The sequence below is a fragment of the Neltuma alba genome, unplaced genomic scaffold (assembly GCF_004799145.2).
Source record: "Neltuma alba isolate B1F8T4 unplaced genomic scaffold, ASM479914v2 tig00002863_pilon, whole genome shotgun sequence".
In the NCBI taxonomy this organism is placed as follows: Eukaryota; Viridiplantae; Streptophyta; class Magnoliopsida; order Fabales; family Fabaceae; genus Neltuma; species Neltuma alba.
The window spans coordinates 445270-733627 of NW_021633048.1; the positions used below are offsets into that span (position 1 = coordinate 445270).

The following is a 288358-nucleotide window of genomic DNA, read 5'->3' on the forward strand; positions in this document are numbered from 1 at the left end:
AATTTATCAAAAAAAATTAATTTAAGCTAATTCATTCAACTAATGAATATATGATTTTATTGATTTTTTTAAATTATCCCACGTATCTTAATGCATCACGTAATGGTATGTTGAAACGCGCAATTTTTTATACTTGGATATTTGATTTTCTTAATTTATTTTATTGTAATAGGCCCAAAACATCGGTAAAATTTCCTTCCTGACCTCTTTATCCCTTTTCTATTTAATTTATTAATTAGGAAAAGAATAACATATTAATTAAACATTTACACATATTTTTTCACAGCTAATAATACAAAATTGTATTGGTTTCCTATTATATGATATTTAAAAAAAAAGAACAATTATTTACTCCCTAGTCCCTCCCTCTTATTTTTGCCAACTCTAGAATGCAGTATTATTATGCCATATAACCCAACTCACCAACTCTTTTTGTTGTTAGGAAACAAAAAGTATTATGCCATATAGATTGCATAGAAGCTCCTCTAGAAGCATTTGATAAATATAATTAATCAATATTTAATTTTTGAGACAAGTCAAATAGGAGAATTACATGATACCGTTCCCTATACTAAGAGCATTTCTTAGCTTAATCCGTGCTGGACTTGGTCAATTTTCTGACCCTAATTTGCATATTTTAATTAAGTGTTAATCCTCAAAGCTATCCGTCTTATTTTCTTAGTAATTAAGCAAGCCTGTTTTTGGATTTAGAAATTGATAACCCTCTTGAAATGAACTATTATTTTAAAATATTTTCCAACATATTCATACCACTCGATATAAACTAATTACGAAGTCTAAAAATTATAAATAGTCAGCCATAATAAATGACAAAAACATCATATAAGTTCAACTCAAGACGATTCAACAATAATAAACAAAATTCTTAAAGTATAACACAAGCTTGGCAGTGTAAGTTCAAAGGCAGTAATTTTAAAATTTAAATCAGTGGGGAGTAAGTTTTGACTATAAAATTTGGATTTAAATATTAAAGTGTATGTCGTATCTGCAATAAAATATGTGAATAGTTGTCACTGGAAATTTAAAAAAAAAAACAGCCTAGAAAATAGCTTCAAGTTAATGATTTTTTATAATATAAATATTGAAATTGGAATGATTAAATACATTATTAATAAAAATTTGCTATGTATTATACTCTTAAAAATGCAGTATCCATGGGCATTATTTCGTTGATTTTAATAGGAAAAATCCCAGATAAAGCCCTTCAAATATACATAATTTCATATTGAGTCCTGGAGTTGTGTAAACGACAGAAAGGGTCAATGACCCAATCTGTCATTTGTAAAATTAAGAGAAATTGATAATTTTGTCCTGATTAAGCAAAAGTAAGTAGTTATTCTCTAAACGAATATAGGTAACGTTTATACTGTTCTAGTAATTACATGATTAGTTGTAGTTAATAACAAGGCATCTTCTCACAGGGCATTCCTGACTACGAAAAAAACGAGTAGTTATTATTTACACGAATCTAGGTAACGCCTAAACCCTTATAGTAATTCCTTAAATTATTGTAGTGAATGAATACAAATGAAGGCAAAAGTAAGTAGTTATTCTCTAAATGAATTTAGGTAACGCTTACACTGTTCTAGTAATTACATGATTAGTTGTAGTTAATAACAAGGCAATTTCTTATGGGGCATTCCTGACTACGAAAAAATAAGTAGTTATTCTCCACATGAATCTAGGTAACACCTAAATCCTTATAGCGATTCCTTAAATTATTATAGTAAATGAATACAAATGAGAATAAAATTGTCAATTCTTCTTAATTTTACAAATAACAGATTGGGTCATTGACCCTTTCTGTCATTTACACAATTCCAGGACCCAATCTAGAATTGTGTGTATTCGAAGGGCTTTATCTGGGATTTTCCCTAAAATAACTACTACTAATCATGTAGAAAACAACTACTCATTTTTTCGTAGTCAGAATGCCCCATGAGAAGATGCCTTGTTATTAACTACAACTAATCATATAATCACTAGAACAGTATAAGCGTTACCTAGATTCGTTTAGAGAATAACTACTCGCTTTTGCTTAATCAGGACAAAATTGTTAATTTCTCTTAATTTTACAAATGACAGATTGGGTCATTGATCCTTTTTGTCATTTACACAATTCCAAGACCCAATCTGAAATTTTGTATATTCGAAGGCTTTATCTGAGATTTTTCCATTTTAATATACGAAGTAATAAAAATAGTCTTTTCAGGTCAAAAAAATAAAAATAAAAATGGTCTTTCTGTTTTTTTTTTCAGTTACCTTTGTAGGCTATCAATATTTCATTACGTCCGTGTGGCGGGTCATTGGAGCCCAATGGATGAAAATGAAGTCCGAGACTACACGAAGTCAAACATTTTTTTTTGGCCAATGAAGCCCAATATTTCATTAAGTCTTAGGGAGGGGGGTTCTCAATCAAATTTATAACAAATTTAGTAAAAATTTAGTTCATAACTTATAAAGTTATAAGTTCAAATCATACTACTAATGTAAAGATCTTGTTGGTGAGCGATCTATATATAACAGTATGTTCTAACTCTGATGAGCACTTGAAACCCATTTACTTAAATTTTTTTGTATCAGGAAAAATTATAAGAAATTGAATATGGAGAATTACAAAACACCCAACAAGAACAAATCACAACAAAAATAAATGACAATCTGAAGACATCCGCATAAACTACAAAATACAAATGTCTACTTTTTTTTTATTGCCCAGAGTACACTCCCACCCGAACGGTAAGAAACTAATCTCTCATGGTACTATCAGGCACCGTAGCTGGGACCGCTCCCAACAGTATTTTTTCATACACACAGTCCCAAGAATCAAATTCAGGACATAATATTTAAGGTGCCTAAGTCCCTCCTACTTGGATCAATACTTTTTTTTTGTTGTTGTTTGGAGTATCCTCCCACTCGAACAGTAAGAGACTAATCTCTTAGGGTACTGTCAGGCACCGTAGTGGAGACCCTTCCCAACAATATTTTTTCTATACACACCGTTCCAAGGATTGAATCCAAGACATGATATTTAAGGTGCTTAAACTCCTTACACTTGGACCAACATTTGCTGGTAATACAAACGTCTAATGCTGTGATTATCACGTCTTTTTCATGGCCCAACAAGACCTCTTCTCTCTTTTTTTTTACATGGCCCAACATGAATGGACTCAAGAACGTAAAGATGAAAGGCCCAATATAGCGCGCGGGAAACGCAGGAGTGGATAGGGCGTAAGGAGCGGTCAAACAGGATTAGAGGGGCAGCCTGATGGTGCTGATGTGTTTCTGTCACTATCACATACTGTTATGGTCTGTATCTTGCGTTGGACTCCTTCTCACGTACAACACAATAATCTGTCGTTAAGTATAACCTCCGTGTTGGTTTTTTTTTTAATGTCCTATTTTTGACGTCATCTCACCCTGGTCTACGCGGCGAACCGACGTCGTTCATCTTTTTTAAAGTAGGCGCGACAATACAGAGAGCAATACGCAAAGGCTTAGAATAAATCGTACAAATTGTATCGTAAAAAAAAAAGAAGAATAAATCGTACAATTATTATTGTTTATGGGGTAGTTGTGTTCATTACTGTCTTTGCCCTCTTTGTCCGCTCAATTCTCCTCTTCATAATTGCTCCTAACTCTGTTGTTTATTACGAGTGATTTGTATAACTAATAACTTTTTTAATTTTATCTTTATTAAAAAAATTTATTTTTAAAATTAACAAAACATTCTCATGAAATAAACAAGTATAGAATTTGAAAATAACCATTAAATATTCTTTCAAATAACTTAAAATAAGAATCTTCCCTCAGCTTCTTATTAGAAGACATTATAATATGTTACAATTATTTATAAATCCTGAGATCAATCCTGAAATAAACTGAATTATATTTAAATATACGTCATCAATGGGTTATTGCTATCAAAGCTCATTATGGCTCGTCACTGACACCGATATATATACTATTCTGAGCAACTTCTTAGCTTTTTATATGCCCCAGAGGACCATGATCAGCATCAACTGGTCAACTCTTTCACATATGTTCTCTACATTTTAGTACTTTCATAATTGGTGCGCACCCTAAAAATAATAAAGCGTATGCTTGTATTTTTCAGTAAAATTTACAATAAATCATACTTCTCCTTCATTAATGGAAAAATTACTTATTTAATCTCAGTAAATTGAGTAAGCTAACTAAATTACTTAATTTCAATAAATTATACTACCTCTGGTCCTAATTATAAGAGCCAATTGACTAATTTGAGGAGATTTAGAAAGTAAGTTGAGTTAGTTATTTGTCCTAAATAGGTGTTGTCTTTCCTAAAATATCATTACTAATCAAGTGTATTGACTAGAACTATCATTGTTAGAATAGCTACTTTAGAAAAAAAATGTATAAATATGAGAGACAAAATGGATTGGGGTCTTATATTTAGGATCAAAATAAAAGTCAAACATGATATTATATTAATGACCGGAGGTAGTATAATATTAAATTATATGGTTGTTAATAAGTTAGATAAATTAATTTGAAAAAGATAATAAATATGAAAAAAATAAAAATGAATTAAAGTCATATATTCAACACCAACATTAATTTCCTAACAAACTTCTACGTTTAGGATGAAATGATTATTATTTAAAAAGCATGAATAAGAGTGCATCTTATTTTTCTTAGACAACATTAAAAGAGAGTTTCTAATATTAAAGAATGTTAAGTCTGACAAAAAGGTTAATTCTTCACAATGTGATAAACCAAGATTTTAAATTTCTAAGTGATCATATTTTGTATCCGATAATACTTTGAACAGGATTTTTAACATTGGATAATCAATTTATGTGCCAACAGATACTAGTCTTATAGCGGAAGAAGTTTTGGCGCCTTAATAAGTTTCAGCCTGTACAAATGTGAAAAAATGTTTTCAACTGAATTATCTTAATTGGAGTTAACAATATTCGCATATGACCCAACCTGATATTTATTACTCATGAAGGAGTAGCATTGATAATTAGAGATAAGAGCACTAAAAGTCTACTTGAGGCATGAGTAAATATAGTTGAACTTCTCTTCGTATTTTTACCCTCAAATATTTAAAAATAATATTTATATAATAAAATTATAAACTTGGATAAAAATGTTTTTTAAAAAAATGTCCTAACTGATATTCCCTCCCATCCTTATACAAGACCCATTTTATTGTTTGCTATGGGGCCGATAAGTCTCCGTTGCCACGAGCTTGACAAAAATGCCGACACTGTTTCGTGGCGAATGGGGATTCGTTATTTGATTTTTTAAAAAAAATCTCACGAATTTATGGGGCGCATCAACTTCGTTAAGAAGCACATTAAATTACTTGATTAATTTAATTAGATTGTTAATTCAATTAAATAACTGCTCCTGAGGTGAGTGTGTCACTAATAAGTTGTTTGCAATAAAAATATTTAAAAATAAAAAATTCATTTGAGAAAAATACGTTTTTCCCAGCCATCATCAAATCAAGCACCAGCTCCTCCTCATTGCCATGCAATGAAAGGGCCATTATTTTTTTTTTAAAAAAAAAAACAGAGGTGAAGATATATCCAGCATTCTAAAATATTTTTTTCTATGCGTTTGACATTCCAAATTATTTTTAGCATAATTTTATACTTGACAATTTAAGATACTGGACGACGACAAAAATAATTTAGGAAACTAGATGAATCTGAAATTTTTTTTAAAATATTAGATGCATCAAAATATAATTTAAGATGCTAGATGTATATTAAAAATGTTTTAAGGTGCTAAATATATCACAAAATATATTTTAAAATATTGTATACACCTAAAAAATACTTTAAATGTAGTTTAACTGATCATGAATTTTTTTTCTTTCGTCATTCTTCAATCAATAGAAGCAATTCATGCGTCGAACATACTTAAAAAAAAAATCGAGCACACAACTTCGTACACAAGACTTAATATGATACCAACGGGGGTTGGTCCAAGTGGTAAGTGACTTGGTATCGCTTAAGCAATGTCTCGAGTTCGAGCCTTAGCATATGCAGAAATCCCCGTTGGGAGACTCACCCACCACAGCCAGGTGCGCGATGCGGGTCGGATCCAGATGTAGTCGGAGCAAAGCTCCGGTGAACTGGGTGGGCAACCAAAAAAAAAAAAGACTTAATATGGTGCTCAGTGTCAAATGGTTACACGAATCAACTCTCATGGGTCATTGACAATTCAATATATTATATAACATTTATAGTGAGTTATAATATAATAATCACAAATTATGAGTTTGGCAGTTCGTTAATTAGATTTGTTTAATAAATGAAAAAATACGTCTAATTATAAACTAGTCATGGCTTTATTTTTGATTGGCATGCATTGTTTTGTCGGTTTCAAGCAAACTTTCTGCACACCTGTGTGATGGCTAAGTTTTATTATATCCCAGGCGAAAGATGCAAAGTCAATTGCTTTTGCTTGCTAAACTCAGCAAAACGTTGAAGTTTGTTGCATAAACTTAATTACACCAATAATGGAACCATATAACTTAAATTTTTTTTGGTCAAAAGGGACGATATAATTTAATTAATTACTCTTTTCAATCCTTAATATGAGAACCGTTTTTCAAAAAAAGCTTCTAAGTCAAAATAAAAAAGGACTCTCCCATTTATCTCAAGTATTTATTGTTTTCTCTTCTTATAACATACCTTGTTTTTTGCTCCAAAAAAAAAAAATCCCTTGCTACATGTGCTTTATCCATTTCCTACACACTAACATGAACGCTGGTAGGTTAATGCACTTGTTTGAATATCACTTGCACAAAATGACGTTAGGAAAAACTCAGTTTAAAATTTTTTAATTCTGCAAAAACAACCCTCTACTTGCATTATGAAAGCTATAGTTTGAGGAGCACCAAGCGATTTATTAGTACAAGTTTAGCCAAACACGGATTCAATCAAAACTAAGTTTGTAAAACCAGGTTTTAACCTTTAAATTAGTATCCAAACAGAACTTAGAATAATTCTCAACAAATACCTGCATGAAAAAGAAGACATTTAAGATATCTTAAATGATTATTATGACCTTCGGTCCTTAATATAAGAATTAGTTGACTAATTTGGAGAGATTAAAAAGACAAGATAAGTTAGTTATTTGTTATAAATAGGTGTTGTCTTTTCTAAAATGCCATTGCTAATCATGTAGTATACTACCTCTGGTCTTAATTATGAGAACTAGTTGACTAATTTGAGGAGATTAAGAAAAGAAGTTAAGTTAGTTATTTGTAATAAATATGTGTTGTCTCTCTTAAAATATTCTTGCTAATCAAGTGTATTAGTTAGAACTACCATTGTTAGAAGGACTATCTTGAAACAAATGCATAAATATTAGAGACAAAGTGAATTGGAGTCTTATATTTAAGTCAAAATAAAAGTCAAATGAGGTCTTATATTAAAAATTGGAGGTAGTATTAATAGAATTACCATTTGATGAAATCTTTAACATATACAATTACCATAAAGATTATTTTTTTAAAAAATAAATAAATATAAAAGACAAAGTAGATTGGGATCTTATATTTATAACCAAACTGAAAGTCAAACAAGCTCCTGTAATAAGGAATGAAGGTAGTATTAATAATAAGGATTAACTCATAAGCTTTTATCGATGTGCGTTGGTAACCCTAAAATCTAATTAGGATGACATAATATTATTGCCCCTCAAGTTTTTTTCTTGACTGAAGCCCCCTCAAGTATTAGAAATAATGCAATCTTTTTCCTTTCATTAACAGGTCATCAGTGGCTAGCAGGGGAAGAAAATCATGACATTTAATTGAGGGTAAAATTTAAAAATGAAAAGAAACTATGATATTTTAGACATCAACAAATCTAACATGTTTTTCTTAGTACATGTGAATAAGAAAATTGGCTCCTGTAATTAGGGATGGAGGGATTATATAGATAAGAAACAAATAGTTAAACAACTTAGTGATTAAATTAAAGAGTTCTAAAATTTACTCATTTTATTATAGTCTTCACCCTCTCCAATTTACCAAAGTTAAAATACAACAACACGGAATATGTAGTGGGAGTTAAAGTCAACTCTTTTAAAAAAACGTGTAAAATCGAAAGTCAATTAACAAAACATCGCATAATGATCAGAATTTTATTCATAAATTTGAAAGTCAATTATCCATATAACACAAATTTGAAAGCAAATGAATTAGTCATAAATATTATTTTATTTATTATCCTCAAATTTTAAAATTTAAAGGATGAGAATTTTATTTTATTTTTTGTAATATTACATTTATCCAACTCGTCCAAACCTTTTTTATAAATAAGACAATATTACATTTTTTAGGGCAAAAATGATGAAACTCATTAGAATTGAATGTATATATAACATGAACATTAGAATAATAATTGAATTAAAAGATGAAAATTTTTATGATAAATATTTTTAGAAACAAGAATTTTATCAGTAGATAATTTGATCTGAAAAACTTCCAAGTGATTAAAGTAATTAAGATAAGACTAAAACTTGTTTTACTTAAAAAGGAAAGGAATAAAGAATCTCTCTCGCGTGGCATGTGTAGGGCAGAACGATGATTCTCCCATGTCGGAGCCTCGGATAAAATCAGAACATGGAAGCAATGGGAGAGAATCACGAGGAGAAGATTCACCAATAGCAAAAATTCCTTTTTCCACGCGATCACGTACTGCAACTTCATGATCAACTTCTTTCACTATTTGTGGGTCCCGAAATCCACTTCCACTCCAACTCTTTTATGAAATCTGTTTAATAAAATTTTGGAATCCGGAAAGATGAATAATCCAACGGAGGGGGGCCCTGGGCACTGATGATTGGCGGGCCGGTTAGCAATACATTATATAAATGGTGCCCTGTTTTCATTGAGGTTGAAGATTATTGGGGAGCTGGGCCTGAAGACTTTTTCTGTGGAAGAGACCATGCTTTTCACTTTTTTCTCCAGTTTCTTTGAATTTTGGTGTTTTTGATAATTCCTTATCCGAGGAGGAAGATTCACTTAGATACTGCTCTAATGGTGTCCAACTATTTTGCGATAGGACAAGTTTCTTGATTCCATCTTCCATGGCATAGGCAAGCGGTTTGGCCATTCATTGTCTTGTTTGGTCGCTGAGAAAATGGAGCAGAAACAGATATTGTTTTCTCGGTTGTTATCTCGCACTCTGATGGCTAGAGTAAGCTGAATTAGCTTGTGTGTATCGTTCTGTGTGAATATGTATAAGTATGCCCCACTTTGTTTCTTCACCCGGCTTTTGGCTCCTTTTTCATTATTGTCTACCACTGCAAGTTTTAATTTTGATTCAACTATCGAATAATTTTCCCTCCTTAGATTGCAAGTTATCTTTTCACCATCTGTCAAAGGCTGAAATTAATGGAATGAAAACAATTTATTGAGCACTCAAGTGACCCAATAAATCTGAGGCAAATAATTAATATCGAGGTTATTTTCCATACTGAAAGATTATTCTTATATTTCATAATAATTGTAATGTAGTGATATAAATGACCCTCTACTTCTTTGATCCATGCAGGATCCTTGGTGACTGAATTTTCCCAGGAGATTTCTGAGAGTATTGCTTGGAATTTCGTTGGAATTTCCAAGACGGCTATTTACGTTTATTTTCTCATAATTCTTCGTTGGGGCCAAGCTATGATGGTACTGTTGATCCTGTGTACAACAGAGCCACCAATCAAAAGAAGAGCGGGTTTATGGATTAAACAAGCAGGTCGAGGTTCATACCGGGGTAGCTAGGGGTCGATCCTGAAGTTGTTATTAGTTCTGATTCTGATTCTGGTTCACTAAGCAAAGTTCCCAAAAATTGAATGGAAGCCACTTCTGTAACACATTTGTTGAAAAGTTTTTGTGATTATACTCATTGGAATTATGCTGTGTTTTGGAAGCTTAATCACCATCTTCCAATGTGAGTTCCTGGACTTCAGAGTTGCTTCCTCTACATTTTATCCTGTGTTTTGATAAAATCAGTGAGGCTTGTTGCCTCTGTTACATAATAGTTTATGTAATTTTCCATCATAATGACAAGTGTCTAGTTTAGTTGTAGTTTTCTGAGTTTTTAGCTGGGTATTAAAGACAATATTCTCAATGCTTGCTTAGGAGGATGTAGGATAATTCTAACTATGATCTACCTTCATTGCAAATTGCTTCAAGTGCTGTAATTATTTATAGTTTGCTTTAATTGTGTGGATTTTTAGCTCAGTGATCTTTGACTATACATTCACGTTTACTTCTTCATGTGGGAGGATATTTTGTGGATTTTTAGCTACTTTATGGTCCTGCATATGCTTTATTATTTTATTGTATCAAAGAAATGCTTCCTGATTGAGAATGCAGTTTATGTATTTATGTCCCCATGTCCTGTGTCAAATTGCAGATCCATTTGCTGGACACGTTTAAGCATCTTACGGTCAAAATATCCCTTTGGCCAAGCCCTGGACTAACCATATCAGAAATCATTTTGAGCATATTATATGAGATTTTCGTGGATTGAAGTTTAGAAGATTAATGTCCAGCATCATAATTTGCATATTTTTTTAGTATCAATGCGATTGAGAAAGCATTCTGGCATATAGTTTTTCCATGTTTAATGATAGATACAGTTAGATCAGAGGTGTATTGATTATGACGCATGTTTACTTAATTGTTTTAGGACCTTGACCTGGGAAGATGGATACTGTGGTTGCCAAAAAGAAAACGGGGCTGTGGAAAGCATCCCCAGCGGCATTAATTGTGAAGCCTCAGATTCTGTCTTTTTTACAAGTAATGAAAGTACTGGTGATTCTGGAGCTTATTCTGTTCAGCCACTCATGAATGAAATGTCTAATCTGAAGTACATTTTGGGAGAGGGGTAAAGCCTTATTTCTAACTCACAAATGCTTGTGGTTGCAAATTTTGTTCTTTATCTGGCAATTTACTCATGCAAAGAGACATGCATATTCAGAGATTGACCTCAGAAAATATGAAGACCATCTATCCTATTTGGTTGAAAATTGAGAAATATTGAACGAATGTTTTTAGGTTGAGACCCTGTGAGCATAAAATTGAAGGACGAATCCTCAGGGAAGTCTCTTTTCTCACTTTCATTGAGCCACCAAACCTGAAATTGTTGCAGTACACACTTTGAATTGGCCGTTCTGAGTGTTGCTTCTTTGCATAATATACAATGAAGTAGCTCCCATCTAGACTTGTAAATGGTATCAGTGAGCAATACTGGTTAATGTAGTAAATATGTACTATTCAAAAGTTTTGTTTGTACAAAGCACCTCCAAATTTGACCTTAGCCCTTATTATTCCGTCAGGATTGTTGGAGAAATAGCTCTTAAAGGGGTTCATTGTTGGGCTTTCTGTGAGGATGTCTTCACAAGTAATTTCAACGCTAACATAATATCTGAGGTGAGATTCTAATCACAAGATTTTACAAATCACTGGTACTTTAATCTTTTATTTTTCTGTATATTTTGTAGTTTGATATGGATACCTAATATATGCAGTATTTTACTCCTGCAGTGCCCTTATGAATGGCTTCTTCAATTTGCATCTGGCATAAAGGTAAAAATCTCTCAATATATTACTTAGTTGATGCCATGATGAAGAATGACGCTTTTGGTTCTGGTGATGAGCTACGAAGCATTGGGCATTTGTACTACTGATTGCCCTGGTCGACTCAGCTTCTGTATAATATGCATGCTTTGCAAAATGTTGTTAGCTTGCTGCAACTTAATAGGCCACTTTCAAGCAGGTTTAGAGTTCATCAACTTTTTCTTTTTTTGCAGACTATTGTGGTTGTACCAGTTCTTCCACATGGAGTTTTGCAATTTGGTTCATTTGAAGCGGTGAGTCTTTGTTTCATATTTGGGTCCTCCAACTAGACAAACTATATGTTTTACTATTACTGTGTGAGATCATGATAGATGAAAAATCTGAAAATTCTTTGGCACAAATTTGAGGGCCATTTTAATGTTAATTTGATATATTCCGTACCTTAATTCCCTTGTGTATTTCTCTCCCTCTATGAGTATGCATGTCTGCCTAGAGCCTGAATGACAGGGTGCTAATTTTACATGCGTTAGTGTGCTAGCTCGTGCCTTCATTTTTGTCCATAGTGAATGTGTCGCATTTTTCTTTTTCAGCCTACATTGATCTCTCTTTTCCTGTCAAGATTTTAGGTTGATGAAGACCTGGTATTTGTTGCCAATGTCAAGGAGATATTCAATTCGATGTGTTGTGGGGTGTCAAATACTACATTTTTGAGCTCAGATGTTGATATTCAAGCACCGTTATTCTCATCCTTGACAGATTGTCTTGTGGATAAGTTGGATGAAGCGTCTTCTATTTCAAACAATAAACTGGAAGACAAACTTTATGGTGGCACATCACTTGGTGTAGATGGATCGACAAGGTTATATTCAACAGGGCCATTATTTATTCACAAGGAGTGTCGCACGTTTGGGGAAGATCAATTGGATAATCCCAAGAAGGCTCGCAAAAGTGAGATCAGTTCCCCGTACACTGGAGTTTTGAAAGATCCGAGACACATAGGTCAGGTGGACATGAATTTGAGCCAAACGGAAGAAAAGTTATTGGCCTTTTCTCAGTGGGTCAACAATGCGGGATTATTTGATGAGATAACAAATGAAACGTGCTCTTACTCCAGCGAAGATATGACAGAACATTTTGAAGGCAATAATACTGATCATAAAAATGGTGATGATGTGCATGGTTTATCTGAAGTTTCCTTGCACTTTGATTTACATAGAGCACTTGGACACACTGCTAATGGACAGACAGCTGAGCCTCTGTGGAAATATTTTTCTGCTCATGCATGCAGTAGCTCACCTTTGATGTTAGATGGGAAAGGGCAAGATTATGTTAAAGATTTGCAGTTTCTCAACGAAGGTAATTCAGAATATCTTTTGGGTGCTGTTATGGGCAGTTTGGAGAGTGCCTTGGATGATTCTTCATTGAGCGAAGCCACTGATGTTAAGCCTCCTGTAACCTTGCCAAGAGAATGTACTGCTTCCATTCCTCCACGTAGTCATCCTGAAGAAAGCACTTGGATGGTGAATTATTCAGATCATGAAAATTGTGTCGCACCTGACTTTATGGCCAAGTGCACGGATGATTTCAGTAACCTTGTTACATCAAGATCTTTTGATGGCAATTCAAGCATATTGATTAATGAGACAGAGCAGGAGAAGGTTTACGGTCGTGTGCAGCCTAACAGTGGACCCAAGCTTTCTAGCACCAGCAAGAAAAGAGCCAGAGTCGGGAACACCAAAAGGCCAAGACCCAGGGATAGACAGTTGATTATGGACAGGATGAAGGAGCTGAGAGAACTTGTCCCAGATGGTGCCGGGGTAAGTTGATGTGTTCCAGTACCAAAGCTAAAAAGTTCGGAGTTCCTTTTGCACTTTATAACGTGGTTTTCTTTGGTCTTATGATTTACAGTGTAGCATTGACAACCTCTTAGAACGGACGGTAAAGCACATGCTGCACTTACGAAATATTACAAACCAGGCTGAGAAACTGAAACGATGCTTGCTTCAGGAGGTAATTATAAACAACATTTATTATGATGACAGCCCTGATCTTTAATCCACAAGAATGCTAGTGTCACATTGGACATCAATGCTATATTGCCAATAAAGATACTGAATCGTTACATCTTAGTATAGGTACCTAAGTGCGATAAACAGAAAACCAATGGCAGCCATTCAGGAAGGAGTTATGCATTTGACTTTGAAAGTGAACGCCAACTATGCCCCATGATCATCGAAGAACTTGGATGCTCAGGGAACATGCGCATAGAGGTATGCATATTTTCTCCTTGACCATTGGTCCAAGCCATGTCAGATTTCGTAGTTAACTAGTTATCGCTTGTCAACGAACTTTTCACTGTTAGGCTTATAAATAGATTTATTATAATCTCCAACACGCTATATCTCAAAAGCCCTTTGGGCTTTAGGTGTGAATAAGTTACGAACCCATTATATTTTTGTAATGAAGCTTGATATGAAACAGGAGAGTGAGGGCCACCAGGATCAAACCCGTTCCACTTGGTTATAGAAACCTAGATGCGGTGTCAGTGATAATTTTTATTAAAAAAACTTCCAACTATTATATAGAGGCCTCTGATATTTTGCTATAATCTCAAGCTCAAGAATTCATTTACCGAACTGTCATGTTTTGTCTGCAGATGATATGCAGTGAACATGGGTTTTTCTTGGAGATTGCCAATGTGCTCCGACGGATGGAGCTAACCATTTTGAAAGGTGACTTGGAAAGTCGTTCGGGCACCATGTGGGCTTGTTTCATTGTTGAGGTATAGAAATATTGCCTGATTTGATTAGTATGGCTTCTTTTTGGCGGGTGAAATCCCTAATTTGATAACTTTAACCATGGTTACAGCAGAATTCTGAGATATATCTTCTGTTGCATCCACAGGTTCCCAGAGGTTTTCAGAGAATGGATATTATGTGCCCTCTGTTGCATATTTTGCAGCAAATGAAGAAAAGTTTCAAGTAGAATTTTGACATTTCCATCTATCAAATCAGTAAAGGCGTATGACCTATATCTTGTAGCATTTTTTTGGTTTTGTGTGTGTGTGATGTAGAAGACAACAGTTAATTTCAAGCCTCTACCTAATGATGAGCCAGCTGCTGAAAATGGTGACTAACCAGCGGGTAAAAAGAAGGTTCATTGACTTCAGGGCGCTTTTGGGTTCTGGCTTTTGAGGTCGACCAAATGAAAACGTGCACATTTAGAGTTGATGACTTGTGGGAAGAGAATTCTCTTGTAGAGAATCACTGCCATTCTACATGCGGATTCAGATTAGGGACGGGTGTGCTGCTCCTTTATGAAATTAAGAACTTTTATTTGTAATGGAGGAAAAGGCTGTGGTCTTTTATGTATTTAGCGTCAACTATGCAAAATATTTTTTTTAATATAAAATCTGGGATCGAATTTCTTTGTGTTATAAATGTATTAAAACTTAATGCTGCAGTTTGTTAATTATAATTAGATATTAAATAATGGTAAGCATAATCTGGAGTCTTGACTGTAGCTCTGATGGAATTAAAATTGAAAAAAAAAAAAAAACGCGTGTTCAAGGTTCAAAACTCCAAATTTCTTGATCAAGAATTTACTTAACCACCTTTACTTTCGCAGCCAATGCTCTGGGTTGATTTACTAGCCTTTCAGCAACTATTTCAACTATGTACAAGAACATGCAGCAGTGATAGTTCCCAATGGATTCGTATGATTCGAAGCTATCTATTTAATTAATATTTTACCCCAAAAAAAAAAAAAAGAGTTAGTGTGAAAAAGGAAGAAATGAATACTCCCCACATACGCATTCTCTGTGCTTTATTTTTTAAAAAGAGAATCGATTAAAAAAATCCTCTAATTTGAAAAGATTTAAGTTATTCTTATTGGCAACAGCTCTTATTCTTTATTCATTCTATCACTCTAGCCAGGCCAAAAATGGTTACTTTGAATATATTATTACTATTTGCACATGATATCACCTGATAAAATCATCAAATTTTAAAATTTTCTTAACGTTATATTTTTATCAAAAAATCTAATAGCAAGGGCTTGAAAACAAATCTAGTTATTTTTTTTCGTTCTCGCTTTGTAAATTTTTACATAGTATAAGTTTCTTTTTTTTTTTAGTATATGTATTCTTTTATTTGAAACAAGTCCATTCGAAGACTATAGGGTACTAAATGTGACAATCTTTTTAGAGGGAATTTGAATATTAATTTATTATGTTTTGAGAGATTAGCTCTTTCTGTTAGAGTAAACTTACAAGTTTCATTTGTTTTCCTGTTATGCATAGGTATTATTCTATTAGAGACAATCTCATTTTAGGTACTGTTAGATACTGAATGTGAACACCTCTTTTAGCAGACTCAGCCTTGGCAGAAGTTTCATTTTATATTGAAGTCAACATGCTAACTGTTTTTTTTTGGGTCAAACAATATGCTAACTTGTAATTTACTTTTACATCAAATGGGCCAACGACTGCGATGCCCACGTCAGGCCAGATTCTGGGCCTCCAATTACGTCTGTAGAGTTCAATTTTAGAGTTTCCGCATATAATTGTTAAATTGATTGATAATACCCCATTTCAAAAATTAAATATGCATTAAGCAAAACCGATATCAGTTGAAAAGCAACCTTTCCTTCTAGCATGAAGCTTAAATAAATACCAAGAAAAGGAAAAAGAAAAACTTCACGCAAACTTATCTTGCAATTAAATTTGTTGAGTCAAAGCTTTCGATCTTTGGAGGTGAGGTCATTTAAAAATGGAGATGCTATTATTCCGTTTTGATTATGTTAAACGACATAATATGGTGTCTCTAGATTTAAGAGAAACTATGAGTCCCAACTGACGCAAATTACTATTAATTTTATATATATTTGATTCTTGACATGATTTGATCCATCTGTGTGTTGAACTTTAAGCCCCAAGAAAAAAAAAATTCCTCCGGTTCTAAATATAAGATTTTTTTTATATGTAAATTACACTACAAAAGGGGTTTTATATTTAGAACCTGAGGAGTAGAGTCCACTATTATTTTAAGATCACTAGGACACTGGTACGATCGAAACTTTTCCCTCCTCTCTCTTTCAAATTCTTGATTAGATCTGCTATCATCTATCATATTCAATTTTCAATATCTTTCATCTCTAAGAAATTATTTTTTGACCGAAAATTTCTAAGAAATTCTTGTCTCGTAGCATCTAAAACATTTCCCCGTCGTTCTAATACTCATAATAATAAACAAAATTTGCGATAGGATTTCATTTTACTTTTCTTTACATACAGAACATAGTTTTAGGTCCAATAATGATAATAATTCTATTGCAGCTACATGACTTAAGCTAGCAAACTGTCCCAAAAGTCTAAAAAAGAAGAACTAATTTATTGTATATAAGTGTCCAACGGGCAACGTATTTGTAATTGTTGGGATATAAAATGTGAATGGGGCTATCAAAGGTCTTGTACATAGTCCCCAGCAAGTGGAAAGTCGTGAGTTCTATCGCCTCATAATCTCAAATTATTAGTACCTGCTCCTTTAATTAAAAAAATATGAACGGAATGAACTTAACATAAGCAAAAGTCTCACATTAGATAAAATTGGGCTATAAAGAGGTATATAAGTTGAAAAAAAAAAGTTCATATACTCAATGACTTAAGGTTTTATGTTAAGATTAAAAATAAATTTAAAATATTATAAAAATTAAAGTTCTTACAGATAATTAATTTAATTAAGAAAGCAGTTAATATAAACATATAAAGAAGATGAGATATAGTAATTATATTGATCGGGTCAAAGTGCCTTAAAACTTGTGACGTGATCTTATAACTCAATTTTTATACCATTCACACGTTTTTTTTTTTTTTTCATTTCTAACCTTTTCCCCCTCAACTGAACTTAATTAGGTCGGGTCAGTCTTTGTAGGCAATGATGTATGTGTCTTAACTGTTGTTCGTCCCTGTTGCCTAGGAGCGTGTTTTAATAATAATCTTATTACTAAAGAATAAGCTTATTAATTATGTGCCTGTTTGGGAAAGCTTCTAATGAGTCATAAATAGCTTATTTTGAGGAGAAGCTCGACTCAAAAATTTATGCTTGTTTGGCACAACTTGTGGGCTACCGTGCTTGAGGGTCAAAATGAGTGGAAATGCACGAATGAAAATAAGATGAGGGTGGAAGCTTTTTTGATGAAATAGCATATGGACCATGACGCTCAGAAAAAGGCTGCTAGTGCCCGCATGGAGGCTTAATTCTGCTGTTCTTGCTGTTTTTTTCGTCATGATATCTTCTATTTTCTTATCTTAAATCGTAGTTTAAGACTGCGGGTGGCATTTTTCATTTCTAATTTAAGTAATTTTAATTTAATTGGCTTTTATCATAATTTTTTTAATTTTTATTTGTCAGATTTATTTATGAATGTGAATTATGCATGTTTCACTTTATATTTACAATAATTTTTTTATGATTTCTCTAATGTTTTAAAATTTAATTCAGTCATTAACTTTTTCTTTTTCATATTAAATTAATTTAAATTTATTGTATTATATAAATTTATTTTTTTATTATGTTTTATTATTTATTAAAACACATACCTATTTTGGTAATTTTACAAACAAACTTATTTTTATTTAATTATAATCCAAATAACCTTTTACTCAGTCTAACTTTTACAAACTAACTTTTTAAACTTCAATTCAAACACAATTCACCTTACCCAATTTAACTTTTACCCAATCTTATTTTTTTAAAAGTCAGATTAGAAATAAGCTACCTTTTCTATCGCTAATCCAAATGAATCCTATATGATATTCCGATCTTTAATATAAAATCTAATGGTACTTAATTACGCAAGTGAATGACAGTTTGGTAACCAATGTCTAGAATGACATGCTGTGCATCAAAGCACCAAACTGAACCTGTTTGGGGTAAAATTAAATTAAAATGGATGCAACAGTCCTAGATTTAATTAATACTTTGTGATTTAAAGTCTCATTTAGTACAATTTTATTTTATTGCTACTCAGTGAACTACATACACTTCTAATTTTCGTAAACAAGCGTACTTGGGACTCAAAACATTCAACAACACTATAGTTGTTTTTCAGTGGGATGAAAAAAAATTAAAAAAAAAAAAGAAAGACACACTCCCTGCTATCCTTAATATAAGGCGTATACTACTTTTTAGATTAAATATAAAACACATTTAGAAAAAATAATAGCATTAAATATTTTGAAAAACACCTTTATGAATGCAGATGTGATATTAAAAAAAATAAAACTATTTAAGATAAAGGAATATTGAAAAGTAGTGATAATTTTTTCTTATAATTTTAATGATATAAATAACTTATAGTTAAGTGTTTTTTTTTTTTTGGCATTCCTAGAGCTCGAACTCGTGAGACCTTTCATTATGCTGGTACAACCCTTTACTAGTTAAACCAAGTGCTTGATAGTACTAAGGGAATCACTTGCAATAAAACATTATGAGGTTTTTGTCAAATAATTTCACTCATAATATTGCAGGGTGGCGGAATTATTCATATGTCAAATAATGGTAATTTGGATTTATCGTAGTATCTCAATCAGATCTTATCTTTAACTCAGCAATTGATTTCATATGATTTGATCGTACGTGTCTGTGGGGGAAACAGATATTAATTAAAACTAATATTCAAAGTGTGTGTGTCTGAAGTTGAAGGGAAATTTTAATTATTATGAAGGAATTCGCATTGCGTATGAACTAAGATTTGAAACAGTGAAGAATTCTCTTCGATCTCATTTCCTTGCAATTGCCGTGGCTGGTAGAAATTGATGAGTCGTTACTGCAAAATTTAATTAATTCAATGAATCTATATCACCCTAACATATACTTCCAAACAACAAGTGGTCCTCTCTCTAATCTTGTTTAATTTATCATTGTTGCTGTTATAAATTCTCGATCGTATTTTAAATTATAAATAGATGATTGATTGTGTCCTATGTTACATATCTAAACAAATTCTCCATCGTTGATGATTGGTCAAATATGGTTTGATACCCAGTCATACTGTTGCATTTAAATATTGTGTCTGCTCTTTACTACTCATTCTATCATGATTATTCCGGATGTGGTTCTTTTCTATATTTTAAAAATATATATACACATATTTTTTTGAATAAAAAATTTACTTATACTCTAGTTCAATTCAATTTCGTTATTCTAATATCCTTAAACTGAATATACACTTTCCAAGACTATATATTAAAAAAAATAAATAGAATGTATTTTAGTAAAAAAAAAAAAAAGTAATCAAATTATAACATGATAACAAGTTGCCATGTGCAAGCATTTGTTTTTAATCTTGTCTCTTTTTTCAGTCAAATTTCTGGAGTTTAAATATAAGTTCCCTCTCCACAAAAGAAATTAATATTTAGATTGTTATTAAGACGTCTAAACATGAATGATTTGAGTTAATGTGACAAGTCTTGTATTGGATAAAATTATGCTTAATAAGTAATACTCCTCCTGTCCTAAATGTAAGACCCTTATATACACTAGTATAAAGGTCTTACATTTAGGACCAGAGGAGTATATAATGAGGTAGAAAGATTTACAAACTCAAATTTTTAAAATTGAGTTAATTCAAGATATAGTGTCCTCCATTAGTTATTGCTCGTTGTTCTCCTCATATTTTGGGCTCTTATGGGGTGTATATTTAAGAAAAGTAAAAATGATTTAGATAGAGTGAGCTTATTTATCATAACATCCTCATAAAGATACAATAAAACAATAACACCACTACAATACAAAAAAAAAATCTAAGAAAATATGAAAATTTGGAAGAAAACACATTTTGTTTAGTATGCTCAGTAAATTATACGGAAGAGAAAGACATTGAAGAAAATCAAGGGCCTGTTTGTTTTTGTTCTTTGTTTTCTTGTTCTCAAAACAATTTTAGAAAATTGTTTCTTAAAACAAGTTTTGCAAAACAAAAACAAAAGAATTTGTTTGGATAATAATTTTAAAAATCACGTTTGAAAAAAAAAATCATAGAAAATCACACTTGGTAGGTGATAATTATGGCTAGTAATGATAAGTGGTGGATAGTAGGTGAGAAAAGAAGAAGATTTCTTAAAATTTTTTAAAACAAAAAGTAAAAAACACAAAAACAAAAATAACAAAATATGTGAAAGTTGTTTTGGTCTTTTAGTTTTTAAAAAACATGTTACTGTTTTTTGTTTTTTAAAACAAGTAACTAAAAACAAATCACCAAATAATTTTTTTGTTTTTATATTTTTAAAAACAAAAATTTGTTTTTAAAACAGGAAACCAAACACACCCCAAATTTCCCCTTTGAATTTTCCTAGCGAAAAAGAACTTGGAACCAGAAAAAAAATTGTGAAGATCTTTTTCTGGTATTATTTTGTGAGGGATTTTCCAAAGAAACTAACCGTTTCATGCAGTGCGATTTCAAATGTAAATTTATTAAAAAAAATTATATCTTCCTCGATCATTAATATCAATTATGAAACTTTTAAGTCACTAGTATAGGAGACTTGTCTAGCTAGTGATTAAAATAAATAAGATAATCGCTGCAATCCTCAAATAGAACATCACAGAGGGTTACTACTATAACTAGGACAATAGTCATGAAAAGAATATTAAGATTATTTAGTCATCCTTTCATACTTAAATTAAATTCATACTAATAAACAACGTCATCTCTTCTTGCATGAATTATTTAATTAATTTGCTTCTGTTAAAATACTGATTAAAAACACTATCAGAGGCGCATATCTTGCAAATGAACATAAGGTTGCATTAAAATAAAGCACTAGTTGCTCCTTTATTTGTCTTTCTATTGTTTTCCATATATTACTTTTGTATAATTGTTCTTATCATTAATTAAGATAATGACCCTAGCTACCGACACAGTATTTCCACGAAACTATATTTTCTTTTATCGTAGACGCTAAGACTCTGAACATATGTGCAGACTCAAAACATTTTCTTGCTTATAAAATGTTAGAACACAGAATGATGATCGTTTTGATCGATAAACTGTCACAACAAGAAAATAAAGAAATCTTTGAATAATTCAAACATATACCCTATCAGTGAAATTACAGAAAAGGGCGGCAAGTGTCATATCATGCACAATTATTCTCAATCCCTGGTTAATATATATTTCCCTTTATTTTAATCTGTGTGTGTGCGAGTGTGCGTGAGAGAGAGAGAGAGAGAGAGAGATTTTGTAGAGAACAAGAAAGAAGAGCCTTAAATCAAAAGGAACTTCATAAAAGAAAACTCAAGTAGAGAGAATGAAGACATTTGAAGCAACATATCTTGGACTTCTAAGAAGAGGACAATCGAATTAAGTGAAATTATCAGAATGATATAATAGAATAAGCTCTGTCCATGTAGAGTATAATTATATTCTATAAGAAGCAGGTGTACATATGTCTTTTCTCTTGTCTAGTATATATTCTGTCCTTTAAAATAAAATTATAACAATTATAACAATAGATATACACCTCAAATTATTAACTACGAAGCAAGTAGCTAGTTAGCTAATAATTAAATTATTCTGGACTTCCGGGAGTACATAGTAGTCAATTTTTTTATGGAAAAAAATAATCATATATTCAAATAAAGAAGTTTACATGTGGTTGCAATGACAAAAGCCCTGTCATTTGTGAATATTTAATTATTGTACGATACTTTCAAATCTTAAAACAACTAAGAATTAGGCAAGGTAATTAATAGTGACAATAAAAGTAGTTAATCTAGAAGTTCAAGTGTAAATATTCCATATTATTATTGAAGTTATTAATTACTGTTATCATTGTTAATTTATTTTTTTTAAATTCGATAGTTACTTCGTGTTGGTTTCTCTTCGCCGGGGACCATATGTGGCAGTCAATTAGACCTACCATTTGGTAATGTTTACCTACTCATGAGGGATGTTTACCTACAAGAAGTGATTGAGAAGGATGTTGTGTCTTTCACTGTTTCATTTAATTTCTACTAATCAAGTAACTATTTAATTAATGTTATTATCATTATGATCTCTTTTCCCGCATAGAATAGAGGAGGTTTAGTACCATTTTGCCTCAACAACTACTATTGATTTGACGTCCTTCCTGAGTTCTGCCAAGTTTCAATAGATTTTTTTTTTTAAGCCAATGTTTAAACTTTCAATAGGGAATTAAACACATACCAGTTGAGAAAAGAAATCCATGTGGGTAAAATGTTTTAATGTGAAATTCATATATTAAGCTTTTTTTATATATTGAATGCATAACACTTTAGATATTGTTTAATACCATTATCGTGTCATATATACGTAGTTAAAAGCATAATCTTTTTAAATTAGACAAAGGCGTCATGCATTATTGCTGGTCTAAAAAAATAATATATATTTTTCCTGTTTTATAAACAGTGCAAATTTATAGATCGCTATCAAAATAATGAAGATATTAGTCAGTTTGATCAAATATTAAATGTGACCGATAATTACAAGCCAGAACTTGGATATATATGGTACACATTGACACGCTGAATTGAGAGGGAAAAGTGGGAAGAAAAGCAGTCAAAGTATAGCACTCATATTGAATTAACAAAACGAACATGAAACATGCACGCAATTTGATGATGATTGGCTTCTTCTTTTCCGAAGAAAATAGAATTTCAAATATTCAAAGTTTCAGAACTTTCAACTCTTGCCTCTCTTTGGACCGCATATGGAATACAAGAACTAGAATCCAATTACAACTTTTGAGAGTTTCTTTCTGAAGTTGAAAAGAATGAGGAAAAAACAGAGAAAAAAGGCATTCGCATGCATCATCTTGATGAAAATGAAAAAGGCATTAGTTTCTTTCTGAGCTTATTTGGCACATTTTCTCATCACTTTTTTGTATTTAGATTGAGTTTTTATTCATAAAGTTTTGATAATTTGACATCCATAATTATTGAAATAATTCTTTTTGCGAGGTTCAAGATTCCTAAATCCACTACATAAAAACAAATGAAATATTTAATCTACTTTTAATTTTTAAGAAAAATCTCAGGCCTTGCTGGTCTTGTTGTCTTAATTTCTTTTTCCTTTAAAATATTTGCCCTAGTACTCTTTCATGTATTATAGTTTTGCTATCAAACAATTATTTTGACGCACGATTTGGCTTATTAATACAAAATAATTGAGATAGATGGATCCACCGAATATTTCTCCCTAACAATACAACAAAAAGAAAAGAAAATTAAAGTAATTGTAATGTACTGAAAAATTAAATCATGACTCAAAATTCTTTTTCATTTTGTGTTCAGCGCTGTTAAACGAAACCAGGATTACAGACCAGAATTAACTAAAACCTAACATTGTCATGTTACCTTCGGTACTTAATATAAAACATCGTTTGATTTTTATTTTGGTCCTAAATATAAGACCTCAATCCACTTTATCTCTCATATTTGTGTTTTTTTTTTCCAAAGTAATCCTTCTAATAATGGTAATTTTAGCCAATACACTTAATTAGCAAGAATATTTTAGAAAAGATAATATCTATTTATTACAAATAACTAACCTAACTTATTTTTTTAATCTACTTAAATTAGTCAACTAGACCTCATATTTAGGACGTCAAGTAGTACATGAGTTTGATTAAACATTATTTTTCATGACTTAATGTTACACTTTTTTAATTTTTTTTAAGCCAAAAGTAAAATTTTTAAGTCAAAAATAAAAATTTCAATTTATGTATGTGGGCAATAAACTAAACTATAAACACAATGAATTTAATTTGGAAAAAGCGTCGTTAGCTTGCTGTAATATATTACAGATTAGCTGCAGTATAAACGTTACATTATGCACGTACGCACGCAATGATTTTACAAATACATTGTACAAATTTAATAATTTTTTTATAAAACAAGCCTGAAAATGTGGCTTCTGATGAGGACTAATCAATCGTCTGTGTGCTGGTGTGTTTAACGTAGGTAGAAAAATTATTGCATTTCATAAATTGAGCACTAATTGATGGATACTTGCTCCATATATATGAATGCGTGTGTGTGTGTATCCTCAAGTTCCATAATGATTAATTACTCATGTTAACAACTAGCAGTGTGTGGTTGTGTAAGAATTCTTGTAATAATTTACCAATAAGTTCCAATATCCCACTTAGTTTCATAACATTGAAAATATGCGAGATTGAATCCCAGAAAATTTTTAAAAAATAGCTTATCTGTCCGGAGAAAATAAAAAAATACTGGTGGTGGTTGTAATATAATTTTAAAAGACTGATCGATCCATCTGTTCTGGACAATTAAAACCAAAATGACACCTCTGTGCTGGATCTCTCTGCGGAGATATATCAGTCGGATTTGTTCACTAGTAAGTCTCTGTACGATGTGGCCATCTCACATTCTCCAAGTCCAATACATTTCGATCTCTGGACCCCACCTCACTAATTTTCTAAGCCATTTTTAATCAGACAATACTTCAGTAAAGTTGGACTTGGTTAGATGCTCGTCATGATATGTGAAATATTTTTTTGTTTTGAAAAAAAAAATCAATCGAGTCATAAAAATATAATATTCCGTTCCCGTCCAGGAATTAAGAGATTCAAGTTTTAACCTCAGTCAAAGTTAAATGAACCAAGGGGAAAATATATTTGCTTAGAATTTTGTCTTCTCTTGAGTTTCTTTGCTTCTCTCTCAGAAAGCATGAAAAATGGAGAAAGCAGTCAGTATATTCATATCTTGGTGTATTGAAACTGTGTGCTCAGAAGCCAACCACAAAGCCCCCAAAAAAGTTAGCTATACTCTGAGACAGACAAGTTAGAGTACCCACCACTTCACCTTCCATACAAAAAATTCCCTCCAAGCCATATATCTATCTATGTCTCCCCATATATTTTCGATACCTACTTATAGCTTTAAATTCTCCACTTTGATGTAGGAAAGTATATCCACAATCATATCCGTCATCAATATTCTACCTTTAGATTATCCTTCTCGTTTCTTGGGGCATAATGGAACAAGGTCAATTCTGGATGTGGACGAAGAGGAAGTACTCTTTGAGCTCTTGTAATCTCATCACTTCATCATCAACAAAACCCTCTTCTTCTTATGATGATTCGTCATGGGAAGAGCAAGCTTTCGCGGAGGATGCTTCTGGGCCTCTTGGTGGATGCATATGGCCACCCAGATCATACACTTGCAGTTTCTGCAGAAGAGAGTTCAGATCAGCACAAGCTCTAGGAGGCCACATGAATGTTCATAGAAGGGATAGAGCCAGACTGAAGCAACCCTCAAGCCCCCAAAACAATGAACTTCACACAATTCCAAATACTTCTTCTTCACTTATGGGTTTCTTATATCCGTATAATAATAATTGTTCTCCTACCAACAACCCTAATTCTGTTCTTGTTGCTTCACCTTCTAATAAGGCTTTAGTAGCTCCATCGTCAAACACTGAGGAAACCATAATGGTTCCAGCTTACAATTCTTCTTCTATTATTCCCCCCACGGACATAAGGTGGCTTCTAATTATTCTCCTCTCTATTCTTCTTCTAAATCGAACCGCTCAAACTTCGCTGAAGCTGAAGCTGAGAAGATCACAGAGGTATTGGATTGCAGGTGCGAGGATAGTGGAAAATCTGATTGGCTTCTAGTTTAAATTTGGTCGTGTGTAGAGGTAGTGAGGCAAAGGAGGAAGCTATTAGTTGCAAGAAGAGGAGAACTTCCGAAACTTCATCGATTCTTCCTCTCTTCCCAAATTCAAATTCTTCAGTTGAATTTAACCCTAGCTCCAATGAAGAGCTAGATCTGGAGCTAAGGCTGGGTCAAAGCAAGCACAAGGTATAGTAGCATATATACACAATTGAAAATCTCCTCCTGATAACATACTTCTTCGTTTTTCTCCGTTTCTTCTCTGTTATGTGCATTCTTGTTGGCTGTTTAATTTGCTTCTTTTAATACCAGAAAGTGAAGCTATAATTTGTTCAAGTGTGATTGGATCAGTCCTGATGAGGGCCTTAGATATATGTCTGCAGGTTGTGATAATATCAGTATTGCGGTAATATAAACTTCATAGATAGAGAGGCCAAAATAATGATGATCTCTCGATCGGCTTGTTTCGAAAAACAGATTATACTTGACATTGTAATTGATGATTCCAATAATATTGATTTTTCCCAGAATATCATGTAAATAAGAGCCTCTATTTGATTTACAACATATTCCAGCTAGAAGTATGAAAATTTATGATGATATTGTTGCATCAGTCCAGGGTTTCTGATACGTGCTTTTATCCTCATCAATAAAAGGCTTTTAAATTAACCCGAGAGGACATATACATACACTCACATGCGGGCATCCAGCTAGTGTAATCAAAGTCTCAACGTCAAGTGTTTAAGTCTGAGAATGGAGTATATCAATTCGTTCTTCCCAATATGATTCCAACAAACAATTGATTATCTCCCGCTTTTTTTGTTTTCGGTTTATCATTTTAATGATTGATTATCCTTTTAGACATAGTAAAAGTAATACTATTCCATGGGGTTTAAACACAATTCATCTTCAAAGAAACTGTTTGTCTGATACTAAAATTATTTTGAAGAACTAATATGTATTACTCCACAGAGAGAGAGTCTATGTGAGTAATATTGTTGGTTTAATATTGAGATTAGGGCATGTGTGAGGTTTAATTAAGCGGTGAATAATCTGATACTAATAGCATGGAATATGGTGAGCACTTTTTCCCATTCAGAACCTCACTGACATTCTCATCAAATAGTACCACTAGACTATCCCATAAAACCCTCAGATTTAGCTTCTCAAAGCCACATAAAGTCAGATACATCCCAACATTGATTCCCTTTTCCTTTGTATTATTATCATCAGATCTGTTGCAGTTAGCTTTTATATCTCTAATTCCCAAGTACATCCATAAGCTTGCCTTCTCTCTCACACCTTTTTCCTCTCCCTTCTAAATCCCTCCAAAAGTTGCCACCTACTCCGGAATCAACCCCACTTAAAAATTCATTATCCCATTATTATAATCTGATATTTTTTATAATCAGCAAAGAGAATATTATCCCATCACGACTCATAGGCGCTATCTCCGCCCCTTTTGTTTTTTCTTCTGCATATATATGAATGTATTAGGTGTGCACTATAAAGTACAAAACTACTTGCTTAGTAAAAAAACACTACATTAATCCAAAGGGATAATTCTCTGTTGGCAAAAGAGATATCACTTTTGAGCAACTCAAGTCCGATTCTTTTAGACAAATATTCCGAAAGAAAATTTTTGCATTGGGTAATGCGAAGAATTATACACCGCCTTCTAACTAAAAATGATCACTCAAGAAGAGAACTAATAAAAAAAGATCCTAAATCATTAATTACAGAGAATATTGAAGCGTGAACTCTGATTCCCCTCCTGTAAAACCCTAGCCTTAGGTAGTCAATTGCTGCCGCTTAAATCGCTGCAGGACACAAGGCGATCATTCTGGTTACTTCCTTCTGATAAATTCCTTGGATGGTAATATGATTGGACACCCTTTGACTTTAAATGGGATTTTGTACTCACTGAAGCAGAGCTTTCACACCGAAGAATTTAAGTCACAGCTCTCAACAGACAACTAAATTCCCTTACATGGGCTAAAGAATGAAGATGGCTTTAATGATTTGAGGGAGTCTCTTCTCTATTTTGTATTTTCTAATAATGTTCTTCAGCAATCTTAACTTGGCATGTGAAAATGAAAGGAAGAAGGAAAAAGAAAGGTATATAAAAAGGAAAAGAGATGCTAAATCTGTGTAAGAGCCATATAAAGGCGATTGGCTGAGCTTTGTCTTGTTTTAGGGTTGTGAGTTGGGTTGGTCAGTTATACACAGAGAGGTATCAGTGAAGTATTGCAGTTGCACATGGGTTGAAAGTGTCGTTTCTGGGTTCATTTTAGGGGTTGTAGAATAGGACTATTCACTGTTTGTAGAGTATAGACTGTGTATAGAGGGAGAAGGGGATAAAGGGATATTATTCTGATAATGATCACCATGAGCTTGCGTGAGAATTCCAATTTATTGTAATTATATATAGAGAATCGATCAGAGATTGAGCAAGAGAAATTGGTTGTCTGGGTTTTTTATATTATTTATAATTTAAAATTATGATTAGTATACATAATCTATAGTTACTTTTATTTGCATGGGAATTATAACAAGCTCCTAGCTAGCTCACGAGCTCACTGAACATCCATAAATTAAGTCATTATTCCTCTGACCTCTACCTCTCTCTCTCTCTCACACACACACACACATCTTTGTACATGTGTTTGAAAGTTGGCATCTATATATTATAGTCCACTTCAATTGTTATTTCAATTTTAGTTTGAATATTCTTTTTCCCCGTAAAAGATTGAGTGAATTATTATTTTGTCCTTCATATTATTATACAGTTTTAGATCGTCTGAGAAATTGATCTTTTTTGAAATAATAATGTATTTTTTCAAATAAAATGAAAGAATCGAAATTTGTAACAGCTCCACAGAAGTTAGATGAAAGCATTAATTGACGCAAACCCAAGTAATGAAGAGGGCAGGCATGCATATTAGTTATTAGTCAATAGTATCATCAATATATATATATATATATATATATATTGTTAGACTACAATTAGGGTCTAGAGATGCCTCACCCTGCATTTTCCACTCAAATCTCAATAGCCCAAAATAATGTGAGACATAAAAACCCCGCTTGATCCGTATATAACATTTATATATGTCTCTCTATATAATAGAAAACTAGACTACTAGATCCCTTTTCAACAAAATAGGGTCAAGAGAAAAAAGAAGCCAATTATTGCTCAACTGATTCGCCACCTTCGAACTTCAATGAACTGGAGGATATGTAGTTGTGTGATTAAAATGTGGCATCTTAACATTCATTAATGCCGTTTAATTTCAGGCCTAATTATAGGTGTCAGCTGACGTAGATATCTCAGACTGGATTCTTAAGCCGGTGATATGTAGATGGATCCCTATGTATTATATTCGTTTGTTTAAGTTACCAGGGATGCACAAGGCATGTATTTGAGGACAAGTTTCCTGATATATATATATATATATATATATATATATTAAAACAAAGCTACATGACGACGCGCGTATATCTGTGTGTGTTAATGCTTGTTCGGAATATCGGTAGGATTCTTCAAAAACAAATTTTCATTTATGATTGACGGAGTACTAGAAAGTATGGAAAAAGAGTTTTATTTTGAATTACAGTGATAAGTGTGTTTTTGGAGTGTCCAATTCTAATTCCAACAAGCACAAATTGGACTGATATTTTCCCTAATGAATCATGGCTACGTAGCCGCCAAGCAATAATAATAATTTGTTTTTGTCAATGTTCTCTTTCGGATGAGCATTGAAGTTAAATTCTCTTTCACAAATACTCTATAGTTGAGACTTGAGGGTAAAATTAGTGACGAGAGAAAATAAAATGAACGAAAGACTTCCGTAAATGATATAACACAATAAAATAAATCATTCATATAATTAAATTCATATTTTGGGTAATGATATAATAGATCATATATATAGTAATATATTTAGTCCAGCAATATATGCTGCTCCTCAACTTACGTTCTCTCCAATTACAAGTTTGAAATCTAAATTATATATAAGCTCATTCTCATTATTTTTATTTATTCTTTCAGAGTGGCCTGCTAAATTGAGTAACATTTTTTCTGTGGAAAAAAAATTAAGAAAATCATCAATGAATATACATCTAAAAACAAACCATTATTATTTCGATGTAACTGTCAAATAACACGCAATTGTATCTAATAATTTAAGATCTTCCCCGCAATATATATATTCAGGAAAGTTACTATATATATATATAGTTGGAAACAAAAGATGACAACCTTGGTATAACTTTTCGTGACATTTTTCCCTTTTTTAAACAATTTACTAACTGTAGTAAAAAAAAAGAGTAATCTTGTTCAAATTTTAATAAAATTATAATCATATAAATATTAAAGCAAATAGCTCACTAAACTCTCAAATTAAAAACCAAATAATCAATTTGCAGTATGTGAAAGAAGGGGGAGATCGAGTGGGAGGGAGGGAATATTATTAGGGGCACGTTTGGATGAGGCCCAAGTAGATATGAACTTGACACTTGTGAAAGGGCTTAAAATTTAAACAAAATTAACTCCTACTATTTCAAGCATTGTGATTAAGTAAGCTATTTCCCGTTTATTTCTCAAATTTCAACCTCCCCAAAAAGGCTCTGACCCTGTTTTTCGTAAGCATATTTTATTATGAGATAATTATTTGACTTTCCATCATCTTTCTTTTCTATAGCAAGATCATATGATCAAATCTTTGTTCTAGATTTCTGGTGGTTGTGATAAAATAAATGTAATAAATTAATTTTTCTGGTTACGATTTACTATTACAATTCAAGAGGCAGAAGATACATAATAAATATAATTATAACCTTAGATGAATATTCCGAAATACCTTTCTTCCATTTATGAATGTTAAACCCCCAACTGAAATTTCTTCGAAAGGTCATCAGCTCCTTGAGAGATAATTAAAAAACTATTGGTGACCTAATTAGTATATATTTAAATTTGCATACCATTCTTAAGGGTTCACACTTGTCCCAAGCTGTTATATTGAAACGTCAATTTTTAGAGTTTGCGTCACTGTAATGCTTGTGCATGCACAAGTCTTCTGAGCCGCTAAGATCATTTGTTGCTGCCTTGTGGCCAAATCCTTTATATATGATACACTACTCTATCTTTAGTTTTATATTTTATTTGGTACAAAGATCACATAGCTAGAACTGTATTTTAACGAACATTCAATTAATAATGCATGAGGGCTATGTACAGCTTGTTATGACCAAAATGCTGGACGTTAATTGGCATTGAACATATAAAGAAAACCATGCACAGCAGAAATCGACATAAATGTCACTTCGTTGCTTGATCATCCGTTTGGTTTGGTTAATTTAACTAATTTTCCTAAGTCAACTTGGGAAACTAATGTTTAAACACATATATTTCTTTCACCAATACTAAATATAATAACTAAATAATTAATTTGCAGGGATTAAAAAAATTAGTTAAGTTAGTTATTTATAAAAAAAAATGTGTATTAATTTTTTTAAAATATTCACTTTAATTAATTATCTGTATTAGAAACTGCCTCATTAATGGAAATCCCTTTTAATATGCGAAATTAATAGGAATAGTTTATAGAAATATTATAAATTTAAAAGATAAAATAGATTGTCTTGCGTTTAGAAGTAAAGCAAACTTTATCAGCTGGCTTCTATCAGAATTTTAAAAATTAGGTTTCCATTGTAAAAGTTAGTTAGTTTAAAGGGAGAGTTAATCCCCAAATACTAGTTGACTAGGTGAGAAAATCCCCTAAAACTTATAAGCTACAACACTTCTCCATCGGGTGCATTCCATGATGCTTTAATGATACTTCACTCATCTATTCTCTCATCAGTCAGAACCCTCCATGGATAATAAGTCTCTTCATAGGCCTCTCAATGAAAGTGTACGTTGATATTATGTGCTTAAGTTCAAAGACAAAACTCTTGCCAAAAAAAAAAAAAACTGGCCACTCCATTAGGTGAGAAAACCTCCAAGACTCACAAGCCCTAATTCTTATTATTCCAAATTTAGAACGCTTAAGAGTTTCACCTCCACGAACAAATGGAATGAATTTATTTGACCATTTACTTACTTTTATTCTCACACCTTCAAGCCAAATAAACAATTTATCCTACATGAGGGGGTGTATTTATTAATGATGAGATTATTTGTGTGTTTTGTATATTCTTATATATAACTCGAAGGTGTACCGACACTTCATCTTATGGTTCTTAAACTTTCAAGACCGAAAATCAATATCATTATACTCCTCCGGTCCTTAATATAGGACCCAATTCTTGAGTTGATTTTGGTCCTAAATATAAGACCCATTTCTCATATTTATCAATTTTCTCTAAATTACCCCTATGGATATTCCCTCAACCATAATCAAGTAGAAGAGGGAGAGGGAGTATTAAGAAAGATGATTATGGTGTTTTAGGAAAAATGTGTCACTTTCCTTATAATTAACTAACTTACCTAACTTCCTTAATCTAATCAAATTAGTTAAATGGGTCTTATATTAAAGACAGGAGGAGTATATAATATCAATACAAGTCTCATTGAAAATACAATATAAATTAAAATTAAAATATCATAAGCATGATAAAGCGAACAATATATTTCAAAGAAAGTGACAGCTTCCTACTCCTTCTGTTAGCTGTCTGCAATGACGTTCAATGATTTCGTTTCTGCCTTTTTTAAGTACCTTTTTCCTTTAATCAAACACAAACACACACACACACACACACACACTCTATTAATTTCACCGAAAATTATATACACTAATATTAATGTTCTGTGTGATCGTTTCTTCGCTGGTCCCAAAGTATTTTGGCTTCAGTTCTAAGCTGTGCTGAATCTGTGTGCATGGAAGACCATAGGAAAATTTGCTACTGAACTTTTATTATATGCATATGTGAATATATGATTGGCTGTCAATAATGTTAATTGTATTTGCTTGAACCTTGCTTTAATATTTAAAAGCACGGAGATTTTCTAATTGCAAATGAGGAGCTTTATTTTAATGCCGCCATATAAAGGGCCAAATTTTACTATAGAGCATTTGATTTGCTTTTGTCATATGTATAATAAATTACATTGTGTACTTTCGTGAGAACGTTAATTTTGATTAAAAAAAACCATCAACGATGGCTGCAATCAAATTGAGATAACTCAACTAATTAATATATACACTAAATCCTTTAAGGTACAAAGAAGTACTACAAGATTGTGTTTTAACCAATGAGATAACTCAACAAATATTATACAATACATCCTTTAAAAACCAGAATTAACTTTTCAACCTTGGGGAAATCATTTAATAGCTTTTCACAAAAACTAAAAGATCAAACGTGAAAATCATATTAATTCTTATTGATCCTCTCCATGCGATCTAAAGGAATTATGTCTAGTAGAATCATTGAACGATCACAGGGGAAAAATTAGAGCTATTATTTTATTCAATATATTACTTTTAGGACGTTGTTAAACAGAGCTAACCCGTACATTTCCCCTTGTTACGTCTTGTTTTCCAGTGTAGTTATATAAATGTCTGAAAGCCGACCTTTGTTGACCTAAGTTTTATTATTCGTTGTACTTGGATCTTTAAATTTGTCTGTTGGTCAAAGAAACCCAAGATATGGAGTTTGGACTTCAAAACAAAGACAAGTCTGAGAGAATAAGGTGGGGTTATTCTTCAGAGGAAGCAACACAAGTGAGATCCTATACCTGTGGTTTCTGTCAGAAAGGGTTTTCAAACGCACAAGCTCTTGGTGGTCACATGAACATCCATAGAAGAGACAGAGCAAGGCTGAGGCAACAATACTCTCAAGAGAATAATTTGCTCTCTCTTGACACGAACCCTAATGATGATCTTTATCAAGATCATCAGCATCATCAGAACCCTACTGCAGGTATTAATTATAATAAAAAGCCATCCTTTTTTCCAGAGGCAAAGGTAAATTTTGGTATTTCTTCAGGAATTTCTCAGCTTCCTATTTTTTTCGGCGTAGAGGAGAAGATGGAGTTGGACCTTGAGCTTCGGTTAGGTCCTGAGCCAGTAAAGCAGACGCCACCGATTCTGAGAAGATTCTTTTGATCCATCCATCTATATATATATCTCTTTGAAGATTTCAGTTCAATACTTATTACATATATGAACTGATACGTTTATGTATTAATATTCCTTGTATTTTTCTGGTTATATTGCAGATGGAGGTATAATTTTTCTATATCTTTTCATCATATATATAATTACTACAATATATATGTGAAACAAGTTATAGCTTGTCATCAGATATGAGTACTATTGAAAGTCGTTTTATACACTGCGGAGGATGTGTTATTGCCCACATACATATATACATATATATTATATTTCTCCAGGAATTCATGTGGGGACAAATACTTTTCTTTCTTAGCACATTGAGGATGGATATAGCTTCCTCTCACTGTCTCTATTTGAGCAAAAGCAAAAGGGAAGCTATTAAGTATTACTAACAAATAAACTAGATGTAATTATGACTATGAAGCAGTTCCATGTATCTTTAAACTTCAAGACACTCACAAATTTTTTTTCTTTTTGTCTTGGCATTTACCCAGTTACTATCCTCCTCAATTCTTATTTATAAGGCACTTGGAAAAGGGATTTTATGGTCCTGTTTAGGACGTACTTGATTGATATGGTTTGTTCCTAAATACATAATCTCGATTCACTTTACTCCCTCATTTAATATTTTTCACATTACCCGCGTTAATTTCAGCTTTTCTCAACCTCTTTTGTCCTACATTATTATTTAATACCTTATTAGAAGAGAAGTATTTTAAGAAAAATGACACAGTGTTTACATAATAATGGCAAATAATCATATTAATCAATTTTATTATTAATTTTTGTTAATTAATTAAATAGGTCTTATATTTAGGATCAAGATATAAAGTATCGCATTAATCATTTATTATAATTTTAGTATATTCTTATAGGCATTTTAGGGGAAAAAAAAGGAGTGCCCTTAGAAATCAGCCAGATGGCTTGCACATTCAAATATGGCACTTTCCAAAATACGTCTTATATTTGAAATGGAGGTGGTACTCTAGTAATGTCATAATATAATAAGGAAAAGTTACTGTAAAATTTCAAAAAATAATGTAATTACTAAAAAGTTTCACAACAACTTAGCAATATACAAGTTTTAATGGAAAAAATCACAACATGTTCATGCTACTCATTTCTTATTAAGATTTTTTTTATAACTATATATTTTTCATTGGAATCTTGTAATAATTCTCCCTAGTAAGATAATATTCAATAAAAACAAAGTGAATCAAGGAAATTAGCAAGTCTCTCTGAAAGAATGTCGAGTGTACTTTTTCAGTAATATTAGGGACTCTTAATTATGATCTTCCCGTGCGAGGGTAAAAGCTGTGTATGAATAAATGAATGGGTCAGAGTTATTAGGAGGTTGGGAGATCCACAGTGATCGTGACAGTGCAATTAAGGGCAAAGGAGAATAGTTTGTATCAGCATATCATCAATATAGCACTATCTCATGTCCTGATTATAAGAACTAGTTAATTAATTTGAAGAGATTAAAAAAAACAGTTAAATTAGTTATTTGTTATAAATAGGTGTTGTCTTTTCTAAAATATCATTGCTGATCAAGTATATTAGCTAGAACTACTATTGTTAGAAATGCATAAATATTAGAGACAAAGTGGATTGGGGTTTTATATTTAGAATCAAAATAAAAGTCAAACAATGTCCTATATTAAGGACCGGAGATAGTACTACTATAATATTCTTCCGGTTTTAAATGTAAGGATAAGGGTCTTACATTTAGGATCGGAAGAGTATTTTCTTGTTTAAAACATAATTCAATTCTTGAGGCTTAGATTTTTTTTTTTTAATTTAATGTAGCCTCGCGAGTTGGAGACAAATTGTTCTTTATTTTTGTTTTTGATTTATATGTTCTCTCTTTGTTCTTTTTTTTTTCTTGGAGCAGAAAAGTTATATAAATTAGGTCCAAGGGAGATACTAAGGGTCAAAACATGCATTTGGATTCAAATCACGCTTACAATAATATTTATAAATTATCCACCAAGAACATCTTCGTATCAATAACGAAATTTTAAGTTACAACATTCTGCTCAAGCACCAAATCTTCACAGTTTGTACGTTTTGTTTTTTGTTGTATGTTGTTTTACGTGTACGTACTTCCTTTGTTTATTTTCTACTGTTAGGTTTCCTAGCCCTTTATTATAATATTACCTCATGTCCTTAATATAAAATTTCATTTGACTTTTATTTTAGTCCTAAATATAAGATCTCAATTCATTTTATTTGTCATATTTATGTATTTTTTTCAAGATAGTCTTTCTAATAATAATAGTTATAGTCAATACACTTGATTAGTAAGGATATTTTAAAAAAGAAAATATCTATTTATTATAAATAACTAACTTAATTTATTTTTTTTAATATTTTTAAATTAGTCAACTACCTTTTCTATTTAAGACGGAATAGTATGTTAGTCGCTGAAACATCTTCCATGTATCGTTGTCTCTAGTTTTTAATGTCTTTCATGAAAAAACAGGAACAAAAAAGACCAAATCCTTACCAATCATGCGAACCGTGTGTTCTTTTTAAAAAAAAACTAAACAACGCAAAGGATCACATGAACCTTTGTCGGCTCTTCTTCGATCCACTTGTGAATCTTCACAGAGAGTTGAGCCCACTAAGAACTTGTCTCCACATATGGGCCCAATAAAGGTCCAATTCTGGGCCAAACTCTTTTTGGGTACAGAACCAAAGTTTAATACAGAGCCAGATTACCATCCAGCTGTCCAAATGATGGGCCTATAAATACGCGCCCAAAATATGCTCCTAATAAAATTAAATCACAGTTTTTTTTGCGCATTCCTTGTCACGTTTCTTTATTACGTCTTTGGATATATTAGTAATTTAATTGATTAATTAATTAATTTTTTCAAAGAGAAGAAATTGGTCAAAGAAAGAAATAATGAATTAATTTTCCTGTGACCCACTTGAAAATAATTCACACTAAAACATATTTGCGGGGAGTGGGGGGAAGCCAGGGTGAACTAACGCAAATATTTATGAATTCAGAAGAGAATGCCCACCTCAGTGGTAGGTGGATATGAATTATTCGAAAGAAAGTTAATGAATTGCTTAATTTATATCCCTCCCTAAGGGTAAGTTAGATAATTGTGACGAGATAAAATTACTCATATAGACATAGTAATCCAGATGCCTAATTGGGCATCTTTATAGCAGTTATTTAAAGAAAATGCCTAACTTTGAAATAGTTCTTTGCAACTGACTTTGTAGTGTTGGACAGCCTAGCTGGTAAAATTGGCCTAAAATATCAAGCTTCATTAACATGATGGAATTTTGAGGCATTGATCCAAAATATTGAAGTATTTCATGTGATAGGGTTAGGTATTAGGTAGAGCCAAGGAGGCTTTACAGTTAAAGTTTGGTTGTAGAGATGATCAAAGTGATTATTTCAGATATATTTGGGATTGCCCCTCCGGTTGGTTCTCAACTTTAGTTTTAGCTCTCAAGTCTCAAGTATTCCATATAATTAGTTAATATGTATTCATTCAATGCTAAATCTAAAAGTTAAATAATTAATTTATAAATATTAAAAAATTAATTAAATTAGTTATTTGTATAAGATGTATGTTGGCCCTAAAATATCTCCTTTAATCATTACCACAATTGATGAAAACCTCCTTTTAACATACACACACACACAATCAATAAGAATAGTTTGAAAAAAAATTATAAATTTAAAAAACAACATAAATTAGAGTTTTATATTTATAACTAAGACAAATTATTCAACTAACTTTTTTCATTTAGAACGAAAAAAAAAGGAATATAAGTTATATCACTGCTAGAAAAAAAAAACTTTTAATGACGGTTATTAGTGGTTTTTCACGGCAGTTTTAGAGGTAAAGTTGATACAGTCAACGTTGAAAGGTTTATAAAACACGGCAGTTATGTAAGAAACCGCAGTGAAAAGTTAGGTTTCCATGATGGTTGGGTAAGAAACCGCCGTGGAAAGTATAATTCATCTCCTTTACTAGAGGTATTTCTCTGAGTAAACTCAAGAAACCTTTCAACCCCATCCTCATATTTCTTATTGATTCTCTTAGCTTACATCCAATTACGATCCATTATTCTACAGGGTCAATGAACATAGTTGTGAAGCTCAATTCTAATTCCTTAATTCAAATATTGAAATAATAAAATCATTAAATGTTAGTCAATAAATTAAAATTGACTAACACTTAATTACAAATTAAAGGAAATGTCTCTTTTTTAAAAATAAAAAATTCAACAAAATTTCTCCTTAACAACTATATACAAATTAAACACCAAATTAGAAACAAAAAAAAAACTCAAAATTTTTAATCAAAATTAAAATTTTCTCAACCCCTATTTATCTTATTAAATAAATTATAATAAAAAATAAAATACATAATTATTTTTAAAAATTAGATTAAGTAATTTCTTAAAAATTAGTATATATAGTAAATGAACGAAATGTTAATAAAATAAAAAATCAAACAAACATATATAAGTTTTGTAAAATAGTTAAACAAAAATTATTTTAATCAACAAAAAAACTATTCTTCATAACATATTTCAACATGATAAATTTGAAAAAATATAACAAATAAAAAAAATTTAATTTCAAACCAATTCAATGAATAAAAATTCTTAAAATTAAAACTTCTGAATCCAAAATAGGAACACAAATGATATCCATTTGCAATGAAATTTTTAACAATACTTTACCATCAATCAAAGTTCATAACGGAAAAAAAATCACAAAATACCAAACAGATTATTTATTACTAAATTTTCAAATTTATTATAAAAAAATACCAAAAATTTGAAATAAATATCAAAAAATTATTAAAATAATAAAAAATTCAAAACTAATCAACTTTAAACATTTAAACATGTTTCTAATACAGTATATAGAAAAGAATTGAGGTTTTTCACACCAAATGCCCACCAATCAACAATTCAAGTACATAAAAAACGCAAAATCAACAATACAAACCAACCACAATGTAAAACTAACAAACCCATTTGAAATACAACAAATTTTTATGATCAAAACATTCAAGAAACCAAGAAAAATTGAAAAGAATGAAGGAAGAGGATACTCACAGAGTATAGATGATTCAAATGCAAAAAGAGGGGCGTTCAAACGGCAGCGGACAGCAGCAAGACATCACAAGCTATGGAAGAGTTTAAACGGTGGGGGAGTGGGGACAATTGCCGATAATGGAAGTTTTTTGGTAGTGGAACAAAGAGGGATGGCGCACTGAAACGAAAGTAAAAATGAGAGAAAATGAACGCGCTGTGTGGGGTTATTTTAAAACTTTTCACGACGATTATTAAGAAAACCACTGTGGAAATGATTTTTAACAGTAGTTATTTACCGCCGTGGAAATGATTTTAATGGTGGTTATTTAAATAACCACCTTTAAAAATCAACACTTAATCAACTTATTTATAAAAATGTCACCGCTTTTTTTTTCACATCGTTTTTCTGATTAACCGCCGTTATTTGACGACGTTAAAAGTCTTTTTTCTAGTAGTTTATTAATAATAGATAGGTGTTGGTATAGATGAATTATATTTATATATCATGTTGCTTTAAAATAGTTTTAACCTGTAAAAAAAATAGTCTTATTTTACAAACGGGGCTGAACTTAACGGAAGGGCTAATATCTCATAACGTAGCGATAAAATGTTTGCCTTCCTGTGAGAGAGAGATTCCATGTTTAGTACCTAATAGTATTTTAAACTTTTAACAGGAGGAAACCTGTGTCTAGCCACACACAAAAAAAAATCTTATTCATGAGAAACATAAAATTAGATAATTTGCCGAAACAAGTTATCATCATGTCCTTAACAAAATTGAAACTTTTCAATTTGACATATACTGTTGAATAATACTACTTTTAGTTTTCACACAGCGAGTGATGTTGTTTGGATAACTTGAAAGATGACACCTACCGTCTTTCACGTTACAACCCAAAACGATCTCAATCACACACACACACACACACACACACACACACACACACACTTCCGTTAAATTGCAAGCAATAATTTTGCATTTTGCTGAAAACTTCACCTTAAATAAAAACTTGAGCTTTCTATGAAAGAAATTGATGAACTTGGCACAGTACATATACAGATGAATATTATAACATGCCCTGTATGCTTCTGCATCGTAAAAGGTTAAAGCCACCAACATAAATTGACCCACCACCAGCATTAACCTTTTTTTGCACTGCGTGTATATTTGTTAGGGCTTCGTTTTACAAAAAGGGTTCTTGGCTATTCGGTGAAAAAAATATGCACCTTAGGTAAACACACGCAGACACACCTGCATATATTGGTACGCAAATACTCCTTTGGTCTTAAATATAAAATCCTTATACTAGTGTGTATAAGGGTTTTATATTTAAAATCAGAAGAGTACGTCAATATCAAACTCAAACTCATTATCTTATCTAAATATGATAGGTGATACTACTGTTAACACAAGTAGCCACTGACCATTCTCAAATATTTAAGTGTATGTGTGCAGATAAACCCTTAAATTAATACATATTGAATTAAAAATATGAAATAATCATCGTGTGGCCTTTAAGGTCCATGACATAACAATTTTGCTTGCTAATAAGAAACTTCATGGTTAGGAAAGTTTATACTCTTCTTCTAATAACATAAAACCATTGCCAGTTCTAATCAAATAGCCAGATTCCCATTAGGAGGGATATGCATATTTAATATCTAGCAGTATTTGAAATAAAATTATCTCGAATAAAAAATTATCTGTGCTTAGTAAAACAAAAGTTATGGAAAACTTGAGTTTGAGAGTTGAGACTAATCCAATCAAATTGAATAAACTATGAAGAGCGATAAAAGTTTACCATCATGACTTCATTTTTTGACTTCTCAAATATTAAGTATACAATAAACCCTTAATTAAACAATTGAATTAAAAATATTAAATATCCTCGTGTGGCCTTTAAGGTCCATGACATAACAATTTTGCTTGCTAATAAGAAACTTCATGGTTAGGAAAGTTTATACTCTTCTTCTAATAACATAAAACCATTGTCAGTTCTAATCAAATAGCCAGATTCCCTTTAGGAGGGATATGCATATTTAATATCTAGCAGTATTTGAAATAAAATTATCTCGAATAAAAAATTATCTGTGCTTAGTAAAAACAAAAGTTATTGAAAACTTGAGTTTGAGAGTTGAGACTAATCCAAATCAAATTGAATAAGACTATGAAGAGCGATAAAATTTTACCATCATGACTTCATTTTTTTAGACTTGAACTCAAGATCTCTAGTTAAAAAGCTACAATACAATCCCCTATGAATTAAACAAAATGCTTGCAAGTTTATGCCAAATGGTGGGATACTTAAATTTGATCCTTCCTTTGATCTTTTCTGTAAAATACTTTCTAAAGGGATTTCTTGGTCATTTGTAAAGTGACTTTGCATATTTCTATAAATATTAGTTATTTTCCCCCCTTACTCTTTCATTATGTAAAGAGAAAAAATACACTAATTAAGTAAACTTTACTGGGGATGAGTAATTTCTGAAAATATTTGATTTTTTTTCTCAAAAGTCATACTTCTAATAGCTGGAGGAAGTATAAATTTTAAAGCCTTAGTCTAATGTTTAGTAGCCATATAACTAATTGACCGAGTCAATTTCATTGTTAGCTAGAGCTTTGGCAATTTCGTATTTTTAAAAGTCAAACCTAAGTACGGAAATTCAATAAGGATAATTAATCCCCCGTGACAATGTCAATCAGAATAAATACTGATTAGGCAGAGTTTAGTAAAATAAATCGTTACTGAATATGTTTAGCAAAAAAAAATCGCCATAGAATACTGAATACGAGTATTTCATGTAATGCAGACCTGAATTTAAAAAAAATTAAAACTGAATTTTATATTGAAACTTTATGTCTCTGCATTTTAAGTTTTTTTTTTAAATTGTACGACATGTAACTTGTAAGGTCATCTAACTAATTTTAGAATTTTCCAGGATATTTTTTAATTGTACTATATTTTAAATATGGTCGAAATTTTTCCAGTGTATGTGTTATGTTGCTAGATTTCTCTGTACCCAGAACATTCTAAATGAATTTACGATAAACAAGTCCTTTTCCTCTCTCTCTACAGTTATGATTTATATATCACTAATTTGTTGGCAATTTTCTATCTTTTTGGTGTTTTTCATTTTATTCTCATTTATTTCTATTTTATAGCTTCTTTCTTTTCTTGTTGTTTAATTTGTATCTATGATTGTAAATTCTCATATTTATTTTTTACATATATATCAATTTTTTATATTATTACCGAAAAGTTTCTAAAATTACATTTCTTTCAATGATAAACTTGGAATCTAGCCAAAAAAAGAAAGATAAATCTGAAAGATTCTAATTTTATATTTTAGAATTTACGTCATTTCAGGTAATGCCTCTCAAATTACAACTTAGGTGCTTTTTGAAGGGTAATAAATATTTTCATACGATCCATTTAGGTTCGACAACCTTTTAAAATATGGTTTCCCCTATTTTTACAACAGTTATATTATATTTTATCATTGTGTTGTAGAGCTCTATTTTATCAAATAAAAATGATATTCTTGATAATAAATAAAATCACCAATTAAATCTAATATGTTTATATTTATTAGCAAAGTTAATCTCACTCTAAATAATATATAAAATACGTAAATAAAACTGCAAGAGGCATAGGCCTTGTAAGTTGTAAGGAAGACCACATCAAGGGCTCATAAGTCACAAGAGTTGATCTTGAACCAACGAGCTGCTCGTATATTATTATAGAAATTTTAAATTGATTAGATGGCTGTTACAATTCCAATATTTAATATAAGACCTATTTAACTAATTGATTAGATTAAAGAAGTTAGGTAAGTTAGTTAATTATAAGAAATATGACATGTTTTTCCTAAAACACTATAATTATCTTTCTTAATATCCTCTTTTATTTTTCTATTTAATTATAGTTGAGAGAGTATACATAAGAGTAATTTAGGAAAATTAATAAAATGAGAAATATGTCTTATATTTAGGACCAAAATCAACTCAACAATTAGGTTCTATATTAAGAACTGGAGGAATAATTGTCTTACTAGGTAAATATAATATGTTGCTAAAAAAAATTAAGTATATTATAATTATATATTTACTCTTTTTTATCTAATTACTGAGAAAAATAAATTAGCGAAAATGATAACCAACCTAAGGAAAAATAATAATTACTAAGAAGTCTCAATAATAATTTAAATTTAGAGTAAAAAATAGGACTTATTTTGTAATTTTTTTTTTCAGATCTTATTATAATTCTTCCAATAAATTATCTTCCAAAAGTAAAAATTTATAAAGTTCCGGAGCAAGGAACCAATTTTATAGAGAGACTGAAATTAACAAGAGGGCAGGGAAAGATACAGTATCCAGCCCCCCATGTTAACCTTAGGGCAAAGTTAAATACTTTATGATTCTTATAAAGTGATGATTGATATTATTAGTGTTTGTAATTCGTTCTTCTTTTTTTTTGCTGTGATTAATAAAACGGACTCGTGTTTTGGCTAAAAAAATTCATATGAAAATGCCTATTTTTTCAAATTTTACCCTTTATTGAAATTAATGTCCATCATAAAGTGATGCAGTATTAGAAATAAAATATACCAGAAATTTAGTGCGATGAGAAACAACATTGAAAAAAAAAATGAACATTACAAATGTGCCTTATATTTTGGATGAAATAAAATTTTTTAATTTTATCTTCTAAATAGGACACCTCACTTAAATACAAACAACTGAAAACACCCCCAAAAAAGGCAAATTATCTTCTAATAGGACACCTCACTTAAATGCAAACAACTGAAACACCCCTCCCAAAAGGGCAAATGCCAACTGAAGCATCTCTTGATAGAGTTTTTCATTTTCATGTTTCCCAGAACAAATCTTTTTCCAAATAAGCTTGTTTAATATTATTCTTGTCTTATTTGTAAGACACTTTTAATATTTTTTTATACAAATTAAGAAGAATATTAAACGTATTAATTTTCTATTAAAATATAATAACTTTCTAACATTATCTTTTTAATATATACACTTTTGAAAAAAATGAGAATCTACACTATAATAAATGAAAGATAAAATAATATATTTATGTTAAAAGTTTAATGAAGGGACTTATAATAAAATTAAAAAAATTTCTTATAAATAGGACTAGAGAAGTGTTTTTTTTTTTAGAGGACTAAAGATATTAAAATTTTCTAGAAAAAAAAATGAAAGGCATTTTTTTGGCCAAGAAAGGCATTAAACTTTAGAAAGCATTAAACATTTTATTCCTATAAATCATTAAATTAAAGTAATTTATTTTTTTGGCCAATAAGTAATTTATTTTATTCAAATCTCATATATACTTGATTATTTTTTAAAATATCCGTGAAGATTCTTTGGCGCAAAATAATATCTGGTAATTGATTTTTAAAAATTAATAAGTTGTATCGTAGGCACCCATTTATTTAGAAACAGAACGTACGTTCTCCCCCTACTTTTTGCTTGTTCCAAATATATAATATAGATGAATGAATTTTCTTTAATTGTCATCATCGGCCTTTTTAAACCACACCTCACTTTCCCTTCCTCTACAAATCAAAATGTCTTCTTCTGCAGTCCAAGATCCTCTGAAAGCATGGAAATCCCTCGTCTTCTTCCCCACCTCCATCAAACTCAGCGATATCTTCTCTCTCTTCCTCAAAGCCGGTCTCGCCGTTTGCTCTTTCGCCCTCGTCTTCCTCTTCTTCTACCTCTCTCATTGTGAAGGAGAGCTTCGAATTGGGTTTGAACAATGTGAGGTGGTTCGTTTTGGGAGACGACGATACGGTGTTCTTCACGGAGAATCTAGAACAGGATGTGATCCACTCTTACACGATGGCCTACGGCGGCGGCGGGTTCGCCATCAGCTACCCGCTGGCGGCAGCTGGTAAAGATTCTCGACGGCTGTATTAATCGGTACTCCCATTATTACGGCTCCGATCAGAAAATTCAGGGATGTATCAGTGAGATAGGAGTCCAAATTACCAAAGAGCTTGGTTTCCATCAGGTCCTGCTCCTCCTCCGCTTCTTTCTTTACCATATTTTGCTCCAAAACGTGGTCGTTTAATGTCTTTCTTAAAAATTTGCTTTTTCCTATAATAGTATATTCCACACCTGCATTTCAACTCCAGCTTCTGTCCAAATTTTCATTACAAACTCTCGACATAATAATGGAGACATACTGTAATGTACAAATGTTTGTTCAAAATTTTAAATCCCATATTATTGCAGGTTGATGTACGGGGGAACCCGTTTGGGTTACTAGCGGCGCACCCGGTGGCGCCGCTGGTGTCGTTGCACCACCTAGACTACGTGGAGCCGATATTTCCGACCATGGACCGGGCGGTGGCAAAACTTGTTGATGCACACAAATGATCCGGGTCAGACGCTGCAACATAGTTTCTGCTACGACCTACGGCGGAATTGGTCTTTATCGGTGGTTGGGGTTACAGCGTACAGCTATATCCACGGCTTGCGACGGCGAAGGAGCTGGAAACGGCTTTCAGAACGTTCCAGACATGGAGGAGCTGAGCGAGGAACCGTTCTTGCTGAACACCCGACCCATGAGCAACGAGCCATGTGAGCGGCCATTGTTGTATTCCTGAATCGGGTCGACAACATGGGCGAGAACCAGACCCGATCCACGTACACAAGACACGTGGAGGATGCGGAGAAAAGATGCGACCGGGTTGACTATGCACCTGCTCAGGCCGTTCCATTGGTCAACGTCACTGCCACGCAGCTTTTGCCAGACTTGTGGAAAAAGGTTAGCGGATGGTCCTTTGTCATGTTCATGTGTTGGGTGATTTACGGCCGTTGGATTTTTTTGTGCTTTTGAGAATTTTGATTTCCAATATCTCATCCGCAATGTGCGCTCCTCAATATGCTGGGCCATGATTTTGATTTGAACTCATTCAAAACTTGGTAGTTTTTCCTTCGGCCAGTATCTAGCGGTGGTTTGCGAAGAATCAATGCAAATTTGAAAATCTAATCATTTTTTGTACTAATTTGAAATTTAACATGTAATGCTCAAAATTTTGAATAATAGCTCTCTCAACTTCCAAAATTTTACAACAAGACTTTTAAAATTTAAAATCTTATTTTATACTTCTATAAATAGTAGCACTTTTATATTTTACTGAGAAATGCCACGTGTTAGGAAAGTTTGTTGTCCATAATTTAATTTTTTGGAATTATTTATAGTTTGCGGAAGAGCATATGTTTTTCTGGGACTTTATTGGTGATCTAACAAAATTGAGGATATGATCAAATGAGCAGGCGCCACGTAGACAGTGCTGTGAGGTAATCAACGGCGGTAATGTAGTGGGTGGGGTCCAGGTGAAGATCAGAGGGTGTCACCAATTTGAGAGTGTGACCCCGCCGTAGGGGAAGGTCGGGGGCGATAATTACGAGTTGCAGAAATCACGCGGCACGTGGCAATCCACAATACGACAGTGGGTAAAACCTCGAAGGTGATGACCGCGTCAAACGGGGCGCCGTTTTGCCTGATTTCAAATTCTTCCACGGAGTCAGGGACTTACTTAACCATGGTGCAAAAAAAAAAAAAAAAAGCTCGTTAGTTGTACAAAGTATTTGCCCCCCGCCCTTTTTCATTTTAGTGAAATGATTTGATCTCTCGGCTGAGACCGCTCTTTTAAATTTTATTAACTTTTTTTTTTATATAAAGGTGACGAATGACTTCCTTTTTCATAAATGTGTGAAAAGGATATATCTTCATCATGAAGGAAAAATATATGTACTCATCATATTAAATGATGTGGTTATTAAAGATGCATAAGCTTGTCCTGACTTGGAGACCGGGGATAAAAAGTTGTGTACGAGACTTTTATTTTTCAAAGTAAATACACTTGGAATTGGGGCTTTGGAAGCACAAAAAGCACAAACAATGTGAACCGGGAAAAAAAAGCGAAAGATGTAATAATATTTAATAGTTTATTTACTTGTCTTGATTTAGGTTTTTATTTTATTATTAATATATATGGGCCATGTTTGAGATTATTATGTATTTTTTAATAGCACTGTTGTTAAATAAAGTGGAGAGGAGGGAGGGGTTGGCCTAAACATGAAGGTGGACACGCGGAATTTAGGAGGAGGAATGGTTCACCAACAAAAGGATAAAATGTCGTCCTTTATTAATTGTCGTCTCACCGAACACAGTACAAAATGTTCATTCATGTGCCCTTCCATCCACGCGTGGCCCACTTTCATAATTAACGTGGACGCCAACACTTGCTCATTTATTTCTTTTTCTAAAGATAAGAGGTAACTTTACCTGTGATTTTATTTTGTTATCTTGCCTCCACAATATTTATTACTCTTCCGATCTTTAATATAGGATCTAATTATTGAGTTGGTTTTGATTTTAAATATAAGACTCATTTTTCATATTTATCAATTTTCTCTAAATTACCTTTATAGATACTCCCTCAACCATAATCAAATAGAAGAGGGAGAGAGAGTATTAAGAAAGATGATTATGATGTTTTAGGAAAAATTTATCATATTTCTTATAAAAAACTAACTCACCTAATTTTTTAATCTAATCAAATTAGTTAAATGAGTTTTATATTAAGGACCGGAGGAGTATTAATTTATGAACCTTCTTAACGTCACAAAGGTCTAAGTGTCTATTCGCACGTAATATGTGAGTGTTGCTATATCTATCTACTTGCTATTTACATTTCACAGTGGTCCAAGAATTAAGAATATATTTGTTATTAGGCTGCCTTAAAAGGTAAAAGTGGATATAGTATAAATATACATGAGTTAATATAATCTTTAATTTGGTTCTTCAAATTTACTCTCATTGTAGTTTTAGTCACTTAAATTTCAAATAAGAGGTTTTGATCCTTTTAGAGGTAAAATGGTTCAAATTTTTATTGAATTATATAGGAACCAATATTTTAAATTAAAAAAACTTGAAGGATCAAAACCTATGATTTGAAACTTGAAGGACTAAAGTCAAAATGAAGATAGATTTAACGGACTAAAAGTTGTATTAAGCCGGTAAACATTAATGATCATATTTTCCTGATGTATAAAATAAATTTTTTTAATATGTTATATGTATGAATATTGTCTTATAATTAGTACATATTATAAATAAATTAGGATAATTCTAAAATGACCAGATGATGGAAGGTATGTTTACTTATTAGCGCAAACAAAAGGCTAAGCTAAACATTCCTAATTAAAAACCTATTAGGCATGATAAGTGTTTTATCTCCATTTATACGAACTATAAACAAGCACTTGCATAGTCCACTTTTCTCTTCGTTCTTAATTTTTTTATTTTTAGATACAAATTCAATTAAAACAAAGAAATTAGATTCATGTTATCAAAAAGAAGAAGAATACAAAATGAATGAATGAAATTAGATTCATACTGATGATACTATATATTGACCCCTTTTATTGTCAACTGATCCCTTGTTATTTATTTCCTCTTGTTCTCAGTATTATTAGCCAGGACACATGATTCTTGAATTATTTTCTAACAATTATTTATTATTGTTGTAATGGTTAGTTCGATTAAGATTAATATGGCTATGGTTTTTTTTTGGTATAATTTGTTTGAAAGAAAAAACAATCTTGAGTTATAATTTATTTCAAGGTGAGTGCTATTTTATTTTTGTCAATGAACTAAGATTTTTTTACATATAATTAGTCCAATAAAATCATTAGGATTAGGAAATAATGAAAAAAGAAAGAGTAAAGACACGTCTAACACTCCGAACTATTTTTGAAGGTACAGCCAACACTCTAAAATATTTAGTGGGGCAGTTTTGCTCCTAATATAATTAATTTGGTGCAATTTCACTCCTCCAATAACAGCTTAGAAAACGGAGGTTGATTCTTGCCAGATAAGCATTTTATTTTTTTAATAATAATGACACCTAAGCATAGAAAATGCCACTTGTATATTTTTCAAAAGAAAAATTGAACCTGGTGATCTGATTCTAAGCTTTAGCATTTTGGGTTTTTTTGAAAACCCATGCGAAAGCGGTAACCCCAACCCCTGTAGAAGAATTAAAGAAAAAGCCGGCCAGAGGAGGAAAGAATGAGAGGGGGAGGGCGGCGGACTTGAGGAATGAGGAGGAAGAATGAAAAAATAAAAAAAGAGAGAATCAGGAGGAAGGGTGATGAGGCAAGCCTTCTAGATGCAGTGACAGGAGAGCACGGGAAGATGAGACGGAGAGCCTGAGGTCTCCAAAAATGGATTTTGAACAATGCAAAAACTGTACATTTAACATTCCATTAGAAACGTAAAATTAAGGAATTTAATGCAAGAAAGTTAAAGATCTTCAAAGTACTCTGCTACGGAAAAATACTACTCCTCCGATCTTTAATATATGACTCAATTTTTAAATTGATTTTAATCCTAAATATAAGACTCATTTTTCATATTTATCAATTTTATTTAAATTATCCCTATGAATACTCCCTCAATCATAATCAAGTAGAAGAGGGAGAATGGGGTATTAAGAAAAATGATTATGGTGTTTTGGGGTATTAAGAAAGATGATTATAGTGTTTTAGAAAAAATATGTCAATTTTCTTATAATTAATTAACTTTCTAACTTCTTTAATCTAATCAAATTAATTAAATAGGTATTATATTAAGGAGAGGAGGAGTAATAAATTTGACAGTTGAAACGTCTGAAAAATTGGTCCGATAACGGCTTGGAGATTGCCTAATTTTCTTTTCTTTGCCAGTCGTCTCTTTCTGTAAATGCAGAACATCCATATACTAGATTGAACCAACACAAATACTGACGCAGGGGACACCGCCACAGCCAGAGTTTTGTGTTTTAGAAAACCTAAAAAGCTAAAGCCCAGTTTATCAAGTGCCTTTTTTTTTTAAAAAAAAAAGGTGGTATTTTCTATTATGTCCTTTTCCTAAACTGTTATTGGAGGTGTGAAATTGCACCAAATTAATTACATTATGGGCAAAATTGCACCATCAAACACTTTAGGGTATTAGATGCACCTCCAAAAATAATTCGGGGTGCTAAACGGATATTTACCCAAAAAGAAATTAGATTTAGAATTGTGTTACACTTTACAATACTTTGAATTTTAGTATATCAATTAGTATTTCATGATTGAAATATGATTTTGACTAATTCATGAAGACATTAAACTGATGTAGTCTTTTTGAGTGAAATAATATTTTCTTTTCTAATTTCATGATTTTTAAAGAAAAATCAAATATCCTTATAGAATGCACTTTGAAAATATTTTATTTTGAATCAATTTGTGTATGGTTCCAGTATTTTAAAAATCAAAACAGATGTCAAAATGAAGAGGCTGGCAAATCACGAATCAAACAATCAGATCGCACACAGATTAAATATGCATGTATGTGTGAACAAGGAATACAATATTTTATTCTCCCTTGTAAAATCTTTACCTTTGCAGAAAAAAATATGTACAAGCTTCCACATACCCATTTTAATGGAAAGAACTTATTGATTTGACCCAAAAAAAAAAAATCAAAGCTAAGACCAATCTTAAAAGAGAAATATGTATAGGAGTGTTCGTTGGATAAAATGAGATCAGGACACCCGATTTTCGTTTAGTGCTTTGTCCGTCCCTTGTTATAAACGACATAGGAGGAAGGAAGTCATGGAACAGTTTGTCACTACGAAACTCCAAGAGAAAGAAGATTCATTCCCACACCCAGACGATGACAGGTCCACTAACAAGGTTAAGATTCGAGATTTATCCAGCCAGGATGACACGAACATGCTATCCTATGACCTCATTACTCCATCGGACGATGAGCCGATAGATGAGGAACCGATTGTAACAGAAAGCATCAACACTGGCACTAGCTCGAAAGTCTCTCCGCCTTCGTTCAAAGATATGCTGCCCAACCAATTCACTGGACACAGTGGGGGAGAGGAAGACTTGGAGTTCCACAAAGGAGACATTAATATAGACAAAATAGGACCCATTCCTTCCATTGCTTTCTCGCCGCGTATACATAAACTGCTCAGTGATAGCATGAAATATGCGGTGGTGGTCAAAATGCTTGGCGGATATATCAGGTATGATGATTTAAGAAACAACATGTTAAGCCTTTGGAAGCTTATAGGGACAGTGCAGGTTACCGATGTGGAAGGCAACTGCTTCATTGCCAAACTAAGCAGCAAAAGAGATTACCATGAAGTTCTCCTGGGGGGCCCTTGGGTCATCTTCAGTCACTATCTTATGGTTCAACCGTGGTCCCCAAATTTCTCCCCACACTTGCACACTTCGTCAAAAGTTTTGGCTTGGATCAAAATCCCAGGGCTACCAACCAAATATTACAAGAAGAACGTCATTAGAGCAATAGGAGAGGTGCTGGGAACTGTTATGAGAATTGACCACAACACTGCCTCCAGGGCATGGGGCAAGTTTGCCTGAATGGCCGTCCTCATCGACCTCTCTGAGACTGACTTCCAAAACCGAAGTGGATAACTAGGTCTTCCTTTAATTGAATCAATTTGTGTATGGTTCCAATATTTTAAAAATTGAAACAGATGTCAAAATGGAAAGGCCAAGAAATTACAAATCAAACAATCAGATCACACGTAGATGAGATATGTATGTATATATGAACAAGTAATACAATATTTTTCTTCTCTCTTGTAAAATCTTTATATTTGCAGAAAAAAAATATGTACAAGCTTCCACATACCCATTTTAAGAGAAAGAACTTATTGATTTGACAAAAAAATCAAAGCTAAGAACAATCTTAAAAGAGAAACATGAATAGGAGTGTTCACGGGATCACAGGAGATCAGGACACCTGATTTTCGTTGCATGCTTGGTCCAGACACACGCGGGCCTTACGCTCAATTGCTTTCCAAGCCCATTATGATGGGGAATGGTTACAAATAGGACAACAGGAAGAACCAAAAAAAAAAAAAAGAGTGAATCTGCGGATGCCGAAAAAGAAATTGAAATTAATTACCTGTAAATCCGTTGCCATTGAGATCCAATTCTTTTAAGTCACATTTAGTATGAAGTATTAAAAATAAATAAAGAGTAAGGCTTGAGATTGAGATTGAGAAAAATTATTAAGAAGTACTACCTTCGGTCCTAATTATAAGACCCAGTTGACTTATTTGAGGAGATTAAGGAAGTAAGTTAAGTTAGTTATTTATAATAAATAAGTGTTTTCATTCCTAAAATATCCTTGCTAATTAAGTATATTGGCTAGAACTATCATTATTAGAAGGATTATCTTTGAAAAAAATGTATAAATATGAGAGACAAAATGAATTGGGGTCTTATAATTAGGACCAAATAAAAAGTCAAACGGGGTCTTATAATAAGGACCGGAGGTAGTATTTAGTATGAATAATTTCTTATTAAAATTGAGATTGAGAAAAATCATTAAAAAATATTTAGTATGAGTAATTTTTTATTATATGAGATTAGGCAATTCTATATAGGTGATATTGGAAAATACCATATTTGCACCGATTTCATAAATACAGGTTTATCTAATCCCAAATAACATACTAAATAAACTTTTAACAATTTTTTTTAATGCCAATTCTAATTCTTACTGTTTATTTTTAATGCTTCGTGTTAAACAGTATCTAAGTGGCATAGAAATTTTTAGCATCTCCGCTGGTTTATTTTTTGGGCCAAATGCCCCCTCTGGTATTAACCCGCATAATAAAATATTGTCGTGTTGCAAAACAGTAATTCTTGTCGGCCTGGTCAGACGGACCATGACTCCTTCTGGTAAAAAAAATAAAAAATAAAAAAAGGACGGACCATGACTCCTATAAACATTCCAGTAATTTAAGTCAGACAGTTAATATTAAAACAATATACTACTCATGCAATCCTAAAATTAGTTAGAATTTAAAAGATTTATTTTACCACTAAATATAAGATTTATTTTATTTTATTTTCTATTTTTTTTAAAGTTATCTCTCTCTTTTTTGTACAGTTGTCTCTATTAATTACATATATTAAAAGTTTTCATAGGAAGTTAGTTTCAACACAAGCAATTAAAGAGGAAATCATAAAAATCTAACACATATTTTCAGCATATAACTTATTCAACTAAATTTTTAATATATGTAATTAGTTATCTAAGTCACGCCTTAAGTAGAATGACCCGAGGGTCCATGAGTTAGTGTGATCGAGTTATGTAATCGGTTATATAAAAGGACAAAACTATAAAGTAATACTATCTCCTGTTCTTAATATAATAGCCAGTTGACTAATTTGAGTAAATTTAAAAAATAAATTTAGTTATTTGTAATAAATAGATGTTTTTTTCTTCTAAAATATCCTTACTAATATGAGAGATAAAGTATATTAAGATCTTGTATTTAGAATCAAAATAAAAATAAAATGAGTTCTTATATTAATTACTGCTTGCAAAGTCCTCGAAATGAAATAAGGTTTGTATTCCCATTACTCTGGTCGCGTACATTACCTTTTTTTTTTTGATGACCATCAGCAAAAGCGCTAAGCTACGTCAGATATAACAAGATTAACAACAAAATCCGGAGGAGAATAAAGAAAGCTTATTCCCTCAACAACATTCAGCGGCTTCTTGGCTAACATGCAGCCACTGTATTTGCATCCCAACCACACCATGCTAAGCTTGCGTCCCAATCCTTTCCTAGCCATCCTTGAATCTCAACAAGAATGTCCTTGTCCAAGTGTTCATCATGCCAACCAGTGTCAAGAATTTCCACAAGCTCCCAACAGTCAGTTTCAATGACGACCCATTTCCAATTCATATCCCATGCTCTTTTAAGGCCCCAAAGCACAGCCCAAGCTTCCGCATGAAAACTATTACCTTTGCCGATATGAAACATAAAACCATCAAGCCAATGCCCTTCATGATCCCTAGCCACACCACTACATGCTGCCACCAAGTCCCCATGGCCAGCTACTCCATCAACATTGTATTTGATACATCCCACCCAAGGTGGTTGCCAACTACAAATCAATCGTGCTTGACTATTAAGACCATTGGCACTCGCATACGAACACGCAATAATGGCCTTTGACTGGGCAACAACAGAGAGACTTCCCTTTGATTTTCGATTAAAAACACCATCATTCCTATTCAACCAAATCTGCCGAGCTAAGACAACAAACCAAATGCACCAAGGAACTTCCAAGACTCTACATTTTAGACCAATATTCCAGTTGATCCACTGTATAAAATCCACACTATCAAAGAACTTGAGCTTAATCTGATTAGGTACAAGTGCTTCCTAGCAAGCGCGTGCGATCTGACAATCACGCAACGCATGAAGTGCATGTTCACATGTAGCCCCACAAAGGTCACAATTCGAATGATTATCTATCCCTCGCACAGTTCGTAGATTATTCGTATGTAACCTGCCCCTCCTACAAATCCAGAGGAAGGTTTTGCACCTTTGGGGAACTGGCAGTTTCCAAATCCTCCTCCATAAATTCCTATTAGTGTTCGCATTCTGGCTGCAAAGCATGTTATATGCAGACTTCACTGTGAAGCTTCCATTATTAGTAAGTCTCCATCTTGGACTATCAGATGAGCCCCAAATGGCTTGAAGCGGAACACGCCCTACCGTTGTGAGCACTGCAGGGGGGAGGAACAAAGTAGAACGATCCCAGTTCCATGAACCTGAAGCAGTAATATAATTAGCAACCTTTTCATCACGCATAGGTTCTGCAATATCTCTGATCGCATAAGAACGAAGATGATCATGGTTCGGTAGCCAAGCGTCTTCCCAAAACCGAATTTGATCACCATTACCTAGATGCCAACCAATACCTTTTTGGGTATATTCCCAAGCTAGAGTAATACCCTTCCAAGTCTGTGAGACATTTTTGTGCTTTTTAATATGAGGAATTACATCATCACCACATTTATCTTTTCTCTCAAAAGTTGGACCCAAAGAGCATCCCGTCGTTTCACAAGGCCCAGCCAAGCTTCATCATAAAGGCTATATTTTGCTTATGAGCGTGTCTCAAGCCCAAGCCACCCTGTTCCTTACACTTGCAAACTTCATCCCAAGCCACATTATGTATCTTCCTTGATGCACTCGTGCTACCCCAGAGAAAGTTACGACATTTTTATCGATCTCATCACAGACATTAACCGGTAACAATGTTGATTGCATGGGGTAATTCGGTATTGCCGAGACCATCGAGGATACCAATGTGTATCAAGCTACCAAAGAAAGGGTATTTGCCTTCCAATTAGTAAGCGGTTGGTCCATCTTATTGAGCACATACTCAAATGTATGTTTTGAAACACGGTCATGCTGTAGAGGAACTCCCAGATATTTCCCCAAGTCGCTCGTGGGGTAAACCCAAGAAACTTACTAATCTCGTCCCTTCGATTATGATTCACATCCTTTGAGAAAAAAATCCTGGATTTCATATTATTCACTATCTCCCCTGAAGCTGCACAGAAGTCATCCAGGCATGCTTTAATGAGACCTGCTTGATCCAGACTAGCCTCCGCGAATAAAATGAGATCATCTGCAAAGAAAACATGAGAAATGGCCGTACCATGTTGCTTCAATCGAAAGGGTAGCCAATTCCCAGTGACCACCTCATTTTGAATAAGATGGCCTAATTTTTCCATTATTATGACAAACACATAAAGCTCCGTTAATTTGAGGATGTCCCGTGAATTCGGGTCCATTCCACTGCCAAAGATCGCCTTCAGCGTTTATTCTACGCACCAATAATGCCCCATGTCCAACTACGACCAATAACACCTCAGCTTTTGTTACTTCACACAGTTTCCATCCTCCCACCCAAACACTGCTCATCTTCCACTTTCCCATGTCTTCTTCTTCCAAAGTTCTTCAACATCTTCAATCATGGAAATTCACTCTCTCTATCTTCCTCAAAATCTGTCTCGTCCTTCCCCCCTTCCTCCTCCTCATCTTCTTCTTCCACAAAGTTCATCTTTACAATCGTACTCCACAATTCAACTTCAACCATTACATTCAGCACTATACCACAAACACCGCTCCTGCCGTGGACGATCGAGAGCCCACTAATATCTCTCATATTCTGTTCGGTCTCGCCGGCTCCGTCAAGACCTGGCCCAAGCGCCGGCCATACGTCGAGCTATACTGGCAGCCTAGCGTTACCAAAGGCTTCGTGTGGATGGACCAAAATCCTCCGGAAAACGAGACATGGCCACAGACTTCGCCTCCCTACAAAGTCTCCGCCAATACATCGTCCTTCAACTACACCTGCTGGTACGGTGACAGGTCCGCCGTTCGACTCACGCGAATCCTAAAGGAAAGCTTCGAACTGGGCTTAAAAAACGTGAGGTGGTTTGTCATGGGAGATGACGACACTTTGTTTTTCCCCGAGAACTTAGTTACAGTATTGGCGAAGTATGACCACAACGATTTGTACTACATAGGAGCAGATTCAGAGAGCGTGGAACAAGATGTCATATTCTCTTACAAGACGGCGTTTGGCGGCGGTGGATATGCCATCAGCTATCCCCTCGCGGAGGAGCTTGTGAAAATTCTAGACGGCTGCGTCAATCGATACGCTCAGTTGTATGGAGGTGATCAGAAGATTCAAGCCTGCGTTAGTGAGATCGGCGTTCAAACTACCAAGGAACGTGGTTTTCATCAGGTCTCCTTCCTCGTCGTTCATTTCACACTTGGAAAAAATTTGCATTTGAGTAGTTATATGCATCACGTAAAATAATTTTGTTTCAGGTTGATATACGAGGGAGTTTATATGGGTTACTGGCGTCACACCCGGTGGCGCCGCTGGTGTCGCTGCACCACGTGGAAACAGTAGACCAGCTGTTTCCGAGCTCAACCCGGGTTGAATCATACAAGAAGCTAGTGGAGGCGTATAAAATGGATCCAGGACGGATCTTGCAACAGAGTATCTGCCACGACCTACAACGGAACTGGTCGATATCGGTATCATGGGGCTACAGTGTACAGCTGTATCCTTCACTGTTGACGGCGAAAGAACTGGAAATAGCGCTGGGGACGTTTCAGACATGGAAGAGTTGGAGTGATGAGCCATTCGTGTTCAACATCCGATCAGTGAGCGACCCGTGCGGGAGGCCGGTGGTCTACTTCTTGGATCGGGTAGAGAGCGCGGGTGGAGGGGAGACCCGATCCACGTACATGAGGTATGGGGATGTGCTGGAAAAGAAATGCAATGGAGATAACTACACGGCGACCATGCGTGTTGACTTGGTAAACGTCACTGCCCCTCGACTTACTCGAGACCTGTGGAATAAGGTAAGGGAGCTGGTTGAATATTCAGACAATGTTTTTCTTGGTATGTATATATTGTGGAGGATAAGATTAAGAATTGTTTTGTTTGGATGGTGTGTTTGGGGATGACTCCAATGAGCAGGCGCCACGTAGACAATGTTGCGAGGTAATGAATGACAGTAATGGCGTGGAGAGCACAGTAGTGATCAAAGTCAGAGGTTGTCATCGATTCGAGAGTGTGACTCCACCATAGTTTTACTATGCATGCCACACGGAAAGTAAGAGGTATCAAGAAATCCAATTAAGGTGATCTAAAGAAGATCGGAAAAACAGGGGCAAAAAAGTTATACTATCTCCCGTACTAATTTAATTATAAGACTTTATTTATAAATTATAAAGTATAAATAAAGTCTTATAGTTAGAACCGGAATAGTATTACCTCTAGTCCTAAATATAAAAAATAATTGATTAATTTGAGGAGATTAAGAAAATAAGTTAAGTTAGTTATTTGTAATAAGTAGATGTTGTCTTTCCTAAAATATTCTTGCTAATCAAGTGTATTAATTATAACTATCATTATTAGAAGAACTATCTTAAAAAAAATACATAAATATGAGACACAAAGTAAATTGGGGTCCTATATTTAGGGTCAAAATAAAAGTTAAACAAAATCTTATACTAAGGACCTGAAATAGTATTTAAATACTCATCCGTTCCTAAATATAAGACTTCTTTTTGTAGTGTAATTTATACTATAAAAAGGGTTTTATATTTAAAACCGGAGTAGTACTTCATTCAGAATTTAGCGTATGATAAAATGCACCGACCCAGGGTTATATAATGGGCATGTTGAAATATTCGAAATTTAAATTAAAGAGGTCCCATGAGTCCGGTAATAAATAATCCATGTCTTCATAAAGTTGTGAATTGACTCAGTTTATATTTTATTATTTCTTTTTCTGATGATTTATAAATCTTTTTGTGGAATTTGCTTGAATTGAGGTGGCCTATGGCCTCTGGCCTTCCTTTTTTCTCCCTCACGAATGTAGAAAACTTCAAAAGCATTGATGTATCTCCGTTTTTTTCCTTTCCGGAAAAAAATGTCTATTTTTCCCTTATTTTCTTTATATATATACACACACGTATAAATTCTAATATTTTCTGTAATGTATCTAGAGCTAGTAAAAAGGGCCCAAACCATACCAACTTATATAACATGGGTTTTGGAGCATGAGTTCATTTTTATTATATGGGCTTACTTCGATGAAAGCTATTTTGTAAGGTTGCAATTTTTTAAAATTTTTTAAAATATTGATAAAAAGGATAAGATACAAATCACAGCATCAAAGGTATGATGGTCTAAATGTCAATTCTACAAGTAATAATCTTATGCAAAAACTTACTTAACTTAATAATTAATTAACTTACTTAACTTTCTTAATCTAATCAAATTAATTAAATAGATCTTATATTAAGAATCAGAAGAGTATTATATTTGCATATATATATATATATATATTTTCCAGAGGAGTATTACATAGATAGACGTAAGGCTATTTGTGGGGGGGGGGTCATTTTTCTACATTGGCTTACCATCTTTCTTTCTCATTTGGGATAGATTTTTGGAAATGCAATTATTTATGCAATGACCTGAAGTATTGATTCAAGATTAATTCAGGACTTCAGGTTCAATTGTGACCACAATAAGAAAGTATTATTGACGGATAATGGTCATTTTCTTAAGAGAAGCTTCCCGATATAAGTGCCAGCAATTTTATTAGCTAACTAAATTTCACTTATTTGACAAATAATATTATTGGAAAATTATACCTAAGATCTATACAAGATTATTTTGTTGTAAAATATCGCATAATATTATAACGAGGCATAAGGTTCAAACGACTTAAAGAAATATAACTTGACCCAGAACACCAATAATTCCTTGATATATATATATATATATATATTTATTTATTTGTTGGTACAAAATCCCTTGATATTTTATTTGCCAATTTACCATTAGAAGCGTTCATCGAAATCAAATTGACTTGAACCGTACAAAATCAAACTTAACTAAAGTCAAACAAAATATGGGTTAAAATATGAAGTTCAAGTTGGGTACAGCACGTAAAAGCTAAGAAAAATTAATTTTTTGGTTCTCATAGTTTTGATACATTTGTAACTCATCTCCTATACTTTGACTCGATACAACAAGTCAAATTTCAAGAATTGAGTTACAACTAAGTCAAAACTATACGGATTAAATTATACTGAGTCAAAATATAAAGATTGAATTATAAGTAAGTGAAAACTATAGCAACCGAAAGATTAATCTTCCTTAAAAACTATTATCCAGGAGGTCTTTGCATTGGTTGGTTAATTATGCTTGCTTCCTTTTAAACTTACAAAATTAAAGGGAAGTCCCCAAATGAAAGATACCAACTTTTCTTATTGATAAACAAGACGAAATCAAGATTTGAGAGCTGGAATTGAAAAGCACATATATAGTATATTATAAAGTTTATATAAATTTGTAAAGGATGAAAATACATAATATCTACATAATAAACTCATTGAATAAATCCAAAATGAAAATTATTCAACAACTTTCTGGAAGTCTCCAGGAAAACTATTGTTCAAAAGTATTAATATTATTGCACTATTTCTACTTATCCTCCTAAATTTATTCATTTATTCCATTTACACATCTATTAAGCAAATTGATCCGGGTTCGAATAAAACAATATTTTCCCGGACACTAAAAAAAACTGAAATTTCAAGTAAAATTCTTTGACTATCCATAACTTTTTTTTAAAAAAAATGTTATATGAATTTTATACAATTTTTGCCTGAGAAAATATGTCCCTAATATTAACTCATTATTATATCTTTTTTTTTTGGGTAATAGTCTCGGGAAATAAAAATAGAAAATTTGAGCGGTGAAGATTGAAGCTTAGACAAGAACCTCAAATCAGCACAGTTCCCAGAAGACTCGATTTTGTTTGTAAATAAAGTCTGGTATATCCTCAGAATGGAGGTTCAAAGACCAACACAAAAAACCAAAGGCCACGTCGGAATGCAGCCAAATCCGCTGCTATTTGTGTGGCTGTTAGTTTTTCGCTACCCAAAAATCCACAGCTATATCCTATCTCTGCTCTCTCGCTTTCGCTTCACTCTATCCATCGCAATCCCACTATAAAGCCACCCTCACCTCTCTCTTTCCCACGCACCAAACACTTTGAAACTCTTCTCTATTTCGTCTTCTTCATCTTCCCTTCAATTCAAGTTCCCTACTGCCTAATACCATCCTTTTGGCTTTGTATACAAAAATGGCAGCTTCACTGTCCACCATCAAAGCTGTTAACAGAGCACCGGTATTATGTTCTCCCCGCTTTTCTGTCTTAGTACATCAACTGTTCGTGTTTTTGTTGCATCCGATCATAAATGTGTTTGCTTTCACACTTTGTTTCTCAATGTTGGTTGTGCTCTGTATTTTGATTCTCTACGTTGAAATTTGAGTTATTTTCTTTCTGTATGTTCTAATTTTGCTGCTAGAGATGGGATCACGCAATTCAACTAACGAAGCTCTTGTGTGTCAACTAATGTGTTAAAAAATTAAACTAAAGTACCACATGTATCTTCACTTTAACTTCACCAGCTCCTTTGATATTTGTCACTCTCTGTTCTATTAATTGAAATCAACCACAAATATTTGGATGTCCTGGGTTGAGATCTTGGGTTTTTCTCTCAGCTATATCTAGATTGTTCGGATTTGTTGTGAAAAACATTTCTTTAGCAGTTGAATTTAAAGCTTTTGAGTTTAAAAAAAGTATAGCGCCTCTATGACTACGTGATCAGTAATGCCGTCCTTGCCGTACCACTTCCCACTATCAAGATTAAAATTGACCATTGCTGTTTTCTGTTTTGGGATGCTGAGTAGGTATTTTGGCTTCTTGCTGTCCGGGTTCGTACTTATTTGTTCTTAAAAATGTGTCTTGCTATTTATTTGGAAACTATGGATGCAGTTGAACCTGAGTGGCTCCACCGGGGCTCCGGTGACAAGCTCAGCTTTCTTTGGAACTAGCTTGAGGAAGATCAACTCTAGGGTTGCCAACCAGAGGAATTCATGCGGGAATTTTAAGGTTTCTGCAGCAATAGAGTATGATGAAGAGAAGCAGACTGAAAAGGATAGATGGGGAGGGCTTGCCTATGACATTTCAGATGACCAACAAGATATCACTAGAGGAAAGGGAATGGTGGACACCCTCTTCCAAGCTCCCATGGAAAGTGGCACTCACTATGCTGTCATGAGTTCCTACGATTACATCAGTACTGGTCTTCGCCAGTAAGTGATTCTGAAATAAAATTATTCTGTTAATCCTTAGTTTAGAAATTTGTGACATAGTTCCCATAGTCTTGAATAGAACACGTTTGTTTTCAATCTAAAAACTGCATTGTGCTGATGTTTAACGTCGAACATGCATATAATTTAAGGTACAATCTGGACAACATGATGGATGGCTTCTATATTGCTCCAGCATTTATGGACAAAGTTGTTGTTCACATCACCAAGAACTTTTTGAGTTTGCCAAACATCAAGGTTCCTCTTATTTTGGGTATCTGGGGAGGCAAAGGTCAGGGGAAGTCATTCCAGTGTGAACTTGTCTTTGCCAAGATGGGAATCAAGTAAGTTCCATTCTTTTACTACTATGAATCATTCTCCGCCCTTGGAACAAAATGGTTTTGAAGTCCGAGGAATGAAGCATTGATGCTTAGACTTGGGAACAAATAATAACTGAAACTGTGCTTGATTGTTACCCAAATGTCTGATCTTATACCCTCAATGAATTCTTTCAGCCCCATAATGATGAGTGCTGGAGAATTGGAAAGTGGAAATGCTGGAGAGCCGGCAAAGTTGATCAGGCAAAGGTACCGAGAGGCAGCCGACATCATCAGGAAAGGGAAAATGTGCTGCCTCTTCATCAATGACCTTGATGCAGGAGCTGGCAGGCTTGGTGGAACCACACAATACACAGTGAACAACCAGATGGTTAATGCAACCTTAATGAACATAGCTGACAACCCAACCAACGTCCAGCTTCCTGGTATGTACAACAAAGAGGAGAATCCTCGGGTGCCAATCATTGTTACTGGTAACGATTTCTCAACTCTGTATGCACCTCTCATTCGCGATGGACGTATGGAGAAGTTCTACTGGGCGCCTACTAGGGAAGACCGCATTGGTGTCTGCCAAGGTATCTTCAGAACAGACAATGTTCCCAAGGAAGACATAATCAAGCTTGTTGACACCTTCCCTGGCCAGTCCATTGGTAAGCCTGACCTCAATCCAACCTCCAGTTTTCTATTTCTCTTTGCTGGTAAACTATTATCACAAATCTCATATCTAAAATGCACTGAAATTTAAACAATATCATCAGATATCAGACTATGCATGTAAAATGTAAATGATGAAGTTTCTTTTACACAATTTTGTGCAGACTTCTTTGGGGCATTGAGGGCAAGAGTATATGATGATGAAGTGAGGAACTGGATTTCTGGTGTGGGAGTAGAGAATATTGGGAGAAGGCTTGTGAACTCAAAAGAAGGTCCTCCAACTTTTGAGCAGCCAAAGATGACTGTAGAGAAGCTGCTTGAGTATGGAAACATGCTTGTGCAAGAGCAGGAGAATGTGAAGAGGGTTCAATTGTCCGACAAGTACCTCAAAGAGGCAGCCCTTGGAGACGCCAACGAAGATTCCATGAAGTCCGGGAACTTTTACGGTAACATCCATGATCCTAATGTCCTTTCTTGAAGCGTAGTTTTAAGATGCAGACCAACTCAACTGGTTTAACCTGCGGTTTAGGATTGTGACAGAAGTAAGATTTGGAACAAATATGACGTGGGATAGTGTTGCCTAAATGTTTGTGGATGCAGGACAAGGAGCTCAACATGTTCATGTTCCTGTCCCTGAAGGTTGCGCAGACCCTTCTGCTGAAAACTATGATCCAACGGCTAGGAGTGACGATGGAAGCTGCACTTACAAATTTTAAGTGATTCCTTTTGTATTTTTGGGCAGATATAAAAATGAAAACTGGGAGAGAAAATAGTGCAGGGAGGGTGATACTAGCAGTAAGTCTGTCAGAAAAATCATTATGTGTACCAATATTATAGTGACCTGTAAATTTAAGGGGGCATTGATATGAAATGGTACATTGTGTTTACTGCTTCTGTAACTTGGCAGGTGGATATATTAAACGGCTGGGTGGTGACAGGCGAACGAATTGGTGTTAATTCGTGCTAGAAATATATAAAATTTTCTTATAGGGATTTGCGTCCCCATGCTATATGTCTTCTTGTTATTATTCAGGATGATCTGTAGCTGCTGGGAATAGCAATGGGCAGAACCCCGTGAATCTTATTTTATTATATTTAATATAATTCCATTTTCCTGCCCCAAAAAACAAATTGGGAGGAACAGACTTGGGCCTGCAGTTTTTGGCCCCAGTGCTTCTTCTCCCTTGTCCTCTGTTACCCCGCAGCCTCTGTGCGGGTGATTTTTTTTTTTTTCCCTGATTTTTGAATGGGGTAATGTTGTTTACTTGTTTGGTTGCATAAACTATAATCCGTCCAATTTTTAATATAACAATAATACAATTACCTTATAAATATTAAGAAAGTTAATTAAATTTGTTATTTACTATATTTAAGATCGAAAATAGTAGAATCTTTTGTTACATGTGACACAACACAAGACCTAATCACTACTTCAAGAAATTATCATTATAAAAAGAAATACAATAACAATCTTTATTCCTCAAAGGAGTTCGCTAACCGCAAGCGGGGACAAGTGGTGACAGCAGAAACAACACTTAGGGGATGTTTAGGTAGAAATGAAACTATGATTTTAAAAATACTTTTGTGGTATACGAAGTAAATATGTAGAGGAGTTTGTCTCGTTTTGCAGAAAAGTGCTTTTCTGGGTGCTTCCGAACACCTCCTTAAAAGTTTTGGATAAGCTTGTAATTGAATTACTAAAAGATAATGAATCAATTATTTTGTTGACTTAAACATCATGTTCCAACAATACATGTACAAAACTTGGAAAATGTAGTGGAGAAATGTCGCTTCTGAGGCTAGGCAGGAAAATATGATGCTAAATAAAAATCCAGAATAGAACAGCGTGAAACAGAATCCAAATGGGGATGAGTTGTCGTCAGGGGTGAAGACATAAAAGGAATCAGATAATGAAGTGGAGGATAGGATTGGAACTCGGAAGGCAGAGTCAAATTTGTTGGAGACTCTTGTTATAATAATTTGAAGAATTTGAGAATGGGAACGGCAAGGAAGCACGAGGCTGCCTTCATTGTGTCTGAAAATTCTATGATTCTGCCTTTGGCGAGCAACCGCGACCTAACCTTCCAATACCGCCGTCTGTTTTTACTATGTCCACCTCCGCTTCGGCTTCTTTCATTATACTTTGATATTTAATATGGGACCTAATTATTGAGTTGATTTTTATTTTAAATATAAGATCTATTTCTCATATTTATTAATTTTTTCTAAATTACCCTATAGACACTTTCTCAACCATGATCAAGTAAAAAAAGAAAGAATGATATTAAAAAAGATGATTATGGTATTTTAAGAAAAACATGTTATATTTTTCATAATTAACTAACTTATCTAACTTTCTTAATCTAATCAAATTTTTTAAATAGGTTTTATATTAAGAACCAGAGTAGTACTTATTTTCTGTGTTAAATATAAGAACTAATTAAATGTTAAATTTAGTTCTACATATAAAATCTCATCTATTTTGTTTTTTAAATTTATAATATTTTCTTCAAGATATCTCTATTAATTGTAAGAGATTTGCATTAAAGAGTAATTCTAATGTATGTGATTAAATAGGATAATTTTGAGAAATTCATATATATTTATTATAAATAACTAACTCAATTAATTTACCTGCAATTGATCTTGCATTGAATTATTCAAATCACCCTCAGTATTCGTCGCATCCTTAAACCACGTTATAGCCAGCTTAAAAGATGAGTAGGTTGCAAACCTGGTCTTGTCTTGTAAAAACCCTAACCATTTTGAGTCGGGCAAGGATGGGCTAGACAGGACGGGCTTTTCCGTTTAACTTAATGACACCTTGCCTATGTAGCAAAAAAAAAAATCAATTATCATGTTTTGAAACAAGTGAGAGGAAAAAAATTTATCACCGATGACTCAATCACTCACACACACACATATATATAAGGTTTATATAGTCTTGTTCTTCAACCTTCGATTTCTTATAAGAGGTAAAAAATATTTAATAATTAAAACATTTAATAATTGAACTAATTCTATAGTTTAATTCTGTAATTCATTCATATGGTTGACGGATTCTTATAATCATGTGAAAGCATAAGATTTGAAAGGTGGTTTTATTTTATTTTTTGTTTTAAAAAATTGGAGGTAAGACAAAAAGAAAGAAATTTGACTTGAAATAATTTAGCATATGTAATCTTATATTTTGATATTTGGTTTTTTTATATAATTATAATTTTTATGTTCTTTTCATTTTTTTAATTTTACCTAATTTTTTTTACCTAAAATAAAGGAAATAATTGCTTAAAATTATATTATATTATATATATAATTATATATTTTTCGGATAGGGCCAAATGGGTAAGGCAGCATACTCTGTCCGTGGCCTTGCTTGCCTGCGAATTAGCTCTGCTCCAAAATGCCTATTTTTATTTGGGCAGCTTTTTTTTGGTTTGGGCTGTACACTTTTTTACAGGCTTGGATAGATTTATTGGACCTGCAGCCTCATGCACACCTTTAGTTTCAATGACACCCAGGAAAAAAAAAATAGTGCATATTTGTCAATGTTTGCACACTGGACCGCCCAGTTCAGCCCGAAAACCAACGAACTAGCCGCTTATCCAGTCCGGTTCTCATCTAGACCAGAAAAATTTTAAACCGGTGTGAACCGTTCTGACTCAGCGTGAACCGGGTGTAAATTGGAAAACCCGCTGTGTTGGGCGGCTTAGCTCGGTGACTTGAAAAAATAAACCAGATGGAGAATATGGAGCGAGGAAGAAGAAACATAGAAATAAAAGAATGACTTCTGTCTGCCTCCCGCTCTGCAAGTTTACCTTTTGCCGGTTGCAACTACAAGCCAGTTGACCTTGATCTATTTTCTTTCCTTTGAGTTTATCTAAAACGAAGGGAGGGGGTGTGGACTGCAGAGGTATGAAAATGAAGAAGGGAAGAAGAGCATCTGAAACGAAAAAAGACGAGAGAGGAGACAAATGAAGAAAGAGGAAAGAGAGAAAGGGAAAGGAGGAAAGAAAATAATCGTTGATTAATGATTCAGACTTTGAAAAACGTGAGATGCTTTGGAAATAATAATAACGGAGAGAGCAAAATAAAATTTGAAATAAATTAAATTAATGTTAAAAATATATTAACGGCTAACAATGCGGTTTATATTTCCTGGGTAAAGATATACGAGGCATCAACATAAAACATGAAACCACAATTTAAATTGGGAACAAACTTAGTAGAGTATTATTTATTATATATAATTAATTTATTTTATATATATTATTGATGGCACACAAATAGTATATATATTATTATAATTACAGAATAAGTCACATATTATTAATTTTATGTGTAAATATTATGTTTATTATTATTTGACATTTGCTTTTATATCTTCACTCTATTTTTTTAAAATAATCAATATAAATTTGAGAATATGTTATTTTAATCAATATCGGTATGATTCCGGGTTGATCCCGATTTGACTCACTATCTCGACCGGTTTAGTAACCGGTTTAGTAACCGGTTTCGTTTTTAGTACCTTGATATTTGTTGCTTAAATCTTGTTTCAGCTATTCTCTGTATAAAACAGATATATTACTGGTTTCTCAGAATTTAGCACGCGCGCTAAATATTTACTCAAATTATATTCTTAAAAATTTCATTATATATATGTGTGATTAAATATTGAGATAAATGTACGATCATACAAGAAAATATAGCATTTAAAAAGAAAACATCAGAGTAAGAGTCGGTGTGACACCTATCCAAAAGAAAAATAATTAAAAATCGCTTAAAATGGTTTGGACATGTGCAGAGAAGGCCATTGGAGGTCTCAATGAGGAGAGTAGATCAGACAATATGGAGCCTCATAAAAAGAGGTAGAGGAAGATCGAGAAGAATGCTTAATGAGGTTATTGAACGAGACCTCCTGGTCAACAATATATCTAAAAACTGGATTGTTGATAGAATACAATGGCGTCGTGTGATTTATGTAGTCGATCCCACCTAATGGGATAAAACTTGTTATTATTGTACATGTACGTGATTAAAGAAATTAACATAATGAATATAAAAAATTTAGCTCAGATATTATCATATCCCTCATCATTGAATTTAGACACGTTTGGGTGCGTGTCATAAAGTAGAGTATTTTGGCCGAAAAAAATAAAGTAGAGTATTTTTTTTCCCCTTCAAAAATTCTTCAACCGAAATTACTTTTAAACTGTAATTTAATAACGAATTAAATTAAACTCTCCGACTTAAATATGAAAAACCCCCCATCATGCGCGCGAGATATTCCCTGTGGCAATGAACGACATCCACAAAATTAAATAACACATTTCATATACTTTTTTCCCCAATATTTTGTATCCAAAAAAGAAGAAAACAGAAATATAAAACTTTATTTAATTTTTATTTTGATCTTAAATATAAAATATCAATATATTTTGTCTATCATATTTATTTTTTTAAGATAGTCTTTCTAATGGTTCTAGCTAATAAAATTGATTAGTAAAAAAATTCAGAAAAAAACAATACTTATTTATAATAATAATTAACTTAATTTTTTAAAATTTACTCAAATTAGTCAGTCATTTGTCAACATGGTTTGCAAACCCCGGGGGAACGACAAGTGTTGACAGCAGAAACAACACTTAAAAGTTATAGATAAGGTTGTAATTGAATTAGTAAAAGATAATGAATTTATTACTTTGTTGACTTAAACGTCATGTTTCAACAATATATGTACAAAACTTGGAAAACACTATATTGTAATTCCGATATCTCAAAATGCAGTGGAGAAATGTCGCTTTCTGAGACCAGGCAGGAAAAAATGATGCCAAATAAAAATCCAGAATAGGACCGCGGGAAACAGAACCCAAATGGGGATGAGTTGCCGTCATGGGTGAAGATATAAAATGAATCAAATAATGAAGTGGGGGATAAGATTGGAACTTGGAAGGCAGAGTCAAATTTGTTGAGACGCTTGTTGTAATAATTTGAAGAATTCGAGAATGGGAATGGCGAGGAAGCACGAAGCTGCCTTCCTTGTGTCTGAATCTGAAAATTCTTTGATTCTGCCTTTGGTGAGCAACCGCCACCTAACTTTCCAATACTGTGGTCTCTTTCCACTATGCCCGTCTCCTCTTCTTTTTTCGTAATACTCTTCTGATTTTAAATATGAAATCTATTTGCTGGTTCTCATATTTAGAATTAAAAAAAATATTATTTTCTGTATTAAATATAAAAACTAATTGAATGTTAAATTTAGTTCTAAATATAAGATTTTATTCATTTTATTTTTAAAATTTATAATATTTTTTAATGAAATCCTTATTAATGGTAAGGAATTTGCACCAAAAGATAATTCTGATATATATAATTAAATAGGATAATTTAAAGAAATTCACACATATTTGTTAAAAAATAATCAACTTAACTAATTTGTTTGCAACCGATCTTGCATTGAATTATTCATATCACCCTCAATATTTGTTGCATCCTTAGACCACGTTACAGTTTTAGTGACACACTGAAAAAAGAAAAAAGAAAAAAGAAGAAGTGTATATTTAATTTGTTGCTTAAACCTTGTCTCAGCTATTCTCCCCATAAAACAGATGTATTACTAGCTTCCCTTTCTATAAACCCTTTCATACTATGATCGGAATTCAACATGCGCTCTAAGTATTTATCAAATTTTATTTTTTTAATACATGTCTGATTAAAAAATTTAACATAATAAATATAAAAAATTTAGTCTAAATGTTATCATTTTTCTTATCACTGAATTTAGACACATTCGGGTGCGTGCTATAAAGTAGAGTATTTTGGCCCGAAAAAAATAGGGTAGAGTATTTTTTTTTTCCCTTAAAAAATTCTTCAACCGAAATTGCTTTCATTTCAAATTTTATTTTTTTCCCCAAATAAAAACTGTAATTTAATAACGAATTAAATTAAATAACACGTTTCACATACTTTGTTTTTCGATAAGATCCATATGTACGCAGAGCTCGTTCCATTTGAAGGCCTCCGTTATGGAATCAAAAAAGGCTGGCCAGCGCACGCTTGGAGTCGTTAGAATCATTATAAAAACTTCATTCTTGGCCTTCTCATTAATATCCTTTTATAAAAACTTCATTACGAAACATCACAGTCTTCAGCTAGCAGCATGCCATGGTTTTTTTGTTTTTGGAATTTAAAAAAAAAAAGTCTAAAACGGGTGGGCGTTATGTTCTTTGATTCCATTACTGAAATAAATTTGCCAATCATCCATGGGTTTGGCAATCAGCAGTAAGAATCACGCCGTCTCACCGAACAAGAAGAAAGTTTGACGAATCGCTGCCTCGATATTACTTTAACAAGAGTCAGATTCAAAAGTCTTTGGATAGGATTAACTCGTTAAAAGTACTTTTTAAAAGGTTTTTTTTTTTTTTAAATCAAGACAAACTTTTCATTTATTTATTTTTTATACCACAAAATTATTTTTAAAATTATATTGTTCCGGTTCATAATATAAAATCTTGTTTGACTTTTATTTTGATCTTAAATATAAGATTCTAATTCATTTTGTTTATCATATTTATGTACTTATTCTCAATATAGTCTTTATAATAATAATAGTTCCGGTCAATAAACTTGATTAGCAAAAATATTTTAGAAAAAATAACACCTATTCATTATAAACAATTAACTTAACTTATTTTTTTAATCTATTTAAATTAGTTAACTAACTCTTATATTAAGACCGAAGTGGTAGTTTTGTTTTTATCCACCATAACCTCCTAGTTTTGGTTTATGTTAAGGCCTGAACACTTAGGTTACATTTGGTATGAAGTATTGAAAATAAGAGATAAGCATTGAGATTGCGATTAAAAACATATGTTAAAAAAATATTTAGCATGAGTGATTTCTTATCACATGAGATTAGACAATCCTATATAGATAGGATTGGAGAATATCACCTCCCCTCATGATATTTTTTAATCCTACATATATAAGTTTGTCTCATCCCAAGTATCATATAATTACTTATACTAAATATTTTTTTAATATAATTTTATATTTTTAATTTTAATCCCTATTTTTTATTTTTAATGTTTTGTAGTAAACAGAAACTAAGTTTTTGTACGAAAAGGCTGCTCACAATCTTTAACTTCACTAGGTGAACGTATGATCACTGAAAATAACAAAGATGAGTGAAATATTTCTGACTGGGACTGATGAAAACTGAAAAGCCCTGCTCACCTAAAAATTAAGCGCCCGTTTGGATTAGCGATTGGAAAAGTAGTTTATGGATAAATGAAGTTGGGTAAAAGCTAAATTGAATAAACTGAATTGTGTTTAGATTGGAGTTTAAAAAAGCTAGTTTGCAAAAGTAAGATTGATAAAAAGTTGTTTGGATTATGATTGAGTAAAAGTAAGTCTGGTTGTAAAATGACCAAAATGAGTATGAGTTTTAATAAATAACGAAACATGATAAAAAAATTTGTATAATATAATGAATTTAAATTAATTTAATATAAAGAAGTGAAATTTAACAGGTGATTTAAAATTTAAAATTTTAAAAATCAAAAAAAATATTTTAAAAATGAAGCTCCTTGGGCGGCAAAGTAATGAGCCTTTACGTTAATCTGAGAGGGGTCATGGGTGATGAAAGCTTGATAAAAAAAAAAAGAAGTAAATAGGGAATAATGATAGAAGTGGGAGAACAACAAAGGAGGAAATTAAAAAAAAAAGGACCCTCTGACAGCAACGAAATTGTGGGAGAGCTGAGGTGAAAAAAACGAAGAAAGTTGAAATGAGAAAATATGGCAGAAGTGAGAGAAAAGAAGCTCTGGCAGAAAATAAGCTCTTCAATAAGCTATAAAATTCAGCTTGAGAGACAACGTACGTTTGCTGGCTTAAATTTCATAAGCTCCTTTTTTTTTAAGCCCAACCAAACAGCATGATTTTTCCAATCTGACTTACACTACAAATAAGCTACTTTTAAACCCCTCAAAAGCCATGCCAAACGGACCCTAACTGGTTGGAAGCATTGTTTTTTTTTGGCTGCATTGTTGATATCTAAGTATCTAACATATTTCAACAGCGTTATTATGAGTCAGGAAGGGAAGTGCAGGCAGCATTGCGTAGACAGCAATAGCATATGGGGGGGGTACTGGTTTGATCCGGACGGGAAGAGGATCAGAGTGGGTCCCATGAAAAAGGACAGCACCCAAGGAAAGAGAGCACACAAAGTGAGCTGAACCAAAATCTGTCCAAAATTTAATTAATGGCAAAATAACAGCTGGGATCAAATAAGAACAACAATTATACTTTACAACTCTAAAATTTTAGCATTTCATTTTGGAGCCTTGCTTCACATCCATCCAATGTTCAAAGAAACTACCCCGTCACCCACACTTCCCTATTAATCCCATTCAAAATCCAATAAAAATTCCATTGGCATTATTTTAATTTAAGTATTCTTCCATATTTATCCTTTAATTTTAAAAAAAAAACATAGTATATGAATTGAGAATCCTTAAAAAAAAAAGAGAGAGCTTCGTTTGAAAAGGTTTCAACTTAGATTTTAGAATTCTCAACTTGTTCCAACCTGTTTATATATCTTGAAAATTGAAACAGATGTGAACAAAATGTGTAGTTAAAAAAGACTCCAACCAAGTTTCTATTATTTTCAACTTGTTGATATAATAATACTACCTCCGGTCCTTAATATAAGACTTTGTTTGACTTTTATTTTGGTCCTAAATATAAGACCCCGATCCATTTTGTCTATCATATTTATGTATTTTTTTTCAAGATAGTCCTTCTAATAATTGTAGTTCTAACCAATATAGTTGATTAGTAAGGATATTTTAGGAAAGACAACACCTATTTATTACAAATAACTAACTTAACTTCTTTCCTTAATCTCCTCAAATTAGTCAACTGGGTCTTATAATTAGGACCGGAAGTAGTATATATTATTTTTAAGTCCTATTTTAATAATATTATTTAAAATTCAATAATGAATACTTTCCAATTGTTAATTAAAAACACTCTTAATTGAACTACAAATTATAATTTGAAGATTGTAAAGCTCTTTTATTCTTTTTCCAGAATAGGAAGGAACATTTTCAAATGACGAATGAAAATGTCGGGGCCTCAAATGGAATTTATGTTTTTAACGGGGTTTTCAAAGGGTGATATTCCCAAAGCAAAGTGATGAGCTCCAGCAAAACCCAGAGAAGTTTGAGGAAGTATCCTAGAAACGCACGTCAGTCATTAGTCGCCCCTCTTTCCATCCCCATTAAAGCTAACAAAAATCATTTTTCTAATTAAAGGCTGCTTCTCTTTGTCGTCTCTGCCTCTTTTCACTCTGTTGCTTTGCTCCATCCAAGCATGGACTTCTGAGTGAAAGAAAGCTTATTATTTCCTTTTACTCTTACCGCACCAAACACAACCATTCCTTATTTGCCTCATTACCTTTCCTTCCCTTTTTTCTTTCTTCATCATGCTTTGTTTCTTATAATCCCTATCCCTTTCCCCTCATATTCCTTGATTCATTGATTCCCGCTTCTCCTTCTAACTAATTCCTATTTACCATGGCTGCCCTTCTTCTCACACTCTCCTCTGTTTTTCTCTTCCTTCTCGTTCCTGTGTTTTCTCAGGTTGACGAGGTTTTCTTCCCCGGATTTAAGGGTGCCGGAACCAACATAACACTGAACGGTATAGCAGAAATCGAGAAAAACGGAATCTTGCAATTGACGAACCAGACGAGTAGACTAAAGGGTCATGCTTTTTATTCGTCTCCATTCCGGTTCAAGAACTCGTCTTCTGGTAAAGCCTTCTCCTTCTCTGCTTCTTTTGCTCTCGTCACTGTCCCTGTGTTCTTCAAGCTCGGTGGCCATGGCTTGGCTTTTACTATAGCAACTTCCAAAAATCTCAACGGCTTACCCAGTCAGTATCTTGGCCTTCTTAATAACTCCGATGGCGGAAATTTCTCCAACCGTTTCTTCGCCGTCGAGTTCGACACCGTCCAGGACTTCGAATTCCACGACAGGAACGACAACCATGTTGGAATAGACTTAAACAGCTTAGTCTCCAACGCATCTGAGACTGCAGCGTATTACCCCGATGATTCAGGTGTAAAGAAGCGAGATCTCAATCTCTCCGGTGGGACGCCGATTATGGCTTGGGTGGATTACGATTCGGCTGCAAATCTCGTGAGTGTTACTCTCTCTCCTTCTTCTACAAAACCCAGAAAGCCACTGTTGACGTTTCCTGTAGATCTCTCGCCGATTTTTGAAGATTATATGTATGTTGGATTCTCTGCTTCCACGGGTCTTCTTGCTAGCTCCCATTACATCTTGGGTTGGAGCTTCAAAATCAATGGTCCAGCACGAGCTCTCGATCTCTCTTCTCTCCCACATCTTCCAGGTCCGAAGAAGCAGCCGACGAAGCTCATCATCGGCGTAACAGTGCCAGTCATACTGATTACGTTATCGGCGATAGTCCTCGGTATTTATTTGTTTAGGAAAATAAAAAACGCCGACATAATAGAAGCGTGGGAGCTAGAAATCGGACCCCATCGATATTCCTACCAAGAGCTCAAGAAAGCGACAAGAGGTTTCAAGGATAAGGAGCTCCTCGGACAAGGTGGGTTTGGTCGAGTGTACAAAGGAATACTCCCGAGTTCGAAAACCGAGGTCGCAGTCAAACGAGTTTCCCACGACTCCAAACAGGGCCTCAGGGAGTTCGTCTCTGAAATCGCCAGCATTGGGCGGCTCCGTCACCGGAATCTCGTTCAGCTTCTGGGTTGGTGTCGCCGGGGAGGCGACCTCCTCCTCGTATATGATTACATGGCTAATGGGAGCTTGGACAAGTACCTATTCGACCGGCGAGAAACTGTTCTCACCTGGGAACAAAGGTTCAACATCATAAAAGGCGTCGCCTCAGCCCTCCTATATCTCCACGAAGGATATGAACAAGTCGTCCTTCACAGAGACGTCAAAGCAAGCAACGTCTTACTAGACGATGAACTCAACGGAAGATTAGGAGATTTCGGTTTGGCTAGATTATACGAACACGGGGCCAACCCGAGCACGACCAGAGTGGTGGGTACATTAGGCTATCTGGCTCCTGAATTACCTCGAACTGGTAGAGCCACAACGAGCTCCGATGTGTTTGCTTTCGGTGCTCTCATGCTCGAAGTGGTTTGCGGAAGAAGACCTATTGAACCGAAGGCTTTGCCAGAAGAGTTAATTCTAGTGGATTGGGTATGGGACAAGTACAAAGAAGGGAGGTTGCTGGACGCTGTGGATCCAAAGCTGAACGGGGAATATGATGAAGCAGAAGTAGTGACGGTGTTGAAACTGGGTTTGATTTGTTCGAATGATGTTCCTGAGGGCAGGCCCAGAATGAAACAATTGGTGATGTATTTGGAAGGAGAAGTGGAATTGCCAGAGAGTTTGAGAAAACCAGGAGGAGGGAATCGAAACCGGGAAGGGTTTGATGAGTTCTTATTCAATTCGTTTGCATCTTCTTCGTTTGGGAAGATGAGTGCTAGTTCTTATACTGAGCATAGAGACACAGATGGTACTCATTTTGCTTCTTTTAACACTAATTCACCTCTTTCTCTCCTCCATGCCAGAGGAGAAACAAGGTGATGATGATTGATGATTGATGAGGGTCTTGTACTGGGATTTCTGGTTTCTTTTTTTTCCAATTTGAATTCGTTTGCTGTAGAGAGACAGTTTTGGTCATGCTACTGATTGGATCAAAGACTCAAAGTTGTAAACAGTGACTCTACTTATTGAATGAAGAATTTTGCTCATTTTTATGTTAGTTTGGAATTACTTATATGTTGGTATAAAATTTGAAGCAAAACTTCTTTTTTATACTTATCTTATACTATCTCGTATCCTAATTATAAGAGTTAGTTGACTAATTTGAAAAAATTAAGAAAAGAAATTAAGTTAGTTATTTGTAATAAATAGGTGGTCTTTTTTAAAATATCTTTGCTAATTAAGTGTGTTGGCTAGAATTATTAGTTAGAAGAATTATCCTGGAAAAAAATGTATAAATATGAGAGATAAAATATATTAGAGTTTTATATCTGAAACAAAATAAAAGTCAAACAAGGTATTATATTAAGAATCGAAGGTAGTACTATATTGTTTAAATTAAGATTAAAAAAAGTTATTTTTGACACCTTTCCAAACAAGCACCAAAGTGATTTTTCATGGAGAAGGTTGTGATAGCACTGCCCCTTATTTTACGTATGATTAACACGAAATAAAAGAGGGACGTGTTATTGAACTTAAAAGGAGTCAAATAGGAACATTTTGGCAATTCAAGGTGGATCTGATCATACGTCACATTAAAACAGAAGAATAACAAACGTGATGATGGAAATTAATGAGAGGTGTGGTCGGCAACGTATGAGGTATGTTTTCCTAAGCATGTCCTCTAGCAATATATGTGCATCTGTCCCTGACCAACTCGTTGGAATTAGGAGAATATTAAAATCATAAAACGAGTCATGTAGTTTTTTATTTTTAATTTTTCATATAAAAATTACTTAATTTTTATTAGTAAGTTCAAAAAAAATTAGATGAATTAATTATTCATAATAAATATAACCTTGTCTTTTTAAAATAACTATATACTCCTCCAGTCCTAATTAGAAGACCCAATTGACTTATTTGAGGAGATTAAGGCAGTAAGTTAAGTTGGTTATTTATAATAAATAAGTGTTGTCATTCCTAAAATATCCTTGCTAATTAAGCATATTGGCTAAAACTATCATTATTAGAAGGATTATCTTGGAAAAAAATGCATAAATATAAGAGACAAAATGGATTGGGGTCTTATAATTAGGACCAAATAAAAAATCAAATGGGGTCTTATAACAAGGACCGAAGGAGTACTATAACATTATATTTTATATCATTTTATAAATTAAATAAATTAGTTTAAAACAATGGTAAGTATGAGAGAAAAATATATTGAAATTTCATATATAAAATTTTTGTATGGAAGCTGCGGGTAACTTAAAGTTGTTTTATAATTAATATCACCCAAAAGTGATTAAAAAAAGCCTAATTGTTTAAAAAACTAATGTTAATATATAATTCTTTTAACAGTCAGGGCGATGTTGCTTTTTTTTTTTAATACTTTCAAAGTGATATTAATTTTCAAAAAAATTAATTTCTGAACAAACTCCAAAATTAAACATTAATCCTCGATTAATGAATTAATGATGAAGGTTGTAATCAAGGAGCAATGTACGTGTGTTGTCTTCACTTCAATTACACGCCACTGGTCCGATGAGTCCCTCCAAACACCTCGTTATCATCGATGTCTCTGCGCACTCCGTTTTCTACGCTGTCTTTATACTTCTCCTGTCCTAATTATAAGACCCAATTAACTTATTTGAGAAGATTAAGGAAGTAAGTTAAGTTGGTTATTTATAATAAATAAATGTTGTTATTCCTAAAATATCCTTGCTAATTAAGTATATTGGCTAAAACTATCATTATTAGAAGGATTATCTTGGAAAAAAATGCATAAATATAAGAGAGAAAATAGATTGGGTCTTATAATTAGGACCAAATAAAAAGTCAAATTGAGTCTTATAATAAAGATCGGAGGAGTATTAACGTATTGTTGAATATTGTTTCCTAAGCCTAAGTTTTGTAGACCCATGTGCCTCATATAATATTATTACGCGTAACTTTCCCTTCCACCCACTCATTTTTAATTATTTTTTTCCCTACTGGCTGACTGGGTGACCATGAAGATTGACTCGCGTGATGCACTGTCATTCTCATTTTGCCTGCTTTTGTCTCTTAACTACATTTTAATTCTACTATCGATCCTACAAATTATAACAACATGAGCTCCCTCGCAAGCCCCAGATGGAACAAGACCGGCTCGTCCCACTGCTTCTGCAACTTTTCACAATTTCTATGAACATGTTCATCATGATCATGCATAATATATATATGTGTGTTTGGAAAAAGATACTATATCCGGTCCTAATTATAAGAGCTAGCTGACTAATTGGAAAAAATTAAGGAAAGAAGTTAAGTTATTTATTTGTAATAAATAGGTGTTGTTTTTCTTAAAATATCCTTGCTAATCAAGTATATTGGCTAGAACTACTATTGTTAGAAGGACTATCTTAAAAAAAATGTATAAATATAAGAGACAAAGTGAATTGAGGTATTATATTTAAGATTAAAATAAAAGTCAAACAAAATCTTATATTAAGGACCGGAGATAGTATAAATACACTCGTTTTTCCTATTAAAAAAATGGTACAATGATTTGAAACAATATTTAACATGAGAAAAGACCATATCATCATTAGCGGAGGAGGGAGAAGAAGAAATTGAGTTGGAAGTGCAGTAATGGGTGGTGATATGATAATGCGATTAGAGAGTTAGTTAATGAGGCAGGCAGGGAGGTCGTTATCATGGAATGTTTTGGTTGAAGTATGATTCCATATATGTATGTATATACGATGGAGTTGTATATTATCAAAGTCAGATATGTATGACCATATATATATTTATATATATATATAGAGAGAGAGAGAGAGAGCTTAGTTTGAAGTCAAAGATGGAATACGAGAGTCTTGTTTGTTGCAGTTTACTTGGGAAAGAAAACAAAGGAAAACACAATGAAAGATATGCGGAAGATCATGACGGGTTGACCCTGTGTAAACCAAACAATGAGATATTGCCTTTCATGCTTCAGTCTCACCTATTTATTTTCCAAGCTGCACGTCTTGGGATAAGACCTGTTTTTTTTTTTTTCTCCTTAAAGAAAACTACTCCCTCCTTCTTTATTATAAGAGACAAATAACTGAAGTACGTTGATAAAAAAAACAGTTAAAATTAGTTAAAAACAATTAATGTGTAAAAAGTATAATTTTTTTCCAAAAATACCCTCATTAATAAGGAGAGAGAATAATTAAATTATTAAAAGAAAGAGAAGTGGGAGGAAGAGAGAGTGTGAGTTGGAGATAATAAATATGGGTAAAATAGTAAATCAACACAAAAAAGTAGAGACAACTTGTAAGTGTCTCTTATATATAGGAACATGCCATAAGCATCAAATGTCTCTTATAATAAGGAACGGAGGGAGTAATTTCTTTCTGACAACTCAATTTTTAAACTCTGATTCAATGCAATTCATTCCTTTTGATTTTCAGTCAGTTAAAACTCACTTCCTAAACTTCAACACATTACAAATGAATCCCTCTAATTTTAACTATTTAAAAAAAAGTCATTATGGAATATATAATGTATTTCTTAAAATATAAAGACTAACATTTCAAATGTCTTAAATTACAAGAATTAAATTTTATCAAGTCAAAGGTTAAAACTAAGTTACAGTTGAATTAAAACTATAAAAATTAAATTGCATTAAATTAAAGCTCAAGGACTGGATAGAATCCATGTCAAAAGTACAGAGACAAAAATATTGATGCATTGAAATATTTGAACCATTCATCCGTGTTATGTGCTATTACTCTTGGTAAAGAATTTTTTAAAATTATAACCTATGTGTTTCTTTTTCTTTTTCTGGACATTATTAAAATTATATTAGTACGTATTTTCCATTTGGATAATATTAACATAGAAAAACATGTGCACACGATAAATGATTCCGGCAATAAAATATAATAATATATTTCTTCATAAATCATTTGGTTGAATTTTATGGCATTGTGGCCCGAGATGATCAGATTTTCTCTTTCAAATATGAGAATCTTTGAAAAATATGAAGAAACGGGCAGCAAAGTCTGAGTATAATAATGCAATATGCAGAGACCCATCTTAAATAATTTCAATGCAAATTATTTAAGAGTTTTTTTTTTTTAATTTTAGAAAAGTCAGTACATATTTTTTTTACAAATAATTAATTTAATTATTTTTTTTGATCTATTTGAATTAGTTAAGTAAATCTTCTTGAAATCTTCTTCAAACGTGAAGAAAAATATCCTTAATCTAGAATAGACTCCAATCTCTTATTTTTAGTTTTATGAAGGGAAAAAAGCACTAACGGTGTGGGTGAAGGGGATGCATTTGAGTGGAAGTTTTATAATAAGAGGAGTTTACTTAGTTAGAAAATTTCATAGTAAGTAATTAGTGAGGGATATTGGGTGGAAAAAATTATTATAAAACATACCAAATATTTTAATAATAAAAATGAAAGGGAGTAAATGTTTTATAGAAAGGCAGGCAATAATTAATATATTTTGTATTTGAATAGACAAGCAGAAATGACGGCTTCGTCAACACCAACTTGCGTCCAAAGTCTGTGTTAGGAGTTCCTTTGAGTGTTGGAGGCATCCTTTTTCAATAATTAACAATTCAACTTTGTCTACCTCCAATCGCTGTGCTTCTTTCCCCGTTTACGCTCTTTTTTTTATTTTGAGCTGCGGCACCATTTCAACTTTCACACCTTGATTTTTTTTTATAAAAAAAGTATGTATTTTATAAAATTAATTTCTTCAAAAATTTGTACGAGGATGCTATTTTCTTGGACAAAATAAAAAATTAATTTACTCAAAAAACCAAACAAAATTACATAATTAAAAAGAAGATAAGAGATTAATTTGGACAGGATTTAGATTTTCCCCACTATCTTTCCCATCCTCCTTCCCTCCACTACTCTCCTTTTCTTTTGTCAACCATTGTATCAAAACTCCAACAGTTCATATTTAATATTTTATAAAAAAAATTATTATAAAAATAGATAAATAAATATAAACTGTTAAAATTTGATCTGAATAGTTCATAGTTGTAGACTATTATTACGGAGCAATTTTTTTTTTTTACATTTATGAATTGTTCAGACTAGATTTTAATAGTTTAAATTTATTTATTTCTTTAATAGCATTATTTTTATAAGATGTTAAATCTGGACCATTAAAATTTTGATCCAATGGTTATAAAGAGAAAATGAAGATAGTAGAGGGAAAGAGGGTGGGAAGGACAGTCAAGAGGATCTAAGTTCGCACAATTCAGATAAGCATGAGGGAGTTGATATGGTAATTGAATCTAATTTGGGTCTTTTGTAATAATTGCATGGTTACACACACAGATTACTGATTATACATCTGTTCCAAGGCTAGTTAACTAATTTTAATAGATTAAAAAATTATTTAAGTTATTTATTTATAATAAAGAGATGTTGTCCTTTTTAAAATACTTTTGATAATCGTGTGTATTAGTTAGAATTGCCATTTGATAAAACATTTAACATGTACAATTATTATAATAACTACTCTGAGAAAAATAGATGAATATGAGACAAAAAATGGATTAGAGTTTTATATTTAAAATAAAATTAAATACTAAACTAACTCTAATATTAAAAATCAGATGTAGTATAAGCTAAACTTATACTTACTCTATTGGTGTATACTTTGATAATAGGTATCAAAATTAGATAAGATAGGGCCCAAACTTAAAAGTAGGCCCAAGCTATTGTTATGGACTAGAAAAGTAGGCTAAATTAAAAAACCCTATTGGGCTCGAGATTCTGCATCTCAAGGGAACCCATTAACATTTTTAAAAAAAAATTAGACACAGGTATTTTTTTATTTGAGGTAATCATGTTTGAAATATTACCGGGTATTAATTATAGATATATTTTCTAGCAAGCATTTGAACTTTGATTTATTATGTTATAGGAAACTAGCTCTTTTTATTTGACCTATTAACATATGTTTAGAAGGTTCCAGCAACTCCCTGGTAAAAAAAAAAAAAAGTTCGAGCAACACAGAATGGGCCTCTACTATCCTTAATATACTACGAAGAAAAAAAAAATTCTACTGAATAAGTTTTGCCCAGCAGGCAAAAAAAAAAAGATAGTGTATTACCAAGAATATATTTACCGTTTCAATAAATCAATGTGGAAAATTTCAAACTTGATATAAAAATTTATTTATCATATATGACATATTTTTAATCGTCATATGTATTTGAATAAGTGGAAACGGTAACAGACGACCTCAAAGATTTCAATATACCAAAAAAAAAAAAAAGATTTGAATATACTACCTCCGGTCCTTAATATAAGATTTCGTTTGATTTTTATTTTGGTCCTAAATATAAGACCCCAATCCACTTTGTCTTTCATATTTATATACTCCTCCGGTCCTTATTATAAGACCTAATTTGACTTTTTATTTGGTCCTAATTATAAGACCCAATCCATTTTCTCTTTTATATTTATGCATTTTTTTTCCAAGATAATTCTTCTAATAATGATAGTTTTAGCCAATATACTTAATTAGCAAGGATATTTTAGGAATAACAACACTTATTTATTATAAATAACCAACTTAACTTATTTCCTTAATCTCCTCAAATAAGTCAATTGGGTCTTATAATTAGGACCGGAGGAGTATTTTTTTCTAAGAAAGTCTTTCTCATAATAATAGTTTTAGTTAATATATTTGATTCGTAAGAATATTTTAGAAAAAAAAATACTTATTTATTACAAATAACTAACTTAACTTATCTCATTAATCTTCTCAAATTAGTCAACTAGTTTTTATAATTAGGATTGGATGTAGTATTACATATGAAAGGATAGTTTCATTAATAGTAGTGGCTATTAAGTCAGTACAGTCATTTATTTCATTTCATCCCTTCAAATTTCACTGTTATTTTCTTCCTTTTTTTTTCTTTTTAATCAATATTTTTAAATGCCCGTAAATCAAAGCATTGGAGATCGGATTATCGAGTCAATAAAGTATTCAAGAATATCATGGAACATAAATGAACGTTTGGAAACAGGCGTCAAGCTTGAGATCTTGTTTCATCTTTTCCTTTACCTTTTCTTTATTCTTTATCTTTCTTTTATTTTGCCATCTTACTTTGAAGATGTTCCTTTAAAACTTTATGCTTTAAACTTAATTATATTTTATATCTTCGAATTCTATCGATTATAATTGTTTAAGTTTAGTATTTGAGATAATCTTTTGAATGAAAAGATCATAATATGTTATTGAATTCTTAGAGAAAGTTCGCTGCTTACTCAGAATGCAAAAAAAAGAAATAAAAAGATTAGTAATCAGTTCAATTAAATTTAAATTATATAGAAAACTTTAGACGTTTTTATGATTATTTTACTCATTAAAAAACTCATAAATGCATGCACCGACACATGTGTACAAAAGTCTTATATTTAAAATCGGAGGAATATTACGTAAATAAAACAGTATAAAATTTGCACAAAAGACAGTGTAAAATGTTAAAAGATTCAAAATTTATTACACACAATAGCGAAGGCATGCAGGCGTAGAAATGTCTTTTGTGTAGGCGTGTGTCTATGTATTTTTAATAAACAATGCCATTTCATTTTCCAGGAATTTCGCTCCCATCTTTTTGGTTCACAGTTAATTTAGTTAATGTAAAAATATATTGATTGTGATGGTAAACGTAAAAGTGAGCTGGCGGTATCAAATGAATAACAATTAGTGAATAAATTAATAAATTTGATGTCAAAATTTGAATTTTTTTAATTAAAAATTCAATTCAAATTTAAAACTGAGTTTTTAAAGTTTAAGTGAAGAATAAGCGAGAAACGGATCCCCTTTGCTCACAGCAGCTTTATATAGCTCAGCATAAAGCACCAGATTTGTACAAAAAAATCTTTTAAAGAAAGAAGAATGAAACATCTGAAAATATGAAACAAGTATTCTTTGTTCCTTTGTTATTCACTTCACATAGAGGTTTTCCTATACAATTGAGGCCGATTTAGAATGATTTATAAGCGGTTTTTAATCGTAATTTATAAAATCCGAAATAAGTATATAAGTGGAATTTTGTCTCGACTTATCTGAAACGCATTCATAAGTGATTTCAATCGTGATTCCAAATAGAGTCTCAATTGACACTTAAAATATATGTCCTTGGTTTGCAGGAAAGACCTCTATAATATCAGTGATGAACATAGAGATGAGAATGAAATGCAAGTAATTGTGGAAAAATGATATTATGTATGCAAGTGAAAAAAAATATTTCAATAAGCAGTATTTGTGTGTGTATTACCTCATGTTTGTGAATATAAAGTTAGAAAATGGGTTCATTTTGGTCTTGCATATAAGAACTCAATATACTTTATTTCTCAAATTTATAATTTTTTTTAAAGTAATTCCTATAGTGATTGTACATATTAAATAATTTTTATCAAGTGGTAATTTAGATGTACATGATTGATAATGATGTTTTAAGAAAGATAATACTTAGTTATTATAAATAATTAACTTAATTAATTTTTTATTATCTTTAAATTAATTATCTAATTTTTATATTGAGAATATGAGATAGTTCTATATTTTAATTTAAAGAGAATGAAGATAAATGAATAGAAAAAGAGCATTTATGCTCCTAACGGTGGAGAGAATGAGATTGAGAATGAGTCCGGGGGTCATTTAGGGTTTTCACGTGGAATTCCATGCTTTTTCTGTGGCAATGGAATCATGTTGGGGCTGAATTGTTTTATTCCCGTTGGAATGGAATCAATAAAGGAATTCAATGCATCTTACCAAATTCAAAGTTTTTAAATGGATGACCAATTTGAAGAGTAGTGCAACTATTCTCTGGCTTAGTTTGAATTGAAACCAAAAAAAATTGAATTTTTCATAGAATTTATCGTAAAAATATTTGTGGAGATCAAAACTTCTGAAGTTACAAGTATTTTTCTTAGAATCATAAACAATTTGTTAAAATTAATTTTAATGAATTAAAGATCCTAATTTTTTCTTCTTTGTTTTTTCAACGTGCAAAGTATCTCTTTAATTAAAGCCTTAATGGGTGGTTGTGAATTCAAATCTTTCTAGGTGGGTTGTGATGTGTAAGTTCAATTTTTCATAAAAGGTAAGAGGCTGTGCATGCAAAAAAAAAAAAAAATCTCTGCAAGTGAAAATTTAGCTAAACAAACAATAAAAGATTAAGCAGGTTGGTTAAAGTTAAGTTACGTGAAAATTTAGATAAATAATCAGTAAAATATTTTCATGGAAATTACATAAGAAGGTCTATTGAGAGCAATACTTAAAATAGTTATTCATAACTTTCAAAAAAATTAATATAATTTTTAGTCTCTCAAATTTTTTTTTCATTTTAATTTTACTCCCTCAAATTTTAAATTATAAGTTTTTATCTGAATAAAATAATTTATTTTTTTATTAAATTATAGAAACGGATATTTTAAATAAAAAATTAATGATTTTATAATTTGGAAAAGGATGAGGTCAAAAAAACATAATTTGGAAAAAGAAACAATGGGAAATGAAAGAACGGAGGAGGGGGAAAGAAGAACGTGAGGAGGAAGTTACACGTCCTTTTACTTTTAACAAAAGCAGATTCTGCTCTGCTCTCTCTCTCTCTCTGGTTTGGTTCTTTCTCGGAAACCTCACTCTTCCAGTCTTCCTTCCCTCTCCCACTTCTTCCATTTGTACCTCCTTCTGTTTCCCACGTCACTCTCACATATGGGACCTGTTTGGAGGAGTTTTAAAAATTTTCTATAATCATATTTTATATAAATCAAAACAAAACTCTTTTTATATATTTATCTCGTATTTTATAAATTATTATTAAAAAAACTATTTATAAACTCCAAACTAGTTTATCATGTCCCCTTCATTGCCTTACCTTATCTCCCAACCTTCTAGTATTTTTCAAAATCATTACTTCTGAAGAAGACTACGTGTAATAAATTTAAATTCATCGTATGAATTGTTGGGAAAAAGTTCACGTTTTCAGCATGAAACTGCCGGGATCTTTCTCGGAAAGCCCCATTCAAATTTCAAGTTTATTCCTTTTTTTTTTAATTTAATTTGAAATACTCGTATCTTTATTTATTTCTTCAATTGAACCTTTTTCCACATATGGGCCATCGTGATTCTTGTTTCTTGACCCTTTTAACTTATTTTTCAAAATAATTTCTTAATTGATGATTCTCACATAAGGCATATAAAATATCAGACATAGAAGGCGGTGACTGGGCAATAGAGGTAGTGGAAGCAAAGCCAGCCATGATCATCATCAAGCTCGTCGTCACGCTGCTTTTGCTAGCGACAGTATTTGCAACTTCGGAAGGTACAAGCTTCATCTACAATGGCTTCCGCTCTGCTAATTTAGCCATTGACGGCGTTTCTTCCCTCCTCTCCGACGGCCTTCTCCGACTCACCAGCGGCACCAAGCAACAAAAAGGTCACGCCTTTTACTCTGAGCCTATAGCATTCGTCAAAAACTCGTCTTTCTCTACCTCTTTCGTTTTCGCCATTAGATCTGAATACCCGACTCTGAGTGGTCATGGAATAGCTTTCGTAATTTCTTCAACAAAGACACTCCCAGGTGCTCTGCCCAGTCAATTCCTTGGCCTCTTCAATGAAACTAACAATGGCCACCCCACAAACCATGTACTCGCAGTAGAACTCGACACCATTCAGAACAGCGAGTTCGAGGATATCAATGATAACCATGTCGGAATTGACATTAACGGCTTGAATTCAGTGAAATCTGCTCCTGCTGGATATTATGCTGATGGGTCTCAGTTTCAGAACTTGAGCCTTATCAGTGGCCTTCCAATGCAAGTGTGGCTGGACTATGATGGCGGCAAGAATCAAATTAGTGTCACCTTGGCTCCAATCAATGTTAAAAAACCAGAGACTCCATTGTTAACGTTGTCCCATGATCTTTCCCGCATTCTAAGGAGGTCTAGTTATGTCGGATTCTCATCTTCCACGGGTTCAATCTCAACTTCTCATTATATTCTTGGTTGGAGCTTTAAGCTTAATGGGAAGGCTGAAAACCTCGTAATCACTGAACTCCCAAAGCTTCCTCAACTAGCTGATGGTAAAAACGAGCAGTCTATGATTTTGCTAGTTGGAATGCCTTTGATTTCTGTCTGTTTAATTTTTCTGTTAAGTTTGTCTGTTGTTCATTTTATAAAGAGAAAAAAGAAGTTTTCTGAGATGCTTGAAGATTGGGAGCAAGACTACGGTCCTCACAGGTTCAAATACAAGGATCTCTACATTGCCACAAAGGGATTCAGAGAGGAATTGCTTCTGGGAAGTGGTGGTTTTGGTAGAGTCTACAAAGGGATAATGCCAATTTCAAAAATTGAGGTTGCTGTGAAAAGAGTATCCCATGAATCTCGACAAGGTATGAGGGAATTTGTGGCAGAAATTGTAAGTATTGGTCGTCTTCGTCATCGAAACCTTGTACCTCTTTTAGGGTATTGCAGGCGAAAAGGAGAACTTCTTTTAGTTTATGATTTCATGCCAAATGGAAGCTTGGATAAATACCTCTATAATCAACCTAGAGTGACATTGAACTGGACACAGAGATTTCGGATCATCAAAGGGATAGCTTCAGGATTATGCTATTTGCATGAGGAATGGGAGCAAGTGGTTGTTCACAGAGACATAAAAGCCAGCAACATTCTTCTAGATTCAGAATTAAATGGAAGGTTAGGGGATTTTGGTCTTGCAAGATTATGTGACCACGGCAGTGATCCTCAAACCACACACGTGGTCGGAACTCTTGGGTATCTTGCCCCAGAGCAAACCAGAATAAGGAAGGCCACGACAAGCTCAGATGTTTTTGCTTTTGGTGCTTTCACGCTTGAGGTCGTGTGTGGAAGAAGGCCTATAGAGCAAGGAGGAGGAAGCGACGGTGTCGTTTTGGTGGATTGGGTTTATGGTTTCTTCAGAAGGGGTGAAATTGTTGAGGCAAAGGATCAGAATTTACCTATGGGAAGAGAGTATAGGGAAGGGGAGGTGGAATTGGCCTTGAAACTTGGGCTTCTGTGTTCAAATTCTGAACCATTAAGGAGGCCTAACATGCGTCAAGTTGTGCAATATTTAAATGGGGATGTACCTTTGCCTGATTTGTCTTCATTAATATCATCATCATCATCTTCTGGGTTAACGTTTGGGCATCGTCAAGAGACTCATCATGATTCTGCCATGTCCTTCCCATCTTCTATAGACGGCTCATTTTCTCAGAGTTCGTCCATAGCTGAGTCTCTTTTATCCGGAGGTAGATGATTTTGGTCTTCCAAATGCGTATGATTATTGATTTGTGTATTGGTACTTCCTTTCACTTATTTTTTTCATTTTAATTTTCGATAGGATCTTGATTTTACTGTTTGGTTTTTGTATTCTATGGTTGTTGGAAAGGAAATACGATAGTTTACCAAAGTATTGATGCTCGGTATAGTTGGGAGAAACTATGTTGTTATAGATACCAACAATTTGTGTATGAATCAATTGTTTGCTAAAAACTCGTGAACAACAAAACACTTCCAATAAGACATTTACAAATTTACTCATGGCAACTTGAAATTTTAATAAATAAATTAATAAAAACTTAAGGAAAAAAATAACGAAATACAAATAAGTACTTTCTGATTCTGGACGACACACATTGGTGTCGATTCTAAAAAACTCGTTCAACGCAGCGTGATCGGAGCAGCAAAGAAGTCGTTCATCCATCACGAATTCAATAGTATCTGTGCAATTTCAGATATAAATACTCCATATGTAGTATAACTGACTAGTCAAGTTACATATATTACGCCAGCAAAACAGGAGAGAGGTGATGAGGCTGGACCACTTCATACGCGTCTCAGAAACATAAACATTTTTACATTTCAAATGTACTCTTTGGTTCGGAAATTAGAGCCACCTCCATGGCACATTGCCACTATATTTCTCTTTGCCGTGAAATAGTCCTAGATATTCGCCGCGTAAAGGGAATCTTTTTCACGCAGTTTTCAAGCAGTCTTCCCCATGATATTCCCCAACTCAATCTATTGTAACTCGTACGATGAAAAACTGAAGCCCAATCTGCCTTCATTTGTGGATTTCAACTCAAGCTTCTGGAAAGGGCTGTAAAAAGTCCATGTACTTAAAAGCCTTCCTAAGGGAATAAGTAAATTAACAGAATAACAGGTGAAAAAAAAATTGATTTGAATCGTACTTGCTTCTTCTGGTCAAAAGGGGATGGGGGGAATCGTCCTTGCTTCAGGTATTTGTGTTCGTGTAAAAATAAATCAAAATCAAAATCAAACTCGAAATGTATAATAAAACTTATGGTATAGGAGGCATTAAGTGTATTTTAGGCAAACCTCAGGGAATTTAATATAATTTACTCAAAAGGGGGGGGGATTGCTTGTAATTTCATGGTATGATGTAGATAGAAATACTAAAACAGTTATAGTTAGTTCACAGGAAAAAGTTATTGGGGTTTCATTAGTGGTAAAGGGTCAAAAGCCTACGGGGTTGAGTAAGTATCTACTGGGGCTTTATTATAGCGGGGCTAACCCATATCAGCAATTCTAGATAAATACAAAGAACATAAGGAAATAATCACGCCGAAGCAATGCTGAAGCATTGGGATCCAAAATTAAAGTACGAAAGAAGAGAAAAATTACCTGCTATTGGGGTCATAGTAGAACCCACTGATAGAACCATCAATACAAGAAAAACAGACATAGTAAAAGCCAGCTATAGTTAACCCGCAATCTGTTCCAACATTCACAAAGTACTGCTCTTTCCATCTCTGCAGTAATGGAGTCATGAAAAGTGTCAAAGATTTAATTTCAGATAAAGAAATTTAATTCTTTGAACAAATTGATCATTCTTTACACAATCTAAATCAAGTTACCATAAAAATGTGAGGATAATTGCTCAGGTCCAATGACTTGCCACCATCAGCTTCCACTTGGGCCTGAAAAGAATGAAATTCATTATAACAGTCCACGGGATGCATATGAAATCATGCGACAAGAAACTGTCAACCTGTAGTGGAGAGAAAGATGAAAACTTCGTCCAGTGCCTTATATCATCATCTGGTCTGGAAAGAAAACAAAACAAAAATTCATCAACGCATAGAAGTTTTGCCTGTAAATCTCAGGCAATATGAAAATATCCACACTAAGATGTGTGGCATCAATATTAACAATAGGCTACATGGGCAAACAAAATTTATTCCATATTGAAACATACGTTGCTTCCCATTTGCCAGTAAAGAAAGTATAATTCTTGGCATCAACAATCTCCCCTTCCCAGAAGGTTACTACCTGAGTAAATAATTCAAGACAAAGTGAATGCAATGGATATCTCTCTAGGAAAACTTGTTTGATAAAGGCCAATAATAAACTCTTACTAATAAATAACCATTAGGACAAATTTGAGGCAGGAGAAATAAAAGAATACGGCAATCTCAGCTGAAATTGCTTCTGTTTAAGCCCTACTGGACATGTTATAATCTGGAATATTACCAACCTTGCTCTATCCTGAACGTTTATAATATGAACACATACATACTAAAAGAAGTAAAGAACAGAATACAGATAGAAAACTAGCTAATGCCAGATCACTTTGGACATTTGTACAATGTAAAATGAGAAAAGTGACATCTAACTAAGCATATTAACAATCAATATTTTAGGCTCAAGCCTGCAATTGATAATGAAGATCTAAACATTCATAACACGAGTTGGCTAGCTCACCAGTAACAACAATCGTTGTTACCAACAAATTAAAGTGCAAAGAATAATATATTTTGAAAAAAAAAAATGTTCATCAGATAACCATAAACATGTGTATGAGCAATCCATATAGAAATGGGTTGCTTAATCTGCCAAAAAATATTAAAAATGATTTTATAAGTAACTAGAGTCCATTGTGGCCAACAGTAATTGGCACAATAAATAATTCAAATAAATTTGAACATAAGGTAAAGCATAACTGCTAAAGGAGTAAAGTAATAAACTGGTGAATCACACAGACAAGAGTAGTCTTGAATCTTGATTCCTTTCATGTATTCTTGTTAGGATGGAACAAGAAAAAGAAAATTCTCACCGGAGTGTCTGCCATAGGAACATTCAGAGCTTCCATAGTGCCACATAGGTACCCATGTTCAAGGTCACATCCCTGTATACGCACATTTACTCTCCATGCTTCATCCTTTTGTAGGCTAGAAACATTCTGGGTGCCGGAAAAAGCCTGCAAGATATAAGTGACTTGAGCACATAATGCAAAAATTACCAGGTGAAAGATGAAAATAACAAAGTGGTCTACAAGTTGCTTCACCAAGACACTCCCTCTCAATTACATGCATTTGGGACTTTTTAGTCAGAAGTCAGAACTTGATTCTTAAGCATAGCCATGAAAGATTTCAAGTAAACAACAAAAGAAACTAATCTGTCACAAAAGAACCAAGCTTCGTAGCATCCATGAGATATGCATAATTTCCTCACAAGCACCATGATCATAAATTCTATAATAAGACATAAGTAATCACCAACCCAAAACCTCGCTATTTTGATTTACAACTTGAAACTAGTGTGCTCTGCTGATGACAATCAGGTAATAAGAAGTTGAGGAATCAGTAAACTCTAACTTGCTAAGAAAAAGAGAATAAGAAAACTCTAATTCGAGCAGCTTGTTCGATTTCTTGTACATTTTCCTGATCCGTATGATTCAAAGGGGGCATCAAAGGATAAAAATGAGAATAAGAAACTTACCTGGCCAGCACCTAAAAGTGTACAAGCTTGGAATGATGTCTGACCAGAATTTGCACCTACAGAAACAATCAGACGAAAACGGAAATGTTACCATGGATAATTGTATTCAGAATAGAAAAATAACAGGAATAATAAATAGAAAATGCATCCAAGAATGGATATTTGTGGTTAACAATATCAATGGGGCGGAAAGGTAGAGATACCTGAAACCTGAGAAGGAGTCGAACTCTCTAATACTCTCACAGGCATTTCTTAAACCGATTTAATTTCCTTGAAAATGGAGAAATTGCACACTGCAACTCCACCAACAGGAGAAAGGGACAATTTCAATGGAATCGGTCTTCTATCCTCCGTTTCGCGACGAAGCCAGGTAAAGAAGAAGAATCCATTTTTTTTTGTACAAAAATTTGAGGCAGGCTTAGAAGAAAAACCATTTTGTTCTCGGGAGAAGAAAATTTAACAGATAACACCCAAAGTTGAAGCCCAATCTAATTTTTGTCGGTGAGAAAAACCCAATCCATTTTTGGGCCAATCAATCCCAATCCTCATATAAACTTATCAATTATCAATAAACGTTTTTTTTGGGTACAATTATCAATAAATATTTTATTTTTAAGCATATGCAATGACCTTCATTATTAATAATTTCTACTTATAGGCTTGCCTTAATTTGATCCTTGTGAATAAATTTATTATCAACAAAAACATATCAGTGAGACGGATGATGACGACAAATAAATAAATAATCTCCATAATATTATATAATGGTTACTTAAACAATAACACGAAAATTTTATTTTAATAAAAAGTTTTTTTTATAACTCGTAATATTATTATTTTTTATAGTAAGAAAAATATAAGTGAATCGAGTTGGGGGCAGAGTTTACAATTTAAACCAAATTTACTGACATACTTGTTTTTTTTTGGGGCAAATTTACTGATATACTTATAAATTGTCCAGTAGTAAAATCTTGACATCTTATCATTTATTTTATTTATAGTAATTAATTTTTTTTACCAAATTCATAGTAATTAAATTGACATATATGGTTGGCAAAAAAAAAAAAGTTGACATATATAAAAAGTATTGTTAATACTTGTTATATTTTCGAAGTTTTAGATTAGAAGGACATTTCATTAAAGCATTAAACATTTTTCCTATGAAGGATCATATTAAAATATGTTTTGTTTATACGACTAAGATAATTATTTCAATATCAATATACTCCTATGGTCCTTAACGTAGGACTTAATTTGAGAGTAGATATTGGTTTTACATGTAAAACTTATTTTCCGTATTTGTCAATTTTTTTTCTAAATAATCCTATTGATATTTCTTTAACAATAATCAAGTATAAGAGAAAGGAAGAAAATTAAGAAAGATAGATAGAGTATTTTAGGGAAAAAATATCATATTAAATTATTTAAGTAATATCCTTCATTTAGTCAAATTAGCTAATATATTTTTTAATGTCTTGAACCAATTTAGATTTTTTTTTCTTTTACTTAATTCAAACACGAAAAATATCCTTCTTTCATCATAAGATGACTTAGGTAGCTGCGTTGCCGTAAAAGATATCTAAATCCAAATGGATGAAAATGAGTTGGCAAGTGGACACGGACATTATTAAGAAGAGGAGAGAGGGCAGAGTGAGAAAGCCACCATCGTCCTCGTGCGCTCACGCACTTGGTTACGGCGGTCAACCCCTTCCTTCCTTCCCACATTTACGCCATTTCATGAGGGACGTGTCCTTCTTTTTATTTCACCCCACGTAACCCTCCCCATTATCCCCATCTCCTCCTTCCATACCACCCCCCTCTCTCTCTCTCTATATATATATATTTATACGGAACTAGCACTTTTGCTTTCACATCTTACTGTAATGAATCATTGTTCAGGTTTATAAAGTTTCATCACCCTGTACCGCTCCTCCAAGTGTTCGATAAATTTCCCCACTGGTTTCATACCTTATGGACGATTTGCTGTGTCATGAGACGTGGCTTTCGAGTTCTTCCCATGACTTGCATGATGATTCTTCTATTGTTGAACCCAAACCCTTGTTCAGGTGTAGCAGTTGTGATGAGTATGAGAATGAAGAATTTGAGTTGGCTTTTTCTGTTTGTATCGACAAGGAGATCGCTTACATGCCTGAACCCAATTATGTCAGCTACCTCTATTTCAATCACTTGATTCCTGCTAGGGTTAGAGTAATTCAATGGTTTCTCAAGGTCAGTTTCTATCTTTCAGTGTTTCAAATTCATATCTAATTACACATGCTTATCACCTTTTTCATTAATATGTGTAGCAGGAGTTAGTAGGAGTATATAGAAGGACCACAGCTAGTACATGTACACACGTCCTTTGACATCCTTAAATTACTCAATATAACTTCTTAACTGTTTTGCAGTGTAGAAGCCGCCTTAATCTTTCTTTTGGAACAGTCTTCTATGCTGCCAATTACCTAGATCGATTTATATCTATTTGTCAATGCGATGTAAGGATTCCTTATCTGCTGAATTAATGTCCATTTTTTTCAGATTCTGGTAATCTAATTAATAAACAATGAATTTTGTTGTTTGTAAATATTAACTCCTTCACTAATTAACAACTCAAATTTGAAGATTAAAGTTAGTATTAAGTTTGAGACAAACATTTTGGTGTGGCTAAATTGTTATTTAGTTTCCTTAGGTAAACTGCAGATGATTAATCTTGGTGAGCAAACTTGATGGATTAAACATTGTTGTTTATGTCAGGAATGGAAATATTGGATGGTTGAATTGCTGTCTATTACGTGTTTATCCACGGCGATAAAGTTCCATGAGATATCTGCATTTACGTTGCATGAAATTCAGGTGATTGTCGAAACTGCCATTACTTCTTACTAATTTATTAGATTCCGGTATTAATTCTCTTTAAGTCCTATAAAATTTTACGCCGCAGTTTCCAAAGTGCAATCACACAATTGATTTGGAACCCATTTTTTTCTAGAACTTCGGAGCATGCTTGTATTCAGATATTCACACATGAATATTGTTAACGACCTCATGTTTGTGTGGCTTTACTTGAAAATATTGAAGGTGGAGGGCTTGTATCATTCGTATGAATCGGACTCAATCCTGAGGATGGAGCTGATACTGTTAAAAGCACTAGGCTGGCGCCTTAACACTGTGACACCTTATTCTATCGTAGAAACGGTAGTCTGCTATGTTCAGTCGTCCTTGAGACCTTATCTTCATGAGAAGATTATGTCACGAGTCACTGAACTTCTTCTTCAAGCTACTTTAGGTATGCCTGAAATTGTATACAAGTAAATTATTATTGCTATGCTTTCTTTCGTGATTGGCATGTGACCTAAACGATATTATCAGTTTTCCCTAACAAGTCAATTATGAGATACTCACAGACATGCCAGTAAGATTTAACGAACTTGACATTTGAAGTTCTTTAGTGGTCGTATTTTTGGAGCACCAAGTTTGAAAGTTGAAATCATATTGAGTTCAGTTTGTCATGAGATCTATGTATCCTGATATGTGCTATAAATGTTTGTATGATAATGTCTCTTGTCCTGTACCTTGCTTACTAATGTTCAACACTGTATGTGGCAGATCTGAGAATGTTGGAGTTTAGGCAAAGCGTTGTTGGAATATGTGCACTATGGTGCAGTATAGACCAGTTATATCCATCGGTTTCTGATGCTTTCATCACTTACATAGCCAAGTTATTCAATCAAAGTCAGAAGGTAATTGAGGCAATTATTGTGCTCCTAAAGTAACGCTGTGATTTATCTAGTTGGATGGAAAATATATATATGGTATTTATCCCTTTTTCTTTTTTGAGGTCACAGGATGATCTCATTGACTGTCATAAGATAATGGAGATTTCAACGGCTTTGGAGGGAAGTGGTCATCATTATATAAAAGCCCAACCAGTGTAGTATTGAAGGATTGAACAGTTGGACTACTTGGATATCAAAACATCACCTAAGGCTGCTGCGTGGTCTTTGACAAAGAGATTGAAGATTATGATGAACTGTAACGTGCATTGTTGGAAGGTCAACATAATATTGCTATACGACACCAAATATTCTTCAAATATCATAAAAGGCATTCGTTAATTTCTTGCCCTTGAAGTCATCTTGAGTCTTGACCCTTCAAATATCATAAATTAAAATGTGTTTTCAAGTTTCTGAGCTCCTTTTTTTCCCCCCCGTTCATACAATGAGAGGTATATACATGAGTTCTATATATGCTACATTACTAGCATGGGCAATTGAAAAAAGATCATCGATCGTGATATGGATGTGAAATGTGAAGAAAATCTTGATCTTATTTAGAAAATAAAAGATTATATCAAAATGAGTTACAAACACATCCTAGTTAAAGACATGTATGTAATTAATAGCCATGCTGAAATAAACTGGTATTGCGTTGGTCCAGAAAAAAAAAAAGCTAGTGATGACTAATATTAATATTTCTGGTGATGACTAATTCGAAGAATGTTACTTATGCAGAAAAGCTTTTTGGATTCCTATTGCCAGCATTTCAATTTTCATTACAGTTTAATTTAACCTTGAATATTACAATTGATGCCATGTGAACTCTATGGTCTCGTTTGGTACGAAACATTAAAAATGAGGAGTAAAAATTGCAATTGAGATTGAAAACGTGTTTAAAAGATGTTTAGCGTAATTTCCTATTACATAGGTTTAGACAATTCTATGTAAATGAGATTGGAGAATACCACCTCTCTCCATAATATTCTCTAATATCACATATATGGATTTGTCTAATTCCAATTATCAAACAATTACTCATATCAAACACTCTTTTAATTTAGTTTTTCACTCTGAATCCAAATTCGTATTCCTTATTTTTAATGTTTCATATCAAGCGGGACCCATGTTCTTTGTATGATAAGAATAGACAGTTTCTTTTAATAAATTACACAACGTTTGGCAAGAACCGTACTATTTACATGCAACTTATAGATAGGAGCACGGTAGCATATAAATTTTATATGGTATATTTTTTTGGCCAAAAATTTTATATAATATATTGATGATATAGATATATGATACTTGACAAGATATTAGTAATTAAAATTAGATATGTCATTAAAAATTATTTTTAAAATTAATCTTTCCGGAAAACTGCCAACATAATTTCTGAGTACTATTTAATTTTTTTTAAAATCCAAGTTCTTTATGTAAATTTAAATTTATATCTTGGGTACATTTCTCTCTTTGATGGGCCATTTGTATGGGATCAACGGCCCACGAAGACTGTTGCTCAAGATGAGAAGAATATCGGTCTTCTTTTTCTTTTTCCTTTTTTTTTTTTGGGTTTTGGTCGGAAAAGATGAGAAGCATATCCAGCGACTAGATTCTCGAATCCCCACCACACAAAAAAGAGAACGAAATTAAAAAGAAAAAAATGTATCAATTTTAAGCGCAGGGGGATGTCAAGCAGAACAGAAGGGGGTGGAAGAAGAAGAAAGAAAAAAAGGCCATGGCTGCTTCATCAACTATCGGATCGTCTTCTCTTATCCCTTCCAGAATTCTGCCACTTACTAATACTTCTCTGCACCAGAAGCTCTTGTTCCTCCCAAATTTGAATCATAACCTGAAGGCTCCCATCAAGAAAACTCGAAATTCCTTCAGCGTCCAAGCAGTGAAGCCCCCGCCCGGTGTATGCTTCTTCATCTTTCTCATCCTCGCTTCCTTTTTAACCTTTTCTGTGTTTTTTTTTTTCCTTTTTCAATTCAGTTCTTCATATATCATTTTCTGAAGTTTGAGAATCATGCTCCCCCTATTTTCAATTGGGTATTCATAATGACTGATTTATCTTAGATTGCTTGCTTAGTATGGTGGAAATTTGCAATATTTCTGCGTTTTGAATGAAACAATGATAAATAACACAGAACTTGGGGGTCTCTTCAGGTGGAAATCCCCAGAGTACAGCCACAGTTTAACGCTCCGTTTCTGGGGTTCACAAAGACAGCAGAAATATGGAACTCCAGAGCTTGCATGATTGGAATAATTGGAACTTTCATTGTAGAATTCGTGAGTATTACGAATATTTCTCAGATCCTGCAACTAATCATTTGGCCAAGTTTTCTGAGTTCAGTTGTTGTGATGTTCATTTGCAGATACTCAACAAAGGAATACTTCAGGTGATCGGAGTTGATGTTGGAAAAGGACTAGATCTTCCTCTCTGAGAGCATTCATTTTTCGCTCTCAATAAACTAATTTTCGAATTTCTCACTAAGAAAAATCTAGTTTATAATGCTGTAAGTTGTATACTTTCTCCTGTCTATTATTACCTGAGATTTGTTGTTACTTACTGTTATTTGGAGGGGAAAAGTTATAATTTTCATTCTTCTACTGCCTCCCAATTTTCAGTCTGGATCGTATAATTTAAGGATTTGTGATCGATTTTCAGTTTTAAATCATTTTTAGATGATATGGAAGACTAGTTTGCGATAAAGAAAAAATTCAGGTAGTGATTTGAACTGAAGCTTCTGGTTGATTTCTGTCGAAAGATTTGAGGATAACAAGGTATGGAAGGCAATTCTGTGTTTGGTACTAGTATAATTACAATTGAAGTATTTATGGGGAAGAGCCGAAAGGCCGAAACGATAACAAGAGTCCGAAAAGCCCAAAGAGAACAATAAAATGAAGAGCAGTACAAAAGGACAGAGCAAATCAGCCTTCTTCGACGGCCACCACCAACCAAGCTACTTCCCGGTTCCCCTGCTTGGAGATTTGGGAGAATACTGAAAAAATATAAGTGATTTTTTTAAAGGAAGGGTAATTTTCTAACTATGACTTGATTATATTTCAACCTTTGAAATTTAATCCGTCCAAGGTCCAACTCAGTTTTTAAAATTTCAGTCGTTTAATCTATTCGTTTCTATGCTTCTGAAGAAAGCATCTCCTTCTTCATCGAGGAAGTTGTAATTGAGTCATAAAGCATAGGAATTAATACGTCGAACAATTAATAGGAAAGAATTGAAAATAAATAGAACAAGAAGAAAGCTAGCGAGTCTATGTGATACAAAGCACTACTTTTGAACCACAAATTAAATCTGATATTAAGGATCAAAGGCAGTGCCAATTAGCATGTCTTGATAGCGTTTTATTTTTTATCGCCCGGCTAGGAATCCTGTTGAACTCGATTTAAGTGGAAGAGTTCAGCAAATGGATTTATCAAGGCAGCTTATGCAATAGATTCCCCTCCCCTTACTAAACATGACATTATATTCTGCAAATGGCCGTCTCATTTATTGATAACAAGTTTAAAATCATTACTCACACCAATTAGGGTGCTTTACCGAAGAAGATTTTTTTTGTGAAAATTTTAAGGTTATTCATTTTGAAATTGAAATATTAGTTGGAAATTTCATTAAAAAAAAAAAAACAACACGCACAATCTGGGACTCAGAGCATCTAATGTCTAGTGAGTCTCTTATAATGTAGTTAATTGAAGTTTGAATCTTAATTAAAAGAAGTGTTTATATTTAATACCAACTATGTTTTAAATAAGATTAACTCTAATATATGTCTGCGAATAATAGATAAATAAACAAAAAAGAAACTGAACAAATTTATGATTACAAAAGAATTGTTTATAATGAAATTGTAGAATAATTCCCAAGTGCTCATCCATAACTGAAATCTTACACTACAATGCCGGACAAAAGCTCAAAGAATAAATACACTGTGTCATGTTCATGTCTGAATTCAGAGAGAAACACATCCATTATCCATTATTATAATCAAATATCATCATAAAGCAAAATGCAGGGGGCACAACATAATTTTCGTCAAGCCAAAGATAGGGATTAGATCCTTGCCATCAAAATCCGTATATCTGCTAACCCTAACCTCTAAAGGCTACGAACAAACTTTAAAAAAGAAGCAAATATATACCGGATCCTAACAGTGAAAAAGATGTCGATCACCTCTTAACACTATGCACTATGTCTGTGCTTTTCATGGTTTGATTAAACAAGACTGTAATGAAGAACCCTGAGTTACGAAGCAATGCATATATGCTGATCTTAAGGAAGAGAAAGCTCCAGATTTGGTGGTGGATAAAAAATCAGGCAAAAGCTTAGTAGGAGTGACACTGGTGAGAGTAAAAAGCAGTGTTCTGATCTTTAAAAACCCACATCCAACCAACTTCTATATAGCTGCCTTCACCACACTTCAATCCTACTTTGAGAACGAAGCTTCAACAATTAATGGCAACAACTTCTTCCTCTGTTCTCCTTCCTCTTCTCTTCTATCTTACTATCCTTTGCCCAGTGATAGGTGATTTTCCATCTCTTCATTTCATCCTTACTCCTTTAAATCAAATTAATCTGTGTCAGTTTTATGTATCTTTTCTTGTTTAATTATTTGATAAAAAGTAAGTTGTATTTGCACATACTGTAATATAGTCCTGTAATTAACTAGGTATTTATTGTTCAAAACCTTCAGGAATTAATTTACTTACCAATTAAACGATTCTTGCGTGCATGTGATGCGCAATATTGCAGATGGAGCTCAGCTCGTAGTTGTGAACAACTGCACGGAAAGTGTGTGGCCTGGAATACTGGGTAGCACCGGCCGACCAACACCAAGGGACGGAGGGTTTCACCTCGAAAGCGGAGAAGAAGTAATACTCGACGTCCCGGAGAAATGGTCCGGTCGAATTTGGGGAAGGCAGCATTGCGCCTTTAACAACACGGGCCACGGATCATGCCTAACCGGCGATTGCGCGGGGAAACTCCAATGCAGAGGCAAATCAGGCAATCCTCCGGCAACAGTGATCGAAATGACTCTGGGATCGTCCTCTTCTCCGCTGCATTTCTACGATGTGAGTCTGGTGGATGGATTCAACTTGCCCGTTTCGATGAAACCGATCGGAGGCGGAAGAGGCTGCGGCGTGGCGGCGTGCGAGGTGGATCTGAACTTCTGCTGTCCATCGGCTTTGGAATTGAAGGTGGGAGGAAATGTTGTGGGATGTAAGAGTGCTTGTTTGGCAACTAAATCGGCGAAGCATTGTTGTACTGGGAAATTCGCAGATCCCAAGGCTTGCAAGCCGACTCTATCAGCTCATATCTTTAAGGCTATATGCCCAAGCGCATATAGCTATGCTTACGATGATTCTGGAAGTCTCCATAGTTGCAGAGCTTCCAGGTATCTCATCACTTTCTGCCCTACCAAGTAGAAGCTGGAATGCTGAACTGCCATTAGATCTGCATACGTTTCTATGCTGATCTCCGACTTTTGTTGTAAGTCATAATCGAAACTTTTCGATTTAGCATCATATAATGTATAATGGATACTTATAAAATTTTCATAATATATTATAGATACCAATTTATTATCAAATCCAAAAAGAGTTAAATTAATAAAGTGTGAATTAATATTTCCGTTAGCTCATCCTTTTTTATATGTCAATATGAACATGTTTCCACTAGTTCAACAATTTGTTCTATTTACTTTACTTTTTTTTTTTTGGCCAGTAACAATTTGTTCCGTTTAAAACCTAGGTGCATATGCTAATTCGTTATAAGATCAAGAGTGTGCGTGTATTTTTTTTGTGTGTGGAGATTATGTAGATTTTGAATTGTTGATATTTTTTCCCCCCCCCCCCTATGCGTACAGAGGATATTTGTGCCACGGTTCAGGCAAATCACATAATAAATAAAAACATTTTCTTTGGTTCTGGGTTCAATTTAACGTTAGAATGATAGTGTTGGGCTTCTAACTAAAGTGGGCCGACCCAGTAATTTTTCAAAGTCCAATTAATTTTCAAGCCCAGCGATTAATTTGACGTCAGCTCAAATTAATCAGCTAAGTGACTTCAATAGCACATGCATTGTTGCCTATTAATTACTACCTCCGTCGGCAAATGGGGCCTTACAATAATCAGAGATAATATGAAGTCTGATGCTTTCTACTCTCATTAATTTCTTTTTATAAGACTCTACTAACTAATTTCAATTTGAGATTGAGAAAATTAGTTAAAATGATTTACACGTTAACAACTTTTATATTTTTCAAAATTACCTTTTGATTAATATAAACCAATAGGGGGAGAGATGCTGAAAAAGTGATTATAAATAATAAGAATACTATCGGAGATCAGTTATAACGATGTCTCGTTAAATTTTGTAAAGAATTTTGTATTCAAGACCATTGCGTAGTCTTATAAATAAGATGGAACGTACCTAATATAGGAAATAATTATAGAGTTAATATTAGTCCTATATGTAAGACTTATTTCATATGTTTATCATTTTTTTTAACAAGTTAACCTTATTAATATTCTCTTAACAATAATTAAGTAACATTGTAGGATAGAGACTTAAGGTGTTTTAGGGAAGAAAAACATATCATACTAACTAATTTAACAAACATCTTTAATCTGTTTAAATTAATTAATTAAATCTTACATTAAAGAATTTAGTATTATTTCAATACATTTAAGAGGGAAATTGTGGTAAATAATTCAAAGCAACCACATCAGCATTTGCAAGTCAGGTTTTTTCATGTGACTTGGGTTATCAGAAGAGAGGCTGGTAAATGTTTGTTTAACTATAAAGGATTTTTGTATTAAAAAGAGTAAATCATAAGATTTTCATGAGTCATGATAATAATGTAAACTATCATTAAAAATTGCGTAAAATTTGAACATTGCCAAAATAATTTAGATTAATCAATATGATTGTTGAAAATAGACTTGCCTTGTGGATGTTTTAGAATTTTGCATTCCTACCAAGAAAATAAAAAGCTTCCTTGTCATTCTATCACTATCATACTTTAGAAAATATATGGACGGCAAAAAAGAAAAGAAAGAAGATCCGTGAAGGAATGAGTTAGAAGCAAACTGATGGAAAGTTAAATTCAATTGAAGAGCCATCCACTTCAAACTGATTTTGAATTATGAATCATTGATGTCATTTCATTTTCTAAGCAAGTCCATTGACTATATAATTCAAAACGTTGAAAATTACGTCTCATTTTATAACTTATAATTGTACTACCCGTCCTTAATATAAAAACTAGATGACTAATTTGAATAAATTAAAAAAATTAGTTAAATTAGTTATTCATAATAAATAGGTATTGTCTTTTCTAAAATATTCTCACTAATCAAGTGTATTTTCTAGAAGTATGATTATTACAAGAAAAACAAATAAATATGAAAAACAAAGTAAATTTGGATTTTATATTTATGACTAAAATAAAACTCAAGTGAATTTTTATATTAAGGACTGGATGTAGCATATTTTATACAAAGTTATCTCAGTTCTATAAGTATATACCGTATCAATTTTAGACAGACGTGGGAAAATGGTGTTAGTATAACATTCGCAGGCATAAAACGTTGGAATATTTAATTTTACTACCTCCGGTCTTTAATATAAAATCTTATTTGACTTTTATTTTGATTCTAAATATAAGACCCCAATCCACTTTGTCTCTCATATTTATACATTTTTTTCCAAGATAGTCCTCATAACAATGATAGTTATAACCAATATACTTAATTAGCAAGGATATTTCAGGAAAGACAATATATATTTATTACAAATAATTAAGGGAAAATGACACTAAAATACCACTTGAATTCCAAAAAGACAAATAAGGCACCTGAATAAGCAAAATGACAAAGAAGGCATCAGGTACTAATCTGGAATTTTGATTTTTGGCCTAAAGACTAAATTGCCCTTATTGTGTTTGAAAACTGAGGAGATAGAGAAAGGTAGAAATCGCCTCCTTCCAGCGAAAGCAATTCCCCCCACTCGGCGAAAGAGAAACTGCCCCCACTTGGCGAAACCAATCCATCTACTCGGTGAAACTAATCCCTCCCCTCAGTGAAACCGAATCCCTCTACTCGATGAAACCAATCCCTCCACTCCACGAAACCGAACCCCCTCCAGTTGACGAAACTAAATCCTTCGCATCACCATTCTGTAGAGATTGTTGATTTGGTGGGTTTTGGTTGTGGGAAAGAGGATTTGTAGTGAGAGAGGGAGTGAACCGAAGTGGAAATCAGAAAACAATGGCAAGCAATTACGTAACGTAACTGCTGTCATATGCCTACTGGTTTTTGGTAAATCCCATTACGTGAATGGTAAATTTCACTATACATGTAGTTAATTATGAATTTTACAAAATACATATTGTGATTTACAACTTTTGTAGTGAAAGTGACTACTTTGTTAATGGGTTTTGCAACATGTTTTCAGGAGATAAACAACTTGTTTGTAAAAACTAATAAAATTTTACGTTAAATTTGACAAAACGTATAGTGGGATTTACAACTTCCGTAGTAAAAATGACTACTTATTGAATGGGTTTTGTAACTTGTTTTCAAGGGATTGTTTCTAAAAACTAATAAAATTTCCTACTAAATTTGACAAAACACATAGTGAGATTTACAACTTTCGTAGTGAAAATGATCACTTCTTCAATGGGTTTTGTAACATGTTTTCAAGGGATTGACAACTTGTTTCTAAAAACCAATAAAATTCCATGCTGAATTTTACAAAACATAGAGTGATATTTACAACTTTTGTAGTGAAAATTACCACTTCTTAAATGAGTTTTGCAACCTCTTTTCAAGGGATTGGCAACTTGTTTCTAAAAACCAATAAAATTTCATGCTGAATTTTACAAAACATAGGGTGATATTTACAACTTTTGTAGTGAAAATTACCACTTCTTAAATGAGTTTTGCAACCTCTTTTCAGGGGATGAGCAACTTGTTTCTAAAAATCAATAAAATTTGACGCTGAATTTTACAAAACACACAGTGATATTTACAACTTTTATAGTGAAAATGACCATTTCTTAAATGAGTTTTGCAACCTCTTCTCAAGGGATTGGCAACTTGTTTCTAAAGACCAATAAAATTTCATGCTGAATTTTACAAAACATAGGGTGATATTTACAACTTTTGTAGTGAAAATTACCACTTTTTAAATAAGTTTTGCAACATCTTTTCAGGGGATGAGCAACTTGTTTCTAAAAATCAATAAAATTTGACGCTGAATTTTACAAAACACACAGTGATATTTACAACTTTTATAGTGAAAATGACCATTTCTTAAATGGCTTTTGCAACCAGTTAATTCAATGTGACTACAAAAGTTGTCACTTTTATTAGTTTTTACAAACAAGTTGTTTATCTCCTGAAAACAGGTTGCAAAACCCATTAACAAAGTAGTCACTTTCACTACAAAAGTTGTAAATCACAATATGTATTTTGTAAAATTCATAATTAACTACATGTATAGTGAAATTTACCATTCACGTAATGGGATTTACCAAAAACCAGCAGGCATATGACAGCAGTTACGTTACGTAATTGCTTGCTATTGTTTTCTGATTTCCGCTTCGGTTCACTCCCTCTCTCACTACAAATCCTCTTTCCCACAACCAAAACCCACCAAATCAACAATCTCTACAGAATGGTGATGCGAATGAGTAAGATAATAGCATTTCCAACATTCTTCTTTCTTTCTTCCCGCATTTCATCAGCGTCGGTCTTCCTCTCTCCTTTCTCTCACTGCGTCGGTCTTCCTCTCTCCTTTCTCTCACTTTCAGCGTTGGTCTTCCAGCATTTCATCAGGGCATTTGGGTCTTTTGGCCGAAAATATGAATTCCAGATTGATACCCAGTGCCCTATTTGTCATTTTGCTTATTCAGGTGCCTTATTTGTCTTTTTGGAATTCAAGTGGTATTTTATTGTCATTTTTTAATCACCTCAAATTAGTCAACTAGCTTTTATAATTAGGACTAGAGGTAGTAATTCAATGCAATTATTAAATATAAAAAATTACCCTAATTAATAACACCAAATTCTTTAGACTCCATCATTAGGAGGGAAAAAAAAATATAATACGTCGCCTTGAGGACACGCTGACATATGCACAAACAGCACAGCCTAATGTTCTTGGTTTTCTTTTGCTTAATACATAAATTTGGTAAGAAAGTTTTTACTTAAGGGAGTATTGAGCATCTAAAAAATTTTTGGATGTAAATTTATTAAATTTAAAATTATAATATATTGTCCCGTATTATTAAAAAACTAATATTCACTGTTAAAATAGATGGCTATTAAAATTTTTACCGATAAAAGTAAAATTGTTATCATTTCAAATTACTCAAAAAAAAAAAAAAAAGCTTTTAGTTGCTAGTGAAAATTCTTTGCCAACAGCACAGTTTAATCTAAACATTTTTGTGACAACATTAACAGTAACACCTTGGCGCCAACAAGCCTTGGTCCATGAGAATTCAACTGAAATCAGAAGCTTTAATACAAAATACAGTAGCCTGAAGATCAACGACCTTCAGAGAGAAGCGACTCAGCTACTGAAGAACTGTGAGAGAGAGACTGATCAACGAAAGATGGAAAGGACATAGTAGACTGAAGAAATGCTTGATGACGCCCAAATGATAGGCCTGGAGAAGCAGAACATAAGCTTAGTGATGATAAATCAGGTAAAGGAACCTCCCAATTTAGATACTGCACAACTTGACGCATGGTTGGCCTACTCAGAGGATTCGAATCTGAACACACAAGTCCAAGTTTCAACACTAACTCCACCTCTTCTACACAATACTCCACTCCCAAATTTTGATCCTTTGCCATAATAATCTCACCCCTGTTCCATAACTCATAAACCCAATCTGCTAATATGACACTCTCTTCTTCATTTATTTGCTCTATGGGCCTTCTTCCACACGCAACCTCCAGCAAAAATGCACCAAAGGCAAACACATCGGACCTTGTCGTCGCTTTCCCAGTTCTTGTCTGCTCTGGTGCTAGATAACCCACTGTTCCAACCACATGTGTAGTTTGAGGATCACTGCCATGGTCGTATAATCTTGCAAGACCGAAATCTCCTAATCTCCCATTCAATTCTGAATCTAGGAGGACATTGCTTGCTTTTATGTCTCTATGGACCACCACTTTTTCACATTCTTCGTGTAGGTAGCACAATCCTGAAGCAACTCCTTTGATGATTCTGAATCTTTGTGTCCAGTTTAGTGTCACTCTAGGCTGGTTATGGAGATATTTATCTAAGCTTCCATTTTGCATGAAATCATAGACCAAAAGAAGCTCTCCTTTTCGCCTACAGTATCCCAAAAGAGGTACGAGGTTTCGGTGGCGAAGACGACCAATACTAACGACTTCAGCTACAAATTCCCTCATGCCTTGTCGAGATTCATGTGAAACTTTCTTCACAGCAACCTCAACTTTTGAAATTGGCATTATTCCTTTGTAGACTCTACCAAATCCACCACTTCCCAGAAGCTCTCTGTCTTTGAATCCCTTTGTGGCCACGTACAGATCTTTGTATTTGAACCTTTGAGCACCATAGTCTTGCTCCCACTCTTCTTGAATCTCTGAAAATTTCCTTTTCCTACTTATGTAATAAAAACCAGATAGAATCGCAATAAAGATTATACAGAGTGAAAGCAAAGGTAACCCGATTAGCAAAATCATAGACTTTTTTCTTCCACCAAGTCGTGGTAGCTTTGGGAGTTTAGAGATAACTAGGTTTTGAGCCATCCCATTGAGCTTGAAGCTCCAACCAAGAACATAATGAGAAGTTAAAACAGACCCTGTGGAGGATGAGAATCCGACATAACTAGTATTGTTTATAATTTGAGAAAGATCCTGGTATGATGTTAACAATGGAGTTTTGGGTTTGTCAACGTTGATGGGAGCTAGGGTGACACTAATTTGCTTCTTTCCTACGTCATAGTCCACCCACACCTGCATTGGAAGGCCACTAATGAGACTCAAATTCTGAAAGTGAGACCTGTTGAGATAATATCCTGCAGGAGAAGAATTGGCTGACTTCAAGCCATTAATGTCGATTCCGAGATGGTTATCATTGATATCATCAAACTCGCTGCTCAGGATGGTGTCAAGTTCCACGGCAAAAACATGATTTGTACGGTTGCCATTATTGGTTTCATTGAAGAGACCCAAGTATTGACTGGGTAGAGCACCTGGAAGTGCTTTTGCAGGGGAGATTAGAAAAGCGATTCCATGACCACTCAGAGTTTTGTACTCAGATCTAATGGCGAAAACAAAAGTGGTAGAGAAAGAAGAAGAATCATTGAAAGTTATTGGATTGGGATAGAAAGCATGACCTTTTTCCTGCCTGGTTTCGTTGGTGAGTCGAAGTAAGCCATTGGAGGTGATCTCAGAAATACCATCCATGGTTAAATTAGCTGATTGGAAGCCATTATTAAAGATGAAGCTCGTATCTTCACCTCTCACTTGAACCACCGATATCACTACCATCACCAAAATCATCATCGCCTTCAACTTCTTCATCAGAGACATGGCTGCAGATAGCTCAGATAGAACCGCATGCTATTTTGGACTTCGCATATTCTAGCTTTATAGACCCTGGCGGCTCACCAAAAAAATTTTAATTGGAAAAAAAAAAAATCAGAGTTTGATTAAAGTATTTGTTCAGCCGCCATTGAAAGTCATGTTGACAGGGGCAGCAGGGGGAAAGTGAGCATCTTAGTGCACCTAACTGCTATGAACTACTCTTTTGGTTTTAAATATAAGATTCCTTTTATAGTATAAATTACACTATAAAAATGGTTTTATATTTAGGACCGGAGGAATATATATGAAGATATGATTGAGGTTGGGAATAATTATGTGAAGGCATGTCAACTAAGTCTATGGTCAAATATTATTATATATGACGTATCGGAACGTGAAATAACTTGATCAGATCAAATATTCAATTGATCACCCAAGTCTTTGAGCTGATGTTCATATTGAGTAGTGGCACATGGGAATGGCGTATTTTGGACTTTTAGTGCCCCTTTGCTAGTAATTGCCATGTAGAAATGAGAATTGAGGTTTGGAATTTCGACCATTGCTTATGTGAAAGGGTTTAGCTGAAGTCTCAAAAGTTGCAAGTAATTTTGGACTTTCAGTGCCCCCATGAAGTGTAACTTTTTTTTTTTTAAAAAAAAAGATTTAGTTTGTTTACAAGTAGAACTTAGTCAACTTACATATTTAATAGTCAAGTTACATCATTTATAAATCAAACTCGTAAATATTAAATTCTCTTGGAGCTATTAATGTTAAATAAAATTCAAAAAATCTTTTTTTTTTTTTTTACTCGAAGCTATGAAAGTATAAATACTTTTTTTCCCAATTTGAAAGAACTTAATTGGATTTGATGACATGTGATTAACAAATCATATAGACAAGGTATTCAATTTTATGTAGTATTTGTGATCCGATAGTTTACAATTTTTTACCCGATTTTTAGTTTGGTTTCCACAGTTCAAATTCTTTTAAATCACTCTTTAAACTTTTCCCCATCACACATCGGAATTTTAATTAACAAAAGCACTTTTTCTAGCCAAAAGCTCTCTGTTTTAATGCTGACCCCAAGACGTTACTCTCTGTTTTAACTAAATTCTTGAAGAGAAGTAGAAGAGTTTAGTGCTCAAAAAGAAAAAGCTCTGTTTTATGGGCTGAAAAAGAGTATACCTAAGAAAAAGCTCCCATGATGTGTATATATGATGACATTTATACAGTATAACGTGCAGGAGCTTCATTCCCTCGTGCAGTTCCGTTAATTAATTTACTAATGTATAAGTAATTTTCTAACTAGCAAGGATCTTCAATTATATTCATTTTGCATGTATATAACTATTGGTTTCATTGAAGAGACCTAGGTACTGACTGGGTCGAGCACCTGGAAGTGCTTTTGCAGGGGAGATTAGAAAAGCGATTCCATGACCACTCAGAGTTTTGTACTCAGATCTAATGGCGAAAACAAAAGAGGTAGAGAAACAAGAAGAGTCATTGAAAGTTATTGGATTGGGATAAAAAGCATGACCTTTTTCCTGCCTGGTTTCGTTGGTGAGTCGAAGTAAGCCATTGGGGGTGATCTCAGAAATACCATCCATGGTTAAATTAGCTGATTGGAAGCCATTGTTAAAGATGAAGCTTGTATCTTCACCTGTCACTTGAACCGCCGATATCACCACCGTCACCAAAATCATCATCGCCTTCAACTTCTTCATCATAGACATGGCTGCGGATAGCTCGGATAGAACCGCATGCTATTTTGAACTTCGCATATTCTAGCTTTATAGACCCCGGCGGCTCACCAAAAAATTTTTAATGGAAAAAAAAAATCAGAGTTTGATTAAAGTATTTGTTCAGCCGCCATTGACAGTCATGTTGATAGGGGCAGCAGGGGTAAAGTGTGCATCTTAGTGCCCCTTGCTGGCTGCTATGAGCTACGTATGAAGATATGATTGAGGTTGGGAATAATTATGTGAAGGCATGTCAACTAAGTCTACGGTCAAATATTCTTATATATGACGTATTGGAACGTGAAATAACTTGATCAGATCAAATATTCAATTGATCACCCAAGTCTTTGAGCTGATGCTCACGTTATTCCTGTTTGGTAGGAAGTATTAAAAATGAGGGATTTGGAATTGAAATTGTAATTAAAAAAAATCATTAAAATAGTATTTAGTATGAGTAATTGCTTGTCATATAGGATTATGCAAATTCATAGAGGTGGGATTAGGGAATACTACTTCCCCTCATGATATTCTCCAATCCTACATACATGGGTTTGACTAATCTCATATAAGAAGCAATTTTTTATACTAAATACTCTTTTAATATATTTTTTCAATTGCAATCTCAATTTCAATATTTCCTACCAAACGAAACCATTGAGTAATGGCATACGGGAATGGTGTATTTTGGACTTTTAGTGCCCCTTTGCTAGTAATTGCCATGTAGAAATGAGAATTGAGGTTTGGAATTTCAACCATTGCTTATGTGAAAGGGTTTAGCTGAAGTCTCAAAAGTTGCAAGTAATTTTGGACTTTCAGTGGCCCCTTGCTAGTAATTGCAATGTAGAAATGAGAAAGCGAAATTAAGTGTAACTTTTTTTTTTTTTTTAAAGATTTAGTTTGTTTACAAGCAGAACATAGTCAACTTACATATTTAATAGTCAAGTTACATCATTTATAAATCAAACTCGTAGATATTAAATTCTCTAGAAACTATTAATATTAAATAAAATTCAAAAAATCTATCTTTTTTTTTTCCTTCACTCGAAGCCTATGAAAGTAGTAAACTTACATATTTAATAGTCAAGTTACATCATTTATAAATCAAACTCGTAGATATTAAATTCTCTAGAAACTATTAATATTAAATAAAATTCAAAAAATCTATCTTTTTTTTTCCTTCACTCGAAGCCTATGAAAGTATAAATATTTTTTTCCCCTAATTTGAAAGAACTTGATTTGATTTGATGACATGTGATTCGTAAATCATATAGACAAGATATTCAATTTCTACGTGGTATTTGTGATCCTATAGTTTACAATTTTTTACCCGATTTTTAGTTTGGTTGCCACAGTTCGAATTCTTTTAAATCACCCTTTAAACTTTTCCCCATCACACATCGGAATTTTAAAATTTTTTTTTGGTCAAAACATCGGAATTTTAATTAACAAAAGCACTTTTTCTAGCCAAAAGCTCTCTGTTTTAATGCTGACCCCAAGGCGTTACTCTCTGTTTTAACTAAATTGTTGAAGAGAAATAGAAGAGTTTAGCGCTCAAAAAGAAAAAGCTCTGTTTTATGGGCTGAAAACAGAGTATGCCTAAGAAAAAGCTCCCATGATGTGTATATATGATGACATTTATACAGTATAAAGTGCAGGAGCTTCATTCCCTAGTGCAGTTCCGTTAATTAATTTATTAAAAAAATTTAATTTACTAATGTATAAGTAATTTTCTAACTAGCAAGGATCTTCAATTATATTCATTTTGCATGTATATATAACTATGGGCTATTTTTGCAATCAAAGCATTGGATATATTTTCACTAATGCAACGCTAGGGATGATTTATGTAGTAGTAACCCCTTCATTCCAACAATTCTGGATCTTATCGGGAATACAACTTGCTCAAAATGAAACCAACAAGGAAACTTTAAAAGGAAAAGAAAGAACAGAAAGCTAAAGATATGAAATAGCAAGCTCTAGCAAGTCATGTGGCTTTTGTAAGGCATTAACGACCCCCAGAGAGAAATGATTCGGCTACCGAACATTGAGAGAAAGACTGGTCAGCATAAAATGGAAGGGACGACGTCGTGGAGTCAAAAAATCCGGATTTGCCAAATGACAACCCCGGAGAAGTAGAACATAAGGCTAAGGATGATGAGGATATGTCGGGCAAAGGAACTTCCCAATTCAGATATTGCACAACTTGACGCATGCTTGGTCGGGTCTGTGGTTGGAAATTTGAGCACAAAAGCCCCAGTTTCAATACCAACTCAACCTCTGCTGCCACATACTCTGTTCCTAAATTTGGATCCTTTGCTTCAATAATCTCACCCCTACTCCATAGTCCGTAAACCCAATCTACTAAAACCACACTCTCTTCTTCATTAACCTGCTCTATGGGCCTTCTTCCACACACAACCTCAAGCACAAACGCACCAAAAGCAAAGACATCTGACCTTGTCGTGGCTCTCCCTGTTCTTGTATGTTCTGGTGCTAAATAACCCAATGTCCCGACCACGTGTGTAGTTTGAGGATCACACCCATGGTCGTACAGTCTTGCAAGACCAAAATCTCCTACTCTTCCATTTAATTCTGAATCTAGCAGGACATTACTTGCTTTAATGTCTCTGTGGACCACCACTTTTTCGCATTCTTCATGTAGATAGTGCAATCCTGAAGCTACTCCTTTGATGATTTTGAATCTTTGCATCCAATTCAGTGTCACGCTAGGCTGGTTATAAAGATATTTATCTAAGCTTCCGTTTGGCATGAAATCATAGACGAGAAGAAGCTCTCCTTTTCGCCTACAATATCCCAAAAGAGGTACGATGTTTCTATGGCGGAAACGACCGATGCTTATGATTTCTGCAACGAATTCCCTCATGCCTTGCCGAGATTCATGTGAAATTTTCTTCACAGCAACCTCAACTTTTGAAGTTGGCATTGTTCCCTTGTATACTCTGCCAAATCCACCACTTCCCAGAAGCTCTCTGTCTTTGAATCCCTTTGTGGCAACGTAGAGATCTTTGTATTTGAACCTGTGAGCGCCATATTCTTGCTCCCACTCTTCTTGAATCTCAGAAAACTTCTTTTTCCTATACATGTAATAAAATATGGATAAGATCATGGCAAAAATCGAACATAGAGAAAGCAGAGGCAACCCAATTAGCAAAACCATTGACTGTTTCCTTCCTCCGAGTCGTGGTAGCTTCGGGAGTTCAGAGACGACCAGGTTTTGAGCCTCCCCATTGAGCTTGAAGCTCCACCCAAGAACATAATGAGAAGTTGACACAGACCCAGTAGAGGATGAAAACCCCACATAACTGGGATTTTTTATTATATGAGAAAGATCTTGGGACAACGTTAACAACGGAGTTTTGGGTTTGTTAACGTTGATGGGAGCAAGGGTGACGCTAACTTGCTTCTTTCCTCCGTCATAGTCCACCCACGCCTGCATTGGAAGGCCACTAATAAGACTCAGATTTTTAAGCCGAGACCCTTCATCATAATATCCTGCAGGAGTAGAACTGGCCGACTTCAAGCTGTTAATGTCAATTCCGACATGGTTATCATTGATATCATCAAACTCCCTGCTCTGTATGGTGTCAAGCTCCACTGCAAAAACATGGTTTGTACTGTTGCCATTGTTGGTGTCATTGAAGAGACCTAAGTATTGACTAGGCAAAGCACCTGGAAGCGCTTTTTCTGGAGAGATTAGAAAAACGATTCCATGACCGCTCAAAGTAGGGTATTCAGGTCTAATGGCGAAAACAAAAGCAGTTGAGAAAGAAGAAGAGGGGGTGAAAGCTATTGGATTGGGGTAGAAAGCATGGGCTAGTTTTTGCCTGGTTCCGTTTGTGAGTTGGAGGAGGCCATTGGGAGTGATCTCTGAAATACCATCCATGGTTAAATGAGCTGATTGGAAGCCATTATTAAAGATGAAACTTGTATCTTCACCGCTCGCTATCACCAGCAAAAACAACATAGCCACAAGCTTCACAGACATATCCATCTCTTTTTAAATTTCTCTGCTATCTGTGTCTTTATTTCACATCCAGAATCACAGTTTCTGCTCTTTGTAGGCGATGGTTAAAGGGCAAGAAGCAATGGGCTGGTTTGGGTCCCTTCATCATTAAGATTCTTGATAAGATTTTGACTAACTCGGTCTTCTCAATTTATGTAATAGTTTTCATTCCCTCTTTGCAAGGAGGTAGGCGCAGAAGAATCTAAACTGCAATTAATTCAAACTTGTCATCATTTGGGATTTGACGTGCATGTGTGTAAGCATGGACAAATATAATGGTTATTACATTGAATTGGGAGGCTTACCATATTGTGGTTTCGGTCTTCCACTGCATCTCAACCCTTGATCTGCAGCCTGCAGGGCCCGCAAATTCTTTGCCTCTTATTAACAAATAATTAATTATTGGTAAAATATTTTATATTTGAAATGGAGGGATAATGGTCAAAATATATCACTTATATGATTTTATATGTAAATTTAATTAACTTGAAGCATATGATAATTCACGAGATGTATAGTAAGGGATCCATTCTCCCCACGTAGCGATCTATGAATTGTATTTTAATATCATAATTCATTGCTTCAATTTTTCCCCCCAAAATCTAATGATATTTTGTTTCAAACTACATTCAATGTTTTTATTTATTTTTTGATGATAAACAGCGGGAGCAACTGATGGTGAGCAAATTAAATTAGGATTTATGTTGGATTTCGTATCTCTTTCATTTCATCATTACTAGTTGCTTCTACTAATAACTTCTAAAGGTTCTATCTTTTCCAATTAAATTCTTTTTTCCAAAAAAAAAAACTCACGACTTAATCCTTTTAGCTTCATATTTTTTATATTTATATAGTCTTTTTTAGTTTAAGGCTTGAACGTTCTTCTTAATAAATATTCCATTGTTTTGAATGCAAACATAGCCATCCACATATTTTAGTTCCTCTATGGACATGCTTATTAGAGACTTCCCAATCCCTCATTATTGGTGTGTTTGGTACGAGAATTTTTTTTTTTTATACAAAGGAAAACGAAAAACCTCAAGCTAAGAACTACCCTCCAGGATCCGAGCTCAAGAGACGACTTGCAGCAACAGGTCCTAGGATCTGGAGACCAAAAGCATTAGCCAGTGCACTCTTTGCTAGAGAATCCGCCAACTGGTTGTCATCCCTTGCCACGAATTGGAGACTCACGTTCCAGGTTCGTTGAAGCATCTCTTTTACTTCCATGATGAGAGAAAAGTCCTCATGAACGTCAGGGGTAGAGTTCTGCAGCAGCCTCAGAGCTTCTAGAGAGTCAGATTTCAAGAGGATATTCCTATGGCCTCCATCCCACGTTCTTCTCAAGGGTCAGAAATTTTAGAGTACGTTTGGAATAAGGAAAAATGAAAGGAGGGGAGAAATTTTTTTTAATAAATTTGACTTAAAAATTAAAAAAAAAAGGTTAAAAGCTTTTAATTATTTTTTATTACTTTTTTTATATTTTTTTAAAATTAAAATTTCAAAATCTCATTTCTTTAGTTTTTTAAAATAGAATTTATTAAAATTTTTCTTTTTCTCTTCTCCATTGCATTTCCGTCGTGGCAACCTAAATTTTTCAAGTCCACACACGAGTTTTTCTTTGCAAGTTCGGTGGTTCCAGTGTCCTGTTCTGGTCCTGTTTTAGGGAGAGAATGATTTACCGCATCGACTTTTCAGCAAACAAGGTCCAAAATATTGGGAGAATTAGAAAGAATGACCAATAAAGAATGATATTTATAAAAAATGATTAAAAAAATTAAAATCTATGAGGGTTTTAAAAAGAAAATTTTAATTTTTTTTATAAAAAACAAAACATTAATTTTTATATGAATCAATAATGTTTGCATATTTTTTAAATTGATTTTTACGCAGGCAGAAAACAAAATGTAGGGGGGAATATGGCGAAAAAATAGGAGGTTTGGATAGGGGCAATATTGTATTTTTAAATTTATATTTGAATATTAAGTCCTTTTAAATAATTTTAATTTTTATAATCCTCTCTAATAAATATTACTGCCTATTAATCCTTCTCTCTAATTCTTCCAAGATTCTTCCACGTTCATTGTTTGCGTTCCATAACATCCGGTTTTCCAATGAGGGAAATTAAAGCTGCTTTCATTCCAAATTCCAAATATAATTATAACCTGACTTGATAGAGAAATTCAAATAATATAATTGACCCAAAACCTTTTTTCTTTTGTTTTCCTTTCAGTTTTTGTTTTTGTTTTTGTTTTGGGTGGACTAGTTCCGCAATTAACACTTAAACTCTAAGGTCCCACTTGATAAGAAATATTCAGAATAAAAGGTAAGTATTAGAATTGATATTGAGAAAAACTATTAAAAAGTGTTTAATATGAATAATTTCTTATTAGATGGGATTGTCCCAGTCCCGTGTGTAGGTGGAATTGGAAAAACAACTTTCTCATTGCATATTATTTGGAATCCCAAGTAACATGCAACTTCTTATACTAAATATTTTTTAAATATATTTTTTTTTGTTTCAATTCAAATCTCAACCTTTATTCTTCATTTCCAATACTTCGTACTAAATGAAACCTAATGTTCCATTTGATATAAAATGCTTAATATAAGTGATTGCTTATTATTTAGGATTAGGCAAACCCACGTAAGTGGCATTAGAAAATACCATCTCCCCCATGATATTCCCTGATCCCACATATATAGGTTTATTTAATTCTAAATAACAAACAATCTCCATATTAAATGCTAATCTCAATCTCAATCTTTGTCTCTCATCCCAATGCTTCATACTAGACTAAAGCTAAGATTTAGGATCGGAGGGAGTGGGCTAATTATAATTACTATATATCATGCCCCTCTTTTAACCCTTCATGCAAGATTTGTATTAGAGTTTCAGCTGATTGATGTCCCGTTTGGGGCAGACTATCAACTATTAATCAACTGGGTCAACCAAAAGAGCCAAGCTTGGGATTGGGGGTGTGAGATCATCCTCAAGAACATCACATACTTGAGGAAATTTTTAAGGAACCATTTCTGTTCTTGGATTCCAAGGGAAGCTAACTTAGCCACCAACTAGGTGGCTGAGGCTTCATTAGAGGGGTCGGATTGGGCACAGAAGCCACCTCGTCAGTTGCTCAACATTTTATCAAAAGATGCACGAGATTCAGAGTTTGATCCAGGCTGACCTTCTATAGTTTTAGTGTTTGCCGTGATTTTGTTTTTTTTCAGTTTCAGTTGGCTCCACAATTCAAGTGAAGCCCGCCATATGTCACATTCAATAGCACATGGACTTTGAGAGAAATTGAGCTCCAATTTACAATCAACCCATCGGCCCATTGTCCCAGTGTTGGGTCAACAGATCCATTTTTTTCAAAAATTTTTGGGACTGACAACTTCATCCCATTCAAAAGGAGAAAACCAACAAATGTGATTGGTTAATGGTAATTAATTTTGAGAAATTTAATTATAGTTGAGTTCCATTTATTAAAATTAGTTACAGATGTATAATTACCATGAAAAAAGCCTGAATTTTATAAGGTTTTTTATAATTCTATAATTATCATTAAATTAATACAATTTAATAACAAGTGAGATCAGTTTTTAAGTATACTTTTTATTTGATAATTATTAGTTAAATATTTTCATTTAATATTTATTGTTACAAAAAAGAGTAGATACTCGTAAGTGAATATCGACTAGGCGTTTTCAAACGCACAAACAACTCCAAAGTACTGCAAAGAATTGAAATCACCCAAACTATCTATTGAGCTTCATAATTATATAAGCTCTCACTCTTAAATCGAACAGGGAAATTGACCAGGTCAGTCATTCCCCCACGAGACGCAAAGAGTTAAAACTTCTATTCCATAATTGATGCATGCTACTGCTAACTGATCCAAGTTTTATTCCTGCATAGTTTGTAATAACGGATGAGAAGTTATTGAAAAAAATAAAAAACAAAAAGCAAACAGAAGAAACTAATTAGAACTTTTGTGATTTACAATCTTTTTCATTCCTGCAATTTTACAAATCTTCCATATCACCACAGCTTTTTAACTGATATATACAAATCATTATTAAAAAAATAATTATACTCAAACAAGCTTGCACACATTAACTGAATAAATAAATATAAGAGTTAGCTAATTTACGAGTTTAGCTTATATCGTTTACTTTTTTGAAAAGACAACTTGTTAAGATTTGAGAGCATACACACGCAATATAGAAGCTGGTTTACGTAACAGGATATAATTTCTTGATCCATGGCTACTTTTACAAGTCAATTTTCTCACAAATCTCATGCCCCTTGTGAGGAATCAGCGACCTCCAGAGAGAACTGATTCCACTACTGAACATTGAGAGAAAGACCGGTCAACATAAGATGGAAGGGACAACGTTGTAGAGTCAAATGTTGTAGAGTCAAAAACTCCATGGCAATTCCCAAACGACACTGCTGGAGAAGTAGAACCTAAGCTCAAAGATGATGATATGTCAGGCAAAGGAACTTCCCAATTCAGATACTGCACTACTTGACGCATGCTTGGTCGACTCAGTGGTCGAGAATTTGAACACAGAAGCCCCAGTTTCAACGCTAACTCTACCTCTTTCGATGAATACTCAGTTCCTAAATTTGGATCCATTGCTTCAATAATCTCACCCCTGTTCCATAACCTGTAAACCCAATCAACTAAAATCACACTCTCTTCATTTACTTGCTTTATGGGCCTTCTTCCACACACAACTTCAAGCAGGAAGGCACCGAAAGCAAAGACATCTGACCTTGTCGTGGCTCTTCCTGTTCTTGTCTGCTCCGGTGCCAGATAACCCAATGTCCCGACCACGTGTGTAGTTTCAGGATCACTGCCATGGTCGTACAGTCTTGCAAGACCAAAATCTCCTAGTCTTCCATTTAATTCCGAATCTAGGAGCACATTACTTGCTTTTATGTCTCTGTGAATGACCATTTTTTCACATTCTTCATGTAGATAATGCAATCCTGAAGCAACTCCCTTGATGATTTTGAACCTCTGTGTCCAATTCAACGTCACGCTTGGCTGGTTATGGAGATATTTATCTAAGCTTCCGTTTGGCATGAACTCATAGACTAAAAGAAGCTCTTTTTTTCGCCTGCAATATCCCAAAAGTGGTACTAGGTTTCGGTGGCGAAGACGACCAATACTAATGATTTCTGCAACAAATTCCCTCATGCCCTATCGAGATTCATGTGAGACTTTCTTCACAGCAACCTCTACTTTTGAAGTCGGGATTGTTCCTTTGTAGACCTTGCCAAATCTACCATGTCCCAGAAGCTCCTTGTCTTTGAAGCCCTTTGTGGCCACGTAGAGATCTTTGTATTTGAGCCTGTGAGCGCTATAGTCTTGCTCCCACTCTTCTTGAATCTCAGAAAACTTCACTCTCATAATGTGATAAACTATAAATAAACTCACAAGAAAAGTCAAACATAGCGATACTAGAGGTAACCCAATCACCAAAATCATTGATCGTTTCCTTCCACCAAGTCCTGGTAACTTCGGGAGTTCAGAAAGGACAAGGTATTGAGCCTCCCCATTGAGCTTAAAGCTCCAGCCAAGAACATAATGGGAACTTACTACAGCACAAGTGCTGGATGAGAATCCGACGTAACTTAGATTGTTTATAATATGAGAAAGATCTTGAGACAACGTTAACAATGGAGTTTTGGGTTTGTTAACGTTGATGGGAGCAAGGGTGACGCTAATTTGCTTCTTTCCTCCATCATAATCCACCCAGACCTGCATTGGAAGGCCACTGATAAGACTCAGATTTTGAAATCGAGACCCTTCATCATAATACCCTGCAGGAGTAGAATTGGCCGAACTCAAGCTGTTAATGTCGATTCCGACATGGTTACCATTGATGTCACCAAACTCTTCGCTCCGTATGGTGTCAAACCCCACTGCGAAAACATGCCTTGTACGGTCACATTGGGTGTCGTTGAAGAGACCCAAGTAATGACTGTTTAAAGCACCTGGAAATGCTTTTGCGGGGGAAATAACAAAAGCGATTCCATGACCACTCGAAGTAGGGTATTCAGATCTAATGGCAAAAACAAAAGTAGTTGAGAAGGAAGAAGAATTGGTGAAGGCTATTGGATCGGGGCAGAAAGCATGTCCCAGTTGGTCCGTCGTCCCATTTGTGACTTTGAGTAGGCCATTGGGAGTGATCTCTGAAATGTCATCCATAGTTAAATGAGCCGATTGGAAGCCATTGTTAAAGATGAAACTTGTATTCTCACCACTCGCTGTCACAAGTAAAAAAAAACACCATAGCCACAAGCTTCACAGACATATCTGCGTCAAGATCAAGTTTTCTGCTATCTGTATCTTTGATTGTTATACATGCAGAGACAGAGGCTCTCCTTTTTGGAGGCGATGGTTAAGACTCTTGAGAAGATTCTTTTTGACTCGTTCTTCTTAATTTAATTGTCTCTCTCTGTTTGCAAGGAGGTCGGAGCAGAAGAACTTATTAATACAGGGCACGCAAATCATCCAATGAATGATCATGATGGAGGGATCAAGGGCCCCATAATTTACAGCCATCCCATTCGTTCCACCAAACAAACAAGTCATTCCACTTCCACCCGGCGAGTCTATGAAATTAATATGATTGCGCTGGTCCAAGTTTTATGCCTTTGTTTAAAAATAATTTGTTGTCATAACATAATGACTGATAGCTGCTCCTTCATACAATATAGATATTGTTTAATGGGAAAATGCTTAGAGAAAAAAAATTTGAATCCAAGCAATTAACACTCAAAATGATAAGAAAGAAAGTAAAGTATGAACTGACATTTTAAAAATATTATGAAATTATCCATGTGTCTTTTTGTGACAAAAAAGTTATGAAACTTGTTATTTTCAGTTTAATATTTACTATTGTCAGTTTAATACTTGTTATTATCTTAATGTAAAAATCGTGTAATACTTCTAAGGGTCCTTAAAATAAAAGAGGGAATTGAGGCTTTGAATACGGATAATTGCTTTGTCAAAGTATGGGAATTTACGGTTCATAGATCCCCTACCGTATCAAATGCTCCTCTCGTTCTATTTTAAAGTTATTTCCATGATGATCATGTTTTATCAGAATTTAAAAAATGTTTAAATCACATTAATTTTTTCGAAATTTAATAAATTTTCAAATTGACCCCTATTTAATATATGTATCTAAGAAAATAACAAATACATACAATAAAAGTTAAAACAACACATATTCTAAAATGACTTATAAATTGACTAAAATTTTTTCTCTCTATGCTATAAATAAGATTAGAATAGTAATTTAAATCGAAGATGCCTTGTCCACACCACACGTCTAATGCATTTTCTTTAAGGTCATTCATCATCTCAGGAGCGATAATAGTTATCCTCTTGAATATGTAGCTTTTATTTAAGCAAATGCAGCAATGGGGAGATCTAATTTAATTTATAAGAAATAAATGATGCTTCTGCAATCTTATTTATAAGTTACTCATAACATTCAATATCTATAAAAATCTTAAATATCACATTCGATGTTAGAAAGAGTCACACGAGTTTGAATAGTTCGTGAAGTGAGGCCTACCCTATCTAAAGTTTTTTTTTATTAAAGCATAGGTATCTTCTTATTGGAGATAATTTTATTTAAGGTACTGTTGGGCACCTCTCTCTGTGAGGCTTTGAATTTTGATTTATTACGTTATGAGATATTAACTTTTTGTTGCTAAACTCAGTCTTGATGGTATCTCATTCATTTTACAGATGAAATTGGAGAGAATTGAGGTCCAACCACCCCATTGGCCCATATTGTTGCTCTGTTGGGTCAACTGGACTGAATAGTGAGACAAAAACTATTCTAGTACTGCCGGTGTTTTAATTGACGAACAAATATGTCTGTAAAATTGTGATGTGACTTATTAAATATTGACGGGAGCGTTTTCTAATTTAGTTGGGATGGACTATCAGATATGTGAAACTGGTGCTGGTAGGTTCTTCTAATTAAGAGCTCCTTGAATTTGGTTGTGATGACTGATTCTAGCATACTCAATATTGCAGTGTCCTTGAAAATTACTTTGATTTGATTTGTTCCCTTCAATTTATGGCAACCATGTACATTTCTATTAGTATTCATATCATAACGGTATGGTGAAAAAATGCACTTCATCTTTCTTCCTAATAGTTTAGGTGAGTTGAGTCCTAATAACTTATTAAGGTCAAAGTATGTCTCTAAATTCAAAAAATATTAATAGAAATATTTATAGATTGCCTGTTAAAAAAGTTCCCATATTGGTAGTTTGATTTAAACTTATAACTTTGTGACTCAGGGATTGATCTCCTTATCAACTGGATCAATTTTGTTTAAAAAAAAAAAAGAGGACACTTTATTGACATTGGACTTAAATTCTAAGATATAATATTTAGCATTATATAGAGATTGATGACTTGAGAGGCATAGGGATCAATTCCATTTGTACCTATATCCAGAAAAGATAATACTTCTACGCCTGTAGAACTGTGAATCATAACATATTTCCAAGGCGTATACATCACCCCTAACAAAACATATCTAGCACAGATAGCAAAGATAACAAGGCATACTTAAAGCATCCAAGCTCAGGACTATACTGTACTTACCGGACAAATATATGTGTTTTCTTAGGAAATCAATGAGGTCCGGGCAGGATCGAACGGGATATTGAAGTGTGAGAGAAATAGGCATCCATCTCTTTGTTGCTCTCAAATACAAGTGCGGAAATAGAAGAAGAGATTAGCGATGAGAAATCAGGCAAAGGCACATCCAATCTTGGCCTATTCTTAGCCCTATAATTTGAGCACAAAAGCCCTAGTTTCAACACTAATTCCACCTCCTCTACGTTACAGTCCATTCCTAAATTTGGATCCTTCGCCTCAGCAATCTCACTCCTCTTCCACAAGGCATAAACCCAATCCGCCAAAACCATATCTTCACTTGCTAGGTCTATAGGCCTTCTTCCGCATACAACCTCAAGTATAAAAATACCGAAAGCAAAAACATCAGACTTTGTGAGTGATCTCTGAAATGCCATCCATAGTTAAATGAGACGATTGGAAGCCATTGTTAAAGATGAAACTTGTGTCCTCCCCACTTGCTGTCACCAGCAAAAACACTATAGCCACAAGCTTCACAGACATATCTGCCTTAAAATCAAGTTTTTGGCTATCTGTATCTTTGATTATTATCCATGCAGAAACAGAGCTTCTCCTTTTTGTAGGCGATGGTTAAGATTCTTGAGAAGATTCTTCTGACTCTTCCTTACTTTAGTTGTTTCTCTCCATTTGCAAGGAGGGGGAGCAGAAGAACTTAAAACTGCAATTCCAAGTTGCGAACAGGGCAGTATGGTCTTGAGATTGGAGTGCATCTCATTCCTTGATCCGCTCTGCGGAGGCACGCAAATGATTCAATGAACCACCACGATCTCATCTTACTGCGGCAAAATTCTTATGAAATGCATGAATGCAGCATTTTCCAATTGGATTGAAATACAGGAATATAGTAGTGCCTCGAGTTAGATAAGGGTTTATTTTCATCTTGAATATAATATATTAATCTAATTTACTTTTCAAATTTATAATTATTTGTTCAAAATATCCATATTGATTTCACATATTAAGAGCTCCAAATTAAAGGTCATTTTAATCTAGGTAATTAAACGGAAGGTTGTATTATATCAATAGAATAATTTTTTTTGTAACTATTAAATTTATTTTTATTTCAAAATAATACTACCTCCATTAGTTAATATAGAAGTTATATAATTAATTTAGACACATTAATAAAAGTGGTTAAGTTGATTATTACAAAAAATATGTATTAACTTTTTAAACTATTCTCATTAATATCAAATCAGCTAGACTATTATTTAAATTAAAATTTTTTTATTCTTTTTCAAAGAAAAAGAAATCTTGCATCCGCAATCCCAACTCTCAAACAACATAAAAGAAAATAAAAACCTTAAGTTAGGTAGTTTATTTCATTTATTCAGCTTTCTATGTTACCTCTCTTGTGTGCCTTTGTTGTTGTTCAAAAATAAAATGAATTAAAATATTATATTTAAAATTTAAATTATTTAATTAGATTTTATATTAATAGCTAAACATATATATATTCACTCAAAATAAATATAAACATAAATAATGAGGGAAACCAGTTTTGATACGCACTAAGCTTATCAAATCTAGACCGTCTATATTTAATTTGAACAGTCTAGATTTAAATTTTTAATTATTTATTTTTAAATAGAAAAAACTATTTTTTGAAAGAATAATGGTTAGATTATCATTTTTTTTATATTCTATACATATTAAAATAATTATTTTAAATAAAAAATAAAAAATTTAAATTTAAACTAACCAAATAAAATATGAATAATTCAGATATAATAAGTATAAATGTCTAAAACTGGTTCTAATGATGAGGAGGGATGAGAGGCCCACAACTCGCATCCGTCCCATCCGTTCCAGCAAACAGGTCAGGGACTTTGAATGCGCCGGTCCAAGTGGGAGGAAGTCATTCTAGGAATATATCATACAATGCAGTTAAAACTAGTTAAATGTTTTAAAAAATTTTCTCAATAAAAATTATTAATTATAAAAGGATTTTCATTACTACTGATCCTTTTCTTTTTTTGTTGTAATTTATCCACCTATTTTTTTTAATAAATTTCTGAACTAATATTTTAGATCAATTTATTTATTTTTCTGTCACAAATTTTTTATCTCATGCATTTTAGTCTTTGAAAGATATTAGGAAAATTAGATAAAAATCTCTCACTAAAAATTTTTCTAGTAAAAAGGATTTGATAAATTTTTTTTAAAAAAAAGTATTAGTATTTTGCAAATGTTGTTCATATGCAGAGTATTGGTGCTCTCATTATTAAAGTCTTTCTCACTAATAAGATTATTAATAGAGGGACCTTTTTCCCATTTTCTCAAGTTATTTTTCTTTGCCAGCACTTAAGATTACAACTTAAAAGGTCTAGCTTGGTTTGAGTATTATTTTGATGTCAAGGTCGTGTAATAATTCCAAGGGTCCTTAAATGATACTCATTTCTTAGGACCTAATTATTGAATTAATTTTGATTCTAAATATAAGACTTATTTATCATACTTATCAATTTTTTTTTCTAAATTATCCATATAGATAGTAGGAGAGAGAGAGGGGATATTAAAGAAAATAATTATAGTGTTTTTTCTAAAATATGTCATATTTTTTATAAGTAACTAATTTATCTAACTTCTTTAATTTAATCAAATTAGTTAAATATGTCTTATATTAAGAATTGAAAAAGTATAATGCATTTTAGACTTTTAGTGCCACCTTCCTAGCTGCCGTGTGGAAAACAAAACAGGAAATTGATGTTTTGAATTTGGATAATTTCTCAGGTCAAAATATGGGGATTTTCGAGCTATCAAATCCTCCTCTCATCCTATTTTTAAATTAAAAAAACTCAATCTCATTAATTTTGTTTTAAAATTTCATAACTTTTCAAATTTACTTCTATTTAATTAAAAAAGTTTTCTCTCTACTCTATATAGGATTAAGGTAGTAATTTAGATCAAAGATGCTTTGTCCGCACCATATCTAATGTGTTTTTTTAAAAGTTACTCCTCTGATCTTATTTATAGGGTAAAAAGAATTTTTTTTAGTCCTATTTATAAGTTATTTCATTAAATTTTTATCATAAATGTATCATATTGTTCTTTATTTATTATAGTGTAGATATTTTTTTTTTGAAAAGTGTATATATTAAATAGGGATAAAATTGAAAAGTTGCTATATTTTAATGAAAAGTTAATGCAATTTAAGATTTTTTTTAATTTATGTAAAATATATTAAAAGTGTTTTATAAATAAAATTACAAGAGGATTCATCATCTCAGGAGCGATATTAAGTTGAATATGGGGTTTTTAACCAAATGCAACAATGGGGAGATCTAATTCAATTTATAAGAAATAAATGATTCCTAAGTCACTAATCTCAATGAAGGAAGGAGCTTTTACGCCCAGGAGAAAAAGACAAAAAGACTCCAGGTAAAAAAAAAAAAAAAAGGAAAAAAAGAAGAAAAAGACGCATTTTAGGTGTTCGTCAAGTGAGTAGGGCCCACCCTGTCTTACATTTTATTCCACAGCACATGGAGAGAAATTGAGGCCCTGGTCTCCATCGCCCCATTGACCCATAATCTCGCTCTGTTGGGTCAACTGAACCGAACAGTGAGAGGAAAATGATACTACTACCCGCTTAATATAAAAACTAATTACTCCTCTAATCTTAAATATAATTTTTTTTTGTAGTGTAATTTATACTATAAAAAAATTCTTATATTTAGAATCGAAAGAATAATTAATTTGAATAGACTAAGAAAATTAATTAAATTTTTTTATTTATAATAAATAGATATTGTCTTTCATAATATGTTCTTACTAATCAAGTTTATTGGCTAGAATTATTATTATTACAAAGACCACTTAGGAAAAAAAATAAATATAAAAGATAAAGTGAATTAAGTTCTTATAATTAGAATAAAAATAAAATTCAAATAAGTTTTTATGTTATGGACCGGAAGTAGTATTTCTTTGTTCATAATATGAAAACTAATTGGGGGGGTTTGATAAAGAGAGCAAGGTATTGATGAATGGCATATAATGGACTTAATTCCAAAAATAGAGTACAGGCCGGTGTCTATGTATACACTGTCATGCCTCCGCAAATCAAATTTGTAGAACCCAATTTCAGTCTCAACAGATAGTGTAGCCGAATTACTCCCTAGTTTGGCTGTGTTTTAATTAATTAACATGGAGAAAAAGAGGTTAACATGCGAAGTTCTTTTCTTTTTTCACGTTCAAGTGATTATTAATGCAAACTTTTGGAAACACCTGACGTGAAAAATATTGTTTTTCAGTTGTAATTTTAAACTGTTAGATTCTAATTTAATACTCCTCTAGTTTTAAATATAAAACCCCTTTTGTAGTGTAATTTACACTACAAAAATAGTCTTATATTTAGAATCGAGCATTATAGAGAGAGATTGATGACTTTAGAGACGACAGGGATGAATTCCATTTTGTACCAATATCTAAAAAAGATAAATTTGCTGTCAGAACTGTTAATTCATAACATATTTAATTACAGGGCATATAAATCACCAATTAGAAAACATACATATCAAGCACAGAGATGAAAGCACAACCAGACAAACCCAATGCAACCAAACTCAGGACAATACTGTATCCATTGGACAGATACATGTCTTCTTGGGAAATCAACGATGTCCGGAAAGGCTCGATTCCAGAATTGAAGTGGAAGAGAAGTAGGCATCAAACTCTCTATCACTCCCAAATGCAGAAAGAGAAGGAGATGAGATTAGCGATGAGAAATCAGGCAAAGGCACATCCCTATTCAAGTACTGCACAACTTGATGCATGCTTGGCCTATTCTTAACCCTATAACTTGAGCACAAAAGTCCTAGTTTCAACACTAGCTCTACCTCCTCAGGGTTATAGTCCATTCCTAAATTTGTATCCTTCACCTCAACAATCTCACCCCTTTTCCATAATGCATAAACCCAATCCATCAAAACCATATCTTCAGCTATCGGTTCTAGAGGCCTTTTCCCACTTACAACCTCCAGCATAAAAATACCGAAAGCGAAAACATCAGACATTGTGGTGGCTCTATTAGTTCTTATGGTCTCTGGGGCCAGATATCCCTTGGTCCCGACGAGATGTGTAGTTGCAGGATCAGTTCCATGATCATACAATCTTGCTAGACCAAAATCTCCTAACTTTCCATTGAACTCAGAATCTAGCAGAACATTGCTTGCTTTTACGTCTCTATGTAGTACTACTTGCTCCCATTCATGGTGCAGATAACACAATCCTAAAGCTACACCTTTGATGATTCGAAATCTTTGGATCCAATTTAGTGTCACACTAGGTTGGTTAAAGAGGTATTTATCTAAGCTTCCATTTGGCATGAACTCATAGACTAAAAGAAGCTCACCTTTTCGCCTCCAATATCCCAAAAGAGATGCGAGGTTTCGGTGGCGAAGGCGACCAATGCTCACAATTTCTGCAATGAATTCCTTCATGCCTTGTTGGGACCCATGGGATACTTTCTTCACAGCAACCTCAATTTTCGTGGATGGCATTGTCCCTTTGTACACCTTTCCAAATCCACCACAACCCAGAACCTCCGTATCTCTGAATCCATTTGTGGCAGTATAAAGATCTTTATATTTGAACCTGTGAGGACCATAGTTTTCCTCCCACTGTTCAACAATCTCACAAAATTTCCTTTTCCTATATATGTAATAAATGATCGATAAAATCGCCAAAAAAAATAAACATAGTGAAAACAGAGGTAACACAATTGTAAAAATCATAGATTGTTTTTTTCCTTCATCAAGTCGTGGTAGCTTTGGGAGTTTCGAACTGTCAAGGTTTTGAGCCTTCCCATTGAGCTTGAAGCTCCAACCAAGAACATAATGAGTACTCCTTATTGGCCCAGTGGAAGCTGAGAATCCTACATAACTAGGATTGTCTATAATATGAGAAAGATCCCGAGACAACTTCAATAGTGGGGTTACGGGCTTGTTAATGTTGATTGGAGCTAGGGTGACATCAATTTGCTTCTTGCCTCCATCGTAGTCCACCCACACTTGCATCGGCAGGCCACTGATAAGGCTCAAATTATGAAACTGAAACCCATTAACGTAATATCCAGCGGAAGCAGATTCTGTTGAATTCAAGCCATTAATATCAATCCCGACATGGTTATCATTGATATCACCGAACTCAGCGTTCTGAATGGTGTCGAGTTCCACTGCGAACACATGGTTTGTTGGGTCACCGTTGCGGGTATTATTGAAGAGGCCTAGGTACTGAGCGGGAAGAGCACCTGGAAATCCTTTCGTTGGAGATACTGCAAAAGCCAATCCATCCCCACTTAGAGTAGGATATTCATGTCGAATGGCGAAAACAAAAGTGGTAGAAAAAGAAGAAGTGTTTGTGAAATCTATTGGATGTGGGTAGAAAGCACGGCCTGTTGGTTGCCTGGTTTCATCGCTGAGCTGGAGGAGGCCACTGGAAGTGATGGAATAACTACCATCCAAGATTATAGATTGGAAGCCATAATTAAAGATGAAACTCGTATCAAATCCACTCACTTGCACCATTGTTGTCACCAACAAAAGGACCAACGCCGTAGTAAGCTTCACAAACATAGCTTTGTCTCAAAATCAGCAGTGTCTTCTGTTAATTGTCTCCTCTACTATCGGCATCTTCATTAAATATATACACAATAATCTCGCATTCCGTGCTCAGCACTCCATCCCCCCTTTTTTTTGTCCCTCCTTATTCATCACAAAAAAAAATACTACCTGCGGTTCTTAATAATGGAACATATCTTAAAAAAATACTTCAGCGTGTTAGATGAAATACAATATTTTAAGATAATAAATATACCTGAAAAATATTTTAAAATACTAGATAAAAATTAAACCAAAAATAATTTTAATGCACATATACTTTTTAATAAGGAAGATAAAAAAGGAGAAAAAGCCCAAAAAAATAAAAATAAAGTCCCACACTGCTCAGCACTCAAAACATGTTTTGAGTGTTGAGCATGCCATGTTCATCCGGTTCAGAACCTCTCTTCTTTTCTTTCCATCCTTTTTCCTCCTCTTTTTTGTTTTTCGATTTTATTTTTCACAAACTATTTATAAAAAAATTTTAAAAACATTTAGTGCACTTACAAATCATTGAAATTAAATATTAATATAGTTTATAATTTATAATTTATTTATTTTTATAATTTACTATTTTAATAGCAGTTTTAAAAATGAATCTTAAACTATTAAAATATTAATCTAACTGTTAAAAAAATTAAGAAAAGAAAAGGAGAGGTTCCAAATGGGTGCTCCTCAGGCTCATGAGGGCGGAACGCGGACGCGTTACTGAAGGTGAAGATTCAACTTTTAATTAACTCACTAGAAAGTAGAATCTTGCTGACTAGTGAAACCGGCCTTGATTGATGCCATCTCCAACGGCGGCTTTATTTTTCCCTCACCCGGCTATTGAAAAAAATAAAATAAGGATCTTCCACCGTGATGCAGTCGTATCAAACCGTAAAAATCTTAAAAAGTCTATCTTATTCAGTGGAAGGCCCCTTTTTTTTTTTCCATAGATCCATAATCACACAGATGGAGAGAAAAATAAAATACCGAGGAGTTTTAGTAGGTTCCGTATGTCAAGTGAGGTCCACTCTGCCTCACATTCATTCAGTCACCTAGAGGTGAGTATTTGGCTTTTCGGTTCGATTATTGGTGATAACCGAATTAACCGAATAACCTAATAGAGTAAATTTTAAACACTGAACCGAAACTGATAATCGAACTAACCGAAACTGAATTAATCGAAATATTTCGGTTCGGTTAACCGATTAACCGAAATTATAAATATGAAAGTGATTTTAAATTAATAATAATAATAAAACACAATTAAAACCATTAATTATTAAATATTTCATCGTTGTGATTTATTATAATAATATTTATTATAACCATGTTTATTAAATATAAATATATTTAAAGAGTTTAGATAAACCCACACATATATTTATTATAATAATATTTATTAAATATAAATATATAATATATTTATTTCGGTTTTTCGGTTATAATTGAAATTTTTTTCTATTAACTGAACCGAAAACCGAAACCGAATTATTACAAAAATAAAACCGAATATGTAACCGAAAACTGAAATAACCGAACCGAAAAACCAAAATTAAATTAGGTTCGGTTCGGTTTTCGGTTACGGTTTGGTTTTGCTCACTCCTACCGTCACCCCATTGGCTCGTATGGTCGCTCTGTTAGGTCAACACATGCAATGGCCCTGACAAGTTCATCCCATTCAATCAGAGAAAGCCAACAAAATTGGGAGACTTTGACCAAGTCAGGCATAAGTCAGGCATTCCACCAGCTAAGAGAGCAAAGAATTAAGGGAACGTTAGATATCGTTCATTTTGGATAGGATTTTTGTGATTTACAAGCCTTTCCATTTTTAGCAAATCTTCCGTTATCACAATTCCTTTATTGATATAATCAGATCATTATAAAATATTTTTATGCCACACCACATATTATATACGTATGGTGTGTGACATTTATCAAGCACACAAAATCAAAGCATAACAAGACAAACATAATGACACCAATATAATATCCATCGGGCAAATGCATGTGTCTTCTTCGGTAATCAACGAGGTTCGGAAAGGATCGATTCGGGCAACGAACTGAACGAAGTGCGAGAGAAATAGGCATCATCAGACTCAATATCACTCTCCAATACGGGATAGGGCTGTGGGCTGCCCCTCATCTTGGCCGTTGATATTCACCACTCGCTGCCACCAGCAAACACACCATAGCCACAAGCTTCGCAGACATTTCTGCCTCAAAATCAACGTCTCTTATCTCTTCCAAGCTCTCTACTATCTGTATTTTTATTATAGTAGTATATACAGAATCAGAGTTTCTGCTTTTTGTAGGAGATGGTTTAAGGGCAAGAAAGAATAGGCTGGCTTTGGTCCATTCATTATTAAGATTCTTGGTAAGAATTTTTTTGACTTGATCTGCTGTCTGCGGGGCCCGCAAATTATTTGCCTCCTATTAACAAATATTACCTCCAGTTTTAATTACAAGACCTTATTTGTAATTTATAAACAAGATTTTATAATTAGGACCCGGTTAGTAATTAGTTATTGGCAAACTATTTTATATTTGAAATGGAGTGATAATAACGAAAATATATCACGTATATGGTTTTCTATGTAAATTTAATTAAAGCATGTGATCATTCACAAGATGTACAATAAGGGATCCATTCTCCCCACATGGCGATACGAACTGTATTTTAATATCATAATTCATTGCTTCAATGTATTTTTTTCCCCAAAATCTGATGATATTTTTTTTCAAACTACATTCAATGTTTTATTTATTTTTTGATGATAAATAGCGGGAGCAACTGATGGTGAGCAAGTTAATTAAGTTACGATTTATGTTGGGTTTCGTATCTCTTTTATTTCATCATTACTATTTATTAGTACTACTAATACTTCTAAAGGTTCTATCTTTTCCAATTAAATTCTATTTTTTTAACAAAAATTATCCTCACGACGTAATCCTTTTAATTCCACTTTTTTTTCATATGTGCATAATCTTTTTAGTTTAAGACTTGAACGTTCTTCTTAATAAATATTCCATTGTTTTGAATGCAGAGTTAGCCATCCATATATGTTAGTTTCTCTATGGACATGCTTATTAGAGACTTCCCAATCTCTCGTTACTGTTGTATTTTGTATGAGGGATTTAGGGGGAGGGGAGGGAGTGTTTGCAACCTGATTTTTTCAAGTCCGCATATGAGTTTTTCTTCGCAAGTTCGGTTGGTCCAATGTCCTATTCATGTCCTGCTTTAGGGGGGAGAGAGATTTATCGCATCGACTTTTCGGCAAACACGATCACAAATATTTACTAATAAAGATTCTAAGAAGAATTATAATGAGGCCCTAAACAAGAAAAACAATTAAAAAACAAGTTCCACAAGTTGTCATTCTGACTACAGGATTTGTAATTCTCACTATAGGTTGTTATTGAGACTTTTTGATAATTATTTTTCTTTTGTGGGACTTGATTGTAATTCCTCCAAGATTCATCCGCTTCTATTGTTTGCGTTCCATAACATCCAGTCTTCCAAGGAGGGAAATGAAAACTGCTTTCATTCCAAATTCCAAATATAATTATAACCTGACTTAATAGAGAAATTAAAATGATATAATTGACACAAAACTTTGTTTCTTCTTTTTCTTTCAATTTTTTTTCTTGTTTTTGTTTTTGGGTGGACTAGTTTCGCAATTAATGCCTAAACTCTAAGGTCCCACTTAATAGGAAGTATTGAGAATAAAAATAAGTATTGGGATTGCTGTTGAGAAAAACTATTAAAGACTGTTTAGTATAAGTAATTTTTTGTTATACGGGATTGTTTTAATCTTGTGTAGGTGGGATTGGGAAATACAACCTCTTCATTCCCTAATCCCATAGATATAAGTTTACCTAATCTCAAGTAATAGGTAATTTCTCATGTTAACACTCTTTTAACATAATTTTTTTTTTTAAATTCTAATATCAAGTCTTATTCTTTATTTTTAATACTTCGTACTCAATAAGACCTAATGTTTCATTTGATATGAAGTACTCCTCTGGTTCTTAACGTAAGACCCATTTAACTAATTTGATTAGATTAAGGAAGTGAGGTAAGTTAGTTAATTATAAAAAAAGTGACACATTTTTCTTAAAACACCATAATCATCTTTTTTAATACCTCCTCTCCCTCTTCTATTTGATTATGGTTGAAGGAGTATCTATAGGGGTAATTTAGAGAAAATTGATAAATATGATAAATGGGTCTTATATTTAGAACCAAAACCAATTCAAGAATTGGGTCCTATATTAAGGACCGAAGGAGTATTAAGAATGAGATGTAAAGATCGGAATTGAGATTGAGAAAACATATTAAAATAATATTTAGTATAAGTGATTGTTTGTTATTTGAGATTAGGTAAACCCATATTGGTAGCATTAGAGAATATCTCCCCCCATGATATTCCCTAGTTCCACCTATATGGGTTTACTCAATCATAAATAACAAACAATCCCTATACTAAACAATAATTTCAATCTCAATTTTTACCTCTCATTCCCATGTTTCATACCAAACCAGAACCAAGATTTAGGATGGGAGGGATGGGAGGGATTGGAGTTTTAACCTATTGATGTCCCGTTTGAGGCTGACTATCAACTGTTAATCAACTGGGTCAACTAAAAGAACCAAACTCCATATTGGAGGTGTGAGATCATCCTCAAGAACATCACATACTTGAGGAAATTTTTAAGGAATCATCTCTGTTCTTGGATTCCTAGGGAGGCTAACTTAGCTACCAACTAGGTGGCTCAGGCTTCATTAGGGGGCGTCGGATTGGGTATAGAAGCCACCTCGCCAGTTGCTCAACATTTTATCAAAAGATGCACGAGATTCAGTGTTTGGTCTAGGCTAACCTTCTATAGTTTTGGTGTTTGTTGTGTTTTTTTTCCTATTGTTTCTCTTGTTTTTGGCTAAAGCATAGATATTCTCTCGTTAGAGATAATCCTATTTGAGATACTGTCGAGTACCAAATGTGAGCACATCTCCCAGTGGAGATTCAAACCTTAGTTTGTCATATTGTAAGGAACCAGCCCCTTTCCGCTAGAGCTAATCCCGATTTTTCTATTATTTCTGTTTCTTTAAGATTACCAGCATAACTCATGTCTTTTGGAATTTTTTTTTAAATTTATTGAATGAATGATATTTTCCGTTTGCACAAAAAGGTACAGGAGTTTGAGTTGGCTCCGCAATTCAAGTGAAGTCCACCATATCTCACATTCAATGGCACATGGACTTTGAGAGAAATTTAGCTCCAATTCACAATCAACCCATCGGCCCATTGTCCCTATGTTGGGTCAACACATCCAACCTTTTTTTTTTTTTTAAGGACTCACAACTTCATCCCTTTCAAAAAGAGAAAACCAACAAAAATGTGATTGGTTAATGGTAATTACTTTTGAGAAATTTAATTATATTTGAATTCCGTTTATTAAAGTTATTTATAGATGTATAATTACCATGAAAAAAGCATGAATTTTATAAAGTTTTTTTATAATTCCATAATCATTATTAAATTAATATAATTTAATAACAAGTGACATCAGTTTTTGAGTATACTTTTTATTTGATAATTATTAGTTAAATATAATTTTCATTTAATATTTATTGTTACAAAAAAGAGTAGATACTCGTAAGTGAATATCTGCGTTTTCAAACGCATAAACAACTCTAAAGTACGGCAAAGAATTGAAATCGCCCAAACTACTTTTACAAGTCAATTATCTAACAGATCATATGCACCTTATGAGGAATCAGCGACCTCCGGAGAGAACTGATTCCACTACTGAACATTGAGAGAAAGACTCGACATAAGATGGAAGGGACAACGTTGTAGAGTCAAAAATTCCATGGCCATTCCCAAACGACTGCCCTGGAGAAGTAGAACAAAAGCTCAAAGATGATGATATGTCGGGCAAAGGAACTTCCCAATTCAGATACTGCACAACTTGACGCATGCTTGGTCGACTCAGTGGTCTGAAATCTGAGCACAAAAGCCCCAGTTTCAACACTAACTCTACTTCTTCCGATGAATACTCTGTCCCTAAATTTGGATCCGTTGCTTCAATAATCTCACCCCTGTTCCACAACCTATAAACCGAATATGCTAAAATCACACTCTCTTCATTTACTTGCTTTATGGGCCTTCTTCCACACACAACTTCAAGTAGGAATGCACCAAAAGCAAAGACATCTGACCTTGTCGTGGCTCTCCCTGTTCTTGTCTGCTCCGGTGCCAGATAACCCAATGTCCCGACCACGTGTGTAGTTTCAGGATCACTGCCATGGTCGTATAGTCTTGCAAGCCCAAAATCTCCTAGTCTTCCATTTAATTCTGAATCTAGGAGCACATTACTTGCTTTTATGTCTCTGTGAATGACCACTTTTTCACATTCTTCATGCAGATAATGCAATCCTGAAGCAACGCCCTTGATGATTTTGAACCTCTGTGTCCAATTCAGTGTCACGCTTGGCTGGTTGTGAAGATATTTATCTAAACTTCCGTTTGGCATGAACTCATAGACTAAAAGAAGCTCTTTTTTTCGCCTGCAATATCCCAAAAGTGGTACGAGGTTTCGGTGGCGAAGACGACCAATACTAATGATTTCTGCAACAAATTCCCTCATGCCCTGTCGAGATTCATGTGAGACTTTCTTCACAGCAACCTCTACTTTTGAAGTCGGGATGGTTCCTTTGTAGACCTTGCCAAATCCACCACGGCCCAGAAGCTCCTTGTCTTTGAATCCCTTTGTGGCCACGTAGAGATCTTTGTATTTGAGCCTGTGAGCGCCATAGTCTTGCTCCCACTCTTCTTGAATCTCAGAAAACTTCACTCTCATAATGTGATGAACTATAAATAAACTCAAAAGAAAAGTCAAACATAGTGATACTAGAGGTAACCCAATCAGCAAAATCATTGATCGTTTCCTTCCGCCAAGTACCGGTAACTTCGGGAGTTCGGAAAGGACAAGGTGTTGAGCCTCCCCATTGAGCTTAAAGCTCCAGCCAAGAACATAATGAGAACTTAACACAGCACAAGTGCCGGCTGAGAATCCGACGTAACTTAGCTTGTTTATAATATGAGAAAGATCTTGAGACAACGTTAACAATGGAGTTTTGGATTTGTTAACGTTGATGGGAGCAAGGGTGACGCTAATTTGCTTCTTTCCTCCATCATAATCCACCCAGACCTGCATTGGAAGGCCACTGATAAGACTCAGATTTTGAAACCGAGACCCGTCATCATAATACCCTGGAGGAGTAGAATTGGCCGACCTCAAGCTGTTAATGTCGATTCCGACATGGTTACCATTGATATCACCAAACTCTTCGCTCAGTATGGTGTCGAACTCCACTGCGAAAACATGCCTTGTACCGTCGGCTTTGGTGTCATTGAGGAGACCTAAATACTGACTGTTTAAAGCACCTGGAAATGCTTTTGCGGGGGAAATTACAAAAGCCATTCCATGACCACTCAAAGTAGGGTATTCAGATCTAATGGCAAAAACAAAAGTAGTTGAGAAGGAAGATGAATTGGTGAAGGCTATTGGATTGGGGTAGAAAGCATGTCCCCGTTGGTCCTTCGTTCCATTTGTGACTTTGAGTAGGCCATTGGGAGTGATCTCTGAAATGCCATCCATAGTTAAATGAGCAGATTGGAAGCCACTGTTAAAGATGAAACTTGTATTCTCACCACTCGCTGTCACAAGCAAAAACACCAGAGCCACAATCTTCACAGACATATCTGCGTCAAGATAAAGTTTTCTGCTATCTGTATCTTTGATTGTTATACATGCAGAGACAGAGGTTCTCCTTTTTGTAGGCGATGGTTAAGACTCTTGTGAAGATTCTTTTTGACCCGTTCTTCTTCCTTTAATCGTGTCTCTCTGGTTGCAAGGAGGTAGGAGCAGAAGACTTATTAATACAGGGCCCGCAAATCATTCAATGAACGATCATGATGGAGGGATCAAGGGCCCCATCATTTACAGCCATCCCATTCGTTCCACCAAACAAACAAGTCATTCCACTTCCACCCGGAAGGCTATGAGATTAATATCAATGCGCTGGTCCAAGTTTTATGCGTTTGTTTAAAAATAATTTGTAGCACTGGGGAGAATAAGGTTCTGGGAATATATCATAGAATGCAGTTAAAACTAGCTTTAAAATTTTAAAATCATGCTCAATCAAATTTGTTAATTATAAAAAAATTCTTTAAATAGTAAGAACATGGTTGATTGACGCTGGCCATGAATCCATGATAATGATATAATGGGGATGAATATTCCTTCACTCTTCGTGTATAATTTATCAAAAAGTATATCTTTATTATACTTCCTCCTGTTCTTCATTTTTTTCTATGGTAAGTCTCAATCATATCGTCATAATTAATAAGAAGTGATTAATCCACTAATTTTGTTAGAAGATAATTTTTTTAAAAATTTTTTATCCATATTTAATAACCACCAATTACATAAAAAAAATCATAGAAATTCATTTTAAATAAGGATAGTAATTTTTTAAAAAAAATATAATTATTATCTTACTTGGTTACTTATAATAATGATGTGTTTTTTTTTTAAAAACTAAATTTCCTTCTCCCAAAACTTTTCCAGATGAAACTTCTCTTTTATTGACTTATGCATGGGGTAGTTATAACCTAATGATTGATAGCTGCTTCTTCATACAATATAGATATAGTTTAATGGGAAAATCCTTAGGGGAAAAAAGTCTGAATTCAAGCAGTTAACACTTCAAAATGATAAGAAAAGAAGTAAAGTCTGAACTGATATTTTAAAAATATTGTGAAATTATCCATATGTCTTTATGTGACAAAAAATTATGAAACTTGTTATTTTTAGTTTAATATTTATTATTGTCAACTTAATACTTGTCATTATTCTGGTGTAAAAGTCGTGTAATATTTCTAAGTGTCCTTAAAATAAAAGAGGAAAATTGAGGTTTTGAAATTGGATACTTATGTCAAAATATGGAAATTTACGGTTCATTGATCCCCTACGTATCAAATACTCCTCTTATTCCATTTTAAAGTTATTCCATGATGAACATGTTTTATCAGAATTTAAAAATGTTTAAATATCATTAATTTTTTTTAAACTTAATAAATTTCCAAATTGACCCCCATTTAGTATATGTATCTAAGAAAATAACAAATACATACAACAACAAATAAAGGTTAAAACAATACATTTCTCTCTATGTTATAAATAAGATTAGAATAGTAATTTAAATCAAAGATGCCTTGTCCACACATTTTTTCTACAGTTATTCATCATTCCAGGAGCGATATTAGTTATCCTCTTTAATATATGGCTTTTATTTATTTATTTTTTGACCAGCAAATATATAGCTTTTATTTAACCAAATGCAACAATGGGGAGATCTAATTTACTACCTCCGGTTCTAATTATAAGATCCTGTTTAACTTTTATTTTGATCATAAATATAAGACCTCAATTCACTTTGTCTCTCATATTTATCCACTTTTTTCAAGATAGTTCTTCTAACAATGGTAGTTCTAGCCAATACACTTGATTAATAAGGATATTTTAGGAAAGACAACACCTATTCATGACAAATAACTAACTTAACTAAGTTTTTTAATCTCCCCAAATTAGTCAAGTAGGTTTTATAATTAGGACCGGAGGTAGTAATTCATAAGAAATAAATGATGCTTCTACAATCTTATTTATAAGTTAAGTATAACATTCAGTATCTATAAAAATCTTAAATATCACATTCAATGCTACAAAGAGTCAGGCGAGTTTGAGTAGTTGGTGAAGTGAGACACACCCTATCTCAAATTCATTTTACAGCACATGAAATTGGAGAGAAATTGAGGTCCAATTTTCAACCACCCCATTGGCCCATATTATCTCTCTGTTGGGTCAACTGGACTGAATAGTAAGACAGAAACTATCCTATGTCTACCGGCATTTTAATTGACGAATAAATACGTTTGTAAAATTGTGATGCCACTTATTAAATATTGATAAGAGTATTTTCTAATTTAGTTGGGATGGATTATCAGGCATGTGAAACTGGTGCCAGTAGGTTCTTCTACTTAAGAGCTCCTTGAATTTGGTTGTGGTGACTGATTCTAGCTTACTCAATGTTGCAGTGTCCTTGAAAGTTACTTTGATTTGATTTGTCCCCTTCAATTTATGGCAACCATATACATTTCTATTGGTATTCATGTCATAACGGTACCGTGGAAAATACGCACTTTATCTTTTTGTTTTTTTTTTTAACAAACGCATTTTATCAAAGTATACCTCCAAACTCAAAAAATACTTATAAAAATATTTGTAGATTGCCTACTAAAAAAGTTCTCACATCGGTAATTAAATTCAAACTCAGAACTTTATGAGTTATGAACTAATCTTGTTACTAATTGGATCAACTTTTGTTTTTAAAAAAAACAAATTTATTGACATTGCACTTAATTCCAAAATGGGTGTACAGGCCCGGGTCTATGTATACAGCGTTCATGCCTCCACGCATCAAATTACTCCTGCTCCTTTGGCTTTTTGTTTTTAACTAGCATAGAGAATAAGAATTTAGCACGAAAATTCTTTTATTTTTTTGTTTTTTTTAGCATTTGATAAATCCTGATTTTATATTGATTTTTCATATCTTATCTGGGATTTTTATCAATTAAATTGGTTGCATCTATTATGATTAATTTGGATTAATTGTGATTGGATGAAAATATTGCTAAAAAAGACAAAAATATCATATTTTTATTATTTATTTTAACTGATTGATTTTTTTGAAAAAAAAATGATATCACAATATCTTAGATTTCATTGTAGAAAATTTAGGAGAAATTGAAGGCGGAAAAAAAGGGCTGAAACAGGACGAGCAGCGGCGGGAGATTGAGGGTCTTCCATCATCTTCTTATATATACGAAAAATCGCACACCACAGGAGCAGGCGGCACTACCACATCGCAGACTGAACATCACATATCCATCAACGCGGCACCTCACACGAGCCCATCCATTCACTACGCCACCCCCACAATCATCATCATCTTATGAAACCCAACGCCATATGCCCACCTTCATTATCAACGCCAACTTCCTCTGCATTCATCCATGGCTGCCGTGAGCGTGATATCTGCATGTGCTGGCAGTCTTCAACATCATGAGTAACTAATCCGTTCGAGCTTTTTGGAGATTGGGTTTGAGTTTCAGAATTAATTAGAAGAGTTTTTCTGTTTCAATTCTCTTAATTTATATTGAGTAATGGATTTTTTGAGTTAGAATTGATATTATTTAATTAAATTTTTTGAGGTTACTGGTTGTGATTCTTAGTTTAGAATTGAATTTTTGTGATTGGAATTGGATTTTGCAGTTTGAGATTTATATAATTATATATTCAGTTTGAAGTTCTATGTGGTTATGCTATTCTTTCATAGTTTGGATGAATTTTATAATTACATGGTACTTATTGAATATCTCAAGTTGAGTGTTCTTTGTATAGAGACCTGAATTGCATTGATTTAATCTTAGTTGCATACTAATTAGTTTTCAATGGTATTTTTAATTAGTAGTTGTAGCTAGAGTTTTAGGACATCTATTAATTAAGACTACTTAACTTAATCAGTGATTAAGGTTTTGATTTTAAATTAGTAGATAAAATAACTTCCAGATTATTTTGAGTAATTCATTTTCTAAGAAGCATTATCTCATATCTCCTTAAAATCCAAATTTTATCATTTGCTACATGTTTAATTAATTTTTTTTCACTTTCAATTTCAAATTATCTTTTCATTTTTTTTATAAAAGAAAATCCAAAAAAATTTAGAATTTTTTTTAATTTATTTTGAAAGTAGTTTTTAAAACCCAAAAAAACCCTTTTTAATAGCAATTTTGGTTCTTAGTTAACTTAGGACCTAGTTAATTTTTTAACTCCAATAAGGAAACAACTTTGGTTTGCATCATTTGTTGCATTCTAAATGTAATTTAATGTGACTCAAAACGACATCGAGGATCAGCATTCCCATATTGGGACATGAAAATTGAATAATACTGTTCTATCCCTACAAAAAAGAAAAACCTTTTTGACCAGGACGTTCAGCAACAATTTTAAACCGTTAAATTCTAAAATATAATATTAAGCATTACATAGAGATTGATGACTTGAGAGACAAAGGGATCAATTCCATTTGTACCTATTTCCAAAAAAGATAATACTTCCGTGCTTGTAGAGCTGTAAATCATAACATATTTTCAAGGTATATACATCACCCCTAACAAAACATGTCCAGCATGGATCTCAAAGATAACAAGACCTACCTGACGCAGCCAAGCTCAGGATATTTACTGAACAAACATATGTGTTTTCTTAGGAAATCAACGAGGTCCAGAAAGGATCGAATTGGATATTGAACTGTGAGAGAAATAGGCATCCATCTCTTTGTCACTCTCAAATAAAAATGCAGAAATAGAAGGAGAAGAGATAAGCGATGAGAAATCAGGCAAAGGCACATCCCTATTCAAGTACTGCACAACTTGATACATGCTTGGCCTATTCTTAGCCCACAACAGCCCTAGCTTCAACTCTAATTCTACCTCCTCTACGTTACAGGCCATTCCTAAATTTGGATCCTTCGCCTCAACAATCTCACCCCTTTTCCACAAGGCATAAACCCAATCCACCAAATCCATATCTTCACTTACTAGGTCTATAGGGTCACCCTGGGTTGGTTAAAGAGGTATTTATCTAAACTTCCATTTGGCATGAAGTCATAGACTAAAAGAAGCTCACCTCTTCGCCTGCAATATCCCAAAAGAGATACAAGGTTTCGGTGGCGAAGGCGACCAATGCTTACAATTTCTGCAATGAATTCCTTCATGCCTTGTTGGGATTCATGGCATACTTTCTTCACAGCAACCTCAATATTCGAACCTGGCATTGTCCCCTTGTACACCTTTCCAAATCCACCACAACCCAGAAGCTCAGTATCTCCAAAACCTTTTGTCGTATTGTAAAGATCCTTATATTTGAACCTGTGAGGACCATAGTTTTCCTCCCACTGTTCAACAATCTCATAAAATTCACTCTTCCTATATCTGTAATAAACGATCGATGAAGTCACCAAAAAAATCAAACAAAAGGAAAACAAAGGTAACACAATTGTAAAAATCATAGATCGTTTTCCCCCTCCAAGTCATGGTAGTTTTGGAAGTTTTGATAATCTAAGGTTTTGAGCCTCTCCATTGAGCTTGAAGCTCCAACCCAGGACATAATGAGAAGTCAAGAATGACCCGGTGGAAGCTGAGAATCCGACATAACTAGGATTGTTTATAATACGAGAAAGATCCTGGGACAACTTCAATAATCGAGTTTCGAGTTTGTTAATGGTGATTGGAGCTAGGGTAACGCCAATTTGCTCCTTGCGTCCGTCGTAATCCACCCACACTTGCACAGGAAGGCCGCTTTTAAGGATAAAATTCTGAAGCCATAACCCATTAACATAATAACCAGCAGAAGCAGATTTCGCAGATTTCAAGCCATTAATATCGATCCCGACATCATTATCGTTGATATCATCAAACTCACTGGTCTGAGTGATGTCGAGTTCCACAGTGAACACGTGGTTTGTTGGGTCACCATTGTTGGTTTCGTTGAAGAGGCCGAGGTACTGGCTGGGACGAGCACCTGGAAAAGCTTTGGTCGGAGATATTACGTACAAAAGCCATTCCATGACCACTCAAAGTTGGATATACAGATCTAACTGCATAAACAAAAGTGGTAGAGAAAGAAGTGGTGTTTGTGAGAACTATTGGATTTGGGTAGAAAGCATGGCCTTTTTGCAGCCTGGTTTCGTTGGTGCGTAGGAGGAGGCCATTGGAGGTAACAGAAGCAACACCATCCATCACTAAATTAGAAGATTGGAAGCCATAATTGAAGATGAAATTTGTATTTGCACCACTCAGTTGCACCATTCTTGTTACCAACAAAAGCACCAAAGCCATAATTAGCTTCACAGACATGGCTGTCTTCTTTTATATATGTCCTCTGTGATCCGTATCTTCATTAAACACACACACACACACACACACACAAAAGAATCGGAATTTCTCCCTTCTTTCAGGCAGGTCATTATTGAAGGGGAAGATTCGATTCTTAATTGAGTAAATCTTGTTGACTCGCATGGTTGGGGTAAACGGTTTGGCTTCTTAATTAGTTGATGCCATTTTTTAGATGTCGTGCTATTGAAGATTCAATTAGTTATATATGTATCTAATATTATGGGAAAATGACAAAAAAATGACTGTTGAAATTTGAAATGACAAAATGGATATGCAAATAACTGAAATGACTAAATGGGCATAGGGTATCAATATGGAATTTTGTCAATTCGATAGAAAGACTAAAATGCCCTGAACCTCTCTGAAGATATGAACTGGAAGAAAACAATAATATACCAGAAGAGAGAGAGAGAGAGCTGAGAAGACGAAGCTAGAGCAAGGGTCGAAATCTAGAAAGAGGGAAAAGGTAAGCAATTTTTCCGTTAAAACGCTAGTATCACCCGATTTCTTGACTCGCTTTGTTGCTGCATGCTCGAATGGGAATGGGTCTGTGAGTGTAGAGGGTTTGGATGAAGAATTTGACCAGGACAAGGAGTGACGCGTCGGAAATGGAAAAATGGTGACAAACAGTAAGCATGAGGTGGTCAGTGTTGTTAAATTCCTTAGTGAAATTGTAAAATCCTATATTTAAGTTGTCAATGGAGTAAGTGGGTGTGTGTGTGTTGTGGGTGTTTTGAAAGATAAATGAAATTGATTATTGGGGAACTAAAATATTGATTTATGCTTCTTTATTGCAGGTTAGCAGGCTTTGATGACATCTAACATTGGGTCTAACATTTAGGAGTAATTTTTTTGGTGTAAATAGAATAACTTTTGAACCCTTAATTTTTTTGGGAGAATAGTTGATAGAGAGGTTATCCTTTTTGTAAATAATGTTAACTGGGTAGGATATGTTTGTAATCTGAATGACAAGGAAACATTAGGTGGTGGTTTCATCTTAATGTTAACTTGTCATTTAAATACAAGTTATGTAACTTCTGTCATAGGCGTACTGGTTTTTGGTAAATATTATCACTTGAGTAGTCAATTCCATTATATATGTAGTAAAGTCTGAATGTTAATATAAACATATTATGATGTTCTTCAGGTGTACTTGTATGCTATTTTGTCAACACATTTTTACCATTTGCTTAATTCCTCCAAGAGAGATGGTGGAAGTTGCCAATGGGCATGACCGGAGTGGTTAATTTGATTACAAATGCTGTTATTCACATTACAAATGTTGTTATTATCATTATCGGGGTAGTAAAATTGACTGAAAATAGATGTTATTTGGGTTTGAAAGAAATGAGTTAACAAATGGCAATAGCGAGATAGTAACTCTTATTACAAAAGTTGTAATTCATGTTACAAATATTATCATTATTATGGTAGTAAAATTGGCTCCAAATACATGTTAAATTCATTTCACATTAACCAGTTGCAAATGGCAATAGCGAAATTGTAACTCACATTACAAAAGTTGTAATTCACATTACAAATGTTGTCATTATCATTATCGGGAGTGTGAAATTAGCTCCAAATATATATTACTTGGGTTTGAAATAAACGAGTTGCAAGTGGCAATAGCGAGATGATAACTCTCATTACAAAAATTGTAATTCATATTACAAATGTTGTCATTATCATTATCGGAGTAGTAAAATTGGCTCCAAATACATGTTACTTTGGTTTAAAATAAACGAGTTGCAAATGGCAATACGGAAGTGGTCACTTTCATTACGAATGTTGTTAATCCCATTACGTGTGTAGTGAAATTTGGGTCCAAATAGATGTAATTTGGGGTACAAATAATTGAGTTGCAAATGCCATGACAGAAGTTACAACTTTCATTATGCATGCTGTAATTATCATTACTTGTTTAGTAAAATTATTCCAAAAAAGATTTAAATTAAGCCAACAAATATCATAACTTACAACCTACAACCATAAGTCAAGTATTTTGACAATATTTGAACACTACTTTCACAAAACATTTCAACTAGCAGTAATATATAATCTGTAAATTATTTTCACTTTCAGAACATGCTAATATATAATTCAGATTCATTAAATAGTCTCTGAACACCATTATATCAGCTTCTAAATTTCCAAAACTTGAATCCCGCAACCTCAAGCATTAATAGCCCCAACAACAATGAACACACACACATGCTTGTAAGATGACATGCCATAGCTACTTACTACCCTGATAATGATAATAACAACATTTGTAATGTGAATAACAGCATTTGTAATCAAATTAACCACTCTGGTCATGCCCATTGGCAACTTCCACCATCTCCCTTGGAGGAATTAAGCAAATGGTAAAATGTGTTGACAAAATAGCATACAAGTACACCTGAAGAACATCATAATATGTTTATATTAACATTCAGACTTTACTATATGTATAATGGAATTGACTACTCAAGTGATAATATTTACCAAAAACCAGTATGCTTATGACAGAAGTTACATAACTTGTATTCAAATGACAAGTTAACATTAAGATTAAACCACCACCTAATGTTTCCTTGTCATTCAGATTACAAACATATCCTACTCAGTTAACATTATTTACAAAAAGGATAACCTCTCTATCAACTATTCTCCTAAAAAAATTAAGGGTTCAAAAGTTATTCTATTTACACCAAAAAAATTACTCCTAAATGTTAGACCCAATGTTAGATGTCATCAAAGCCTGCTAACCTGCAACAAAGAAGCATAAATCAATATTTTAGTTCCCCAATAATCAATTTCATTTATCTTTCGAAACACCCAAAACACACACACACACCCACTTACTCCATTGACAACTTAAATATAGGATTTTACAATTTCACTAATGAATTTAACAACACTGACCACTTCATGCTTACTGTTTGTCACCATTTTTCCATTTTCGACGCGTCACTCCTTGTCCTGGTCAAATTCTTCATCCAAACCCTCTACACTCACAGACCCATTCCCATTCGAGCATGCAGCAACAAAGCGAGTCAAGAAATCGGGTGATACTAGCGTTTTAACGGAAAAATTGCTTACCTTTTCCCTCTTTTCAGATTTCGACCCTTGCTCTAGCTTCGTCTTCTCAGCTCTCTCTCTCTCTTCTGGTATATTATTGTTTTCTTCCAGTTCATATCTTCAGAGAGGTTCAGAGTATTTTAGTCTTTCTACCGAATTAACAAAATTTCAGATTGATACCCCATGCCCATTTAGTCATTTCAGTTATTTGCATACCCATTTTGTCATTTCAAATTTCAACAGTAATTTTTTTGTCATTTTTCCTAATATTATGTAGTTAAAAAAAATTAACACTTATGATTTAGTTATATATATTTTTATGTATTAATTAAATATATATACTCAATGCTGACTTTTACTCCCATTTTGATTTGCAAAAACTTGTTCGAATAAAAATTACTTTTGCCAACTTGTAAACGAGTCCTGCGATAAGCCAAGAGGCTGCTTCATAAATGGAGGCACATGGAAGCATGTGAAATGGGGTGACCAATGGGAGATGAAAAAAATGAATGAATGAAAGTGCACGATCGAAATGGGAAGGGATTTCTCTTATATATATGGGAAACCCAACAAATAAAATAAAAACGTGACAGTTGGATTGTCAAGGTTAATTAGGAAATGGGATATCCAATTCCATCGAAAGAGGCCATTAATTAATTAGTTGATCGAAGCTTCCTTCTCATTCACACGCTCACATGCAGTCATATCACTTTCGATAGAAGATGTCACAAAAGAACGGGTAACGTAGTACTTCCTCCAGTTCTATACTTCTATATAATCTATATAAGAATTGTATGTATATCATTCTTTTTATTATATTACTTCTTATCCTTAATATATAATTTACTTAATTAATTTACGTAGATTAATAAAACTAGTTAAATTAGTTATTTCTTAAAATATGTGTTAGTTTTCTTAGTGTATCTTCTTAAATCGTTTGTATTGAAAGTTGCTCCTTAATGCAAACTGTCTTAAAGTATGCTATCAATAATAAGAATAATTTTTAAAAAAATTTATATGGAGGGCCAATTTCAAATCATCTTATTGGCCCATTAACTCTCGCTTGGGTCAATGTCCAGCCTTCTATGATCATTGCCCAGAAAATACCTACTATTTTATATGCAACTTCTTTGCATATTGTTTTTAGGGAGAATTACAATGAAGTCCCAAGCAAGAAAAATAATTAAAAAACAAGTCCTAAAGGTTGTCATTCTCACTATAGGACTTGTCATTATAGGCTGTTGAAATTGTTATTGACACTTTTTGGTAATTATACTTCTTCTATGGGACTTGATTGTAATTCCCTCTTGTTTTTAATCAAAATCTGTATTTATTAATTAAGAATGTAATTTTGAACAAGTTTATTTAATATACGTGTCTTCTTGTGCGTGTATTATATAAAAATCACATGTTAATATAATTTTTTGTCTCTCAAATTTGTTCTCATTATTTTGGTTTTAGTCTTTAAGTTTTAAATCATAGATTTTGATTATTCAGAAATAAAATATTCCAAATTTTTACTGGGTTACATAGACTAATACTTTAAATAAAAAGAAACTTGAGAGACCAAAACCTATAGTTTAAAACCTGATAAACTAAAACCAAATGAGAGCAAACTTGAAGAACTAAAGTTTGTATTAACCCAAAAATCACATTGATATATGATAATAAGTCATAAATATCATAATTTACTTTTACCAACATGCTTTTTGATGGTTTTTTTAAAATAAATCTAAGAAGTATTTTATTTAGTAATTGAACAAACTCACCATGGGCTATTTTTAATTATATGGAATTCACAAAGTTTCTTAAATGCATAAAATGCAAACAATAAAATACAAATAATACAACCTAGAAGCTGTGGTCTGCGTAACAGGAATCCCTTGGGTCTTCACAGTTCTTGATCCATGGCTTCCATTACAAATCAAAGTTCTAACAGATCATATGGCCTTTGTGATCAACGACCTCCAGAGAGCAATGATTCAGCTACTGAACAGTGAGAGAAAGATTGATCAACGTGAGATGGAACGGAGGCAGTGGAATCACAAAGGCCATAATTCCCAAATGATAAGCCTAGAGAAGTAGAATATAAGCTTAAAGATGACAAATCAGGCAAAGGCATTTCCCAATTTAGATATTGCACAACTCGACGCATGCTTGGCCTACTCACTGGTTGGCAACTTGAACACAACAGTCCAAGTTTCAGCACCAACTCTATCTCTTCTGCTGGATATTCTGTTCCTAAATTTGGATCCTTTGCCTCAATAATCTCACCCTTATTCCATAACTCATAAACCCAATCTACTAAAATCACACACTCATCTTCATTTACTTGCTCTATGGGCTTTCTTCCACACACAACCTCAAGCAGAAAGGCCCCAAAAGCAAAAACATCTGACTTTGTCGTGAATCTCCTTGTTCTTGTCTGCTCTGGTGCTAGATAACCCCATGTCCCAACCACATGTTTTGTAGTTTGAGGATCACTGCCATGGTCATATAGTCTTGCAAGACCGAAATCTCCTAACCTGGCATTGAACTCTGAATCTAGCAATACATTGCTTGCTTTTATATCTCTATGCACCACAACGTGCTCCCATTCTTCATGCAGATAGCATAATCCCGAAGCTACCCCTTTGGTGATTCTAAATCTTTGCATCCAATTTAGTGTCACTTTGGGTTGGTTGTGGAGGTACTTATCTAAGCTTCCATTTGGCATGAAATTATAAACCAAAAGAAGCTCACCTTTTCGCCTGCAATATCCCAAAAGAGATACAAGGTTTCGATGGCGCAGACGACCGATACTCACAATTTCTGCTATGAATTCCCTCATGCCTTGTCGGGATTCATGGGATACTTTCTTCACGGCAACCTCAACTTTCGAACCAGGCATTGTTCCTTTGTACACCTTTCCAAATCCACCACAACCTATAAGCTCCTTCTCTCTGAATCCCTTTGTGGCGATGTAGAGATCTTTGTATTTGAACCTGTGAGAACCATAGTCTTGCTCCCACTCCTCTACGATCTCAGAAAACTTCCATTTCCAACATATGCAATAAACTATAGGTAAACTAACAAGAACAATTAGACAAAGTGAAAGGAGAGGTAACCCAACTGGAGATTGTTCGTTTCCTCTATGTGGTGGGAGTTTTGGGAGTCTGCGGGCATCAAGGTTTTGAGCCTCCCCATTGAGCTGGAAACTCCAACCAAGAATGTAATGCAAAGCTGTCAGCCGCCCATTGGAAGATGAGAATCCAACATAATTGGCATTGGCTAGAATTTGAGAAAGATCTTGGGACAATCTTAACAATGGAGTTTTGGGCTTGTTAACATGGATTGGAGCTACGGTGACGCTAATTTGCCTCTTGCCCCCATCATAATCTACCCACACCTGCATCGGCAGGCCACTGGCAAGGCTCAAATTTTGAAACTGAAACCTATTTGCATAGTATCCGGCCGGAGTAGAGTTTCTGGAATTCAAACTGTTATCACTGATATCCCCAGACTCATTGTTCTTGACGGCGTAGAATTCTACAGCAAGCACATGGTTATTGGGGTTTCCATTGTTGGCTACATTGAAGACACCGAGGTACCGGCTGGGCAGAGCATCTGGAAATGCTTTTGTTGGAGAAATCACAAAAGCCATTATTCCAAGATCACTTGGAGCTGGATACTGAGGTCTAATGGCGAAAACAAAAGTAGTAGAGAAAGAAGAAGTGTTTGTGAAAACTACTGGATTGGAGTAAAAGGCACGACCCTTTTGAGTCCTAGCTTTATTGGTGAGTTGGAGGAGGCCATTAGAGGAAACAGAAGAAGGACCATCCATGCTTAAATTAGCTGATTGGAATCCATGAAAGATGAAACCTGTATCTCCGCCACTCACTAGCGATATCGCCAGCGACATCACCCCCAACAAAAGGAACACCATCGCCATGATCGAGGTTCAAAGACACAAGTTCCTCTACATCAATGTCATCTTTCAACTTCTCCGCTATTTGTATCTGCTAATAGGTATGAACACATGCACAGTTTCTCCTTATTTCTGCGGCGGTCGTTGAAGAACTTGTTGACTCGTGCATGGCGTGGCTGGTCTTGGGCAGTAGGTCCATGAAGAAGTACTTTACGAAACTGCGTTGATGTTGGGTCTATGAGGGGCCCAAATGGTCGTTGAGCTAGGGAATTTCTTGCTGCTTTATCATTCAAAGAACGGTTAGGATTTCGAGGTATTTGGATGGAAACTAAACTATAATTTTAGAAGTGATTTTACAATTTATGAGATAAATATATGAAGGAGTTTGTTTCAATTTATGGAAAAGTACTTTTAAAATCTGATCCAAAGATACAATTGTCTACTTATATGCTGTCATATCGTGAGCAAGGGAACAATCAGTATAAAAATACTATAAAATTTATGCTATTGATGTCACCACAAAAAGCGTCATGCAGTGGTGTATCACCCAAGAAAAAGTCTTTTGTCAAGTATCTCATTCTTTTATTAAAGCCTGATCCCCCCAAAAAAAAAAATCGGGTTTATTTGGGCAGTTTAATTGACCAGAAAATATTAAAAAAAAATAAAGGTACTTTTGTGAGGCGCTCTTAAAACACAAAAGTCATCTGCTCACCAAAAAAAAAATAAAGGGGTCACCTCTTGAATGGTGGGAACCGAGGATCACGTATTTTAGACTTGCTTTGCTAGTTGCTATGAGGAAATAAAAGGGACGTTTAATAAAAACATTTAAATGACGGTAAAAAATGATCTGTGCATGAAAGTGATTTAGATAAAATGAAGGACTCAAATTTTTGAAAGAGATCAAGGCCAAAAATTTTTTGGAAAGAGATTATCATTTTTCAGTTAAATGATTGACATTAGTTTTTTTTTAATTTCTTAAAAAAGTAATCCTTTCTTTTATTTATTAAGGCTTATTTGGATGGGCACTTCATAAAAAAAAATGATTTCTGACACACTACTAACAATTTAGAATGAGCTCTTCAAATAAGCTCCTCCTAGGAGTTTAATTTAAAATGCACGGTCAGGTGGCTTATCAAAAACAAACCCAATTACGTATAAGCCCTCTCAAATATGATATGATTTTCCAATCAAGGTTCTGCCCAAAATAAATGGCTCATAGGCTAATATAAGAACAATCAACAATGAACAAAGAACGACTTAAAAGGCAAAAAAAATAACCTGGGGGAGAAGGAGCCCTTTGTTATTTTTTAAAAATGGGCATAAAAATATGGCCCTTTTGCTTCGCCAAGACGGTGGCAGCTGGATCTCCAGTGTAATGTCTACTCAAACTGACTAAACCCATTAGGGTTAGGGCTTCAATTATGAGCGTCGCTTCAACCGTACGTGGTATTTATGGTTCCCCTTTTTTTTGCTAAAACGACATCTCTATATTTTTATAATGAAATAAGCACCGCTCTTATTGACGAAAGAACCCATTAAATGAAAGGGAAGGGAAGGGTAAGAGGGGAGAAGGCTCATAGGAAGGATAGATTCCAAAGGGAAGAAGTGTCTGGGGCAGACTTTGCTTGTGAGGCAAGTCTCCTCTACTAATGGGCCTGGGGTTGGGCCACCATGGGGAGCTTTACACGTGTCACAAAATAACGTGCGCTAATAAGTCGTTTTCATATCTTCACATTTGGGAAAGGCAGCAGACATCGTATCCCTGTCTCCAAAACTCGCCGCCCCTCTCTCTCTTGCCGCTCCTCTGCACCCGACTTTTCACATTTATAGCTTTGTTTCACAACTTATTTATCATACTGATTACAGTACATTTCTAATAAATTAATGTGAATTCTCAGTATATCAATCAAAAATTCAAAATGAAGCGCACTACTTGCTACAATTTATAAACCGTACGACTTTTCATAATTCATGAATATTATAGTTTGATTAACTCGTGATATTCTTTTGGAAAAAAGACAAAAAAAATAACATGTTAACTTAGGAATGACCAGAACGTCCATTGAAGTTGCAAAATCCCATTTTGATCATATGAGACTAAATTGACATTATCTTGTCAAATGAAAAGACTAAATTGTCTTTTATTTTATTTATTGTTTTTAAAATACCAAAGATCCACTGGCCGGCCGGTCACCAGAGCTCTGGCGGCTGCAGTCACTAGAGCCCCGGTGACCGGCCGACAATTGGTCACGGGAGCTTTGGCGGTCGGAAATAATTTTTTTAAATTTTTTTGCAACTTCAGTATAATGGTTAACCACTTATGTAACGCTATTAATAACTTTAGTATATCAGTTAACAACAGGTTTTTTGAAAAATTCAACAAGCTCCGGTGGCCGGAAATAATTTTTTTGAAAATTTTTACAATTTTAGTATAAAAGTTAACAACTCTTATAACGCTATTAACAACTTCAGTATATCAATTAACGACAGGTTTTTCAAGAAATTCAATAAGCTCCGGCAATCGAAAACCATTTTTTTGAAAATTTTTACAACTTCAGTATAACGGTTAACAACTTTTGTAATGCTATTAACAACTTCAATATACCAGTTAACAATAGGTTTTTTGGGAAATTCAACAAGCTCTGACAGCCAAAAACAATTTTTTTGAAAATTTTTACAACTTCAGTATAACGGTTGACAACTTTTGTGACGCTATTAACAACTTCGATATAGCGGTTAACAACAGGTTTTTGAGTTTGTTAACGGCATTACTGAAGTTGTAAAAATGTTACTTTTTGAATTTCTCAAAAAACTTGTTATTAACTGCTATATCAAAGTTGTTGATAGAGTTACAAAAGTTGTTAACCGTTAAACTGTAGTTATAAAAATTTTCAAAAATAAGTAGTTGTTAAAGTTATAAAAATGTCATTTTTTTAAATTTTTTTTAAAAAACCTGTTGTTAAATGCTATATCAAAGTTGTTAATAAAATTACAGAACTTGTTAACGATATTACTGGAGTTATAAAAATGTTACTTTTTGAATTTTTTGAAAAACTTGTTATTAACTGCTATACTGAAATTGTTAATAACATTACAAAAGTTGTTAACCGTTATACTGAAGTTGTAAAATTTTTTTTTAAAAAAAGTAGTTGTTAAAGTTGTAAAAATACTTGTTTTTTTATTTCTAAGAAAATATGTTGTTAAATAATATACAAAAATTGTTAATAGAGTCACGGAACTTGTTAACGGTATTATTGAAGTTGTAAAAATGCTACTTTTTGAATTTCTCAAAAAATTTATTGTTAATTGCTTTACAAAAGTTGTTAACCATTATACTAAAATTATAAAAAATTTCAAAAAAAATTGTTTCCAACCACCGGAGACCCAACGACCAATTGTTGAATTTTCTGAAAAACCTATTGTTAACTAATATACTGAAGTTGTTAATAGCATTACATGAGTTGTTAACTGTTATGCTGAAATTGTAAAAATTTTCAAAAAAATTGTTTCCGGCCGCCGGAGCTTGTTGAATTTTCCAAAAAATCTCTTGTTAACTACTATACTAAAGTTGTTAATAGCATTACAAAAGTTGTTAACCGTTATATTGAAGTTGTAAAAATTTTAAAAAAAATTGTTTTTGGTTGCCGGAGCTTTGGCGATCAATTGTTGAATTTCTCAAAAAATCCGTTGTTAATTGATATACTGAAGTTGTTAATAGTGTTACAAAAATTGTTAACCGTTATACTGAAGTTGTAAAATTTTTTTAAAAAATTGTTTCCGGTAGCCGGAGCTGTTGAATTTCTTGAAAAATCTGTTGTTAACTGATATATTGAAATTGTTAATAGCGTTACAAAAGTTGTTAACTGTTATACTGAAGTTGTAAAAATTTTCAAAAAAAATTGTTTTCGGCTGCTTGTTGAATTTCTCAAAAAAATCTGTTATTAACTGCTATATTAAAGTTGTTAATAGTGTTACAAAAGTGGTTAACCGTTATACTGAAGTTGTAAAAACTTTTAAAAAAATATTTCTAATCAACGGAGCTCCGGTGATTGCTGCCGTCGGTCAGTGAAAGTTTTGGTATTTTAAAAACAATAAATAAAATGAAGGGTAATTTGGTCTTTTCATTTGATAAGATAATGTCAATTTGGTCTCATATAACCAAAATGGAATTTTGCAAGTTCAGCGGACGTTCTGGTCATTCCCAAGTTAACATGTCATTTTTTTGTCTTTTTCCCTATTCTTTTCCTCCAGAAATGTGAAGTAATTGAAGATTAAAAGGGTGTTTGGCAACCCTCAAAAATGCTTTTATAAAGTACTTTGTCACAAAACGAGGTAAACTCATTTATATATTTATTTCGTAAATTGTAAAAACACTTTTAAAACCATGATTTTATTTCTATTCAAATACCCCTAAGTAAAGCTAGATATCCTGGAGTTTTCGGGCGTCTTAAAATTTAGGATACGATACAATAGAATATTAAACAAATTTCACAAAGGAGAAGATGATGCAAAATCAGCCATGGCTAATCGAAAGAGAGAATTTGCATTTAATAAACTGGCTTTGCCATTTGATTCAGAATTTTAAAAAAAGATACACCAGAGTCAGCACTAAAATTCTGAAAAATCACACGTAACCAAATCATACGAAAATCCCATACTATATTCAGCAGATTCACATTATTAAATATAATACTCGTACGTAATATTTTCATGAAACAAACCTTGGACAAGCCGAATTCATGGCAATGAGCAAAGAACCAATCATCATTATCCAATTATGACGAAATCCATCAACCGGCTTGTCGTAAACTTGGAAATAATTGCAGGAGATGGTGAATTGCGATAATTTTAGGACTTTTTTTGGGGGGGGGGGGGGGACAGGGCATATAACCAGATTCGCGATGTAGAGTCTCCAGTTAGTTACTGATTAAATGAAAGCTTCCGCTCATTCATCAAATTAACTTAATCCAAAAGATAAAGCTAAAGATAAAGTGCCTATTTGGAGCAACGTTTAAATGGCTTTTAAATAACTTTTAGGATTAAAAGTACTTTTAATACGTCTGAGTGTGTTTGGAAGAGCTTAAAAAATTAAGAGATTATGCCAAAATCACATACTTAAGCCAAAAGTTAAAAATTGAAGTTTATAGTGTTGAAAAAGTAGAGAGAGAAAAACAAAATGTGGGTCTTGTTTTTTTACTGAAACAAACTTACTTTTACTTATAATCCAAACAACGTTTTACCAATCTTATTTTTACAAACTAATTTTTTAAAACTCCAATTCAAACACAATTCACTTTATCCAATTTAAGTTTTGCTCAATCTTATTTTTCTAAAAGTCAAATTGAAAACAAGTTACTTTTTCTACTACCAATCCAAACGGCCCAAAACCTACAGATTCATTGCCGCCAAAGCTGCAAATTTCCAAGAATTTCATCCATGAACAAGTGAAAGGTTTGATACTACCAGCGATGCATACATAAACTTTTCAGTTAGAGTGGTGAATATGGGTCGACCTGATCTCCAAGAATGAGAGGTTTGAAAACAAACTGCTCTTTGGGTTTGGGCTTTAAAGCCCCAAACAATGGGCTTGAAAACGGGCTAGCTTATCGGCATTTTTGTTTAAAATATTTAGTTTTAAATGGCAAAAGCCCATCTAGCTTGGGATTTAGGTTACAGAAAGGAAATCCTGGAGTCAGATGGAAGCTTGGCGAGTGGGAAAAATAACAACTTCGGCAGTCCGGTGACCATGCGTGGGAGCTGCAACTGAAAGTTATTTCCAGAGATCGAAACTTAGTTTGAAAAAATAATTTAGCATGATGGAGCAGGAAACACTTAAGGATGATAACATCTGATTGAAATTTCAATAATTCAAGATAGTAAATTGTGATTCTTATGTGACCTTATTTTTTCATTGTCCATATTTAATTCACCAACAACTAGAAATACATACATATCAAACAAAAACCCCAGCATAATGATACAAATTTAACATAATGCAATGAGCTCAAGAGTGTATGCCTGGTCATGCAAGGAGGTGTCCGTGTCTTCATAAAAGCATTTAGCGACTTCCGGAGAGAAGTGATTCAGATATTGAAGTGTGAGTGCCATCCACGCTAGAAGATGGAAATGACATTATCATATCATCAAACTCTTTTTCAATCTCAAATGTGAATCCAAAACAAGAGGGAGATGACATTAGTGATAACAAATCAGGCATAGGAACCTCCTTATTCACATACTGCACAACTTGACGCATGCTTGGCCTATCTTTAGCCCTGGAATTTGAACACAAAAGTCCTAAACTCAACGCTAATTCTAGCTCCTCTCTGTTATATTCTGTTCCTAGAGTTTGATCCATTGCCTCAATTATCTCGCCCTTCTTCCATAACCCATAAACCCAGTCCACCAAAATCTCATCTTCACTTCCTCGTTCTATAGGTCTTCTTCCGCATGCAACCTCTAGCAAAAAGGCACCAAAAGCAAAAACATCAGATTTTGTCGTGGCTCTTCCTGTTCTGATGGCTTCTGGTGCAAGATATCCTAGAGTCCCCACCAAATGCGTAGTTGCAGGATCAACCCCGTGATCGTATAATCTAGCAAGACCAAAATCTCCCAACCTTCCATTGAAATCTGAATCTAGCAGAACATTGCTTGCTTTTACATCCCTGTGAACCACAACTTGCTCCCATTCTTCATGCAGATAGCACAATCCCAAAGCTACCCCTTTGATGATCTTAAATCTTTGCATCCAATTTAGTGTCATACTAGGTTGGTTGTGGAGGTATTTATCTAAGCTTCCATTTGGCATAAACTCGTAGACTAAAAGAAGCTCGCCTTTTCGCCTGCAATATCCCAGAAGAGAAACAAGGTTTCGGTGGCGAAGACGACCGATGCTTACAATTTCTGCAATGAATTCCCTCATGCCTTGTTGGGAATCATGTGATACTTTCTTCACAGCAACATCGATTTTAGAACCCGGCATCGTCCCTTTGTACACCTTTCCAAATCCACCAAAGCCCAAAAGCTCTTTCTCTTTGAATCCTTTTGTGGCAAAGTAGAGATCTTTATATTTAAACCTGTGAGGACCATAATTTTGCTCCCACTCCTCAACAATCTCGGAGAATTTTCTTTTCTGCTTTATGTAACAAGCTACAAGTAAGCTCACAAAAATAATTAAACAGAGTGAAAGGAGAGGTAACACAATTGGTAAAATCATAGATCTTTTCCCACTAAGTGGCGGTAGTTCTGGGAGTTTTGCGGTGTCGAGGTTTTGAGCCTCCCCATTGAGCTGGAAACTCCACCCAAGAACATAATGAGAAGCTACCAGCAATGCAGAGGTGGAAGATGAGAATCCAACATAACTGAAATTTGTTAAAACTTGAGAAAGATCTTGGTACAATGTTAACAATGGTGTTTCTGGCTTGTTGGCATTGATTGGAGCTAGAGTGACATTGATTTTTTTCTTACCTCCATCATAATCCACCCACACTTGCATCGGCAGGCCACTCTTAAGGCTCAAATTACGAAACTGAAACCCATTAACATAATACCCAGCAGGAGCAGATTTCATTGATTTCAAGCCATTGATATCGATTCCCACATGATTCCCGTCAATATCATCAAACTCACCGCTCTGAGTGATGTCGAGTTCCACTGCGAACACATGGTTCGTTGGGTCAGCGTTGTTGGTTATGTTGAAGAGGCCTAGGTACGGACCGACACTTGCCCTGGGAAATGCTTTGGTTGGAGAAATCGCAAAAGCCATTCCATGACCACCCGATGCTGGAGAAGTTACAGGTCTAATTGCGAAAACAAAAGTGGTAGAGAAAGAAGAATTATTTGTGAAAACTATTGGATTTGGGTAGAAAGCATGACATCTTTGTTGCGCGGTTCCGTTAGTGAGCTGGAGGAGGCCACTGGAAGTGATCTCAGAAACATCATCCATGGTTAAATTAGCAGATTGGAAGCCATAATTAAAGATGAAGCTTGTATTTTCACCACTCACTTGTACTAGTTTTGTCACCAATAACAGCACCAACATCATAGTAAGCTTCGAAACACACATGTCTCAGAATCTATGTCGTCGATCTTCTTTTCTTTCCTTGATCTGCTCTCTGTATTTTCATTAAATATATAGACAACAACCAGAGTTTCTCCCTTTTTTCGGGGCAGGTTATTGCAGGGGAAGATTCGATTCTTAATTGGTCAAAATCTTATTGACCCGTTCAAGGGGCTTGGCCTCCGTCATCAAGGGCGGCTATCCAAAATCATCATGCAGTCATTCCAGAAAATTGAAAAAGAAAATTGTTTTCACTGAAAATTGAATTCCCCCGTACAAGAATTAAAAATAGTTTTTCTTATTAATGAAGAAAATTTATTATAACAAATATATATTTACTTAACGTCCCAATTTCGACGTTATCCTGTTGGGATTGACTCTCAGTGATGTGCCAAACGGTGCTTGAATCAAGTAGTTAGTACTTGGTATATTTATCGCCATTATACTCAGCCAGTGCAGCGTTAATACACTCATATATTTCCATTCTTATTTTCACCTTCATAACTAAACAATATATATATCTATACACAAATATAACATAACTAAAAAGAGAGTAATTACTTCATAGATTCTACAAAATAGCTTATAGATAAGAATGTAAGATGTTTCAAATAGGCAATGAGAACACGTACCACATGTAGAGAATCAAAGTTTGTCTTTTTTTGTGTGGGGGATGAGTGATGAAGGGCAAGAACACAGTGAGGAAGCATTTTGGTTCACTCGTTATTAAGATACGTTGGAGGTGGGGTTCTGGGCGTTTCGGTCTTCACAATCGCTCGGCTGACTTCTCCACGGTGGTCGCTGTCAGAGAAGAGACACTGACCACCCCGATTAGACCTTTGTCTCGGACCAGCTACGACTCTTCCAAATCCACCCAAGCTCAAGAGCTCTTCATCTTGGAGTAGTTATGACTTTTCTATTAGTGTCCCTTTGCTAGTACGTTGCTACGAGGAAATGAAAGGGAGTTTACCAAAAACTTGCGAAGAATCACGGTTAACAATGATCTATGCATGAAACTTAAGTAATTTAGATAAAATGGAGGACTTAAATTTTTGAAAGAGATTATTATTTCTCAATTAAATTATTAAAAATGAGATTTATTTTTTATTTTCACGAAACGTAATCCTACCACTTGTTTAATTCCTAAAATTAATTGGACTCGAAATTACGCCATCTTTATAATTTCTTTTCTTAGAACAACTCAATTTTCTAACTCTATTCTTATAATTTTTTTTTAACTCCATCAAACTATATATAAGGATTGAGGCATATATAGAGTCGAAATTTAAAGACTAAATTAATGATTGAGAAAAAAAATTATATTACTCCTCCGGTCCTTAATATAAGACCCATTTAACTAATTTGATTAGATTAAGGAAGTTAGATAAGTTAGTTAATTATAAGAAAATTGACACATTTTTCCTAAAACACCATAATCATCTTTCTTAATACCCCCTATCTCTTTTGCTTAATTATAGTTGAGGGAGTATCTATAGGGGTAATTTAGAGAAAATTGATAAATATGAGAAATGGGTCTTATATTTAGGACCAAAACCAACTCAAGAATTGGGTCCTATATTAAGGACCGGAGGAGTATAACAAAAGAAAATCACATGGAATGAGATCTCAATGGCTTATCTCCTCCTTTACACATCAAGCAATTGAAAGGAGAAGAAAATAGTAGGAGAGAAACGAAAGAGGCTTCTGAAGAGCTCATGTGATTCTGAAACTTCACGAACCAAGTATTTAATTTTCAATAATTTAAGGTTGTAAATTGTAATTTGGATTCACTAAAAACAAGAAATGGAAAAATCCAAGCATAATGATACAAATTTAACATAATGCAATGAGCTGAGCACGTGTACATACAAGTGGGTGCGGGTGTCCAATGACTTCTGGAGAGAAGGGATTCAGATATTGAAGTGTTAGTGTTCCATCCACACTAGAAGATGTAAAGGACATTATAACATCAAACTCTTGATTAGACTCAAATGGTGAATCCAAAACAAGAGGGAGATGACATGAATGACAACAAATAGGGAAAAGGAACTTTCTTATTCAAATAGTGCACAACTTGACGCATGCTTGGCCTATCTTCAGCTTTAGAACTACTTTCCCATATAATTAATAAAGCATAACTTTAATTATTCAAATAATTAATAATTCAAAAATATGTTAACAATCATCCATTGCTTTGAATTATTTTCCATATGAATTTAATACTCTAAACTAATTTTTGGTGCATTAACACCATAAAATATATCGTTATAGTGTTGAGTGCGTCAAAAATTAGTTTAGAGTATTAAATGTTTAAGCGGATATATTTTTTAATAAAATTGGTTAATTTTTTCTTCCATCGCTTTTTATAAATAACGACCACCATTTTCCTGTTATTCCTAAATATAAGTAATATTTACAAGTTATCTTAAATTTTTGTAGCAAATTTTCTATTTTACTGTATTGAAAACTTATTTTAATAGTAATATATTTATTTTTTGATTCCCAAACCATCATTTTCTAGATAATAAAGGTTCTAAATATTATATTTTAATGTAATCTCTCTCCATCATATAATAAATAAGGGAGTAATATTCCTTTTGGGTATTGAAATATAATAAAATATAGTATATTAATATTACACTATATATATTATAATTCTAAAAAAATATATATTATAATATAAATAATTATATATTTTGGGCAGAGCTAAATGGACAAGGCTGCATGTTGTGCCTGCAATCCGGCCTTATCCGTGATTAGCCCAGCACGAAAACACCCATTTTTTCCTTGGGTGGTGTTTTTTTTGGCCTGGACAGGATATTTTTTTGGCGGGTTCAAGCAAGCACATCAGGCGTAATAGGCTCATAAACAACCCTACTTTCTAACATACCAAACGAATCAATCAAGGAGGGAAAAAAAACTATTTTCCTTTTCCTTCACCACATTTTTGTTGTACTAAACGGGCTACACATCGACCTATCAACAAACTTGAAAGGAGAACAAAAGCGTCTTCTATGGTTTCTAATAAAGAGCATGTGATCTTTATTTGTCTCATCAAAATACACTCCCCTTTCTATTGTTGTGTCGCAATGGAATCGGTGACACAAAAATTATGTCAGCAATTTCTGATTCCATGCCTGTTTCACCCATCACTTGTGTTAATAATATATGGAATTTTATCAATTTTTGGGTCTGCTTCCTCCAATTTTCTTTTGATTCATTTCATTTCACCCTGGGTCATGGGGTCAGTTTTTGTCTCTGTTGCTCTTCCTTTTTTAAACCAGAATCTTAAGATTTGAATGGATTAAACTTGTTTGATTTAATTTCATCTTTGAACTCTTAAAATTGTTTTTGCCACTGCCCACCAGAAGTAGTGGTGTAATTCTCACTGATTATAATAGCAATGAACAATAAGTAATAACTTAGTATCTATTTGGAATAGTTTATAAATTATTTTTCAATTGTGATTTACAGAATACGAAGTAAATATGTAAGAGGAATTTTGTTATCATTTATATAAAACGTATTTATAAGTGATTTCAATTCTTAAAAAATTAAAAAAAAAAAAAACTTGCGGTAGAAGGAGCCCGTTGTTATTTTTTTAAAATGGGCATAAAAATATGGCCTTTCGGCTTCGCCCATGACGGTGGCAGCTGGATCTCTGGTGTAACGTCTACTCAAACTAACTAAACCCGTTAGTGCTAGGGCTACAATTATGAGCGTCCCTTCAACCGTACGTAGTATTTATGGTTCCCCTTTTTATGCTAAAACGACATCTCTGCATTTTTATAATGAAATAAGCACCACTTCAAAGAACCCATTAAATGAAAGAGAAGGAAGACGAAAAGGAGAGAGGGGAGAGAGGTCATGGGAAGGATAGATTCCAGAGGGAAGAAGACCTTGCGTGTGACGCAAGTCTCCTCTGCAAATGGGCTTGGGCCACCAGGCGGAGCTTTACACGTGTCACAAAATAAAGTGTGCTAATAAGTCATTTTCATATATTTTCACGTTTAAAGATAGGTTAGAATAACTTATAAATAATTTTTTAATTATGATTTACAAAATATGAGATAAATATATATATAAAAAATTTTTTATCTCAACTTATATAAAATGTATTTATAAATGATTTTTAACGTTCTGTCAAACAGGACTTTAGAAGCAGCAGATATCATATCTGTCTCCAAAACTCACCCCCCCTCTCGCTGCTCCTCTGCACTGGACCGCCTTTTTTGTCTGGAAAGAAAAAAAAGAGAGAAGATAACCCAAACGACTAGCTTAGGGAGTTTGGCAGTCTTTTACCATCGCTTAAGAAAATATTTTCATGCAAATTAAAACAAATTTTTTAACTTCTGAATTTTCCTTTGAGCCAAAAAACAAATGGCTTTTACATTTATAGCTTTGTTTTACAACTTATTTATCATACTGATTACAGTTCATTTCTAATAAATTAATGTGAATTCTCAGTATATCAATCAATAGAATTTGCATGTCGAAAGGGAGAATTTGCATCTAATAAACTGGCTTTGCCATTTGATTCAGAATAAAAAAAGATACACCAGAGTCATCACTAAAATTCTGAAAAATCACACCCAACCAAATCATACGAAAATCCCATACTGCATTTAGCATATTCACATTATTAAATATAATACTCGTACGTAATAGATTCATGAAACAATCCTTGGACAACCCGAATTCATGGCAATTTCCTAGAATTTCATCCATAAACAAGTGAATGGTTTGACACTACCTGCGCTGTATATATAAACTTTTCAGTTAGAGCGGTGAACGTGGGTCGACCCGATTTCCAAGAATGAGGGGTCTGAAAACAAACTGTTCTTTGGGCTTGAGCTTTAAAGCCCCAAAGAATGGGCTTGAAAACGGGCTAGCTTATCAGCATTTTTGTTTAAAATATTTAGTTTTAAATGGCAAAAGCCCATCTAGCTTGGGCTTTAAGGTGGCAGCTTGGCGAGTGGGAAAAATAACAACATAGGCAGTCCGGTGACCATGCTTGGGAGCTGCAACTGAAAGTTATTTCCAGAGATCGAAACTTAGTTTGAAAAAATAATTTAGGATGACGAAGGAGGAAACACTTACGGACCATGACATCTGATTGAAATTTCAATAATTCAAGATAGTAAATTGTGATTCTTATGTGACCTTATTTTTTCTTTGTCCATATTTAATTCACCAACAACTAGAAATATATACACATCAAAAACAAAAACCCCAGCATAACGATACAAATTTAACACAATGCAATGAGCCCAAGAGTGCATGCCTGGTCATACGAGCAGGTGTGCGTGTCTTCATAAAAGAATTTAGCGACCTCTGGAGAGAAGTGATTCAGATATCGAAGTGTGAGTGCCATCCACACTAGCAGATGGAAATGACATTATCATATTATCAAACTCTTTATCACTCTCAAATATGAATCCAAAACAAGAGGGAGATGACATTAGTGATAACAAATCAGGCATGGGAGCCTCCTTATTCAGATACTGCACAACTTGACGCATGCTTGGCCGATCTTTAGCCTTGGAATTTGAACACCAAAGTCCTAAACTCAACGCTAATTCTACCTCCTCTCTGTTATATTCTGTTCTTAGAGTTTGATCCATTGCCTCAGTAATCTCGTCCTTCTTCCATAACCCATAAACCCAATCCACCAAAATCTCATCTTCACTTCCTCGTTCTATGGGTCTTCTTCCGCATACAACCTCCAGCACAAAGGCACCAAAAGCAAAAACATCAGATTTTGTCGTGGCTCTTCCTGTTCTGATGGCTTCTGGCGCAAGATATCCTATAGTCCCCGCCAAATGTGTAGTTGCAGGATCAACGCCGTGATCGTATAATCTAGCAAGACCAAAATCTCCTAACCTTCCAATGAAATCTGAATCTAGCAGAACATTGCTTGCTTTTACATCCCTGTGAACCACAACTTGCTCCCATTCTTCATGCAAATAGCACAATCCCAAAGCTACCCCTCTGATGATCTTAAATCTTTGCATCCAATTTAGTGTCATACCAGGTTGGTTATGGAGGTATTTATCTAAGCTTCCATTTGGCATAAACTCGTAGACTAAAAGAAGCTCACCTTTTCGCCTGCAATATCCCAGAAGAGAAACAAGATTTCGGTGGCGAAGACGACCGATGCTTACAATTTCTGCAATGAATTCCCTCATGCCTTGCTGGGAATCATGTGATACTTTCTTCACAGCAACCTCAATCTTAGAACCCGGCATCGTCCCTTTGTACACCTTTCCAAATCCACCAGAGCCCAAAAGCTCTTCCTCTTTGAATCCTTTTGTGGCAAAGTAGAGATCTTTATATTTAAACCTGTGAGGACCATAATTTCGCTCCCAATCCTCAACAATCTCGGAGAATTTTCTTTTCTTCTTTATGTAACAAACTACAAGTAAACTCACAAAAATAATTAAACAGAGTGAGAGGAGAGGTAACACAATTGGTAATATCATAGATCTTTTCCTTCTAAGTGGCGGTAGTTTTGGGAGTTTTGAGGCGTCAAGATTTTGAGCCTTCCCATTGAGCTGGAAACTCCACCCAAGAACATAATGAGAAGCTATCAGCGATGCAGAGGTGGAAGATGAGAATCCAACATAACTGGAATTAGTTAAAACTTGAGAAAGATCTTGGTGCAACGTTAACAATGGTGTTTCTGGCTTGTTGGCATTGATTGGAGCTAGAGTGACATTGATTTCTGTCTCACCTCCATCATAATCCAGCCACACTTGCATTGGCAGGCCACTCTTAAGGCTCAAATTACGAAACTGAAACCCATTAACATAATATCCAGAAGAATTAGATGTCATTGATTTCAAGCCATTAATATCAATTCCCACATGGTTCCCGTCAATATCATCAAACTCACTGCTCTGAGTGATGTCGAGTTCCACTGCGAACACATGGTTCGTTGGGTCAGCGTTGTTGGTTATGTTGAAGAGGCCTAGGTACGGACCGGCAGTTGCACTGGGAAATGCTTTGGTAGGAGAAATTACAAAAGCCATTCCATGACCACCCGATGCTGGAGAAGTTACAGGTCTAATGGCGAAAACAAAATTGGTAGAGAAAGAATTGTTTGTGAAAACTATTGGCTTTGGGTAGAAAGCATGACCTGTTTGTAGCCTGGTTTCATTGGTGAGCTGGAGGAGGCCATTGGAAGTGATCTCAGAAACGCCATCCATGGTTAAATTAGCAGATTGGAAGCCATAATTAAAGATGAAGCCTGTATTTTCACCACTCACTTGCACTAGTTTTGTCACCCATAAAAGCACCAACATCATAATAAGCTTCGAAACACACATGGCTGTCTCAGAATCAATGTCGATCTGCCTTTGTGTTCTCTGCTATCTGTATTTTCTTCACATATACAGAAACAGAGCTTCTTCCCGGCCAGTCAATGAAGGGGAAGATTTTATTCTTAATTGACTAAAATTGCATGGGATTGGTTGCCGTAAATACGTTGGCTTCTCCAGTGATGCCATTTTCAATGGCGGATATTGAAAACCATCATGCAGTGATATCAACATGAATTGAAGATGTCACCAAAAGAACGTGGTTGATTATACAATCAAATAATAAAGTACTTGCTCCGGCTTCGTACACCGTACACCTTTTAAACTGAGTAGAATTTAATATAATAATAAGATCTAATGTAATTTTAAAAAAAATAATATTGAAAACTAACTCAATTTTCTAACAACTTTAATTGTTTAGCAAGAATTTAATTTCTTTTCTTGGCTTGTTTGTTTTTATTTTTTCTCTCAATAATTTTATAAAATTATTTTTATGACAAGTTTTAGGAGCAAAAATTTTAAAAAAAATCTGTTTGGATAATTATTTTGAAAAAATCGCATTTGAAGCCAAAAAATAATAAAACTTGTTATCTACATTTAGAAAAAAAATTTACAAAATCTTGCAGTAATTGTTAAATGAAAACACTATAAGCTGGGTATAATTTAATTACAGTTATGTCTCGATCATTAGATTTTTTTTTTTCCACATGCCACATCATTAGGTAGAAGAACACAAGATAGAACCACAAGACTTTATAAAATTGCTAACACAAGACCGAACAACGTTACAAATCTGGAACATGAATTTCAAAGTAGCTGAATAAGGCAATAGGACACTCGTCAAATTAAATGATTAAAATGGATATTAAGTTTTGATGGATATTACTTAAGCTTGGTGGAATCACAGGAACATTAATGAAATTTTTTTTTGGGGGGGGGGTGTTATGAGGAAAGCAATGAACTGGGAGATGGAAATGGAAGGACAAGGGCTCAAATGATTGTGGTGATAGGGTAATTAGTAGAATGGAACACCTTGGCCTTGTCCTTTTCATATTTTATTTAGGTCACTTGTCCTATTAATTATTTGGGGCAGCACATGCGAGCGACGAAGTGTGGTAGGTGGCTGCCGTTGTCAGTGATGAGGTGGTGACGGCGAGTGGAGACATGGTAGCAACTGAGTAGAGAGGAAAATGTATCTTTAATTTTTCAAAATGTCTAAAATATTATTTTGATTTTTTTAGTTTTTAAAAAATATATTACCGTTTTTTATGTTTTTTAGAACACCTAAGTAAAAAATAAGTTACTAAATAGGTTATTAAGAATAGATAAGAAAATAAATAAGGCCTACATTTCCTAAAAAGTTTAGTATTTATTTTTTGAGAAATAATTAGGTCAAATTACTTATATTTATTATGTTAAATTTTCCAACCACAATAGCCATGCATTATTTTTCATACGGGTTCATAATTAAATGCTATTAAATACTAATATCTCAAAAATGAAACACATAACCATGTGTGATTAAAGAACTCGACATAATGAATATGATATTTATCTTTCTTGCCCATAGTCCTAAATGTGCATTCGATAATGTTCCCTGATCGCATCACACCCTAATTGAATGAAAAATCATTTATGAAAACCATCATTGTGCAATTAGCTTGGATCGAAGTACAGAAAATAAATATATAGAACTGAAAATTAGTAAATAATAAATTTCCTATTCTATTTAAAAGATATAAAAAAATTAACGAGACACTACTAACTAATAATGATAATAGAAATTACATATCACATATCTCATCTTTTTGGCATAAAAATTTAATTTTGTTCGAAAAAGTCATAGCATCAAGAAGAGCTCCATTCTCGCGAGGGACCAGAATGGTATTTTAATACTCCTCCGGTCCTAAATATAAGACTCTTATACACACTAGTATAAGGGTCTTATATTTAGAACCGGAGGAGTATTATAACAATATAAATCATTTAATTAAGTTGTCCAATGAATTAATGTATACTTGTGAAATTATGATATCACATGCTAAGACCTAAATAACTAATTTATAAATATTAAATTAATTATTTATAATGAACAGTCGTGGTTTTAAGGAAAAATTGCAAAACTAGTTATTAAAAGTTTTGAGGATGAAAATTAAAAGCGTGAAAGATGAATACTGAAAACATGAAAAAAAAAAATAGAGTGATAAAAAATTAACTCAAAAATTATTTTAAAGAAAAAAATGTATTACAAAATATTTCAAAATATAAAAGCACTAAAAAAAATATTTTAGAATATATATTTCGAGGAAGGAGACAAAATATATATTAATAGGATTGTGCCAAAAAAACACCATGACATAAAGCTGCAAGAAGCTTTCTTGAAGCTGCTTTAATTATAACTTATTTTCTTGAATTGGAAAGGAGAAACCTTGTGCAGATGCTAAGATGGATAAAGTTAACGACAAAATTAATCTCACCCGCATAAGCATGTTATCCAAACAATATGCAAATTAACCAATAGTACAAGTTCTCAACTGCTATGTCGACTTACATATGTTGTCGTCAAAAGGAAATCAACGACCTCCAAGGATTGATTCAGGAGTTGAAGTGCGAGAGAAATAGGCATCCATCAAGAATCCGCAGCAAGAAGGAGACGATAGTGGCAATGGCAAATCAGGCAAAAGCACTTCTATATTCAAATACTGCTCAACTTGTCGCATGTTTGGCCTATCTTCAGCCTTAGAATTGGAACACATAAGCCCAATTTCAACACTAATTCTACCTCCTCTGCTTTGTACTCTGTTCCTAAATTTGGATCCTTTGCTTCATCAATCTCACCCCTCTTCCATAACCCATATACCCCATCCACCCGAATAACTTCTTCTCGTCCTCGCTCTACAGGCCTTTTTCCACGTACAACCTCCAAGAACAAAAACCTCAGACTTTGTTGTGACTTTCCCTGTTCTTGCGTTCTCTAGAACCAAACGGATCAATCAAAAGGGGAAAAAGAAATACTATTTTCCTTTTTCTTTGGAATATTTTCGTTGTATCAAACGGGCTTCATGCATTGAGCTATCAACAGAGTTGAAAGGAGAAGAAAAGCATCTAAAATGGTTCTAATATAAAGCATATGTGATCGGTGATCCTGGAAGTTAGTAAAAGTACAGGGACTAAGATTTAATTTTAGCTATACAAAAAACAAAAAAGATGAAGAAAAAACAGAGGATTTAAAACATTTAGAATGCTGAAGGAGGAAACACTTAATTAGGACCATGATTTTGATTGAAATTTCGATAATTCAATTTTGTAAATCGGAATTGTGATTCTTATGTGACCTTATTCTTTTCCCTTTCCCTATGTAGCTCACAAATAGCCAGAAATAATCTTCTGATCCTATTTATAAGATACTTTTAGTATGTTTTGCACAGACTAAAAAAATTTTAAACTTCATTAACCCTCATTTAAAATTTAATAACTTTTCAATTTTATCCCTATTTAATATACATTATATCTCATATAAACAAAGTCAGCACAATAATAAATAAGGGGTAAAATTACATATCCATACATAAAATTTCTCTCAGTGCCCTATAAATAGGACTAAAAAATATTTTCTCTCTCTGCTCTATAAATGGAACCAGAGGAATATATACATATAAAAATAACAATATAAGCATAATGATACAAATTTAACATAATGCAAATGTATGCCTACAAAGAGAATTTAACGATCTTTGGAGAGAAGCGATTCAGATATTGGAATGTGAGTGCCATCCCCACTAGAAGATGGAAAGGACATTGTAACATCAAACTCCGTATTAGTCTCAAACGTGAATCCAAAACAAGAGGGAGATGACATTAGTGATAACAAATCTGGTAAAAGAACTTCCCTATTCAAATATTGCACAACTTGACGCATGCTTGGCCTCTCCTCAGCTTTAGAACTTGAACACAAAAGTCCTAATCTCAACACTAATTCTGCCTCCTCTTCGTTATAGTCCCTTCCTAAAGCTTGATCCATTGCCTTCATAATCTGACCCTTCTTCCATAACCCATAAACCCAATCCGCCAAAATCTCATCTTCACGTCCTCGCTCAATAGGTCTTCTTCCACATCCAACCTCTAGCAAAAAGGCTCCAAAAGCGAAGACATCAGATTTTGTTGTGGCTCTTCCTGTTCTCATTGTTTCTGGTGCAACATATCCCAGAGTCCCGGCCACATGTGTAGTTGCAGGATCAACCTCATGATCATATAATCTAGCAAGACCAAAATCTCCTAACCTTCCATTGAAATTAGAATCTAACATAACATTGCTTGCTTTTATGTCTCTATGAATCACAACTTGCTCCCATTCTTCATGCAGATAGCACAATCCCAAAGCTACCCCTTTGATGATTTTAAATCTTTGCATCCAATTTAGTGTTATACTCGGTTGGTTATGGAGGTATTTATCTAAGCTTCCATTTGGCATAAACTCGTAGACTAAAAGAAGCTCGCCTTTTCGCCTGCAATATCCCAGAAGAGAAACAAGGTTTCGGTGGCGAAGATGACCGATGCTTACAATTTCTGCAATGAATTCCCTCATGCCTTGCTGGGAATCATGTGATACTTTCTTCACAGCAACCTCAATTTTAGAACCCGGCATCGTCCCTTTGTACACCTTTCCAAATCCACCAGAGCCCAAAAGCTCTTTCTCTTTGAATCCTTTTGTGGCAAAGTAGAGATCTTTATATTTAAACCTGTGAGGACCATAATTTTGCTCCCAATCCTCAACAATCTCGGAGAATTTTCTTTTCTTCTTTATGTAACAAACTACAAGTAAACTCACAAAAATAATTAAACAGAGTGAGAGGAGAGGTAACACAATTAGTAAAATCATAGATCTTTTCCTTTTAAGTGGCGGTAGTTTTGGGAGTTTTGAGGCGTCGAGATTTTGAGCCTTCCCATTGAGCTGGAAACTCCACCCAAGAACATAATGAGAAGCTATCAGCGTTGCAGAGGTGGAAGATGAGAATCCAACATAACTGGAATTAGTTAAAACTTGAGAAAGATCTTGGTGCAACGTTAACAATGGTGTTTCTGGCTTGTTGGCATTGATTGGAGCTAGAGTGACATTGATTTGTGTCTCACCTCCGTCATAATCCACCCACACTTGCATCGGCAGGCCACTCTTAAGGCTCAAATTACGAAACTGAAACCCATTAACATAATATCCAGCAGAAGCATATTCCATTGATTTCAAGCCATTGATATCGATTCCCACATGGTTCCCGTCAATATCATCGAACTCACTGCTCTGAATGATGTCGAGTTCCACTGCAAACACATGGTTCGTTGGGTCAGCGTTGTTGGTTATGTTGAAGAGGCCTAGGTACGGACCGGCAGTTGCACTGGGAAATGCTTTGGTTGGAGAAATTACGAAAGCCATTCCATGACCCGATGCTGGAGAAGTTACAGGTCTAATGGCGAAAACAAAAGTGGTAGAGAAAGAAGACGTGTTTGTGAGAACTATTGGATTTGTGTGGAAGGCATGACCTGTTTGTTGCACGGTTTCGTTTGTGAGCTGGAGGAGGCCATTGGAAGTGATCTGAGCAACACCATCCATGGTTAAATTAGCAGATCGGAAGCCATAATTAAAGATGAAGCTTGTATTTTCACCACTCACTTGTACTAGTTTTGTCACCAATAACAGCACCAACATCATAGTAAGCTTCGAAACACACATGGCTGTCTCAGAATCTATGTCGTCGATCTTCTTTTATGTCCTCGATCTGCTCGCTGTATTTTCATTAAATATATATGTGTGTGTATAACAACCAGAGTTTCTCCCTTTTTTGGGGGCAGGTTATTGCAGGTTCGATTCTTAATTGATCAAAATCTTCTTGACCCCTTCAAGGGGCTTGGCCTCCGTCGTCAATGGCGGCTATCCAAAATCATCATGCAGTCATATCAAGAAAATTGAAAAAGAAAATTGTTTTCATTGAGAAATTGAATTCCCCCGTGCAAGAATTAAAAATAGTTTTTCTTATTAATGAAGAAAATTTATTATAACAAATATGAATTTACTTAACGTCCCAATTTCAACGTTATCCTGTGGGGATTGGTTCAGTGACGTGCCAAACGGTTCTTGAATTAAGTAGTTGGTATATTTATTGCTGTTATACTAGGCCAGTGTAGCATTAATACATTCTCATATATTTCCATTCTTATTTTCACCTTCATAACTAAACAATATATATATCTATAAACAAATATAACATAACTAAAAAGAGAGTAATTACTTCATAGATTCTACAAAATAGCTTATAGATAAGAATGTAAGATGTTTCAAATAGGTAATGAGAACACGTAGAACATGTAGAGAATCAAAGTTAGTCTTTTTTTGTGTGGGGGATGAGTGATGAAGGGCAAGAACACAGTGAGGAAGCATTTTGGTTCACTCGTTATTAAGATACGTTGGATGTGGGGTTCTGGGTGTCTCCGTCTTCACAATCGCTCGGCTGACTTCTCCACGGTGGTTGCTGTCAGAGAAGAGGACACTGACCACTCCGATTAGACCTTTGTCTCGCACGAGCTACGACTCTTCCAAATCCACCCAAGCTCAAGAGCTCTTTGTCTTTGAATCCTTTTGTGGAGTATTTATGACTTTTCTATTAGTGTCCCTTTGCTAGTACGTTGCTACGAGGAAATGAAAGGGAGTTTACCAAAAACTTGCGAAGAATCACGGTTAAAAATTATCTATGCATGAAACTTAAGTAATTTAGATAAAATGGAGGACTTAAATTTTTGAAAGAGATTATTATTTCTCAATTAAATTATTAAAAATAAGATTTATTTTTTTATTTTCACAAAACGTAATCCTTCCATTTTTTTAATTCCTAAAATTAATTGGACTCGAAATTATGCCATCTTTATAATTTCTTTTCTTAGAACAACTCAATTTTCTAACTCTATTCTTATAATTTTTTTTAACTCCATCAAACTATATATGAGGATTGAGGCATATATAGAGTCGAAATTTAAAGACTAAATTAATGATTGAGAAAAAAAAATTGAGAACTAAAAATTATATTATAACAAAAGAAAGTCACATGGAATGAGATCTCAATGGCTTATCTCCTTCAGGAGAGAATTCAATGACCTCTGGAGAGAAGTGATTCAGATATTGAAGTGTTAGTGTGCCATCCGCACTAGAAGATGCAAAGGACATTATAACATCAAACTCTTGATTACTCTCAAATGTTAATCCAAAACAAGAGGGAGCTGACATTAATGATAACAAATAGGGTAAAGGAACTTTCTTATTCAAATCCTGCACAACTTGATGCATGCTTGGCCTATCTTCAGCTTTAGAACTACTTTCCCATATAATTAATAATGCACAACTTTAATTATTCAAATAATTAATAATTCAAAAATATGTTAACAATCATCCATTGCTTTGAATTATTTTCCATATGCATTTAATGTTCTAAACTAATTTTTGGTACATTAACACCATAAGATATATCTTTATAGTGTTGAGTGCGTCAAAAATTAGTTTAGAGTCCTAAATATTTATGTGAATATATTTTATAATAAAATTGGTTAAGTTTTTTTGCTTCCATCCCTTTTCATAAACAACAACCACCATTTTCTTGTTATTTCTAAATATAAGTAATATTTATAAGTTGTCTTAAATTTTTGTAGCAAATTTTTTATTTTACTCTATTAAAAACTTATTTTAATAGTAATATATTTATTTTTTATTCCCAAACCATCATTTTCCAGATAATAAATATTCTAAATATTATATTTTATGTAATCTTTCTCCATCATATATTTTCTATTTCATAATTCTTTTTATTATAATAATTTTCTTATTATCTTTCTTATACTCTTTTTTCCATAAATAAGAGTATTTTTAAGAAAAAACTTTAATTTTTACATATTTATTTTTTTAGCCAATTTTAGTTAACATTTTGTTCTACATAATTTAGTCCAAAGTTACTTATAAAAAAGAGTGAAGGGAGTAGCATTTAACATATTAAAATCTTTTTTTAAGTAGCACTTAATATTCTAAAATAATTTTTAGTACATTTAACACCATAAAATATATTGTTATATTAAAATATTTTATATTGTTGTGTGCATCAAAAATTAGTCTAGAGTACTGAATGTTTATGGGAAAATAATTCAAAATAATGGATGATAGTTAACATATTTTTAAATTATTAATTATTTTATTTTATTTTAGTTTTTGCATAAATTATAATATGTATAAGTAATAGTAGGAGAAGATGGGGGGAGAGAGATGGTAGCCTATTTAAATAGGTAGCAGGAGTAGCCTGTCACATTTTTAACTAAAAACAGTTTTTTCATTTTTTTTTCAAAATTCATCTATTTAAGTATTCACGTAAATAATTTTCATTATGTAACATTAAGTAATATTATTTACTGTCATGTCAAGAAAATTGAAAAAGAAAATTGTTTTCATCGAAAAATTGAACTCTGCGTTTTTCTTGTGGGAAAAAAAAAATATTTCCGCGTCAAGCTTAGTTTTTCTTATAACAAATATGAATATACTCTTCTATTCTTTAATATATGATCTGATTATTAAGTTAATTTTGATCTTAAATATAAGATCTATTTCTTACATTTATCAATTATTTTTCTAAATTATCAATATAGATACTCCATCAACTATATCAAGTAGAAGAGGGAGATAAGATATTAAAGAAGATGATAATAGTGTTTTAGAAAAAATATATTATATTTTTTATAATTAACTAACTTATCTAACTTCTTTAATCTAATTAAATTAGTTAAATAAATATTATATTAAAAACCGAAAAAATACTTTCTAACGTCCTAATTTCGACGTCACCCTGTTGATCAATGTAAAATTTCAGAAACAACCAAGGGGGAAATATTGTTATATGCTAGTGTCAACTATTTGTGTGTCTTGAACAGCAGCACTCTAAGTATGATTTGAAACTAAAGTACAAATACTTATTCTTAGCCTTAGAAATTGTATGCAAAGCAAAAGCCCTCTTTTTGCCCTAAGCTTCATAGACATGGCCGCCTCAGAAGTCTTGTTGAGGGTCTTTTTGAACGTTATCAGCTACTCGGACAGCTAAGTTAGTATTATTGGAACCAGTTTTGACTAGCACCCTAAACTTATCAGATCTGGATCGTTTATATCTTATTTAGATAATTTAGATTTAAAATATTTAATTAATTGTTTTTAAATAGAAAAAAAAAATTTTTTTTGAAAGAACAATAGTTAAGGGATTATTTCTATCTTAGATTCTATACATATTAAAATAATTATTTTAAATAAATAAATAAAAATTAAATTTAGACCATTCAAATGAGATATGGACGGTTTAGATTTGATAAACTTAAGGTGCTCATTAAAATAATAAGTACCAAAACTGGTTCCAGTATTATTTCAATCTCTTCTTTCTTTTTTTGAATGGAAATTTCAATCTCTTCTTTAATTTCTATATATGCTTTATGGGTTTCAAATTTGGGACATATATTTAGTTGCTATGAGTAAGGTTGTCAAACTCACGACTTTAAACAAACTCATGATAATGATATAAACTCGGATAGTAAACTCGAATCGTAAACTCATAAGAATCTACTTTTACTAATAAATGGGTATTAAAAGTATAAAATCAAATAATTAATATATAAAAAATGAGAACGATTTTATTTAAATAATTGAAATTATATCCATCAATGTTCATAATTTATCACATTTAGCAAAGGAATTTCTATAAAACTCATATATAAAGTCATTAAACATAATAAAATTCAAAATTTTAGTATGAGTTTGAGAGTGAGTTAACACGATTTTGTAAGCTAAAAACGTAAAAACGGTAAACTCGGTAAATGAATTTGCAAGTTTAACCGAGTTTATACTTATCATGAGTTTAAGAGCGAGTTGACACGGTTTTGTTAGCTGGAAACGTAAAAACATTAAACTCGTAGAGTCAACTCGCGAGTTTGACAACAATGGCTATGAGGTTTTCTATAGCATGAATTTTATGGTCCCCCGGCCCGGAAAAGTCTAGTTCGGATTGATTATTAGTGATATTTGGTGCTTAATATAACAGTTAATTTGACTTTTGATTTGGTTAAATATAAAATCACAATCCATTTTGTCTCTTATATTTATTCATTTTTTCAAAGGACTCCTTGTAGTAATTGCATATTTTAAATACTTCATCAAATGTTAAAATTAATATGCTTGATTAATAAGGGTATCTTAAAGAAAACAACGCCTATTAATTACAAATAATTGACTTGATAAACTTTCTCAATCCACTTAAATAAATTAACTAACTCTTATAATAAGTGTTAATATGTGCCAAATGGTCCTTGAATTAAGTTGGCATATTTATTGCTGTCATACCCAACCAGTGCAGCGTTAATTAAGCTGCGGTCCCAGCCAATCCAATATTGGTTCGTGTCTACATTATCTAATTTTCAAAATTAAAACATCCTTAATTAAATGTCACCAATTCTAATACATTCTCATATCTTTCAATTCTTATTTCCACCTTCATAACTCAACAATCTGTAACTACACAAATACTACTTATGATGCTGAATATAAGAGCTAATTTGACTTTTAATTTGGCCATAAATGTAAGATTTCAATTCACTCTGTCTCTCATAATAATAGTAATTTCAGCTAATATACTTGATTAGTAAGAATATTTTAAGAAAGATAACATCTATTTATTATAAATAACTAATGTAACTAATTTTTTTTAATATACTCAAATTAGTTAACAAACTCTTATATAACGACTAGAGGTAGCACATGCCACATACTCTGTGTGTGTTCTTAAAGTAATTAAGCAAATCATAGTTATATTCATGAGACTGATAAGGGATTATTACAACTCGTTTTGAGAGTATACCACTCATTTTTAATAATTAATAGTACTAATAATATTATTTTTCTACTAAATTATTCCTTTTGTCCTAAACATAAAACTTGTTTTGTAGTGCAATTTATATTATAAAATGAGTTTTACATTCCATGTTAGAGGAATGTTGTGTCAAGTAGTCTGATTAATTTATGTCTAATGAATTTTTTTTTTTTTGAGATTACAGTCAATTTTTTATTTCATTTTTTTGTCAATAAATTTATCTTATTTTAGGGCTAAAAAAAAATGCTCTTTTCAAAAATAGAATGACCTACTTGTGTTACTGTCATATTAGGCATAGAACGATGTAGGGTCATCTTAAAATTTACAGTTTATACTCATTTTCAAATCGGTCCCTAAACTTTGTTTTCATGGAAATCCTTATGGTACTTTATCTCTGTTAAAATTTATACCTGACTTGGCTAGGTATTCAAACACAGTTAAAATTTGCTGACAGCTTAGGTGTATTTATGAACATATAAAGTGAGGCAGTTGCCACCTATTTTCATTTATCGTTTAGACGGGAAGAAAATTAAAGAGGAAAGAACAATGGGAAAAAATTATCGTGTGTTTAGGCGACGATGGACTAGGAATCTCTTGTTTCGGAGGTGGAATTCTGGGTATTTCCGTCTTCACAATCGATCGGCTGACTTCTCCACGGTGGTCGCTGTCGGAGAGAGGACACTGACCACTCTGATTAGACCTTTGTCTCGCACCAGCTACGACTTTTCCAAATCATCCACCAAAGCTCTTCATCTTTAGTCCTTTGTGGCGTATTTTAGACCTAGTGTCCCTTTGCTAGTACGTTGCTACGCGGAAATGAAAGGGATTTTACCAAAAACTTGTGAATCAAGGTTAAAAATGATGTACTCTTCTTGTCCTAAATATAAGACCATTTTTGTAATATAATTTATATTATGAAAAGGGTTTTATATTTAGAACCGGATGAGTATATTATAACAAAATAAAATCATATGGACATGAGACCTCAATGGCTTATCTCCTCCTTTATACATTAGGCGATCAACAGAATTGAATGGAGAAGGAAATCGCATGAGAGAAACGAAGGATTGTTTCTAAAGAGCACATGTGATTCTGAAACTTAGTAAAACTTCAGGCATAAAGGATTTAATTTTTAATAATTTAAGGTAGTAAATTGTAATTTGGATTCACCCATAACTAAAAATATGTGAATATCAAAAACAAAAATCCAAGCATAATAACATAAATTTAACATAATGCAATGAGCTGAACACGTGCACATACAAGTGGGTGCGGTTGTCTTCGGAAGAGCATTCAGCGACCTCCGGAGAGAAGTGATTCAGATATTGAAGTGTGAGTGCCACCCACAATGGAAGATGGAAAGGACACTATAGCATCAAACCCTTGATCACTCTCAAATGTGAATCCAAAACAAGAGGGAGATGACATTTGTGATAACAAATCTGGCAAAGGAACTTCCCTATTCAAATATTGCACAACTTGACGCATGTTTGGCCTACCTTCAGCTTTAGAACCTGAACACAAAAGTCCTAATCTCAACACTAATTCTACATCCTCTTCGTTATATTCCCTTCCTAAAGCTTGATCCAATGCCCCAATAATTTGACCCTTCTTCCATAACTCATAAACCCAATCCACCAAAATCTCATCTTCACTTCCTCGCTCTATAGGTCTTCTTCCGCATACAACCTCAAGTGATAAGGCACCGAAAGCAAAAACATCACATTTTGTCGTGGCTCTTCCTGTTCGTATGCTTTCTGGTGCAAGATATCCTACAGTGCCGGCCACATGTGTAGTTGTCGGATCAGCCCCATGATCGTATAATCTAGCAAGACCAAAATCTCCTAACCTGCCATTTAACTCTAAATCTAACAGAACATTGCTTGCTTTCACGTCTCTGTGAATGACAACTTGCTCCCATTCTTCATGCAGATAGCACAATCCCAAAGCTACCCCTTTGATGATTTTAAATCTTTGCATCCAATTTAGTGTCACAGTGGGTTGATTATACAGGTATTTGTCTAAGCTTCCATTTGGCATAAACTCGTAGACTAAAAGAAGCTCCCGTTTTCGCCTGCAATATCCTAGAAGAGAAACAAGGTTTTTGTGCCGAAGACGACCAATGCTTACAATTTCTGCAATGAATTCCCTCATGCCTTGCTGGGAATCATGTGACACTTTCTTCACCGCAACATCAATTTTCGAACCCGGCATCGTCCCTTTGTACACCTTTCCAAATCCACCACAGCCCAAAAGCTCTTCCTCTTTGAATCCTTTCGTGGCAAAGTAGAGATCTTTGTACTTAAACCTGTGAGGACCATAATTTTGCTCCCACTCCTCAACAATCTCGGAAAATTTTCTTTTCGTCTTTATGTACCAAACTACAAATACACTCACAAAAACAATTAAACTGAATAAAAGGAGCGGTAACCCAATTAATAAGATCAAAGATCGTTTGCCATCAACTGGTGGCAGTTTTGGGAGTTTTGAGGCGTCTAGGTTTTGAGCCTCCCCATTGAGCTGGAAACTCCAACCAAGAACATAATGAAAAGCCATCAGCTGCCCATCGGAAGATGAAAATCCGACATAACTGGGATTGGTTAGAATTTGAGAAAGATCTTTGGACAATGTTAACAGTGGAGTTTCGGGCTTGATAACATTGATTGGAGCTAGGGTGACATTGATTTGTTTCTTGCCTCCATCATAGTCCACCCACACTTGCATCGGCAGGCCACTAATAAGGCTCAAATTATGGAACTGAAACCCATTATCATACCCAGCAGGAGCAGATTTCATTGATTTCAGGCCATTAATATCGATTCCCACATGGTTATTATCGATATCCCCAAACTCAATGGTCTGAACGATGTCGATTTCCACTGCGAACACATGGTTTGTTGGGTCACCGTTGTTGGTGTCATGGAAAAGGCCTAGGTACTGAGTGGCAAGAGCACCAGGAAATGCTTTGGTTGGAGATATTACAAAGGCCATTCCATGACCACCCGAAGTTGGAGGAATAGGTCTAATGGCGAAAACAAAAGTGGTAGAGAAAGAAGACGTGTTTGTGAAAACTATTGGGTTTGGGTAGAAAGCATGACCTTTTTGTAGGACGGTTTCATTGGTAAGCCGGAGGAGGCCATTGGGAGTGATCTCAGAAACACCATCCATGGTTAAATTAGCTGACTGGAAGCCATTATTAAAGATGAAACTTGTATCTGCACCACTCATATATATATGTACCATTGTTGTCACCAACAAAAGCACCGACTCCATAATAAGCTTCGAAACACACATGGCTGTCTCAGAATCTATGTCGGTCTTTGCTTTTGCTTTTGGGAGGTCATTGAAGGGGAAGACTCGATTCTTAATTGACTATTATCTTGTGGACTCGTGCATCAGGGTTGGTTGCCGTAAATGGTTTGGCTTCTGGGTTTGATGCATTTTCAATGGCGGCTATTGAAAACCATCGTGGTTGATTATTCAATCTATACACAGTATATGATATAGCACTCACTCCGGTCTTACATACGGAACCAGATCCTCTCAGAAGCAATTTTCTCAGCGTCCCTCAGCAACCTAAAATCCAGTCCGTTTAAATGATCGAAAAGCTTACATATATACAAAGTATTTGAACGTTTTAAATACTTTGTATATATGTACTGTATATTGGAAATTGTGATGCGTACGGGTAGAAATTAGTGTGATAGCCAAATTCATATAGAGCCAGATATTGTGATGCGTACGGATAGAAATTACTTACTCCGGTCTTATGTATGGCCCGATTTAGAGACGACTTTTATTTAATAATTTAACTAAAATTTAATTTCCTCTTCAATATCTATGAACTAATTGAAAATGACTTATAAAATTTCTGAACACCTTAAGTATTCAATTTTCTTGCCTAAAATTTGTAAGTAATTTTTTTTTTCCTTTTTTTCAGTTTTATATCTCTTTCAGGATGCACTACCTGGTCCTAATTTCCCCAAGTTTGATTATTCAAACTCATTAGCAAACGTTTGGCCCAAAAAAAAAAAACACTCATTAGCAAACGATTATATATTATGAGTACGCCCGCAAAGTTAGGCAAAATTAAAATGAAATATTAATAATTTTTCTTGTTCTAAATAAAAAAATTAATTGGAGGTCATTAGTTTTAATATTAAATATAATATCTCAATATATTTTGTCTTTTAAATTTATAAAAAAATTTTAAACTTCTCCGCATTGACTGCATGTATTAAAGGTATTTGTTTCTACTAATGTGAGTAATGATAAATTAAAAGGATGGTTTAAATATTTATAAATTAGTTATCAAACTTTTATATTTAGAGGTAGAGGCCGTAATAAATTTCTTATTTAAAAGAGATAAAAAAACTAATGAGACACTACTTAACACTATATATAAATAATGACAATAGAAATTACATATCACATATCTCAACCTTTTCGTATAAAAATTTAAGTTTCTCTTCGGGAAAACCATAGGCCAATATATAAGAGCTCCATTATCGCGGGTGACCTGAATGGTATTTAAATATGAGAAAATAACACTGAGTCCTGTGGAACAAAAAATATTATAAAAAGGTCTCAAAAAACTAAATGATAAATCTGAAGTCCCAAAAAGACCTAAGTGCAATTTAAAAAAGTGTGAAATGACCTCTCCGCTTTGGTAAGATGCATCCAAAGCTGCCACAAAGTTGCTCTATTTCAACCAAAAGATGTCCCCTATTCGCAGAACGTAAGAGGGAAAAAAAAAAAAAACCCAAAGTTCATCATGTTTCTTCCTTGCTACCATCTAAAAATCTTGCCCACTCTAATGATGTCAATCATTGGCAAAAATAACTTTTGTTTTTTTGATTTAGTGTGTGTTAGTCGTCTAAGTTGGGGTTTTATTATGAGTAGGTAGGTGATGATAGGTGTTCTGTTTCTTGGTATATTGTGGGTGGGTTCACTACCAGAAAAAAAAAAACTTTTAACGACGGTTATTAAGGGTTTTTCACTGCGGTTTTGGAGGCGAGCTGGATATAGTCAACATTGAAAGGTAAAGAAAACACGGCCGTTGAAAACCGCCATGGAAAATTAATTTTCTACGGCAGTTTCTTACATAACTGCCGTTATAGTCTCATTTTCCATGGTGGTTTAGTCAATAACCGCCGTGGAAAATGTTTTTAACGGCGATTATTAAAATAATTGCTGTTAAGAACTCAACTTTTTTTATACTACTGCATGACTTTCTTTTTACCTCCCTGCAGTTTATAGTTCCAAATAAATGTAGGCAGCCTAAAATATGCAGAACAAGACCATATGAACATCAACTAGCTAGTTAACATATACAGTAAGCATTGAAATTTCTTTTAATATAGGCACAAAAGAAAATAGAGAGGTAAAGTAGAGTCTACATCTTCAAAGAAAAGTAACAACTGAATTTTGTATGTACAATAGAAGTAAGGAACATGTATAGGAACTAAGGAAAAAAAATCCAACAAGGAATTTTTTGAGAAATATAATGACCTAACTGTTTCGAATTTGCTTAAAATTTTGTAGCAATGTTGTTGACAAGGTGTCCCTCATCATGTTGATGTCATCCATGGGATATGGCGCAGCATTTTGAAATACCTGTAAATAAATAAAAAATAATATAGTGAACTTAACCAAAAATGTGAAATGAATTGAAGAATGACATACAATGTAACTTATCTTTACCTCATCTAATTTCTCAGTCATCCATGTCTCAATGATGTCATTCATGTAGCGAATGACATAATATCCACATTTAACATGCCCTTGTTGACAACAGTACTAACAAAATGAAATATAAAATTGAATATTAGACTTTGATTATAAACATTAACTTTAATTATTGAAAAATATTTAAAAGTATATATTTAGCTCAAAACAACATACTTTTGGGAGAATCCATGTTGGTGGTTATTTATTTTGCTTAATCGCCACAACATTGAAACTATGAAAAGCCCTATCAACATTATTAAAAAAAAAAAGATATTAGAGCATGTTTTTATAAACTTCACACGTAATAAATATGTAAACATAAACTAACGTGTTGATGACATCTCTGGTTTCTTCAAATGGACTTCCATAGAGGGAATCGAATCAATAGACTTTGTTATCAAAAGGGGCACAAACAATTAGAATCCAATGATAACTATAAAATACGAATCATGTTAATTATAATCTTATACATACAACTTATGTATCTCAAATACAATAATATACTTACTCTTCCATATAAGGTACAAAATATATTTAAGCTGTGGGAAAAGGGGGGAATGGCTGGTAATGGAAGGTTGTTGGGGGTGAGACAGAGGGGGATCATGACGCACTGAAACAAAATTGTGAAAATGAAAGAAACTAAACCCGTGGTAGGGTTTTTTTTAAAACTTTCTATGAAGGTTATTTAGAAAACTGTTGTGAAAAGTGTTTTTAACGGCGGTTATTTAACACTTTCCACAACAGTTTTCTAAATAATTGCTGTGGAAAATCAACCATCACAGCATTTATTTATGAAAATGCCACTGCCTTTTTTTCTATGACGTTTTTCTTTTTAATCGCCGTTATTTGGCGACGTTAAAAGTCTTTTTTCTAGTAGTGGTTGAGAATGAGCTTGCTCTATTTCTACATGATTTAGCAGGAATTGATGGGAAAAAAATGAAGTTTGGTGTGGATAAAAAATATTACTATGAAATAAGAGAATATGTTGTCAATATAAGTCGCGATAGTTGTCAATATAGCTCTTTGACAACTATCGCGGCCTATATTATTAGTTGTCAATTTATGTACTGATATACATTTGGAAAAATATAATTTCAAGTTACTAATATCATACAATGTCATATAATGTCACCAATCCTCTAGATTAATATGTTTTAGTTATAATATGAAATACAATAGCTATTAAAAGTCAATTATCACTTATACGAAATTATAAAATCACTTATCAGTAATGAAACATTCACATGTCAATGGTTTCAGTGAGATTTGTCAATAATTGCATCATCACTTGTTAATTTATCTGCTGATATAAGTTTGAAAAAGTATGAGTTCAAGTTACATAATGTCTAGACTAATATGTGAGTTTTGTTGCTAGCCTACGTTACTTTGTTTTGTTAGCCTAAGTTACTTTGTTTGTTGTGGTTTATAATAAGAACCACCTGATCCTTACATATTAAATTTTTTTTATAGTAATTATTGTGTTGTTTATGTCCCGTAGTGATTACATTGTTTATTCTTTTAAAAAAAAAAGATAAACCAATTTTCAAAATCACATATATCAATAGGGAAATTATCAAGTTATAATGCTACTATTAATATTAATGGTTAAGATGTAGATATTAACAATTGTCATAAATAACATTGATTCAAATTTGCAATTATATTATATTTCACTTAAAGTAGAAATAGTATATTATCTTATATCACATTATAACGAGAATGTATAACAAAAATTTATGTCAATTAAATGACATCTTTTCAAAGCTTAAACAAATTCATATGAGCATGTAAATTGACAGATCACAATTATGTCATTGACAAGTCATTATACTATCATTAACAAGTGAATGTGTCATTAATGATGAGTGATTTTATAATTTTTATAAGTGGTAATTGACTTTTATTAATGATTTTATATCACATTATAACAAAAATGTTTTAGTTGAGAGGAATTTGTGATATTTTATGATGTTGTATAGCATTATGTAACTTAAAATTAGATTTTTTTAAGATTTATGTTAGCACATAGATTAACAACTAATAATGCAATGAGTGACAAGTAATGAATAATATATTGACAATGAAATGTGCGAATAATGACAACTGATTATGTAAATGTAATATATAGCCAACTTTCATTTATAACTTCATATAGATGTAATTACATCAATTTTACAACCCATTAAAATAAAACATATAATTGTGTATATCTAATATCAAACTAACTATTTATGTATGCCATCACATTTACAAAAACAATTCATATCATCACTTCTATCTAAAAAAAAAAAAGATTTTGCCATCCCCTCTAATTTCATTATTTTGTTACTCATTTAACCTTTTCTAGCAATGTTAAATAAACTTGGCCAACGAGCCAGAAGCGCACAAGTCATGACAAGTAATAAAGTGATGAGTAGAATATTGTTCTCACGAGAATTTGGTTTCAAAACCCAGTCAAGTATTGATTATCATACTTTTGCTTAATTTGAGTAATACAAATATCAAGAGTGAAAGCAACTATTTATAAAATTTAAAATTGATAAATAGAGATATGTTCCAATTCTAAAAAGTCGCAATAGAATGCTTGTATAAATAGAGATACGTTCTAATCTTGCTAATTTTGGAGAGTTCAGCCACATGTATCCTTGTTGGAGAAGTTAACAGGAACTCATTGTCAAGAAGCTTATTATTTATCGGCATTTGTTACATGAGAGAAACGTTAGCTCCCCTTAGGTGTTTCATCAAGGCTAGCAATAATATTAATGTTGATGATTAATTTTTTTCCTAGATAAATAAATTCAAATGAATAGCAATTTTATAACGCGGAAGTATATTTTTATTGAATGTAACCTTTGGAGCAGAATTTGAGCCTATGGAATGTTAGGATTGAACAAAACCTTAGTTGCTTCGAACACATTATTGGTAATGTGACCATGTGCTAATAATGACACATATATTATTAGTAATAAATAGAGTGTAAGGACATTAAAATTGAGAATGTTTTAAAAAAGAATTCTTTATCTATAGGCTTGTTAAGCCTGCCAAACCTGACCATCCCAATAATAGGGGGTTAGAGTTCATGACTCTTGTTGTTAAATGTGTTGATTGCGCAAGTACCAAATAGCACCACATTTATTGTGCGCTTCCTTGCAGGTCATATTTGGCTACTTAAGTAAAGAGAAGAGAAATGACAAACACTAGTGGCTAGAGAGTTAATTACAAATGTATATAGTAAATATATGACCCAATTTGTCCCAAAATCTCTCATTAAGTTCACGTCAAGCTTTGTAACAAAGATCAATATGAAACACGCTTACATTTGTACGATACGAGTAGAATTGATTTGACAGATGAATGATGCAAGATATAGAGCTTTAAAATAAAATAAAATAAACTGTGCTATGTTATTAATTACACGAAGCTGTGCTATCATCCCAAGCATGACAGTTGCTCTAGTATTTGAAACATTAGAGGACTCATTAGATATTCTAAATGAATGGCTTAATGTTCTCCGGTCAATTCTAAACACAACAAGAGAGAAAATCCATTGCTTTTAGTGTAAACCATGTGAAAAAAGTATATTAAGTGACACTTACATATTATATAATATCACCATTGAAAAAAGTATTAACACTTGATTTTCAATGCTAAATTTCAATATTTTTTTAAACATGGCCCGCACATATATACAAATGGCACTTGATACTAATAGCACCCAAAACAAACAAAAGTATGTGTTGTCTATAATTATGTCGAATCTTACATATTGAAAAAATATATATGGAATATATATATTAAAATCTTATTGAATATATACAAAATATGTAAATTTGAACACTTAACCCATGAAAAATAAAACTATACTTTGCATTTATTTCAAAATGTATGTAGAATCTCACGTATTAAAAATATATATAGATATATATATTAAAATATTATACAACATATACAGAATATTAAGGTTTTTTCTTGTGCTCTATATTTGATATATCTATCCAATTCTTAGATTGATTAAGAATTTTATGTATGTTGTTATAAATTTTGATTTTTTTAGTGTTTTTTTTAACTATTGCACTGTGTGACTGGCACCTATAAAGTAAATATCACGTGAGAAATCTGACTTTTTAAATTGTTCTTGAAGGGGAAAATTAGAAAATGTTGTTGAGGTGTACACATTAATAGAGACTCTATAACGAGGTTTACATACCATTAGAAACAAATATGCATAAAAATATGGCATTTATACAAATAAATTGCAATATTGTATGACTTTCTATGAACTGATGCATAAAGTAGACAAAAATATAATATATAAATATTATCACTATAATATATGTGTGTGTTCAAATTAAATTAAATGCACATGTAAAATGGAATAATTTTTAAGAAATCTTTGGGAGTGGTTCTTACTTTTTGTCAGTAAGAGTGAGGTTTAGTCTTTTAGAAGTTTCAAACTCATTCTTGTAGTCTTGCAAGGCGCCAAATCCTTGGAGGAAGCCCATCACATTTGCACACAATTTGTTTACCACATGATTGAAATAGAAGTGAAAAGCTAACATTTGAATCTTAAATAGAACCCTACAGTACTAACTAATCAACCCCTCATTCTTTATAGTGAATTCAACAATATCTTTTATTGGGATGAAGTTGTATGCCTCACCAAGAATTGGTAAATCTAATTCTTCAAAGTATGTCGTATTATGAGGCTTAAGCCTCCAAGAATGTGTTGTAACTCTGTATTGATCTCCATTGTCAACAACCTCAAAGTTTTCAAAGTGGAATAATTCGCCCTCTTTGGGCTCATTTTTCTAACGCTCAAACAGTCCTCTTTGTGTTACTAAACCTTCTATCCTATAACCCTATACCAATTTTGCGGGGTCAATTAATAATAGTACATTTTAGATAATTAAGCAATGCCAATTTCTGCCTTACCTGCTTATCCACAAGAAGCAAGCCAATCCTCTAGGGAGCATATGGTGGGGTCTTCTTGCAGGCAATCCACTTTCTAAGAACATGAGCAACAATAGCCCATATATCTTTATTGTTGTTGACATCTTTGATGTGGTCTTGCGTAATGCTAGCCATATTATGATGATGATCTTCTCATCACCCACTAAAGAAGGAAAGCACAACAGTTGTCTTAATCAATATTAGTAAAATGTAAACAAATCTAAGGTGGTAAAATGTAAACAAATCTAAAGTTGAAGTGGAGCTTAGGAAAATGAGATTATTGGTTGATGCTGAATGTGAAGTTAACAAAACTGTACTATCCGGTACATCTTGCGGCATTTAAACAGGGTGAGATAAATGTCAATGAGCACTAAATAAAAATAATTGTAAATTAATTATCAATTATTAATTATTAATTAATTTATTAATATACTATTTACGTAACGTAATAATTGAATTGAATTAAACTATTTCGTACGTCCATCCATCTTGTGCATTCAAGGAGGAAGTTATGATTATTCTACCCAGCTGTTACAATTGAGAAGGGTCTAAATTTAAAGAGTCATCATTAAACCAAAAGTTATACGTCCATCTTGTGCATTCAATGAGGAAGCTACAATTATTCTACCCAGCTATTATAATTGAGAAGGGCCTAAATTTTAAGAATCATTAAACCAAAAGTTAAATTATGAACGGGTAAAGTTGAATAGCAAATTTTAAGAGTCATACATCTGATTGATTATGAATGGATGGAATTATAAACAGATGAAATTGAATAGCTATGACAATATATTAATGATTGATTATTAACAATAATGGTGTGATAAAAAATCTGAATCTGAAATACAAACCAAAATCCATAAAAGATCAAAGTCAAAAAGATCAAATTAAGCTGATAGGATCAAAGCCAAAAAGATTCAAAATCAAAATCGAAATCAATCATCAATTATTTAACTCATAATTTTGTTTTCAAAGATTCAAAATCAAAGTCAGGATCAATCATCAATAGTTTAAGTCATAATTTTCTTTTTTTCCCTCAAACAATCCAAAGATGACCGCACATCACATGAGAAGAAAAATGTTCAAGTGCCCCAAATGCTAATCCCAAAAACCATATCGAATGCATTGATAGTTGGGCATTGGAATCAAGAGCCCAAAAACATGGCCGTGATTTGGGGATTATAGTATGTGGATAATATATTTAATTTTTTAACTACAGTGTTTTGCCAGAAATAGTGAAAATTTCAGGAACTTTCAATATCGAAGCACATACGAATCTTACAAGATTTGGGGAAAAGGTGAAGCTTTGATCTTGCAAAAACATGGTAGAGATAGAAGCCATACATGAATTATTTCTGGATTTGGGGAAAGATGAAGCTTTGGAAGATCAAACATGGTGGGTGAGAAGGCTGAGATTTCAGGAACTTTTAATCTTAAAGCACACACGATGCTCACCGGATTTGGGAAAAGGTAAAGCTTTGATCTTGCAAAAACATGGTGGAGATAGAAGCCGCACATGAATTTTTTCTGGATTCGGGGAAAGATGAAGCTTTGGCAGATCAAACATGGCAGGTGAGAAGGCTGAGGCGGAGGCACGAAGGAACACGCAGAATGAACCCGCATGTGGAGACGACGGCGGGTAAGAAGACTGAGGTGGAGTGCGGGCGCACATGCACTAACGCACAGCTTGGAGACGGCAGGGGAAAAGCAGAGTAATTGCTGGGAGAGGAAGGAGTGACCCATGACCAGCTCATTGTAATGTCTACCAGGCAGGCCAATATTGAATTAACCGGAGCCCATTAAAATGTGGATTATACACCCGACCCATTTACAGCGACTCGAGCATTACAAGATTTCAGAAGGAAAATAGATAGATAGATAGATGCACACAGAACACAACTAACAAAGCATAGAACAAAGGGAAAAATAAGCATGTTATTATAAAAGCATCATGCAACCTAACCAAGAGAATACAAGTACTTAAATGCTACGTCCCGTACCTATGTTGTCTTCTAGAGGAAATCAACGACCTCCAGATCGAGAGGATTGATTCGGGAATTGAAGTGCGAGATGAAGATGCAAAGGACATTCGAACGTCCTCAAAGTTTTCGTAACTCCCATATGTAAATCCATAGCAAGAAGGAGACGACAATGGCAATGGCAAATCAGGCAAAGGCACTTCCATATTCAAGTACTGCACAACTTGGCGCATGCTGGGCCTATATTCAGCCTTAGAATTGGAACACATCAGCCCCAGTTTCAGCACTAATTCTACCTCCTCTGCTTTGTACTCTGTTCCTAAATTTGGATCCTTTGCTTTGTTAATCTCACCTTTCTTCCACAACCCATAAACCCAGTTCACCAAAATAAATTCTCCTTCTATAGGTCTTTTTCCACATACAACCTCCAACAAAAAAGTGCCAAAAGCAAAAACATCAGACTTTGTTGTGGCTTTTCCCGTTATTGTGTTCTCCGGTGCCACATATCCCAAGGTCCCAGCCACGTGAGTAGTTGCAGGATCACTCCCATGATCATATAATCTTGCAAGACCGAAATCTCCTAACCTGCCATTGAACTCTGAATCTAGCAAAACATTGCTTGCTTTTATGTCTCTGTGAACCACAACTTGCTCCCATTCTTCATGCAGATAGCACAATCCCGAAGCTACGCCTTTGATGATTCTGAATCTTTGCATCCAATTTAGTGTCACTCTGGGTTGGTTATGGAGGTATTTATCTAAGCTTCCATTCGGCATGAAATCATAAACCAAAATAAGCTCTCCTTTCCGTCTGCAATATCCCAAAAGAGAGATGAGGTTTCGATGGCGTAGGCGACCGATGCTCACGATTTCTGCTATGAATTCCCTCATGCCTTGTCGAGATTCATGTGAAATTTTCTTCACAGCCACCTCGACTTTTGAAGTTGGCATTGTTCCCCTGTATACGCTGCCAAATCCACCACTTCCCAGAAGCTCTCTGTCTTTGAAACCCTTTGTGGCAACGTACAGAGCTTTGTATTTGAACCTGTGAGCGCCATATTCTTGCTCCCACTCTTCTTGAATCTCAGAAAACTTCTTTTTCCTATACATGTAATAAAATATGGATAAGATCACGGCAAAAATCGAACATAGTGAAAGCAGAGGCAACCCGATTAGCAAAACCATTGATTGTTTCCTTCCTCCAAGTCGTGGTAACTTCGGGAGTTCAGAGATGACAAGATTTTGAGCCTCCCCATTGAGCTTGAAGCTCCAGCCAAGAACATAATGAGAAGTTAATATAGACCCAGTAGAGGATGAAAACCCCACATAACTGGGATATTTTATAATATGCGAAAGATCTTGGGATAACGTTAACAAAGGTGTTTTGGGTTTGTTAATGTCGATGGGAGCAAGGGTGACGCTAATTTGCTTCTTTCCTCCATCATAGTCCACCCACACCCGCATTGGAAGGCCACTGATAAGACTCATATTTTTTAGCTGGGACCCTTCATCATAATATCCTGCAGGAGTAGAATGGGCCGACCTCAAGCTGTTAATGTCAATTCCGACATGGTTATCATTGATATCATCAAACTCTCTGTTCTGTATGGTGTCGAGCTCCACTGCAAAAACATGGTTTGTACTGTTGCCATTGTTGGTGTCATTGAAGAGACCTAAGTATTGAGTAGGCAAAGCACCCGGAAGCGCTTTTTCTGGAGAGACTAGAAAAACGATTCCATGACCACTCAAAGTAGGGTATTCAGGTCTAATGGCGAAAACAAAAGCCGTTGAGAAAGAAGAAGAGGGGGTGAAAGCTATTGGATTGGGGTAGAAAGCATGGGCTCGTTTTTCCCTCGTTTCGTTTGTGAGTTGGAGGAGGCCATTGGGAGTGATCTCTGAAATACCATCCATGGTTAAATGAGCTGATTGGAAGCCATTATTAAAGATGAAACTTGTATCCTCACCACTCGCTGCCACCAGCAAAAACACCATAGCCACGAGCTTCACAGACATATCTGCCTCAAAATCAAGTTTACTGCTATCCGTATCTTTGATTATACATTCAGAACCAGAGTTTCTGCTTTTTGTCGGCAATGGTTAAAGGGCAAGAAACGATAGGCAGGTTTTGGTACATTCATTATTGTGATTGTGATTCTTTATTGACTCGGTCTTCTTGGATTTACTCCTAGTTCATTTTTTGCAAGGAGGTAGGCGAAGATGAAATTAAACTGAAGTTCAAAGTTGTGAATTGGGATTGAAGGCTAGTGATCTGACATTGGGATCAGTAGGCTCGAATGGTTGTTGCGTTGAATTGGGAGAGACTTGTGGCTGTAATATGGTCGTGGACTCGTCGTCCTCGAGTACATCTCAACCCTTCATGTGCGGGGCAAAGCAAATCATTCAATGAACGGTCATGATTTCATCTTACCGTGACGGAATTCTCAGGAAATGGACGTTTTCCAACCGGGTTGGAATACATAAATATATTAATAGAATAATTTTTTTTTGGTAATCATGAATTTATTTTTTTATTATTTGAGAAGGGAAAATGACATTAAAAAAAAAAGCTGGAACATGTAATATTCCAAATCAGACACTTTTTTTTTTTTACCTGAGTTCCAAATCAGACATTTAACACTTCAAAATTTTATGAAAAAAAGTAGTGTATGACCTAGTATTTTGCAAAATTTAGTTAAATAGCTAAAATGTCCTTATATCAAAAAGTTTATTAACAAATTGTAAATTGATAATGATAAGTATTGACAATAAATAACAAAAAATATACTGACAATTATAAGTTATTTATTAACAAATTGTGAATTCGAAATGACAAATGTTAAATAGGTAATGACAAAAAGTATATTGACAATGATAAGTTTGTAACTTTTTTTAAAATCTAATACAAGAATATTTTAGTCATTTAAATATATTTACAAAATATCAAATTAGACATCACTTTCTTTTCTGTCATTTCTAACTCTTAAACATCTAAATTGAGAAATGATAATTTCAGGATTTTTCTTATGAAATTTTTCCTTTCTAAATAGCAAAAACATTTATAAAAATATGTTAGAATATTCACAACGCTCTATGTGGGTAGTTCTCTCCATCACATCAATTTTTCACTGAAAGTATTAATGTGAAACTCATGACAGTATGACACTATCCTATATAAAAATATATAATAAAATTGATGTTGCCTTCATGCTGTGTACAAATCTCTAGCTGCTCCAACGAAAAAGTAAATAATTGTATGAGAGGGGTTGGAATTTACAACTAATATCAATATTAAAAATTTTAATAACTAGCAAAAATTGTTCTAACTAATAAAGAGTCGACTTATTACTTATAATAAACTAAATAGTTTATAATGACAAATTTTAATATAGAAAATAATAAGTTTATGCTGCACACTTAATATTAATATTTTTTTGTTCTAAACATAAAAACTAATTGGAGGCCATTAGTTTTGGTCTTAAATATAATGTTACTTCTGATCCTTAATATAAAAGCTTGTTTGATTTTCAATTTAGTCTTAAATATAAAATATCAATCCACTTTGTTTTTTATATTTATTTATTTTTTCTAAAATAGTTCTTATAGTAGTTGCACATGTTAAATGTTCCATCAAATGATAGTTTTAGCTAATACATCTGATTAACAAGAGTATTCTAATAAAAATAACACATATTTATTACAAGTAACCAACTTAACTAATTTTTTTAATCTTCCCAGATTAGTCAACTGTCTTATATTAAGAAACAAAGATAGTATATTAATATCTCAATCTATTTTTATCTTTCAAATTTATTAATCTTTTTAACTTCTTCCCATTGACCGAATGTATTAAAGGTATTTATTTATATTAACGCGAGTAATGATAGATTAAAGGGGTAGGTTAGAAAATAAACATGAATTTGTTATAAACAACTAATTTAACTAATTTTTTTAATATTTATAAATTATTGATCTAGCTTTTATATTTAAAGGTAGAGGTAGTAATAAAATTTTTATTTTATTTAAAAGAGATAAAAAAAATTAACGAGACACTACTTGCCACTATATATAAATAATGACAATAGAAATTGCGTATCACATATCTCGTGGTTGACCTGAATGGTATTTAAATGTTATAACTCGTTTAATTAAGTAGTACAACAAATATTAAAAGGCCAACTTAAAGAAGTAACTAATTTAGATTTTCGAAATCGTGATATCACTTATAAAATATTAATTTTTTTTTTTTGGCCGAAACTTATAAAATATTAATTGATCAGGTGTTTTCTTACTTACTTGGGAGGGATAATTGTCGGCTATAATGTCTAAGCGGTGTAAGTGGGGTCCTCCAAGTGGCCCTTGAAATTGGGTTGTGATGTCAAACCTACGATGATTTGAACCGTTTTAGTTTAATTTGAATAGTCTAAATTTAAAGTTTTTTAATTCACAATTCTTTCAGCTTTTCTAAGATAAAATAAAATAAAATAAATAATATCAAATTTGGACTACTCAATTTTACGTTCTTTTAAATATTTTACAAAAGTCGCAATCTTGAACCATCCCAAAAGATCAATGGCTTGACAGAAACGTCAAGGGAAATCCAAAACCTGTTGTATTCAAAAGGACGATATTTGCTTGCTTCTGTAAGTATAAATCATATCATTTTTCCAAGGCATATGCATCACTGATGACAAAACATATCATACGCGCTAATTTCAGATTTTCAAGATAGGGTACAAGTGATATATATACACACACACATACAGGAATAGAGTAGTTCTAATTTCTTGATAAACCTTATCCTTTGATTTATTTGAATTTTACTCAAATTAGCTGAATATAACTAATCAGCTTTTTTTTTAAAAAAAAAAAACTCAGATCCAATTTTATGCAAAGCTAGTTTTTTTATGTAATCATTTTATAAAAATTTTTTCCTTTTATCAAGAAATAAAAAGAGTATATACATACTATATTTGTTGTGTATACTGTCTTTAATATAAGGGCTAACTTAATATTTAATTTTGTCATAAATATAAGACTTTAGTCTATTTTGTCTCTCATTTTTTTTCTAAAATAGTCCTTATAATAGTTGCAGATATTGAAGGTTCTACTAATGATAGTTTTTGTTAATACACATGATTAATAAGGGTATTTTAGAAAAGATAACACTTTTTTGTCATTATAAGAAAGACAACACCTATTTATTGTAAATAAACAACTTAATTAATTTTTTTTAATATACTCAAATTACTTACTCCTCTGGTCCTATTTATAGGGCAGAGAGAGAAAGTTTTTTTTGTTCTATTTATAAGTCACTTCATTAACTTTTCAGTGTGAATGTACTATTTTGTCCTTCATTTATTATAGTATAAGTAGTTATCTTTTTTGAAAGGAGTATATATTAAATAGGGGTAAAGTTGGAAAGTTGCTATATTTTAATGGAGAGTTAATGCAGTTTAAGGTTTTTCTTGATTTGTGTGAAACATGTTGAAAGTGCCTTATAAATAGAACAAGAAGAGTAACTAGTTTTTATATTAAGAATGAGAGATAGTATAAGTCAACCACCTGCCAAGATCAGATCAGGCATTGAGGTGCGGGAGAAACAGTCATCAAAAGCTCCCTATCGCTCCCAAATACAGATGCAGAACAAGGGGATGAGACTATCGATATGAGAAATCAACTCGGTGTATGCTTGGCCCATTCTCAGCCCTAGAATATGAGCTTCTATAAGACTTTTTGTTTTTTTGTTTTTTGTTTACCAAAACCACATTCCGCAGGATCAATGCCCTCTTTTGATGAGCTTTCTAGTTTCTAGCCCGTGCTCTCTCCGTCTCTATTTGACAGTCATCTTTAACTATTAATAACTATTACGTCTAATTTTAAGAACCAATTGACTAATTTAAAAAGATTAAAAAAATAAGTTGAATTAATTATTTTTTTTCTTAAATTGAAGACCGGAGGTAGTATTAACTAGCATACACGAATCCGAATTAAAAGAGTTAGTTATGATTAGTTAGTTAATATTCTTAAAACTAAATTGTCTAATCTCTTCAAAAGGACTCTTGATTGAATGTAATAAAATCTAAGGTTAAGGTATATTTAACACTCTAAAGTATTTTCTCATGTATATTTAATATCCTCAAGTATTTTGTGATGAACCTAACACCCCGAAATATTTTTTTAACACTTTAAAGTTTTCTTTGTTATGCATCTAGCACCCTAAAATATTTTTTTTCAGTGCTTGAGGACCCAAAAAAATATTTTTTGATGCATTTAATGCCAAGAAAAAAAATATTTCAGGATGTTAGATACACCTGAGAAAATATTTTAAGGTACTGAAAGTGTCTTAACCCTAAGACTAATACATTCTCATGTCTTTCAATCCTCATTTCCACTATCATAACTCCATAATATCTATACAATTACATTATTGAAAAGATATTAATTAATTTATAGGTTTTACCAAACAACTTATTTGTAGAAGGTGACTTGTATAAATAGAACTAATGAAGACAATTATATATTCATATATATTATTAAATGTAGATAATATTTTTTTACACAAACAACAGGCTTTACTAGTTAAACTGCAATGAACCTATTGTTTCGTTATGCAAAATTAAATGCATATAATATTCTTTTATACAAACAATTCTATACACATATATATTATTAAAAACTAAATATAAACTATATGATAATTTTAATCATGACAATTTTAATGCAAAATAATTTTTAAATATTTTTTTTACTATTTATTTTATAACATTTTATTTTTAAAAAAATATTTTTAATATAATTTTAATTTCCAATGACACTGATTTTGAATTTTCAGTCATAAATAATTTTTTCATAAATACGTTTTTTTAAATTTATTTTTTAATTAACATTGATAAGATATACAATTTAATTATATGTGTATTATATTACATTATATTATATTATCTATATGTGTTTTATACATTTGATTAAGGGTAGAAACAAGTTAGGTCAGGCCAGGACTCACCCTTAACAGGCCAAGCTTGTAGTAAGGCTTATTGGCCTGTGGCCTATGAAAGACCTTTAATCAAATTGGGCCTGACCTATAATCAAGCCTGGTCTAGCCTGTTAAAAAATCTGTATTTTTAACAAATTGCAAACATTACATATCGATACTATTTCGTTTGGTCTTCTGCTATGGTTTTATTGATGAACGTACAAAACCCATAAAAATATTGCAGTAATTTATTAAAAAAAAACATACGAATAAGGCACATGAAAAAATGGAGGAGGGGGATGCTCACATTTTGGGAGGACCTCTGTAGGCTTGTGATTTATAGAAAACACAGACAATGAAATCAAGATACGGTGAGGAGGATATATAAAAGGAGGAAAACATGAACATAGAAGAGAAGGGAAAAGGAGGGTTAATGATTTGGGTGGGGAGTAGGTTGCTGGTGCAGATTGTGCATAGTTGATGAGGAAGAACAACGAGTTGAGGATGGAGCTATTAAAAATGAAGATGTAATTCGAGCTACAGCACAAGTGCTTTTGTTCCTTATTGTTCAGATGGGAAGCGTTTTTTATTTTTAAGATTGACGCATGTTTGGGGCCTGTTAAATTTGGGGTGAAATTGCTCCATTTTTAATATACAAAAGACAAGATTGTACCACAGAATATATTAAAGTGCTGGACCACAAAAAGTATTTCCGAGTGCTCAAGACACCTTAATTATTGATAATATACTAATAATACTATCGCCACCAAAATATTGTGTGCCTGCAGATAAATGCGAGGATATAACCATCTACGGGTAAACGAAACTTATTGTTGATAACTGCAACAGTAATCTCACCCCTGTTTGGATTGAGAGAAAATTAGAGAGGAGAGAAAACAAGAAAAGAAAACATGAGGGAAACAACTTTTCTCTTACTTGGGTAGGAGAGAAAATGTGGGAAAGAAGGAAAGTGGTGGAAAAAGTAAGGTAGGTCTCATGTCTCATTTTCTCTCCATATATGGAGAGATTTGGGAAGGAAAACAAGATTTTCATAACTACCCCTACTATCTCTTACTTTTCATATTTATTTTATTTTATTATATTTAAAAATTTATTTATTTATTTAATCTTAAAACAATATTTTTATTAAATAATTTGGCTTTAAAATATAATAATCTGAAAATATATATCAACCAAATAACTTGATTTTAATTATTTGATGACGCCAATGTTAGTATAATCTTTCTGTCACAATATTTAATTTAATTTAATTTAAAATATGATATATTTGATAAAGACATTTTTGTCATTTGGATATTTATTAATTTTCTTTCCTCTCTATTTTCTCCCATCTATCCAAGCAAGAGGGATGATAACATTTTCTTTCTAGTTTTTCCTTCTCTCTATTTTCTCTCATCCCATTTTTTTCCTCCCAATTTTTCTTCCCATCCAAGCAGAATATTAGTAAAATCATAGTTTCTTTTGTGAGGTGGTTAGTCCTCTATGAATTTAAAAAATTTGGAGCTGACCTGCGTTTATAGTTTACCTCAGAAATATATAAAATCCTTTAATTATAAACATTGTAGTGATGAGCACTCACAAAACCTCTAATTAATAATTAATTTAACTAATTTTTTTAATATTTGTCAATTAGTTGTCCAACTTCTGTAGTATTCGACACCAAAAGACAAAATTTGGTGCTCATCATAGCGATGAGTAGGGGTGAAAACAGGCCAGGCGGCCTGTTAGGGGCCTACAGCCTGGCCTGGCCTGTTTTCTAAAAGAGACAGGCTTAGGCCTGTTTAAATGCCTATTTAAGTTAACAGGCCAGGCTTAGACTCTCTAAAAGGCTTGTTAGGCAGGCCTGAGCCTGTTAGAAATTTATAATTATAATATATAAAAAAATTAATTAATAGTAGTGTTAATGTGCACTTTTAATTTATTTTTTAATTTTAATATATAATTAATAGCTTAGTTCTTCGTTAGATTTTGAAGTTTAGTTGACAAGTAAAGATAAAAATATAATTTAAAATAAAATTATCAATAAATAATATGATCTTTAAATCTTAAAAATATAAATAAAATAGGAAAGAAAATTTTTGTTCAAAGAATGATAGATTAATTAACTTATGTATTATATTAATTAAATTATGATACTCTCTTTATTCATTGTAAAATTAATAGTTTTTTTCTTTATTTATTTGTCTTAATTTTTTTTATACTTAAACATAGTTTTGTCACAAATTTTAACATATAATTAGAATTAGTTTTCAATAATATCCTTATAAATTGTAATTAAGATTTAAAATAGTACCTATGATACTAAAATTTAAATAAAAGACAAAACTAAAAAATTAATTATTATGTATACCTTTTTTATTTTAGCTTTTTTCTTAAAAAATTATTGTAATTTGAATTTTTTTTAAAAAAAGGCTTTTTAACAGGCTTTAGGCCAGGCCAGGCTTAGGCTGAAAGATAAGCCTGTAACAAGCCACAAGCCAGACTAAGGCCTATAGGCTACAAAACAGGCCTGGCCTGTTAAGAGTAAAGCCTAGCTTGGCCTGGGCTGGCATGTTTCCACCCTTAGTTATGAGTACTATAATGCTTATCTCTGCAGAGAAATATGCACCATTTAGATATAACTTTAATAGTCTAGATTTAAAATTGTCAACTAGTAATTTTTAAATAAAAAATTATTTTTTTTTAAAAAAATCATTAAAAAGGTTACACTTATGTTGGATTATCTATCTATTAAAACATATTAAAAAAATACAAAAAATAAAATCTAAACGGTACATATTAAATTTGAATGGTTGAGAGATTTGATAGGCATTATGTTAAATGATACTCATAATTGCGATGAGTACTGAAACTGATTCAGACACCCAAAGAAATATTTATATCATGAAGGGTTAATAAAATGTAAGGTTCTTATAGTTTACTCTCATTTTGTTTTTGATCCTAGAAGTTTCAAGCTATAAATTTTGATCTTATAAATTTACTCCGTTTATAATATTCGTACTTGTAGTTTAATAAGGACTTGAACATAAGTTTAACATCGTTAAGTTTGCTGATGGCTCATAATGCCGTTTATTTTGCTGACATGGCATGCTGATTGGACAAGCTGACTAGATAAATGATTTTAATTTAAAGAAAAAAAGCGGACTGGATATATGATTTGGCTCCTTGGGTGACAACTGACAAGGACAAGAGGGAGTATGGATAATATTCTTGACTTGTATCTGATTGACTCAGTCTTTTGTTGGCTTCATAGCCTTATGAGTGGAAGCACCTCTTGGCAGGACTACGTACGTAACCTTAGATTGGTGTATTTAGCCTCTGATGGTCGCTGAATTGGAAGACTTCTCATACGCAACATTATTGCAGCCTCAAGCAGAACTTACAAGTTAAATACTGTTATGTATAAGGAATAGTTTGTAGGGTTATCTAATGTATAAGGTTAAGGAGAACTTGATTTTGATTCTAAATATAAGATTTTAATTTAACTTATTTCTCGTAGAATTAATACCTCCTCTGTAATACGAAACGAAGAATGAAAACACCGCAAAATTAATCTCACCCATAGTCTCATATAGTGCACCAGCAGAGGAAAGCTCAAACTCATTTCATTTTAAAATGCACGCAGAGCACAACTAAAAAAGCATAGAACAGAGGAAACATAAGCATGTTATATACGCAACCTGACCAAGAGTACCTAACTGCTATGTCCCATAGATGTTGTCTTCAAAAGGAAATCAACGACCTTCAGAGAGGATTGATTCAGGAATTGAAGTGCGAGAGAAATAGCCATCCATACTTGAAGACCCAAGGGACATTTGAATGTCAGCAAAGTCTTGCTGACTCCCATATGTAAATCCAAAGCCAGAAGGAGACGACAATGGCAATGGCAAAACAGGCAAAGGCACTTCCATATTCAAGTACTGCACAACTCGGCGCATGCTTGGCCTATATTCAGCCTTCGAATTGGAACACATAAGCCCCAATTTCAACACTAATTCTACCTCCTCTGCTTTGTACTCTGCTCCTAAATTTGGATCCCTTGCCTCATTAATTTCACCCCTCTTCCATAACCCATAAACCCAGTCCACCAAGATAAATTCTTCTCTTCCTCGCTCTATAGGCCTTTTTCCACATGCAACCTCCAGCAAAAAAGCGCCAAAAGCAAAAACATCAGACTTTGTTGTGGCTTTTCCTGTTCTTGTGTTCTCCGGTGCCAGATAACCCAAGGTCCCGACCACATGTGTAGTTGCAGGATCACTCCCATGATCGTATAACCTTGCCAGACCAAAATCTCCTAACCTGCCATTAAACTCTGAATCTAGCAAAACATTGCTTGCTTTTATGTCTCTGTGAACCACAACTTGCTCCCACTCTTCATGCAGATAGCACAGTCCCGAAGCTATGCCTTTGATGATTTTGAATCTTTGCATCCAGTTTAGTGTCACTCTGGGTTGGTTATGGAGGTATTTATCTAAGCTTCCATTCGGCATGAAATCATAAACCAAAAGAAGTTCACCTTTTCGCCTACAATATCCCAAAAGAGATACGAGGTTTCGATGGCGTAGACGACCAATGCTTACGATTTCTGCTATGAATTCTCTCATCCCTTGTCGAGATTCATGGGATACTTTCTTCACGGCAATCTCAACATTTGAACCTGGAACTGTTCCTTTGTAGACTCTACCAAAACCACCACTGCCGAGAAGCTCTCTCTCTCTAAATCCCTTTGTGGCAATATAGAGATCTTTGTATTTGAACCTATGAGGACCATAGTCTTGCTCCCACTCCTCCACAACCTCAGAAAATTTCCTTTTCCTGTATATGTAATAAGCTATAGATAAACTAGTAAGAACAATTAGAAAAAGTGAAAGGAGGGGTAACCCAATTGGCAAAATCATGGATTGTTTCTTCCCCTCAAGTCGTGGGAGTTTTGGGAGCCTCGAGGCATCAAGCGTTTGTGCTTCGCCATTGATCTGGAAACTCCAGCCAAGAACATAATTAGAACCAGCTGTGAGCAGCCCATTAGAAGATGAGAATCCGACATAACTGGGGTTTGTTAGAATTTGAGAAAGATCTTTGGACAATGTTAACAATGGTATTTCGGGCTTGTTAACATTGATTGGAGCTAGGGTGACACTAATTTGCTTCTTGCCCCCATCATAGTCCACCCACACCTGCATCGGCAAGCCACTGCTGAGGCTCAAATTCTGATATTGAAACCTGTTGACATGATATCCGGCAGAAGCAGCTTTTGTGGAATTCAAGCCGTTAATATCGATCCCGACATGGTTACCATCGATATCCCCAACATCCATGTTCTGGATGGCGTCCAATTCTACAGCGAGCACGTGGTTTTTGGGGTCACCAAGGTTGGTTTTGTTGAAGAGGCCGAAGTACTGGTAGGGCTGAGCATCTGGAAAAGCATATTTTGGAGAGATCACAAAAGCCATGCCAGGACTACCAAGAGTTGAATATAGAGGTCTAATGGCGAAAACAAAAGTAGTAGAGAAAGAAGAAGTGTTTGTGAAAACTACTGGATTGGAGTAAAAAGCATGACCCATTTGCCTCCCAGTTTCGTTGTTGAGTTGGAGAAGGCCATTGGGAGTGATGATAGAAATGCCATCCATGGTTAAATTAGCAGATTGGAAGCCATGATTAAAGATGAAACTCGTATCTGCGCCACTCACTTGTACCATTGTTGTCGCCAACAAAACCGCCAACGCCATAACAAGCTTCACGAACATAGCTTTGTCTCAACCTTCTGTTAATTGTCTCCTCTGCTATACGTATATCTTCCTTAAATGTATACACTACAATCACAGTTTCTCCTTTCCATCGCCGGTCGTTGAAAGGGAAGACAATGGGTTGGTTTTGGTTGCCTTCAATGGTTGGCTTCTTGGGTAATGTGACTGAAAGAAAAGGCAAGATTTTTGGCAATCACGCAGTCACGTGGCAGTTGGAGAAAAATTGTCACGTGAGGCATGACTCTTTTTGGGTTTAAAAACCTCTCCTTTTCGTTCCTATTCTCTTTTTTTTTTAATTGTTAGATTAATATTTTAACTGTTCAGATTTAAATCCTTTTAAAACTATTATTAAAATAAATAGATTATAAATTATAAATCATATTAAAATTTAATTTTAATGATTTGCAAGTACACTAAATGTTTTTAAAATTTGTTTATAAATAGTTTATAAAAAATTAAAATCTAAACAATTAAAATATGTTTATCTGACGATCGAGAAAAAGAAGAGAAGAAAAAAGAACAGGAAGGGAAGAGGAGAAGTTTCGAACCGGACTATTTTATAGAATCCATATTTATACTTTCTATGATTAGTCATGTATATAAAAGTTACGCTTTTTTTTTTTACTGAAAATTTAATTTTTTCTCTCATTTTTACCTCATATTAAATATTACTTTTGATTCTTAATATAAGAACTAATTTGATATTTAATTTTATCTTAAATATAAAACTCCACTCTACTCTTTCTGTAATATACTTTTTTTTTCTCTATATAAAAAAAATTATAATTAAAAATATATAATAATATATTATTATAAAAAAAAATATACCCAGCTTTCCACCGACTTCGGTGGAAAAGCTGGGAATAATAGTCAAGAACAAAGAAAACATGGGCGCAAGAATTAATTGGAGGAAGAAATAAGGGGGTGGCATTAAATTGAAGAAGGAAAAATGGGGGATGGGGTAGTTAGATGGTGAAGGGAAAATAGGATAAAAGAGGGGGAGAGGAGACGGAGGAGGAAGAGAGAGTGAAGGAAGAGAGAAGAGAGTGAGAAGCGGAGAGGAAAAGAGAGAGAAAGCTAAATTGCAAAGTACTTGACGGTTTTGGAGATCATTTAGATACACAAAACTACTTCTTGTTATCCTATTTTTTTATGAACATTTCCTATATATTTAGAACTTTATATTATTAGTATCATTATAATGTTTAGAGAAAATTTTACTGTTTGAGTATAGAGTAAATATGGAGTTTTGACAATATATGACCGTAGAAATTTAAAGATCCATTATTAAGGAATTTTAATCGGTTTATTTTTGTTGAATGATTACTTTGAGAATTTTAAACTAAGATTTTAGTTGAAAAATTTGTTATTTAGACTTGTAATATGTTTTTACCGATTAAATTTGAGTTAAATAATTTATTTGAGTTATTTAATATATTATTGAGGTTTTAATCGGTTTAAATATTGAATAAGTTAAAGATATATTGTTGAAATAATTTTTGAAGGCTTGAAAATTTATAAATTGAGAATTTTGTAAAATTAAATAAAGCTACAGTTTGTTTATAATTAAATATATATATATATATACTTTTGTTAAATTTAAATAGCCTTATATGTAAATTATTTTTCAAAATAATATCTATTATAAATGCCTAGATTTGGGAGAGTTAATATACTTATGTAATTTTGGTTTAGAGGGTAGTTTTAGAATTTTAGAGTAGCTTTAGAGTAGTTCTGAGTTTATATTAATAAATATTTATGTGTAATTTTGTAGACCCTTGAGATTTTGAAGTAATCCTTGTGTGAATATTTGTAAGCTAAAGAGTACCAGGTAACTCTGAAAATTCTTTCTTGTACATGTGAATTGTGTATGATTATATTGTGGATTTACTAATTATTATATTCCTGAAATATAATATTATGATTTCTGTAAAATAAATGTTTTGGTATGTTACATGATTTTATTAAGATTTGTTGCTAGTAATTATGATCAATATTTAAATATATTAATAGCTATGAAATTATCATGAATTGCTATTAAATGGTATATAAGTTTTATTGCTATCTTATTTTTAATATATTTGAGGAAGTATTTATGATGTAACATTGTTGGCATCTGACATGCATTGTTGGGCTAAGGATAGAAGGAGATTGCATGGATATAAAATTACCACGTGGTATGCCATCACTCGGTGCACAGTGGATGGCACTTGTCAGGGCCCCTTCTTCCATGTTTTCCTTTGGCCGGGAATTCATTGGAGTTGTGGGACATGTGACACCTCCCTATTCACAAAGGAGGGGAGCCATAGTCCGAGCTTGAGCTCTATATCTTTGGCCGGATATATCTCTTGTATCGGTGAGTTTGGAATAATTCAGTAAAATGGATTAGTTCCTATCGAACTATGTGTTAGCCTATGGCTCCAGTCAGCGGTATAAGGGTGGACGGTGATATAAGGGAGGCATCATATTGCATTATTTTTGGATATATTAGAAAAATGATATTGGTATATTGTTGGGAAAAAAAATGAAATTGAATTGGATGTCTCAAATCCGTGATTTTTAATATATTTATACACACATATAAACGGATTTTTGGTTTATCATATATGATTTGCTTGTATAGGTTAGAATTTCAGTAGTTACTGAGACGTTAGATCTCACCCCCTATATTAACAATTTTTCAGGCGAAGGATCTAGTAGGAATCAAGGGAAGGCACCAATGGAGTGAGCCGTGAAGGCTTTTGTGCTCCTCAAGCACATGCTATGTTATATTTTTATTTGCCATAATTATAAGACTTTAATAGTTTATGTTGTTAAGTGATGTTAGAAATGTTTTGAAATTTTGACTTATTTGCAGTATTAAAAATATGTATGGACTTTTAAATTAAATATTTTATCGAGTATATTGATATAATTATGTGAGGTGTTACACTTTCAGTTTTTAATATAAGATCTATTTAACTAATTTGATTAAATTAATAAAGTTAGGTAAGGTAGTTAATTATAAGAAATATGACATATTTTTTCTAAAATACCATAATCATTTTTCTTAATATCCTCCTTCTCTTTTCTACTTGATTATGGTTGAGGGAGTATCCATAGGAATAATTTAGAAAAAAAATTGATGAATATGATAAATATATCATATATTTAGGACCAAAATCAACTCAATAATTAAGTCTTCTATTAACAACCAGAGGAGTACTTTGTCTTTTAAATCTATCCATTTTTTTTAACTTAATCTTTATAATAGTTGCATATGCTAAAAGTTCCATCAAATAGTAGTTACACATGATTAACAAGAGTATTTTAGGGAAGACAACATTTATTTACTACAAAAAGCTAACTTAACTAATTTTTTAATATACTCAAATTAGTTAGTTAACTAGCTTTTAGATTAAGGATTGGATAATATAAAAATGTATATTAAGTATCACACATTCTTTTTCATTCAACAAATTATTACATGTTCTCTCAAATTTTTCGCTCATTCTATTTCGCCTACTCTCTGATGTCCATAAATAAATAATGGTATATTTTGAAGAAGATTATATTACTTAAACATTTATTGCTCATTTTGGTCTAGTATATGATTTGATTGATTAGTTATAACTCATTCCGACGTTGAAAGTATCTTAAAGGTGTGCCAGTATGAGTCCAAAAAAAAAAAGGTGTGCCGGTAGCCTTACACAGAAGTAAACTCTAAATTCATATCCAACACTAGGGGTGTTCAAATTGTCCCATCCTGGTAGGTCTGTCTCGGTCCTGGTAACTTTGGGATGGGACGGGACGGGACAAAAAAATTTACGGGACGGGACAAAATGTACCCCGGGACGAGACGGGACACAGGACGGGGTCGTCCCGTCCCGGGGTATATATTATAAAAAAAAAATTGCAAATTTCAATTTATCCGGTCTTCGGCCTTCGTCTCTTGAGCCCTAAATTTCTAGTAGTTCATACTCAATTACTCAGAGGTTCAGTTCATACTAGCCATACGCCGCGCCTCGTCTTGCCGCTCTCGCCCCTCAGAATCTCTCAGTCTGTGAGTCTTTGCTTCCGCTGGCTTCAGAAATCAGAGCTGCTGAAATCCGTCTCTTCCATCGTTCTACGAGCGAAGGTCTGCTCACTCCTTTCCCGACTCTCGCGCACAAGGAGATAGCTGAAGCCAAAGCCACATTTGGATCTTGAATCTGGACCACCGTCTCGCTAGCGTTCTTCGTCAGATTTTTTATCTTGCGGCCGCACTCTGTAGTCTGTACTGAACTCTCCCGCGAGCTCGATCGCTTCGGCGCCTCTGCCTTCAGGCACGCCTCTTCCTCGTCGTTCCTTCCCCGCGGCTGCGCTCTGTTAGTCCTGCGATCTCGACTCTCGCACACGATAGTGACCACCGAAGAGCTAGCGTGCCCGACTGCCCTCTCTTCCTCGGATTTTTTGCACTCTGAGTCTCTGATGCCGGTGAGTACTCTCCCGCCTCTTCTTCTTTGAGTCTCCACTGATTCTCTGCCATTAACAATCACTGAAAAGTATAAAATTACCCATGATTGCATAATCCTGGAGCTGACTGAAAAATTGCATCGCCCTGAATTAAAATTCTCGTCGTGTCTCTCCCTGCGCCAGCTCTGTAGTGCCCGTGGCGCCGTGCCTTTGCTGTGAAGTGTGAACACACCCTGAATCAATTCATCTGCGAGGTAACTGTCTCTGCTATTTTTTTTTTTAAATTTCGGACAACTTTGCTGTGATTCTGTGAAGTGTGGTTTGATTGGCTGTGAGGATATATATTGAATTCGAACTGAGGATATATTGTCATTTAATGGAAGTGTCATCCATGCATGATTCGAATTGAGCTTAGTTAAATGATATATATTGTATTTGATGTTAGATTGTTGTCTGTGTTGTGAGGATATATATTGAATTCGAACTGGGGATATTGATTACTGATTAGTGATTAGTTAGTTAGCAATTTCAGTTGTAAATTATTTGTGCTTTTTTTTTCTATTTATGCAGAAAAGAAGTTTAATTTATTTAAAGATGTCGAATGCACAAACTGGTCAAGAAGATTATAGTGAAAATGAAAGTAGTACTATAGAAACACCTGTTAATGAAAAGGAAAAAGACACTGGTTTGACAAGTATTGAGGGTGAGGAAGGAGATGAACCGAGAGCAAAGAGATAGAAATCTGCGGTTTGAGATCATTTTGACAAGCTTCCTTTAAGCCAGACACTGGTTTGGACCAACACTAGTAAAATGGATGGTTCATGGGCTGCCTGGTGTTATAATCAACACTACCAAGTCAAGCTACGGTCCACGGACTCACCATTGTTTTAAAATATGAGAACAGTTATTGAGGGTTTACCACATAAAAAAACAGTAGAAATTATATATCACGTATCGCATTTTATTTATCTATTTATAAAAATTTAATTTTCCATTAAAGCGAATCGTGAGATAGAAGAGCTCTATTGTTCCCAAGTGATGAGGTGAATACAGTAATTTAATATTATAACTCAATTTTTATTAAATTAATTATATTAAGTAGTTCAATTATATCTAATAATATTTTATTTCATTTTTTTAATGAAGTTCACCTTTCTTGTTACAAATATTCTTTTGAAAGATGCAAATTTCTTCTTATACTACTGTCATGAATAACATTGTTGCGCATATTCATGTTTAATACTTCTTTGGTACTAAATAAAAGATTTGTTTTGTAGTATATTATATTATAAAATGAGTTTTATATTTAAGACTGGAGAAATATTATTTAGCTGCCTTTAAACAAAGAATAAAATTGTTGTTTAATACTTCTTATCTTCTAAATTTATAAGTTTATCGAGAAGTTGATTTTGGTTCTAAAACAATATATTACGTGTAATTTATAAAATATTAACTAGATGAGAGGGAACAAGTGAAAAATCAATATAAAATGTAAAATTTATAACAAACTACAGTAAACAATGAAACTAATTTCTCTCATACTTGTGTGTAATTCTCATGATAATTGTGGTAGTCTTAAAAAACTGTAATTGACTGGATATTCTTGTGAGTCATTTACTGGATAAAAAACTTCCAAAGGAAAAAAAAGATATTGTCATCTTATTACACGTCTTATGATCTCTATCCTCCTCTGTACTACGAAACGAAGAATTTAAGCACGACAAAATTAGACTTAAGGGAGTGTTTGGGTTTTTTTTCAAACCACGATTTTGAAGAGAAAACCATGGTTTCAAGAAAAAACATCCAAACACTATATATTTTTTCAAAATCGCTTTTTGATTTGAAACCATGATTTGTATAAAAGTAACCAAACATTATAATTTTTTCCAAAGTCACTTTTCATTTGGAAACCATGGTTTTGGGTATGAAACCATGGTTTTTCATAAAGTGAATTTTTTTTGCTTTTAAAAGTATAAAACCATAGTTTGGGATATAAATATATATACACATATCAATTACTACTTTTGATCCTTAATGTAAGAGTTAAAAAACTAAATTGTAAATATTAAGAAAATTAGTTAAGTTATTTATTTATAATAAATATGTGTTGCATTCTCTAAATTGGGATGTGCATTGGGATTATTATTTGATGTAACATTTAACATGTGCAAACTAATATGAGGATTACTTTGAAAAAAATAGATAAATGTATGAGACAAGATAGATTGATATGTTATATTCAAAATCAAACAGAATACCCAATTAGCTCTTATACTAAGAATCAAAGATAATATTAATTATATTTTTTCATATATAATTTATTATTTACAAATTATTATTTCAAACAAAAATATAAATTGAAATCTATCATTTATCTAATTATCATATTAGCTTATATCCTTTTTAGTAATTTGTATATGAAAAAAAAGATTTTGATAACAATTATCCAAATATTCTCACTTTATCAAATCACTTTTTTCCAAAATCTATTCTCAAAATCTATTCTCCCAAAAAGCTATTCTTCAAAAGCTATTCTCGAAACCATGATTTAAGTTTATCCAAACACCCCCTTAATCTCACCCACACGGTGCACAAGCAAAGGAAAGCTAAAACTCATTTCATTTTAAAATACAGAGAACACAACTACCAAAGCATAGAGCAGAGGAAAAATACAAGTACTTAAATGCTACGTCCCATAGACATGTTGTCTTCTAAAGGAAATCAACGACCTCCAGAGAGGATTGATTCAGGTATTGAAGTGCGAGAGAAATAGCCATCCATACTTGAAGACGCAAAGGACATTTGAATGTCATCAAAGTCTTGCTGACTCCCATATGTAAATCCACGGCCAGAAGGAGACGGCAGTGGCAGTGGCAGTGGCAAGTCAGGTAAAGGCACTTCCATATTCAAGTACTGCACAACTTGGCGCATGCTTGGCCTATATTCAGATCTCAAATTGGAACACATAAGCCCCAGTTTCAACACTAATTCTCCCTCCTCTGCTTTGTACTCTGTTCCTAAATTTGGATCCTTTGCTTCGTTAATCTCACCCTTCTTCCATAACCCGTAAACCCAGTTCACCAAAATAAATTCTTCTCTTCCTCGTTCTATAGGTCTTTTTCCACATACAACCTCTATCAAAAAAGCGCCAAAAGCAAAAACATCAGACTTTGTTGTGGCTTTTCCCGTTATTGTGTTCTCTGGTGCTAGATATCCTAAGGTCCCGACCACATGTGTAGTTGCAGGATCACTCCCGTGATCATATAATCTTGCAAGACCGAAATCTCCTAGTCTGCCATTAAACTCTGAATCTAGCAAAACATTGCTTGCTTTGATGTCTCTGTGAACTACAACTTGCTCCCATTCTTCATGCAGATAGCACAATCCCAAAGCTACCCCTTTGATGATCTTAAATCTTTGCATCCAATTTAGTGTCACACTGGGCTGGTTGTGGATATATTTATCTAAGCTTCCATTCGGCATGAAATCATAAACCAAAAGAAGCTCTCCTTTGCGCCTGCAATATCCCAAAAGAGAGACGAGGTTTCGATGGCGTAGACGACCGATGCTCACGATTTCTGCTATGAATTCCCTCATCCCTTGTCGGGATTCATGGGATACTTTCTTCACGGCAACCTCAACTTTCGAACCTGGAACTGTTCCTTTGTAGACGCTACCAAAGCCACCACTGCCGAGAAGCTCTTTCTCTCTGAATCCCTTTGTGGCACTGTAGAGATCTTTGTAGTTGAACCTGTGAGGACCATAGTCTTGCTCCCACTCCTCGACAACCTCAGAAAATTTCCTTTTCCTGTATATGTAATAAGCTATAGAAAGACTAACAAGAACAATTAGAAAAAGTGAAAGGAGAGGTAACCCAATTGGCAAAATCATAGATTGTTTGTTTCCTCCAAATCGTGGTAGTTTTGGGAGTTTAGTGGTATCAAGTTTTTGAGCCTCCCCATTGACCTGGAAACTCCAACCAAGAACATATTGAAAAGCTGTCAGCGCTCCGTTGGAAGATGAGAATCCGACATAACTGGGATTGGTTAGAATTTGAGAAAGATCTCGGGACAATGTTAACAGTGGAATTTCGGGCTTGTTAACGTTGATTGGAGCTAGGGTGACACTAATTTGCTTCTTGCCTCCATCGTAGTCCACCCACACCTGCATTGGCAGGCTACTGTTGAGGCTCAAATTTTGAAACTGAAACCTACTCACATAATATCCGGCAGGAGCAGATTTTGTGGAATTCAAACCGTTAATATCAATCCCGACATGGTTATCATTGATATCCCCAAACTCACCGCTCTCGATGGTGTCGAGTTCTATGGCAAGGACATGGTTTCTGGGGTCTCCATTGTTGGCTAAGTTGAAGAGGCCGAAGTACTGGCTGGGCTGCGCATCTGGAAATGCTTTTGTGGGAGAAATGACAAAAGCAATTCCATGGCCATTCAGAGTTGGATATTGTGGTTTGATGGCGAAAACAAAAACGGTAGAGAAAGAAGTGGTGTTTGTGAAATCTACTGGATTGGGGTAAAAGGCATGACTCTTTTGCAACCTGGTTTCGTTAGTGAGTTGGAGGAGGCCATTGGAAGTGATGAAAGAGATACCATCCGTGGTTAGATTAGCAGATTGGAACCCGTAATTGAAGATGAAACTTGTATCTTCACCACTCGCTGCCACCAGCAAAAACACCATAGCCAAGAGCTTCACAGACATGTCTGCCTCAAAATCAAGTTTACTGCTATCTGTATCTTTGATTATACATTCAAAATCAGAGTTTCTGCTTTTTGTAGGCGATGGTTATAGGGCAAGAAACAATAGGCTGGTTTTGGTGCATTCATTATCGTGATTGTGATTCTTTATTGACTTGGTCTTCTTGGATTTAGTCCTAGTTCTCTTTTTGCAAGGAGGTAGGCGAAGATGAAATTTAACTGAAGTTCAAAGTCGTGAATTGGGATTGAATGCTAGTGATCTGACGTTGGCGTCAGTAGGATCGAAAGGTTTGTTGCGTTGAATTGGGAGAGACTTTTTGCTGTGTCATGTGGTCTTGGTCCTCGAGTACATCTCAACCCTTGATCTGCGGGGCAAGCACATCATTCAATGAAGGGTGATGATTTCATCTTACTGAGACAAAATTCTAGAAACGGGAGACTTATATTGGCTGTCCTATCACACTCAACATTGCAGCGTCAAGAATTAATCCAGCATTAGATTTAATTTTTTTATATAAAATCTCAATTCACATTGCCTCTCAAATCTATAATTCATTTTTTAAAATATTTTTAATAGCTACACATGTCAATAGGTTTCTATCTAAAGGTAGTTATGAATAAAAATAGTATTTTAAGAAAATAAACTCATATTTATTATAAATAACTAACTTAACTAAATTTTTTTTAATTTACTCAAAGTGGTTAAGCCGCTCTTAATAGCAAATAACCTCGTAACTTAATAAGCCAATCGCATAGAAGCTTTCTTTCAAATAGAAGTCGGGGTTTAATTCCGTTGATAACTTCATGTCATATAAGTGTATACTCTTTTAATTTAAAAAGATTAATAACTATTGTTATGCATAATAAATTAACAATAACAGAAATATATACCACAGACTCATTTAATTTTACATTTTGTGTGTGTGTGTGTGTGTGTTCTTAAAGCAAACCACAGTGATGCGTCGGATCTACAAGAGATATCATGACAACTCGTTTTGATATTATCAATTATTCTTAATAATTCATATTAAATTTCCCTACTAAATTATATCCAGCAGTCTGATTCATTTATATCTTCTTTTTTGAAATTACAATCAATGTTTTTTTTTTAATTTTTCCGTCAATAAATTTAGCTTTTGTTTCGGTTATATATGTCTTTTCGAAAATAAAATTATCCACTCATATTACTATCATATATTAAGAATAGTTGTAGACTTGTAGGGTTATTTCTCAAAAAACGAAATTAAAAAAGAAGTTATTAGATGAGAGGGACCAAATGAAAAATCAATATAATACTAGAAAATTCACCTCCTTACGGTGCACAGGTGGTGTGTATCTACATATGATTAGATTAGAAATCTAGTCGATCTCACCACAAAAAAATTCATATTTTACTGTGTATTTTTTAAAATATAACGTTTCTTATATAAAATAAATAATAAAAATAAGGCATATACATATAGATTGTATTCGTGGCCCCTTCTTATTCCAAAATATTCATATTTTGCTGTGTGCTTATAAAAATATAACGTTTTTTTATATGAAATAAAAATAAGGCACATCCATATGGAGATAAAGCATATACACGTATAATATGAATATACAACCCGATTCATTTAAGCATTGGCGGGTATTGCTAGATTTTATAAGTATATTAGACAGATAGATTAAATTAGATTAGACGGATGTAAAATTCATAACAAGATACAATCAACAATGCAACATGAAATGCAAAATTGATATTGCTTTGTTTTTTCTTTTGCCATTTCTCTAATACTTTGTTTAATTCTTATAATAATCGTGGCAGTCTTCACATATATATTAAGAATAGGTATAGGGTTAATTATCTTGAATTGTAAATGACGGCATATCCGTATGAGTCATTTACTCCCAAACAAAACCTTTGACCCTTGGTTTGGATAGAAGGAAAAGTATGGGGAAAAATGGAATGAGAAAAAATAGAAAGAAAAGTAAACAAGAGAAAATATGTTATCACCCGCTAAATATGGGCTGTAATCGTGGGCACCTCTATCTGCACGTCTTATTATAAGAAATTAACTCCTTTCATTATACCATTATGCCAAAACATAGTAGTATCTGGTTTCTCCTTTTTATCACCGGTCTTTGAAAGGCAAGACAAGTGGTTGGTTTTGGTTGTCGCACGTGAATGATCGGCTTGACTAAAAGAAAAGATAAGATTTTTCGTAGTCACGCGCAGTCATGTATTTGGAGAAAAATGGTCACACTTGAGAATATTTAGATGATGCAGACTCATATACTGATATTGAAATATCTGGAGAGTGCCAGTAGCCTTACGCAGAAGCAAACTCTAAGCTGATATCGATGGCCGCCCATGCGTGGGATACTTATAACCCCGCCAAGTGAAGCTACGGTCCCCGGACGCACCTCACCTATGAAAAGCACCGTTTTACGAATTAGTCTGGAGATACAAATATAATTGAATAATTAGGATAAAAAATTGTCATCGTTTAAAAAACGAAAAAAATTAATGAGACTTTGTTAAATAAAAATAATAGAAATTATATGCTTCCTCCTGTCCCAAATATAAGAATTAGTTGGGATCCGAATTTAGTCATAAACATGAGACTTCAATCTACTTCACCTCCTAAATTTATAATTTTTTTTTCCAAAATATGTCTATTAATAGTAAAAGATTTTCATAAAAGGGTACTTCTAATATACATAATTAAATACGATAATTTTAGAAAGTCAGTGCATATTTGTTAAAAATAATTAACCAACTTAACTAATTTCCTTAATCTATTCCTAAATTACTTATCTAGCTCTTATATTAAAAATTGGAGATAATGTTTATATATATCATGTATCTCATTTTATTTATATATTTATGGACATTTAATTTTCTTAAAGGGAATAGTGAGATATAAGAGCTCCATTCCTTTTTTTTTTTCCCCCCAATACAAAAGTTTTGATGAATTGGGTCTTAGGGCTTGTTAGGATCAAAGCTTCTTCTATATATATTAAAAAAGTGCTTAAAGAGGTATTTATAGATTACTTACTAACAATATCTTTACATCAGTAATGGAATTTGAATTCATAACTTAGATTATAAGTTGATTCCTTATCCATTTCACTATTTGTAGGTAAGAGCTCCATTCTTCCCAAGTGACCTGACAGTATTTTAATATTATAATCCAATTTTCATTAAATTAAATATATTAAGTAGTTCCATTAAAATATATCTAATGATATTTTATTTTATTTTATTTTATTTTTTGAACGAAGTTCACTTTTTGGTTACGTATAATCTTTTCAAAGATAAAACTTTCTGCTTATACTACTGTCATATATTATGAATAACATCGTTGCGTATCTTTATGTTCAATATTAAATAAATAGAGCTGCTTCTAAATCAGAACAAAATTGTCTTTAATTTTGTATACAAAGCTAGCTTCAATAACAAAAATACAAAAAACTATGTAAATTCATTGATAGATGGAAGGGGTTAAATGAAATATATATCTATATGTAACAAGTTATCATCGACAATGTGACTTGATCATTTCTCTTATTGTACCGCTGCAACGCATTACATTTTACATTTTATAATTTTAAGGGGAGTTGAATTATATTTGAGCCAAATTTAATTTATTAAATGCAAAGCTAAGATATAAAATTTTATAAGAAAATAAAATAATACTTGTTAAATTTTCTCGAATTCTAGCCATATAGGATTTAACGTGAGCCATTCTATTCTCTATTGTACGAGGATTTTATTTTCTATTAATGGTAAGTCTCTCGGTCGAAAATATTGGAGAGAATTAAACAAAAATGACTTACTAAAGGATGTTCAGTTAGTTCCCATGAACTTGGTTTCCAGCAACTCTTTTGAATACCAAATAACAGTTTACTGATGCCAAAGTTAATAATATATCCACATTTATCTTCGGATTAATCCAAAAGACGTGATCTTCCTTTTCTCTTCTTGTCTTCTCTTTTTCCTTTTCCTCTTAGGTTTCTGTAAAGAAAATTGGAGCTGACGTGCGTTGATTTTAGTATGAGGATGAAGATAGACGAAGATGATTTGGGTCCTGATCGTGAGGTTGAGTTCCAGACTGATGATGAAGAAAACCCAGCGGATAGGGTTTTCGAACATTTAAGTTCGGAGACCGATTCAGAAATATCTGAACCTAATTTTTCCAACGACATTGACGACGACGTCGGTAGTCCCGCGTGGCCTCAAACCTATCGGTAGTTTCATTTATTATCGCACGTCTAGTATCAGCATGAAATATCTAAGGACTTCTTAGGCCAAAAGGTTTTATGCTGGAAAGTGTTTTGAAACTAATGATGGTTAAAAATATCAGAATCGAGACGGAAACCCTAATCTGTCGAGTATTTTTGCAGGCAATCTATGGACATGTTGACCAGTGTAACACCACCTTCAATGAGTTTGCTAAGGCAATTAAGTATATCAAGTCGATCAGTTACTTCTTGTACTGCAACATCCAAGAGGCATCGGAATGATGATTCTGATTTAAACACAGCCTTCATTCCTGAAACAATCTCATTGACACAAGAGGAGCCTAGCTTCAGTAACCCCAGGATGTCTCGTCTATCTAACTGCTCTAAATTTTCTAGTTGTGAATTTCCACCTCCTTTAGAGTAATCTTCATTAGAGCAGTCAATCCTTAATGGTAATTATCATCTTCATTGTGCGGAAAAGGCCGAGTTCTGGGGCACAATTTTCTTGTTATCTCTGACGTGCATGTAACTTCTAGATAGCTTCTTCTTTTCTTTTTGTCCGGTTGTGTGTGAAGGAGCCAATGTACTGTGGAATAGGACTTCTTACAACACCCTATGCGGTAAAAGAAGGCGGATGGTTAAGTCTTCTAATACTTTTCTTGTTTGCCGTCTTATGCTGCTACACTGGTATTTTGTTGAAGAGATGTTTAGAAAGCTCTCCTGGTCTCCACACCTACCCGGATATAGGGCAAGCAGCTTTTGGAATAGCTGGTCGCCTAGGGATTGCGGTGAGTATACAATATCTTAATGAGACTACAATGAGATTGTTCATGAGCTTATTCTCTTCGGGAAAATTTTTGGATCATGCTCAACATTACTTGATTGGCTGTTTGAATTTTGAAACAAAACTCTTTAGGCGCCATATTTGTTTAAAACTTGGTGTAATTATAAACACATATTAAACTTCGCATAAATCTGATTCTTTCACTTAAAAGCTATATGCATCTAGTTAGTTAGGTAAATGTATGATATGTTTAAGCCAAAGAGCTATATACACTGGAAGAAAACGAGACAAAGGCATCATGAGGATCTTGACTGAGTGCTTATTGCTAGGTTTGCATTATTGCTGCAACATGTGTTTGCGTGCGTGTGAGTATAACATGTTTGGAAGGAAAACTGACAACTATGTCATTTTGTTACAAATACAGCCAATTTTGTACATGGAACTATGGTTACGTTTGGTAGGAAGTATTGAAAATAAGGGATTGGAATTGAGATTGCAATTGAGAAAATATACTACCTCCGTTCCTAATTATAAGAGCCAGTTGACTAATTTGAGAAGATTAAGGAAATAGGTTGAGTTAGTTATTTGTCCTAAATAGGTATTGTCATTCCTAAAATATCCTTGCTAATCAAGTGTATTGATTAGAACTATAATTATTGGAAGGACTATCTTGGAAAAAATTAAGTAAATGTGAGAGATAAAGTGGATTGGGGTCTTATATTTAAGATCAAAATAAAAGTCAAACAAGTTTTTATATTAAGGACTTGAGGTAGTATTAAAAGAGTATTTCGGGAGTGTTTGGGTATCATCCCAAACCATGGTTTGGAGACCCAAACCAAGGTTTGCTCCTAAAAACATCCAAACACCCCTTAATGCTTTAAAACCATGGTTTTGTCATGAAACCATGGTCTGGCCATTAAAACTGTGGTTTTGTGATAAGCGAAATTTTTTTACTTTTGGAATGAAAGATGGACTGTGGACATTGCTAGCGAGGAGGCCCATCATTTCACACCTCACATTTCTCCTTCTTTCTCCTCCCTAATTCTTTATGCCTTTTGACCGGTCCTCCTGCTTTTAAAATAATATTTTTCTGTTAAATTTTTTTAAAAAAACATATTTATTCTTATATTTTATAAATATATGTAAAATTATTAACAATTAATTAATACACATATTAAATTAATTAATATATATTATTAATTATATTGGTAAAAAATATATTATTAACAATTTTATTCCTTCAAATTAAAATATATCATAAAATCTATTTTTTATGTAATTATCATATTAACTTATGTCTTTTTTAGTAATTTGTATATATAAAAAGTACTTCTAGTAATAACTATCTAAACATTTTCATTTCTAAAAATCATTTTTTCACAAAATTTATTCTTTACAAAATCTATTCTCCCCATAATCTATTCTCCAGAAGCTATTCTTCAAACCATGATTTGGTTTCATCCAAACATCCTTAGTATAAGAGATTGTTTCTTATATGGGATTAGCCAAACCTATGTATGTGGGATTGGAGAATACCATGGGGGGAAGTAGTATTCCCTAATCCCACTTCTATACGTTTGTCTAATCCTATATAACAAGTAATTACTCATGCTAAATACTATTTTAATGATTTTTTTAATTGTAATCCCAATCTCAATCCCTTATTTTCAATGCTTCCTACCAAACGGGACCTATATGTTAGATAGCACAATCCCAAAGCTACCCCTTTGATGATCTTAAATCTTTGCATCCAATTTAGTGTCACACCGGGTTGGTTATACAGGTATTTATCTAAGCTTTCATTCGGCATAAAATCATGAACCAAAATAAGCTCTCCTTTGGCCCTGTAATATCCCAACAGAGAAACGAGGTTTTGATGGTGTAGACAACAGATGCTCACGATTTCTGCTCTGAATTCCCTCACACATTGCCGGGATTCATGGGATACTTTCTTCATGGCAACCTCAACTTTCGAACCTGGCATCGTCCCCTTGTAGACGCTGCCAAAACCACCACTGCCGAGAAGCTCTTTCTCTCTGAATCCCTTTGTGGAAATATAGAGATCTTTGTATTTGAACCTGTGGGGACCATAGTCTTGCTCCCACTCCTCCACAATCTCAGAAAACTTCCTCCTCCTATACAGGAAATAAATAATCGATAAAGTCGCCAAAAAATTGAAGAAAGTGATAACAGAGTTAGCACGATTGTGTGTAAATCATAGGTTGTTTTTCTCTTCCAAGTCGTGGCAGCTTTGGGAGTTTTGACAGTTGAAGGTTTTAAGCCTCCCCATTGAACTTGAAGCTCCAACCAAGAACATAATGAGAAGTCAATACTGAGCCAGTGGTAGCTGAAAATCCCACATGACCAAGATCCTTTATAACATGAGAAAGATCTTGGAACAACGTTAACAACGAAGTTTCGGGTTTGTCGATGTTGATTGGAGCTAGGGTCACGTCAATTTGTTCTGGCCTTCGTCATAGTCCACTCACACTTGCATCGGCATGCCGCTGATAAGGCTCAAGCCTCAAATTATGAAACTGAAGCTCATTAACATGGTATCAAGCAAAAGCAGAAGTTGCCGAATTCAAGCCATTAACATCCATTCCGACATGGTTATAATTGCTATCCCCAAGCTCACTGGTTTGAACGATGTCGAGTTCCCCTGCGAACACATTGTTTCTTTGGTCACCGCTGGTGGTTTCATTGAAGAGGCCTAGGTACTGAGTGGGACGAGCACCTGGGAATGCCTTGGTTGGGGAAATTAGAAAAGCCAGTCCATGACCACCGAGAGTAGGGTATAGAGGTCGAATGACGAAAACAAAAGGGGTAGAGAAAGAAGTGTTTGTGAAAAAAAGTGGATTAGGGTAAAATGCATGACCCATTTGCCGCTTGGTTACGTTTCGTTGGTGAGTAGGAGGACGCCATTGGAGGTAACAGAAGCAACACCATCCACAGCTAAATTGGCAGATTGGAAGCCATAGTTAAAGAAGAAACTTGTATCCTCACCGCTCACTAGGACTATTGTTTTAACCACCATCTTCAACAAAACCGACAATACCGCCATAATAGCAAGCTTCACAAACATGGTTGCCTCAAAAGTCTCGACAACGGTGAGGATCTTATTGAGTCATGATGCATGAGGATCTGGCAGCCAAGAATGTTAGCTATCCATGAAAGTATGTCAGCTGGCAATAAATGATAGCCACTTCAGCAGTGTACGCTGTTTGACTGCAGCTTGATGGTGAAACTTGTTGTGAGTGCCAGTACGTATATACAGCTGCATGCATAGCTAAGTTATGACTATGTTACAGCTCCCTCCAGTCCTTATTTATTGTGAATGTGAGCTAAGTATCATTTCTATATGTTCTTTCTTTACTGTATGGATTTCAAATTAGGAACCTATATTTCATTTACGAAACTTCTATGAGATTTTTTATCCCATGAATTAAATGGTCAGAAGGAAAACAAAAAATCTAGTGGGGATTGATTAGCAGCGATGTGTCAAATTCGTGTGGGTAGGGTCAAATGGTGGTCCTTGATTGTCTCGTTGAATTATAGTATTTGGTTGGGATAATTTATTGCTTACGCCCTACACTGTGGTTAGAAAGTTCAGGTGGGTGTCGCCCATTAATTACTTCCAGTTCGCTAGCTCCTCCGATCAGTTGTCAGACTCCTTCACAAAGTATTTAGCCGTTGATCCTTTTGTATCAGGAATTTCCAAGCTGGGGAGCTTGCGGGAGAGACGGGGGGTGACATGGTGTATATATGAAAGTATTTTTCAGAGGTTAGTTACAAGGGAACATTTTTGTATTTAAACTACCTGATGATGAATAATCAAAGATTAAGCCATTGATTAGTTCACTTAGCCGCCCACTAGATTTGTTTTTCTGGAAACCGAACTCATCATCTGAACGAATGATTCCTTACTGATTTCCTTATTTCAAGGATTTCCATTCAGCGAATGTGCATTTCTTGTTCAAACAATGATCAGGGCTTGGTTTTTTTTTTTTTAATCTTGGTTATTTTTTTTAATAGTTAATTTTTTTTGAAACCTTATTTCTTTAACAAATATGTATAACGAATTAATAATAATATAAATACATACTACATATTCATTGGGTGTATGTAATTTACATACATATCTATGTGCGTGTGTGTATATAACAACTCGTTTTGATATTATCACTCGTTTTTAATTATTAACATTAATTTTATAGTTATTTTTCAACTAAATTATAACTAGTACGCAGTAGTCTGATTCATTTGTGTCTGATTAGTTATTTTTTTAAAATTACAGCCAATGTTTTATCTTGCTTTCTGTCAGTAAATTTAGCTTCTGTTTGTGCTAAATGTGCTCTTTTCAAAAATAAAATTATCTGCTTAAGTTGCTACTATCATGTTAAGTATAGTTGTAGGGTTTATCTTAGAATTTAATATTATTCAGCTACCTTCCACGAGCAAAATTAAATTGTCACAAAGCAAAATTCTTTTAAAAATAAATAAATAAAGAAAAGAAAAGAAGAGCAATTAGATGAGAGGGATTAAATGAAAAATCAACAGAAAATGTAAAATCTATAAAGAGATTACAGAAAACAATATATGCATCTAATTTCCCTTATACTTTGTGTAATTCTTATGATAATTGTGGTTATCTTCACTTATGCAACGCTTCCTGGTATCTTGCGTCCTTCGGCCCTCCAAAGAACAATATCTCCTGAAGCAGATATTAGATCTACACAAGTTATCAATTGATTAATTTGATTTTATTTCGAAGTGCATGCTTTAAATGTCGTTTTGCCATTGAATCTCCACAAAAAAGAAACACTAAAAGTTTGTAATTATCCATACTACCTCCGGTCCTAATTATAAGATCCAGTTTGACTTTTAGTTTAGTCCTAAATATAAGACCCCAATCCACTTTGTCTCTTATCTTTATCTTTTTTTTTCCAAATTACCCCTACTTGTATTATATTAAGTATAGTCAAATACTTTGTCTCTTATCTTTATTTATTTTTTCCCAAATCCTCTCTCCACTTCTCATTTTTGAATTAAAATTTGATTAGGTTAGTTTAAATATTTTATAAATATATTAATACACTTTTAAATTATTAAAATAAATATATAAATGACTCAAATTGTTAAATTTTAAGCGCCCCTGTTTAAATAGCAATGAACAGAGAGAGATCGATTAGGTGCTGAAAAATTGGGGTTTGACGTGGTCAGAAAAATAGCTCGCGATTGTGCAGGATATTTTTTAAAATTTGATGAGGGTATTTTTGGAAAACAGGTGCTATTTTGTAACTATTAACTAACTTAACTAAATTCTTTAATTTTCTCAAATTAGTCAACTGGGTCTTATAATTAGGATTGAAGGTAGTATTACAATATTATTCTGAACTTTGAAACTTGGTTCTAGCTGTATCGACCACAGCAAGATCATGATACATCCTTATAATCATTTAATTGACAAAAATTGCTAAGGGAAAGCAGAGGAAAGCTAAAACTCTTGGTTATGCAACCGAACCAAGAGTATTCTACAAGTACTTAGCTACTACGTCCCATGCATACTTCAAAAGGAAATCACCGACCTCCAGAAAGGATTGATTCGGGTATTGAGGTGCGAGAGAAATAGCCACCCATACTTGAAGTTGTAATGGACATTTGAATGTCATTTAAGTCTTGGTCACTCGTACCTGTGAATCCACAGCAAGAAGGAGACGGCAATGGCAATGGCAAATCAGGCAAAGCCATCTCCAAATTCAAATACTGCACAACTTGCCGCATGCTTGGCCTGTCTCCAGCCTTACAATTCGAACACATAAGCCCCAATTTCAACACCAATTCTACCTCCTCTGCTTTGTAATCTGTTCCTAAATTTGGATCCTTTGCCTCATTAATCTCACCCCTCTTCCATAACACATAAACCCAATCCACCAAAATATACTCTTCTCTTCTTCGCTCTATGGGCCTTTTTCCACATGCAACCTCCAGCAAAAAAGCTCCAAAAGCAAAAACATCAGACCTTGTTGTGGCTTTCCCTGTTCTTGTGTTCTCCGGTGCTAGATATCCCAAGGTCCCGACAACATGCGTAGTTGCAGGATCACTCCCATGATCGTATAACCTTGCCAGACCAAAATCTCCTAACCTTCCATTAAACTCAGAATCTAGCAATACATTGCTTGCTTTTATGTCTCTGTGAACCACAACTTGCTCCCACTCTTCATGCAGATAACACAGTCCTGAAGCTACGCCTTTGATGATTCTGAATCTTTGCATCCAATTTAGCATCACTCTGGGTTGGTTGTGAAGGTATTTATCTAAGCTTCCATTCGGCATGAAATCATAAACCAAAAGAAGCTCACCTTTTCGCCTACAATATCCCAAAAGAGACACGAGGTTTCGATGGCGTAGACGACCGATGCTCAAGATTTCTGCTATAAATTCCCTCATCCCTTGTCGGGATTCATGGGATATTTTCTTCACGGCAACCTCAATTTTTGAACCTGGCATAGTCCCTTTGTAGACGCTGCCAAAACCACCACTGCCAAGAAGCTCTTTCTCTCTGAATCCCTTTGTGGCAACATAGAGATCTTTGTATTTGAACCTGTGAGGACCATAGTCTTGTTCCCACTCCTCGACAACCTCAGAAAATTTCCTTTTCCTGTATATGTAATAAACTACGGATAAGCAAACAAGAAGAATCAAACAGAGTGAAAGGAGGGGTATCCCAATCGGCAAAATCATTGATTGTTTGTTCCCTCCAAGTCGTGGGAGTTTTGGGAGTCTGGAGGTGTCAAGCTTTTGAGCCTCGCCATTGACCTGGAAACTCCAACCAAGAACATAATGAAAAGCTGTCAGCACGCTGTTAGAAGATGAGAATCCGACATAACTAGGATTGGTTAGAACCTGAGAAAGATCTCGGGACAATGTTAACAATGGTGTTTCGGGCTTGTTAACATTGATTGGAGCTAGGGTGACACTTATTTGCCTCTTGCCTCCATCGTAGTCCACCCACACCTGCATCGGCAAGCCACTCTTGAGGCTCAAATTTTGAGATTGAAACCTATTTACTTTATATCCAGCAGGAGCAGCTTTTGTGGAATTCAAACCGTTGATATTGATCCCAACATGGTTATCATTGATATCCCCGAACACAATGTTCTGGACGGTGTCGAATTCTACAGCGAGCACGTGGTTTTTGGGGTCGCCATTGTTGGTTCCGTTGAAGAGGCCGAGGTACTGGTTGGGGAGAGCATATGGAAAAGCATTTTTTGGAGAGATCACAAAAGCCATCCCAGGACCACCCAGAGTTGGATACTGAGGTCTAATGGCGAAAACAAAAGTAGTAGAGAAAGAAGAAGTGTTTGTGAAAACTACTGGATTGGAGTAAAAAGCATGACCCGTTTGCGTCCTAGTTTCATTGGTGAGTTGGAGAAGGCCATTGGGAGTGATGATAGAGATACCATCCATGGTTAAATTAGCAGATGGGAAGCCATAATTAAAGATGAAACTTGTATCTGCACCACTCACTTGTACCATTGTTGTTACCAACAAAAGCACCAAAGCCATAAAAAGCTTCAAAAACATAGCTTTCTCTCAAACCTCTGCTAATTATCCCCTCTACTGTACGTATGATCATTAAATATTATACATATAACAATTACAGTTTGTCCTTTTTATCGACGGCCTTTCAAGGGCACGACAAGTGGGCTGGCTTCGGTTGCCGTGAATGGTTGGCTTTTTGGAGTGTGACTGAACAAGATATTTGGTAATCACGTTGTCATTATCCGGAGCAAAATTGCCACTTTAGATTAGATATGACTCTTTCTAGAATTCATATTTACACTCCCTAGGACTGCTCATGTATATACAAGTCACACTTTTTTTTTTGGCTGCAAATTTAATTTTCTCTTCTCATTCTTACCCCATTTTAAATAGAGAAATTGGTAATAAGTACCTCCCTGGAGATTTTATTGACTGAAAAAAACATAAATGCAAGGTGATGTAATTATTGTGTAACTTTTCTTCAGCTGTATATAATATATATTCAATTGTGTGCAAATAATTTCTGTTTAAATGACTTTTGCACATAATTAAATATATATTATACAATATTATACACAGTTAGATAAAAGTTGCACCCTCTCAAATTAAGGCTTTTTTAACCAATAAAATAAAATTTGCAAACAGTTACTTTTTACCGGATTTTCCTATTAAATATATAATTGTATACTAATTATGACTCATTCTATTTCATTCAACAAATTATTACATATTTTCTCAATTTTTTTTCTTGTTCTCTCTCGCCTATTCTCTTTATAAGGGGTATTTGTAAAAACTATTATATGATTTTAAAAATGATTTTACGGTTTATGAAGCAAGTATATAAGAAGAGTTTTGTCTCGACTTACTTAAAAATACTTTTAAAAAATGCTTTCAAGTGTTACCAACCACTCCCTAAATGACGGCATATTTCGAAGAAAGTTATATCACTTGAATATTTATTACTCATTTTGATCCAGTATATGATTTGATTAGTTATAACTCATTTTGACGTTGAAACATCTTAAAGAGTGCCAGTACCCTTACGTAGAAGTAAACCCTAAACTGACATCTAGCGGATGATGCATGGGATCCCTAGTGCCAACACTCCAAAGTCAAGCTACGGCCCACGAACGCACCTCGCCTTTGAAAAGCGCCATTATTTTACCAACTAGTTTGGAAATACAGAAATAATCAAATAAATAGGATAAAAAACTTTGATCATTTAAAATATTAAAAAATTATTTAGATTTTATCAAATAAAAATAATAGAAATTATATATCATGTATCTCATTTTATTTGTTTATTTATTTATAAAAATTCTATTAAAAAAGCGAATCCTGAGATACAGGAGCTCCATTCTTCTCAAGTGATGAGCTGAATACAGTATTTTAATATTATAACTCATTTTTTATTAAATTAACTATATTAAGTAGTTCGAATGTATCTAATAATATTTTATTTTATTTTAATGAAGTTCACCTTTTTTGTTACAAATATTCTTTTCAAAGATAAAATTTTCTTCTTATACTATTGTCATCAGTTGTGCAATTCAAAGAAGTTTTTAGTGACGCCTCGGTAAAAAACCTTCCGTGGTTTAAATCAGATCACAGGCCGGTACTATTGAATACGACCCTATATCAACCAAAGACCAAACAAGAACGGCCTTTCCGGGTGGCAGCCTTGTGGTGTCTGCATGAGGATTTCTCCAGGATGGTCAAAGCTGCATGGGAAGCCAAGGCGCACTGGTTGGAAAATGTTAAAACCTTCACTGACGAAGTCGGGTTGTGGAGCTATAACGTCTTTGGCCATCTTGGTAAACAGAAGAGTCGAATTATGGGGCAACTAGATGGCATCTCCAAGATCTATGGTCACCAGAATCACTCTTCCTTTGTGGACCAAATCCAAAAGAAATTGTGGCTCGAACTGGAAGAAATTCTTATTCGAGAAGAACTTCTTTGGGCTCAAAAGGCAAAATGCAATTGGTACACAATGGGTGATAGAAATTCTAAGTATTTCCATGCTAGAGCTAACGGTCAGAAAAAAAAAGAACAAAATTGAAGCCATCAAAAATGAGAGAGGGGATTGGACGGATGACATTCAGAAGATAAAAAAAGATCGCCACCAGTTTCTTTATCGATTTGTTCAGTAATGATGACCAGGTCGCTCACTCCACGCTATTGTGCTCCTCATTTCCAGCTATAGAGGAGTCTCTTTTGACAGATATCTCGAAGGCGGTCACAAACGAGGAAATCAAGGTAGCAGTGTTCAGCATGGGTGCGCTTAAATCCCCAGGCCCTGATGGACTGAATGCCTTATTTCTCCAAAGCCAATGGGAGACAATTGGTCCTTCTATTATTAAGACAGTCAGAACGGCCTTTGAAGAGCCGGAGGCCATCCGAAGCCTCAACAACACCTTCATAGTACTGATTCCTAAGAGGGAGTATCCTAAGTTTATTCGTGATTTTCACCCTATATAAGTCATTGTAATGTGGTTTATAAGACTATCACGAAAGTTATAGCTAACTGTATAAAATGCTTCCTACTGCAGGTGGTTTCCCCGCAACCAATGCAACTTTGTTCCTGGCCAAATGAGTGCTGATAATATTATTGTCGCCCAAGAAGTTATACACCCTATGAAGAACATGCAATGGAAGAAAGGTTTCATGGCGATCAAAATTGTCTTAGAAAAGGCTTATGACCATGTCCGTTGGAACTTTGTCATGGATTGCCTCACTGAGCTCAATATACCGCACAGGCTACGAGAAGTCATTAGAGCTTGCATATCAACCTCCTCCATGTAGATACTTTGGGAAGGGAGCAAGGCAGATGAGTTCACTCCCTCCAAAGGTTTACGACAAGGGGATCCGATTTCCCCATACCTCTATGTTATGCATGGAAAAACTAGCACATTTGATCCAAGAAGAGGTTGATGCAAAAAGCTGGAAACCAATACGACTAGGTAAGGAAGGCTCTCCTATCTCTCATTTGTTTTTTGCTGATGACCTGTTGTTGTTTGCATAAGCTAATATGGAGCAAATTGAGGTCGTCAAGCGTGTTCTCAACAATTTTTGCAAGGCATCAGGACAAAGAGTCAGTATGAGCAAAACTAGAGTGTTCTTTTCTAGTAACATCAATCATACCTGATGTTCACAAATGAGTGAAGTGTTGGGTTTCTCTAGAACGACCAACCTTGGTAGATATTTAGGGGCCCCTCTGCACCATGAAAGAGTTACCTCAGAGACCTACCAATTCGTCCTTGATAAAGTCCAAAACAAATTAAGCACCTAGAATACGTCGCATGTACCCTTTGCAAGCCGTGATACCTTGGTCAAGGCTGTTATCACTGCTATGCTGACATATTCTATGCAGACGGCAAACATTCCAACCCACACTTGTGATAATATAGAGAAGAGAGCTCGTAATTTTCTGTGGGGCTCTGCCGACGAAACAAGGAAGATCCACTCCATCTCTTGGGACAAAGTGTGTTGTGAGAAAAGGTTTGGCGGTTTGGGTATGAGACACTTGAAACAACAGAATCATGTGTTTATGATGAAGTTGGGCTGGGGACTTGTCAAGGATCGCCAGTCGTTGTGGGCTCAGGTCATTAGAGGGAAGTATGGGTGCAGAAATGACCTTCTGCCACAAATAAACCCCCGCAAACCGAGCTCAAATGCATGGAATGGCATTAAAAGAAATTGAAAGGAGGTTGTAGATGGTATTCAACAGATTCGGGAAGGTAATGGTGACGTGCGTGTCAAATGGAAGTGGGAAAAAAGGGGCGAGTTAACTATTCGTTATGCCTACTGGTCATTAAATCCATAGCGTGACAGCTCATCAGTTAGATGGATGGAGATGTGGAAGCTCAAAATTCCTCAACGCTGTAAAAGCTTTGCATGGATCCTGATGCATGATCGTCTTATCACAAATCACTTGAAGAAGCGCATTAATCTCCATCCTACGGGTATATGTGATCGATGCAAACAATTCCCCGAAGATACCCTTCATGCAATGAGAGACTTTGTCGATGTCAAGAAAATGTGGGAGGCGCTCATTACACCTTCCCACAACAGGTTCTTCTCCAGTGACTTACAAGATTGGATTCACTTTAACATGGCGAGAAAGGTTAGTGACAAATCTTGCTATTGGAAGGGTTTGTTTATCATCATATGCTGGCACCTATGGCATGACAGAAATAAAAGTGTACGCACGAACGGTGAGTCTAACATCCATGGCATCTATGGCCGAGCTACTGCCATCTTGGGGAGCATGGCGAATGCACAGAAGAAGCTCTCTATTGTCAACCTTCACGGAGTCAGGATGAATAACAATGTTGATAACCTGGGTTCAAAGGAGTTTGAGGCTTCAATTGAAGTCGATGGGGCATTCTCATACTGAAGCCGAAATGCTGCTTGTGGTGGCGTTCTAAGAGATAAGGAGGGCAGAGTCTTTGAAGGCTTTCAACTAAAGTTCGAATCAGGTGATGAACTCACTGTCGAGTTGTGGGGCTGTTTAATGGGATTCAGAAGAGCTTAGGATAATGGACTCAGCAATGTTCTCCTCCGATGCAACTCACAAATGGTGTTGGCCCTTATAAGCAATGAACCCTCGGATCTTCACGACGACTTTTGCCTGATCACCGAAATTAAGGAAATGCTGAGACGTGATTGGAGGGGATCAGATGAAAAATCTATATATAACAAGTTATCATCAACAATATGACTTGGTCGTCTCTCTCATGTTACCTGTGCAACATGGATCCACATTCGCTTTTATAATTCTAAAAGAGTTTAAATGTAATTATGTTTGAGCCAAATTTAATTTATTAAATGCAAAGCAAAGATATAGCTTTTTTAAGAAAACATGATAATGCCTTTTTTGTTTTGCCAACAAATATAATAATATCTGTTAACTGAATAATTTTCTCGAATTCTATGGGATTTAGCATGAGCTATTTATTAAATTGCTGAGCCATTCTTGCATTCATGCGTGAGTTTGATACCTCATACCGAAGTTAAATTTGATTGCCCTACGAGGAATTTCTTTTCTATTAATGGTAAGTCTTTTGGTCGAAAATATTGAAGAGAAAATTAATTAACAAAAATGACTTACTAACGGATGTTCAGTTAGTTCCGATGAACTCGGTTTCCAGCAACCCTTTTGAATACCAAATAACAGTTTACTGATGCCAAAGTTAATAATATATCCACATTTATCTTTGGATTAATCCAAAAGACGTGATCTTTCTTTTTCTTTTCTTGTCTTCTCTTTTTCCTTTTCCTCTTAGGTTTCTGTAAAGAACAGCTGACGTACGTTGATTTTAGTATGAGGATGAAGATAGACGAAGATGATTTGGGTCCTGATCGTGAGGTTGAGTTCCAGACTGATGATGAAGAAAACCTAGCGGATAGGGTTTTCGAACATTTAAGCTCGGAGACCGATTCAGAAAGTTCTGAACCTAATTTTTCCAACGACATTGACGACGACGTCGGCAGTCCCGCGTGGCCTCAAACCTATCGGTAGTTTCATTTATTATCGCACGTCTAGTATCAGCATGAAATATATAAGGACTTCTTAGGCCAAAAGGTTTTATGCTGGAAGGTGTTTTGAAACTAATGATGGTTAAAAATCTCAGAATCAAGACGGAAACCCTGATCTGTCGAATATTTTTGCAGGCAATCTATGGACATGTTGACCAGTGTAACACCACCTTCAATGAGTTTGCTAAGGCAATTAAGTATATCAAGTCGATCAGTTACTTCTTGTACTGCACCATCCAAGAGGCATCGGAATGATGATTCTGATTTAAACACAGCCTTCATTCCTGAAACAATCTCATTGATACAAGAGGAGCCTAGCTTCAGTAACCGCAGGATGTCTCGACTATCTAGCTGCTCTAAATTTTCTAGTTGTGAATTTCCACCTCCTTTAGAGCAATCTTCATTAGCACAGTCAATCCTTAATGGTAATTATCATCTTCCTTGTGCAGAAAAAGCCGAGGTCTGGCGCACAATTTTCTTGTTATCTCTGACATGCATATAACTTATAGATAGCTTCTTCTTCTTCCTTTTTGCCGGTTGCGTGTGAAGGAGCCAATGTACTGTGTGGAATAGGACTTCTTACAACACCTTATGCGGTAAAAGAAGGTGGATGGTTAAGTCTTCTAATACTTTTCTTGTTTGCTGTCTTATGCTGCTATACTGGTATTTTGTTGAAGAGATGTTTAGAAAGCTCTCCTGGTCTCCATACCTACCCGGATATAGGGCAGGCAGCTTTTGGAATAGCTGGTCGCCTAGGGATTGCGGTCAGTAGACAATATCTTAATGAGACTACAATAAGATTGCTCATGAGCTTATTCTCTTTGGGAAAATTTTTGGATAATGCTCAACATTACTTGATTGGCTGTTTGAATTTTGAAACAAAACTCTTTAGGCGCCATTTTTGCTTTTTAAAACTTGGTGATAATTTGATATGCATTTAGTTAGCTAGGTATATGTATGATATATTTAAGCCAAAGAGCTATATACGGTGCAAGAAAACAAGACAAAGGCATCATGAGGATCTTGACTGAGTGCTTATAGCTAGGTTTGCATTGTTGCTGCAACATGTGTTTGTGTGCGTGTGAGTATAACATGTTATTTGGAAGGAAAACTGACGACTATATCTCTGCTACAAATGCAGCTAATTTTGTACATGGAACTATATGTAAGTGCGAGAATTTATTCCTCTAATAAGCCATCTTCTATATTGTTTTGCTCCACTGATTCTCGCGTGTACTGAAAGGTAAATAGCTCTTGGTTTGCAGGCTGCTTGTGTTGAGTTGATAATACTAATGAGTGATAACCTCTCGTCACTTTTTCCCGACGCCCACATGAAATTTGCCGGGATTAATTTGAGCAGTAATCAAGTTTTCACCATCGCATCAGCTCTTTGTGTTCTGCCAACAATATGCTTACGAAACCTTAAACTCCTGTCGTTTCTGTCAGGTTTCTTAGCCTCGTACCTTTTTCTTTAACTAGTTCTTCCTTAAAATTAAAGGTTAACAGCTCACCGCTAATTAATGATGTTCAGTTGGAGGGATAGCTGCATCGATATTGGTGACTTCTTGCTTGCTATGGGTTGGAGTGACAGACAAAGTTGGATTTCATCCTGGTGGAAAGGCTATAAACCTTGCCAATATACCAGTCTCAATTGGTCTCTATGGTTTTTGCTTTGCAGGCCACTCAGTTTTTCCAAACATATACTCTTCCATGAAGGAACCGTCAAAATTTTCAGTTGTTCTAGCAGTCAGGTAATAAATAGAACCAGTATTAGAATGTTGTTCTTTGGGGTTGTTAGATTCTGACATGCCTTCTCTTTCTGCAGCTTTGGCTTTTGTTTTGTTATATACATAGGAGTTGCGGCATTGGGCTATTTAACGTTTGGTGATTCTATCAAATCTCAGTTTACTTTAAGCATGCCCAAAGAATTGTATGCATCAAATATTGCAGCCTGGACAACTGTAAGATAATCAAATCCCCATTACTTTTAGGGGAAATAGCAATTATCGACCTTGACGTTTGCCTCTAATTGCAATGACTCTCTTATATATTTGCTTCGTTGCAATAACTAAGTTAGAAGGAAATAGTGTTTGAAACCTAATGCTTAAGTGTTGAACACTATATTTTCTTCTAATTGAATTGAACACAGCCTCTTTCCTCGTGAATCAGAGAATGAATTTTCCTTTGTTAGTTCATCTTCCATTTCTCTCTAATCTAATCTTACGCCACTACCAGTCAATACATTGAATATCTAACTAATTAAAGAGTCTTGGTTGTCTTGGACTATTCTATATCAAATTTTGACAAGAATCATATTATAATTAATAGGATTAACAGTTCATCAGAGGGTCACTGAATGTAATTTCCCCTTAATTTATATATATATATATATATATTCTTAAAGGACAAGTTCTGACAAGGATTCCTACGGGCGTGTTAATTATATATAGGTTGTGAACCCTTTGACAAAGTATGCCATCACTTTGATGCCTGTTGCACTGAGCATAGAGGAACTCTTGCCTTCTGCTCAGCTAAGATGCTACTCTATGTCTGTTCTTATCAGAACAGTTTTAGTTTTTTCAAACTTGGTTTTCGCCCTTTCTATTCCTTTTTTCGGTAAGTATTGTCCCACCTTCATCTGAGGATCAACTTAATATATTATATGTATCACTTTATCTATTGATTTCTTTTTATTAATTTGAAAGATCTTTAAAAGATAAACTCATAACCCGTCCTCCAGAGTATGCCAAGTTTCAAAATTTCATTCTTTTTTACTGCAGGGTCTATCATGGCATTTATGGGCTCTTCAATGGCAATGCTAATTGTAAGTTCTCTGCTTCCTACACAAATAATATTGATCTTAATTTGATAGGATTATCTTTAATTATTTGCAAGTAATGGGTTATAAATCTCTATGTTTGTGACAGGCACTTATATACCCGTGTGCATGTTATCTCAAGCTACATCATGGCAGATTGTCAAAAGTAGAGGTGGGAAGTCAACTCTTTTATCTTCTTTCTCTATCGTTATATTAAACAGTTTTGAGTCTAAACTCTAAAACTGTTTTCTTCTACCAACACACACACACACACACACACACACATATACTACTTCCAATTCTTAATAGAAAAGCTAGCTAATCAATTTGAGTAAGTTAAAAAAATTAGTTAAGTTAGTTATTTATAATAAATAGGTGTTGTCTTTTCTAAAATATTCTCACTAATCAAGTGTATTAACTAAAATTACCATTGCAATAAGGACTATCTTGAGAAAAAGTTGATAAATATTAGAGAAAAAGTAAATTGTGCTCTCATATTTAGGATCAAAATAAAAGTCAAACTAGTTATTATATTAAGAACCAGAAGTAATATGTATGTGTGTGTATATATATAGTTTTGTTCTATTTTGAATTTAAGAGTTTGAAGGAAATCAATGTTATTGTGATGCGTTTATTTATAGGTGGCAAGCTGCGTGTTTATTATCCTTGTGGGGGCAGTGTGCTCTGTAATTGGCACATATTCAGCAGTTTCAAGAATAGCAGATCAGGAAGAAAATTCTTGAATTTTGATTTTTTTTAAGTCAGGAGGTGAAATATTTTCAAAGTAAGGGAGCTAAAGAGAGTAAAAATTAAATATGTTCGGGTTCATTGTATATTTTTATTATACTTTTGAAGGCAATTTACTACAGATTTTATACTTTTAACCATTTAAATAATTAAATAGATAGATGAGATGATCGATGAAGATTGAGTTGCAATTTATGCAGCATCGGTCGTGGGGAATGTGAAGTTGAATTATAGGATTGAACCATGACACCAAAATCTAAAATGTATTTATGTATATATAATTATATATTAGATAAACATGATGTTATCCAAGATAATAAAGAAATCTCCACAAGGGAAAATTATTTATGGGAAATTTTTATCCAATAACTTATTAAGGAGTATTTCAAACGTTAATAATGAGGTGAGTACTTCTCAAAGAGTTTAATTACTTTTCAAGCTTTGGTCAAGAAAATTACTTTACAAGCTTGCTTGCTTAGTTTCCAACCGGTCATCACAGTTTATGTTGACCATTGTTACAGTGACATTACAATTTGTTTAATTGTTTGAATTTTTTGATATTTATCTTTTCCTGTTTTTTTTTCATTTTTATCAACTTTCTTGCAACCTAATTTTTGCACATTGTTTTAGGTGAGATTAAACCTGTAATCTTTTTTTTTTCCTTTTTGTCTGGCCAGAGATTAAACCTGTAGTCAAGTCTAACCAACATCACACATTCTCATCCATAATTAATCGACTTGTTTGGGATTTTCTTTTTGACATCCCATTTTTTGGGCTGTTCTTAAATTTAATCATAAATCAAGCAAAAATAAAAATTTATGTTGAAAAAAATAATTGGTCGTGTTCAAACTTTTTTAAACCCAACTTAAACTCATCACGTTTGATTCCATTATGGAATAAATATATTTAAAAAGTTTCATTAAATATTATTTATTTGCACTTTTTTTATGAGGGTATAAAACGTCGGGATAAAATAAATTTGAATATTAAAAAAAAAACTCAGGTATATGTTTCCAATTTTGGCATATTTTTTAACAAGCCTTACCTAATTTTAACGAATTTTAACGAATGACTGTCACAATAAACTTTAAATTGGGTTAGAGCTCATCCAATTAGGAAATGAATATATTTGATGCCGACACAAAATTGAATCAACTAGTAGGTAACCACTCCAGCTCTTATGAATTGGCTATGTACTATTTATTTGACATGAAGAAAACGGAAAAACTAGAATGAGACAATAAGACATAATCAAAAGAGATATATAACACTAGGATTTTCCAAGTGATGCAAATTAACGGATTTATACATTGAGACCAATAGAAGTGAGGATTTTTGTCAGGGACAGACAGTAACATCAGAAGCTGTTAGACCCTAAAAAAAAATTAACAACCGACACAGCTAACAAAAACGATGTGGTTGTAAAACATTATATCCCCTTTTTTTCCTTTCCTTCTTTGCCTTGATTATCAAGTCTTTAACGGTAGGAGGCTGAGGCTTACCTTGCAACGCCTCTTTGTGAGATAATCCATCCCTTTCTCTCCTCAAATCAAAATTCCCAATAAACTACCCTCAACACTTTCATTATTTGTCCCTAACTTGTAAGGGCATATTTGGAAACATTCGTGTGTTTAGTCCAAGGAATATAATATGGCTTAAACATTACTCTTTGGCCTTCTGTACTCTAAAGTCGGAACCTTGCCAGATACAAAGATGGGATTAGTTAATGAAAACATTCTCAATCTGCAATATCTCGTTTTCAATCACCTAATTTATCCAAACCCACCATTTCCTTTTCCTACTATATAAGCTCCATCTTTTTCCTCTGTTTTCATCATCCAAATTCTTCAGTTTTTGAACTTCACAAGAAGATTCATTAACAGAAAAGGAAACATGGGTTCTGCTTATCTTCTTTCAGGCAGTCTCTTAAAGGCCACTTTCCTTGTGTTCTGTGCTCTGTGGATACTGCCTCAGATGACTCTGGCAAAACATGTTAGATTTACCAGGCACTACAAGTTTAACGTAAGTGTTCTGCATTTTTAGTTCTTCACTAGTTTCTAGACATCTCCCCCCCCCCCCAACTAAGTTATCTTCTGTTCTGCAGATCAAAATGCAAAACGTCACAAGGCTTTGCAAAACAAAGAGTATTGTGACTGTGAATGGGCAATATCCCGGACCTAGAATCATAACAAGAGAAGGAGATAGGCTTGTGATTAAAGTGGTGAACCATGTTCCATACAATGTCTCCATCCATTGGTATTCTGCAGGAAAACTCCACGTTTGAAATCTGTAAATCACTGTGAGTTATTGTGTAATAACTCTGTTATGATTTGGATCAAATTTTCAGGCACGGAGTTCGCCAACTGAGGAGTGGATGGGCAGATGGGCCCGCATATATCACACAGTGTCCAATCCAAACAGGGCAAACTTATGTATACAACTTCACTGTGACAGGCCAGAGAGGGACATTGTGGTGGCATGCTCATATTTCATGGCTAAGAGTGACTCTTCATGGTCCTATTGTCATTCTTCCCAAAAGACACGACTCTTACCCTTTTCCTCATCCTTTCAAGGAAGTCCCCATCGTATTGGGTATTTGCTTTACAAAACCCTCAGACTCTATCCAAATTACTAACTTAACTTCTATTAACCTGAGAATCACCTCTATTTACAGGGGACTGGTGGAAAGCAGACACAGAAACTGTGATCAACCAAGCAATGAAAACAGGTTCACCTCCTAATATCTCTGATGCTCACACCATCAATGGACTTCCAGGTCCTCTCTACAACTGCTCAGCCAAAGGTAATAACCCAGAACACAAAATAACCAGATGGTCCAACTTTATCTGATTCCTACATGTCTCTATCTGTGACCAAGATGAGTAATGAATTTGTGTTTTGACGATGCAGATACGTTTAAGCTGAAGGTGAAGCCTGGGAAAACTTACCTGCTACGTCTGATCAATGCTGCACTGAATGATGAGATGTTCTTCAGCATAGCCAACCACACGCTCACTGTGGTGGAAGCTGATGCTGTGTACGTGAAGCCTTTCAAGACCAATATTGTGTTAATCACACCAGGCCAAACCACCAACGTCCTTCTCACTGCCAAATCTAAACACCCAAACGGGTCCTTCGTCATCGCCGCGAGGCCTTACGCCACCGGTCCGGCGGCCTTCGACAACACCACCACCACAGGCTTACTCGAATACAAAACCAAACATTCACTCTCGAAATCCAACACTAAGCTTCCTCTGCTCAGACCCGTGCTTCCCAAATTCAACGACACCGTCTTCGCAATGAAGTTCAACAAGAAGGTTCGCAGCTTGAACAGTGCGAAATTCCCGGCGAAAGTACCAAAAACAGTTGATAGACGCTTCTTCTTCACCGTGGGATTAGGGATTTTGCCTTGCTCAAAGAACCAGAATTGTCCAAATAATACCAGAGTAGCAGCTTCAATTAACAATGTTTCATTCGTGATGCCAAGCACGGCCTTGCTTCAAGCCCACTTCTTCAACAAATCAAAAGGAGTATTCACGACTGATTTTCCGGCGAACCCACCGGTTAAGTTCAACTATACAGGAACCGCACCCAACAATATCATGGCGGCGAGCGGAACGAAGGTGGTGGTTTTGCCATACAACGCAAGTGTTGAGTTGGTTCTGCAAGATACGAGCATCATTGGAGCAGAGAGCCACCCGCTTCACCTTCATGGATTCAACTTCTTCATTGTGGGTCAAGGAAACGGAAACTTCAACCCGAAAAAGGATCCGAAGAACTTCAATCTGGTTGACCCGATGGAGAGGAACACTGCTGGTGTACCCGCCGGAGGTTGGGTTGCTCTCCGATTTCTTGCGGACAATCCTGGTGAGTCTGACTTCATATAAAATTGAGTAAAATTATCCTCAAATATCTCTTAAATCATTCATGATTGATTTAAATTTTAATTGCTTCTAATTAAATTAAATTTAATCTAAATATTGCAGGTGTCTGGTTCATGCATTGCCACCTTGAAGTACACACGAGTTGGGGGTTGAAAATGGCTTGGATTGTCCAAGACGGGAAGCAACGCAATCATAAGTTGCCTCCTCCACCGTCCGATCTTCCGAAGTGTTAGGACCGAATTGGCGCCGTTGATCATATTTTTCTCTATATATTTTTTGCCTTTGAAATATTTGTGATTTTTTCTATTTTATTATTTGGTTACCATTCTGGCTTGTGAGATGAGAAATGGCATAGACTGAGAATTTATTTTGTGTAGGGTTCACTATTCAATTAAATCGATGTTGAACGTGATAGAGGGTAGCCTGTCAATTTTGGAATATTAAAATGGAGAATTTCCTTTTATGTCTCAAGTGAATTTTCTTCACTCTCTTAATTTCTTAGTATACTACAAAAAATGGATTATCCAAAAAAATAAAACAGATTTTGCGAATGTAAATTGTATTAAAATATTGTAACACCAATTAATCCATAGCATCTGCAATTTCTACAGATTAATTGTTATTTTTTGTCAAGCATGGTGACTTTAATTTGTGACTTAAGCGCATGTTTAACATATTGTTGATGTTAATTAAATTTAAAAAATTAAATAAAATTTTATTTTTATTTGTTCAATATCTTGATATCAATTTACTCTTCCCGTCTTAAATATAAGACCCTTATACTAGTGTGTATAAGAATCTTATATTTAGAATCAGAAGACTATAATCTAACACATCAGATTCATTATTTACTCCAGTTAGTGTGTAAAGGGACATGTATAGTAGGAACAAGAAGATGGTCACGTGCTTCATTAATTACTCCAGTTATGGTATTATTTGTTCGATTGTTTGATTCTCCATCCGTTGTCTCTTTATTTATTTTTAAGTAATTTATAATTGTTTTTTAAAGTTTGATAATAATTTCATTAATATTATCATCATTATCTCAATATACAATATAAAATCTATGACAAGATGTAGTATTCACATGCTATATGAATATTGTGACTAATTTGCCACTTAGGATTAACTCAAGTGATATAGATAATAAGAATAAGATAAAATATGGGTAATGATTGTTTGATAAAATGTAAATCAATTAAGGACAAAAGAATAATTAGAAAAAGCATAATATTTTTTTTGGGTAAGAAGCAAGCATATTTATTTATTTACAAATGGGCAATTATGACTTGCACAGTGAGACAACAATCAACTCTCAAAGTTGTAAATCAAAGAAATAATTAAACCCTCCCTTGAAAAAAGTGTGTATTGAGACAAAATCTAATGGGAAAAAGACAGAAAAATGCACTCTTAATTTCAGAAGCCCAAAAAGGTCCGCTGAATTCAACAAATCCCAGTTTGGTACCATGAGACCAAATTGGGATTATTATGTGAAAGGAAAAGACCAAATTGCCCTTCATTTTAAATATTACTTTTAAAATATCACAGCCCCTACTGGCCGGCCGGCCACCGGACCTCCGGCGACGGCGGTCACCGGAGCTCCGGCGACCAGCCGACAATTGGTCACCGGAGCTCCGTCGGTCGGAATTTTTTTTTTTGAAATTTTCACAACTTCAATATAACGGTTAACAACTTTTGTAATGCGATTAACAACTTCAATATAGCAATTAACAACAGCTTTTCTGGAAAATTCAACAAAGTCCGGCGACCGGAAACAATTTTTTTGAAAATTTTTACAACTTCAATATAACCGTTAACAATTTTTGTAACGCCATTAACAACTTCAATATAGCAATTAACAACAGGTTTTCTGAGAAATTCAATAAACTCCGGCGACCGGAAACAATTTTTTTGAAAATTTTTACAACTTCAATATAACAGTTAACAACTTTTATAATGCTATTAACAACTTCAATATAGCAATTAACAACAGCTTTTCTGGAAAATTCAACAAACTCCGGCGACCGGAAATAATGTTTTTGAAAATTTTTACAACTTCAATATAGCGGTTAACAACTTCTGTAACCCTATTAACAACTTCAGTATAGCGGTTAACAACAGGTTTTTGAGTTTGTTAAAGACATTACTGAAGTTATAAAAATGCCAATTTTTGAATTTAAAAACTTGTTGTTAACTGCTATATCAAAGTTGTTAATCGTTATATTGGAGTTGTAAAAATTTTCAAAAAAACGTAATTGTTAACATTATACTGAAGTTAAAAATTTTTACAACTTCAATATAACGGTTAACAACTTTTATAATGCTATTAACAACTTCAATATAGCAATTAACAACAAGTTTTCTGGGAAATTCAACAAACTCCGACGACCGGAAATAATTTTTTTGAAAATTTTTACAACTTCAATATAGCGGTTAACAACTTCAGTATAGCGGTTAACAACAGGTTTTTGAGTTTGTTAAAGACATTACTGAAATTATAAAAATGCCACTTTTTGAATTTAAAAACTTGTTGTTAACTGCTATATCAAAGTTGTTAACCGTTATATTGGAGTTGTACAAATTTTCAAAAAAACGTAACTGTTAACGTTATACTAAAGTTGAAAATTTTTACAACTCCAATATAACGGTTAACAACTTTTATAATGCTATTAACAACTTCAATATAGTAATTAACAACAAGTTTTCTGGGAAATTCAACAAACTCCGGCGACCGGAAATAATTTTTTTGAAAATTTTTACAACTTCAATATAGCGGTTAACAACTTTTGTAACCCTATTAACAACTTCAGTATAGCAGTTAACAACAAGTTTTTGAGTTATATAATTTTTCAAAAAAAAATTGTTGTTAACTGCTATACTGAAGTTGTTAATAGGGTTACAAAAGTTGTTAACCGTTATATTAAAGTTGTAAAAATTTTCAAAAAAATTGTTTCCGGTCGCCGGAGTTTGTTGAATTTTCCAGAAAAGCTGTTGTTAATTGCTATATTAAAGTTGTTAATAGCATTATAAAAGTTGTTAACCGTTATATTGAAGTTGTAAAAATTTTCAAAAAAATTGTTTCCGGTCGCCGGAGTTTATTGAATTTCTCAGAAAACCTGTTGTTAATTGCTATATTGAAGTTGTTAATGGCGTTACAAAAGTTGTTAACGGTTATATTGAAGTTGTAAAAATTTTCAAAAAAATTGTTTCCGGTCGCCGGACTTTGTTGAATTTTCCAGAAAAGCTGTTGTTAATTGCTATATTGAAATTGTTAATCGCATTACAAAAGTTGTTAACCGTTATATTGAAGTTGTGAAAATTTCAAAAAAAAAAATTCCGACCGACGGAGCTCCGGTGACCAATTGTCGGCTGGTTGCCGGAGCTCCGGTGACCGCCGTCGCCGGAGGTCCGGTGGCCGGCCGGCCAGTAGGGGCTGTGATATTTTAAAAGTAATATTTAAAATGAAGGGCAATTTGGTCTTTTCCTTTCACATAATAATCCCAATTTGGTCTCATGGTACCAAACTGGGATTTGTTGAATTCAGCGGACCTTTTTGGGCTTCTGAAATTAAGAGTGCATTTTTCTGTCTTTTTCCCAAATCTAATCAAACCCTTTCTCGCTATATTTTATAAGATGAAATCTAAAGCTCCATCCTTGAAACTACATCCTCCTCCCATTTGTAATATAAGAATTACTATTTAACTAATTTAAATAAATTAATAAAATTAATTATTTTATAACTAATATGTGTCTTTCTCAAAGTACATTTTCAAACCATATGCATGATAATTACTTGTAATAAATTATCTTGCTATCTACAATCAATAGGGATATATACTTAGGAAAAATTATAAATTTGAAAGTGAAAATGAATTAAAATATTATATTTATTAAGACCATAATACCAAAGTAAACATTTTATTTAGTTTTTATATTAAGCATAATCTTTATATCAACTTAACATCTTCATTTAAAAAAAATTATAAAATTTATTATTTTTTCTTATCATATGTTCATATTTGCATCATTAAATTATTAAGACTCACGCTAGAGACTAAGCTAAAACAACAATATAACTCATGATAAAACCTTTTGGATTGACATATACTCTCTCGGTCTTTAATATAGTATTTAATTATTGAGTTGATCTTAATTTTAAATGTAAGACTTTTTTTTCTTCATATTTATCAGTTTTTTTAAATTACTCTTATTAATACTCCTTCAACCATACTCAATTAGGAGAGAGAGAAAGATATTAAAAAAATAATTATAGTGTTTTAAAAAAATATGTCATATTTTTTATAATTAACTAAGTTACCTAACTTTTTTAATTAAATTAAATTTATTAAATATGTCTTATATTAAAAATTAGAAGAGTACAATTTAATAATTATGAACACCTTTCCACATTAAATTTATGACTCTTCACATCTGGAGTTTGTTATGATTTGGTAAAGTACAATTGTCTCTTCAGGTGAATTGTCAGCTCCAACATCACAAAGCATGAAACCAATAACTTGGTCTTGAAGGAATCTTAGTAAAACCACAAACAGAAAGTTTATTTTATTTTTAATTCAAACGTAAGAACAAATTAAAATCATTCTCTCCTATAACCATTCAATATTCGCTCCCAACATTTTTCTCCTGCATATTTGATCTGAAAATTCCCAATATTATCCCTTTTTTATTTCTATCCATAACTCTAATTTATGGTGTGAAAATAGCAACAAACAGAGGAATCAGCCCAAAATAGCAACCGTGCTTTAGTTAAACTAAAGACAACGGCACCGTCTCAATATATTTTCTTGCACGGTCACCCTGCCCCACTCTGGGTTCTCGTGCATTCCCTGAATTTTGCACTTGGAGACGCCGTCGTTTTGGCGCCGGTGCCTCCACCGCCACCTCCCTGCCGGATCCACCATGGCCGAGAAAATGAAACGGCGCTGCAGGTTCTCCCTCCCCGTGAGCGTCGTCGTTTTGACCATCGCCTACATTTACCTTTCCACTGTCTTCGTTTTCATTGACAAGTGGTTCGGCCTCTCTTCTTCGCCGGGAATAATGAACGCCATCGTCTTCACTGCGTTAGCCATCATGTGTATCTTTAATTATGCTACCGCTATATTAACAGATCCGGGTTGGGTCCCCTCCGCCTACATGCCAGACATCGAAGACGTTGAAAGCCCTATTCACGAGATCAAGCGAAAGGTACAGAGTATGTGTTGTTTTAAATATCGCTTCTTTTTGGAATAATACGATATACTCTTTTCTGGGGTTTTTTGTTTTTCCAACGTTCGGAGACAAATTTGCTTCTTTGAGAAGAACCACCCAGGTCTGGTCTTGGCAGCCTATTCATGTTTATGTCATTTTGATTTGGTAATTTATTTTTCTATCTATTTGTTTGGTTACATTTCCTGCTAGTTTATATGTTTCTTCGGGTTCTGCTTTTTTGGATGCTGGAAGTCTCCTTGATGAGCATTAGTTGGATTTCGTTATGGGTTTTTTTTTGGCAATCTTTATTTCATGATTACTGCTCCGTGAGCTAGCAGAAAGTGTGACATTATGTTGTTAGTTATTCTATCCTTGTTTCTGAAATATCAGATTCGCAATCATTCCGATCTGTACTCGTGAATTCGACGTTTAAGGTCCGTACTTGTGAATTATTCTATTTGAACTTTAACTATTGGCCTCATATCACATCTAATGACTGGATGAATAGATCAGAAATGTTTTGCCAATCACTGTTACCAAAGAGGTACTGTCATCGAAATTGTATAATGCCTTCCATAATCGCTGCATTTAGGATAATGGGTTAATCATGTTTGCGTTTTTGGTTTATGTGCAAAATATTCATACATTTTAATCTCTTGTTTATGGCCTAAGAACTAAGATGGACCGACAGTCATGATCATGTTTTTATACGAGTAATGAATAAATAATTATCATCATGTATTAATTGCGCTCACTTTCCGCATATAAAACTTTAAAGAACAACCTTTTTTTTTGGCCTGAATAATTGATCTTCTGAAACAGTGACTGTTAAGATGGAAGTAGAATTATTTCAGTATCATTAGTTTGGCTAGGGCTGTATAATTAATCTCCTGAATAAATAATGAGCTTTAAGGTGGAAGTGAAATTATTTCTCTCTTTTTGGTTTGGCTAGGGATCTAACTTTGTTGTTAACTATCAACTCAGATCTCCCCACAGAGCAAGCGTTTCGTTTTTGAAAATAAATGAATAAATTATGATGCCAGCTTATCATGAGATTCCTGGTAATCGTTGATTTGACAATATCATTAGGAAATGTGCACGTTTTGATGGAACCTGCTGCACAGAACCCACTAGCTCTTAACTGGTTGTGGTGGTGGAAATTCAGCTGTTTTAGCCCCATGCTATAAAAGGAATAGAATGGATAGATTCTGTTTATCCAATAATCTACGTTATTTTGATATCCTTATGCCAGTTTAAATCTTCCAGTGCCATTTTTCTCCAGCCTGTGTGGTTTAGGCCTTTAGGGTTTGCTTCTTAAGTTTGCATTAATTATTCACCCTGTACAAGCATCTTGCCATCTTGATAAGTGAGTTTCTGTATACCCTTGCTTCGGATCCCGTCTCTCCTCCAATCACTAGTCAAAGGAGAGAAAAGGTTATATTAAAGCCATGAAGTTGGGGGCTTTGTTAGTAGTCAATACTGATTAAAGCGTTTCTGCCTCATGATTCAGTCATATAACCTCAACAATGGGGTTTAAAATGGTTTCTGAGGATGGCATGGTTGTCAACGGTCCACTACGTTGCCAAGCACATTGCTGCGCAGCCCTTGCGGCGTTGCACTTTTTGAATACATATGAACTGCATGAAACGTGGATTTCTTTTAGTCAAGTTTTAGGGTTTCTAAGTGAATGTATAATAAATGAAAATAATCAGATTAACTAGGGATGACTCAAATTTTTTCGCTGAGCCTACAAGAACTGCTATAAACTGGTACTTGTGTGATCATTTTCAGCAGTATGAAATATGAATCTTACCATTTATGTATTGTTTCTTTGAATTACAAGCAGGGTGGGGATTTGAGATATTGCCAAAAGTGTTCTCATTATAAGCCTCCCCGTGCTCATCATTGCCGTGTTTGTAGAAGATGTGTTCTGCGCATGGTATGCAGATATGTCATTCAGTCTAATTTATCTTAGATTTTCTAAATAATGATAAAAGTTTCGCCATCTGATTGTTAGGATCACCATTGCATTTGGATAAACAACTGTGTAGGCCATGCAAACTATAAGGTCTTCTTCATATTTGTCATGTATGCAGTTATTACCTGCGTTTACTCCTTGGTAAGTTTGATTTCTTGTCAGCATTTTTAATACCATTACAATCATGGGTGCCGTGTTAAGCTCTAGTTGTTTTACCTGGGCACTTGATTCAATTCCCTCCTTCTGTTCTCTTTTGTTTTCCCCTGTAATAATGTTCCCTGCACAGTTTCTGCCTATATTAACCATTCTTCTCCCTTAAATGTTTTAGGTCTTGCTCGTGGGTAGTCTAGCTAATGATGGTTTAAAGGAGGAAGAGCAAAATGGTGGCTCTTACAGAACTTTTTATGTAATTTCCCATAAAGATAAGATGGTTGAATTTTGTTTTAGTTGGCTAGCATCTTTGCTAATGAATTTTGATTACGTACAGGTTATTTCGGGGATGCTGGTGGTTCCCTTATCTATAACCTTGGGTGTACTTTTAGGATGGCATATCTATCTCGTCCTGCATAACAAGACTACCATAGAGGTTATTAAAGAATTCTAATTCTAGTTCAAAGCATTAATTCTATTGACCAAACAAATAGGGACTGTTTCATGTTTGGCACTTTTGTTGGCAGCATTATGATGGAGTTAGAGCTTTGTGGCTTGCTGAGAAGGGGGGCAATATTTATAAACATCCGTATGACCTTGGTCCATACGAGAATTTGACAACTGTAAGAACTGAATACCATGCTACTGTTCCTTCTGTCCAGCTATAAATCCTATAGTAATAATGCCCCGTGCGGCTACTTATTTCTGTTGTTATAAAGCGATGACATTTACACTTACGTGCTCCTGGGGTCTACTGAGCATGCATTAAATGTGATGACTTTTATGGTTGCCAATAAAGCTGTTTCAGTTCATTTTGTTTATATAAATGTGATAGCATCAGCGGGCAGATTACGTTAAAATTATGGCCCCATTGGATCGTTAATTGTGTTTTATTACCATCTCTGTTCGTCTTTCATCTTTGTATAAGTATCACGTTGAAGTATCAAGCTCCATGTATGCTTCAAGCTAATTGTGTCAGCACAGGGTTGCCTGTTTGGGACTTAAAAGTGCGATTATTTGGTCCTCAGTTAATTATTTAGCTTTTAATGAGTATGTCTTTGAATTGCAACTGATACAAGGGAACTCATATTAACATGTTGATGAATATCACTATTTGTTTCATGGGTATCTGTTAAGACTCTGCAGTGCGCTCTTTCTCACTTAGTCCAGATTAATTCAACAATCAATGTGTATAACTGGGTATGATTTCAAGTTTCTTGTTTAATATTGTTTCAGGTTCTGGGACCAAATATCCTCAGCTGGGTATGGCCTACAGCAAACCATATAGGTTCTGGACTTCGATTCCACACTGCTTATGACATCGCACCGGGTGCATCAGCATCGAAATAAGTCATGGTGTCGCCTGGTTGTGGTCATTTGTAGTGCATACACATCTAACCCTAGCTGTGAAGATTGGTTGAGTGATGACAAAGCCCAGAGGTTGAGTAGTCTGCTATCACTAATCCAACTGACAAAAGTCTTTTCATGTGTCAGTCACCCACAGTTGGTGAGGTTTTGGTTTTTTAGAGCTGTTTGGTGCATCTGGTCATGGCCGTGGAATGAATATGCCTGTGGATATTTTGATTTTCAGCAGTATATCTTCTTTCTTCCTTGTTTCTCCCTCCTCTTGGTGGACATAAAATAGGTTTTTGGTTGATGTGGGGCTACAACCATGGTGTTCTTCTGGTGGTTGACACTGTACAATGACAAGTTATGAAAACCAGGCTCTCCGAAGACATGTCAAGCAAATATTGAAGACTGGCCTTTGTGAAAAGTTGTATCGTGTGTATTCTAGAATTTGTAATTTTCCTGTATGCTGATAGAATAATGATATATTTGTATCACACTCTTATTTTGATATCAATGAAAGTGAAAATTCTGTCTTCCAATCTGAAGCTGAGGCGCCTTTTTGCTCCTTAAAAACGCATGTACGTAACAAATTGCAATAATAACTCACCGACGTCTAATGATAAAAATTCTAACAAATTCACCCACGCCTAACAACAAAAGTTGTGGGAAGAAGGAATCAGAAAAGGTGTTGTCGTATGAAGAGAGCGATTAATCATGCAGCTTTTACTGGATTAATATTTTTATGCCTTTCTCATTGTCATGTGTGGACTCAATTTACTTCTACCGTAGACGATGTGAACTCAATGAAACGAAGCGTTGTCTAGTGTTCGTGATTCCAGTATTCCACTGGCAAGCGACTGCCTGTGTGTTCTGCACGCGCGACGCAGACCGATGACAGTGAGATGCGAGATGCCATATTCTCTTCAATACTTTTAATCCTTATCTCCCTCCCTCTTCCTTTCTCTCTCAAGCTTTTCTTCGATCCTTCTGGGTGGAGATGGAAGAAGAGAACGCGAACTCGTCGCATCCAAACAGGTTTGATCCGTATATCAGTAGTGAAAAACTTCTGAAGTCTCCTAAATCAAAAGCCCAGCTTACTTATTTTTCTGGATTTGATTGATTTACCATTTCTTTCAGTAAATCATCGAAGTTCTATCAAGTATTAACTAATTTAGTAAGACAGCAAAGCTATTTAGTGGTTTCAATTGGGGCAATGTTGTTCATGAAGTTTACTCGCTTGAGCAATCTTATTCATGAAGCTTCCTGTTGCTTGAAAAGGGAAAAAAGTTAACTACATATTTTGTTTTGGTCTTTATGAAATTTAGCTAGTTCTCTTTTCACTTATTAACTTCAATTTCTGAAATACAAAAACTTGAGGGTTGACGTCGCGTTAAATGAATTTTAAGGAACCAGAGTTATTTAAACTAGAAACACTAAACGTATAATATAATTAAGCTTAAAGATATTTGCTGTATTTGTTCATATTCAAAGTGGTTTTAGTATCTTCTTGATTTTTTAACCAAATAAGGAAAATTGGTTTGGTATTGTTTCAGTTATTGAACTGGGGAAGGGAGATGCATAGATTTCATTGTAGCACATGATATCTGGCGACAATAACTGCAGCGGATTTTGTTTCTATCTTGTGAAAAGTTGAAGTGTTCATTGTTCAACCATTAAAGTAGAAAGTTTTACGAAAATTTGCTTTTGTTGTGGAAACGAATTTCCTTTCCCTTTTAGGTTTGTTGTGATAAAAAATTAGGTCCACAGATGAATTGTTGCAATTTTGAATGTTCCTCGTAGCATGTTAAAATTCATCAGCTATTCTAATTAAGTCCTATTTGTATAATATACGCATTCCTAGGCATGAAAACCATGATGACATTTTTTGGAAGAAATAGTGATCTTACTGGTTGCTTCTACATTCTACTTGCAGACTTACAGGCTCTATTTCCATTTTTCATGTAAATATTAGTTACAGTTGAATCAAACTGGGCTTTATATCCTACACATGGTCTCATTAGACACTTTTAAAGTGGTTTTAGATTCCAATATTAGATCCAAGATCATGGAATTAAGCAGAAGCCACCATGCGCATCACACAGGGATATGCAGTACTGCTACTTCAGAAGTGTAGCCATATCTTGGTTGACACATGGATGAACTCTGTGAAGCTCAGCTTCTCTCTAGTTGCATTTTGTCCTGTTTTGTTTAGGCTTATGTAGAATACTAGTACTCTCTACGTATAACTCTTCACAATTTTCAAAGGTCCCCATTTCAAAGACTATTCTCACATGTTCTATGCAGAGTATGTATACTCTGAATGCATCCGAACAGGCTAGGACAGAAGCACATGGAGGAAATCCATATTTTGCGACATGACACTTCAAATTACATCTGATCATTATATATAAAGCAATGTTGTGATTTCCATAGTATGTCTTGTCTCATATCTGTGTCAGTATTGGTACTTCTTAGAGGAATCCTACAAGGATCAACCCAGGCAAAATGTCCCATGGTAACTCATCTTCATGTTTCATCTCTCACGGCTGGCTGTAACTTTTCTGTGGAGGTCCTACCTTTAAAAGTCAATTCTTTTGGCTTCTGATATTTGTTATGCATGGTCTTCAGATGCTATCTGGACAGATTTCAACAAACCAACATTGTTGAATGGAATAAGAAAAGAAAACTACAGACTGAGCAATTGGATTTGCCTAGACAAAAGCACAAATGCTGGGCTCGGAGATTCTCCTGTGAAAATGGTTCAACGTCTGATGATATTTCAGAACCCAAATCATCCAGAGGCAGCAATAGTTTCGGTGAAGATTCGGACACTGCCATATCTGTAAATGAAGAAGGGAAACTTCAGATTGATTGTGCTAAACCATACCTCCATGGGAGGCCTTCTCATGGTCCTCTTGAAGTGGACAGAGTAAGTGAAAGAGAACCATTCTGTGACGCTTTGATGAATCTTGAGGAGCAGTCTCTGGCTTTAGGAATTTGTTCAGATCATGTTTACTCGGAATATGTGAGAGATGGCAATATGCATTCCATTGAAAAAGAAGTTGAAGATGTTTTCTCTACTCATGGGGCGATTCCCAACATGTATATCCTGTCATCTGGAAAATGGAATGTGAACCAAGGTATGCTTTCCTCTGGAATGTGTTCGGTACAAAAGCTTTTGGGAAAACCTGTTTTGTTGTCAACTTTATGGTATTTCATTTTTCATCCTTCAGAGATCATTTCTTTTTAGTCCCTAACTATTAAAATACCTTTGGAGAGATTTTAGAGTGAAAACTATTTAGAATTGCCCCAAAACAGAGGAAAAGAAGCATAGGACCCACATCTTTTCCGTATGAGTATTATTGTTAGCGAAAAATTAACCACTTTTTCTTATATATATGTTTTCCCTTATTTATTTATCCGAATATAAGGAGGGAAAATCATTTTCTCTCCACTCGTTCCAAATTATAAGTCATGTTTGGCGTAGTAATGATTTTTTTTTCTTTTTTTGTCCTTGTATTGAATTAATAAGTGAGAGATAAAGCATCAAATTTAATGCACTAATAGGGGTAGTGTTAAAAAGGAATGAGACTCTTGTTTTATTTAACAAATTTAAAGAGTTTTCATCTTTTAATTTCCTTTTTGATATGTTGGAAGGTTTTTTTTTAACATAACTTAGGACCCATTTGGAATGGCATATAAGCAACTTTTCAATTGTGATTTACAGAATAAAAAATAAATACTCCTTCCATCCCTTTTTATAAGTAACATTGGAGCTTATCACGTAAATCAAAATGTTACTTAAAATTAGTTAAAGACAATAAATGTGTAGAAATTAAAAATTCTTTTTCTAAAATACCCTTATTTATAGGAGAGAGAATAAGAAAACTATTATAATGAAAGAGAGAGAATATGTGATGGAAAGATGATGGTTTGAGAAATAAGATAATAAATATGTTGAGTATTAAAATAAGTAATTAATGAGAATAAAATAGAAAATTTACTATAAAAATTTAAAACAACTTATAAATATTATTTATATTTAAAAACAAGAAAGAGATGATAGTTATTGCTTATAAAATAAATCGGAAGAAGTAGGTAAAAAGAGTTTGTGTCACAACTTGTATAAAAGATGCTTACAAATGCTCATAAATATGATTTCAAATGGGACCTTACATTATGGATTCGAGGGAGTAAATGACAAGCACAAGAGATCATAGCGTTGAATTGAGTGAGCAATATAATGTCCCACTCATGAGCTCTGTGCAAGCTGTCCAAAGGACACGATTGAAAGCTTTTGAATGATTGAGGTACATAATTAAGAGGAGAGAATCATGCACCTGTTTGTGAGGGACCAAACAGGGGTTTCTTCAAAATTTGTTGGTCAGTAAATCCTGGGTTCATGTTTGATTTCAGAGGCTCAATCAAACGCAAGGCCGCCAACCATTGATGAGGAATTTGAGCAGTACTTCTCCATGCTCATGCTTTAGCAGACTAGCGCAGATCACTTATTATAAAGGACGTAGATGCGTGTGTGCATGCGTCTGAATTCTCAAAGTGGCTATTTTGTACTCGTATGTATTGCTTGTATACATATAACTAGCCGATATACGACTAGCCTTGTAATCTAATGCTACCACCAGTTCTTATTATAAAAATTAGTCGACTAATTTGAATAAATTAAGGAAACCAGTTAAATTAATTATTTATAATAAATAGGTATTGTATTTTTTAAAATATTTTTACTAATCAAATGTATAAGTTAGAACTACCATTATTACAAGAACTGCCTTAAAAAAATATAGATAAATAAGAGAGACAAAATGGATTGAGGTATTATATCTAAGACTAAAATAAAAACCAAACAAATTACTATACTCCTATGATTCTAAATATAAGACCTATTTTGTAATGTAATTTATATTATAAAATTTGTCTTATATTTAGAACCGGAGATAGTAGTACGTATGCTCCCTTAAGGGTGTGTTTGGTACGAGGGATTTGAGAGGGAAGGGGAGGGATTTTAATCATTTCCCCTTGTTTGGCAACACACAAATTTTAGGAGGGGAGGGAAAAATTTTTAAAATTTTCCCTCCCCTTCCCTTCTTAACCTCCCCTCCAAAATTGGGAGGATTTGGAGGGAAAGGACAATATTTTGTCATATTATGATCATTATGCCCATATTTTGTCATGTTGTGACCATTATGCCCACGCCTTAAATAAAATAAGAGTAAAATTGTCCATATTAAAATATTTTTCCCTCCCCTCCCCTCTTTTTTTATAAATTCAAACAAGATAATATTAAAATCCTTCCACTCCCCTCTCCTCCCCTTCCCTCCATTAAAATTCCTCCCCTCCCCTTTCTCTCATTGAGCCAAACATACCCTAACGCTATGTTTGGTACGGGGTTTTCGGAGGGGAGGGGAGGGAAGTTGCTCCCCTCCCCTTGTTTGGCTGGTATAATTTTTTAGGAGGGGAGGGGAGGAGCTCTCCTCCCCTCGTTTGGTTAAGATGTTTTTTAAAGAGGGGAGGGGTTCTTCTCCCCTCCCCTTCCCTTCTAGCCTCCCCTCCAAAAGTGGGGTTTTTTGGAGGGGAGGTGAGAGATGATATTTTAATTCCTTATATGCCCTTTCGATTTGTTAACCTCTAATCAATCATAAACATTTCTACATAATAGAGTTCTTTTGAGCATCTAATAAGAGGTTATTAAGATAATTATCTCCAAAATTAGTGAGCATTTGTAAACTTTTTTTCTCTTCTTCTAATTCTAAGAGGCCGTTGGTATTTTCTTTTACCTTCAAGATCTTTTCTTTGATTGAAATCTATCACTTGTGACTTTTTGTCTTGATATTCTATAAGTGTGTGACTGTATCTTGTAAATCAAAATTAGTGAATTGTATTATATATATATAGTTATATCTTAACAAAATAAAAAGTGAGAAAATTCATTTAAATTTTATGAGGCTAAAATAGTCAATTTTTTTAGAACAAAATAAGGTATTATTAAAATTGCTCCCTCCCCTCCCCTCCAATCAATCCAAACAGGAGATCATTAAAATCCCTCCCTCCCCTCCCCCTCCCTCCCTTCCCCTTTGTAGCTACCCTCCCCTTTCCTCCCCTCTCCTTCCTTTGATTAAAATCCCTCCCCTCCCCTTCCTTCCGTCGAGCCAAACATAGCGTAAAAGTAGAAGGCGAAATTTGATTTCGCTTGTAGCATCGGACTGTTAATACATCTGTCCTTTTTATTTTAAAAAAACAGAAAAAGAAAGAAAGAAAAGTGGGTTTTGCCCCTTTTTTTTAAGCCTTGTATATTTATGGCACCAGCTGAAACTAAAAACAAAAATAAGTTTCCTCATTTATTCCCAAATTCTCGAAAATTTTAAGCAGAATTTAACAAACAGTCCGCCTTACACATTTAGATCTCCTCAACACACCTTATTATAGAAAATTTCCGCAGACTTTCGGATTGTTCGCGCTTTCTTCAATAATATGTGCGTCCACTGAAGAGGGGCGGAGAGTAGGAAGCAAAATATCTATTACTACATGACGTCTTAAATATAAGATCTAGTAATATATCACCTCTGATCTTTAACATAAAACTTTATTTGACTTTTATTTTAATCATAAAAATAAGACCTCAATTTATTTTGTTTCTTATATTTATCTATTTTTTTCTAAGATAATCCCCATAATAATGATAATTCTAACTAATACGCTTGATTATCAAGGATATTTTAAGAAAACAATACCTATTTATTACAAATAACTAACTTAACTAATTTTCTTAGTCTACCCAAATTGGTCAACTAATTATTATATTAAAGACTAGAAGTAGTAATTAAGACCTAAGGTAATAATACACAATTACAATATGAACTGGTTTTTATATTTAGAGTCAAGCATAATTTTTTTTTTTCCACACTGCCATGTCGCTCCCCAGTCATTAACATTAGGAGATACCAGTCTTTTTCAAGTTCCCCTGAATCCCGTATCTAACAGGTAAAACATGATTAGAAATAGTGTTAATATTTACTCCTCTTATTTATAAGAAAGAGAGAAATAATTTTTTTATCCTATTTATAGGATAGAGAAAGAAAATTTTCATAGAAATGTATAATTTTATCCTTTATTTAATATTGTGTTGATTTTATTCTAATAGCATATAATGTATACTACCTCCGATCCTTGATATAAAAACTCGTTTGACTTTTATTTTTATTCTAAATATAAGATTTCAATTTATTTTGTTTCTCATATTTATACATTTTTTCTAGGATAGTCATTTTAATAATGGTAGTTCTAACCAATACATTTGATTAGTAAAGATATCTTTAAAAAAATAACACTTATTTATTAAAAATAACTAACTTAGTTTCTTAATTTCTTCAAATTAGTCAACTAACTCTTATATTTAGGACAAGAGGTAATATTAAATAGGGATAAAATTGAAAAGTTGTTAAATTATAAATAAGAGTTAATAAAGTTTAAGATTGTCCTTGATTTGTATGAAATATGTTGAAAGTGACTTATATATAAGATCAGAAAAGAATTTAACTACTGTAACAAAATTAAAATGGTAAACCCCGGCTTAATCATAGCCCCCCCCTTCTGACCGCAGCAAAGTAGACCCAGCTCGAGTTTTTTTTTTTTTTAATTTTATTGTTATATTTTTCAAACATACAACTCAAGAACCCTGAGCTTATTAGTGTTTTTTTTTTTTTAGCTGAACTGAGCTTATTAGTGTTAAGGAAGGTCAAAGTAAGACTTAGCATAGACCATATGAATTATGGGTCAAAATATAATATACAAGTCAACTGCAATTAGACTCTGAATAAATATCAGTTAATCCTATTATTTACTTCAAAGTAAGTTTAATAGTTCTTAAATCATGAACAATGTGACTTCACCACTTCTTCTTTGTTCTTTTTAAGCAGGGCCCACCCTTGTTAGAGGTAAAATAACTTGCAATTAATTCAAACCAAGTACAAAATCCCCACTAGTATCCCTTTGAGAATGACCCACGCGATTTCCTTGTCTGCTTCTATCCTTAAACTACTGTGATTAATTTGACTCAAAAAATTATGGTCATTGATATCTTGAATATTACAGAACAATAATATCAAGATATTAAAAAAATACTATAATTTAAGATAATCATGATCAGCGTGATACTTAACTTTTTAATTTACCCAATGCTTATAACTTTCTATCCTTAAGATAATCATGAAACTATGTTAATGATTGAGGGACATAATTTAAAAGAATGACTTGGGGAGGACAGAATCATGCACATATTTGTGAGGACATAATGTGATTTATATAATAATAATAATAATAATAATAATAATAATCAAGCAATTGATCAGTGTTTCTTCATGCTTATGCTTTAGCACAGTTTACTGATAAAGTAATCAGATCCGTATATTTATAAAAAGTTGCTATTTTATTTGTATGCATAGCTTTGGGCTGACTAAATTTATATCTTCATAGTGTGCGATATTCCTCTTTAAAAAATTCCTGAAAAGTTGAAGAGGACTTGCTTGGATTTGGTTGGTGTAAATCCAAAAGGACATTTTGAGCCCAAAATTTTATTGAGATTAGTATTAGAATCAAATGATTTTTTTTGTTGTATAAAAAAAAAATGATTTTTTTCCCTCCAAATGTCAAGTTAAATTTATAAGGTGTTTGGATATCCCAATAATCACTTTTCAGAAGTACTTTTATGTAAATCGAGATAAACTCTTCTATATATTTATTTCGTATACCGTAAAAACACTTCTAAAATCATAGTTTTGATCTTACCTAAACACCTTTTTAAAGTACAAGATCTAAATGAATATTCAAATCGATTTTTTTTTATAAAAGTACATCTAAATATAAATTTATATTAATTGATTTTCACCGCCAAGTTCAGTTTACAAAATGCAGTTGAGAAGAAAGTCAATTTTGCAAATCTTGATACAAAAAAAAAAAATCCTTAAATTATTAAAAAAAACCTTTTTAGAGAAAAAGAAATACAAGATTTTTTAAGGTGAAGAGAAGCAAAATCTATTGTGCATTACTGTTCAAACTGCATTGTTTTTTTTTTTTTAAAGCAATGTTAACTGTTTTCATGTTCCCTTGAATTTTGTAGCTGCATCGCATGTCATTGACCAAACATGATTAGGAGTAGAGTCTGTATTTAAGTATTGCAACAGAATTAAAATCTCAATTATTAAATTTTTTTTCATTAAACAAATAAGATTAGCGCTGGCAGGTCAGAAGTAGTATTATATGATATGACATGACAAAACAAATTACCAGTCAATATGTTGAAAGATAAAGCAACTCGTGTCAACGGTCAACCAATCACACTTTTTTTTTTTGTCGAAAGACTCTAGTTAATTAGTAATGCTTAATTAATTAATTAAAGAACTAATTTTTGTAATCAAGTCAAACCAGAGGAATTCCTTGTCAGACTCTATGCTTAACTCCACGATGATCAATTTGCCTCCAAATCTATTCTCATTGATATCTCAGGCCAATAACACCTAAAACTATCAATTACTTTACCTTCTAACGCATACCGGAGAAATAGAAGCCAGCGATGAATGGCGCTGGATATTCAGAGGAACAAAACACAAATGGTTGCCGCGCAATATGGTCGGAAGAAGCCATGAACTAAATCCAGAAAATAAACAAAGAACTCAAAGGCTGTGATTCTGTGAAAGAATTTTTTTGAACAAATCATCGCAATCCATCAGCAGCTAAGATAAAAACCCTAAAACATAACCCAAAAGAAAAAAAGGAATGCCCCCTGATAAAACTATGCAGAATCATAACCTATATATACACAGCTGTTTCTTCGTCTTCACTCCTAAAATGAAAAGAAAAGAAAAATATAACGAAATTTGTTCATCGTCTTCCTACGTAAATGCTGCTTTCCTTGGTTGAACGTCAAAAAAGGAATCAAGATCAGGATGATTAAAATACCCGCCCTTCGGCGGGTCTCGCCTCTTCCCGTCCCCCATTGGCTTCTTCCGCGGCGGCGGCGGCGGGCACATAAGCATTGCCGGAATCTGATTCTCAATGTTCCTCGGAGTCTTACACTCTTCCTCCCACTCCCTCATTCCTGATTGATCCATAGCCGCCATTGATTCTGTATTCGCTAGCTTGGTAGGTTAGGTAGGTGGCCTTTTGAATCTCAACGAAACCAAGAAAGTTGAGAAGAAAGACGAAAGACGAAAGAAATTCGCAGTCACAATTTCCGATGAAGATCGATGACGCCACAAACTTTCAAGGATTGGGAATTCAGCAGAGGGTGGGTGGGTATATATATATTCACACGGAGACGGAGAAGAAAGAAATTCGAATTTTAATTTGAAAATTTTGAAATTCCGAAAAATAGGTGGGAGAGTGAGTGGGAGGCGAGTGAGGGGGATCGTGTGGGGTTGGTGTACCGAGAAATCGTTTCAATCGTGCGGTGTTGGTTGGTGACAGCCAGGCAATGACGGTGGTGTCATCCACGTGTCAATCAGATAGAGTTACCATGCCGACGTGGGCTGATTTGTGGTCCCCTCGTTTCGCCGCGTTCTAAACGTTGTCATTCAAATTAGGCGGCGCCTTGTAGAGTCGGTGTTTGCGCGGGAAGGCGAGCTTCCTTGAAAGTTGACCAGACGTTGCCGTTTCGTCACGGCAAATCCAAGGGGCTGTCAGAACTCAGAAGCTGAAGGGGCAAATTGGACGGTGGATATTGAGGCTGTTATTTATGTTATACGGATATGAGTGTAATTATAGCACTGGTACGCTCCCATGCGACGAAGATTAGATTCTCTCAGTGGGACCCAGGTGAATAAGGCTCGGTATGGGCTTCTTTTGTCGTTTAGGGATCATTATTCGGGATTGAATAAAGATAAAAATTGATTTTAAATGTTTGACCCCAAAAAAATTGATTTTAAATAACTATTTACTAAAAAAAATTAATCAAAATCTAAATTTTGATAGGTAGAATCTGTGTGTTATAATAAAATATAATATAATGTCACTATAAAATTATTAACGTTCAGCAAACCTCTTTTTTTTACTTTTTAAAATATAATACATTCACCCTTATGATAGTATTTTGGATAACAAAAAGAAGATCAAATCTAATAGCTAATATAATAATAACATAAAATTTGATGCCACTATAGAATCAATGTCTTATAATAATAAAATAGAATCCAATATCACTATAGATTATTCGACCAAAAATATCACTATAGATATTGTAGAATTACTATCATAGATGTCACATGTATCTCTCTCTCTCTCTTTTCTCTTTCAAAATATTATGCCCTTAAATTTAAATCTAATATTTCTGGTAAAAAAAAATAAATCTCATATACTATATCGACAATATATTATTAATATGCTGCGACAGAATAGAATTTGATGTCAGAATTACTATAGATCTATTGTTCACCAACCTTACAGACATCATGGATATCTTTTATTTCTTTGCCTTTCAAACTTATTATTCAAATTTAAATCTAGTATACCATATGACTAATGATATATTGTCATATTATTTTTTTTCCAACAATAATATATTATGGATTTAATAATATTCTAATTTCAGGCATATTTATAATTATTAATGATAACGTTTTTAAAATAAGTTTGAAGATAATAAAAGCTAATATTATAGGACACCACAATAGTTAAATAAAAATAGTCGCTAAGAATACAAAAGCAATATTTTCATTTCACAACATTTAAAATTTTTAAAATAATGCAAGAGATCTGATTTGATGTTTTGAAATTTATTCATTCTAATTTGTCTTTTAGTTTTTTTTAGGATTTTTTTTTGTCTTTTTCTATAATACTTAGTCATTATTAATGCACTCACTAGTGGTCAAACACTATTTATTTAAAGATCACTCATTGTAGACTTTGCCGACATTAAAGCCTTTAAAACAACTTAATGTAACGAAGTAGCCTAGCAGATTAAGTTAGTGATCAAAAAAAGTTTTGATCCAACAAGTGGTCCACTATATCATATCAAAGACCCCAATTTGTTATCATTTATCTCGTATACTCTCTCTGTCTTTTGTTATAAAATCTAATTTTTTGAATAAGTTTGTCCCTTTTTATGAGATTTTTTTTGAATTTGTCTGAACATTTAATGTATTATTATCTATTTTACTCTTAGTTTAATTCTTTTAATACATTCTCTTTTCCTATTTATCATATTATTACTCTCTCACATCTACTCATTTATATATAGGAGTATATTTAGGAAAAAATTTATATTTGCTACATATTAATTGCTTTTAACTAATTTTAATTGTTTTCTTAAACAGTTAAATTTAGTTAAAAAGATCTTATAATAAAGAACAGAGTAGCAAATCATAATAACCTAATAAAACGTGTTAGTGATGAGAAGAACGTAACATATGTCCAAGTATAATTTCACTTATTGAAACACACATTCATTTTCATTGCATTCATTCATGGTCAGTCTTGTAAGACATATTCTGAGAGTTTAATTCCGAAATATTCATAATCCTAGCAAGGATGGAAATTTTGTGTGATTTTCGCTATCAAAATAACAAAAAGACAACAAAATTCTCACAAATGACTACTTTTATTTTACCTTTTGCCAATTATATTGAAACTTTTTCCTACCATTATTTGGAAAACTCGCTAAGAATGTCGATGGTCTAAAGAAGAAGAGATACTGAACACGTTTTAATGCATGGTTTGTAAAATGGACAAATAGAGAAATGCCTTAGTGGTCATACTATTCATAATTTTTAAATAACACAATTTATTCTTACAAAGTTATTTATATTTTCTTTTTGGACAACTGCATATATTAATATATTAATTAATAGGAAGTAACCCTGAGATCGAAAGCTGATACAATCAGAATTTCGAGTCTTTGCTGAAACCTTGTGCCGACGGTGATTCTTCTTACTTAAGCCAGAAATTGGAATTTAGAAAATTTGATTGCGAACAATAAATTCATATGGCTAATTTTAACTATGAAGTTACTTTTTTTCTTTAATAAAAAGTACTCATCCATCCTCCTCAAAAGTGTAGCCATCTGGCATTGACTTCTCAAATATTAAATTATCCCAAAAGAAGTTCAAGCAATGAAAAGGAAAGAAAAGTATATTAATTAGTGATTGGGAAAAGCTTCAACGTTACAAGTGGTTTGTTATCACATCAAAAACTATATTTTTATTATTATTGTATTGTATAGGTCACAAAATAACCTCAAAATATACCTTAGTAATGAGAATAAGTTTAGTTAAGTGTAATTTCACTTCTTGGATCACATTTTCATTGCGTTAGTCTAATAAGAGAGAATACTTCAATGCTTGCACATGTATCATGAACCTTTGTTTTATATCTCTTTCAAAGTACTATGCATTTAGATTTAAATATCATATATTGTGTGGGTAATATGCACACATACCTTTATACTTATATTTACTTGCATGGTTCATGTACACATTTTTATAAATATACTACTACCTCTGGTCCTAATTATAAGACTCTATTTACATATTATAAATAAGATTTTATAATTAGAACAAGAGGTAGTATTATATATTATTTGAACATCATTTTTTAATAGTCCCCGTTTGGGTCGCAAATTTTGGAGTTTGTTATCTCCAGTAAGGTTGGAGATCCTATTGATCAATCCTATGAAGATGAATAAATGATGATGATTCTTTTCACTTAGGCACTTAGCATTTTGAGCAATCTTGTTCTTCACCTTGGAGGAATAATGGACTCACGTTTCACGGATGCCTGTTAATGGATTCATTGAATGTGGGCAAAGAACCTGGGCTTTATATTCTGCAACTATTGATTACCATTGAACAGTCCAACAACGAATCACATCTTCTGGTTTTTATTGCTTTGGATATTATTGCCTCTAATTCTTAATATAAAAACTACTTAACTAATTTGAATAAATCAAAAAAATTAATTAAGTTAGTTATTTATTATAAATATGAATTGATTTTCTAAAGTAATCTTTTTAATCATGACTATTATTGAATGAAAACCCCTTAACATGTATAATTAATGGGAATATTTTAGAGAATGAATTACAAATTTGAGAGGATAAAATAGATTGAGCTCTTACATTTAAAATCAAATCAAATTCCTAACTAACTCTTATATGAACAACATGAGGTAATACTAAAACTCCCCAGGATCTGCGAGAAAACTTCATGCATTTAGTGGTTAGTCTCTTTTAAAATGTCGTCTTGAGCTATGAAATCAAATAATGTTAACTTGTTCGTTGTTGTAACGAACTCAAACCAACGATTCCATTTTCCTTATATTCCTCATTCATCCCAAAAGCAATAATGTAGACGAACTTTATGAATTCTATGAGTTAAGTTCCAAGAGAACGTGGGTTAATGTAATCCCTCAGTGCAACTTAGTAATCCTCGGCCTTCAACACAACAAAGATTCAGTGAATTTGAACGAACTAGGAGAGAAAACATGAATGAATCTGCAAGCCCACTAAGGAACAATGCATCATCGTATTTTCAACCACTTGATCAATAAATCAGAGGAGGACAAAACTTGAGCAGTCTTGGAGTGAATGACACCATTATTGAAGCACGAGGTCTCAAGTCAATAGAATGGACAAAAATGTTTCTTCAAAGCATTCTTACATAGAATATAGCCACAGACATATGCTATTATTATTGCATCAATAATGGCGGCGACCATGAAGAAGATCCCAAGATGATACCAGAATACATGTTACATATTGTGGGTGACCCAAAGACACAAGTTGCCTGTAGGAACAGAACTGATAAGCTTTCATGACACGTGTGCAGAAACCATTCAAGTTTTTAGACAGGTGAAGATGAAACTGCCATCCAAGAATTGATGTAGAGGAAGCTCGGTGAGAAGCTGCTAAACGTGAGACCTGACTCAGTGAGAAGGAGTGAGTCAAAGTCTGTGATATTTGAAGCGTGTAGACTTGCAAGATCAATGGCGATAGAAAGGAAAAGGAGACGTGGGAATTGTTGAAAGTTGTGCGCATGGAAACTCCTGTGTGAGCAGCAAAATAGTGTAAGGCAGATCAGCATGCACAACAACTTAGAAAAGGAGGGGAGTTTCTTGCCCATGTGTGGCTTCTTTTTGAATTCATCAAGGGTAATAGGATATCCCTCTCAAGACTTAGAGCACAAAAAGTTTTTGCCTCTCTCAAAAAATGAACTTTTCACTTTTCAAGATTTGAATCTGTATGTTTTCCTCCATGGGTGAGGCCGCTTATCCTTGTGTGGCTTCTTTCTGCACATCTTGGTGCCATCAGTCATGAAACAATTTCAAGTAAGACCACCACTAGGGAGCCCTCCAATGAATCTAGGTAAATAATTACATATTCTGATGCGTCTGTGATTAAAAAAGTTTGATCTTCTGGCATATCTATTTGTTTTAGTGTGTATTCCCTATTATGATAAAACACAAATACCATCCCCTGCTTTTCCTATTCAAAAAACATGTTTTAAACCACAAAACATAGTGTCTTAATGTAAAATAGCGACAAATTGTTCAGATTAATTCATATCTAGGTGGAGTTACTGTATAAATGAATGACTTCTTGTTTCAGTGAACAAAAACGAGAGAGATCAATCATCTGAAGATGCAGTTGGTGAACCAGAATTAGCAGAAGAACATGTGCTTTAAAGCTAGCTTCTTCTTGTCATTTGTCACCAAAACTTGTCCGGATTAATTCAGATCTAGATCAAACCTTTGAAGGCTCCTTGTATTGAAGGTTTTCCTGCTGATTTTTCCAACCCCAGAAGTGGCCTCCTATGGGCAATGCCATGGTTTCCTCTGGTTTTCGAGGCAATTGTACCCCCCCAGAAATTACTCGTACTCTTATTTCCCTAATTCCTAAGGTCTCGAGACCAGAGGCTTTCAATGGAGATCTTGGCAAGTAATATTTGAGTAATCCTGCCATGACTATGCAGCTTGGAGTTTCATCTCATTCTTGAAACATGCCGGCATGTGTTGCACGTGATGGGGTCCCGCAAAGAAGACGTTGACTTTTGAGAAAGCCTCGCGTTTGGTGTCTTTTAACATCCTTCATCGCGGCGTGCGGCTGACCTAAACCCGCTCTGAAAGTCAACGGTTTTTTTTTTTTAAAGGTAATTTTGAGTAATAAAGTTGAATGATTGTTTGTGGGCACAATGAATTGTTTTGTTTGGATTTGCAAAGTCAAAGGCGAATAACAACAAGAGGTTCCCTGACTTTGAAGCAATCCCAGTCCTAATCCAGAGGTCACAGAAGTTTCTGCATCTCCATACTGTACACCCTCCTCTTCAGATCCAAGTTTCACAAAAGTCTACGCAAGGTAAATTTTGAAAATCAATCACGTGAAAAAAAAACATACATATATTCTTTAAATCCTATTTTTACCTTTCATTTATTATTGTCACTTTGTACTTTTGAGATAGGGTGCATGTTAAATATGAGTAAAGTTAAAAAGCTATTACTCTTTTTGGTTCTTATTATGAGAAGTCAACAAACTAATTCACACCAATCAAGAAATAACAGTTATGTTATTAAATGTGTTTCAAAAGTATAAGATTTTCAAACCCACCCTTATATAACAAATTTCCAGGAGCTAGTGAAAAATTATTTATATGAGTAATAATAATTTGTAATTAGGGGTAAACCAGGAAAAAAATCATTAATGACCCTGTTGTCCCCTTATAATAAGGACAAAAATTTTCTTCTCTTATAATAAGGACAAGAAAGAGTATTAAATTTTAAAACATAGTTAATAAAATTTAAGATTTTTGTTAATTTTAACAAAACATGTAGAAATGAACTACGAAAAAAAAACTGTAAGATTTATATCAATTAAATTTTCCCCTCACATAAGTTATACAGATATTCATAAACTTGAGCAGATGAAATCCACTTTGAGTAGGCAAGAAGTACAAGTTTTAATGTAGGAGTTAATGTAATGGAGCAGCACATATCTCTTAATTGTTTTCTTACCATTCTTAATTATGTGGTCGCCGCCACCTAATTATTCTACTTACTCTGTAATCTGTGCTTAAACCAAAGAATAATGCAGTTAAAGTTCTAACTCCATTAATTTAATTCTGTGGCATGCTTTTTCTTCTTATATCTCTTCTTTATAGCTCCATAGTTGGTTCTGTCAGCATTTTCTTCTTTGATCTTAATATTTTAAAAAAATGCTTTAGACTTTAAACATTGTGACAATTTAGTTAGGTTGAACGAATGTTAGAAAGCCCACATTCAATAAAAAAGAATAAATAAAAATTATATAGATAGACTTTACCCAATCTCCATTAATGATATATAATAATATCTTATAGCTTAGTTCTGCCACTTGAACTCCCTTCAAGTTTTACTTTTACTTAAAAAAATATATATAAAGGGTTAATATAATTTTTTGTCCTTCAAGTTTGAACTTATTTTGATCTTAGTCTCTTAAGTTTCAAATAATAAATTTTAGTCTCCCAAAAGCAAAATAGTTTGAATTTTTATTGGATTATAAAGACAAATATTGTTATAAATAAAAGAGACTTGATGGATCAAAACTTATTGTTTGAAATTTAAGAGACCAAAATCAAAATGAAAGCAAACTTGAAAGACTAAAGTTTGTATTTGACCCTATAAAAAAGATACTTTTTCCACTCATATAAAAAAAAATTTTATTTCATTTAATTTCATACTTTGTCATATCAAATGAGAGATTAAAGAGAAAATTTACTATCTTTCCCATTATATTTAATTTTTTTAACCCTATAAGAGAGACTCATGCTTTAGTAAGTAACCTGCCATTTGATCCATAGCAACCAATAATGCATACTCAACCATCCCAAATATTGCTGCTGGAAGTGGGGAAAATTAATATTAAACAAATAACCCAAGAGTATTACCAAATAAAAACACCTCAAAAACAATGTGAAATGAGCCAAAAGTCATGAGTAATTTTTTAACGTTGACTAATGCGTTGGTTGAAATAGGGTGAGAGGTCAAGAGAATCTGGTCTGGTCCACCCTCCCCCATGCACCTGTCCCATCATATAAACAAGGGACAAAATTTACATTTAAATTAGGAAAACAGAGGGAGCACAAAAATGTTAGAGATTTTCTGGACCTTGGAAAAAGAAATGTCATCAAAAACTCTGTTTCATATATATATATATATATATATATCCATCATAATGGGTCACCATTTTAACCTCCTTAGCTGTCTCTGACCAAAACAAATTAGTAGTCCTCAACCACAGCCACATCTCATATATGTTATCAAACCCCAGTAAAAAAGAATGAAACCTATGAAACTGTCACCCTTTGACTTTCATTTCTATTTACTGTGGACATAGTTCATGCAATCTTTTTGAAAGTGTTAAAAATTTTGTACTAAAACCAACGTTTGGAATTAGGAAAGTCAAACTATAATACAAACAAAAAGTCACAGCCTAGCTACCAAGCAAACTAGCTATCTATCTATCTGCTCTCTCTTTAAAAAGTCAAGCCAGGCACACACTTTGTCTACGTCACAATTCCTTCCTTCATCTGCTCCACTCTTTCCTTCTCTCACTACCCTATCATCATCTTCTTCTTCTTCTTCACCTTCCCCTCTCTTTCATAAAAGCTGAAGATCTCAGTCATTTCTGAGGTCTAATAAATGGTTGACTTCTCAGGCATTTCATCAGAGACAGTAATGATGGAGGAAGCAGTAATGGCAGCTTATTCGTCAGATGGATCAGAGGAAGAAGACCTCTTGAGAGAGCTTTTAGATTATAACTATCCTTTCTCCTCAACTGAAGCCACCGACACAATAAGATCAGCTTCCACCATTAACTCCTTCATCTCCAACATTTATTCAGGACCTACCATTTCCGATATTGAAAGTGCTTTGTCATTTACCAACCACAAACAACATTCCCAAGAAGACTTCTCCTTATCCAGGTATCACAAAACTCTTACTTATCTTCTATTGCTATGATATATTTATAGACTGTATCTGCACTTTCTGATCCTGCAATAATATATATTGCTTACTGCATTTTTTTTTAATTTCTTGTTTAGGGTATCGATTCTGGAAAGAGGACTGAGCAAGATAGAGAATAAGTATACTCTGAAAATGAAGTGCTTTGGGAATGGCATGGGCGATGATGGATATAAGTGGAGGAAGTACGGACAGAAGTCTATTAAGAATAGTCCAAATCCTAGGTAATTCATATTTTCTTTTCTTCAATCTTCATCACCTCATCATTTAATTTAAACAGGAAAATCAGTACAAGAATATGGAATTCTAGCTCATTTATCTTTATTCTTTTTATTTTGTCTTTCAGTCTTATGTGAAATGTTAGGGTATTTATCTCCAACACATATCAGTACTCACGTTTAGATTTCTCTGTTTTAATTAAGTTTTGTCAAAGAGATCTTAGATAGCAGCCCTGCTCTGCATAGTAATAAAGTAAATATTACTAAAATGTCTCTGCATCTTTTTGAGTTTTCTATACTAGTACTTGGTGCAAGAAAAAAATAGTAAATTAAATAATTTTGTTGGTTCTTAGAATTTCTTACTGTAATTTAATTCTTGTCATTTAAAAGTTTCTGATTGACTATATTGTCTTGTTTCTGATTTGGTTGTTACAGGGATCTAAGAAATTGTGTGTCTATATTTTTTGTCTTTATTTTGTTCTCCTTCTTTTTTGGTTTAATAGACAGTCCTTACTTTCTTTTAGCTGGCATGGAGTTTGGCATATTGAAAAAATCAATTAAGTATATTTCTCAGTATTAATTGCACACAGGCAGTATTTTACCGTCAAGGATTATAAACTTGTTTACAAGCTGTTCATCTCTTGACTTATCATATTGAAATTGAAAATTAAATAGTACCTTCGATCCTAATTATAAGACCTTGTTTGTAATTATAAATGATGTCTTATAATTAAAACCGGTGGTAGTAATTATTAAGAATAACAATTTAATTTTTAAAGTATTATAAGAGTTTCTTTCACGGAATCACAATGTTTTTACCTAAAAAATTAAAATTAAAAATGGATCAAACTTTAAAAGTGGATAATAATTTTTACCCCCAAATTATTACCACCTCAGCAGCTAAAACACACTGAAAGAATATCACAGAGACTTAATTACAAATACAAGTCCACTAGTGGAATGCATGCTGAGTAAATAGTAATCATTAAGTAATCGGTGTGCTTTTTGGGGAATCTGATTGGTGGGGCTATTTTTTTTTTTTTTTAACCACAAAAGCATATCAGATAGTTGAATGATTTATGATGAAGATGGCACCAGAAGGGTACGAGGATGAGGCTTATTCATTACATATATAAAACTGGGTAATAAATATATACATCACAAATTAATTATTTAGGTCTGGTCACCTAGATTATTTATTATTTTCATTAAAGTCCTATCTATTTTAAGTTGCTCTACTTTTTCAAGATTCCTAATCTTATTTTTAGTTTTGGTAAGAAGACACCTAAGCTTCTTTAATCCGCATATTATTATCCAGAGAAAGTTTAAGATTAAGACCATCCCCCATAAAAGGCTATTAATTAAATCCATCTTACCATTTTGCTTAATTAGCTAGCACGCATTAATCTTCATTATTCTGTATCTAATCATGACAATTTTACTGTGAAAGCAAATTAATCTCTCAAAGTTAATTACATAATAATCTTTTTTTTTTCTACAGGAGCTATTATAGATGCACTAATCCAAGGTGTAATGCCAAGAAGCAAGTGGAAAGATGCAATGAGGACCCAGACACACTTATTGTCACTTACGAGGGGCTTCATCTTCACTTTGCTTATCCATATTTGTTGATGACTCAGGCCCATGAGTCCTCTCCACCACCAACAAAGAGGCCCAAGACCAATACGACCTTTACCCAGGCCCAATCCCAGGAAGGCCCACACCCATTAGAATCTGATCAGGCTCAGGCCCATGAGATTAGTGTGGGATCGCAGGGCTTGCTTGAAGACATGGTGCCTTTGATGATTCGAAATCCTACCATTAGAAACTTTAATCCTTTGCAGTCTTAAAATAACTAGGCATAGTCAAATACATAGAGATCATTTGAGGGGGAAAGACTTGAATAAAGAGGAAAAATGTGGTCTATATATAGACACAATTGTACTCTCATGGGTCATTTTTTTCCCTTTAATTAAAAATGATTCTAGTTCTAGGCAATATAATATGATTATAGTGGTATCATTTTAAACTTCTCTTGTTCCTCTTACTTTTGTAATTATTATATCACCTCCTCTTAATATGAGCATTTATATATGCTGAGAAAGACCAATAATCCTTTTTGGGGGGGGGGGTTCCATCTTTTATTTTGTTAGCTTAAGATAATACAAACATTCCTTTAATCCTAAAAATAAAAGTTAAATAACTAATTTGTAAATACTAAAAAGATATTAAATCAGTTGTTTATAAAACAATTTAAGTTGATTTTTCTAAATTATTCCTTTTAATCATCTGCTATGAAAACTAATCCCTTAATAAAAAAACATATTTAATATGTGTAATCAATAAGAAGAGTTAAGTCACTAAGCTGTTACTTTTATAATAAAAACAAACCTTTTATCAGCTCTTACTTTTAAAATAAGAGAAAGTATGTTTGTATGTATATATGTAATAGTCCTTGAATGTTGACGTTTGTTTGTATTGCTATCTCTAATTTTAATTATAAAACCTCAAACGAGATTTTATAATTAGAACCGGAGGCAGTATAAAATAGCAAATAATTTCAAGTTCGAAACATATATGCCCTTCACTTCACACTTAATGATGGTATAGAACTAAGGATAAGGTTAGTGAGTAGGATATCATAGTAAATAAAAATGAATGAGAATATGATAGAAAATGGTTTTCATGTTTGAGTTAATTAATATGACATCGTCATGCACTACTTAATTTGAATTTGTTGCTAAAAATGTGGCGAAGAATAAACCGTGCCCACAAGCTTTCAGCTTTTAATTGGAATCACATTTAATTTGTTGATATCATTTATGATTGTGATGACGTGAGCATTAATTGGGTAGGCCCCCAAACTGGTGGCGATCCTTCAACCTCTCACCTTAAACAATAAAACTTTGAACAAATTAAATAAAAAACATATCCTCAATATATCTAGTTAAGAAGTTTGAATTTTATTTTAAATATAAGACTCTAATATATTTTTTTTATATTAATTATCTTTTCCCACACTACGTTATCTATGAGTATATAAGATTATAAGTTAATGTTATACTACCTCCGGTCCTTAATATAAAATCTTATTTGACTTTTATTTTGGTCTTAAATATAAGATCCCAATCTACTTTATCTTTCGTATTGATACAATTTTTTTCAAAGTAGCCCTTCTAACAATGATATTTCTATTTAATACACTTGATTAGTAAGGATATTTTAGAAAAGACAATGCCTATTTAAGACAAATAACTAACTTAACTTACTTTTTTAATCTCCTCAAATTAGTCAACTGGCTCTTATAATTAGGACTGGAGGTAGTACTATCTCTGATTCTTTATAAAAAAACCTAGATGACTAAATTTAGAAAATTAATAAAACCAAATAAATTACTTAATTATAGTATATGTTACATAATTTTTTTGAAATATTTATGTGTATCATTATATAATATATCCGTTTATAAGTCAGATAAATTAGTTTAGGGGAAAAATAATAAATATAAATACTTTAAATTATTCATTTAGTTTTATTAATTTCTCCGAATTAGTCAATTAGGTCTTATAATCAAATGTAGTATAAGTGTATTTCGGGAAGATTATGTCATATTTGTTACAGCTAACCGATTGATTTGACTTTCTCAATCTTCTCAAATTAGTTAATTAACCTTTATATTAAGTATTGGAGATGTTCCTATCCATATGCCTGTAATTTTAGCCTCTAAATTTTACCCTCATTGCTTGTCTGATCGCAACTTTGAAAGTTCCAGTTCTCGATTTTTGGTATTATGGAATCATTAACGGCAACCACATAAAATATACAAAACCAACTAATATTTTAAGTTTACTTGTTTGTGCAATTATTTTCTTTATTTTAAATATACAAGCGCGTTTTGAAAAATCTCATGTTTCAATGATTTATGAATATTAGCACATCTTTTATAGATGTGTGTGCGCGAATAATTGAATTTTCCACAATTACATCTATGTTTTATGTTCAAATTCATTTGGAGTGCATGAACTTGTGTTGTCATGTTGATCTTTGTTTTCAAAAAATATAATAATGAAGCTAATGAAGTTTGGTTACATGCACAATCTCAATTATTTAAATAATGTGTCCCATTTTTATTTTCTAATGTCTAAAAAAATTCAAATATGTTGGGCATAATATAGGCATTTTGGCTGGAAAGCAAATGGATAAGGGAATTGTCCCAGACAAGGCCTATAAGCTCATCACCAATCATTTGTAGGGTTCTCAACTTGAAGCTATTATTTAATTTTTAATTTTTCTCAGCAACAGAGACAAGTCTGCTAGAGAAAATAATGCGTAGGACCCTTAAATAGTTAAATTTGGTGGCTTTGGATAATTATAGATGAAGAAACCTTTTTATTAATTTAATTTGCATCATTATTAATTTCTCCAATTTTAAAACATAATTACTTAAGACACACCATGAACAATGCTTCCATTATTCCAACACTATGATTCGCAACACACAAATCGCATCCACAAAAAGATTTAGACGCTTCTCTCAGTGTTGTGATAGTTTTTCTCTTTGATGTCATAAGTTTATCAGAAGCAACCACCAAATAATTAGGCTTTGAGAGAGATAGTCGCATGAAAAAATGAAAATATGTGTACTACTTGTTTTCACGCTTGTTGTTCTTCCAGCGTATTTCTCCAATCCTATTAATGAGTTTTTTTTCACAACAATAAGAAAAATCTTAAATTTCATTAATTTTGTCTTAAAATTTAATAATTTTTAATTTTATCTCTATTTAACATAAACAATTTCTATGAAAATAATAATCTACATAATAATAAATTAAGAATAAAATAATACATTTATATTAAAAATTTAATAGGATGACTTATAAATAAACCAAAAGAAAATTCTTTCTCTACCTTGTTAAAAATATCAAAGGAGTACTAATTGATATAAAACTTAATAAATGAATCATATTATTTATAATTCATGAAAAGTTTAGCCTTTGACTTGTAAATAATGCAAAATATATTGATGTGCAAAATCCAAATACCGGGAGATCTAATTATATAATGTTTTGTATACTTTGAAATTTAATTTACATGTTAGTATTGTTGGGCCTGTTTAGCTCAATTGACACCAAACATCTTTTTAATGTTATCGAGGTAAAAGGTCATGAATTCATGTATCAGAAAAAAAGAAAAGGTTATGAATTCAACCATCTCTATAAGCATAATGGGGTACGTGAGTTACTTTTGTTGATTAAAGGATGGCAAAATAATACTACATTAAGCTAGTTTAGTTTTGAATTTGATTTTAAATATAAGATTCTAATACACTTTGTCTTTTATATTTATTTATTTTTTAAGGTAGTTCTGATAATAGTTATATATGTTCAAGTTTTTACGAAACAATAGTTCTAGCTAATACAAATAATTAGTAAGAATATTTTAAGAAAACACACATATTTATTACAAATAACTAATTTAACCAATTTTTTTTATTTACTCAAATTAATTAACTAACTCTTATATTAAAGATTGGAAGTAATATTAAAGTTAGGGGCTGAAAAGATGTTTATAAAAGTAAAAATAAAATTTTTAGGAGTCATCCATCTCTCTGTTTTTTTTTTTTTTTGCGTATTTAGGAGTAAATTTTAACATAAAATTGTTGCATGGTGTATTTTAAGTATTATGACTCGTGGATAGAAGCTTATGCAGTCTTCTATGTTGTAGCTTTCTCCCTTAACTGGCTGCACCTAATCAAGACAAAACCCTCAATTTTAAAATGAAATTTTTACATATAATAAACCATGAAGTACACACACCTTTTTGATATACATACAAAAAACCTTGTTTCCAACAAGTGGCAGTACATTTAATACTGGTTTTACGCATAATTATTTTTAGTATTTTGATAGATATCTTACATTGATGCTTGGAAACAGTCAAGATGAGTGTATCTAGTACGCCAAATCACCAATATTAAATATTTTAAGCATGATCGCTTATGTATAACGACAAAAAGATTAAAAGACATAAAATGATAGAATTCGAAAAACACACACATCTTAACATGCAATAACCATAGATTTATTTATTATTCTTCCGGTCATAAATATAAGACCTAATTTGGATTGACTTATAAGTAGCTTTTCAAACACAAATTGTACTACAAAATGGGTCTTATATTTATGACCAAAGGAGCACAACGGTTGAACTTTACATTAGCTATTTTTGATAAAATAAATATTAATGTTTTTAATAAAAGTTTTAATCCATACCAAAATAATTTTTTTAAAATGATTTTTTATATGTTAATATAAAAAGATGGCTGGAAATGCAAAATAAACCCTACGAACTGAGTCGGAGCAGCCCAGGTTGTTGGAATTATTGAAGGAGCGATTGAAATGGAGCTTTCAAATCGGGTGTAGTACTGGTATATTATGTATTTTAATGCTTAAGTACTCCATCAAATTCAAATAAAATAAATTGAATAATTCCTACAAAAAAATTGTAAAAAATAGTAGTTTCTTCTAAAGTCGAAAGTCTGTAAAATAATTTTGACTTGAGAGAAATATGAAGAAAGTAGAAAAGAATATCTATACACTAAATCGATAATAAATATTCTATTGTCATTCATACATATATACAGAGAAAGAATCACATTATGTGTGAAAGCTTACTTAATTTTTACATTCATCATCGCTTTTTTTTTTAAAAAAAATATTCCTTTACAACTATACTAAGTGTAATTAATTTTTTCGTCTTAAAAATATTAAATTATTTTATTCACATTCATAATCACTAGTAGATATCTCCTGCAAGAATACAAAAAAGTGCCAATTGCCAACAGAATTAAAAATTGATGCAATTAAATAAATGTTATTTTGGAGTTGCTTTCGTCCCCAATGAGTTGAAGTTTTCCAAGGCCTTAAGATTCCAATTATTTGCTACCCTTTGATTTAATTAAGGAAAAACACGTATCATGATGTAATCATTAGTCATTTTCACTTAATTATTGGCGGCGAACATAACTCACGAATGTTCCCGTCATCAATAATTCAATATTAATTATGTAATATTAAATTTATAACAAATCCCACTATTTATAATAATATTACTCAATTTTAGTCATTTAACATTGACTCATTATTTAAATTCTGTGTCTAATAGAAGTTTGTTTGTTTGTTTTTTTCCTCCGCATAATATACAGGGAAAGGAAGCAATCGCTCGTAAGTTGTTATATTTATTTATTGCAACCGGAGGAAGCTAATTGATGGAGTGAAGCTAACAAAGATGCCTTTAATATTTATATTAGGATTACATAATATTTTTCCCAATCAAATTGCACATCTCATTTATTTATTTATTAACAAAAAAATTTAAAATATATGGTATGGGCCATTCATACTTCACAATTTTATATGACAAAATTTCTATGGGCACAAATTTGTATCCTCACTACTAAAAGTTTCCTTATAAGTGGGAGGGAGGCCCTATATTCTATTTCACTTATAACTTAATGCCATTAGTATATGTATCTCTAAATTTAAAAAAAATTAAAGTGAAATTTATCAAACTGTACATCCAATTAGTTTGACCTTCTTCCTTTTTCTTTTTTTTTAAGGTTCTTTTACATTCTTCATTTGGAAAAATTAACAACGTTAACGCACAAGTTTCTTGAATTTTTTTTATGGTTAAGAATTTTGGCATTTACCGAACCATTTGGTAAATTTGCGAAAGTGGGTATCATTGATTTTTTTAAAATAAGGAGTTTAATTATATTGTTATAATATCTTAAATTAGGATGAAATAAAATAATAATGACGATAAACACACAGATCATAGTTGATTACGGAGTTCTAGGAGGAGGAGTTTGAAATAATAAAGATGATGACTCAAATAAGTTGATTGGAAAGGGAACGTACAATGGGCTGCCAAGTATATATGAGTTTCCCAATCATTGATGATTATTCATGCAGCGCTGTATACTCAAAATGCATTGCATATACCCTATTTTTATTAATTTTTTAATTCTTAATGGATGGCTATTGGATAATTGTAGGCGCACAATGATTGTGAAACTTCCTCGAGAGAAATATTTTATTTATAGAATTTGAATGTTTATCTGTCGTAATCAAATTCACAATTTTTACCAATCAAGACAATGCATGTATATTGGCATAATTATATACGTTTGGAAATAAAATTTCCTAAAAGTGAGTTTGACTAGGTCATAATTGCTCACATATGAGTTAGACTCCTATGAACGAGAATCAAACATATACTTGTTTTTATAATATTGTCTTATATCTATTAAAAAATAGGAAAAATCTCAAAAAAATGACTATTGAATTTTAAAATTTCAAATCAAGAATTACAACAAAAATGTGTTGTCATTTGTTTTTTGAATGTAGTTATTTTTTTACGAGTGTAGTAATTAATACTGATTTAAAAATTTAAAATTCAACAATAACTTATTTTTGGGATTTTTCCTAAAAAATAACTCTTTTAAAGTTTAAACACCTATGACTTTGTAGACTATGGCCCCGTTTGTTATCATGATTAAAATCAATTATAACATGTTTTACGTAAATTGAGACAAAACTCTTTTAATATATTTACCTCGTATTTCGTAAATCACGATTGAAAAGCTACTTATAAGCTCTTCCAAACAAGCCCTAATAACTTAGTGGTATGGAAGTTTTCTCCTCTAAATGAAAAATTGTGAATTCGATTCTGTTTGTAACATCAACTATTATTGGTAAACATAACTAACCTGAATTATTTATTTAGTTATATTAGTTTTTTCGTAAGAAATTCTTTAATTAGTTAATAATGAAGTCGAGAGAGGTGGTGTGGGGACTTTGTGGTGTAATACTACATACAGAAAGGGCATGGAAAGTGAGGCTAAGCTGTAATTAGGCTGTTGGTTTCATGTCCTTTCTCTCCACTTAGGTTGATCAATCATGAAACTAGGTGCCTTTAATCACATCTCAATTCTCAGATAAATTCCCTCTATCCAAATCGTACCTACTTGATTAATAACTACATTCATATTTTCGCTTCCCAAAATTTTTGGGATCCATCAAAATTAAATATGAATTGTCTAAATTAGCAATATCATCAATATATATATATATTAAATTCAAGTCTATGTAAATGTAGAAAACATCTCAATTTAATATGATAATATTTGAATTTGACTCAATCAAATAATCATATACTACCTCCGGTCCTAATTATAAGACCCAGTTGACTTATTTGGAGAGATTAAAGAAGTAAGTTAAGTTAGTTATTTGTAATAAATAAGTGTTGTCATTCCCAAAATATCCTTGCTAATTAAGTGTATTGACTAGAACTATCATTATTAGAAGGATTATCTTGGAAAAAAAATGCATAAATATGAGAGACAAAATGGATTGGGTCTTATAAGTAGGTCCAAACAAAAAGTCAAACGGAGTCTTATATTAAGGATCGGAGGTAGTATATATATATAGTTATGCTATTCATGAAACATAAGGCCTATAATCTTGTCTACTAAGAAAAAACACAATATGTATTTAAAAAAAGGAAAAAAACATAAATTATAAAAGCATAGCATGAAAATTTTAAAAACGAAAAAGGAATTTATAATGCTTATTTTCAAAATGCAAATAAATAAATAAATAGACATTAGGGAATAATTAAGTGTTGCTAAAAGATATGAAGTCACATCAATGGAACCAAACAAAATGTCCATTCTGACAATAATATAACATAAACCGTTATTTTTACATGAAGACAAGCCTCCCCTCTTATCGCGAAGCACTAAATACAATATTATTTCTCTTTTGCCAAACTTTTCCAAATATCTTTCCCACCCAAAATTTGAACTGCACACAACTTTTCGGTACATCTAATAATAATAATAATTCGCACCATCCTTTTCCTTCCACAATCACACTCTCATGCAATACATTTCCTTCTTATTTTTAATATAAGAACAAGATAATTAATTTATCTATATCAAAAAAAATTGTTAAATTATTTGTTTATAAAAAATATGCTTTAGTTTTTTGAAAATATCCTCCTTGATTATTTGCCTTGAAATTATTTATTTTGGCCATGGATGAAAACCTTTTTAATGCATACAATCAACAAAAGAGTTTGAAAAAACAGCTATAAATTTATGAGACAAAATAAATTGAAATCTTATATTTATGATTAAAATAACCCCCTAATTATATATATGTAGAAGAATAATTTTTATATATAACGATTAGGTAAAAGGAGTCCTACACGCAAATGTGCAATGAGCTTTTCCTCATATAATTGCTCACAAGATGATCACGAAGAAGATATCATGTCAATACAGGTGGCTTCCTCAAAAAGTTGCATTTCATGCGTATAATAAAACCAAGTTAGTTGTAAATTACATTAGTTGTCACAAACAAATTACTTAGCACCAACACAACATTTTGATAAGATCCTTTTTCCCCTTTAATTTTTTGCTCGGCCTGCATATTGTGATAAGATCAAGACATTGATTTTTTGACCGACATAGAATTTTTGACCATTCGTGTTACAATCATCTCCTTTGCTTTCCTTCCTGTCCTCTGCTTCCATTAATGGAGCTCATTTTTTTTTAATATACAAGCATGTTCTGCAAATCCATTCTGAAGGATTTGCGTTCTTGAAAGCAATCATTAAATGTTTTGCACTAAAGTTATATGCAAAAGCTCTACCTTGACCAAAAATTTAGTGATAGATCCTTTATGAGAAAGTGATCTGTTAGAGTATATTCTAAAATCAGATCTTCTATCAGAAGATGTAAATGGTAGGATTTCACTTAGGATTGGCCAAAAGAGGCATATACAATTTGTCATTGAAATTTGCATCCCAGCTTCTGATTTGGCAATTTCATGCGTTGAATATTACTTTCAGTATGGTATACGCGAAACAAGATTTTGATTCGTGTCCAGAAAAAAAGAAAAGAAGAGCTTCGCCAAATTAAATTAGCTGTCACTTTCTTGTTGTGTGAACCTCATTGGATGTGGTATTTAAAAAGCAAACGTAATTGAATAATTTAGTATTTTTAATGAAATTCTCTAGCCGCAAAGAGCATCAATTTTCCTCTATATAAACCTCCCTAACCCAGCATTTGTTCTTCCCCCTGCCTCTCGCTTTCTTCAATACCTCTGTATTTCTCACAGAGGCCCTCTTTTCTTTAAGCTTCAATCACTGATTCTTCTCTTTCTGGTAAGCTTTTTGGCTCCTTTGATTCTCTCAATCTTTAGCATTTTCCCCTTCCTCTGTATCAGTTTTCATTCATTGCCCAGAGCCCTTGAGCTTATGCTCTTCAGTCTTTGTGCAGCCCATTTCTTGGTTTTGAGAATTTCGCTTTTGGGTTCTCGATTTTCTCTACCTTTGGAAAGATTTGGACGTTGGAATCTTGGGAAATCTACATTGCTCATAAATGGTTGTCTTTATAATCTTTTTTTTTTTTTAATGATTCGTTCCAGAAAGTTGGCATAACCAAGTTATGGGCATGATTCCAAAAGTGGGTGCACTTTGAAAAAAGGGATTGTGCTGTGTCTGATGAACTCTGTTCAAAGGATTATAATAATAAGAATAATGGGTTTTGTGGCCTTTACTATAATTCCTTCCTTCGAAGGAAACCATTCGTTTTTGCTGTTAATTTTAATAATTGAACATAGTTTTTGAGCTTTTGTGCGTTTCTTTAATTCTGTGCCCCAAAAGATCACTGGTCCACAAATTTTTGATGTAATCCCTTCCACTTGTTGTGGATTGTACACTCAGAAACTAAGAGTCCTTATCTCAATGGCCCTTAATTGTCTGCTTTAATGAAGCTTTTAGCCACTTTCGTTGCTAATCTGAGTCAACATGAATGTTTCTTTTATGGATATGACTGGAACCAAACCAAGTTCACTATAAATACGGGTTGGTTAATGTTTCACGAAGCAGAGCGTTCACTTCTTTTTCTGTTTTCCATTTTAAGGTTCTTCTAGTTGCAATGGAGTATGAGACCAGATTCAGACAGGCCCAGAGACCAAAATACGACTGCCTTCTATTTGGTGAGCGCATGAATCCACACCATCTCTTCATCTAAAGCATAATCATTGAATATGATTATGACTGAGTTTTCTTGCAGATTTAGATGATACACTCTATCCTCGTAGTAATGGCGTTGGTAATGCATGTGACCAGAATGTCAAAGGTTGGTGTGTAAAGTACTTGTCATGCGTTTTTATTCTTGTGAATGTCTTTGTTGCTGCTGCTTCTAGTATTGACATGAGTGGTACTGTTGATGATGTAGACTTTCTGGTGGAGAAGCTTGGCATAGAGCAAAGCAAAGTTAACGAGTTAGGCTTTCTATTGTACAAAAACTATGGAACCACTATGGCTGGTCTTAAGGTATGATCTTCTAGTAGTTTCCTTCTTAGAAACTGGTTCTGTTGATATATTTTTAGCACGCTGAGAACCCATGATTGATCTGTTTCGATTCTCAATTCAGGCAATTGGATATGACTTTGACTATGATGAATATCACAGGTAAAGGAATTTTCCCGCTCCAGCCTCATCTTTAATTTGTTTTCTCATAAACTTCAATGTGCATTTTGAAGGTCTGGTATTCATATCTGAATCTCTTCTCTTGCAGTTTTGTCCATGGGAGATTACCTTATGAGAACTTGAAACCAGACCCAGTTCTGAGGAACCTCTTGCTGAGCCTACCATATCGGAAACTAGTAAGTTTTATCATAAACCGGATGAGATCAATGTACTATAATGGATCCAGATATGTTGAGCATAAATCTGATTTGACTCACTGTCTCTTGATTTTATCTACAGATCTTCACAAACGCTGACAAGGTCCATGCAGTGAAGGCGCTTAGCAGGCTTGGATTAGAAGACTGCTTTGAAGGAATCATATGCTTTGAGACACTCAATCCCCCCAACAAGAGCACAGTTTCTGATGATTCAGATGATGAAACTGTGCATATGGGTTCAAGTTCTGAGATCTTTGACATTATAGGTCATTTTGCTCAACCCAATCCCAGAACAGAGTTGCCCAAAACACCAGTTATTTGCAAGCCATCAGAATTTGCCATTGAATTGGCCCTCAAAATAGCCAACCTTGACCCACAAAGAACTGTAAGATCATTGATCCTTCTTAAGTGCAAACAAGTTTTCTTGGTCTTGTGTGTGTGTGTGTGTAGTATTTTTTTCAGCCTTGTGCTTACTCCCTTACTAACTTGGGTTATATCTGTCATTTTCAGCTGTTCTTTGAGGATAGTGTCAGGAACATCCAAGCTGGGAAACGTGTGGGGCTCCACACAGTGAGGGTAAGTCAATGGGAAGTGATTTGCTTTTCAAGGAACTGTGTGGGTGGGATTTGATGGTTATGACAACATTGAAACTAATGTGAGCCTCTGGTTTATTGAATATAGGTTGGGACCTCTCAGAGAGTCCATGGTGCAGATTATGCCTTAGAAAGTATACATAATCTGAAGGAGGCTGTGCCTGAGCTTTGGGATTCTGAGATTAAATCTGATGTAGCTTACCCTAGCAAGCTTGCTGTGGAGACTTCTGTGACTGCTTGACTTGAGACTATGTTTAGTGGTGAAAAATAAAATTTAAGAATAATTTAAAAATAATAAATAAAGGGAATAATCAAATAGGTTTAGCCAATGTCCACCCTCCAAAAAAAAAAAAAAAGGTTTAGCCTTGTTATTGGGGATTCCCCGTCTCAAGTTGTAGCAACTGTAGCTGATGTAGGTACTTTTGTCTGATCAAAATAATTAATAAAATTGATGTGAAATTATGAATCCTTTGTGTCATTTTCTTGTGTACATTAAGTTCTTCATTTGACATTTTCTTCCAATTACCAACAAGAGGATCTAATCAGGGTTCCTCTCTTTATATATTTATTCAAGTCACTAAGTGATGATGTGGAACCATTAAATTATTAAATTCTTGATTAATTATACATCTAAAATCACAACAGAGTCAGCTCAATGATTTACCTAAACAGAGAAAAGTTAGCTAGACATCTCTAGATAGATACCTTTTGCTTTACCCCTTCCTTTATGATCCTTGATTTAATACTAATAAATCATGATGAATGTTTAATAATAAAATAATCGATGAGAGGGAGGTTAAAAGAGATTCGTGGAAAACTGAAAATGACAATAAACTTTACACTTTTGTGAGTGGGCGCATCCGCATTTTATAAAGTATGAACAGAGGACACGGTTAAATATTCAGTAAATTAAAGAAAACAAATCATTTTCTTATTTCTATTCCTGGATAATTTCTTGCAACGTTAGAGTAAGACTGCACTATGATGTTAAGAGAATTGATATAATTTTCAGTTCCTATGTGCATTTTGATTTTAATCTCTTAAGTTTTAAATAATAAGTTTTAGCTCCTCAAGAGACAAAATGTTAGGGGCCAATGTTTTAAACGAAGAGAAATTTGAAGGGCCAAAACTTATAATTTGAAATTTGAATACCAAAATCAAAATAAAGATTACATGTAAATGGAGGTTTCCTGCAAATTACTACCTCCAATCCTAATTATAAAAGCTAGTTGACCAGTTTGAGGAGATTAAAAAAGTAAGTTGAGTTAGTTATTTTTCCTAAATAGGTGTTGTATTTCCTAAAATCTCCTTGCTAATTAGGTGTATTGGTTAGAACTACCATTGTTAGAATGACTACTTTGAAAAAATATATATAAATAAGAGAGACAAAGTGAATTGGAGTCTTATATTTAGGACCAAAGTAAAATTTAAACAAGGTTTTATATTAAGAACCGGACTAATATATATGTGTGTGTATATAATGGAGGTTCAATTTTTTTTTTTTTGGGAATAAAAACTGGATATCTTACTAATCAACCAAATAAACAGTGCAGCCACTACAGTCCGTCGGAGGCTCAATTTCAAAAAGGGCAGTAAAACTCAGACTAAAGAGTGGTCGTTTTGGGTGAACGTCGAACTACGCGTCTACGCGAGCCAGTTAATATGGGATATTTGCGGCAGCGCGTATGTCGGAGCGTGAAATGGCCACTCTCGCTCTGCCTCTGAACTGTCATGCGTGTTTCCTTTCCGCTCCAACTTCTCCCCAATTCCCAAAACCTAATTTCAGTTCCCTCCATGTCAAAACCAATCAACGACACACATGGGGCATCTCGATATCGTTCGAAACCCCGAATCGTTGCGGCCCTGTTGTTTATGGATTGGAGAAAGACTCAAACCCAAAAACTACCCAAGGTAATGCGCACTTGTTCTCTCTGCGTCCGCTAATTATCTTGTTCCGAAATCGATTATAACTTTGCTTCTTCTATCAGATAGCGAGGCGAACAATTTAGGAGTTAAAGCTGCGCTATCAATGCTGAGATTCTACAAAAGTTAGCCTCTCCCCAGTCTCTTTTCCCCAGGTTCTATGGATTTTTTCCAGCCTGCTTGGAAAATTTTGCAAATTTTTGTCGACTTTCATTTTAATCGTAGCTTAGGGTACCTTTTATGTTAAATTCTTCCTTGAATGACTGGAGTTAGTGAAGATTACCTTTTGAAAGTTCAGATTAATGCAAATGTCAACTTAAATTATGATGTGTATTATGGTCCATATCAAAGACTATTTCTGAGTCAGAAACTTAAGAACTTTAGCAAACCATCACCATTCATAAAAAATTGCCACTGCTCATAACTTCTGAATAGTGTGACCTATTCCGTGCATTGTAGGAGCCCCCACATCTAGCACTATATGTAAGTTATGGCGAGTTAGCGACCCCTTTACCTGATGTTCTGACAAATTCGAGGAAGAGATAAGAGACTCTTTTAAGCGCTTTTATTTTGAACTGGCATGTGTTCATGTGCCTCAGGAATTTTGACTGATTCATAGTTGCAGGAATGGAGTTTATGATTTATAATAATAATTGATTTTGATGCAGGGGAAATTTCACCAATCTTGCCAAAGAGCTGTCGATACATTCCAACTTGCAGTGAGTACTCCATGGAAGCTTATAAGAAATATGGAGTTGTGAAGGGTACAGTATTGACAGCATGGCGAATATGTCGTTGCAATCCCCTTGGTATCGACGAATGGCTTTTCTATGTTCTATGCTTTTCCATGAATCTTGGTCTTGAATTCTATATACCATGTTTCTTCAGAATGTGAGAACTCTGGGTTTGAATGGGTTTTCTTTTTGCACATGCAGGTGGGTCTGGATATGATCCTCCTAGATGGTTTGGTGAAGCTAAGCCACTCGAGGATGTCGATGATTGATCTCAGATTGATAACATGTGAGAATCTTATAAGAGTTTTCAACCCAGTTTTTGTAAATTTTGAACTTTGAACAGTGACGCAGAAAAGTTATGTATGTAATCTTTTCTCACACAATCTCCCCCCCCCCCCCCCTCCTTTTCTATGTGAGCTTTACAAGAACCTTGCAAGCAAGAAAGGAAGACAGAATCCATACTCAGTTGACAATAAATTGATCGCTTATGTTGAGAAGAGAGAATCTTTTTTGCGACCTTGAGGAAATAACGAAAAATTTCTTCTTGTTGGGGGAAAACACTTTCTCATCCTTCAAAAAGTAAAACAATTAGAAATTAACTTATCACCTCCTTATCATCGGTAAGCTTTGGATGGCTTAATGTGAAATTGTAGTCATCTGTCTTCCTTTCTATTCTTTTCTTTTGTTATTATTTTTTTCTTGTTTGTGATGGAAGCACATGTTATGTTCTTTTCCGGTTAAAAAAAGAAAAAAGTAACAATAATCGCTTAAATAATTCGATTGTATTCCTTAGTTTCATCCGGTGATTTAATTTTTTTTTCTCTTTCACGTAACATTCTAGTTCTAGTTTCTTAATTTTTCAAATAAACGGTTACTCCGATTATTTAAAACATAATAGAAAGATTTATTCAACAGTCAAGCTTTTTATATTAAAATAATCATTTGTTCGAGAAAGTGGGAGTATTTATTCTAAGCCATGTAAAACAACAATGGATCTAGAAACAACGGAATATTTAGATAAAATAATCATTGATAGAACTAGAAACCACACCGCGGACGAGTAAGAAAATACTATGCAAAGTGGATTACTAGATTAATGATCCAAGAAGATGAACATTAGGAAACAAAATTCTACAATAACAAAACATCACTACATATCAAATTTTGAGAGTTGATATGAAGGCTAACATTACAACCTAATAAGAATTAAGAGAATCACAGAAAAGAAAGAATTTATACAGGTACATAATTCAGCATTCATGCGATCAAAAACAAAAACAAAAACAAAGAAAAGGATAGCATTACAATCACCAAAAAAAAGAAAAAGTGAACAAAAATTACACAAGCGCTTTACTCGGCGTCCAAACTACTATATTGCCATGGATTGAACTCTGGTCTGCTATCAGGATCTTCAACACAGCTGGAACTATCTATAGCAGCTCGATGGGCAGTATATTTACCGTTGTATTCGTAAACTTCCACGTCACCCCAAGGCGTAGGTGCTATTTCCTCGGTCAGCTCAAACCATTTAGGGGTAAATTTATGGTTCTTGGCCTCTCGGTTTCTCCTCTCTGCTCTCTGCCTCTCCTCCAAACTGAACAATAAATTAACCACACAACACATGTCAGACTTCAAAGACAGCCTTTTGCTATCCAATATGCATCGACACCTGTGACATATGTGACATCCGGATTTTCTACAACAGCTGCATGGTCCAGTAACGAGAGATAAAGATAATATGTTACAGATGGATCTTATCACTTTATCTCTCTCCCGTACTGAATCATGCAGCTGCTAGAAAGAGTATTGAACCAGCAATGCAACATTTAAAAAGAATGTTGAGGTGCGACATATCCTATCAAGTCATGCCAAGGGTGGATAGAATATTACCTGCTTTTTTCTTGGCCAGCTGTGGACAAGTCACCCTTCTCAAGGGCCATTCTATCAGGACGGAGACGAGAATCGGATGCCAACAACTTCTTAGGAGCAGTGCCAAAGCTGTTAATCTTATGTGCAAAATATGTGTACTGGAATTTGTCGTTCTTGGGAGTATCAGCAACTCTCCAAACCTGCAGAAGCGAACAATTTAAGAATTGAACTGTAACCGGTGGGGTATGCACTATTTCATCAACAGGGGAAAAAGGAGGGGTAAAAAAAAAGAGGGAATACTCCCAAGCAATACTATAACGCCTCATCTCTATAATCAGCAAGTATTTGGGTATAAAGCCAACAAAAATTAAACAACCAACCTCTTTCAGCTCAGTCCCTGAAAGTGGTTCTCCTTCTAAGTCACACACTTGATAACTCATAGCCTCATTCCATTTTCCAGTCATCAGAATCTTGGGTTCATCGGCCGCACTATAAACGTACCCATCCACTTCATACCGACCAGCTCTGCAAGTGCAAAATCCTTTTAAATTGGGGAAAGCATATAACAGCAGTATTTGGAATAAAATTCCACAAAATGAGCAATTAAAGGAGTAACCGAATAACATATACGCATGAAGCTTCCAAAAAAAAAAAAAACAAAACTATGCTTCTTAGCAAAGACTTGAGGGAACCAAGCTTCTCAACAGAGAGTCAAGATATATTTCAGATGAAATCAACTGTACTTCAAAGAAAGCAGTCATACCCAAACCAGCCACATGGTTGAAAATATAGCACCACTTTATCCCCAGTGGTCAAGTTTGTCAGCACCATCTCCCCTGAGGAATCAATCCAAGTTCGACCGAAAATTAAGTTGCTAGCTTTTGTTGGAGGAGGTACTAAATCAAGAACCACACCATCTCTTTTGAGGGTAACTCTTGTCCTGCATCCAAGTCAGATAATCTTACGTACGCAAAACAGGACCAAGGAATTTACTTAATTTTGATAATGAACTGTATCGCATGGACATCAAGCATTAAAAATTAAGAAAAAAAAATACAGAATTGTAGTAAGCACATATTTAACTTTCCAAATTGAAGTTACAGAGCATTCAAGATTGTAAGATTTTTGGTTCCAGAAAAGTGCAAAAGACAGCTCAACTTATAATTTGAAGATTTCTGTAACTTAGCTTTTCTGTTTCGGTGAACAGTTCAGAGACTTGATATAACAACATCACAAAGAGGATAGAGTGGAAGTTTTTATAACATGGAGTTCCAGTGTCCCGTATAATTCATTACATTCTCAGCTCATTAGAAAAAATGAATAGCAACAAAGAAAGACAGAATCAGTATACCTCCCAAGAGGATAAATATCAACTGAGTTGCCAAGAAATTTAGTTTTCAATTTTGAGGTCACATCATAGGTGAAATGTTCATTTTCAGCATGTCCAGCGCTCATGGGAGGATGATGGCTGACCTGAAGAAATAAATATGCACATGTTAAAGCTATTTTTTGCCAACGCCACTTAGAAATTCAGGAAGGCCATGGCCAAGGTCAAAAAACAGAAGAAAAACAGGAAGAATAGTTGCTTTGATAGCAAATAGAAATGTAAACGCGCCTGCTCTGCTATAAATGTAATGCCTCCGTGATTGACCATTTCATAAGTCTCACCAAGAATAGGGTTGAATGGCTTCCATGTTCGTTGGTAAGCATAGTAGACAGATATAAAGAATGAAGCTGTGAAAAGAACAAATAAAGTCACAAGCCATGCAATGCATTGGCAAAGTAGATGCGTGCAGAATTTTGTGTGTGTGTAGAAGTAAAGAATATGAAAATAACGCTTACAAGCATAAACTAATCTCATGTGCGGATCCTCGCATTCATCTGCCATATCTAACAGGTAGGAATACTCCATCAGCTGCGAGTCACAATACAGTTAATGAGATTTTTTTTTTTTTTTTGGAAGCATTAGCAAATTCCCTTAAGTTATTATAACACGGACCTCAGCCATTTTCTGCAGCGCTGTCATTGGCTCAGAAATAAAAACTGGAAGTGTCACCATTGATGTGATGTCAGAGCCAATATACTTTTGCATCATTTTCCAGTAACCATCTCGTTCCTATAAAGTACGAAGGAATCTTGAGAATCAATGCGCAAGAAAAATAAAACATGACAATATTTTCAACATATTTCAACCAAACGAAAGAACCACAGATTTTGGATTGCATATAATCAGAAGTTCAGCATGCCACAGCATGTCTCAGCTAAAAAGTTGCCTGAACATTCCAGACAGACCACAGAGAATGACTAACCATGCCAATAGTCAAATATTTGTTGAAATAACAGAGCAACCTGTGCTAGAATGTACACCGCTTCAACTTAATGCACAAATATCCCCACAATAAAAGTTACAAGCTATATACATCAAGTATGATCTATGTTCAAGGTTTACGTTTAAGCTGAAGCATAGGCATGAGTGATTCTTTCATGCCGCACTATCAGTCGTCACATAATCATGTTGTACTGGAACTGTCATGAATGAAAAGTGATAAGCCCTAGTGCTGTGATCCCATGTCACAATTTCAGGATACAGAAGAAACTTAGCGTATGAATGACTGAAACACGTAATAATAATTGACTCACTGACGCAAGTTTCCCGCAATCACTCTGCCATATCACACAACACACATATGAGGGTGGCAAGTAGCATACCTCTTGTTTCCATCGTCCCTTTTTTGCTTCCTCTTCAGCATCTTCAGTGCCTCCGTCTGGATTAACGACCTCTAGCCCCTCATAGCCCATTAAACTGAAAGATAATAACACAAATGGTTTCATGAAACTTATCCAGTGGAACACAAGCTTTGAGGGATAAAAAAACATTACAAGCCGCATTTCCTGTATGCAACTTATAGTGAAACCATAATAGCCGAGCACGACACAGATTAATAATAAAAGAAGGCAAAGAATGCGTGCATAATTACACTTGATAAGCTCAATCACTAATTATACATCTATTAAGTTGAACAAACAACCAGAATTTTACCATATAGGTGGTTAATATTGGACAATTGAAGAACTGCGGATCGAGGAATTGATCATTTCTAAAACTGTGATCTGAGAGCAATTAAGATAATACTAAGTTGTGAAAAGGGCACGATCTTGAATAACACACAAACATTAATTTGGAAAAGAACAGGGAAAAAAAAAGTGAAATCCAACAATTACCGATGTTCTAATAGCTAAATAAGCCGAGAAAATTATACCCATTAACAGATTTGGTCATGGCGCTGCCGAAATTGGACAAAGTGGAAGCAAACGAAGAGAAGAAGCCCCCGCTGCCGCCAGCAGCAGCAGCTGCAGCGGCTTGCTTCGGATCCTTTGGAGCCATAACTAAATCTCGATGAAAATCAACGAATGAGTTACACAAATCCAATCAAAAAAAGAGACAAGCTTGAAATGATTTCCCCCGAATTCGATCTAAAGGGAGAGGGGGTGGCACTAAAATATAGCAATAATACAATATACAAATATTCCTTATATTATTATTCTTTGTGAAGAAACAGCTAGGAAGAGCAGCGATTCGGGTTGGCGGTTCTTTGGTTTGAAAAGTCCAAAGAAAATGGAAAGTAGCGAAAGATTTTTATTTTAATGGCAGATATGATAATGGGAAAAGGTGGACTTGTCCACGACGCGTTTATGGAGGAGCGTGAGAGTGAAGTCGGGGCTTTGTTTGGATTGGAAAATTCATAAGGGACGGCTTTACGAAGCAACGAGTGCTGTCTTCACGCTGGTGTGACGTGAAGAAGTTCTCACGACACATGCGGCTTTGCTCGCCTTAGCCGGCGTCGCATTGGGTCCTCCACCCCACCACCCAACTTGTCACTCTTTAGTCAACCAAATGTATCATTTAGTAATTTTGTTTTGGGATATTGCGGAGTACTTTTTCAGTGCTTAATATAAAATCTAATTATTAAGTTGATTTTGCTTAGAAGGTATCACTTGAGAAATTGCAAGATTAGGTCTATCCTCAGCTCTTGATCAACTCCAAAGGCAGTTGTGGAGAGAGTTGGATGATGTCCTTATTCAAGAAGACTTCCTTTGGGTTCAAAAAGCTAAATGCAATTGGTATTCTTTGGGGGATATTAATTCCAAGTTCTTTCATGCGCGGGCCAACGGGGGACGCCGAAGAAACAAGATAGAAGCTATAAAAAACGAGCAAGATACATGGACTGATGATCCTGAAGAAATTAAACAGATAGCTACCAATTATTTTATACAGCTGTTCAAGGCAGAGGAAGAAAACCATGAAGAGTTGAATTGTGACATCTTGTACCCACTTCTTGATGATAGCTACATAGCCAATCTAGAGAAAGAAGTGAGTAGCGAAGAAATTAAAAAAGCAATCTTCAGTATGGGAGCCCTAAAGTCTCCAGGGCCAGATGGTCTGAATACCTCTTTTTTCAGAACCAATGGAATATAGTAGGGCCATCAATGATTAGCATGGTTAAAAGAGTGTTCAATGAACCAAGAAGAATCAGAGAGCTCAATCACACTTACATTGTTCTTGTCCCAAAGAATGATCACCCAGAAACGATAAAGGAGTTACGTCCCATAAGCTTATGCAATCTGGTGTACAAGGCGATTACTAAAGTAATTGCAAATAGATTCAAATGCTTTCTCCCACAAGTTATAGCCCCTAATCAATGCAATTTTGTCCCGGGACGTACCAGCTTGGAAAACATTATTGTCGCTCAAGAGATAGTGCACTCCATGAGGAGCATGAATGGAAAAAAGAGCTTCATGGCAATCAAAATAGACTTGGAGAAGGCCTATGATCGAGTTAATTGGCACTTTCTATCAAATTGCTTGATGGAGCTACACATTCCGGACAATATGAAAGCTGTTATTCAAGAATGTATATCCTCCCCCTCGATGCAAATTTAATGGGAGGGTAGCAAGGCAAAAGAATTTAAGCCAGCTAGAGGCCTTTGTCAGGGTGACCCCATCTCTCCGTACCTATTTGTCATTTGTATGGAAAAATTGGCTTATCTCATTCAAAAAGAAGTTGAAGCACATCGATGGAGACCAATCAAACTAAGTAAGTATGGCCCTTCCATTTCCCACTTATTTTTTACTGACGATCTGTTAATTTTTGCAGAAGCTAGTCTAGAACAGGTAGAGATTATAAAAAAGTGCTTGAGCATGTTTTGCGCAGCTTCGGGCCAGAAAGTGAATGCTAGGAAGACCAAAATCTTCTTCTCCAAAAATGTGAATCACAACAGAGCCTCACAACTTAGTTTAGAGCTCGGATTCTCCAAAACAGCAAACCTTGGAAAGTACCTGTGTGTACCTCTACAACATGATCGAGTCTCAAAGCACACTTTTCAAGAAATTATTGACAAGGTCAAAAGTAGACTTAGCGGGTGGAAAATAAACCAGCTTTCAATGGCAGGCCGAGGAACTCTTATTAACTCAGTTATAAACGCCTTTCTAGTCTATACAATGCAAACGGCCTATATCCCCGAGAGTACATGTGACACAATGGAAGGCATGCTAGAGACTTCTTATGGGGCTCAACAGATAGCCACCATAGAATGCATCTAATCTCCTGGAACAATGTGTGTAAACCGAAAGCACAAGGGGCTTAGGAATGAGGCATATGAAACAACAGAATCGGGCCTTTATGATGAAACTCGAGTGGGGATTAATTAAAGATAGAGAATCTCTTTGGGCTAAAGTCATGCAAAGTAAATATGGTTGCGGAAATGACTTGCTACCAGATATCAAAACTCAACGTCCAGGTTCTAACACTTGGCGTGGAATACGAAATAATGGGAGCAAGTTAGGAAGAATATTCAGGAAGCTCAAGATCGCGATGGGAATACCTACGTTCGATGGAGAGGAACTAAGAGTAGGGACTTTACCCTAAAATCTGCCTACCAAGCTCTCGGTACAGAGCAAACAGTACAAGATCGACGATGGGAAAATATTTGGAAAAGCAGAGTACCCCACAGATGTAAACATTTTGTCTGGATCCTTGGCCATGAACGACTGGTTACAAATAAGTTAAAATGGAAGCGCGGAATGCACGCAGATGGACGAT

At 33.7% G+C, this 288358-nt stretch overlaps 32 protein-coding genes and 4 pseudogenes across 43 annotated transcripts; 18 read left to right on the top strand and 18 right to left on the bottom strand.

Moving 5' to 3' along the window:
- The first annotated feature begins 8919 nt into the window (after positions 1-8919).
- LOC114739525 (transcription factor EMB1444) lies at positions 8920-15109 on the top strand. Of its 3 annotated transcripts, none has more exons than XM_028927592.1 (11): positions 8926-9230; positions 9588-9977; positions 10722-10919; positions 11371-11464; positions 11579-11620; positions 11845-11904; positions 12238-13428; positions 13520-13621; positions 13747-13881; positions 14268-14393; positions 14516-15109. In XM_028927592.1, exons 2-11 carry the CDS (start codon positions 9880-9882, stop codon positions 14594-14596), a joined length of 2127 nt encoding a protein of 708 aa, XP_028783425.1. In that variant the 5' UTR covers positions 8926-9230; positions 9588-9879; the 3' UTR covers positions 14597-15109. The 3 variants fall into 3 exon arrangements, 2 of the variants coding, with proteins under 2 accessions (XP_028783425.1, XP_028783426.1); XM_028927593.1 differs by having other exon boundaries at positions 8926-9202; XR_003739613.1 differs by lacking the exon at positions 14516-15109 and having other exon boundaries at positions 8920-9230; positions 13782-13881; positions 14268-14385.
- A 10500-nt stretch (positions 15110-25609) lies between these two features.
- Positions 25610-26270, top strand: LOC114739594 (transcriptional regulator SUPERMAN-like). Its single transcript, XM_028927676.1, has one exon. The coding sequence runs from the start codon at positions 25629-25631 to the stop codon at positions 26268-26270; it is 642 nt and encodes a 213-aa protein (XP_028783509.1). The 5' UTR covers positions 25610-25628.
- A 7650-nt stretch (positions 26271-33920) lies between these two features.
- Positions 33921-47209, top strand: LOC114739595 (uncharacterized; annotated as a pseudogene).
- On the top strand, positions 42588-63969 carry LOC114739546 (ribulose bisphosphate carboxylase/oxygenase activase 1, chloroplastic). Of its 2 annotated transcripts, XM_028927622.1 has the most exons (7): positions 42588-42593; positions 59085-59092; positions 61989-62088; positions 62238-62429; positions 62601-63073; positions 63242-63523; positions 63678-63969. In XM_028927622.1, exons 3-7 carry the CDS (start codon positions 61997-61999, stop codon positions 63791-63793), a joined length of 1155 nt encoding a protein of 384 aa, XP_028783455.1. In that variant the 5' UTR covers positions 42588-42593; positions 59085-59092; positions 61989-61996; the 3' UTR covers positions 63794-63969. The 2 variants fall into 2 exon arrangements, with proteins under 2 accessions (XP_028783455.1, XP_028783453.1); XM_028927620.1 differs by lacking the exons at positions 42588-42593; positions 59085-59092 and adding an exon at positions 60977-61117 and having other exon boundaries at positions 61769-62088.
- LOC114739596 (uncharacterized) lies at positions 51145-51927 on the top strand. The gene has a single exon (XM_028927677.1). The coding sequence runs from the start codon at positions 51145-51147 to the stop codon at positions 51925-51927; it is 783 nt and encodes a 260-aa protein (XP_028783510.1).
- On the top strand, positions 56229-58074 carry LOC114739545 (uncharacterized). Its single transcript, XM_028927619.1, has 3 exons — positions 56229-57138; positions 57225-57767; positions 57886-58074. Exons 1-3 carry the CDS (start codon positions 56323-56325, stop codon positions 57994-57996), a joined length of 1470 nt encoding a protein of 489 aa, XP_028783452.1. The 5' UTR covers positions 56229-56322; the 3' UTR covers positions 57997-58074.
- A 9301-nt stretch (positions 63970-73270) lies between the features above and the next one.
- On the top strand, positions 73271-75899 carry LOC114739509 (L-type lectin-domain containing receptor kinase S.4-like). The gene has a single exon (XM_028927569.1). The coding sequence runs from the start codon at positions 73658-73660 to the stop codon at positions 75719-75721; it is 2064 nt and encodes a 687-aa protein (XP_028783402.1). The 5' UTR covers positions 73271-73657; the 3' UTR covers positions 75722-75899.
- A 10162-nt stretch (positions 75900-86061) lies between these two features.
- Positions 86062-88792, top strand: LOC114739622 (L-type lectin-domain containing receptor kinase IV.1-like). The gene has a single exon (XM_028927700.1). The coding sequence runs from the start codon at positions 86119-86121 to the stop codon at positions 88135-88137; it is 2019 nt and encodes a 672-aa protein (XP_028783533.1). The 5' UTR covers positions 86062-86118; the 3' UTR covers positions 88138-88792.
- LOC114739623 (glucose-induced degradation protein 4 homolog) lies at positions 88504-91999 on the bottom strand. 2 transcript variants are annotated; one of them, XM_028927702.1, is made up of 8 exons: positions 91826-91999; positions 91623-91678; positions 90958-91101; positions 90100-90173; positions 89893-89947; positions 89759-89821; positions 89526-89653; positions 88504-89011 (listed from the first exon to the last, which is right to left on the bottom strand). In XM_028927702.1, exons 1-8 carry the CDS (start codon positions 91869-91871, stop codon positions 88963-88965), a joined length of 615 nt encoding a protein of 204 aa, XP_028783535.1. In that variant the 5' UTR covers positions 91872-91999; the 3' UTR covers positions 88504-88962. The 2 variants fall into 2 exon arrangements, with proteins under 2 accessions (XP_028783535.1, XP_028783534.1); XM_028927701.1 differs by having other exon boundaries at positions 88558-88980; positions 91826-91997.
- Positions 92000-93593: 1594 nt separating this feature from the next.
- LOC114739598 (putative cyclin-D7-1) lies at positions 93594-95557 on the top strand. The gene is made up of 6 exons (XM_028927678.1): positions 93594-93851; positions 94031-94117; positions 94377-94475; positions 94701-94908; positions 95229-95362; positions 95468-95557. Exons 1-6 carry the CDS (start codon positions 93594-93596, stop codon positions 95555-95557), a joined length of 876 nt encoding a protein of 291 aa, XP_028783511.1.
- Positions 95558-97074: 1517 nt separating this feature from the next.
- Positions 97075-98079, top strand: LOC114739641 (light-harvesting complex-like protein OHP1, chloroplastic). Its single transcript, XM_028927724.1, has 3 exons — positions 97075-97310; positions 97562-97684; positions 97771-98079. Exons 1-3 carry the CDS (start codon positions 97131-97133, stop codon positions 97837-97839), a joined length of 372 nt encoding a protein of 123 aa, XP_028783557.1. The 5' UTR covers positions 97075-97130; the 3' UTR covers positions 97840-98079.
- Positions 98080-99206: 1127 nt separating this feature from the next.
- LOC114739648 (thaumatin-like protein) lies at positions 99207-100938 on the top strand. Its single transcript, XM_028927732.1, has 2 exons — positions 99207-99937; positions 100165-100938. The coding sequence occupies exons 1-2, from the start codon at positions 99868-99870 to the stop codon at positions 100836-100838; spliced, it is 744 nt and encodes a 247-aa protein (XP_028783565.1). The 5' UTR covers positions 99207-99867; the 3' UTR covers positions 100839-100938.
- Positions 100939-105785: 4847 nt separating this feature from the next.
- LOC114739541 (L-type lectin-domain containing receptor kinase IV.1-like) lies at positions 105786-109872 on the bottom strand. Its single transcript, XM_028927616.1, has 2 exons — positions 109335-109872; positions 105786-107607 (listed from the first exon to the last, which is right to left on the bottom strand). The coding sequence occupies exons 1-2, from the start codon at positions 109712-109714 to the stop codon at positions 105966-105968; spliced, it is 2022 nt and encodes a 673-aa protein (XP_028783449.1). The 5' UTR covers positions 109715-109872; the 3' UTR covers positions 105786-105965.
- Positions 109873-111493: 1621 nt separating this feature from the next.
- LOC114739542 (L-type lectin-domain containing receptor kinase IV.1-like) lies at positions 111494-113858 on the bottom strand. Its single transcript, XM_028927617.1, has one exon. It carries the CDS (start codon positions 113730-113732, stop codon positions 111726-111728), a length of 2007 nt encoding a protein of 668 aa, XP_028783450.1. The 5' UTR covers positions 113733-113858; the 3' UTR covers positions 111494-111725.
- A 3864-nt stretch (positions 113859-117722) lies between these two features.
- LOC114739570 (L-type lectin-domain containing receptor kinase IV.1-like) lies at positions 117723-120166 on the bottom strand (annotated as a pseudogene).
- Positions 117723-136898, bottom strand: LOC114739568 (L-type lectin-domain containing receptor kinase IV.1-like). The gene is made up of 2 exons (XM_028927649.1): positions 134756-136898; positions 117723-117976 (listed from the first exon to the last, which is right to left on the bottom strand). The coding sequence occupies exon 1, from the start codon at positions 136792-136794 to the stop codon at positions 134806-134808; it is 1989 nt and encodes a 662-aa protein (XP_028783482.1). The 5' UTR covers positions 136795-136898; the 3' UTR covers positions 117723-117976; positions 134756-134805.
- Positions 126844-129046, bottom strand: LOC114739569 (L-type lectin-domain containing receptor kinase IV.1-like). Its single transcript, XM_028927650.1, has 2 exons — positions 128962-129046; positions 126844-128717 (listed from the first exon to the last, which is right to left on the bottom strand). Exon 2 carries the CDS (start codon positions 128458-128460, stop codon positions 127057-127059), a length of 1404 nt encoding a protein of 467 aa, XP_028783483.1. The 5' UTR covers positions 128461-128717; positions 128962-129046; the 3' UTR covers positions 126844-127056.
- A 4862-nt stretch (positions 136899-141760) lies between the features above and the next one.
- LOC114739599 (L-type lectin-domain containing receptor kinase IV.1-like) lies at positions 141761-143072 on the bottom strand (annotated as a pseudogene).
- A 5059-nt stretch (positions 143073-148131) lies between these two features.
- Positions 148132-150099, bottom strand: LOC114739504 (L-type lectin-domain containing receptor kinase IV.1-like). Its single transcript, XM_028927562.1, has one exon. The coding sequence runs from the start codon at positions 150097-150099 to the stop codon at positions 148132-148134; it is 1968 nt and encodes a 655-aa protein (XP_028783395.1).
- A 6040-nt stretch (positions 150100-156139) lies between these two features.
- On the bottom strand, positions 156140-158146 carry LOC114739649 (L-type lectin-domain containing receptor kinase IV.1-like). Its single transcript, XM_028927733.1, has one exon. The coding sequence runs from the start codon at positions 158144-158146 to the stop codon at positions 156140-156142; it is 2007 nt and encodes a 668-aa protein (XP_028783566.1).
- A 5110-nt stretch (positions 158147-163256) lies between these two features.
- On the bottom strand, positions 163257-165636 carry LOC114739511 (L-type lectin-domain containing receptor kinase IV.1-like). Its single transcript, XM_028927571.1, has one exon. The coding sequence runs from the start codon at positions 165466-165468 to the stop codon at positions 163465-163467; it is 2004 nt and encodes a 667-aa protein (XP_028783404.1). The 5' UTR covers positions 165469-165636; the 3' UTR covers positions 163257-163464.
- Positions 165637-169167: 3531 nt separating this feature from the next.
- On the bottom strand, positions 169168-171357 carry LOC114739512 (L-type lectin-domain containing receptor kinase IV.1-like). Its single transcript, XM_028927572.1, has 2 exons — positions 171125-171357; positions 169168-171046 (listed from the first exon to the last, which is right to left on the bottom strand). Exons 1-2 carry the CDS (start codon positions 171182-171184, stop codon positions 169184-169186), a joined length of 1923 nt encoding a protein of 640 aa, XP_028783405.1. The 5' UTR covers positions 171185-171357; the 3' UTR covers positions 169168-169183.
- Positions 171358-177474: 6117 nt separating this feature from the next.
- On the bottom strand, positions 177475-179883 carry LOC114739550 (L-type lectin-domain containing receptor kinase IV.1-like). The gene has a single exon (XM_028927628.1). It carries the CDS (start codon positions 179679-179681, stop codon positions 177681-177683), a length of 2001 nt encoding a protein of 666 aa, XP_028783461.1. The 5' UTR covers positions 179682-179883; the 3' UTR covers positions 177475-177680.
- Positions 179884-184286: 4403 nt separating this feature from the next.
- LOC114739554 (L-type lectin-domain containing receptor kinase IV.1) lies at positions 184287-191123 on the bottom strand. Its single transcript, XM_028927631.1, has 2 exons — positions 189068-191123; positions 184287-187230 (listed from the first exon to the last, which is right to left on the bottom strand). Exons 1-2 carry the CDS (start codon positions 191056-191058, stop codon positions 187224-187226), a joined length of 1998 nt encoding a protein of 665 aa, XP_028783464.1. The 5' UTR covers positions 191059-191123; the 3' UTR covers positions 184287-187223.
- Positions 191124-199627: 8504 nt separating this feature from the next.
- Positions 199628-201861, bottom strand: LOC114739551 (L-type lectin-domain containing receptor kinase IV.1-like). The gene has a single exon (XM_028927629.1). The coding sequence runs from the start codon at positions 201781-201783 to the stop codon at positions 199774-199776; it is 2010 nt and encodes a 669-aa protein (XP_028783462.1). The 5' UTR covers positions 201784-201861; the 3' UTR covers positions 199628-199773.
- Positions 201862-208805: 6944 nt separating this feature from the next.
- LOC114739555 (L-type lectin-domain containing receptor kinase IV.1-like) lies at positions 208806-212179 on the bottom strand. The gene is made up of 3 exons (XM_028927632.1): positions 212172-212179; positions 211827-211829; positions 208806-210942 (listed from the first exon to the last, which is right to left on the bottom strand). The coding sequence occupies exon 3, from the start codon at positions 210934-210936 to the stop codon at positions 208939-208941; it is 1998 nt and encodes a 665-aa protein (XP_028783465.1). The 5' UTR covers positions 210937-210942; positions 211827-211829; positions 212172-212179; the 3' UTR covers positions 208806-208938.
- Positions 211153-236946, top strand: LOC114739556 (laccase-17). Its single transcript, XM_028927633.1, has 8 exons — positions 211153-211163; positions 223180-223185; positions 234460-234613; positions 234696-234847; positions 234939-235183; positions 235266-235394; positions 235502-236458; positions 236578-236946. The coding sequence occupies exons 3-8, from the start codon at positions 234485-234487 to the stop codon at positions 236706-236708; spliced, it is 1743 nt and encodes a 580-aa protein (XP_028783466.1). The 5' UTR covers positions 211153-211163; positions 223180-223185; positions 234460-234484; the 3' UTR covers positions 236709-236946.
- Positions 215298-219028, bottom strand: LOC114739600 (L-type lectin-domain containing receptor kinase IV.1-like; annotated as a pseudogene).
- Positions 220756-223554, bottom strand: LOC114739553 (L-type lectin-domain containing receptor kinase IV.1-like). Its single transcript, XM_028927630.1, has 2 exons — positions 221327-223554; positions 220756-220794 (listed from the first exon to the last, which is right to left on the bottom strand). The coding sequence occupies exon 1, from the start codon at positions 223528-223530 to the stop codon at positions 221524-221526; it is 2007 nt and encodes a 668-aa protein (XP_028783463.1). The 5' UTR covers positions 223531-223554; the 3' UTR covers positions 220756-220794; positions 221327-221523.
- LOC114739601 (amino acid transporter AVT1D-like) lies at positions 228818-232587 on the top strand. The gene is made up of 10 exons (XM_028927680.1): positions 228818-229005; positions 229162-229451; positions 229576-229790; positions 230292-230472; positions 230558-230777; positions 230852-230987; positions 231477-231642; positions 231807-231850; positions 231954-232016; positions 232486-232587. Exons 1-10 carry the CDS (start codon positions 228818-228820, stop codon positions 232585-232587), a joined length of 1605 nt encoding a protein of 534 aa, XP_028783513.1.
- Positions 236947-241263: 4317 nt separating the features above from the next.
- Positions 241264-245706, top strand: LOC114739557 (probable protein S-acyltransferase 16). The gene is made up of 7 exons (XM_028927634.1): positions 241264-241680; positions 243530-243622; positions 243701-243802; positions 243990-244067; positions 244149-244247; positions 244339-244434; positions 245048-245706. Exons 1-7 carry the CDS (start codon positions 241396-241398, stop codon positions 245159-245161), a joined length of 867 nt encoding a protein of 288 aa, XP_028783467.1. The 5' UTR covers positions 241264-241395; the 3' UTR covers positions 245162-245706.
- A 366-nt stretch (positions 245707-246072) lies between these two features.
- LOC114739520 (protein FAR-RED ELONGATED HYPOCOTYL 1) lies at positions 246073-254489 on the top strand. 5 transcript variants are annotated; one of them, XM_028927585.1, is made up of 4 exons: positions 246074-246196; positions 247790-248301; positions 249578-249691; positions 254480-254489. In XM_028927585.1, the coding sequence occupies exons 1-3, from the start codon at positions 246159-246161 to the stop codon at positions 249649-249651; spliced, it is 624 nt and encodes a 207-aa protein (XP_028783418.1). In that variant the 5' UTR covers positions 246074-246158; the 3' UTR covers positions 249652-249691; positions 254480-254489. The 5 variants fall into 5 exon arrangements, 4 of the variants coding, with proteins under 4 accessions (XP_028783416.1, XP_028783415.1, XP_028783418.1 ...); XM_028927584.1 differs by lacking the exon at positions 254480-254489 and having other exon boundaries at positions 249578-249820; XR_003739611.1 differs by lacking the exons at positions 246074-246196; positions 254480-254489 and adding an exon at positions 246208-247676 and having other exon boundaries at positions 249578-249820.
- Positions 254490-263772: 9283 nt separating this feature from the next.
- LOC114739506 (probable WRKY transcription factor 49) lies at positions 263773-266407 on the top strand. The gene is made up of 3 exons (XM_028927567.1): positions 263773-264120; positions 264241-264384; positions 265880-266407. Exons 1-3 carry the CDS (start codon positions 263837-263839, stop codon positions 266226-266228), a joined length of 777 nt encoding a protein of 258 aa, XP_028783400.1. The 5' UTR covers positions 263773-263836; the 3' UTR covers positions 266229-266407.
- A 9104-nt stretch (positions 266408-275511) lies between these two features.
- Positions 275512-278222, top strand: LOC114739505 (suppressor of disruption of TFIIS-like). Of its 3 annotated transcripts, XM_028927564.1 has the most exons (10): positions 275529-275610; positions 275726-275830; positions 276371-276446; positions 276524-276589; positions 276689-276786; positions 276887-276924; positions 277031-277118; positions 277222-277524; positions 277650-277715; positions 277821-278222. In XM_028927564.1, the coding sequence occupies exons 2-10, from the start codon at positions 275828-275830 to the stop codon at positions 277971-277973; spliced, it is 891 nt and encodes a 296-aa protein (XP_028783397.1). In that variant the 5' UTR covers positions 275529-275610; positions 275726-275827; the 3' UTR covers positions 277974-278222. The 3 variants fall into 3 exon arrangements, with proteins under 3 accessions (XP_028783398.1, XP_028783397.1, XP_028783399.1); XM_028927565.1 differs by lacking the exon at positions 275726-275830 and having other exon boundaries at positions 275512-275610; XM_028927566.1 differs by lacking the exon at positions 275726-275830 and having other exon boundaries at positions 275595-275610; positions 276222-276446.
- A 1136-nt stretch (positions 278223-279358) lies between these two features.
- On the top strand, positions 279359-281077 carry LOC114739643 (UPF0161 protein At3g09310). Of its 2 annotated transcripts, XM_028927726.1 has the most exons (5): positions 279366-279643; positions 279721-279780; positions 280324-280464; positions 280591-280675; positions 280816-281077. In XM_028927726.1, the coding sequence occupies exons 1-4, from the start codon at positions 279418-279420 to the stop codon at positions 280656-280658; spliced, it is 495 nt and encodes a 164-aa protein (XP_028783559.1). In that variant the 5' UTR covers positions 279366-279417; the 3' UTR covers positions 280659-280675; positions 280816-281077. The 2 variants fall into 2 exon arrangements, with proteins under 2 accessions (XP_028783561.1, XP_028783559.1); XM_028927728.1 differs by lacking the exons at positions 279721-279780; positions 280816-281077 and having other exon boundaries at positions 279359-279643; positions 280591-280766.
- Positions 281078-281458: 381 nt separating this feature from the next.
- LOC114739651 (oxysterol-binding protein-related protein 3A) lies at positions 281459-285837 on the bottom strand. Its single transcript, XM_028927734.1, has 10 exons — positions 285519-285837; positions 284968-285061; positions 284258-284374; positions 284101-284173; positions 283874-283992; positions 283610-283731; positions 283022-283198; positions 282639-282783; positions 282280-282458; positions 281459-281983 (listed from the first exon to the last, which is right to left on the bottom strand). Exons 1-10 carry the CDS (start codon positions 285641-285643, stop codon positions 281740-281742), a joined length of 1395 nt encoding a protein of 464 aa, XP_028783567.1. The 5' UTR covers positions 285644-285837; the 3' UTR covers positions 281459-281739.
- Between the last annotated feature and the right edge of the window lie 2521 nt (positions 285838-288358).

Coding starts and splice junctions, on each gene's coding strand:
- LOC114739651 (XM_028927734.1), bottom strand. CDS start 285,643: ATGGCTCCAAAGGATCCGAAGCAAGCCGCTGCAGCTGCTGCTGCTGGC. Junction 285,062..285,518: donor ATGACCAAATCTGTTAATGG/GTATAATTTTCT, acceptor ATTATCTTTCAG/TTTAATGGGCTATGAGGGGC. Junction 283,993..284,100: donor CATGAGATTAGTTTATGCTT/GTAAGCGTTATT, acceptor TTCTTTTCACAG/CTTCATTCTTTATATCTGTC.
- LOC114739509 (XM_028927569.1), top strand. CDS start 73,658: ATGGCTGCCCTTCTTCTCACACTCTCCTCTGTTTTTCTCTTCCTTCTC.
- LOC114739541 (XM_028927616.1), bottom strand. CDS start 109,714: ATGTCTATGATGAAGAAGTTGAAGGCGATGATGATTTTGGTGACGGTG. Junction 107,608..109,334: donor CTAGGTCTCTTCAATGAAAC/CAATAGTTATAT, acceptor CTTCAATGAAAC/CAATAATGGCAACCGTACAA.
- LOC114739557 (XM_028927634.1), top strand. CDS start 241,396: ATGGCCGAGAAAATGAAACGGCGCTGCAGGTTCTCCCTCCCCGTGAGC. Junction 244,068..244,148: donor GCTCTTACAGAACTTTTTAT/GTAATTTCCCAT, acceptor GATTACGTACAG/GTTATTTCGGGGATGCTGGT. Junction 244,248..244,338: donor ATAACAAGACTACCATAGAG/GTTATTAAAGAA, acceptor TTTTGTTGGCAG/CATTATGATGGAGTTAGAGC.
- LOC114739648 (XM_028927732.1), top strand. CDS start 99,868: ATGGCAACAACTTCTTCCTCTGTTCTCCTTCCTCTTCTCTTCTATCTT. Junction 99,938..100,164: donor TATCCTTTGCCCAGTGATAG/GTGATTTTCCAT, acceptor GCAATATTGCAG/ATGGAGCTCAGCTCGTAGTT.
- LOC114739512 (XM_028927572.1), bottom strand. CDS start 171,184: ATGTGTGTTTCGAAGCTTACTATGATGTTGGTGCTGTTATTGGTGACA. Junction 171,047..171,124: donor TGGTGACAAAACTAGTACAA/GTGAGTGGTGAA, acceptor GGTGTTGCTCAG/ATCACTTCCAATGGCCTCCT.
- LOC114739520 (XM_028927582.1), top strand. CDS start 246,159: ATGGAAGAAGAGAACGCGAACTCGTCGCATCCAAACAG. Junction 246,197..247,789: donor AACTCGTCGCATCCAAACAG/GTTTGATCCGTA, acceptor CATGGTCTTCAG/ATGCTATCTGGACAGATTTC.
- LOC114739554 (XM_028927631.1), bottom strand. CDS start 191,058: ATGTCTGTGAAGCTCGTGGCTATGGTGTTTTTGCTGGTGGCAGCGAGT.
- LOC114739641 (XM_028927724.1), top strand. CDS start 97,131: ATGGCTGCTTCATCAACTATCGGATCGTCTTCTCTTATCCCTTCCAGA. Junction 97,311..97,561: donor CAGTGAAGCCCCCGCCCGGT/GTATGCTTCTTC, acceptor GGGTCTCTTCAG/GTGGAAATCCCCAGAGTACA. Junction 97,685..97,770: donor GAACTTTCATTGTAGAATTC/GTGAGTATTACG, acceptor GTTCATTTGCAG/ATACTCAACAAAGGAATACT.
- LOC114739594 (XM_028927676.1), top strand. CDS start 25,629: ATGGAACAAGGTCAATTCTGGATGTGGACGAAGAGGAAGTACTCTTTG.
- LOC114739550 (XM_028927628.1), bottom strand. CDS start 179,681: ATGTGTGTTTCGAAGCTTATTATGGAGTCGGTGCTTTTGTTGGTGACA.
- LOC114739553 (XM_028927630.1), bottom strand. CDS start 223,530: ATGTTTTTGAAGCTTTTTATGGCTTTGGTGCTTTTGTTGGTAACAACA.
- LOC114739504 (XM_028927562.1), bottom strand. CDS start 150,099: ATGGTGTTCCTTTTGTTGGGGGTGATGTCGCTGGCGATATCGCTAGTG.
- LOC114739556 (XM_028927633.1), top strand. CDS start 234,485: ATGGGTTCTGCTTATCTTCTTTCAGGCAGTCTCTTAAAGGCCACTTTC. Junction 235,184..235,265: donor GGAAGTCCCCATCGTATTGG/GTATTTGCTTTA, acceptor CTCTATTTACAG/GGGACTGGTGGAAAGCAGAC. Junction 236,459..236,577: donor ATTTCTTGCGGACAATCCTG/GTGAGTCTGACT, acceptor TAAATATTGCAG/GTGTCTGGTTCATGCATTGC.
- LOC114739555 (XM_028927632.1), bottom strand. CDS start 210,936: ATGTCTGTGAAGCTCTTGGCTATGGTGTTTTTGCTGGTGGCAGCGAGT.
- LOC114739649 (XM_028927733.1), bottom strand. CDS start 158,146: ATGTGTGTTTCGAAGCTTACTATGATGTTGGTGCTGTTATTGGTGACA.
- LOC114739596 (XM_028927677.1), top strand. CDS start 51,145: ATGGAACAGTTTGTCACTACGAAACTCCAAGAGAAAGAAGATTCATTC.
- LOC114739546 (XM_028927620.1), top strand. CDS start 61,073: ATGGCAGCTTCACTGTCCACCATCAAAGCTGTTAACAGAGCACCG. Junction 61,118..61,768: donor AAGCTGTTAACAGAGCACCG/GTATTATGTTCT, acceptor CTATGGATGCAG/TTGAACCTGAGTGGCTCCAC. Junction 62,089..62,237: donor ATCAGTACTGGTCTTCGCCA/GTAAGTGATTCT, acceptor ATATAATTTAAG/GTACAATCTGGACAACATGA.
- LOC114739568 (XM_028927649.1), bottom strand. CDS start 136,794: ATGTCTGTGAAGATTGTGGCTCTGGTGTTTTTGCTTGTGACAGCGAGT.
- LOC114739505 (XM_028927564.1), top strand. Junction 276,787..276,886: donor CCACTATGGCTGGTCTTAAG/GTATGATCTTCT, acceptor TTCTCAATTCAG/GCAATTGGATATGACTTTGA. Junction 277,119..277,221: donor GCCTACCATATCGGAAACTA/GTAAGTTTTATC, acceptor TTTTATCTACAG/ATCTTCACAAACGCTGACAA.
- LOC114739598 (XM_028927678.1), top strand. CDS start 93,594: ATGGACGATTTGCTGTGTCATGAGACGTGGCTTTCGAGTTCTTCCCAT. Junction 93,852..94,030: donor TAATTCAATGGTTTCTCAAG/GTCAGTTTCTAT, acceptor ACTGTTTTGCAG/TGTAGAAGCCGCCTTAATCT. Junction 94,476..94,700: donor TTACGTTGCATGAAATTCAG/GTGATTGTCGAA, acceptor AAAATATTGAAG/GTGGAGGGCTTGTATCATTC.
- LOC114739622 (XM_028927700.1), top strand. CDS start 86,119: ATGATCATCATCAAGCTCGTCGTCACGCTGCTTTTGCTAGCGACAGTA.
- LOC114739542 (XM_028927617.1), bottom strand. CDS start 113,732: ATGGATATGTCTGTGAAGCTTGTGGCTATGTTGTTTTTGCTGGTGATA.
- LOC114739506 (XM_028927567.1), top strand. CDS start 263,837: ATGGTTGACTTCTCAGGCATTTCATCAGAGACAGTAATGATGGAGGAA. Junction 264,121..264,240: donor GAAGACTTCTCCTTATCCAG/GTATCACAAAAC, acceptor TTTCTTGTTTAG/GGTATCGATTCTGGAAAGAG. Junction 264,385..265,879: donor AAGAATAGTCCAAATCCTAG/GTAATTCATATT, acceptor TTTTTTCTACAG/GAGCTATTATAGATGCACTA.
- LOC114739511 (XM_028927571.1), bottom strand. CDS start 165,468: ATGTGTGTTTCGAAGCTTATTATGATGTTGGTGCTTTTATGGGTGACA.
- LOC114739525 (XM_028927592.1), top strand. CDS start 9,880: ATGGAAGCCACTTCTGTAACACATTTGTTGAAAAGTTTTTGTGATTAT. Junction 11,465..11,578: donor ACGCTAACATAATATCTGAG/GTGAGATTCTAA, acceptor TTACTCCTGCAG/TGCCCTTATGAATGGCTTCT. Junction 13,622..13,746: donor AACGATGCTTGCTTCAGGAG/GTAATTATAAAC, acceptor ATCTTAGTATAG/GTACCTAAGTGCGATAAACA.
- LOC114739643 (XM_028927726.1), top strand. CDS start 279,418: ATGTCGGAGCGTGAAATGGCCACTCTCGCTCTGCCTCTGAACTGTCAT. Junction 279,781..280,323: donor AATGCTGAGATTCTACAAAA/GTTAGCCTCTCC, acceptor ATTTTGATGCAG/GGGAAATTTCACCAATCTTG. Junction 280,465..280,590: donor ATGTCGTTGCAATCCCCTTG/GTATCGACGAAT, acceptor TTGCACATGCAG/GTGGGTCTGGATATGATCCT.
- LOC114739551 (XM_028927629.1), bottom strand. CDS start 201,783: ATGTTCGTGAAGCTTGTTATGGCGTTGGCGGTTTTGTTGGCGACAACA.
- LOC114739601 (XM_028927680.1), top strand. CDS start 228,818: ATGAAGATAGACGAAGATGATTTGGGTCCTGATCGTGAGGTTGAGTTC. Junction 231,851..231,953: donor CTTCAATGGCAATGCTAATT/GTAAGTTCTCTG, acceptor TGTTTGTGACAG/GCACTTATATACCCGTGTGC. Junction 232,017..232,485: donor GCAGATTGTCAAAAGTAGAG/GTGGGAAGTCAA, acceptor GTTTATTTATAG/GTGGCAAGCTGCGTGTTTAT.
- LOC114739545 (XM_028927619.1), top strand. CDS start 56,323: ATGTCTTCTTCTTCCAAAGTTCTTCAACATCTTCAATCATGGAAATTC. Junction 57,139..57,224: donor AGGAACGTGGTTTTCATCAG/GTCTCCTTCCTC, acceptor ATTTTGTTTCAG/GTTGATATACGAGGGAGTTT. Junction 57,768..57,885: donor CTCGAGACCTGTGGAATAAG/GTAAGGGAGCTG, acceptor TCCAATGAGCAG/GCGCCACGTAGACAATGTTG.
- LOC114739623 (XM_028927701.1), bottom strand. CDS start 91,871: ATGCCTGTGAGAGTATTAGAGAGTTCGACTCCTTCTCAGGTTTCAG. Junction 91,679..91,825: donor GACTCCTTCTCAGGTTTCAG/GTATCTCTACCT, acceptor TTGTTTCTGTAG/GTGCAAATTCTGGTCAGACA. Junction 90,174..90,957: donor TTCCTATGGCAGACACTCCG/GTGAGAATTTTC, acceptor TTATTTACTCAG/GTAGTAACCTTCTGGGAAGG.
- LOC114739569 (XM_028927650.1), bottom strand. CDS start 128,460: ATGCAAGTGTGGGTGGACTACGATGGAGGCAAGAAGCAAATTGATGTC.